The sequence below is a fragment of the Mauremys reevesii genome, linkage group 2, assembly GCF_016161935.1.
Source record: "Mauremys reevesii isolate NIE-2019 linkage group 2, ASM1616193v1, whole genome shotgun sequence".
Lineage (NCBI taxonomy): Eukaryota > Metazoa > Chordata > Testudines > Geoemydidae > Mauremys > Mauremys reevesii.
In genome coordinates this window covers 287,311,374-287,555,166 of record NC_052624.1, presented here as the reverse complement: position 1 = coordinate 287,555,166, position 243,793 = coordinate 287,311,374, and the positions used below count along the sequence as shown (strand labels likewise).

Sequence of the window (243,793 nt, the reverse complement as noted above, 5' to 3'; positions counted from 1 at the left end):
AGGGTAAAGGCAGGCCGATTGTCCCCAATGTGATGCAGGCCAAATGCCCATAGGTCAAGTGGTGAGCGTCAGGGTGGATTTGTGGCACCATGGCATGGATAGTGGAAGACTAACCATTGAAATGGTGGTTTGTTTGTTTTTCATACACGCTTAGTCATCGCTGCTTGCCCAAGTTTTCTTCCTTGAACCTAGTTCTTCTAGCACCCAGCAGGTAACTGTCCTGCAGTGACTGTAGTGGCAGCATGTCCCCTATAGCCTGCTGAAAAGTGGCCATGCTGACGGCAAGATGACAGGTATCCACCTGAAGCAAATGTGAACATACTTACTGAGGGGGCAGTTGGTGGGATTGTTCTTACACTGCATCACCCCAGGGTAGGGGAGAGCTGAGTTATGGGCCATCTGGGCCCTACCACTGCTAGGATTCTTTTGTGGTAGCCACTAGATGCCTTGCTGTGCAGGTTGCTTCACAAAAGCCTGGGTTCCCCATCTATGAGAGCCTGCCCTCTAGAGTGCGTGTGAGAGAGTGAAACATGATTACAGTGGCAGGTGACATGCACAACTTGATGTGTGATGGGGGACAGAAAGCAGTTCAAGGAGTATAAGAGACACCAGGAGCTTAATCTATGTAGTTTAACAAAGAACAGTTAAAAGATAATGTGATTTGGTCAAAATATGTACATGGGGAACAAGTATTCACTAATGGGCTCTTCAGTCTGGCAGAGAACAGTATAACATGATCCAATGGGTGGACGTTGAAGCTAGACAAATTCAGACTGGCAATAAGGCGTAATTTTCTAACAATGAGCAAAATTAACGACTGGAACAATTTACCCAGTTGTTGTGGTGACCACTCCATCTCGGGCAATTTTTAAATCAAGACTGGATGTTTTTCTAAAAAATATACTCTGGGAATTAGTTTGGGGACATTCGCTGACTAGCCATGAAATCTCTGAAAGAAGTCTCAAGATGGGAGAGACCATAGCAGGGCAGATGTGATGGATGTTGAGGCAGAGATGCTGGACGACTTGGCTTTCTCTAGATTTGAAAGTAGAAGCAGTGAATAGAGAGAGGCCCTTCTTGTGCTGCCCTCTGGCCTGAGGAAAGAGCTTCATCCACAGACAGACACAGGCTCTAAAATGTAAAGTAAACTTTATTCTCCTTGATCCACAAAATAGATTTCTTTGGTTGTACAAATTTCACTAGTTACAGTCTTGATGAGCTAATTTTTCCTCTGCATCTCTCAGGAGAGGAGAGAGATCAGAGCCTGGCACCCAGGTACCGCAAAGGGAAAGGAAAATCACAAGTTAGTCACCAAAACCAATTCATGATTCTTTCCAGAAATTGCTTTTGTTAAAAAGCAAATGCTAAAATGAGGTTTTAAAAAGGAAAAGCTCAAATTGCTGATGATGGCAGCAGCCATGGCTGCAGTTTGATAGATTATTGGATTTCCCTCCGTCCAAACCCTGTAAAATTAAACATATCAATTCAGTTAAAATGAGCCATGTGATTTGGTGTGAAGAGAGGAGATTCTCAACTAAAAGAAACCGCATCCAGTCATTTAGTAAATGTACAAGCAGAAGTACCCGCCACTCCCCAGTCACATCCTGGGACTGGGAGGATTAAGGGCCAACTCTGGGCTTACTGCTGGCGGCATCAGCAAATAAGAGAGCACCGATTTGTTAGAGGGAGTGGAAAGATCACTCAGACCATTGCCAAGACCAAGCTCAGATGCCTTGCTTTGATTTGGGCGTGTGTGGATAAGGGCTGCTTAACTCGTGGAGGGCTGTAAGAACAAGAGAAACAATAATTTCACTGGTAGATACAGGCGCCTAGTCACTGGTGCCAGATCCTTGGGTTCACTTGGTACAGAGGCTGATAGAGCCCTTGTTCCAGGCAGGAAGCCAGCAATAACATCCTTGGTGTATGTGTAAAGAATCTCTTGTCTGCTCTAATCTGCAGGTAAAGTGTCAGGACGGCACCATGTTGTCAGAGAGAGACGGTAGGATTTGTAGTTAGCGGGAGGCATATCTCGTTATCCGTTATCTCCCTGCATGGTGCTCACTTTGTCTGTGCTCCAACCTCCCTCAACACTCACATTTTACTTCAGTGGACATGGGCAACACAGTGAGAGCCACCACCTTCTGCTGCTGCCACCAGCGCTCTCTGTGTACCATCATCATCCTGCACCCAGTACCCTTCACCTGACCCCAGCTAATCCATGTCCCACCGTGCTCCCTGCACCCCATACTATAACCTTACCCCACTGTCTCATTTGTACCGCCTACTGCTGTGTCACCACATTCTAATCCCCAACTAGTCTGTCCCTACTGCTATAGCCTCGCACGCCCATCTGTCCTAGTTCATCCAGCTCATGGATGCGACTCTCACACAGGACAGTCAGCACCTGCTCCCCACATGTCCCCCTCCCCATGTAGTGTGTTTGCCTGGAATGGACCACAGCCTCTGCTACATGAATTACATGTGCATCTGGGGGGCAGACCTATTGCCAGAGGAACAGCGTCACACCAAGCCAGATGATTGTTGGCCGAGTGGAATGGGGACAATGCATTCTAGAGATGTCACAGATCCCTGCCTCTGCATGGACATGACTCTCCATGGTTGCGGGGAAGCTGGCTTTTGACAAATCAGTGGGATTTAGAAGGGAGTAAAGGGCTGGCCCTTCCTGCTAAGTCATATCAGAACAAAGCCCCCGTAGTAGCCACTGAAAAACCCAAGTGGAGGGAATAACAGGTGCAGCGTCACACACGCGCGCGCACACACACTCACACACTATTTACAGACTAACAAACTGCTGCTGCCCACTGCCCTGCCCTCCCACCCCGTCAAACATCTACAAGTCCAGCACTGTCCTGTTTTGTTCAGCACATGCCCCAGTGCACTGTGGGTAGTGAGAGAAAAAGGATGTTCACAGCCTAAAGGAAGTTAGTTAATCACAACGCCTCCTGGGTGCGCAGTTCCCAGCCAATGCCAAGGAGGCAGCTGTGGGACCCAGTCCAGTGCTGTCTGTGGCGTGCAGGAAGGTGTAGAGCCCTGTGCTGGGCTGTCCTGTTGCCCCCATGCATCAGGCCCCCTATGTGGGGACAGCAGCCTCCAGACTGCGACGGCTGTGTCGGAGTTTGCGCTTGCTGCTGTACAGAGCCATTTCTTCAAGTGCTGATGTGGTGGGTGTTGAGGAATCGTGAGTTACTAACAGCTCCTCTTCCTCTGCTGGCCCACCCTGCTCCTGGGGAACTGAGCAGAGACAGACAGACAGAAATCAGGCAGGAGACAGACAGTATTTCCCACAGAGCAGCATGCCTCTGAGATACAGAGTGATCACTTTGTGACTGAGACACTGGATTGATGGCTTAGTATGACAAGCTATAACCCACTAACAACCCCCTTTCCTCGCTCCCTCCCTATGACTGGAGGGGTGTTAGCAGGCCACTTCACCTTGAACGGTCCCTTGAAATAACTACTTATGCTAAACAATCTGTTCCACCTTGAATCTAGCTGTGACACTCTGAGGACCTGCAGAAGAGCTCTGTGTAAGCTTGACAGCTTGTTTCTCTCACCAACACAAGTTGGTCCAATAAAAAACATTACCTCCCCAGCCTTGTCTCTCTAAGACCCTTCCAGGCAAGCAGCTGGTAAACTGGAAAAAAAAATCCCATTTTGGTTGTCCTGAAATGGAATTTTTCTGAATTTCTGTCCCATGAAAAATTTCAATTTTTTATTTTGTCCTGAATAAGCATTACTTTTTCCCCTGGAACCTCACAGCTAGCTATGCCCTGTGGTCTCCTAGATTCATTCCTGCCTCCAGTCAAACCAGAACAAATTAATTGGATGCCAAAGAAAAGTCATTTCATTTCCAGCTGCTGCTATGACCTGTTCTGCCATGACCAAGGGCAGAAGGGTTTGGGAGAGCAGCAGGTGTCACCATCACTGGACTGGACTTACAATCAGTAACTGTGCAGTCACACTCACACCCACAGGAGAGAGCCAGCTAGCCCTGAGGTATTTGTCACCACGTTACCTCGGCGCAGGCCCTCTTGGGTCATGCCTGGTGCTTCTCCCACACCAGTGCAGTACTGTTTTAGCTATAATGTCCCTAGCACTGTAGGATGTAGTTGCACGTTCTCTATAATCAGAGCTCTGTCCCACATAATTTTAAATGCTCCAGGATGGGATTTCCACTCCTTCCATGGGGAAGATTCCCCAGACTGAGATCTCTTAGTTTGGAATAACTAACAAAATCATAGAGCCTGGTGGTGATGGGGGACTTCAGCTACCCAGACAGCTGTTGGGAAAATAACACAGCAGGGCACCGATTATCCACCAAGTTCTTGGAATGCAACGGAGACAACTTTTTATTACCGAAAGTGGAGAAAGCGATTAGGGGAGAGGCTGTTCTGGATTTGATTCTGGCAAATAGGGAAGAACTAGTTGAGAATTGGAAGGTGGAAGGCTGTTTGGGTGAAAGTGATCATGATGTGACAGAGTTCATGATTCTAAGGAGTGGTAGGAGGGAGCTAGAATTCAGGATGTGACAGACTGTCTGCTGAGACTAATCAAGCCCTCAAACTGCTACCCCTTCCCACATGGGCACCAATGATACTGCCAAGAATGACCTTGAGCGGCTCCCTGCAGATTACATGGATCTGGGAAGGATAAAGGAGTTGGAGGCACAATACATGTTCTCTTCTATCCTCTCTGTTGAAGGAAAAGGCCCAAGTAGGTAACATTGAACTGTGAAAGTAAATGTGTGGTTACGCAGGTGGTGTCGGAGAGAGGGCTTTGGATTCTTCGACGATGGGATATTGTTCCAGGAAGAAGGACTGCTAGGAAGAATCACTGAAGATTAGGGTTGGAAGAGGCTGCTACTTTGCCTCGGTCTTCACAGACAAGGTCAGCTCCCAGACTGCTGCATTGGGCTGCACAGCATGGGGAGGAGGTGAGCAGCTCTCAGTGGTGAAAGAACAGGTTAAGGACTATTTAGAAAAGCTGGACATGCACAAGTCCATGGGGCCTGATCTAATGCATGATGGGTGATGAGGGAGTTGGCTGATGTGACTGCAGAGACATAGGCCATTATCTTTGAAAACTCATGGTGATCAGGAGAGGTCCCAGATGACTGGAAAAAGGCAAATATAGAGCCCATATTTAATAAAGGGAAGACAGAGAATCCGGGGAACTACAGACCGGTCAGCTTCACCTCAGTCCCTGGAAAAATCATGAAGCACGTTCTCAACGAATCCTTTTTGAAGCACTTGGAGGAGAGGACAGTGATCAGGAACAGTCAACATGGATTCACCAAGGGCAAGTCATGCTTGACCAACCTGATTGCCTTCTATGACATAACTGGCTCTGTGAATATGAGGAAAGCAGTGGATGTGTTATTCCTTGACTTTAGCAAAGCTTTTGATATGGTCTCCCACAGTATTCTTGCCAGCAAGTTAAAAGAGTAAGGATTAGATGAATGGACTATAAGGTGGATAGAAAGCTGGCTAGATCGTTGGGCTCAGCAGGTAGTTCCATGTCTAGTTGGCAGCCAATATCAAGCGGAGTGCCCCAGGGGGTTGGTCCTGGGGCTGGTTTTGTTCAACATCTTCATTAATGATCTGGATGATGGGATGGATACACCCTTAGCAAGTTTGCAGATGACACTAAGCTGGGGGGAGAGGTAGATATGCTGGAGGGTAGGAATAGGGTTCAGAGTGATCTAGACAAATTGGAGGATTGGGCCAAAAGAAATCTGATGAGCTTCAACAAGGGCAAGTGCAGAGTCCTGCACTTAGGACAGAAGAATCCCATGCACTGCTACAGGCTGGGGACCAACTGGCTAAGCAGCAGTTCTGCAGAAAAGGACCTGGGGATTACAATGGGCAAGAAGTTGGATATCAGTCAACAGTGTGCCCTTGTTGCCAAGAAAGCTAATGGCATATTGGGCTGCATTAGTAGGAGCATTGCCAGTAGCTCAAGGGAAGTGATTATTTGGCACTGGTGAGGACACATCTGGAGTACTGGTCCAGTTTTGGGCCCCCCACTACAGAAGGGATGTGAATGAATTGGGAAGAGTCCAGTGGAGGGCAACAAAATGATTAGGGGGCTGGGACTTACGAGGAGAGGCTGAAGGAACTGGGCTTATTTAGTCTGCAGAAGAGAAGAGTGAGGGGGGATTTGATAGCAGCCTTCAACTACCTGAAAGGAGGATGGAGCTAGGCTGTTCTCAGTGCTGGCAGATGACAGAACAAGGAGCAGTGGTCTCAAGTTGCAGTGGGGAAGGTCTAGGGTGGATATTAGGAAACACTATTTCACTAGGAGGGTGATGAAGCACTGGAATGGGTTACCTAGGGAGGTGGTGGAATCTCCTTCCTTAGAGGTTTTTAAGGCCCAACTTGACAAAGCCCTGACTGGGATGATTTAGTTGGGGTTGGTCCTGCTTTGAGCAGGGGGTTGGACTAGATACCTCCTGAGGTCTTGTCCAACTCCAATCTTCTATGATTCTATGGACAATGGACTGCAAGAAGGCAGACTTTAGCAAACTCAGAGAATTGGTAGGTAAGATCCTGTGGGAAACAAATCTAAGGGAAAATAGAGTTCAGGAAAGTTCGTATTTTTTTAAAGAGACATTATTAAAGGCACAAGAGAAAACTATCCCAATGCAAAGGGAAGATAGGAAGTATGGTAAAAGATCAAGAGGTCTTCAGTGACTTGAAACTTATAAAAAGGTCATACAACAAGTGGAAAGTAGGTCAAATTACAAAGGATGAATATTAAAAAACCAACACAAGCATGTAAGGACAAAATCAGAAAGGCCAGGGCACAAAATGAGCTTAAACTAGCTAGGAAGATAAAAGGTAACAGGAAAACGTTTTACAAATACATTAGAAGCAAGAGGAAGACCAAGGACAGGGTAGGCCCATTACCCACTGAGGAGCGAAAGATGATGATAGAAAACGCAGCAATAGTCAAAGTGTTAGATGCCTTCTTTGTTTCAGCTATAACCAAAAAGATTAGCAGTGATTGGAGGATTAACATAGTGAACATCAGTGTAAATGGGGTAGGATCAGGTCAGATGTCTTCAAGTTGGCAGAACGTGACAAAATACAGCCTAGAATACTTAAGGAACTGGCTGAAGAGATCTCTGAGCCATTAGTGATTAGGGTTAGGATTCTCTCTGAGAACTTATAGAAGATGGGAAAGATCCCAGAGAAGCAGAAAAGGGCAAATTTAGAACCTATCTATAAAAAGGGGAATAATGACAACTCAGGGAATTACAGACCAGCCAGCTTAACTTCAGCACCTGGAAAGATAATGGAGCAAATATGTATGTTGAATCCAGACACCAACTCCAAACTGCCCAGGTTAATAAGGCTACCCTTGCTCTGAAACCCCCAGGCATATCTGAGGAGCTCCCAGTTAATTTTGTTCGTTCTGACCTCCTGGAGATGGACAAAGAGTTTATTAAAGACACCAAGGTAAATGGCAGGATGTGCCAAGTATGTAAAGACACAGGAGCCCAGATCACACTTGTCAGGAAAGATATGATTAAGGAATCTGATATGCTCCCAGGGAGAGGGTAACACTCCTTGCCTGGAGGAAACCTGAATTCAGCATGCCTTTGGTTCACAGTGAACTAGAGTAGGAAGGTTGAAGGTGGGTATTCTCCATAATATACCTGTGGATGTATTGGTGGGGAATTGTATTATTTCACTGCAGGGCTGTTAATATTGTGACCCAGAGCAAGAGAGAGGATGTTCCCAGGTTTCCAAATGTAAATCCTGCAGAGGGGGAGGCAGCTGAAGGGGAGGGGAGACCTCTGCACCGTTAGCAGCAGAGGGTGATGATATGTCCACAGGGGAGGGGGCCAAGGAATCAGCCCGCAGTGTAAGCAAAAGCTAAGGGGAGTTTGCTGCTGAATCAAGTGCAGACAACTCATTGGGAAAACATTCTAATAGTGTCCAAGATAAAGAGAGCAGGGGAAGGTTTAGGGAGGAGGGCAGAATATACAGGGAAGCTCCAGTGGGGAAAAATAGATGCCACCCTACAGAGAGCTAACAGTACTCACAAAGCATCATGTGGAGCTACTGCTGCTAGCCTACCATTTCCAGTTTGCCAAGTACCTAGGGACAAAGAGTTATGAGAGGCTAAGAAAAAACTTGTATTGGCCAAATATCCAGAATCAAGTAAGGGAGTACTACAAAACTTGTGACTTACGTCAAAAGCGGGAAAAGGCCACAGGTCTCTATACAGCTCCATCACATCCTTTATCAGTGATTAAAGAAGGGTTTTATAAGGTCACCCTGAATCTCATAAGGCCATTATCCAGGCCATGCCAAAAGGGGAAAAGATTTATATTAGTGGTGGATTTTGCTGCTGCTTGGTCTACAACTCCTGCCTATGATTTTTTTCCCCTTTCTTGGGATGCAGGCTTCTGATAGTTTCTGCAACTTTGACTTGAAGTAATTCCAGGCCTCCTCCGCCTTTAGATCCACAAGTTCTTCAGCCCAATCCACTTCCCTAACTAATTTCTGTAATTCTTTAAGGTTAGCCCTTTTGAAATAAAAATCCCTGGTCCCAGATCTATTTTTGTTTATCCTTCCATCTAGTTTGAACTGAATTAGCTCATGATCACTTGAACCAAGGTTGTCCCCTACAACCATTTCTTCTATGAGGTCCTCACTACTCACCAAAACCAAATCTAAAATGGCATCCCCTCTTGTTGGCTCTTCAACTACTTGGTGAAGAAATCCATCAGCTATCACACATCCAGAAAAATCTGAGCCCTATTATTGTTACTAGCACTTGTCCTCCAGTCTATATCTGGGAAGTTAAAGTCTCCCATGATCACACAATTCCCATTAGTGTTTACTTCATTAAAAACATTAAAGAGGTCTCTATCCATATCCAAATCAGATCCCGCTGGTCTGTAGCACACCCCAAGCACTATCTCAGGGGAGGCTCTAGTAGCTTTCTTTCCCACTATGATTTTTGCCCAGACAGACTCTGTCTTATCCATTCCATCACTTCTTATTTCTTTACAGTCTGCCTCATCCTTGATATACAATGCTACTCCACCACCGTTGCCTTTATTTCTGTCTTCCCTTCAATACCTGTACTCCAGTCATGACTACTATTCCATCACGTTTCTGTTATCCCTATAATATCCGGTTTCACTTCCTACACCAGTAGCTCTAGTTCCTGCATTTTGTTACCTAGGCTCCTTGCATTAGTGTACAGACATCTTAATTTTTGCCGTTTGGCTTCACTGACATTCTTTACCCGGTTAGGCACAGACATTCTACCACCAGTATCACCTATTAGAGTGGTATCTACACTACACGACCTGCGACTGCTAGCAGCAAATATCCCCAATGGTCATAGAATCATAGAATCTCAGGGTTGGAAGGGACCTCAGGAGGTCATCTAGTCCAACCCCCTGCTCAAAGCAGGACCAAACCCAACTAAATCATCCCAGCCAGGGCTTTGTCAAGCCTGACCTTAAAAACCTCTAAGGAAGGAGATTCCACCACCTCCCTAGGGTAACCCATTCCAGTTCTTCACCACCCTACTAATGAAAAAGTTTTTCCTAATGTCCAACCTAAACCTCCCCCTCTGCAACTTGAGACCATTACTCCTTGTTCTGTCATCTTCTACCACTGAGAACAGTCTAGATCCATCCTCTTTGGAACCCCCTTTCAGGTAGTTGAAAGCAGCTATCAAATCCCCCCTCATTCTTCTCTTCTGCAGGCTAAACAATCTCAGTTCCCTCAGCCTCTCCTCATAAGTCATGTGCTCCAGCCCCCTAATCATTTTTGTTGCCCTCCGCTGGACTCTCTCCAATTTATCCACATCCTTCTTGTAGTGTGGGGCCCAAAACTGGACACACTACTCCAAATGAGGCCTCACCAGTGCTGAATAGAGGGGAATGATCACATCCCTCGATCTGCTGGAAATGCCCCTACTTATACAACCCAAAATGCCATTAGCCTTCTTGGCAACAAGGGCACACTGTTGACTCATATTCAGCTTTTCGTCCACCGTAACCCCTGGGTCCTTTTCTGCAGAACTGCTGCCCAGCCATTCGGTCCCTAGTCTGTAGCAGTGCATGGGATTCTTCCGTCCTAAGTGCAGGACTCTGCACTTGTCCTTGTTGAACCTCCTCAGATTTCTTTTGGCCCAATCCTCTAATTTGTCTAGGTCCCTCTGTATCCTATCCCTACCCTCCAGCGTATCAACCACTCCTCCCAGTTTAGTGTCATCTGCAAACTTGCTAAGGGTGCAGTCCACACCATCCTCCAGATCGTTAATGAAGATATTGAACAAAACCGGCCCCAGCACCGACCCTTGGGGCACTCCACTTGATACCGGCTGCCAACGAGACACGGAACCATTGATCACTACCCGTTGAGCCCGACCATCTAGGCAGTTTTCTATCCACCTTACCGTCCATTCATCCAGCCCATACTTCTTTAACTTGCTGGCAAGAATACTGTGGGAGACTGTATCAAAGGCTTTGCTAAAGTCCAGAAATAGCACATCCACTGCTTTCCCCTCATCCACAGAGCCGGTTATCTCATTGTAGAAGGCAATTAGGTTAGTCAGGCATGACTTGCCCTTGGTGAATCCATGCTGACTGTTCCTGATCACTTTCCCCTCCTTTAAGTGGTTCAGAATTGATTCCTTGAGGACCTGTTCCATGATTTTTCCAGGGACTGAAGTGAGACTGACTGGCCTGTAGTTCCCTGGATCTTCCTTCTTCCCTTTTTTAAAGATGGGCCCTACATTAGCTTTTTTCCAGTCATCCGGGACCTCCCCCGATCGCCATGATTTTTCAAAGATAATGGCCAATGGCTCTGCAATCTCATCGGCCAACTCCTTTAGCACCCTCGGATGCAGTGCATCCGGCCCCATGGACTTGTGCTCGTCCAGCTTTTCTAAATAGCCCCGAACTACTTCTTTCTCCACAGAGAGCCTGTCACCTCCTCCCCATACCGTGCTGCAGAGTGCAGCTGTCTGGGAGCTAACCTTGTCTGTGAAGACAGAGGCAAAAAAAACATTGAGTACACTAGCTTTCTCCACATCCTCTGTCACTAGGTTCCCTCCCTCATTCAGCAAGGGGCCCACACTTTCCTTGACTTTCTTCTTGTTGCTAACATACCTGAAGAAACCCTTCTTGTTACTCCTAACATCTCCGGCTAGCTGCAACTCCAAGTGTGATTTGGCCTTCCTAATTTCACTCCTGCATGCCTGAGCAATACTTTTATACTCCTCCCTGGTTATTTGTCCAATCTTCCACTTCTTGTAATCTGTTTTTTTGTGATTAAGACGAGCAAGGATTTCACTGTTAAGCCAAGCTGGTCGCCTGCCATATTTACTTTTCTTCCTACACATCGGGATGGTTTGTTCCTGCAACCTCAATAAGGATTCTTTAAAATACAGCCAGCTTCCCTCGACTCCTTTCCCCGTCATGTTATTCTCCCAGGGGACTTTGCCCATCAGTTCCCTGAGGGAGTTGAAGTCTGCTTTTCTGAAGTCCAGGGTCTCTGTTCTACTGCTCTCCTTTCTTCCTTGTGTCAGGATCCTGAACTCGACCATCTCATGGTCACTGCCTCCCAGGTTCCCATCCACTATTGCTTCCTCTACTATTTCTTCCCTGTTTGTGAGCAGCAGGTCAAGAAGAGCTTTTCCCCTAGTTGGTTCCTCCAGCACTTGCACCAGGAAATTGTCCCCTACACTTTCCAGAAACTTCCTGGATTGTCTGTGCAATTGTCAGAGACAGGCCACTAGCTGGGGAGGGCTGTGAGTCACTACAGCGAATTCTTTCCCAGGTGTCACGCTGTGGGTCTTGCCCACATGCTCAGGGTTTAACTGATCACTGTATTTGGGGTCAGGAATTTCCCCCCAGGGCACATTGAGACTGAGATGCCTTCCTCTGCATTGGTCACTTGCAGGTTTGAACTAGTGTAAATGGTGGATTCTCTGGAACTTGAAGTCTTTAAATCACAGATTTGAGGCCTTCAGTAACTCAGCCAGAGGTTAGTCACTGAACTATTTCAGGAGTCAGTGGGTGAGATTCTGTGGCCTGCGATGTGCAGGAGGTCAGACTAGATGATCATGATGGTCCCCTCTGACCTTAAAGTCTATGAGTCTATGAATCTAATCAGTCTGATATACTTCACAGCAGACCTAGCCTGGAACTCATCTGAGGCAGGAATTGGGGGGGTATCCCTGCTTTGTCCAGTGATGATAAGGCCTTTCGAAGACATGGGAGGGAAAGGATTAGGAAACTCTTGAGGCTCTCAGAGTAATATCCTCTTCCCTGTCTTGCTCTCTATCTTCATCCTCCTCCTGTTCTGGTTCTTGCGCTCTACGGAGACCCATATCACTGGGCAGACAAGGGACAGACGTAGTTAATGAATTAGATCTGGGTTCTTTTAAGAAGACCAGGAAGGTGAACAAGTTCTAGAGGGCTTAGTAGGGGGATCCCAAAACACCCAATAAGGCCCAGGTGGAAACTGAAGGTTAAGACTATGGAGGAGATGGAGCTCATGGAGAAGACTAAAAGAGCTCATGGAGAAGAAGGTATAACGAGAGGGAGATATTTAGGAGGGTTTCTTTGTGATCAGGGAGTGGAGAATGGGAGGGTGATGTAGGTCTAGCCAACAGGCAAGGAACGGGTGATGGTTCCCTGCTTAATTCAGGGAAAAGGGAATGGGCAGGAGACAAGAACTGCTCATGCTCTACAGGTGGTGTTGAGCTCTCTGAGCAAGGGTGAGAGGTTGTTGGTAGCAGTAGCAGGTATTGTGGCACCTGACATATTGGGACTGCAGTTGGTATGGAGGGCTCAACATGTGCATTACACCTGCTAGAACTGTCAAGGACTCCACTCTGGGTGCCAATTCTGGGACTGACAGCTTGGCAACAAGGAGAGTTAATTGGTACCAGGCTTCAGTGCTGGGGTGGATTTCATTTTCCTCAGATCTGAGCAGTTGAAGGACTCAGTCATTTTAGACTTTTCAGCATGATTAAGCCTAAGGCCTGTCAATTTTGGATAGACAGTGCTTATGGCTCTTCTGTGGTCTCTTTGTCTTATCCAGTTCTGGGTAGGAGGGTCAGTGCCAAGAGTCTCCCCGGGAATGGAGCTCTTCCTGCCCTTCCTCGAGGAGGAAGTAGTACCAGGCTTCAGTGCCAGGCTCCCTGCCAGTGCCAAACTTATCTTAAGGAATGGACGAATGTCAACAGAGGGGGCTGTGGGCACTTAGTGATCGGAGTTAGGGCTAGCTACACTAGAGACGCTACAGCAGCCCAGCTGCATCAATGCAGTTGTGCCGCTGTAGCATGTCCCATTGGCATAATAAATCCATCTCTGGGAGAGGTAGCGCTGTCCACACTGGTGCTTAGATCGGTGTAACTTACATCACTCAGGGGGCGTCTTATTCACACCTCTGAATGACATAAGTTATACCGATGTAAGTGACCTGGCCGTAGGAGTTGAATCCCTAATTACAGGACACTGACTGAAGAGGACCTGTGAGAAGAGAGTCCTTGAGTCAGAGGGATTTCCTTTGTTCCTCTAATGGATCACATCAGGATCCATTGTTCCTCTAATGGATACATCAGGAGGAAGTGTTGTAGTTGGCTATCCCAGGAAAAACGAGTCCTGGGGGAGAAGGGCCAATCCACCGAGCACTGGTTCAGGACATGGCTGTCACCCAGACCGAAGAGATACCAACTGTACTCCATCATTGGGAGTAAGTGCATCGCATGGTGGACAGGGCTTAAAGCTGGAATATTCTGAGTCCACCACTGGCGAGAGGCACCAAAAAGGCAAAAGTGAGGAAGACAGAATTTTTTTTGCTGAAAATGAAATGAAAAAAACCATGCAGGGTGCATGCTGGACAATGCTGGCCAGAGACTCTGAGCCCGTGTGCACGTCGTACATGCACCGCACACAGACTCGAAGACGAACCCTGGTTCTCAAGTGTTCAAATGCTCTCAAGCCCTGCAACCTACCACATACCTCCCATTCCCTGTTGCAGGCAGCCAGGCTCTCCACTCCCACCTAGGATAGTCCCACTGGGACATGCACACCGCACACCAACGTCAGCTGCAGGAGGCCAGACCCTCCCACCCTTTGCCCCAGGACAGAGGCCAGGAACAAACGGAGGCATGCTCACTACACACTACTCCCAACAAATCAGTCATCATCCAGCCACAATGCAGAAAAATCCTACCCACAATTCAGTGCTGCTGGATTGGAGGGTTCAGTCTAGAATGGGACAGAAACAGGCGATTGCTTCAGGCAGAACAAACTGGATTCCTCAGTGCTCTGTGGACTCCCCAGTACCGTGGCTAGGAGGGTTGATGTGGGGAGGTGGGGGCTGTATGGCTCCCTATTGCTAGGTCAGTAACTTACCTGTGCTATTTGTGTCATCCACGTATCTGAGATTGCCAACTGCTTCGGGTGACTGGAAGAGAAAAGAGCAGAGGGCAGTGAGCATCAGGCACCAATCATTCTCCCCAGTTGCCTGCCCCAGCACCAGGGACATGGCTGACTGCTAGACATAGCCTGTCGCCAAGGCTCTGGTGGCAGAGGGGCTGAATCAAAGGATTCTGAGTGAAAGAGCAAATGACCCCACATTAATGCTCAGTGCCAGAGTTGGGCAGCTTGGGCACTGCCCATAGGCTGGATTCAGGGGAGGAAGGTAGTGTGCCCAGCAGGGTATCCCCTTGCTGCCCTAGTTGGATTAAGAGACAGTGAGAGAAATAGGTAGGGCAGGAGAGGTAAGGAGGACAGAAGATGGGGAGGACAGCAAGAGCAATGGGAATCCACAGCCTCTCTGAAGGCCCTGGACTCTCACCCACAGCCTGCAGCATCTGTCAGACTGACTTCCTCAGCAGCAGAATCCATTCTCTTTTGGTTCAGTAAACTCTTTCCCTTAGATGAGGCAGGAAGCACAAACAGCCCAGCATATGGCAGCAGCCAGCCTGGGGAAGGGTTGCTAGCTGGCAACTGTGAAACTCCAGTGCTCCTACTAGTTTCAGAGGCCTCGGTAAACGGAGGCACATTTCAGCAAATGGAATTCTCTGCAAGAGATCCTCTTGGCAGCCCCCTGCCTTGGGATTCAGGCCAGGGTGAGACTCAGAACAGTTAAAAAGAAACTAATTTTGCTCAGGGCTATAAGTCTCAAGGTGCTCCAGGGGCCAGGCCTATTGCTGGAGGGGGAGGCACAGGGACCTAGCACTTTGTCCTGGATACAGAATCTCTGAGCTCTCTGGGAAAATGGCTTTCTGGAGCAATAGGCTCAGAGTCCTCCAGTGAGTAAAGGAGCTCTCTCCTCCACGACAATGGCTCCATTGGAGTCTTTGCTATTCAACTCTATATACTGTGTCCATTGCTAGGGATCCATGGCCTGCCCGAGTTACACCAACATACGGACTGCCCCTCCCTGCACCTCATCATCCCTCACCCTGAGGAGAGCGTGTGAGCAGGGGCGTTACTGTGATTAGTCACTGACGTGTTCTGGGCAGTTGTTTCGGAGGGAAGGGGCAAGTGCACTTTGCATTTGGACTAGAAAACACTGAGGGGTTTGTGGTTGTTCCCAGGCTCTGCAGGAGGGAGTTCTATGGTCTTGGGTGAGCCCCAAGAAGCACCATCTCCTGCCACTCAAGTTTCATCCATTGTGCCTGAGCAGCAGACTCACTGAGGGTGGGGGGAAGGTCCTGGAGAGTGAAATGAGCCTCAGGTATACCAAACCCAGACCTGCTCGTGCTTTGGAAACAAGGACAGAGATCTTGGGTTAGCTGCAGGGCTCTATGGGAGCCAACAGAGAGTGGAGCATGGGCCTGAAGTGCCCTGTGTTGCTGAGGCAGCAGCTGTTACCCCAGCACAGTTTCCTCAGGACTGATGCTTTCTAGTGCAGGTAAATAGCAATGCTGTAATCCAAGTGGACTGGCAGGCCTGTGTGATTAATGCCAAGAAGGGATGTGGTCTCTTCCTAGCCACTCAAAAGTGGTAGGAAGCATTACTCATGGCCACTATTGTGTGAGAGTTCCAGAAGATCTCCTGGCCGGTGACTGCCTGGCCAATCGGTGGGTGTGTCCTCTCCCAGTGGAGGCAGCTCCATGGTAGCCTGAGGGAAGAATGCTCCCCTGGCTTGCATTGCTACCTCAGCATGAGCTTGGAAAAAATAATGTTTGATAAGGATTAAAATTCAAAATGATCTGGACAAACTGGAGAAAAGGAGGTAATGCAAAGTACCCTGCTTAGGAAGGAAAAAAACGGTTACTCACCTTTTTGTAAATGTTGTTCTTCAAGATGTGTTGCTTATGTCCATTCCATTGTATGTGTGCGTGCACCCATGTGCACGGCCATCGAATAATTTTGCCTTAGTGGTAGCCGTAGAGCCGGCTGTGGTGCCCTCTGGAGTGCCCCGCTCATGGCGTGGTATATCAGGCACCACTGGCCCTGCACCCTCTTGGTTCCTTCTTGCCGACAACTCCAACAGAGGGGCAGGAGGGCGGGTAATGGAATGGACATGAGCAACACACAGAGCCCTCCGTTGGGTACGGCAAATCTGGGTGACCGCTTCAAGCCCCGCGCTTTGGGGGGCCCCGCAGGCCGCCAGTGCAATTGGCTGGCACCAGGCGCAGTCGGTCCCAGAAATGACAGGTCAGTCCCAGAAGTGATGGATTCGTCACTTCTGCCCTGGGTCCCATGTCCCTCCTAGGGATGGCCCTTGTAACACATCTCAAAGAACAACAGTTACAAAAAGGTAAGATGGGATAGCCTAATTTTGGCAATTAATTGATCTTTGACTACTAGTGGTAAATATGCCCAATGGCCTGTGATGGGATGTTAGATGGGGTGGGATCTGAGTTACTACAGAGAATTCTTTCCTGGGTGCTGGCTGGTGAGTCTTGCCCACATGCTCACGGTTTAGCTGATCGCCATATTTGGGGTCGGGAAGGAATTTTCCTCCAGGGCAGATTGGCAGAGGCCCTGGGGCGGGTTTCGCCTTCCTCTGCAGTGTGGGGCACGGGTCACTTGCTGGAGGATTCTCTACACCTTGAAGTCTTTAAACCATGATTCGAGGATTTCAATAGGTCACATATAAGTTAGCGGTTTATTACAGGAGTGGGTAAGTGAGACTCTGTGGCCTGCGTTGTGCAGGAGGTAGGACTAGATGATCATAATGGTCCCTTCTGACCTTAACGTCTATGAGTCTAAGGTGAATAACCATTTTTTCTTCTTTGAGTGCTTGCTCATGTCGATTCCACTGTAGATGACTCACAAGCAGAATCGCAGGAGGTGGGCTTGGAGTTCACAGTCTTATCATAGAATCACAGAATATCAGGGTTGGAAGGGACCTCAGGAGGTATCTAGTCCAACCCACTGCTCAAAGCAGGACCAATTCCCAACTAAATCATTCCAGATAGGGCTTTGTCAAGCCTGACCTTAAAAACCTCTACCTCCCTAGGTAACCCATTCCAGTGCTTCACCACCCTCCTAGTGAAAAAGATTTTCCTAATATCCAACCTAAACCTCCCCCACTGCAACTTGAGACCATTACTCCTTGTTATGTCATCAGGTACCACTGAGAACAGTCTTGATCCATCCTCTTTGGAACCCCCTTTCAGGTAGTTGAAAGCAGCTATCAAATCCCCCCTCATTCTTCTCTTCTGCAGACTAAACAATCCCAGTTCCCTCAGTCTTGCACACTGTAGTACTGCTCTGCTGAAACTAGCATCAGCCTGAGCTTGCAGGATCAGCGCATAGTGTGAGGGAAACGTGGACGAATGACCACGTTGCGGCACGGCAAATTTCCTGGATCGGCACCTGAGCGAGGAAGGCCGCCGATGAGGCCTGCACCATAGTGGAGTGAGCCGTCACAGTCGGTGGTGGGGGCACCTTCATCAGTTCATAGCAATAGCGGATACAAGCTGTGATCCAGGACAAGATCCTCTGGGTGGACACTGGACGACCCTTCATTCGGTCCACGACAGCAACAAACAGCTGCGTAGACTTACAGAATGGCTTTGTCCTCTCTATGTAGAAGCCCAGAGCCTGCCTAACGTCCAAGGTATGCAGCCTGCACGCCTCATCCATTGCATGAGGCTTTGGGCAAAGAACCGGAAGATATAAGTCCTGACTCGCGTGGGACTGGGAGATGACCTTGGGCAGAAAGGTCAGGTGCAGATGCAACTGGACCTTGTCCTTATAGAAGATCGTATACAGGGGCTCTGATGTGAGTGCCCTGATCTCAGACACCCTACAGGCTGAAGTTATAGCAACCAAAAAGGAGACCTTCCAGGATAACAGGAGAAGGGAGCAGGAAGCCAGGGGCTCAAAGGGGGGGCCCCGTCAGCCTAGAAAGCACAAGTTTCAGGTCCCAAGGAGGGACCGGGTCTCGGACATGTGGGTAAAGGCACTCCAGACCTTTCAGAAACCGCACCGTCATGGGATGGGCGAAGACCAACCTTCCTTGAAATGTCCCTGTTCCTCATAGGCCCCTGCAGAGGCTGCCACTGACTAGGAGGTGGGGGAGGCCAGAACGGCTGCCTAGACGACAGAGGCGTGTGCATCTCAGGGAATGGAAGGTCGCCTTTGTGTCCTTTAGGCCATGCAGACATGCATCCGTTTGATCAGAAAACAGGCCAACACTGTCAAACAGAAGGTCTTGGATTGAGGCCTGCATCTCCTGGGACAGGCCGGCGGTCTGGAGCCAGGAACTGCGCCGCATGACCACCGGTGAAGAGACCTCTAGGGCAGCTGAATCGGTGGTGTCCCGAGCCATCTGGAAAGAAGACTGGAGCTGCCACGGTCCCTTCCTTCGCCAGGGTGGCAAATTCCTGGGTCGCTTCATGGGACATGGAATCCTTGAACTTGAGGAGAGAGCCCCAGATGTTAAAATTATAGTGGTTCAAGAGGGCCTGGTGATTTGCCACCCAAAATTGGAGGGTAGCCATAGAATAAATCTTTCAGCCGAATAAGTTGTTTTTTTGCCTCTTTATTCTTAGGAGTAGAACTGGTGGGGCCCTGTTTGTCCCGTTCATTGGCCACCGACACAACCAATGAACCCGATGGTGGATAAGTATATAAGTACTCAAACCCCTTTGTGGAGGCAAAGTGCTTGTTTCCGCCCTTTTCGAGGTGGGCGGGATGGAGGACGCGGTCTGCCAGATGGCCTTGGCGATATTCAGGATCCTATCGTGAACCAGGAGCGCAACCCGGGTTGGGGCTGATGCAGAGAGCACATTAAAAAGCATGTCCGTCTGCTCCTCCACTTGGAGGAACAATTTAGCCACCACCTTGTGGAGCACAGCCTAGTGCTGGCGGAAATCTTCCGGTGGGCTAGCTCTGGAGGTTCCGCTACCGTTTTGTCTGGGGAGGAAGAAGATGAGTGGATGGCTGGGGGGGGCTAGGTGGTGTGGCCTTGGGGGAGGGTGGCCTTGGGGTGTGTACTGGCTCCTCACCCGAGGCGGTTTCCGGGACGTCCTGCACCGAGCCCAGAGCCGCAGATGCTGGGGGCACCGCCTGTGGTCTGTCTGATGCGGCAACTGAGGGCTGATGGGAGTGGGGCACCAGCATGACAGGAACGCCCCATGTGTTCCAATACGGCCATTGGGACGGCCACTGGCTTTGGTGCCAGGTCAGCACCAACGCCACTGATGCACCTTCTGGAGCCCACTCATGCTGTCTGGGCGAGGGACTGGATTGTGCCTCCGAGTCTGTGAAGTTGTCTCCCTGCGGCGACCAGGGAAGGGCTGTGGAGCCTTGAGTCTGATGGATCATGGTTGTTGCTGGAGACCGGTGCTTGGACCAGTCTGACCAGTGCCAGGGGTAGGGGGAGTAGCGTCGGGGAGTGCCCTCAAGGTCTCAGTGATGGTGACCGATGGTGGGACAAGGACTGGTACCGGGGTGATCGACGATGCCTGGGTGAACCTCTGCGCGACGACGGAGATCAAGAGCGCAGTGCTGGCGACTCATAATGACTAGCCGGAGACCTGGGCTGATGTGGAGAGCAAGAACGTGGTGACCTCTGGCTCTGTCTTGGCTCCGGAGACCAGAGTTGGTGGCGGGTCCTTTCTGAGGGAGGAACCCCTCGTGGCTGAACGCTTCAACGGGTCTGGAGTGGGCATAAGGCCCAAACAGGGTCCTTTGCCCACAATCCCCTGGTCGGGCTTGGCTAGTGCCATCTTCTTAGGCTTCTTCTTCGGCACCGGTGACAGTGATGGGTGCCGGGAGGACCCCAGTGCTGGAAGTGTGCTACGCACCGAAGTTGAAGCACTGGGCTCCAATTTGGGCCATGCTGGCTCTGAAGCTGGATGCAGAGCAGCCTACATCAAGAGGGCCCTGAGGTGGCTGTCGTGCTCCTTCTGGGTCTGTGGACGAAAGTTCTGGCAGATACAGCAGCGCTCCTTTATATGGGTTTCCCCGAGGCACTGCGAACAACTCTCGTGCGGGTCACTAACAGGCATAGGCCTGTTACAGGACAAGCAGGGCGTGAAACCTGGAGATCGGGGTATGCCTCGTCGGGGGCAAAGTCCCTGCTGGGACACTATCTAACTAAACACTTAACACTTACAACTATTTACAGAGAAGCACAAGGCTAAACAGACAAAGAAAAAATGCTGACTACTTGCGAAGCAAGGGACGGAAGCGCTCCGACTGACCACCATGGGCGGTAAGAAGGAACTGAGAAGGCGCAGGGCCGGCAGGGCCTGATATACTGCACCATGAGCACGGCACTCCAGAGGGCGCCATAGCCGGCCCCACGGGTACTGCTAAGGCAAAAGTCTCTGAGGGCCATGCATGTGGGCGCATGCACACCTATAATGGAATCGACATGAGCAAGTAGTCGAAGAAGAACAATCAGTTGTACTCATACAAAATGGGAAATGACTGCTTAGGAGGGAGTACTGTGGAAAGGGATCTGGGGGTCATAGTGGATCACAAGCTAAATATAATTCAACAGTGTAACACTGTTGCAAAAAAAGTGAACATCATTCTGGGATGTGTAAGCAGGGATGTTGTAAGCAAGACACAAGAAGTAATTCTTCTGCTCTACTCTGCACTGATTAGACCTCAGCCGGAGTATTGTATCCAGTTCTGGGCAACACATTTCAGGGAAGATGTGTACGAACTGGAGAAAGTCCAGAGAAGAGCAACAAAACTGATTAAAGGTCTAGAAAACATGACCTCTGAGGGAAGATTGAAAAAATTAGGTTTCTTTAGTCTGGAAAAGAGAAGACTGAGAGGGGACATGATAACAGTTTTCAAGGATGTAAAAGGTGGTTACAAGGAAGAGGGAGAAAATTTGTTTTTCTTAATCTCTGAGGCTAGGACAAGAAGCAATGGGCTTAAATTGCAGCAAGGGCGGTTTAGGTTGGACATTAGGAAAAACTTCCTAACTGTCAGGGTGGTTAAGCACTGGAATAAATTGCCTATGGAGGTTGTGGAATATCTATCATTGGAGGTTTTTAAGAGCAGGTTAGACAAACACCTATCAGGGATGGTGTAGATACTTAGTCCTGCCATGAGTGCAGGGGACTGGACTAGATGAGCTAGGGAGATCCCTTCCAGTCCTTTGATTTTATGAATGATTAGTCTGTTTCAGCAGTGATTTCCCAACATCAGCACTTACATTTCTGTCCCCCTCTCTTCATCTGGCCCAGGTGTCTGAAAATGATTTGTGCCTGTGTGCACAATGAAGACATTTAGAGACTACAGAGCAGTAACCATCTGAGACTGGCCAAAATTGTAACTAAGGGATAACCTGAATAACAGTATAGACCAAACCCATAGCAGCTACCTTGAGCTCTGCTAATGCCAGTCTAGCTCTGGGGGATGAACGGTGAGACTCCTGGGCCGGAGAGCTTTGCCTCCTGATAACAGATTAATTACCGCTGTAATAAATAAGTGCTGGGAAACTACTCTTCATTTGCTGGCTCCCACCCCATCCTGGGCCAGAGTAACAAAGGTAATACCCCTGGGGACTACTGTTACATCTTCCTTTTTGAAAATCAATGTGAATTAACCCTAATATCAGCCAAAACAGGCACCCCAGACAAACAGCTTGTTAATGACACACCCAGACAGAAACACCGAGGCTGGTGGCTGGGGAGATGACCTAACACAGCACGGATGAGAGGATTATTCTCTGCTACAGACAGCTGTCCATAACTATTATCTCTGAGGCCCGATGGCTCTGACCACATGAGCACTGCTCAGTTTCTCTGCAGTGGTCTGTTCAGCTGCTGAGGTGGATCTGTCACCTGGAGCCTGTTTGCTGTCCCTGATATTTCACTGTCAGTGACTGGCTGGGGGTGTGTTCCTTCTGTGAGCAGCATTCTGGAGATCCTCAGAAAGCAGAGCTCTAGTGTCCTCTTTGGCTTTGTGGAGATGTCTCAAGTTCCTTGCATAGGACTGACCCTCAGGGTTTGTAACATTGGTGCTGCTGGTACAGCTATTCCTTGGCAGGTTGTCAGCCACATTCTGGTTTGAAGTCAATACTCCTCCTACTTGCAATGGAATAACTGTTTGGCATTCTTGTCCTAACATTTCTTCTGTTCTAGTTCCCTGGTGCTTAGCTATTTGTTAATTATGTCAGGGTCAACAGTCTCTCACTCAAACAGTTTGTCAGATGTTGGCACCAAGGTTTTTGCCCGCAAGTCCCCTGTTTGGTAACCCTAAAAGCACTGGGAGGTGTGTGGTGATATTTTAACAGTGCTAACAACGGATGTTTTAAATCCACAAGGTTTTAAAAAAATCCATCTGTTTGTTATTTGGATTGATTTTTCCACAATCCCATCTGACTGCTTGTAATAAAGAGCTTGAACTGATGGATCAGCGAATCGCTAAAATGAGTAACTCATGAATTGCTCTTACAGCTCAGAGGGAGGTCACTACTCATGCCACACCACTGCATCCTGCATAGAAAGGGCTCTGAGGACTAGTTTCCTGTCTCAATAATTCTGTTTCTGTGGTTCCTTGTCAGGTCCAGAGTGGTACCAGATCTCTCATTAGCAGTAGCTGCCTCAGCTAAAGAGTCTGGGGAACAGAGGGTGGAAAGGTAAATTGGAGTTCTGCTTGGCATAAACTCTCTGGTTTTCCACGGAAGCTGCAGCTGCAACAACTGCTAGTTGTGCACAAACATCCAGTAGATTGTGAGGCTTCTCCTGTACTAGGCAAGAGGAACTTTTCATTCCTAGTCAGCTGGAGAAGAAACTCCTGGGAAGCCTTGGCATCACCCATCACAATGGTCCTTTATGAATGATTCTTACTTAGAAGGGAGATCTTCAAGGTCACTAGTGAGGGAGACATGTTCTGTGGAATACAGCTCAGTTTCTTGAAGATGCCCAAAGGCCACGAGCATGTCAGCTAGTCAGGCTTCCATTTAATCCCAGGCGAGTCAGGGAGACTGCATCAGCAGCCCCGTTTGTCTCAGCTCCACCCATAGAAGGAGCTGCAGAGACCCTTTGGCATGATTGCTAAGAACAATGAATTAATGACCTGGTCTCTAGATGTCCCAGGAGGTGGGATGGGATCCAGGCTGGGGAGCCAGATTCACACTCTTTCCATGACGTACACCATGATTCTGCCATGTTCCAAAGACATTTCACCCACAGTACACATCCCCACCCTGAGGGACCCCCTATTAGACCTCTAAGTCACATAACAGAGCTTCAGGTGAGGGCAAGCCAACCAGAACCAGACCCTGATTGCTTAGTTGGCAATTGCGTGAAGACAGGAATTCTGCATGCAGCTTATACCTGAATTTCGTAAACAGGTTTGGAAGAAGGAATAGCGGCAAATTCCCGGTAGTCAAACTTCTTTTCAGACATGGACTGGAAGGGACAGCAAGAGAAGAGAGAGAGAGAAAGAGAGAGTGAGCGAGGGATCAGCAGCAAGCAGAGGGTTGCACCAGGACCTGCATGAACAATCGTCTACTGCAGCAAGTCATCTCTGGGATATAATCCTTCATGCGCTGAGGCTCAGGGCCAGTAAAGGACAGGAGTGTCCTAAAACCCTGGGCATATACAGTGTGGTCTACTGGATCACACACTGAACTGGGGAAAATCCAGGTTCCACTGAAATCAATGGCAAACTCACATGGAGTTCATTGGGGCCAGGATTTTAAACCTCCATATATTCCTAGTTCTACTCTGTGATCGGGGGCAAGCCTCTTCCCTTCTCTGTGCCTCGGTTTCCCTCTACCCTTTGTCTTGTCTTTGTACTCAGTGAGCTCTGTCTCTCAGTGTGTGTGTAAAGTGCCCAGCACTGATCTCAGCTGGGGCCACTTGAAGTAATGAAAAAAACAACCACAACAGCTGGGAGCAGGTATTGTGAGGCTTGTAGAAGGTGTCTCAGGTGTGAAAGGCTTGCTGAGGGTAAAACGCAGAGGCTGAGCTGAAGAAGCAGAGGGGATGGAAATGGAACGTGTGGGAACGGAAGGGTTCACAGACACGTAAAATGAGAACCTAGGGAAATGAGACCAAATCTCAGCTGTGAAACTGGGCCTCTCAGCAACAGGCATGGCTAAGGACATGAGGCCAGGCAGCTCACTCTCATGGCCTGTGTCGTGGCCCCAGGTCTGGGATGAGTCTGTGAGTGAGGATCCCACATCCCAGACATACGGGTCATTCTCCCCTCCCTGGCTCGCGGGAGGGTCAGTGGGTGGGTATCCCAGGTTTAGAGATAAGACAGAGAGTTGGCAGCAACTCCTACCAGCCTCCCTGGTGAAGTGACATTCCTGGGGCTGCAATCTGCAAAAGAAGAGGCAGAAGCACTGGTTAGTGAGGAATGCATTATGTACCCCTTCCCCTTTGGCAGCACGCCTAAGCGCTATAAAGGGCTATGCCAAGCCGCCCAGCCACACGGTCATTTCTCTCTCCTGTTTCTCGGGCTTGGGTTCCCTGGAGAATAACATGGCAAAGGGGTCTGACTCTGTCAGTATCATACAAGCCAGGACTATCCTAGCTGAAAGATTCCAGCCCAGCCCTAGAAGTGCCCCCTCAGCCTAGAAGAAATGGGGAATTCACTCTCAATGGGACTGTGTCTGGGACATCTGGAAGAGTCCTGGCTAGCGCACAGATGTTGGCCTCTATCCCCACTCCCAGGAAGCCGTGGTGCACAGTACCTTCTGGAAGCGTTGGGGAGGGGGTGGGAGCAGGTGAAGGCGATTCAGCCAGCTGTTCCAGTGTGCTGCGCTTCTTCCCCTCCTTGGACTTGGCAATCACCATCTGGGCTTTGAGGGCATCCTGCTCCAGAGACTTCATCCTGCCTCAGAGGAGCGGGGAGAAAGTGGACATCAGCATCACTGAAGAGAATTATGAGTAATGCCTTCTTCTGTGCCTGGCAGCCAGCTCATGGGTCTGGAGCTGAATGTCAGAGGGCAGGGACAGAGCACTGGCTCCCATGTTCCCTCTGTGGAGAGGGTGAGGATATGTTGTGACAGACAAAGAAAGTCAGTGTAGGAGAGAATTCAGAAAACAGCTGAATTTGCTATGATTAGCCATTAACCTCCTCCTGACACACACACGTGTGAATCTGGGATAGACCTAGCCGCGCGCCGCACACCCAAGTGAGAAGCTGCAGGGCTCTCCAGAGGTGCCTGGGGATGTAACAGGGAATCATCCAGGCCAGGAGGAGGAAGGGGAATTGCAGGTATAAACCGCAAGGGCATGAGGGTTATTTCAGGCACTCTGATCTCCCCCCACTCCATCAGTGCCGCTGCAACCTGCCCCTCTTCTGGCATTTGTGAAATTCAGAACTGACAACGGCAGGATGGGCTCTGCACTTAGCAGCGGAGGCTCCCCAAGCTGGAGACCTTCTCCCTCTCATTGGTTAGATAACTGCCATCAGCCTGCAGAACCAGGGGGCAATGGGCACTAGCACACTGCAGCAGGAGGTGGGTGTTTCTCCCCACTCCTAGAGCAGCAGCAGAGATGGCTGCAGTAGGAGGCAGGAATACAGATAGGGATTGTGTAACATGCAACTGGAGGAGCAGGGGCTGTGCACACCTGGATTGACTTCCTGACCCAGGGGTTCTTGAGACGTGACTCTGCCCTGGGCTAGACACCTGAGCTGGCCTGGCCCCTGGTGCAGGTGCCCGCTGTCGGGACTGGTAGAGCTTCCTGGCCAGATCCTGCTCGTACTGTTTAATACTGTCTTCAAGAGTGGAGGATCTGAGGAGGAGGAGGGGGAGGAGGAGAAGATAGTAGTGATGAACATCATAGCAGGCGACCACAGAGAGAGAAAGAAAGAGAGAGAAAAAAGAGATTGGAATGTACCCTGGAGAGAGGAGGAGTGAAGGACTGATGCAGGTATTGGCTGGGATCAGACCAGGCTCCCGTCTCTGAGCCTGGCCAGCACCAGCTGCTTCAGAGAGTGGGGCAAGAACACCCTGGTGTGCAAGTCAGGAATAACCTGCCCATGGGGATGGCCCTTCCCAACCCCAGCGGCTAGACTCTGACTTCTGCCCTCGGCTGGTATGCATTGGGTGGGAGAGACTAGACATGGCAGGCACGCCAGACATGGGGAGGTGCTTACACAAGTGGGAGGGGGTGAGGCAAACAGGATGGATGCATGCTGAGGGGGGGAGAGGGTGTCAGAAAGGGAAGGGGGTCCAGGACAGTGGACAGGCGCCCAAGGGAGGGCTGTGTTTGCCATATGCTGGATGCATGTGTATCCAAAATGGCACAGGCACACATCAGGGAAAAGTGTGTTCATAAGAGGGCATCTGTGTGCTTCAGAGCAGTGGAGGGGGTTCAAAAGATGTGTATCGTTCCTTTGTGGACACACTTCTCCCCCACTGGCGTGTGCCCGTGACCTTTCAAACACACCCATCCTAGACATGCGTGCCAATGGAGGTGTGTGGGGGTGTCCTGACAGGGGACACATGGCAGTGACTGGGGAGGGGAGGGGTCGAGCCTCACAGGGTACACAAGCAGAGGAGTCCAGGGGTGCTCATGTCCCACCAGGCGCCAGGGACCAGCATGTGGGTATGGGTGTGCATCCTAACAGGGCACTGATGGCAGAGGGCATGGGGGAAGGCCAAGCAAAGTGGGTGGTGGTGGGAACACACACCGGAGAACTGGAAAGAAGCAGAAGACAGAAGATTAGACAGAAAGTGATACAATCTGCATTGTGCAATATAAGAAATACAGTGAGACTGAAGGGCAACCTAAACCTCTGTCTACCAAGCAGCTCATGGAGTTGTACATGGGGTCCCCTTGGAGGGAGACCTGAGCCCTGGCCCCTGATCACTGTTACACTGCACCTAAGACTGAGCCAACTCTGGCAAACAGAGGAGACATGGTTCTCCAGAAGTGCACCGCCTCTTGTGGTAGTAACACAGAAAGCTGCAGAGCAGACTGAGCTCAGGTGTCTGTGGTGGTGCCATGTCATCTGATTTGGGAGTGGGGGGAGCTAAAATATGGTGAATTACAGGCTCTCTGTCAGTGCAGACACAGCCATGGAGAGGTAGCAAGCAGACAAGGACATACTCCACCTCAAGGGTCTTTAAACCCATAGCAAGAAGGGCCTTTAATTGGCAGCCAAATGCCCAAGAATGCTGTGGAACTGGAATGCTATGTAAAAGCTCCGGGGAAAGCTGAAGAAAGAATGTGGGAGTTTTCTGAGTCAGGAGTCCCTTGGAAATTGTCATGATAATGGAGGCGTGTCAGAATTATTAATAGATTTTTTAAGTCCAGAATGGACCATTAGCTCTAGTCTGACCTCCAAAAAGGGAATGTCTATACCGCCTGGCATCTGACTCAGGTTTGACCCAAGACCCCCTTCTATCCACACACAAATCAATCTGACTTGGGTTAGTGAGCACTCAGGACCTAGGTCCTAACACTCTACTGGGGGATGGGTCACAGCCTAAGTCCCACTGTGATTCGGTCCGAGCCCTGTCATCTGGCAGTATGAATGTAGCTCAAGCCACAGACCCAAGTCAGAAGGTATGCGTAGTGCAGTATGGACACATTAGCACAGCTAAAAGACTTGGGTGCCAGCAACTGTAAGCCCAGGTTTACAATGCAGTGTGGACGCTCAAGCATTGGCTTGGAAACAAGAAGTCCACATGCCCAGGTCCCACAGACCTGGGTTTACAATGCAATGTAGACATCCAAACACTCAATCGTTTGATCTGAAGTCAGATGCCTTATCCATTAGGCCACAGAATTAGGAAGTTTTGTGCTGAGCATTCGGTGTTGGGGATGGTACTGCATTATACCCACCAGCACATCTGGCTACTTCCCAATATGATGGGAACAATGCAATGCCCAGTGGTTATTTTCCAAATAAAGCATTCAATGTTAATGCTGCAGTAGGGACGACAGTTTAGATCCAAGAAATAGGGTACTGGGAATGGGAGGTCCCTCAGCAGCATTTATTCACCCACTCTGCATGAGGGGCATCTCCTTTCATTAATTGCTTTAAAGGGATTAGGTTAAGAGCTCCTTGAGTGCAGGGGCTGACTCTGCAGTAAACTTCCTTCTGTCCCCAGCAGAGAAGGAAACACACTACACATTCACCCCCCTCACAATGCAATGCCACACCTTTACTACAACCAAAGCAAATATTCAGCGCTGATCTAGGGGCTCAGGTCAGGTGTGTGATGTGTTTGTGGGTGTGCTGGGGGGCCATCATTTAATTTTTACACTACTGGGTGTAGTATGCCTGTGGCAAGTCTTCAAGAAGGGCTATATTTTTGGAGATTTGTATATCCACCCTACACACACCAGATATCATTTTAAAGCTTATTTTATATATGTTTAGACAAGGTATGATGTGGACTTGTCAAGTGGTGCTGTAAGCTTTAGGCGAGGTGAAACAATGGTACCCAAAATAAGAAAGTGTCCTTTTTTGCACAGTGCCAGAAACATGGCAACCTGACTACGACTACAGTTTTTACTGTAGAGTTAATTTCAACACCTTAATGTGGTGTTTACTGCTCAAACAGTACTACTACGAAATGACAATGTATTCAAAGATTTTTTTCGTTTTTTGTCATCTTGCAAGGCTACACCATGAGTCTGGGTCTCAAAATGTAATTAACATAGTAAACCTTCATGGAGTCTGCATCATTTATGATGAGCTGAAACGATTCATCACTCGTGCTGCAAAACCCGAAGTAGAAAGTCTCCAGGGAGGAGTATTCACTCCAAATGGAATTATCCCATTTCACGCTAGTGGTAATCTCATCAGTGAAGGAAAAAAGACTGTTACTCACCATAGTAACTATTGTTCTTCGAGATGTGTTGCTCCTATCCATTCCAGTTAGGTGTGCGCGCTGCGCGTGCACGGCTCTTCGGAACATTTTTACCCTAGCAACTCCGGCGGGCCGGCTGGGCGCCCCCTGGAGTGGCGCCGCCATGGCGCTGAATATATACCCCAGCCGGCCCGTCCGCTCCTCAGTTCCTTCTTGCCGGCTACTCCGACAGTGGGGAAGGAGGGCGGGTCTGGAATGGATAGGAGCAACACATCTCGAAGAACAACAGTTACTATGGTGAGTAACCGTCTTTTCTTCTTCGAGTGATTGCTCCTACGCATTCCAGTTAGGTGATTCCCAAGCCTTACCTAGGCGGTGGGGTCGGAGTGAGACGTGGCAGAGTGCAAGACTGCGGAGCCGAAGGCTGCATCGTCTCTAGATTGCTGCACCAATGCGTAGTGGGAAGCGAAGGTGTGTACAGAAGACCAGGTGGCCGCTCTACAGATGTCCTGGATGGGGACCTGGGCCAGGAAGGCGGCCGACGAGGCGTGCGCCCTCGTCGAGTGAGCGGTAAGGCGGCCTGGTGGCACGCGAGCAAGCTCGTAGCATGTCCGGATACATGCCGTTACCCAGGAGGAAATCCGCTGCGAGGAGACCGGCTTGCCTTTCATGCGGTTGGCAACTGCTACAAACAGCTGTGGCGAACGCCGGAAGGGCTTCGTACGCTCGATATAAAAAGCGAGGGCCCTGCGGACGTCGAGGGTGTGAAGCTGCTGCTCGCGAGGTGAGGCATGCGGCTTCGGGAAGAAGACCGGGAGGAAGATCTCCTGATTGAGGTGGAAGGGCGACACCACCTTAGGGAGGAAGGCCGGGTGAGGCCGCAGCTGCACCTTGTCTCCGTGGAATACGGTGTATAGTGGGCTAACCGTTAATGCACGGAGCTCAGAAACTCGTTTTGCCGATGTAATCGCGACTAGGAAGGCTGTCTTCCAGAAGAGGTAGAGCAGAGAGCACGTGGCCAGAGGCTCGAAGGGCGGTCCCATAAGCTTGGCCAGAACGAGATTTAAATCCCAGGTCGGGGTAGGACACCGCACCGGCGGGTACAAGCGGTCCAGGCCTTTAAGGAAGCGGGAAACCATCTGGTTGGAGAAGATGGACCGACCTCCCATGGATGGGTGAAAGGCGGACACGGCTGCCAGGTGCACCTTCAAGGAGGAGACCGCGAGTCCTTGTTTTTTAAGGTACCAGAGGTAGTCCAGGATTGTAGGGATAGGGATTAGGAAGGGATTAAGGCCGCGCTGATCACACCAGTGCGCAAAATGCTTCCATTTCGCGAGGTAGGTGGAGCGAGTGGAAGGCTTCCTGCTTTCAAGTAGGACTTGCTGTACTGCCGCCGAACAGCCCCTCTCTGCGTGGGTCAACCACGCAGGTACCAAGCTGTAAGATGGAGGGACTGTAGGTTCGGGTGGCAGAGTCTGCCTAAGTCCTGTGTGATGAGGTCCGGCCATAACGGAAGGGGAACAGGATCCCGAACGGAGAGCTCGAGCAGCAGGGTGTACCAGTGCTGCCTCGGCCAGGCCGGAGCGACGAATATTACGTGGGCCCTGTCCCTCCGAAGTTTGAGTAGCACCCGGTGTATGAGCGGGAACGGAGGGAAGGCATAGAGGAGGTGATCCGTCCAGGAGCACAGGAATGCGTCCGACAGGGAGCCTGGGGAGCGACCCTGGTATGAACAAAACAGGTGGCACTTCCTGTTCTCCTTGGAGGCAAACAGGTCTATCTGGGGAAACCCCCACCTCCGGAAAATTGTGTGCACCACATCTGGGCGGAGGGACCACTCGTGGGAGAGGAACGACCTGCTGAGATGGTCGGCCAGTGTGTTCTGCGCTCCTGGAAGAAAGGACGCTTCCAGACGAATCGAGTGGGTCACGCAGAAGTCCCACAGGAGCATCGCTTCCTTGCAGAGCGGGGAGGAGCGGGCTCCGCCCTGCTTGTTCACATAGAACATCGCCGTCGTGTTGTCCGTGAACACCGCCACACATCGGCCTTGCAGATGGGCGCGGAAGGTGTGGCACGCCAAGCGGATTGCTCGCAGCTCCCTGACGTTGATGTGGAGGGAGAGCTCCTGGGGCGACCAGAGACCCTGGGTGTGAAGGTCGCCCAGGTGGGCCCCCCATCCCAACGCCGAGGCATCCGTGGTGAGGGTGACGGATGGGTGAGGGGGGTGGAACGGAACTCCTGCACACACAACCTGTGGGTCCAGCCATCAGTTGAGGGAGTTGAGGGTCGGTTTCGTGACTGTGACTACCATGTCTATGGAGTCGCGGTGCGGGCGATACACTGACGCCAGCCAGGATTGAAATGGGCGAAGGCGCAGTCTCGCGTGCGCGGTGACGAACGTGCAGGATGCCATGTGACCCAGGAGGCGTAGGCAGGACTGAACTGTTGTAGTGGGAAAGGTGTGCAGGTCTCGGATGATGGAGACCATCGTCTGGTGCCGAGGTCGAGGGAGGCAGGCCCTGGCCAGCGTGGAGTCGAGGACCGCTCCGATGAACTCCACTCTCTGCGATGGAGTCAAAGAGGACTTCTCGGCATTGACGAGAAGGCCCAGTACCCGAAACAGGGATAGTATTTCGGACATTTGATCTGCTACCAGTTGTCGGGATGGTCCGCGAACCAGCCAGTCGTCGAGATACGGGTAGACGTGAATGCGACGACAGCGGAGGTCTACAGCAACTACTGCCATGCACTTGGTGAAGACCCTCGGCGCGGTGGACAGGCCGAAGGGCAGCACCGCAAACTGGTAGTGCGCGCTGTTGACCACGAACCGCAGGTAGCGTCGATGGGGCGGGTAAATCGCGATATGGAAGTATGCGTCCTTCATATCGAGGGCGGCAAACCAGTCTCCCGGATCCAGGGAGGGAATGATGGTCCCCAGGGTTACCATGCGAAACTTGAGCTTGACCAGGTACTTGTTGAGCTCTCGGAGGTCTAGTATAGGTCGTAGACCTCCCTTCGCCTTGGGGATGAGAAAATATCGGGAATAAAATCCCCTGCCATGCATATCGTGCAGCACCTCCTCTATGGCACCCAAGCTCAACAGAGTCTCAACCTCTTGTAGGAGGAATTGCTCGTGAGAGGGGTCCCTGAAGAGGGACGGGGAGGGTGGGTGGGAGGGTGGGGGCGAAATAAACTGAAGGCGATACCCGTGCTGGATAGTATGAAGTACCCAGTTGTCCATCGTTATTCGGGACCACGCCGGGAGGAAGTGAGAAAGGCGGTTGCAAAATAAACGGGAAGGATCCTGGGAAGAGACTGATGGGCCGTCCTCGGGCGTCCCGTCAAAACGCCTGCTTGGGCCCTTGCGGGACCTTGGACGACGCCTGGGCCTGGTTGCGCTTGTTGCCGGATGGCCGACGGCGGTTTAGACCGTTTCGCCGACTATTATACGGCCGCGATCTGGCCTGGGTAAAAGGCCGGTAGGGCTGTTGTTGTCGGAATGACCGCCTCTGGGTAGCCGGTGTGTGCATACCCAGAGTGCGAATAGCGATACGACCATCCTTGAGGGTCTGAATCCTGGAGTCCGTTTTCTCCGAGAACAGACCGTGAGTCTCAAAGGGGAGGTCCTGTAGGGTATATTGCACCTCCAGCGGCAAGGTGGAGGACTGCAGCCAGGAGATGCGCTGCATGGTCACTCTTGAGGCCAAAGTTCTGGCCCCTGAGTCCGCTGAGTCCAGAGCAGCCTGGATGGGGACCGGGAGGCTTTCCTGCCCTCTTCGACAAGAGCGGAGAACTCCTGTCGGGAAGCCATCGGGATTGGCTCCGAGAACTTAGTCAGGGACACAAAAATGTCGAAGGTGTAACGAGCTAGGAGGGCCAACTGGTTGGCAATCCGGAGCTGGAGACCCCCTGCCGAATACACCTTTCGGCCCAACAGGTCCATGCGCCTGGCGTCCTTGGACTTTGGCGCCGGAGCTGGCTGTCCATGCCTCTCGTGGTCATTAACAGACTGCACTACGAGGGAGTCTGGAGTGGGGTGGGTGTACAAATACTCGTATCCGGTGGGGGGGACCGAGTATTTTCGTTCGACACCCCGTGCGGTAGGAGGGACGGACGCCGGTGACTGCCAGATAGTAGTGGCATTCTTCTGGATAGTCCTGATGAATGGGAGGGCCACCCGCAGCGGGGCCTCGGCTCCGATCACGTTGGTCACCGGGTCGTCGTCCTCTGGGACCTCCGCCACCGGGAGGTCAATAGCCTTTGCCACCCTGCGAAGAAGGTCCTGATGGGCCCGCAAGTCAATCGGAGGAGGGTCCGCCGTAGAGGACCCCGCCACCGCCTCATCCGGTGAGGAAGATGAGGATAGAGTCTGGACCACCACATCTGCTGGTGGGGAAAGGGAGCCCTTGGGGCTCGTGGTAGGCCCAGGGGACCCAAAAACCCCACTGCTGTGGTCCACGGTCCTGGTTCTGGGTGCCAGTCCGAAGATCCCTTCCGCTGCCCGCCTGAGAGGCGACTGACGGCTGATGCGAAGGCCACGGGGGGCCAGAGGCGCTGATGGAGTGCGCCGTGGAAGGTGGCAGCTTGTCCCCGGACGGTGCTGAGGATCGGTGCTGACCGTCGCGGTGCCAGGATGGAGATCGGGACCGTCGACTGCCTCGGTACCGGGAGCATGACCGCGACCTCGATCGATGGTGACGGGCGCGGCTTCGGGAGTCGCGGTGCCGAGAACGGTACCGGGAGCCAGACCTCCTACGGTACCGGCGGTCCGGTGACTGGGACCGGGAGCGTCGCCGGGAGTGCGACCGGTACCGCAATGCTGAGCGGTACCGGGACTGTGACCGGTGCCGAGACGGAGAGCGGTACCGAGACGTTGATTGGTGCCGGGATCGGGATCGGCGTGACGGCGACCGTTTCCTGGATCGGGACCGGGACCAAGACTTGGAGCGCCGTCTATCCTGTCTGTCAGGGGTCGGGGGCCACATCATTGCCGGCTTGCCCACCGACTGAACAGCCCGCACCGGCGGTGCCGGGGGCCGGAGGCTCGGTGCCTCTGTGAGCTCGATAAGCTCTCTCGCCGTCGAGAAAGTCTCGGGCGTGGACGGGAGATGCAGCTCCACCGCGGTTGGCACCGGGGAGCAGGGAGGTACCGGACTCGATGGCTCTTGAGGTGCCGGAGTCAACGGAACCGTGCACGGCTTGTGCACTACCACAGCCGGTGCCGGAGGTGCCGGTGATGGCTGGGTAAGCTGTCCCGGAGCATGAGGCTTAGAAGCCGAGTGCGCCGTCTTCCGCTTCCTCGGTGGAGAGAGGGAACGGTGCCAGGACGTCGGTGCCGGCTGCGAAGTCCGAGCAGTGTCGGTACCGGGGCGGCTTGGTGCCGCTGGTGCGCTGCGCGCTGAGGACGATTTCGGTGCCGCTGGGGACGGCGCAGGAGGTTGAAGCCACCTCCGTAAGGAGCTGCTTGAGGCGAGAGTCCCGCTCCTCTCTGGTGCGCGGCTTAAACGCCATGCAGATCGGGCACTTATCTGTCCTGTGAGATTCCCCGAGGCAGCGCAGGCAGGAGTCGTGCGGGTTGCCAATGGGCATGTGCCGCTGGCAAGCCGCACAGGGCTTAAACCCCGGTGCCTTGGGCATGAGCCCGCACCAGTTGTGGAAGAAGAGGGGCTAACCCCCCCTAATTCCCTTACTATACTATATCTAACTAAACGTATTCAACTAATCTAACAACTAAACTAAGTTAACAAACTATGAACACTGAAGAAATGGAGAAACGCTAGGGATGTGGAGGTAAGGGAGCACTCCACTATTCCTACTGGCCATCACGGGCGGTAAGAAGGAACTGAGGAGCGGACGGGCCGGCTGGGGTATATATTCAGCGCCATGGCGGCGCCACTCCAGGGGGCGCCCAGCCGGCCCGCCGGAGTTGCTAGGGTAAAAATGTTCCGAAGAGCCGTGCACGCACGGCGCGCACACCTAACTGGAATGCATAGGAGCAATCACTCGAAGAAGAAGAATAGTATAGACATCAATGTAGAGACCACTGATGGAAAGGATATGGAGATATACCTATCTCATAGAGCTGGAAGGGACCCTGAAAGGTCATCGAGTCCAGCCCCCTGCCTTCACTAGCAGGACCAAGTACTGATTTTGCCCCCGATCCCTAAGTGGCCCCCTCAAGGATTGAACTCACAACCCTGGGTTTAGCAGGCCAATGCTCAAACCGATATCTTCCATTCAATAGCTACAATTGTATTTCAAGAACAGTCTGCAATTAGCCCAGCATCACAGAAATATCACTGAAACATGGGAAAGAAAGGTCAGTTACTTTCCCAGGAATCAGACTCTCTCGGGCAGTGTGGAGCATTTGAAAAGATCTCCAACATGTCCAGAACCGACTCGCCATGGAAAAGTACTTCAGGAAATAAACTCTTGTCACCTACAAATGGACACTGTCAGAGATCTCTCCTGGAGTCTCTTAAGACTACTACCAATGCCAAAGGATGTTGATTCTTTTCATACTTAGATGATTCCATTTTGGATTGGTTTCAACCACAAGCTTGCAACAAAGCAGAGCACCTACAAAACAGTTTCATATATAGCAGTTGTGGATTCCAAACCAGCTGACATGCCCACAGTCTATATTACAATGCTGAATGTAAGGAAACGTCAGAAGCTCTAGGACAGCAGTAGGCTGTTCAGACCATGGATCAGCAGCTGTATGAAATGATAGTACCAATGTGACTTGCCTGGATGTTTTGCACACTCGGTGCTGTTTTATTGCATGTCTTGGGAAATTTGGGAGAGACACAGGATTGCTCGACCTTCTTGTTGATTCTGATGTGCAAGCAGGTTGTACTGCAGATCAAGTGCTTGTTGGTAAGCAATTCTATTGTGCTCTGTGTAGCTTGACTCTAGTATTGAGACCCTGAGTGTTCTGAAATATTATTTGTGTTAAATGGTGTCAGCAGGGAGGTGGTACTCATATAATTCCAGCATCTGTCTGGCAAACATCTGACACTCAAGAGATGTTAGAGTCTGAAGACATTGAGTCCTTACCATGTCATTAAAGAGCTTGATGATGCTATAACTCAGTATGTGCTCCTGCTGCTGGAGGAACATCAGGCATGAAGGTGTGCCCAGTCTCATACATTGAAGTTCTGGGAACATTTTCTCCAGGTTATGCAGACACTACTTCTAAATGTCCATGCAGAGCAAGGGGATGATTGGAAACTTCACCTACAGACACAGCATGCCATCCTTCCATCCACCTTTACTGCAAACAGGCCCAGCTATGCTAGATGGATACAAATTTACATTCTTGATATGTTAAATCTCCCTGAAAGAAGTACATAGTGCCTTTGAGTCTGGGAAATTTGCTGTGTGTCAGACTCTGTGTTCTTTGAATGGGGCTTGGAATGGACTGGAGTGACCCCAACACCATCCCAATGCAAGAGGGTCACTGATATTTGGTACTATGTTTCAGCTCAGTGTACCCCAACTCACTGCTGACATAACCTGTATCTAAAAAATGTCTTGAAAGATATCAATAGAAAGCTAATATCATACTGATAATTAATATTATTGCATATTGTATGTACAGGGGACAAATTCAAAATTGCAGACGTTTCAGAAATTATGTTATCAAAGTGTGTCTGCCAGGCAGGGCTAAAGATACCTCACCTTAGCCAAAGGAATGTGATTCTGCCATCTGGAAGTTATTTCTAAGGTACATTAAGAGACAGTGGGAATCCCATTTACTTAGAACGTAAACAGGAGCATCAACCAACTAGGGGAGGAGACACCACTCAGCATCATACTCAGGGGGGAGATTACAGGAAACAGATTAATTTGCATTTTACCAAACAGTAGCAGGGGAAGAAACCAGCATGGAGCTTCCTTCACCACCAGACTGCATGTCGCCTTCCTCACTGCTTGACTGAACTTTATTTTGAGGGATAACCTTCAGAAGAATCCATTTCAAAAATTCACTGGACTATAAAAGAAAGGGGCAAAGAATCCCAAATTCGCCTAAGAACACAAAGAAACCAAGGACTTTGTACTTTGTGGGAGATCCTGACAAGTGGGCTTGGTCAGCCATCTTGCTGGAAGGCAGTGTGATGTGAATCCTACCCTGAACCAAGACTGTAGTCTTGTTAAATTTTAGTCTCTAAAAAGCATTTTTCATTTTTATTTGCTTGTTACCATTTCTGACTCTATCCCTTATACTGAACTTACAAAAAATCCTCTCTCCTTTTGTTAATAAACTTGTTTTACTTTTAATCTAAACTAGGGCTGTCAAGCAATTAAAAAAATTAATCGCAATTAATCGCACTGTTAAACAATAATAGAATACCATTTATTTAAATATTTGTGGATGTTTTCTACATTTTCAAATGTATCAATTTCAATTATAACACAGAATACAAAGTGTACAACACTTTTATATTTATTTTGTATTGCAAATATTTGCATTATAAAAAATAAATAGTATTTTTCAATTCACCTAATACAAATATTGTAGTGCAATCTCTTTATCATGAAAGTTGAACTTACAAATGTACAACTTTGTACAAAAAATGACTGCATTAAAAAATAAAACAATGTTAAACTTGGAGCCCATAAGTCCACTCTGTCCTACTTCTTTTTCAGCTAATCACTAAGAAAAATAAGTTTGTTTACATTTACAGGAGATAATGCTGTCTGCTTGTTTACAATGTCACCTGAAAGTGAGAACAGGCATTCACATGGCACTTTTGTGGCTAGCGTTGCAAGATATTTACATGCCAGATGCACTAAAGCAGGGGTCAGCAACCTTTCAGAAGTGGTGTGCTGAGTCTTCATTTATTCACTCTAATTTAAAGTTTCATGTGCCAGTAATAGATTGTAATGTTTTTAGAAGGTCTCTTTCTATAAGTCTATAATATATAACTAAACTATTAGTGTAGGTAAAGTAAATAAGGTTTTTAAAATGTTTAAGAAGCTTCATTTAAAATTAAATTAAAATGCAGAGCCCCCTGGACCGGTGGCCAGGATCCGGCCAGTGTGAGTGCCACTGAAAATCAGCTCACGTGCCACCTTCGGCACACATGCCATAGGTTGCCTACCCCTGCACTAAAGATTCAGATGTCCCTTCATGCTTCAACCACTATTCCAGAGGACATGCGTCCATGCTGATGATGGGTTCTGCTCTATAACTATCGAAAGCAGTGCGAACCAACACATGTTCATTTTCATCATCTGAGTCAGATGCCACCAGCAGAAGGTTGATTTTCTCTTTTGGTGGTTTGGGTTCTGTATTTTCTGCACTGGAGTGTTGCTCTTTTAAGATTTCTGAAATCATGCTCTATACTTCGTCCCTCTCAGATTTTGGAAGGCACTTCAGATTCTTAAATCTTGGGTTGAGTGCTGTAGCTATCTTTAGAAATCTCACAATGATACCTTCTTTGCGTTTTGTCAAATCTGCAGTGAAAGTGTTCGAAATGAACAACATGCGCTGGATCATCATCTGAGACTGCTATAACATGAAATATGTGGCAGAATGTGGGTAAAACAGAGCAGGAGATATACAGTTCTCCCCCAAGGAGTTCAGTCACAAATTTAATTAATGCATTATTTTTTTAACAAGCGTCATCAGCATGGAAGCATGTCCTCTGGAACAGTGACTGAAGCATGAAGGGGCATACGAATGTTTACCATATCTGGCACATAAATATCTTGCAATGCCAGCTACAAAATTGCTATGCGAACACCTGTTCTCACTTTCAGGTAACACTGTAAATAAGAAGCAGGCAGCATTATCGTCTGTAAATGTAAACAAACTTATTTGACTTAGCAATTGGCTAAACAAGAATTAGGACTGAGTGGATTTATAGGCTTTAAAGTTTTACATTGTTTTGTTTTTGAATGCAGTTATGTAACAAAGAAAATCTGTATTTGTAAGCTGCACTTTCACGATAAAGAGATCGCACTACAGTACTTGTATTAGATGAATTGAAAAATACATTTCTTTTGGTTCATCATTTTTACAGTGCAAATATTTGTAATAAAAAATATTAATATAAAGTGAGCACTGTATACTTTGTATTCTGTGTTGTAATTGAAATCAATATATTTGAAAATGTATAAGAACATCCAAAAATATTTAATAAATTTCAACTGGTATTCTCTTGTTTAACAGTGCTATTAATAGGGATTAATTTTTAAAATTGCGATTAATTTCTTTTGAGTTAACCGCATGAGTTAACTGCGATTAGTCGACAGCCCTAATCTAAACCAACCCAGTGCTGTGTTTAATATAAAGTGAATGTTAACTCCAATGTGACAAGTTGCTAGGTATTGTATCTTTAAAGGAACAAATGAATCTTAATGTCTCTCTGAATGATCCAGGAGAGGGCAGGACTTTGCAGAGCACACAGTTTGGGGAAAATTCAAGACTGGGAGGTGCTGGTGTTGTTGTGCCAGGTATAACCAAGGCTGGTGGAGCCAGAGTGTGTCAGTGGTGTAACAAGCAAGCTGCTGGAATCAGAATTGTTGCATCAGGGCGTCTTAACCAGGGGCGGCTCTAGACATTTCGCCGCCCCAAGCACGGCGGCATGCCGCGGGGGGGCGCTCTGCCGGTCGCCGGTCCTGCGGGTCCGGTGGACCTCCCGCAGGCGTGTCTGCAGAGGGTCCGCTGGTCCTGCGGCTCCACCGAAGCGTGCTGGGGCTTGGCTTGGCGTGGCGTGCTGGGGCCTGGAGCCGCCCCTGGTCTTAACACACACACTCAGTGCAGACTTGTCTGCTGGCTGGGAATGTTCAGACAAGAGAACCACATCAGCACGGCATTTTGAGGGCAGGCGGTGGCGCAACCCTTCACTGGTCTGGATTGCACCCTAGCAGGTAACACATGGGAACTGAGAAAACTGTCAGCAGACTCAAAGGGCAGCAGTGGGATTGTAGGACTGACAAGAAAGAAGTCAGCTCCTTGTCAGATGGAACCTCACAAGACATGCCCTGAAATGCAAAAGCTCTGACAGAAAGAAGTGGTCTAACAAGCAGTAGTGAAGACAAAGTCCACAAACAAGTCCTTGCCTCTGCACTGAAGAGGGATGAAGAGCACGTTATGGCCCTTACCAACCATGTCATCAACACTATAACAAACCCACTTGACCTTAAATCCCGTCCAGAGGTGCTTATCAACATATCTACTGTAACATCAGATGTACAAGAGTTTCTACACAAAATACTAGATGTTGGTGAAGAATGAATGGAGAGATCTGAGAGAGGTGCACTTGAATCTGATGGGGCATGTAGCTTCTTCAGCCCAGTCAAGAAATCTGGCATCAAAACATTTGCTGCCATGACTAAGATGACCAAATTTGAGTCTGGCAAGGGAGGGGCAATCACACAGGAATCAGTTCAGAAACTTTTTCCCATAGAGCCCTGTCCTCCTTGTAACAACCTTTTATGTGCTTGAAAATGGTTATCGTGTCCCCTCTCAGTCTTCTCTTTTCCAGACTAAACAAACCCAATTTTTTCAATCTTCCCTCATAGCTCATGTTTTCTAGACCTTTAGTCATTTTTGTTGCTCTTCTCTGGACTTTCTCCAATTTGTCCACATCTTTCCTGGAAGGTGGTGCCCAGAACTGGACACAATACTCCAGTTGAGGCCTAATCAGCACGAAGTAGAGCAGAAGAATCACTTCTCGTGTCTTGCTTACGACACTCCTGCTTATACATCTCAGAATGATGTTCGCCTTTTTTGCAAGTGTTACACTGTTGACTCCTATTTAGTTTGTGGTCCACTATGACCCCCAGATCCCTTTCCGCAGTACTCCTTCTCAGGCAGTCATTTCCCATTTTGTATGTGTGCAACTGATTGTTCCTTCCTAAAGGGAGCACTTTGCATTTGTCCTTATTGAATTTCATCCTATTTACTTCAGACCATTTTCCCAGTTTGTCCAGATCATTTTGAATTTTAATCCTATCCTCCAAAGCACTTCCAACCCCTCTCAGCTTGGTATCTTCCGCAAACTTGTACATGTATTCTCTATGCCATTATCTAAAGCACCGAAGAAGATACTGAACAGAACCAGACCCAGAACTGATCCCTGTGGGACCCAACTTGTTATGCCCTTCCAGCATAACTGTGAACCACTGATAACTTCTCTCTGGGAACAGTTTTCCAACCAGTTTTAAACCCACCTTATAGTATCTCTGTCTAGGTTGCATTTCCCTAGTTTGTTTATGAGAGGGTCTTGTGAGACAGTATCAAAGGCTTTACTAAGATCAACAAGCCCAAGACTTCTACAGTACTCAGGAAGAAACAGACACAAAGATGCCTCTGCATGTTGTATGTGCCAATATAGCTTTTGGGTCTCTTGGTATCGAAGAAACTATAGTAATTAGGTCATTTGATACAGATGATTTGGTCCTTGCTGCTCACTACTTTCCAAAAATGGAACACATAGATAACATGTGGATTGAAACAGGCACCATTACTGGCACAGTTGACAAGTGTCACTCTATACCTGTGCAGACAATTTGTGACGCACTCACTCCTGACTTCTGCAACATACTTCCTGTTGTACATGGATGTGACTCTGTGTCATCCCTATTTGGTACCAGGAAAAAAATCTGCGTTTAATGTTGTCAAAACAAAGGGAGCTTACCATTCAGAGATCTTGCCAAATTAGGAGAGACTGACCAACAAGCCACAATTTCTGCAGCAAGGAAGTTGGTAATAGTGCTGTATGACCAGAGCAACAAAGAAAAGGAGACCCACAAAGACCTCAATTGTTTGTGCCTCAATCTAGCCAGCAAAATGGACAAGTCACTGGCCAAACTCCCACCATGTGAGAACAGTTTTGAAAAGTGTGTCAAAAGAGCATCTTGGAAAACAAAGATTTGGATGTCTTAACACATAGGTAATCCAGATGTTGGATCTTTATTGCAACATGGATGAAAAAATGTAGATGATGAACTACTTCCTGTATTCTTCAAAGGCCCAATGGCATCTGAGCTTCTACAAGATCTTATGTGTGCCTGTGCCAGTAGTGGCTGCTGCACAAACAACTCTGTCTGTAGTAAGAACACTCTTCCCTGCACAGAACTGTGTCCATGCTGAGGCAGTGAAGACTGTGATAATTGACAGAGATCATAATAATGAACAAGATGATGATAATGGTGTTGACTAGAAATGTCACCAGCTTTTACATTTCAATTATACCTGTACAAATGTACTATTAGATTTGATTTTACCTTTTAGATTGTTGCTGCAATACTTTGAGGTCACAAAGAAATACAATTGTATTTCTTGAAATAATACAGAGTCATTAAACTAACAGAAATGAATGCAAATATTTCAAAGTGATCATTTTAACGCGTTGAGGGTGTCATTGTTTATCCCCGTTTTCTATGGTAATGGCACCAGTTGACAGTTCCACATCATACCTCACCGTTAAGTAGCCATCGTAAGCTTTCAATAATGTATAATGTGTGTGTATGTAGAGATGGCACATTAAGCTGACCAAATCGGTGCTGTCTGCTGCTCGCCTACAGTGTGTTTCCCACTCTACTGGGGAATAGAAGGAAGTTCATTGTGATAATGCAAAGTTTTGAAATATGCTATGTGAGTGTTTGAGTACAGGAGAAATGTCCCATAAAGTGGCATATCCTTGCTTTTAAAGGCTTGAGTTGGGGGATTTCAGTTATTCAACCTTAATCCCTTTAAAACAGAGCTTTTGTATATATATTTAATAAGAACATAAGAATGGCCATACTGGGTCAGACCAAAGGTCCATCTAGCCCAGTATCCTGTCTTCCAACAGTGGCCAATGCCAGGTGCCCCAGAGGGAATGAACAGAACAGGGAATCATCAAATGATCCATCCCCGTCACCGATTCCCAGCTTCTGGTAAACAGAGGCTAGGGACACCATCCCTGCACATCCTGGCTAACAGCCATCGATGGACCTAGCCTCCATTAATGTATCTAGTTCTTTGTTGAATCCAGTATAGTCATGGCCTTCACAACATCCTCTGTCAAGGAGTTCCACAGATTGACTGTGTGCTGTGTAAAGAAATACTGCCTTTTGTTTGTTTTAAACCTGCTGCCTATTAATTTCATTTGGTGACCCCTAGTTCTTGTGTTATGAGAAGGGGTAAATAACACTTCCTTCTTTACTTTCTCCACATCAGTCATGATTTCATAGACCTCTATCATATCCCCACTTAGTTGTCTTTTTTCCAGGCTTCAAAGTCCCAGTCTTTAATCTTTTCTCATATGAAAGCTGTTTCATACCCCTACTCATTTTTGTTCCCCTTTTCTGAACCTTCTCCAATTCCAATATATCTTTTTTTGAGTTGGGGCGACCACATCTGTACGCAGTATTGCAGATGTGGGCGTACCATGGATTTATATAGAGGCAATATGATATTCTCGGTCTTATTATCTATCTCTTTCTTGACGATTCCCAATATTCTGTTAGCTTTTTTGACTGGCGCTGCACACTGAGCAGATGTTTTCAGAGAACTATCCACAATGATTTCAAGATCTTTTTCTTGAGTGGTAACAGCTAATTTAGACCCAACTGTTTTATATGTATAGTTGAGATTATGTTTTCCAATGTACATTATATTGCATTTATTAACATTGAATTTCATCTGCCATTTTGTTGCTCAGTCACCCAGTTTTGTGAGATCCCTCTGTAGCTCTTTGCAGTCTGCTTTGGAGTTAACTATCTTGAGTAGTTTTGTATCATCTGCAAAGTTTGCCACCTCATTGTTTACCCCTTTTTCCAGATCGTTTATGAGTATGTTGAACAGTACTGGTCTCAGTACAGATACCTGGGGGACACCACTGTTTACCTCCCTCCATTCTGAAAACTGACCATTTATTCCTAACCTTTGTTTCCTATCTTTTAACCAGTAACTGATCCCTGAGAGGATCTTCCCTCTTATCCCATGACAGCTTACTTTGCTTAAGAGCCTTTGGTGAGGGACCTTGTCAAAGGCTTTATGAAAATCTAAGTACACTATATCCACTGGATCACCCTTGTCCACATGCTTGTTGACCCACTCAAAGAATTCTAGTAGATTGGTGAGGCATGATTTCCCTTTACAAAAAACTATGGTGATTCTTCCCCAACAAATTATGTTCATCTATGTGTCTGACAATTTTGTTCTTTACTATAGTTTCTACCAATTTGCCCATAATTGACATTAGGCTTACTAGCCTGTAATTGCCAGGATTGTGTCTGGAGCCCTTTTTAAAAATTGGCATCACATTAGGTATCCTCCACTCATCTGGTACAGAAGCTGATTTAAATGATAGGTTACAGACTACAGTTAATAGTCCTGCAATTTCACATTTGAGTTCCTTCAGAACTCTTGGATGAATACCATCTGGTCTTGGTGACTTATTACTGTTGAGTTTATCAATTTGTTCCAAAACCTCCTCTAATGACACCTCAATCTGGGACAGTTCCTCAGATTTGTCACCTAAAAAGAATGGCTCAGGTTTGGGAATCTTCCTCAGCTCCTCAGCTGTGAAGACCAATGCAAAGAATTCATTTAATTTCTCTGCAATGGCCTTATCATCCTTGAGTGCTTCTTTAACATCTCGATCATCCAGTGATCCCTATATGGTAAGTATTGGAGGCAGCACAGAAAAGGGGAAAGGGTGACACCCCCACATATAACTTTCCCCTTCTGGTATGTGGAGATATGCATAGAAAGCAGATGTTTGAAGTGAGGGGTGAGGAGACACCAAGCTGGGGGAGGGCAGGGGAACTGTGTGGGAGAGCAGATCTTTCTCTGCCACCCCTCACACCAGCACAATGATGCAGAAATCTCTGAGAAGGGGGAAGCCTGTCATGTGCCATTCCTCTTCCACTGGGCTAGTCACAGCGCCTCCGAGCAAAGGAGACCCTGTTAAAGCTAAAGAGGTTGCAGAGATTCCATAGTGGGGAACCTCAGGTGCTGTTCCCTTTGACTATGGAACGTATATAGCTCTCATTGCCATAGGAGCTGAACAGCTCACAATGTGTTTAACGTGTTTCTCTTCATGACACGCTGTGTCCCCATTTTACACATGGGGAATGGAGGCACAGATATATCAAGTGATCTGCCCAAGGTCACACAGGAAATCAGTGGTGGAGCAGGGAATTCAACCTGGTTCTCTGGAGTTCAAGCCCCAAACCAATGGACCATCCTTTGTTTCCTGAGCTGGGTTCATGGCATAGACTAGTTCTTCCCAGTTTTCTAACCAGAGTGCAGGGGAAGCCATCATCCCTGCAGGCCTCCTGATGTCAGTCCCATTGGAAACAATGGGATATGGAGGCAATCTTAGTAGTGGCAGGTTCACTGCCAGACACCATAACTTTAGTGAAGAGGCAGCCATCTTCCCTAAGGGCACTCTTTGACTTCATTATCCTATAAGTTATGGGAAATGATGGCTATTTTGAATAAGGCCAAATTGTGAACTTTAAGGGCAAAACTTAGACATGAAGATTGTTAGTAACTTTACTTAATAACCACCTAGTTTCTTCAAATGTACATTTAAGACTATCTTTTCAGTTTGTTAGCTAGAAGGTGCCCCAAAAAATGAGAGAAATATTTCTTAACAGACTAATTTTTAATTAATTTACACTTCAACTGTTACCTGAAAAATTCTCAGAAAATTCCATTCCTTTTCAGATTATGTGCTGTAAATTTGGGGAAGATACACTGTTCTCTCCATGAAAAACAATGAGGGAAAATCCCTGATTCAAGTGGAGAAACAGAACCCATCTTTAATGACAGCAGAGCTCTATGTCATGTGCCACACAAGTGAAAACCCCTGACACCATGCTTGGGGAGCAGAAATGGCCAGAAGGGAGCTAGGAGAGCGAAGAGCCATTTACAGCAGAGTGTACAATGTGACACGGCAGCAGAATGAGACCAATGCTACTTGGGACTGCTCTACAGAGGCATGAAATGAAAAGCAGAGATAGTCCTTAGTAATACACTGACTGAAATGCCATGCCTATATCTGGGTGCCTCGCATTAAACAGGGAAGAAACTTCAGAGAGAAGCAACAGTGCTCCGGCAGCCAGAGGGCCAGATTTATAGAGAGTGATTATTCAGAATGCCACAAGATGTGGAGAAATTAAGGAAGTGCTATGGAAGAACATCCTGGCTGGAAGAGGGATCTGGCTGGAGAATCATCCCCTCACAGAGGAAGGAATGGGAACCCTGTTGCTGAGGTATCATCTCCCCAGGGAAAGGGGGATGAGCCCTAGTTCGGTGAACATTGGTTCAATCTGGGTTTAAATAACTATAAAAGGTACAATAATACTACGTGACCTTTCTAATAACACGAGTCTCTCAGCTTTCCAGCCTCAAACCAATGCACTGGCTCCAGCATCTTCCATCCAAGGCTCTCGAAGACTTTACTAACATTAACTCATTCACCCTCATAGCCTCCATGGGAGGAAGAACAGTAGCATTATCCCCAACATACACAGCAACATAGGAATTGCCAGACTGGACCAGATCCAAAGTCCATCTAGTCCAGTATCCTGTCTCCAGCAGTGGTCAGTACCAAGTGCTTCAGAGGAATGGGCAAGAAACCTTGCAGTAACAATTGTGGGATAATTTACCCACATGAAGATCGCATTCTAACTCCTAATAGAGACTGTCTTAAATCCTGAAGCAGGAAGTTTTATCTCGTTTCCAAAATGTTTGCTTGCATGCATTGTTATAACTTTGGATATGTTTGTTACCCATATGAGTGTTCAATCTGTATTTGAACTTTGCTAAGTTCTTGGCCTCAATGACACCTTGTGGTAATGAGTTCCACAGTCTAACTGCAAATTATGTATGTAGAAAGGAATTTCCTTTTATCAGTTTTGCATTTGCCATCTTTTAAGTTTCATTGCATGTCTCTTTGTCTGATACTATGAAACAGGTGGAAAAAACAGGAGCAAAGAGAGGGAAGGGAATTGTGCACGGTCACATGAACATCAGTGCCTGCTGAAGTCAATACAATGAGACTTTATTGTCATGAAGACCTACACAATTGTTGCTGAAGTGTAAAGAAGAGACCAACCCCTCAAGTTCCTGTCAGAGGTAGACAGGATTGGATAGACAGATATCGTGAGATAGGCAGCCCATGAAAGCTCATGCTAAAATAAATTTGTTAGTCTTTAAGGTGCCACAAGTACTCCTGGTTTTTTTGCGGATACAGACTAACACGGCTGCTACTCTGAAACAGATAGGCCTGTGCACTATGTTCTGGCCACTACTCCCTTACTCCTGGCCCCTAAACATTCCCTCTCTCTGATGCTACAGATTCAATGCCATGACATCAGACCCTGCTAGTAAAGAGAGAGGGATAGCAGGCTCCCCTTGACTCACCGTGCTGCCCTCCACATGGCTCGTTTCTCTGCCTCCAGGGCCCGGCGCTCAGCTGGAGACAGCTCCTTCTCCTGGGTACTTAGGAACTCAGGGCTCTGCATCCGCAATCGCTCCTGGTGCCGTCGCTCAGCTTTGGCCGTTCGCACAGGTGCCCCTGCCTCTCCCCCTCCTGGGTAAACTGGGATCAGTCTGGGAAGAGAGGCCAGGAATAACAAAGGGCTTGGCCCACCCCACCCTCAAGTACCCAGACTTCCTGCTCTCTCTCCTCAAAGGAGAGGTCCACCTTGTACCCTGCCCAAAGCCCTGAGCCCCCGCATGGATCTCCTCAAAGGAAGGGCCCCACCTCATCCCCTGCCCAACCCCCCCAGGCTCCTGGCTCTCACTAAGTACCCAACCCGTGCCCCCACGCCCTGTACCTGACCTGTGCCCCCCACACCCATCCCTCCCCAAAGACAGGTCCCTGCTCCATCTCCCCCACCTCCCCGAAGCCTGCCTGTTACCCCATTCCCTGCTGAATGGCCTACTATGTGGCAGTCTGTGGGCAGCAGGCAGGGAAGGACAGGGGCTGTTGCAGTGCAGTGTTGCTCCTCCCCCTCCAGAGTCCCCTCTTACCCAGACATAGAATTAGGCCTCTGCTCGGGCTTGAATCCTTCTTCTAGTGAGTTTCTCTGGGAGCTGCTGTGCTCATCTGCCTCAGAGATCCTGGCAGCAACACAGACATGTCAGCCCAGCATGCTGGAGGCATGCGACCCTGGAAGGTTCAGAGCACAGATCCCCCTTCCCATGGACCTGAGCCGCAGGAATCAGACACTGCAACTCGGCTCAGTGACGTGGCCCTTGATGCATTTACCTGACAGCCTTGGTATCATGCACACAGAGCTCATCCCTCCAGTCCCATCTGCCCAGGGGAGACGCCTTCAAGCGCATGTGAGCAGGGATCAGTAGGAATGAGTCACCCGGTAACCAGGTCAATTGGTGAAACCGGAACTCGCCGATCATGGGAAGAGCCTCCCAGGTCCTATGGCAGAACCTCACGAGACTGGGAGCAGGCTGACAGGCACACATCCTCTTCACTCTGCCTGGTCTTTGTTATCACTGAGACTGCCAGCACCTGCCCTGTAATCTGGGAGCCCTCCCCCTTCCTTCCACCTCCAGGCTGGGGATTTCTCCTCAGAATCTCGCAGAGCCTACTTTTCTCTCCGTTCTGACATCATGGGCTCTTAGCAGGTCCAGGCCCCAATCATGTCTCATCTCCATTATCACAGCTACATCCTCTCTGATGTATGCATCTATCTCACCCCAGACAGGCCATCCAAATTCATCTTCCTCACCCAGAGGTCTGACTGTGTCACCCTGACCTGCTGTATCAAGTGTAAATCCAGCCCTGCTCCCTGTGACTGACTGCTTCTTGCTGATGTCAGATCTCTCTGAAGGCACAAAGTCTGCCCTCAGGCAGCCCTCTAGAACTAAGTGAGGGCAGACCTGCGCTAAAGGCTGCATTCTCAGTGATCCACATCCTTTGCAATGCCATTGGCCCAGTGTGCCCTAGGTATAAGTCAGCACAGAATCTGGCCCTGAATAAGCAGCCAAAGATCTTATTTCCTATCACAATATTGCCAACAGCTGCCTGTTCCCACCCAGACTAGAGACAGGGAGTTGATGGGGGAGAGGAGGTGTAGCTGTTCCCACCCTAAGTACCTTCCTTCTATTAAACTCACTGGAGACCAACTGAACAATCAGCCCGAGGAGCAACTGAGCCAGTGATGTGGTGCCACAGATACACTCTCCAGAGCTCGCTGTAGGATGGACTGGCCCACAACCCTTTAGCACAGCAAAGGGAGAGCACCAAAGGGAGGCCACCTCCACCCCGCCTTCACAGAGTGATGCATCTGGCTGTGGAGAGAGGAGGGATAAACTGCCTCTGCAAAGACTGCATGTTTGGCTGCTGCCATTTACTGTTTGCCAGGAACCCAGTTTAGCATGGCCGTGCAGGGGGGAACCCTCACCATGCAGGTGTAATGCGAGGTGTTTCTGGACTGAGACTGAATGAATACAAATGCTAATGGGGAAATGGGGAGCAGAAACTGGAGCCAACATGAGGACATGGACTGTCCCCAGTGTGGTCAGGCAGCATGAGAAGACTCTAAGTCAAAGTCTACAAGACGAAGATGCTTGGCCCTTTGGCCCGAGGCATGGTCCTGCCGCAGCTTATGGGGAAAGAGTCAGATAGACAAGATTCTGAGAAAGTTCAAAGGCAGCAACCTGAGCTTTATTCCGTTTGAAGCCCAATTCTCCACCTGTAAAGCAAATCTGCAGGGAAAGGAATGAAAGCAGCAGCACCAATGCAGAACCGCAGCCTGGGGAGAGAGACTCCAGCAGACCCAGGCATAAAGCAAGAACCTAAGGGGCAGGGCTTGGCACAGGCTCAGCAAACAGGTGTGTCCCCCAGCCTAGCCACAACTACAATCAATGACTCCAGGGCAGCCACTCATTTGAGAACAAGGACCTGGAGACAAACTGCATGCCCTGTGATGCCCAGTTCCCCCGCAAAGGTGGTGGGGCCTGCCCAGATCTCCCCATCTGGGGAAAGGTGATGCTGACATACTCCTAGGACACAGAGCTGGAACTGAGCTGCCAGTCAGTCTTACCGAGTTGCCGGGGACTGAATGCTACTTCCATTTAGTCTCTTGATCTTGTACTCCACTCCTTCGATGATGACACTGGACTGCATGCTCGTATCGGGCATCAGCTTCCCCACATCCTCCTCTTCCTCTTCCTCCTCCTCCTCCAACAGCAGAGCCCGTTTCTGCTGCAGTTTACGAGCTGCCAAAATGAGAAAGACCCATATGCGTGGGGAGAGAACTGCAGAGCTGGCTGCCTGCAGTGATTCCCATGGCCACCGAGGTTCATGGTAGGTCCTTTCCCTCTAAGGGCCTCGGTCACTCTCTGCAAGATTCTGTAACTCATTCTCTGCAGTTTCTGTAACTGTCTTTGAGTCTATTCCCTCCCTGAAGACACACTTCTCTTCAGCTCTCTTAGAATCTACTCCTTTCCCAGCCTCGATGCCTTTCAGCCTGTCCTCTTAATCACTTCTTTGTAATCAGCAAAACCTTTTCCCTAGCTTTCTTCCTGGCTATAACCTCAGAGAGTCTCCAACCGCTTCACCCTCTGTAACTCCTCTGCCTAGGAGCCAATGAGAAGACCCCCTGTAGAGATGGATCCCACAGGATATGATGTTCATGTCAGGGATCAGAGCTCTAGGAGTCAACAGCCAGATTCAGACCTGTCCCTCCATGGGCACAGAGCCCCAGGAGCTAATGGGCAAACATCATCCCCCCAGCTCAGCTGACAAGCAGACCCCCTCCACACACATCAGGGACAGTGCCATGAGGAGTCAATGGGTAGGACCCTGCTGGGGGGATGGAGGTCAGATGAGTTGATGATCCTCTCCACCCAATGGAGGCCAGAGTCATGGCAAGGGAGGGGCAGAACTCCACCCTCCTCCCATGGGCACAGACTGTTCAGAGGAGGCCTATATTCTCATTGATTTATAGACTCATAGGCTTTAAGGTCAGAAGGGACCATCGTAATCATCTAGTCTGACCTCCTGCACATCGTAGGCCACAGAACCTCACTCACCCACTCCTGAAATAGACTCCTAACCTCTGGTTGAGTTACTGAAGGCCTCAAATCATGGTTTAAAGATTTCAAGTTACAGAGAATCCACCATTTACACTAGTTTAAACCTGCAAGTGACATGTGATCTGTTCTGCAGGAAGGCGAAAAACCCTCAGGGTCTCTGCCAAACTGACCCAAGGGAAAATTCCTTCCCAACCCCAGGTATGGTGATCAGTTACACCTTTCACCTAAGATGGGTTTAAGCATGCATGCAGGGGTTCCCTCACCAAAGGCTCTTAGGCAAAGTAAGCTGTCATGGAATAAGAGAGAAGGTCCTGTCATGGATCAGTAACTGGTTAAAAGACAGGAAACAAAGGATAGAAATAAATGGTCAGTTTTCAGAATGGAGAGAGGTAAATAGTGGTGTCCCCCAGGGGTCTGTACTGGGATCAGTCCTATTCAACATATTCATAAATGATCTGGAAAAAGAGGTAAACAGTGAGGTGGCATGATGGGGTCTAAATTAGCCATTACTACTCAAGAAAGAGATCTTGGAGTCACTGTGGATAATTCTCTGAAAACATCCACTCAATGTGCAGTGACAGCCAAAAAAGCAAACAGCATGTTGTGAATCATTAGGAAAGGGATAGATAATAGGACAGAAAATATCATATGGCCATACTGGGTCAGGCTAAAGGTCCATCTAGCCCAGTATCCTGTCTTCCAATGCCAGGTGCTTCAGAGGGAATGAACCCCTGTCGCCCATTTCAGCTTCTGGAAAACAGAGGCTAGGGACACCATCCCTGCCCATCCTGGCTAATAGCCGCTGATGGACCTACCCTCCATGAATTTATCTAGTTCTTTTTTGAACCCTGTTATAGTCTAGGCCTTCACAACTTTCTCTGGCAAGGAGTTCCACAGGTTGACTGTGCATTGTGTGAAGAAATACTGCCTTTTGTTTGTTTTAAACATAAGAACATAAGAACGGCCGTACCAGGTCAGACCAAAGGTCCATCTAGCCCAGTATCTGTCTACCGACAGTGGCCAATGCCAAGTGCCCCAGAGGGAGTGAATCTAACAGGCAATGATCAAGTGATCTCTCTCCTGCCATCCATCTCCATCCTCTGACGAACAGAGGCTAGGGACACCATTCTTACCCATCCTAGCTAATAGCCATTTATGGACTTAGCCACCATGAATTTATCCAGTCCCCTTTTAAACATTGTTATAGTCCTAGCCTTCACAACCTCCTCAGGTAAGGAGTTCCACAAGTTGACTGTGCGCTGTGTGAAGAAGAACTTCCTTTTATTTGTTTTAAACTTGCTGCCTATTAATTTCATTTGGTGACCCCCTAGTTCTTGTATTATGGGAATAAGTAAATAATTTTTCCTTATCCACTTTCTCAACATCACTCATGATTTTATATACCTCTATCATATCCCCCCTTAGTCTTCTCTTTTCCAAGCTGAAGAGTCCTAGCCTCTTTAATCTTTCCTCGTATGGGACCCTCTCTAAACCCCTAATCATTTTAGTTGCCCTTTTCTGAACCTTTTCTAGTGCTAGAATATCTTTTTTGAGGTGAGGAGACCACATCTGTACACAGTATTCGAGATGTGGGTGTACCATGGATTTATATAAGGGCAATAATATATTCTCAATCTTATTCTCTATCCCCTTTTTAATGATTCCTAACATCCTGTTTGCTTTTTTGACCGCCTCTGCACACTGCGTGGACATCTTCAGAGAAGTATCCCCGATGACTCCAAGATCTTTTTCCTGACTCGTTGTAGCTACATTAGCCCCCATCATGTTGTATGTATAGTTGGGGTTATTTTTTCCAATGTGCATTACTTTACATTTATCCACATTAAATTTCATTTGCCATTTTGTTGCCCAATCACTTAGTTTTGTGAGATCTTTTTGAAGTTCTTCACAATCTGCTTTGGTCTTAACTATCTTGAGTAGTTTAGTATCATCTGCAAACTTTGCCACCTCACTGTTTACCCCTTTCTCCAGATCATTTATGAATAAATTGAATAGGATTGGTCCTAGGACTGACCCTTGGGGAATACCACTAGTTACCCCTCTCCATTCCGAGAATTTACCATTAATTCCTACCCTTTGTTCCCTGTCCTTTAACCAGTTCTCAATCCATGAAAGGACCTTCCCTTTTATCCCATGACAGCTTAATTTACATAAGAGCCTTTGGTGAGGGACCTTGTCAAAGGCTTTCTGGAAATCTAAGTACACTAGGTAATAAAAAAGGTAATAATTGGAGATATACCAATTGCCTAGAACTGGAAGGGACCTTGAAAGGTCATTGAGTCCAGCCCCCTGCCTTCACTAGCAGGACCAATTTTTTGCCCCAGATCCCTAAGTGGCCTCCTCAAGGATTGAACTCACAACCCTGGGTTTAGCAGGCCAATGCTCAAACCACTGAGCTATCCCTCCCCCCTATGGGCACTGGATCCCCCTTGTCCACATGTTTGTTGACCCCTTCAAAGAACTCTAATAGATTAGTAAGACACGATTTCCCTTTACAGAAACCATGTTGACTATTGCTCAACAGTTTATGTTTTTCTATGTGTCTGACAATTTTATTCTTAACTATTGTTTCAACTAATTTACCCGGTACTGACGTTAGACTTACCGGCCTGTAATTGCCGGGATCACCCCTAGAGCCCTTTTTAAATATTGGCGTTACATTAGCTAACTTCCAGTCATTGGGTACCGATGCCGATTTAAAGGACAGGTTACAAACCTTAGTTAATAGTTCTGCAACTTCACATTTGAGTTCTTTCAGAACTCTTGGGTGAATGCCATCTGGTCCCGGTGACTTGTTAATGTTGAGTTTACCTGCTGCCTATTAATTTCATTTGGTGACCCCTAGTTCTTTTGTTATGAGAATACTGCTGGGCAGGAAGAACAGCGTTTAAATCTTGGCTTCTTAGTTTTCACATCTGCCATAGAAGACACTTCAATATGGAGTCAAAGCTTACTTATCGTTGCTAAAAACTACCTATCCAAAACTGTAACTACTATGTACAATCTTAATAATGTAAAACCCTAAACCAAAATGTTTTTAGATAGCACTTGTATCAAAAATAGGGTCTGGATCCCAGGTCCAGAAAGGTTGGTAGTCTGCTGATGCTGGCGGCTGGAAGGAGTGCTGCAACACCTTTTTATAGCCTCGACCTTAGAACCTTCAAACCAGTGAAGGGAGGGGCAGGAGGCAGCATATGAGTACTTTGATGGGCACTGCTAGCTAATGTTAATTGTCAGAGCTGTACAGGCCAGCTCATCCCAGGAGCGGGAATATACAGAGGCCAAGCAAAGGGGAACCTCAGCTTCCATTTAAAAAAAAAGAATATTTGTAGCACTCCTGGCTGTGGAGAAAAGCTTGAAAATGTGACTCATCGGGGCTCAAAAGCCAGAAGGCAAAGAAAGCCCCAACATGTATCATTTTAAAGCCAGTCTCATGATTTTTCAGGCCTGACCACAATTGTTTACTATTTTACTGTACTATTGCTTGAGACACTCTCCCCCCAATAATAATAAACCGGAACCCAGGAGCCAATGGCTGGAAATTGGAAGAAACTTCCAATTCCAACCATCCAAGCAGCAGGGTTCTGGAACAGCCTTACAGTAGGAGCAGGGGGCCAAACAGCCCAACTAGTTGTAAGGTGGAGCTTGATGAGTTTATGAATGGGATGATAGGACAGGGTTGCCTATAATAGTAGTGGACTGGATTCAGTGACTCAGGAGGTCCCTTCCAGTCCCATGTTCAATACGTGGGATTCCCCACTCTCAAAAGCCAACAGGCAGGGGACAGATCCCCCCAAGAGCCACAAAAGAGAAACCTAACACCCCAACACTGACTCCATCGCACCTTCCTCCTCCTTCATTTTCTTCAGGTCATCCTCCCCCACCAGGGAGACACGCTTGGGGGGCTTCTCCACCTGCTGCTGTTTCACCTCGATCTCAAAGTACTTTTGCCTCTCACGGAAGGATCGCTGCTCTGGGCTGTGCAGTCCCCCCGATGACAGCATCTGCAACAGCCACAGCAGCATGTCAGCCACTAAAAGACCCTACCCCATATCCAATCCCCCCAGGCAAATGCCCATGCCTACGTTTCCTGTGTCCCTACCCCACATCCAATCTCTTCAGGCACGTGCCCTGTGCCCACCTTCCCTGGATCTCTGCCCCATATCTAATCTCCCTGGGTATATGTCCCACGCCTGCCTTTCCCAGGTCCCTTCCCCATATCCAGTCCCCTTCATGCACAGGCCACATGCCTGCTTTCATCAGGTCCCTACCCCATGTCTGAACCCTCTCTCCACTCTGCCGCAGATGGGAACTTTGCCTCCTATCTACCCACACTGGGATTCTGCACTTATCCCCCAATGTCTGTGATCACGACTCCCAACTCCAACTCTATTTCCAGCCACTGAAACTCACCTCAGGAGAAGCTTTAGGTTTCTCGGTGCTTGTCTGACCATGCATCTCCTGAGGAGAGAGAGAGAAAAGGGAAACGTTTGAGAGAGGGGCTCTCTTTGTCTTTGCCTCACCCATGAAACAGAATAGCACCTCCTGCCCCCATTCTCAGTCCTGACCCACCTGTGATGCTCCCAATATCCCCATCGTCCCTGCCACCCCGGTGTCTGTGCAGCCAGGTCATCATCTCTGCCCCACCCCTACCTTATTTGCCTGTGACAGAGGCACCGCTGCAAAGGTCTTGTATGCCTGCTTGACACTGACTGGGACATCCTCAGGAGAGGGAGGTGAGGGGGGACGCAGCTGCAGAGAAAGAGACAGAAGAGGTCAGGCTAATCATAGCTGCTATAAATGAGAACAGGAAAAGAACCAGCCCCTTATGTGTGTTGAGACCAGAGGGTGGAGCATCAGAGACAGAGCCCCCAGCCTGTCAGAGGGGGGAGTAGCTGCCATGCAAAGTGGCTTCCTTAGACATGAGCATGTTACACTGCTGGCTCTCATGTCCTGGATAGGCCAGTGCCAATGCTTCTGCTGGTGGCAGAGCCTCCTGGGTTCAGTGAGGGTTTCACAGGTGGCAGTGCTGCTCCAGGCTCCTCGGGGATTTCGGCTCAGCCACTCCAGCTTATGTCTGCCTGCAAACAATGGGCTCTCTGGGTAGCCATACACTGGACTCCAGTTCCTGAGCCTGGATTGGGTATGCCAGTTTTTAGATTAACTCACAGTATTTGTGAAGGCCAAGACTATATCAGAGTTTAGGTTACCTCTCAGCCTTGTCTCTGGTGCCAGTCCAGTTATCCCTGTAAGAAGGCCCAGCCGTTTCCTCCTGTATTTCAGTGCAGGGGCTATTGCACTCCTACTTAAACCAGTGTCAGAGCAGGTGCCCACACACCCCTACATGGAGGGCTCCTGTAGATTTCTGTGGTCCTCTTACTAGCATTGATCACATCTCAGCTGCCTTCAGTGAATGTGCCACCTACGACCACTGCCTTGACCTCCTGCCTCCAGCCTCACTGTGGCGGGGTGGTCACCCCTCTCCGGCCCTGAAGGGGTTAAAGCAGCCCTTGAGAGGGCTGTGGTGGGGGAAAAGATAGTCTGATTGGGGGAAGTAGCCACAGCTGGGGCCACACCCCAATCAGGCCACAGCTGGCCCTAGAAGAGGGCTGAGGGCCAGAGGCTGAAACACAATCTCTCTCTCTCTCTAGTTTCTTGAGAGAGAGGGACCTGCTGCCTGGGAGCTGAGAAGGGTACCTGAGGTGGAGCAGTGCTGGGGAAGGGCAGAGGGAGCTGGGGAGATTCACCCAGGAAAAAACCCAGGCTGCAGGCCTTGCTAAAAGAGCCAAATAGGTACTGGAGCTACAGAAGGGCAGTCCAGAGATAGGCAAAGGCAGCTGGTCCTAACCCCCTTGCCGATGATGAGTGGTTTACAGACTGCAGTTTGCCCCAGTGAGCGGGGGCTAGATGATGACTGGCAGTAGCCACTGAGGCAAGGTGGGTTTAGAGGGTTGGGGGGTCCCCTGGAAGGGGAGACCAAGAGCGAGGGGGTACTGTGGTGAGCAGAACCCCTGGGCAAAGGGCATCGGGGCCTGGGAGGGACACGGGGCCAGCAGCAGGCGGGACACCGGCCTGCAGAGGGCGCTCCGGGCTGGAAAGAGCTGATTCCCGAGATGACCAGCAGGAAGCAAGGCGCTGGTGAGTCGTCGTGGCGTCTGTGAGTTGTCACCCTGCCACACTCACCCTTGACTCTCTCTGATCTGGGTTCTCCTCTCTCCCCTGAAAAGGGAACACGTCTGCCCATATTCTTTACACTGGCTGCCTATAAACAAACTCCTCTGCTCCTAGCCCATTCCTTCCTCTATGGGGAGCAGTCAGGGCCTCATGACTGTGGAGGCAACAGCTTTCCTCACTAGGGGTTACATGGTCTCTCCCCTTCCATTCCACACTTGATTCCTTCCCTCTTTTCTCGCTCCCTCAGCCCCTTTGGCTGCCTTAACTCAGCCTTGCTTGCTTGCTGCCCTTCTCTTTGCTCTAACTCAGTGATTCTCAAACCTCTGTACTAGGGACCCCTTTCACACAGCAAGCCGCTGAGTGCGACCCCCCCTCCATTAAATTAAAAACACGTTTTTAAATATATTTAACGCCATTATAAATGCTGGAGGCAACGTGGGGTTGGGGTGGAGGCTGACAGCTCGCAACCCCTCACATAATAACCTCGTGACCCCCCAGAGGGGTCCTGATCCCCCGTTTGAGAACCCCTGCTCTAACTGGCGATATCTATTTTTGTTTGGTTGCCTTCCCTTCTGCTCAGACTTAACAACAGTCTACCAATCTTGGAAAGAGATTTTAAAATACAGTATCTGAATCACTTGAACTCTAGCTCAGGGGTAGGCAACCTATGGCACGGGTGCCAAAGGCGGCACGCGAGCTGATTTTCAGTGGCACTCACACTGCCCGGGTCCTGGCCACCGGTCCGGGGGGCTCTGCATTTTAATTTAATTTTAAATGAAGCTTCTTAAACGTTTTAAAAACCTTATTTACTTTACATACAACAATAGTTTAGTTCTATATTATAGACTTATAGAAAGAGACCTAAAAACGTTAAAATGTCTGACCGCCACGCGAAACCTTAAACCAGAGTGAATAAATGAAGACTCGGCCCAGCACTTCTGAAAGGCTGCCGACCCCTGATCTAGCTCTTCAGCCTGGGTCTCATTGGGGCCCAGACAGGGATGTCTGACCAATTCATAATGTGACTCTTTGAGGCAGGCTGGGTCTCTCTCTAGGTTTTCAATAGTGCCGCACAGGCACTGTAAAAACGAGTAACAGGACCACTGGCCTATTTCCATGCTGCAAGTGGACCGGTGTTCTTGTGTGGTAATTCTTGCCAGGGCACAGAAACCCCATGTCTGGGCCCCTAATGTCCAGGCCACAGAGACCTGCAGAGATTCCTCTGCTCCTGATGCCATCTTATAGCAATTGCCAATGTGCAAGCAATCATTCTGCAAATCAGCAATGGCGCAGTGCTCCCCAGCGAGGGGGGCAGAGCCACAGAGCTAGCCAACAGCAAGAAGCTGTTGGCTGTTGCCCTGGTGTGTGGGATAATCACAGGACAAAAGATCTGAAGGGCTTTATACATCAAGAGAATGTAGTACCTTATAAGTAAATGAAAGTCTGAGACTCTATCTGCACTGGGGATATCAGCCACTGGTGCAGCTGCACTGATGCAAATCCTGGCACAGACAAACAAAGCCACCATGGTCCACTGTGCTGCTCACCCTGTTTGAAACCAGAGTAAGCAGAACTGGTGCAAATCAAGATTCTGTCTATCTTTTCTGGGTTCTCATCAGGTTAGCATCACTGGTGGTTAGCCAAAGATGGCTGTAACAAGGGCAAATCCCAGTGTACACAAGCCTACGGAGCACCCAGCACTCCAGTGCCTTTCAGATAGTGCAGAGAGCTCCTGCAGGGACCAGAGAGGGTTGGTTGGCATTTGGGCCCGTAATGGGCAAATTCCCTTTAAACCCAATGGGAATCACTAGGAGGGTGTGTGTAGCTTGCCCGCCAGGAAGGGTGGCACAACAACCACCAGGAACAGGCTGACTCAGCTCAGTGAGAAGGAACTGCAGGCCACTTACAGAGTTCTGGACACTGGAGCATGACTCAGGTTGCTGGAAGGGGTTGGGGCTGTCCCTGCCCTCCGAACTAGGTGGGGCAGCATTTTGTCGCACTCGGGAGAGAGGCTGAATGACGCCCGGCTTGGTCTGCTTGTGCCCACACCACACAACAGGGAAAAGGAAGAGTAAGGGACAAGAGACAGAAAAGAGAGACAAGAAAAGTTAGGGCATGCAAAAGAGGGGGGCAGATCCTGTTTGAAACTCTTGGGTGCAACTTCTCCGCCACACTGCCAACCCAGTCAGAGGCAGCAGGCTGCGAAAGGGATAAAGGCACCATATCAACAGCCCCCACTGATATGTGGGAGGGAGAGCAACAGCAGCTATCAAGCACCAGCCAACATCCCAGGATCAAGATGTGCAGAACTAGACACGCAATAAGGCCATGGCAGGGCCCCGTGGCTCCACACAAGCCCAGGGCACAAGCACAAGTCTACAGTGCAAGCAGGCAGCTTCCAGAGGTGCAGGAGGGAAGTGTAAGTACGTAAAAGCCTGGGGAGAATGTGGGAGTTGTAAATAGGAGATGCAGGTGACAAACAGTAGCTAGTGCCTGGTGTTGTCAGGAGTGAGAGAGAAAAGGATGAGCAAGCACCGAGGGCTCCAGTGGCAGATTGGGGCAGAAGCTGGGATGTAAGAGAGGAGTGGGGTGTTGAGACTAAAACTACAGCCGGTTCCTCTGGGGTGTTTTGGGGAGATGAACAAATGTGAGACACTGGAGAGAGGGGTAGCAGAGAAGCAAGTAAGCGAGTGAAAGAGAGCACCCACCACAGGAATGAGAGCCACCAGAGCAAGTACCAGAGGGAGCAAGGCTGTGGAATATTCACACTGAATTTTGAGAAAAGGGAAAAAAAATAAGCCTTTGTGCATTTGTGCAAATGTGAGGCCTGGCAGTGAGCAGTGTGCAAGGAAAGGAGAGTGTGTGGCCTGGCAGTAAACAGAATGCAAGGAAAGCAGAGGGCAAGACCTGGCAGTGAGCAGTATGTGAGGAAAGGAGAGCGTGAGGCCTGCCACTGAGCAGAGTGCCAAGGAAAGAGAGTGCGAGGCTTGGTGGTGAGCAGAGTGTGAGGAAAGTATGAGAGGTCTGGCTGTGAGCAGAGTGCGAGGAAGGGAGAGGCGAGGCGAGGCGAGGCCTGGCAGTGAGCAGAGTGCGAGGAAAGGCGAGGCGAGGCGAGGCGAGGCCTGGCAGTGAGCAGAGTGCGAGGAAAGGCGAGGCGAGGCCTGGCAGTGAGCAGAGTAAGAGGAAAGGAGAGGGGAGGCCTGGCAGTGAGCAGAGTACGAGGAAAGGCGAGGGGAGGCCTGGCAGTGAGCAGAGTGCGAGGAAAGGCGAGGGGAGGCCTGGCAGTGAGCAGAGTGAGAGGAAAGGCGAGGGGAGGCCTGGCAGTGAGCAGAGTACGAGGAAAGGCGAGGGGAGGCCTAGCAGTGAGCAGAGTGCGAGGAAAGGCGAGGGGAGGCCTGGCAGTGAGCAGTGCGAGGAAAGGCGAGGCGAGGCCTGGCAGTGAGCAGAGTGCGAGGAAAGGCGAGGAGAGGCCTGGCAGTGAGCAGAGTACGAGGAAAGGTGAGGGGAGGCCTGGCAGTGAGCAGTGCGAGGAAAGGCGAGGGGAGGCCTGGCAGTGAGCAGAGTACGAGGAAAGGCGAGGGGAGGCCTGGCAGTGAGCAGAGTGCGAGGAAAGGCGAGGGGAGGCCTGGCAGTGAGCAGAGTGCGAGGAAAGGCGAGGGGAGGCCTGGCAGTGAGCAGTGCGAGGAAAGGCGAGGCGAGGCCTGGCAGTGAGCAGAGTGCGAGGAAAGGCGAGGCGAGGCCTGGCAGTGAGCAGAGTGCGAGGAAAGGCGAGGGGAGGCCTGGCAGTGAGCAGAGTGCGAGGAAAGGCGAGGAGGCCTGGCAGTGAGCAGAGTGCGAGGAAAGGAGAGGGAGGCCTGGCAGTGAGCAGAGTGCGAGGAAAGGCGAGGAGGCCTGGCAGTGAGCAGAGTGCTAGGCTAGGCGAGGGTTGGCTTGGCAGTGAGCAGAGTGCGAGGAAAGGCGAGGGGAGGCCTGGCAGTGAGCAGAGTGCGAGGAAAGGCGAGGGGAGGCCTGGCAGTGAGCAGAGTGCGAGGAAAGGCGAGGGGAGGCCTGGCAGTGAGCAGAGTGCGAGGAAAGGCGAGGGGAGGCCTGGCAGTGAGCAGAGTATGAGGAAAGGCGAGGGGAGGCCTGGCAGTGAGCAGAGTGCGAGGAAAGGCGAGGCGAGGCCTGGCAGTGAGCAGAGTGCGAGGAAAGGCGAGGCGAGGCGAGGCCTGGCAGTGAGCAGAGTGCGAGGAAAGGCGAGGCGAGGCCTGGCAGTGAGCAGAGTGCGAGGAAAGGCGAGGGGAGGCCTGGCAGTGAGCAGAGTGCGAGGAAAGGCGAGGGGAGGCCTGGCAGTGAGCAGAGTGCGAGGAAAAGAGAGTTTGCGGTCTCACAGTGAGCATGTGAAGGAGGGAGAGTGTGAGGCCTGGCAGTGACGAGTGTGCAAAGGAAGACGAATGAGAGGTCTGAGGGCAAAAGCACTTACTGATTTGCTGTCATCTTGCGGTGGGATGAAGTTTATGGAAGCCTGAAAACAGACAAGAGAATGTAAATTGAGAGTCCTAGCTGGAGTCCCCTGGGTCATCCTGCCCAATTTGAGAGCAATACCAGAACTCCCAATCTATCCTCCCCAGCTCCTCCTGTCATGTGCAGGGAAAGGCGTGGAGTTCTCACTCTGTTCAGCCCATGGCACCAACCCCCAGTGCCACCACAGCATAGCCTGTCCTAGCCCTGGCTTAACACCCTGTGCTCTCATAGCTTGTTATTGAGTTTGAGCAAAGCAATTGACACCACAGCTTTTCTGCCATGAAGCACTCACAGACACCAGCCCAGCAGCAGCTAGCAGAAAGGAGCTGAGGGGGAGCAGCTTCTATCCCCTTGGGGCCCTGGCCCGACAACTGCTCCCCACAGCACAGGTCTCAGCAAATACCAAGTCCGTGAGACAGTGGAGCCAAGGAACGTGCTAAGAGCAGCAGCACACACTGCACACCAAGAGGCACTTACAAAGCGAGTCTCCCTGCCTGACAGGTGAGCAGGCCGAAGGGCTGCAGGTGGCTGGAGAGGGGCAGCGCCAGGGAGAACCGAGAGGGGAGAAAACCAGAGAAACACTGAAGACACCAGGGTTCCTGCAGGGAAGGCAGAGACAAGCACCCCTTTCCCCAGAGCTGAAACTCTCTTTCCTCAAGCCCCACAGTGAGCATGCTCAGCCTTTTCTAACCCATGGCAGAGAGAGGAGCCCCCAGCCCAACTGCTCTCCACCTACCACAGAGAAAGGACTCAGCACCTGCTTCTCAGCAGGGAACAACCCCTTCCCCACTGCCTCCACCCCACCAAATGCAGAGAGGGGAGGCTTTGCTGGCTTCTCCCCTGCCAAAGGATCACAGGAGTTATCAGAAGGGACCATTATGATCACCTAGTCTGACCTTCTGCATAGCACAGGCCAGAGAACTTCAGCCAGGGATTCCTTCGAGACCAGTAAGTTGTGATTGAACTAGAGTGTGTCTTTTACATTATGAGATGCACATAGTTGAAGACCAGAAGGGATGATTATGATTATCTAGTTTGGTCTCCTGTCTATGACAGACAAAAGAATCCTGCAGAGTGACTCCTGCATCAACTAAGTAAGTTGATCCAATGGTTAATTATCTTCACTGTTAAAAATTTGCAATTTATTTCTAATCTGAATTTGTCTAGCATCAACTTCCAGCCAATGGATACGGGTTTTTTTGGCCAGTTTGAAGAGCCATCTTTTCTAGCCAGACTGAAGAGCCATACCACTATCAGAAATCCCTTCCTCATGTAGGTATTTGTAAAGCATGATCAAGTCACTTCTTAACTTTATCTTGGATAAACTAAATAGATTTTTCTTTAATCTCTCACCATAAGGCAGTTTTTTCCAGACCTTGAATCATTCTTGTAGCTCTTTTCAGAACTCGTTCCAGTTTTTCAACATCCTTTTTGAAGTGTGGACACCAGAAATGGACACCGTATCCAGTAATGGTTTCATTAATGCCAAATAAAAAGATAATACCACCTTCCTACTCCCACTTGTTAATTCCCTGCTTGCATATCTGAGGATCACATTCACCATTTTAACTACAGCATTGCACTAAGTACTTTTCAGTGTCACTGCATTTCAGGATATAGTCCACATCTTGTAAGTCCTACATTCTTTGTTCTCAGATATATGATCTTGCATTTAGCTATAATAAAACACGTTGTTCAAATGAGCCCACCTTACCAAGTGATCCAGATTGGTCTATATAAGCGACCTGTCCCCATCATTATTTACCACACCAACAATTTTTGGATCATCTGCAAATTTTATTAGCAATTATTTTATTTTTTCTTCCATATCATTGATAGTGACAGTGAATAGCACTGGATCAAGAATAGACCACAGTGAGAGCCCATTAAAACATCTCCTTTGATAACAATTCCTTTGGTATAATTACTTTTTGTGAACTATCCATTAACCAGATTTTAATCCATTTAATATAGACCACATTGATTTTGTTGTGCTAATTGTTTTAAGCATCAGAATGTCAATTGTCTGCATTTCCTAACAGCCTATTTGTACTCATCGCTATCAGCTTCCCCATTTTTTCATTTATATAAAGTCCAAGTCAACCACCCCAATCTTCCAAGGCAGAGAAGAGTATCATCATTCATTCAAGCATGTCTGCTAGTTATATGGTATCTGCATAAGCTAAAAAGCTCAATTCTAGATCACCCAACATCATGCCCTTCGACTTGTATACCATTAAGAATATGATGAAAAGTGACTGTGATTCCATATCTGCTTACTGTACACCAAACTTTGACTTGAACCAGTTGTTTAATATTGCACCAATTTGTACGGCACTACAGGAGTTTTCATACATAATTTTTTATAATTGCACTTATCCTATCTGGAACTCCATATGATTTTAACTGCTTTCTATAATGCTTTCCTCCAAACCAAATCAAATGCCTTTGTGAAGTCAATGAAAATAGCAAACCTTTTCAATCCCTGTTCTCACTTTTTTTACATCAACTGCTGGTGTGTGAATATCTCATCAATGCAGCTTTGGCCTGGTCTGAAGCCACACTGTTCCTCACCTACTACTTCTTCTAAAACTGGTTTTAATCTGTTGACAATTGCTTTCATCATGATTTCTCCCTATACTGGTAATAAGCTTATACCTGTATAATTATTCAGATCTGCAGGATAAGAAGTGACCATGTTGTAAGAGACCACAAAATGAAGTGTGCAGTTAACACCTCTACAGCTGTAGTGCAGAGGAGGCTTAGTGGATCATAGATTGTTGTAACGAGCCATAAATCTAGTGTCTTTATTGAGTCCATGATTTTTAGTGTCTAACAAAGAAATGAATTTAATGTCCCAGACTTGTCTTTTGAAGGTGTTGCACAGGCTTCCTTTGAGGATGAGGACTAAGAGGTCAGATATGGAATGATCGCTTTGTGAAAAATGTTTGCTCAGGGGTGATATGGTGTTTTTGTCTTTTATCATTTTCCTGTGTGAATTCATTTAAGAGAGTAGTGACTGTCTCGTTATACCCACATAGTAAACTCTTCTTCCCGCTCAACTTTGTTGTGATAATTGGACCTACAAATTTATCCTAATTGTGAGCTCAACTGTAAAAGTACATGAAAGTTTGAAAGCATCATAATCTAATTAGTGTTGATGAGTGTGACGTTATGAGTGTAATATAATATCTAATTGAAAGGTGACAGGGTCAGAAAGAGTTAATTAACTCACAGACTGACCTGACCAATGGCCGAACTTTAGAGACTGGTTAGGAAGATATGTAAAGGAATAGAGGTTTGAAATGCAGCCTGCGTTGTTAGAGATAGAAGGGTAAATGTTAGCTCAGGTCTTGTCTATTGCTATAGCTGTGATTCAAAGATCAAAAAGGGAATATTAACATTTAGGAAGACAATTGAGGGAAATAGTATTATTGCCTATATGTCTCTTTGAAGGTTGTGGTAACCTGTATCTGAACTGTTTAATGGGTAAATTACCCTGTGCTAATTGCCAGGATGTTTGGGAGAAGGAGAGTTAAGCCTATTGTTTTCTCAGGCCAAAAGGCTGCTGGAAATGCGTAAGAACCCTGGGACATGATCCTTCTTCATCTCAGATCTGCTTTGGGTTTCAAGATGGGGAAACCTTAAGCCATAAGGACTGAGATCCCCAGTCAATGACTGGAGTCACCCTGAATATGGACATTGGACTATAACCTATGGACTATTTCTAAAAGGACTTTCAGCAACTATAAGCTCATCTCTACTATGTATCTGAACCTCAAGAATTGAATTCAAGTCTGTCTGTATATTGATCTTTTAACCAACACTCTCTTTTCTTTTTTTAATAAATTTTAGTTGAGTTAATAAGAATTGGCTATAAGCATGTATTTTGGGCAAGACCTAAGTTATAATTGGACCTGGGTATGTGGCTGATCCTTTGGGATTGGAAGAACCTTTTCTTTTATATGATGAGATAAGATTTTCAGTAATTATCATCATATGTTTGACATGTGTGTCTGGATGGAGGCCTGAGGCTGGATACTTTAAGAGAACTGTGTTGTTTGGACTTCTGAGTAATCAGTGAGGTACTATGGAAGCTGTTCTGTGCTGGCTTGGTAAACTAAGTATTGGAATATCCACCAGCATTTGGGGTTTATCTGCCCTGTTTTGTTTGCAGTTCACCCTAATTGAGTGACCTCAGCTGGCTCCCATGGGCAGCATTGTCACAATGAGAAAAGTTGCAAAAGGGAGACAGACAGACTAAATTAGTACAGACCAAAAGGTCTACTGAGGGTGACCAGATGTCCTGATTTTATAGGGACAGTCCCGATATTTGGGGCTTACATAGGCGCCTGTTGCCCTCCACCCTGTCCTGATTTTTCACACTCGCTATCTGGTCACCCTACCTGATATAATTCAAGGACCGTGTTAAGATCATGCCTGCTAAATCAGAAACGTGCGGAACCAGAAATCAATGAACCAAAATTGGTGTGTTGCCCCCCTAGGCCTAATCGGTGGGCAAAATAATGAGAATCATAGAATCATAGAATCTCAGGGTTGGAAGGGACCTCAGGAGGTCATCTAGTCCAACCCCCTGCTCAAAGCAGGACCAAACCCAACTAAATCATCCCAGCCAGGGCTTTGTCAAGCCTGACCTTAAAAACCTCTAAGGAAGGAGATTCCACCACCTCCCTAGGTAACCCATTCCAGTTCTTCACCACCCTACTAGTGAAAAAGTTTTTCCTAATATCCAACCTAAACCTCCCCCTCTGCAACTTGAGACCATTACTCCTTGTTCTGTCATCTTCTACCACTGAGAACAGTCTAGATCCATCCTCTTTGGAACCCCCTTTCAGGTAGTTGAAAGCAGCTATCAAATCCCCCCTCATTCTTCTCTTCTGCAGACTAAACAAGCCCAGTTCCCTCAGCCTCTCCTCATAAGTCATGTGCTCTAGCCCCCTAATAATTTTTGTTGCCCTCCGCTGGACTCTCTCCAATTTATCCACATCCTTCTTGTAGTGTAGGGCCCAAAACTGGACACAGTACTCCAAATGAGGCCTCACCAGTGCTGAGTAGAGGGGAATGATCACATCCCTCAATCTGCTGGAAATGCCCCTACTTATAAAACCCAAAATGCCATTAGCCTTCTTGGCAACAAGGGCACACTGTTGACTCATATTCAGCTTTTCGTCCACCGTAACCCATAGGTCCTTTTCTGCAGAACTGCTGCCCGGCCATTCGGTCCCTAGTCTGTAGCAGTGCATGGGATTCTTCCGTCCTAAGAGCAGGACTCTGCACTTGTCCTTGTTGAACCTCATCAGATTTCTTTTGGCCCAATCCTCTAATTTGTCTGGGTCCCTCTGTATCCTATCCCTACCCTCCAGAGTATCAACCACTCCTCCCAGTTTAGTGTCATCTGCAAACTTGCTAAGGGTGCAGTCCACACCATCCTCCAGATCGTTAATGAAGATATTGAATAAAACCGGCCCCAGCACCGACCCTTGGGGCACTCCACTTGATACCGGCTGCCAACGAGACATGGAACCATTGATCACTACCCATTGAACCCAACCGTCTAGCCAGTTTTCTATCCACCTTACCGTCCATTCATCCAGCCCATACTTCTTTAACTTGCTGGCAAGAATACTGTGGGAAACTGTATCAAAAGCTTTGCTAAAGTCCAGAAATAGCACATCCACTGCTTTCCCCTCATCCACAGAGCCGGTTATCTCATCATAGAACGCAATTAGATTAGTCAGGCATGACTTGCCCTTGGTGAAGCCATGCTGACTGTTCCTGATCACTTTCCCCTCCTTTAAGTGGTTCAGAATTGATTCCTTGAGGACCTGTTCCATGATTTTTCCAGGGACTGAGGTGAGACTGACTGGCCTGTAGTTCCCTGGATCTTCCTTCTTCCCTTTTTTAAAGATGGGCACTACATTAGCCTTTTTCCAGTCATCCGGGACCTCCCCTGATCGCCATGATTTTTCAAAGATAATGGCCAATAGCTCTGCAATCTCATCGGCCAACTCCGTTAGCACCCTCGGATGCAGCGCATCCGGCCCCATGGACTTGTGCTCATCCAGGTTTTCTAAATAGTCCCGAACTAATTCTTTCCCCACAGAGGATGAGATGGGCTTGGTTCTTGGCAGGCAAAAAGCCAGTGCATGCCTGATGTCGAGGGACTGAAGTCTCTTCTCTTCAGGAGAAGTGTGGGGATTTGGAAAAAGAACATCTAAGTGAATAAACTGGTTAAGATGGAAATTGGAGATGATCTTGGGTAGAAATTTAGGGTGAAGGTGAAGAGGTATTTTATCCTTGTGACATATTGCAAGGGTGGGGGGTCCATTATGAGGGGTCCCAGTTCACTGACCCTCTTGGCTGGAGTGATGGCCACTAGAAACACCACCTTCCTGGATAGGTGGGACATGGAATATCGCTGAGAGGTCTAGAAAGTTTTGACAGCACACAACTAAGATTCCATAGTGGTACTGGTTTAATGACTGGCGGGAAGGCCTTGATGAGGCTCTTCATGAACCACGTCATAGTTGGGTGGCTAAAGACAGAGTAACAGTCTGCTGGAGGGAGGAAGGCATGAATGGCTGCTAGGTGCACTTGTAATGAGGTGATCAAGATATCAGTGTTCTTTTGCGACAGGAGGTAATCTAAAATGATACGGGATGCTTGAAGATACTGGCTGAGACTGATTGTGCTGCACCCAGGTGGAGAAGTGTTTCCATTTAGCCAAATAACAGGTTCTAGTCAATTCTTTTCTACTGTGGGTAAGTACAGCCTTGACAGGGGATGAACAAGAGCACTCTACTTCTGATGCCCATCCAAACAGCAGGCCATGAGCTGGAGAGAACCTGGGTTGAGGTGTTTGGCCCTGCATCAAGACTTCTGAGAAGGGGTGGATTTTGATTGGCGGGTGGGCTAACATTGACAAAAGCTCTGGAAACCAAAACTATCTGGGCCATTAGGGTGCTAGGAGAACGACATTGGCCTTATCATGTCATATTTTTCTCAGCACATGTGTATGCAGCAGGATGGGAGGAAAGGCATATCTGAAACCACTCATCCACAGTAATAGGAAAGTGTCGCCTTGGGAGTTGCAGGTTATGGCTCCTCTGGAACAATACAGGGGACGTTTTTTGTTTGTTTGTGATGCAAAGAGGTTCCATAGAGGTGTGCCCCACTGCATGAAAATGTCTGTAAGTACAGAGTCATGTATTTCCCACTCGTGGTCCACTGAGAAGCACCTGCTGAGGTTGTCTGCTAAGGAGTTGTGAACTCCCGGGAGATATGCCGTCTGGATTGCGATGTTATGCCTGATGCACCAGTTCCAAAGCCTGACTGCCTCCAGACATGTGGGAGAGATCTCGCTCCTCCCTGTTTGTTTATGTAGACCACGGTGGTGATACTATCCGACATCATTTGGAGGTGGAGGGAGCGAATGAGGGGGAGGAAGGCCTTGCATGCAAGGATGAGTACCCACAGCTCCAGGATGTTGATATATAGTCTGGCCTCCTGTGGGGTCCATATGCCCTGAACAGTGTGACTGTTCAGGTGGGTGCCTCACGTCAGAATGGATGCATTTGTTACAATGGTGACAGTGGCAGTGGAAAAGGGAACTCCCAGTCATAACTTGCCTTGGTTTGATCACCAAACGAAGAAGGAGGTGATCCTGGTAGGAATGGTCACCTTGGAGTTGATGTGGTTTGTTGGGCGAGTGGACCAAATTGAGCCAGGCCTGCAGGCAATGTAGATGAAGCATGGCAAAGGGTGTGCCATATGACCTAGAAGCAATAGGCACATTTACACTGTAGTCCTCGGTCTGCGGGAAATCAAAGAATTAGGTTGTGCATAGTTTGAAATCTTTCTGAAAGGAAGAAGGCTCTTGCAGAAACAGAGCCCTGATAAAGTTTATTGTCCTCATGGGGGATAAAACAGACTTTTCTCTGTTTGTATGAACCCACAAGGCTGCAAGACTTTGAACAAGGAATTAAATAGCCAACCAGCCCTCCTGACAGAGTGACCTACCAGGAGACATTCTTCAAGATATGGAAACACTATGTAGCCCTGATGGCTCATCTGGACCACTACCTTGGAGAAAACTTTCATAATCACTCTGGGTGCCATTACTAGTCCAAAGGGGAGGACTCAAAATTGGAAATGCTCCCAGCCCACCGTAAACTACAGGAACCTCTTGTGGGAGGGGTGAATGTCTATATGAAAATATGCGTACTTTGTGCTGAGAGCCACGAACCACATCCCTCTTGAAGAGAGAGGTTTACAACCACAAATCCTCCCCATAATAATACCAGGGGCCAGGCTTCTGGATGCTGTATCTGCTGCATCAGCTGCAGCCTGAAGAGCCATTTTCGCTACCAACTTGCCTTTCTCTAGAAGGGAGAGGAGCTGGGCTCCATCCTCAGAGGAAAGTTCGTCCTGAAATGCCACCAGCCTAGAGCAGTTATTAAAGTCCTATTTAGCTAGCAGGGACTGGTAAAAGACAGTTACTCACCTTTGTAACTGTTGTTCTTTAAGATGTGTTGCTCATATCCATTCCAATTAGGTGTGCGTGCGCTGTGTGCACGATCGTTGGAGAATTTTTACCCTAGCAACACCTGGTAGGTCGGCTGTGGAACCCCCTGGAGTGGTGCCTTAATGGTGATGGATAGGGAGGTTGTGTCCATAAGGGTAGAGACTAAGAGTCCTGGATCACCTGTTGAGGCTTGGCTCTCTCCATGGGGATAAAGGAGGGACTGGCTCCTCAGATTTGTCCAAATCTGAAAATTGCTCTTGTTGGAATGGCGGAGCCATTGGTACTCAGGCAATCCTGGCTTATGATTGTAAGTGAGATGGCTCCTGGGACACCGAAGCAGTATCATCTTCCATGTAGTAATATCCCTCAGGAGGGCTAGGCCAGAGAAGAGGAGAGACTGCAGGTAGGGGAGGAAGATATCCTCTGGTGTTGTGTAGGTCTCTGTGTACCCCAGTGTGCAGGGAGTTCCGATGGTACCAACAGTACTGGTGCATCCTGGTTGTGGTGTGCTCTTTGGGCAGATGCTTCAGTACTGTAGAATCTGGAGCGGCACTTGTGGGTGGAACTGGTGGATTATGGTCCTTATGCTTCAGTACCAGAGTCACCAATGGAACCAGCGCATCCTTATTCCTAAGGTCTTTACCCTCCAGCCTGATTTTTTTTTTTTTGCTAAGCCAGTTCCTTAGGATCTGTGTGTAAGGGCTTGCCCGACCTTGATGGGCTTGGGGAAGAACTGTCTCTTATGAACAGATCTCATAGACTTTAAAGTCAGAAGGGACCATCGTGATCATCTAGTCTGATCTCCTGCACTCTGCAGGCCACAGAACCTCACCCACTCCTGAAATAGGCCCTAACCTCTGGATGAGTTATTGAAGTCCTCAAATCATGGTTTAAAGACTTCAATTACAGAGAATTCACCATTTACTAGTTGATACCTGCAAGTGACCTATGCCCCATGCTGCAAAGGAAGGCAAAAAACCCCTAGGGTCTCAGCCAATCTAACTTATGGGAAAATTCCTTCCCAACCCCAATATGGTGATCAGTTAAACCCTGAGCATGTGAGCAAGGCACACCAGGCAGATACCTGGGAAAGAATTCTCTGCCATCATCTAGTGTCTCATCTCTAACCGTTGGGGATTTTTGCTACCGGCAGTTGCTGATGGGCCACATGCCATTGTAGGCAGTTTCATCATGGGGGCGGCTACCGAATAGCTTTCACAATCCTCTCCATAAACTTATCAAGCTCGGTCTTGAAGCCAGTTAGGTTTTGTGCCCCACTGCTCCCCTTGGAAGGCTGCTCCAGAACTTCACTCTTAGAAACCTTCATCTAATTTCAAGCCTAAACTTGTTGATGGCCAGTTTATAGCCATTTGTTCTTGTGTCCATATTGGCGCTTAACTTAAATAACTCCTCTGCCTCCCTGGTATTTATCCCTCTGATATATTTATAAAGAGCAATCATATCTCCCCTCAGCCTTCTTTTGGTTAGGCTAAACAAGTCAAGCTCTTTGAGTCTCCTCTGATAAGGTAGATTTTTCCATTCCTCGGATCATCCTAGTAACCCTTCTTTGCACCTGTTCCAGTTTGAATTCATTTTTCTTAAACATGGGAGACCAGAATTCACACAGTATTCCAAATGAGGTCTCACCAGTGCCTTGTATAATGGTACTAACACTTCCCCGTCTCTATTGGAAATATCTCACCTGATGCATCCTAGGACTGCATTAGACTTTTTCACCGCCGCATCACATTGACAGCTCATAGTCATACTGTGATCAGTCAATACACTCAGGTCTTTCTCCTCCTCTGTCACTTCCAACTGATAAGTCCCCAGTTTATAGTATAAATTCTTGTTGTTAGTCCCTAAATGCATGACCATGCACTTTGCATTAAATTTCATCCCATTTCTATCAATCCAGTTTACAAGGTCATCCAGATCTTCTATGATATTCCTGTCCTCCTCCCTATTGGCAATACGTCCCAACTTTGTGTCATACACAAATTTTATTAGCACATTCCCACTTTTTGTGCCAAGGTTAGTACCAAAAATGTTAAATAAGATTGGTCTCAAGACCAATCCCTGAGAAATGCCACTTGTAATGTCCTTTCAGCCTGCCAGTTCACCTTTCAGCATGACCCAATGTACTCACCCCTTTAACCATTTCCTTATTCACTTTTCAATTCTCATATTAATCCCCATCTTCTCCAATTTAACTAATAATTTCCCTCATTGGGGATTTGTCCTTATGCCCACAAGAGTGTCCCCTGCTCTCATGGAGGGAAGCCCTGCTGTAGTGGGGTGGTCACCTGCTCCTGCCCTGAGGGGCTTAGAACAGCCAAGCAGAGGGCTGGGGCCAGGGCAAGCAGCTCCCAGGCTGTTTGGGGAAGTAGGCACAGCTGGGAGCCATGCCCCAAACAGACCACAGCAGGCCCCTATAAAAAGGCTTTGAGCCAGGAGCACTGACACTCTCTCTGTTTGTAGAGGGAGAAGGGCCTGGCTGCTAGGGAGTTGAGAAGGTACCTGGGGGGAGCAGGGCTAGGGGAAGGTGAAGGGAGCTGGGGAGCTCCGGCCTGGAAAGCCCCAGGCTGTGGCCTAGTCTAAGGCCAATTGGGTACTGGGGTTGCAGAGGGCAGCCCATGGGTAGGCTGAGGCAGCAGGTCCAAACCCCCCTTGCCTATGATGAATGGCTGAGACACTGCAGTCTGCCCCAGTGAGCGGGGGCTAGATGATGACTGGCAGTAGCCAAATACTGAGGAGAGGTGGGGATAGTGGGTGGGGGTTCCCCTGAGTGGGGAGACACACAAAAACTGTGGGGGTACTGCCTGGGGGCAGCACCCAGAGAAAAGGTCATCCGGGAGGGACACAGGGGGCCAAGTGGCAGCAGGACACCGGCCTGCAGAGGGCACTCCGGAGGCTGGAGAGCTAATTTTCAAGACGACCAGCAGGAGGCGCCACAGGAGTAAATCCCACACCATTACACCTGCAATATCTTTGGGCTTAGAAACAAAGGGCTCCATTCCTAAGCAGTTGCTTGGAGACATGCTGCTCCTTTGGTGAGGCTGACATTCAGGGCGGGTCTCCCTGGCCCAGATCAGAGAGGGGCCTCATGGCCTTCTCCATTAAGAGTTTTCAATGGCAAAGCTCACAGGCTTTGTGCATTCTCAGTGGCAACGAGTGACAAATGCTGCACTTCGCTGAAATGTGTGTCTCACCAAGACAGTAGAGGCAGCATTGGTGTTCATCACTGACAAAGAAGGATCTAGGGCAAGAAATGCAGTTTTTGAAGCCTGGGACTCTAGGCATACCCCTGGTCACAGAGAGGGAGTTCCTGGGCCGGGGAAACAAACTACACTAAGTATACAAAAATTAACTGTACCAAGCTAAAAGAATAACTATTTACTATTTTATTTACAGGTCTTCTGAAAGACTGAAGCAGGAGAGGACCCTGGATTCTGACTCAGGCCATGAGGTGGTAAGAAGGAAGTGAGGGGGCGTCGACCCATACTCCCTTTCATACCCTCACTTGGGAGCATAAGATCTATTGTGCATGTGTAGGCCAACGGACACTGCTTGTTAAAATCCCTGGACTTGGGCGCATGGTGTGCATGCATATCCCCACATGTGGAACACTTGAAGAACTGTTGTTTCTTCTTTGGGTGATTGCACGTCTCACAAGCAGATTATCCTGGACGTGGGCACGTGAATGGAGAATAACTCATCTGAAACTAGCATCATTTCTGGATTGATGGGAAATGGCATAACAACTAGCAAAGGTGTGGACTGATGATGAAGTTGCTGCTTTGCAAATTTCCCGAATAGGCATTTGCTCCAGTCAATGGGCCAGAATTCTAGCTGGTGGAGTCACATTTGCCAACTGGTACCATAAACAAATGCATGAAGAAATGCATGAGGAAATCCTCTGAGTGGAAACCATCTGGCCTTTCATTCTGTCTGCAACTGCAATAAACAACTGTGTTAAGGACCAAAAAAATTTAGTGTGGTCCAGGTAGAAGGCTAAAGCTCTTCTCACACCTAAATAATGAAGTTTCTCCTCATCTTTCTGAGTGTGAGACTTCAGGGAGTAAGTTGGAAAATAAATTTCCTGGTTAATGTAAAAATTGAATATCATCCTTGTCAGGAACTTCAGGTGAGGGTGAAGAAAGACTTTATCCTTCTGAAAAATCATATATGAAGGCTCTGACACTAATGCTTTCAAATCACCCACCCTCCTCACCCAAGTTATCATAATTAAAAATGACACTTTCATAGAGAGGTGAATAAGGAAGCAAGTTTCAAGAGGTTCAAAAGGTGGCCCCATTAATTTTGCCAACACCAGGCCAGATGCCATTGGGGAATAGGTTCTTGCACCTGTGAGTAAAATCTATCTGATCCCTTTAGAAATCCGGTGGTGAAGGGGGTTGGGAAAAAGAGATCCATTATCCACAAGAGGTGAAATGCAGAAATAGCTGCCAAATGTGGTGTGATAGAACTACTGCTAGGCTTTGATGGGTTTCAGCCAATACGCGATTGATGGAATCCTGCTCTGGAGAAACACCCTTCTGTGGGGACCAGATGGAAAAACACTTCCATTTTTCCAGGTAAGTAGCTGAAGGTTTTCTACTATTCAGCATGCTTTCTGTACATCTTTAGAGCATACCCTTTCCAACAGTGTTAACTATGAAGTATCCACACTATGAAGTGAAGGACTTGCAGACCGGGGTGAAGCAGGAACCCATGGCCCTGGGAAATCACATCTGGAGCCAATGAGAAAGATAGTGGAGGTCTGACTGACAAGATTAGTAGGGTCAAGTACCAGTGTTGCCAAGGCCAGGCTGATGCTGTATGAGGTGTGCATGGTCTTGGACAAGACTCTGGACAGTAACGGAATCAGAGGGATGGCATACAGAAAGGAGTTTTTCCAGGATAGCAGGAATGCATCCATCAACAAACCTGGTCTCAATTGGCTATGCAAAACCCTCACAGGCGAATCACCTCTTGGCATTGCTGAGTTGAATGTGATCCTCCCTGCCTGTCTACTTAAAACATAGTTGCTGTGTAGTCTGTTACCACCAGCAGATTTTTCCCTCATATGTGGGAAGGAAGGCTGAACAGGCTAGACGGACAGCTTGCAATTCCCTGACATTTATATGAGTTTTCAGATCTTGAGAAGACCACAGATTTTGAGTCTGCAGGGACCCATGCACACCTCCCAACACAGGGACAATGCATCCGTGACTACTGTAGTGTTGGCTGTGGGGGAACAAAAGGAACCCCCAAACAAACATTCAGAGGGCCTGTCCATGAGTCCAGAGATGACAAAACTAACAATGGTATTCAAAAGGACAGTTACCTGTTCCGTAACTGGCGTTCTCGCCATATGCACCAGTGCTGGAAGTTTTTCCCTCAGCAGTACCCGTAGGGGGAGCGCTGCTGCAACCTCCGGAGTGGCGCTGCTATAGTGCGCTCTAAGGGGAGCCGCATGCTCCCCCCACCCTCAGTTCCTTCTTGCCGGACCAACTCCAACCGTGGGGAAGGAGGGAAGGATGTGGAATACACCTGAGCAACACATCTCGAAGAATGCCAGTTACGGGTTCAAACAGGGGCCCCGTAAGGCGGGATAGCACCAAATTTAGATCCCACTGAGGGATATGGGTCCTAACATAAGGGAAGGACCAATCTGGCCCTTTGAGGAAACGCCTGTTCATGGCATGGGAGAAAACCGAGCAGCCCTGGACCGACAGATGGAACACCGAAATAGCCGCCAGGTGCACCCTGACAGAGGAAGGGGCTAGGTCTTGAGTTCTAAGGTGAAGCAGGTATTCAAGGATAAGTTGGAGTGGGGCAGACATTGGGGAAACACCCCGCTCGCCCACCCACCTGGAGAATCAGGACCACTTTGCCAGGTAGGCTCGGTGCGTGGATGGCTTCCTACTTTCGAGGAGGACATGCCTGACCCCCTCCGAATATGTTCTCTCCTCCACATCTAGCCACTGATCAGCCACGCTGTCAAATGGAGGCTGGCCAGATTGGGGTGGAGGAGGCGGCCCTGGTCCTGGGAGAGTAGGTCCGGGCGGAGCGGCAACGACCAGGGAGGGGCCACGAGTAAGCCTAGAAGGGTCCCATACCAATGCTGTCGGGACCACGCTGGGGTGATCAAAAGGACAGGTGCCTTGTCCGTTTTTATTTTCTCCAGGACCTTGGCAATGAGAGGAAACGGGGGGAAAAGCGTAAGGGAGTTGACCCGACCACGACAGGAGGAAGGCATCCGAGATCGCGTTCCTCCCCCACCCCCGGAGCAGAACCCATGGCAATGGCGGTTCTGTCAGGTCACAAACAGGTCTACTTGGGGAGTGCCCAGAAGAGTTGATGAGTGACCTCTGGGTGAAGCGACCACTTGTGTTGGGAGAAGAAAACCCTGCTCAAGCAATCGGCCTGCATGTTGTTGGCACCTGGCAGGTGGAAAGCCTCCAGGGAGATGTTGTGGGCTATACAAAACTCTCAGAGGCTGAGGGCTTCCTGGCAGAGGGCCAAGGACCTCGCCCCGCCTTGCCTGTTGATATAAAACATCGCAGTGGTGTTGTCCGTGAGTACTCTGACCACCTTGCCGCGTAGCTGCGAGCTGAACGTCATGCAGGCTAAACGTATCACCCTGAGTTCCCTGACATTTATGTGAAGGGACAGCTCTCGGTGGACCACAAACCTTGGGTCCATGAGGTCCCTATGTGTGCCCCCAGCCCAAGTCTGACGCGTCGGACACTAGGTCCAGCGACAGGGTCGGGTCCCCGAAGGGAATTCCCTGGAGCATATTGTCCAGGCAGAACCACCATTGTAGCGTGGCGATCACCCGTGCTGGTACCAAGAGGACTTTGTCCAGTTTGTCTCTGGCCTGGGAGAACTCTGAGGCCAACCAGAGCTGGAGGGGCCTCATATGAAGCCTGGCGTGGCGGACCACATACGTGGACGCTGCCATGTGGCCCAGGAGTTGTAGGCATGCCCTGGCCGTGGTAACGGGGAACTCCATGACCAAGGTTATAAGCCCCTTCAGGGTCCGGAACCTGTCCATGGGAAGGGAGGCTGTGGCCTTGGAGGCATCCAGGAGAGCGCCTATGAATTCTATGCGCTACATTGGGACCAGTGTCGCCTTGGCCTTGTTTACTAGGAGGCCTAGTTTGGCACATGTGGCCAAGAGCAGGTCCACATGGTTGCGTACCTGGGACCACGAGCTGCCCTCAAGCAGCCAGTCGTCTAGGTAAGGGAATATCTGTACCCCTTGGTGTCTGAGGTAGGCCGCCACTACCACCATACATTTTGTGAATACCCTGAGCGCAGTGGACAGGCCAAAGGGAAGGACCATAAATTGGTAGTAGTCCTGTCCCACTAGGAAGCGTAGGAAGCGTCTGTGCCCCTCGAATATGTGGATATGGAAGTATGCGTCCTGAAGGTCCAGGGCCGCATATCAATCACCAGGGTCCAGGAAGGGGATGATACATGCCAGAGAGACCATGCGGAACTGGCATTTTGCCATGAACCAATTGAGGCCTCGCAGATCCAGGATGGGTCTGAGCCCCAATTTCGCCTTGGGGATCAGGAAGTAATGGGAGTAATGCCCTTTCCCCCGGAATTCCCACGGAACCTTCTCCATGGCTCTCAGGCTGAGGAGCCGACCCACTTCCTGCTGTAGCAGGGGTAAATGCGACGGGTCCCCCCGCCGTCCAAGGGAGGGGGGTGGGAATGAGACAGATTGTAGCGTGTAACACTGGGAAATGGTGCTGAAGACCCATTGGTCCAATGTTATTCGGGACCATTCCACAAGGAACACAGACAAGCGGTTGCTGAAAAAAGACGGTTACTCACCGTTGTAACTGTTGTTCTTCGAGATGTTTTGCTCATATCCATTCCAGTTAGGTGTGCGCGCGCCGTGTGCATGCTCGTCGGAAGATTTTTACCCTAGCAACACTCGGTGGGTCGGCTGGGCGCCCCCTGGAGTGGCGCCGCTATAGCACCAGATATATACCCCTGCCGACCCATCCGCCCCTCAGTTCCTTCTTGCCGGCTACTCCGACAGTGGGGAAGGAGGGCGGGTTTGGAATGGATATGAGCAACACATCTCGAAGAACAACAGTTACAACGGTGAGTAACCGTCTTTTCTTCTTTGAGTGATTGCTCATATGCATTCCAGTTAGGTGATTTCCACGTCTTACCTAGGCGGTGGGGTCGGAGTGAGATGTCGCAGAATGTAAAACTGCTGAGCCAAAGGCTGCATCGTCTCTGGATTGTTGGACCAATGCGTAGTGTGAGGCAAAGGTGTGAATCGATGACCAGGTAGCCGCCCTATATATTTCCTGGATGGGGACATGAGCGAGGAAGGCGGCAGAAAGGCCTGCGCCTGCGTAGAATGGGCAGTGAGATGGCTAGCGGGAACGTGAGCCATTTCGTAGCACGTTCGGATGCAGGATGTCACCCAAGATGAGATCCGTTGGGAAGAGACCGGCATGCCCTTCATGCGGTCTGCCACCGCTACAAAGAGCTGAGGTGAACGCCGGAAGGGTTTTGTTCTCTCTATATAAAAAGCGACAGCCCTACCGACATCCAAAGTATGTAGTTGTTGTTCCCGGCGCGATGAGTGCGGCTTTGGGAAAAAAACTGGGAGGAAGATATCTTGATTTATGTGAAAAGCAGACACCACACCTTTGGGAGGAAAGAGGGGTATGGCCGCAGGTGTACTTTGCCCTTATGGAAGACCGTATAAGGGGGATTAGCTGTCAAGGCACGAAGCTCCGAGACTCGCCTCGCCGAGGTGATAGCGACGAGGAAGGCCGTCTTCCAGGAAAGGTACAGCAGGGAACAGGTGGCCATAGGCTCGAAGGGTTCCCCCATAAGCTTGGTCAACACCAGGTTTAGATCCCAGGTGGGGGCTAGGCGACGGACTTGGGGGTACAACCGTTCCAGTCCCTTAAGGAACCTGGAAACCATGGGGTGAGAAAAAATTGAACGGCCACTTTCGCCTGGGTGGAAGGCGGAAATAGCTGCCAGATGAACCTTTATAGAGGAGACCGCCAGGCCCTGCTCTTTGAGGGACCAGAGGTAATCCAGGACAGTAGGGATAGATACCTGTCCGGGGACTAAGTTACTCCGATTGCACCAGTGCGAGAAACGCTTCCACTTGGCAAGATAAGTTGTCCTAGTGGAAGGCTTCCTACTTCCCAAGAGGACCTGTTGTACCGAAGCAGAGCAGCACAACTCAGATGGGTTCAACCACGTAGGAGCCATGCAGTGAGATGAAGGGACTGCAGGTCTGGGTGGTGAAGCCTGCCGAAGTCCTGCGTTATGAGGTCCGGCCACAGTGGCAGGGGAATCGGATCCGCCACTGAGAGGTCGAACAACAGGGTGTACCAATGCTGCCTCAGCCATGCTGGAGCAATGAGGATCAGGTTGGCTCTGTCCTTGCGGAGCTTGAATAGGACTCTGTGAACGAGGGGAAACGGCGGGAAGGCATAAAATAGGTGCCTTGTCCACGGGAGGATGAATGCATCTGAGAGGGAGCCTGGGGAGCGTCCTTGGTAGGAGCAGAACACCTGGCATTTCCTGTTCTCTCGGGAGGCAAAGAGGTCTATGCGGGGAAAGCCCCACCTCCGGAAAACGGAATGGATGACGTCGGGACGGATCGACCACTCGTGAGACAGGAAGGCCTGAAGAATAACTAACTAAACTAGAACTTTTACTAACTAACTGATACAGGTACTACTGAACAACTGAGATTTGAGATAAGCTGCAGAAAATCTGGAGAGAGTAGTTCCGATGCACGGTCACTGGTGGCAAGAAGAAACTGAGGGTGGGGGGAGCGTGTGGCTTCCCTTATAGCGCGCTATAGCGGTGCCACTCCAGGGGTTGCAGCAGCGCTCCCCCTACGAGTACTGCTGAGGGAAAAACTTCTGGCACCGGTGCACGTGGCAAGCACGCACACCTACTGTGGAATACACATGAGCAAGCACTCAAAGAAGAACCATCCTGTTTAGATGATGACTCAGGGCATGCACCAAAACTAGCCATCCTTGTCACTTCCTGAGGTGTAGTCTGGCATGCTGTACTACACTTGCCATGTGTCCCAAAAGCCAAAGGCACCTATGCACTGTGGTGACAGGATGAGCTTTTAGTTTCAGAACTAAGCTCCACTCAATGGGCCTTCCCACCAGGACTGCTCTAGTGAATTCTATTCTCCGTACTGGTTTCAGGATTGATTTGTCCCATAAATATGGTCTACATTCTTTGTTCCTAGATGTAAACATTTACATTTAGTTACATTAAAATGCATATTGTTTGCTTGTGTCCAGTTTACCAATAAATCCATATGGTTGTGAGTCAAGGATCTCTCCTCTCCATTATTTACCACTCCCCCAATTTTTGTGTCATCTGCAAACTTTATCAGTAATGATTTCATGTTTCTTCCAAGTCCTTGATAATAAAAATGTTAAATAGCCTTGGCCAAGAAACAATCCCTGCTCAATGACAATTCACCAGCTACATTTTGAGACTTATTAGTTACCCAGTTTTTAATCCATGTAATGTGTGCCATGGTCATTTTATATCATTCTAGTTTTGTAATCAAAACGCAGAGAGTTGGCCTCCTGTTCCACCCTCCCATACTGAAACCTTCTTGCCTTTGAGGTACCTGCTGCCCTTCCCCAAACTGTCAGCCCTCAGTGTGAGGGACTCACCTGCTGGCTGATCGGTGAGTAAGAGGCATCCCGCCTGGAGCTCCCAGGCCCAGACTCGCCTGCTGGAGCCTGAAAACACAGATAAAACCATGAAGTTATTGCACAGCTTCAGCTCCTGTGCATCTAACCTGGCACTGGGCTCAGGGGCCACGCAGCAGGGAAGCAGAGCTGGCATCTGGACTGGTGCCAGGAGCAGCCCCACACAATGGGCGAGCAGAACTAGCACTGGACCCAGGAACAGCTGCCACACAGCAGGAAAGCACAGCCAGCACGGGGAACAAGAGAGCAGCACTACCCCCAGCTCCATACCCAGCTGCTGTGGCAAGGCTGCCTCCCCTGGCACTTCCCTGAATCAAAGCCCTAAAATAGCCTCTATTCATCCCATAACTGGGTTAGAGGCCTCAGCTCCTCTCCAGCAAACAATAAAGGCCACAGCCCAGACAATTCCTCCTGCCCAAGGGTCTCTTCTGAATCTCTGCTGCTTGGAGAAGAGGGATACGATACATTCCCAACCCCACCCACTGCCCGGCAACAAGAAAGCAATAGATCCAAAGAGATGGGGAGGGGAAGAGCCTTGAACCTTCCTCTCTCTGTCTTAGGCTTGGTCTGTACTAGGAAATGAGGTCGATATAACTACGGCATTCAGGGGCGTGAAAAATCCACCATCCTGAGTGATGCAGTGAAACTGACATATAACCCCCAGAGCAGACAGTGCTTGGTCAGCAGGAGAATTCTGCAGGGGTGCCCCTTGGGGAGGTGGAGTGCCTACACTGATGGGAGACCCCCTCCTGTCGGCATAGGTAGCATCTACACACAAGTGCTACAGTGAAACCGCTGCACCGTTTTAAGTGTAGACAAGATCTTAAGCACTTATACGGCCCCTATCACAGTTAACTTTTCAACAAACTTTGTGTTCGTGGATAATCTAAGCACTATACCCAGATGTACAGACACTCTTTTCTTAACCTGTGTATTATATAATTTTTTAACAGTAGCTTTAATAAAAAATTTTTATCTGAGCATCCTCCAGTCTTTCATGTATTTATCCTCCCAACACCTCTGTGGGGTTGGAAGGTGCTATTATCCCCATTTCACTGATGGGAACTGAGGCATCAAGGGCTGGATTTACAAAGCTATTAGGTGCCTAAAGATGCAGATAGCCCAGTGGGATTTACAGCAGTGCCCAAGTGCTTAGGTCGCAGAGTTCCTGTAAATTCCACTAGGGACCTATCTCTGGCTCCAGATAACTAGATACCTTTGCAAACCTGGCCAACTGACTTGCCCAAACTCTGTGGCAAAGCCAGGAATTAAACCCAGGTCTTTCAAGTCTCATGCTAGCCCCCAAATCAGTCGACCAGCCTTCTTCTCTGTTTCTCTTCCTATTCTGCCCTTTGGGGCAAACAACAAGGGACATGGCGGTGCAGCTGCAATAGTCTTTTCATCACTGTAGCCTAGGTTCTCAAACAAAGGATTTGTCCTACACAGAGCAGAGTAAACCTGAGAGTTCACGTTCCAGACCCAGTTGTGAAATTTGGGATTCTGTCAAGGTCAGCAGCAGAGCTGTGGGGAGCTGGCTCTGCATGCCTGGAGACAGGAGCTGTGCTGCACACTATGCTAGCGAGACGGGCTGTCTTCAATGTACAGATGTACAGAAAGGACTCGGATTTGGACAATGCCAAGCACATGAATGTGACTCCGACACAGGACAAAAGGCTCCATTCTTTGCTACTCCCTGCTGTGACCAAACCATAGAAAGACAGGAGCACAAGGGCATGGCCACCCTCCAACCATGCTGTCAGTAACACTTCCAGAGAGATGGCGCTCTGGGGGCACTGTCATGCAAACCCCTCTCTTACTGACCACCCTCCCCCAGTGCAGATTGGGGCACAGAGGCACTGCCACCCCCATCCCGTGTCACTGACAACCCACACCTTGCACAGACAGGGGCACAGGAGGCACTGACACCCCCACTCCCTGTGTCAATAACCCTACATCACAGAGTGGGGCACATGGGGCAGCTGCCATCCGCACCCCCCATGTCACTGACACCCCCCCCAGCACAGACAGGGACACAGGGGCACTGCTACCCCACCCCCCCGTGTCACTGACCCTCCCAGCACAGACAGGGGCACAGGGACACTGCCACCCCCACCCCACCCCCCGTGTCACTGACCCTCCCAGCACAGACGGGGCACAGGGGCACTGCCAACCCACCCCCATGTCACTGACCCTCCCAGCACAGACAGGGGCACAGGGCCACTGCCACCCCCACTGCCACCCCACCCCCCGTGTCACTGACCCTCCCAGCACAGCCGGGGCACAGGGGCACTGCCACCCCCACCCCACCCCCGTGTCACTGACCCTCCCAGCACAGACGGGGCACAGGGGCACTGCCACCCCCATCCCACCCCCATGTCACTGACCCTCCCAGCACAGACAGGGGCACTGCCACCCCACCCCCCGTGTCACTGACCCTCCCAGCACAGACAGGGGCACTGCCACCCCACCCCCATGTCACTGACCCTCCCAGCACAGACAGGGTCACAGGGGCACTGCCACCCCACCCCCATGTCACTGACCCTCCCAGCACAGACAGGGTCACAGGGGCACTGACACCCCACCCTCGTGTCACTGACCCTCCCAGCACAGACAGGGTCACAGGGGCACTGCCATCCCACCCCCATGTCACTGACCCTCCCAGCACAGACAGGGGCACAGGGGCACTGCCACCCCACCCCCATGTCACTGACCCTCCCAGCACAGACAGGGGCACAGGGGCACTGACACCCCACCCCCGTGTCACTGACCCTCCCAGCACAGACAGGGGCACAGGGGCACTGCCACCCCACCCCCATGTCACTGACCCTCCCAGCACAGACAGGGGCACTGCCACCCCACCCCCGTGTCAATGACCCACCCCCGCCCAGCACAGACTGGGCTCATTCATTGTGTACTAGCTGTCTGGAGGTGGGGCACACTAATGACCCCAGCACTTCCGCTCCCTGTTATGGGAATGGTGAGTGCCCACACACAGCAACGTGGGAGGCACTCAGGAGTCCACTGCGACACAACACACATGGCACACAACATTGCTGTATGTTAGGTGGGGTTAGCCCCTGCACAGGCCTTGTGCTGCCAGCATCCAGGGGCAGAGCATGCTCACTGATTTAGTAGGACACCGGTGGGCTTTAGTTGTGTGACCGCATGCTACACACAAGATGCTGCAGGGCTGCTTGCCTTGGAGTAAAGGTTGGTCTTCAGAACTCCCCCCTGGCCATAGCCGAGGGGAGGGCCCCCCAGACAGGCCTTGCCTGCTGCCTTCCCCCTTCGATTAGCCACCACAAAGGGGTTCTCACTGAAGAGGATTGGTTGAGAGTCGACCATACTCTCTTGATCTGGCTGCTGAGGCTTTGGCTGCTGGTCCTCGGTCAGGGGGCAGCCCACAGGCTCCTGCATGTGTAGCAGGACCAGGGCTGCCCTTTCTTTGTGCTTGCCAGGTGATGCCGGGTCCTGGGGTGGGCTAGTTACAGTGCTGCTCAGGCCTGCGATTGGGTCAAGGTCTGAATTCTGGCTGTCCAGAGCCACTGGCAGAGGCAGCACAGTGCAGTCACTCTCCATTCCAGAGCTGGCTCGATCACACTGAACGAGTTGAGAGGGAAACAAAAGGGTCAGAAACAGGAAGAAAGAACAGCCAGCGTAAGGGAGAGGAGGCAGCAAACATGGAGTCAGTCACTGCCACCATCACTCCTAGACACTGGGGACAGGAGAGCTCCCACACACAACACCAATCACCACAGCTCCCTGGCTCTGCACTAGGGGAATCACAATGCTGAACAGCGTCATGTGCAATGGAGGTGTGCAAAATTCTCATGCCTCCTGGCAAGGCCTTACCTATGGGATCCCATGAGATGGGCCCAAGAGGAGAGCTTCCTGCTCTGTCTGCATATAAGGGAGTACACACAACAAGCACATCCATGTCACATGCCACCTGGATACTTCCTGAAATTACTAAGCCCACGCTTCCAGCCAGAGACACACACTGAGCCTGCATACACCCACATACACCTCCAGCTCACACTCCTCACGTGCTCCAGGGCGTTAAACAGGAAAGGCTCCCAGGAAGAACATGTAAGGAAATAGCCAGGGCACCATCCACTCGCTCATTGTCACTGCACAGGCACAGGCTCAAGCCTTCCACCTCACTACAGTGCACAAGAAAGCAGCTCACTGCCCCTGTAGGGGCTAACACCGCAGCTCACTGTCCCTGCACTCACTATCATGCACACGAAAGCAGCTCACCATCATCACACTGCCTAATGCCACTCACCTCACTACAGTGCACATGAAAGCAGCTCACCATCATCACACTGCCTAATGCCACTCACCTCACTACAGTGCACATGAAAGCAGCTCACCATCGTCACACAGGCTAACCACCCACCTCACTACAGTGCACACAAAAGCATCTCACCATCACCACACAAATTCTTCCCCAACGAAAGGCAGCACAAACATCTCTGGGCCCACCACAGTCACGGCCGTAATGGGGCATTAAAAGGTTGAGGGAAGTCTTGCTCCATCAAGGCCCCAGCTTTCCCCTAGGTTCCATTCACCCTCTCCACAGTGGTTTTATTGGAAGAAGCACTGACCTTCCCTCCTCTAACACTGCAGAGGCCAGACTCTCAGTGGCAGTCTCCTGGTGCGCAGCCAGAGCCCCCTCCAGGGAAGTGGAGAGTCAGAGCCCAGCACTCCAACCTCCTCCATCCAGAAGCAGGCTAAAGAGCTGTGAGACCTTTTCTGCTCCGATCACGTTCTGCAGCCCGAGTCAGGGTGACACTTACAAAAATAGCCCTTCAGGGTGGGGTAGGTGGGTGACTATATTGGCAGCTGGGAGGCTGACGACACGCACAAATTCCTGGCACTCTCCTCCTCCCACCCCAGCCTACCCCATCCCATACTAAGGCAGCAAGGGGGAGAGTGACGGCTCGTATCAGATTTCCACAGACACTGAGGTCTGGGTGACACTTATAGAGAGAGAAAATCATACCCCTAACTGTCAGAGTGATGCCAGAAAAAACTCTGTGCAGATGATGTTATAACAGCAAAACAGCCCTTTTGCTGGGATAGCTTATTTCGTTTGGGAAGCTGGTATAAGCTACACTGGCAAAAGAACGCTGTTGCCTGTCTGAGCTGTATCTCTATTAGGTTTGCCAGTGTAGCTATAGGCAAACCCTTCCTAGTGTAGCCAATGCCTACCACGCCATGCTCCTCCCTGCTTTTTTCTCTAACACCAGGGAAGAACCCAGAAACTCTACCTGGGCTGAGACCCTGGGGTGTGGGAGAGCACAGATCCCACTAGTCCCACACCAGCCTGTCTTGCCCACATAGGGGGAAGGAGAGCACTGTCCTTCTCGGGCATTGTGGGGAAGGGAAGGTGAATGCAGCTCTTCTGAGTCTGGAAAGTGAGAAGTGCACTGACTGGTAGGATGCCTCAGAAACCCCCCTCCTTTGGCTCATCCACATCGCTAGCTCCTGAGCCTCTCCAGCTCTCAGTCCGATCTCCAGGGTTGCTGCCGTGCATTCTGGGTATGGACTCCCAGCTTCCGCCCCTTCTCCCTCTCACTGGATTATTTTTACTGGCCAAGCACAGCTCCTATTTTGGGCAACTGAGGATCTGTTAAAATTGTGCCATTGACCCAGTCTTGTCCCCCAAGAGCTGGGCTCCTGTTCTAGCATAGGGAGATCGAGAAAACATGCCCCACAGAGCAGATACAGGGCTAATGCAATCAGTCTGTCCTGGTCCATCACTGTGCCCCAGAACAGGAACCCTAATCCTCTTCTGCCAGCACAGTCAGGCTCTGGAATCTAACAGGCAGAACAAGATTCAGTGGCTGGAAGCAGAAGCCAGATAAATTTACACTAGAAATAAAATGCAGATTTTTAACAATGAGGATATTTAACCATTGGAATAATTTACCTAGGACTATGGTCAAGTCTCCATTCCTTGGAGTCTGTAAATCAAGATCTTTCTAAAAGATCTGCTCTGCCTCAATCCAGAGTTATGGGCTTGACACAGGTGTCACTGGGTGAGGCCAACTTGGATTAACACTGGAGCTTTAGAGGCTGCAGCCTGGGGCCTGAGATTTTGAGGGGCCCCTGCGACGAAATGGGAATGGTCTTAATGTTTTCTCTGAACACAGTGTGTGCCTCACTTTCCCCTATGTATTGCTTAAGTATCTGGTTGGTGGAATAAGAGTGTATGATCATTGCAGAGACCCCTAGAGGACAGGTGTGAGTACCATCGGCACAGAGAGTAACCTAGCAACTGATTCCCTCCCCTCCCCAAGGTGCTGGGAGCAAAGAGATCAGGTGACCTTTTGCAGGGAAAGGGACAAAGGACAGAGGAAGAGCTGGGGGGGGGGGGGTCAGAGGATGGGCTGGTAGAAACTGGTCAGTTTCTTGTTTTGATACTCGGAGGGGGAAGTCCAGGGCACCAGGTCCTGGATCTCCCCAAGATGGACTTTGCTGTTCCCAATTTCTGTGCTAAGAAGGTCTGTTCTACGCTGTGTTCCTGTTGACTAATAACCCTTCTGTGTTACATGCAGGCTGAGAGTCACAGCTGCCTGCAGAGTTGGGGGGCAGGGCCCTTTGGGGGTGTACAAGGCTTCCCCAGGTGTCCCATCCAGGGGGACTCACTGTGGGGCGCTCACAAGGTGAACAGGGGGCTGAACCCTCTGAGGTCAGACCCAGGAAGTGCAGAAGCCAAAGAAGCTTCTTGCCATGGTGCAAGGGTGCCCTGCGGGAAGTCACACTGCACCAGAGTCCTGCCTGGCTTCACCCAGCCTGGGACTCCCATGACACCCCCCCAAAATATATCTAATTTGTATAGGTGATTAGATAATTAAAGCCATAGCATCATGATGTGTATTACTACCAGTTATGTGCCAAAATCCAAATGGTTTTGTTTGTTTTAACTTTCACTCAGCTCTATAACGGGTCCATCACGTTTGAAAACTGGAATTGAAATAACCAAGGGAATGTAACAAAGGAGTGTTTAGCCCTGGGCATGGGTAGTGGTAAAGCACGAAAGATCGTGAATATGCAAAAAGGGGCTCCCAGAACAATAACAGCCAGGGCCCCCTTCACCTTTAATCTGGCCCTGGGTTAGAGGGTCACTCGGTGTTACGCAAGAAGTCTCAGTACACGATTATACTGGTCCCTTCTAGTCTTAAAAATCTCAGAATCTACAAATCTATGAAAGAGCCAAGCTCATCGCCCATGAACTCCACTGCACTGGGTACTACACAGACGCAGCTCAGACACAGGGACCACAAACAGGCCTAGCAAACAGTGGACCAGGAACAACTCTGTGCACCATTTGGAGTTGACTCATTCACGGCTGGCTCACAGTAAACCCCTGATATCAACCCATACAGAGGGGCCTATACACAGCAAAATAGACTGACACCCCTTCTCTGGGGTGTTCCCAAGAGAAATCCCATTCAGGACCCAGAGCAGAGCCCTGTAGCAGCTCCAGGCCTTCCATCATTTCCACCTCTGCTCAGGAGCGTGAGAAACAATGAGTTTCCAAGGGGAGCTGGACCTTCCTTCTTCATTGCCCCTCCAGAAGGACCACATTGCTCAGAAATGTGTTTAGCTAGACAGGCACAGACACTCCAGATGGCACTGGCTTTCTCTCAGTCACGCTCCTACAGTAAAATCCACCCTTCTCAAATTGGCTAAAAGGCTCTCTTAGCCCCAGCTGGAATTAATGTGAATGAAACTAACACAACCAGGAGTAAAGGAGGCTGTATAGGTTGAACCAGGGCTCATACTGCATCTAAAACAAGACAGACCAGATGACAGACACGGCTTGATTAGACATAAAGGCAACCAGCTGGAAGAATCAGACATACAGCAAGAACTGGGAGCTAATGCTGCTGTGGGAACAAGGAAACAGAAATAGTCACCTTCATTAAACTTGATTGTCAGGCTGCAAAAAACCTGATAAATTACCAATTCATTTCCTTGCCAGCTGCCCTATCCCGAGCTTCCTGCCATAGGCCAAGTGGACTAACTGTGCCTCCAGAGGGAAAACCCAGCACCCTTGTCACCCCTGCAGCCTCCAACTCCATGCTTTCTGTATCAGGGGTATGTACAGGGTCGGGCACAGGACAGCTGGAGGGAGATGAACATGGACATCAGCTGCCACTCCGTCTGAAATGAGACATTTATAGATGCTGCTGCTGCTGTCCCCTCACATTCCAAAATAGCAGCTTGTGCAGCCCTGCATTCCACAGACCCCAGAAACTCCCAGTCTGAGGCAGGGACCCAGTAGGGCAGCAGTTCCCAAGCAGTCCTTCACGGGGCACCTCATGACGGGCTGAAGAGAGACAGCTGCTTACAGGGGGCCGACTCTCCCCTTGATTCCAGCTGCTAAGTCACATTAAAAGATGCTAAAAATACATTACATTCTTTCCTGGTGGGACTTTTCTGTGTGGGTAACAACCAGTAGGCAAGGAGGCAGGGCCAGGGGAATGGCAGGGGAGCGAATGTGGAGCCAAGCAATGGTGGGCATGGAAGGAAAGGGGAGGTGGAGTCTCAGGATGATATTGGGAAAAGGAATGGGACAGGACAGGAGGTGAAGCAATGGAGGAATAAGCAGGGAGGTGGAAAACAGGCACTATGAGAAAGGGAACAGGAAGGGAGGCAGGGCCTAAAAGTGATGGGATGACTGGGGTGGGAGGTAGGGCCCAGGTGATGTGGGAACAGGAGAGGAGGAGAGGCAAGACAGGGCCCAGGGCAATGGGAGGAGAGAAAAGGTGAAGTAGGGCTCGCTGGCGATGGAATTGGGATGGGAGAGGAAGAGATGTGGAGTGTGGGTGACGGAAGAGACAGGAGGGGGTTGTGGCCTCTCTACCTTCAAGGTAGCATTAACCAAGCTGTGAAATCCAGTTAGCCTTCCCTGGAACTAAGAACCTCTGCCCCTCCATCCTGGGATCGACACATGGAAGGTCCCAGACATGGTGTGCCATGTCCTTTTGTGTGGCCTCCTGCCATTCCAGTTGGATCTGGGATTCACCTCACTGTCCCATGTTGGTGGGTAGTGCTGTGCACCTTGTTTGCCACTAGCGGCTCCCCACCCCACCCAGGAGCCTACACCGAGCTCTGCCTGTGGTACTATCTGCTTCAGGGTCACAGGCCACGTCCTCATCAGGACACACTCTCCTTTCCTTCCCCCGGGACCTCTTTTATTGGCTGTCTCCATCCCTGGCCAGCCTCCAGCACAAGCCCATCCACAGTCTCAGCGAGGACCCCATCACTTACAGCACGGGTGACTCTTGGTAAGTTGTTGCTGGGCAAAGCTGCCAGGGTCCGATAGTCCAGCCGCAAAGGTTCACTGCTGATGTTCTGGAGAGGAATGAAAAACAGGGAGAAGTCAGGCCAGGAGTGGGTTAAGGGAAGAAGGAGGGATCAGGCCAAAGAAAGAGGGGAAACTCCTCCATGGGCCAAAGGGCCAATCAACAAGCAAGGCCTCATCTCCAGGGAAAACTCTCATTGCCTGGGAAAAAGTCCAGCCAGTGACCCAACCACTGTCACCTAGGAAACACTTTAGGCCTCAGCTTGGAAAAAAAGCAAGACACGGCACATGCCAACCCACTGTCTCCCAGGAAATGCCCCTGCCAGTGTTCCAAATCCCCATAATTTCTCCTGCCTCTCCTGTGCGTGCCTGACTTGAGGATTTCCCATTCATCCCTGAATGCCCCAGTCCCTGGTGCAGGGCTTCTCACAGATGGATACATTTTAAGGTAATAAGGAACAATTAGATCATCTAGTCTCATCTCCAGAATGACACAGGCCATAAAATTTCACCTAGTTACGCCTGTATTGAGCCAATTGGTTTTTGACTACATCATCTTCCAGAAAGGCATCTAGTCTTCATTTGAAGACATCAGGCGATGGAGAATCCATTACTCCCTTTAGTAGTTTGTTCCAATAGTTAGTCTCGCTCATAGTTGAAATTTTTGCCTTATTTCTAATTTGACTTAGTCTGATTTCAGCAAGCGGCCATTGGTAATTGTTATGCCTTTCTACACTAGATTTTAGAGCTTTTTAATATCCAGTATTTTCTTCCCATGAAGGTTCTTATTTATTGTAATCAAGTCACCTCTCCATCTTCTTTTAGATAAGCTAACCAGATAGAGCTATTTAAGTCTCTCACAGTGATGTTGTAGCCTTGTTTGTCCCAGGATATTAGACAGACAAGGTGGATGAGGGAATAACTTTCATTGGACCAATTTCTGTTGGTGACAGAGACAAGCTTCTCTGTGGACGCTCAAAAGCTTGATTCTCTCTCATCAACAGAAGTTTGTCCAATAAAAGACATTTCCTCCCCCACCTTCCCTCTTTCACAGTAAGGTATTTTCTACACCCCTTGAATAATCTTTGTGGCTCTCTTCTGCACCCCTACAATCCTCCTCCCACCAAGCTCCTCACCTCTGCCTCCTCCTCAAGGAGCTGCGTGGCTGCCTCCCGCTCCCTACGCATCCTCTCCTTCCATAAGAACAGGACAGAGTCAGAACAGCATCCAAGCAGCACAAGCAAAGAGAGAGGGAAAGGGGTCAGCACCACATGGGACAGTCCCTCCATCAAGGGGAGGACAGAGAGGTAGCAACCCCACACAGCACAAGTTGGGCAGTTACCAGGGGAGGAAAGGGGAGCAGAGACCCCACAGAGCACAAGCTGGACAGTTATCAGAGAAGGGGAGCAGAGATCTCACATAGCACAAGCCTGGAAGTTATCTGGAGGGAGGGAGAAAAGACCCCACATGGCGCAAGCTGGGCAATCATCAGGGGAAGGGAGACATGATAAGGCACTAGCCCCTTAGTACCACCATCCTTCCAGGGGCAAGGAAAGGCAGGAACTATGGCAGAATAAGGACAGGCTTGAACTGAGCTGCTCAGTTCTCTGTCACTCAGCATACGGAGACCATGACTGAGTCTCACCTGGGTGGCAATGACTCAGCTCAAAGGGATCCCTCCCCCAACTCTGGGCCTGCATATGAAAAGGAGAGGTTACTTACCAGTAACTGTTGTTCTTTGAGAGTCACCTCTGTCCATTCATACTGGTGGGACTTGGCGCCCCGGGCTTCGAGCTGTGGAACTGCCATGAAAATCCATGTCCATTGGGAGAAGCACAAGAGATCTCCCGTGAGGGTGACCTCATTGCCCTGGTCTATACAAGGGAGTGCACCCCCAACCACCTCTGGCCCTTCTCCCCCACAGCAGACCGCTGAAGTTCTACAGAATTCAAGGTAGAGGGGAAGGTGGACAGGTAGTGTAAATGCACAAAGGCAACTCTTTAAGAACAACAGCTACTGGTAAGTAACCTCTCTTTCCTCTTCTAGAGCCTCTGTGCTTTCCCACTTGCAGGCAATTAGCAAGCATTCAAAGGCATATAAGCACTCAAACCCCCATCTCCCAAACAGAGAGTTGGAGCATGATGGTAAGTTCAAAGAGTGGTGCCTGATGAACGCATATACTGCTGCTTTGCACCCCTCCACCAAGGTAACCCAACTAAGGCAGACCAAGAATGCTGCAGTGGTTATCATGGAGCAGGTCTTTAAACCAGGAAGTACTGGTTTCCTAGCTAAGATGAGACTTAGGCCATGGCTACACTTGCAAATTTGCAGCGCTGCAGCAGGGTGTGAAAACACACCCTCTCCAGCGCTGCAAAGCGCCAGTGTGGTCAAAGCCCCAGCGCTGGGAGCGCGGCTCCCAGCGCTGTACGTTATTCCCCACAGGGAGGTGGAGTATGGAGGAGTACGGAGTATGGAGGAGGTGGAGTCTCTCCCAGCGCTGGTGCTTTGACTACACTTAGCGCTTCGAAGTGCTGCCGCGGCAGCGCTTTGAAGTGCAAGTGTAGCTATAGCCAATATTTCATACATCTTCTTATTCAATATGAAAGTGTCTGTTTGGTAATGGAATTCTCCTGGCGTTGCTCCCCATGCGCTATGAATATCCTGTTAGATTTTCTAAAAGACTTGGTCTTTTCCAGGCAAAAACAAAGCTCTCTCTTGTACATCTAGGACCTGGAGATAAGTTTCCATGAATCGATGCTTGTGCCCAGCTCACCAAGTGATCCATGACCTGTCCTCTTCATTATTTACCATTCCGCCAAGCTTTGTCTTGTCTGCAAACTTTATCAGTGATAATATTATGGTTTCTTCCAGGTCACTGATAACAATTTTAAATAGTGAGTGGCCAAGAACCAATTCCTGCAGGACCCCACTAGATATACACCCATTCGATGATGATTCCCCATTTACAATTACATTTTTATGTCCATCAGCTAGCCAGTTTTTAATCCATTTAATATATGCTATGTTAGTTCTGTAGTGTTCTAGGTTTTTAATCAATAATATCCTGAATTAACAAGTAAAATGCCTTACACAAATCTAAATATATTACATCAGTACTACAGTGGAGTCGCATCATAGGCGCATTTAACTTACGCGATTTTAACTATACGTGCTCGGCAAAACAAAACCAAAAAAGAGAAAAATAACAATTTAAATATTGTACGTGTAGTGTGGACGATTCTGCCCGCCATTCCACTCAATGAGCGTTTGACTATATGCGATTTTTGCCTTACACGCTGACTTCAGAACCTAACCCCCATGTAAGATGCGACTCCCCTGTATTACTTTTATGAACCAAATCTGGAATCTCATAAAAAAAAGCTAACAAATTAGTTTGACAAGATCTGTTTTCCACAAACCCATGCTGATTGGCATTAATTACATTACCCTCCTTTAATTCTTTATTAATCGAGTCCCATATCAGCTGTTCCATTATTTTGCCTGGGATCGATGTCAGACTGATCGCCCAATAGTTACCCAAATCATCCTGTCAATGCTTTCTAAATATCGGTACTTCTGGAACTTCCCCAGTGTTCCAATAATTATTGAAAATCAACATTAATGGTCCAACAACCTCCTCAGCCAGTTCTTTGAAAACTCTTGGATGAATTTAAAAATTTTAACTTTAGAAGCTGCTGTATAACATTCTCCTAAGTTACTACTGGAATGGAGAATTTCATCATCGTTACATAATATAATATCCTCTGTTTTTTTCCAAATACAAACAAAAATATTTATTGCACACTTCTGCCTTTTTTGCATTGTTGACAATTCTATAATTTCCTTCTACCAATGGATCAATACCGTTGTCAGGATTCTTTTTTGTTTCTAATATACACTCTGCTGGCCACAGATTTTTCCTTTTGTTCTCTTATACATTTTCTACAATTTCTACTTCTGATTTATATTCCTAAGTATCATGGGATTGCAATAGAAAGGCTTGGGGCCCTCTGAGAGCCAAAGTAGTCCACATTAGCCAGCAGGTTATCTCCATATTGTGAGATAGAGTGTCTCTGGGTCGGGATGCAAAATCCTCCCTTGCTGTTGCAAGAGGCATCTGGAGAGAGAGGCAGCAGATACAGAGCAGAAGATCTGGGTACCAGTCCTGACCAGGCAACATTGGGTCTATTAATATAATGTTGGCTTTGTCCAACCAGATCTTCCTTATGACTCTGAGTCTGAGGAGAATGGGAGAGAAGGCATATAGAAGTTGGCTCCAGTCCAGGAGAACCACGTCCAAGATAAGACTTTTCTCTGTGCGCTCCTGTGCAGAACACATGGCATCTGGTATTATGTTCAGCTGTGAAGAGGTCTATTACAGGGTTACCTCATCTCTGAAATACCGCTTTTCCGTCACTGGTTTAGGGCCACTGGTGCTGATTCTGAGACCTCCTGCTGAGCAAGTCTGCCTCCATGTTTTCCTCCCATGAAGTGCAGAACAACAGGGAAGATTTTGGATGCACCACAGCCATAATGTTCTTGCCTCGACTGATGACTGACAGGAATGCGCTCCTCCCTGCTTGCTGATGTAGTACATGGCTGTGGTGCTGTTGGTAAGCACCTATACTACATGATGTTGCAGGGACAGGTGACGGCTCTGAGAGACCATCATACTGTCCTGAACTCCAGTACATTGATATGGATTCTGGACATCCAGGGCTTCCACAGGCCAAATACTTTGAGGTCTTGTAATGAAAACCTCAGAGGCATTGGTGGAGCATGTGAGGGTAGGGAAGAGCGAGTAAAGGGCATTTGCCTGAGGACGTTGTCCCTGTTCTCTCACCACTGAAGCTGTTGGTACACTCAAAGAGGGATGGGCTGTGCCTATTCTGTGTGGCTTCTTGTCATCCAGAGCAGCAAGGGTCTCACATTCAGACAAGCAAAGGGTGCGATGTAGATCAATGAAGTTTCAGGCCTAGTAGTTGCAGGAAAAGTGTTGTGGTCTATATAAGTTGCTCATTGAGCATTGTTAAAGAGTCTCATATTTTGCAAAATATCTCCTCTGGAAGAAAGGCTCTGCCTGAGTGCAGTCTAGGATGCTCCAGGTAAGGTGATACACTGTGCAGATTGAAGCAAGGATTTCTCCCAGTTGATTAACAGTCCTACTGACTGGAAGAAGTTGCTCACGTATTGGATTGCTGAGGCGAGACAGTCATCAAGGCATGAGTAGACGAGTGACAAGGTTTGAAGGGAGGGGATTGGGGGATGGATTAGTGATGTGGTGCACATCAGTATGCAACTCTCAAACAGACCCTCAAAATCATTGTTGAGAGACTGATGCTGAGGGCTGTGAGGAGAAACGGCATGGGATCCTGCTCCTATAGTGTTGAGGGTATTTGCCAACAGACAGTTTAGGAGGTGACCTATATCATCTATGAGACTGCATCCCTTGGTGGTGTGAGGAAAACAGAACGACAAGTAGAAAAACCTCATAGAATCATAGAATATTAGGGTTGGAAGAGACCTCAGGAGGTCATCTAGTCCAACCCCCGCTCATAGCAGGACCAACACCAACTAAATCATCCCAGCCAGGGCTCTGTTAAGACGGGCCTTAAAAACCTCTAAGGATGGAGATTCCACGAACTCCCTAGGTAAAGACGAGTTCTGTTTGCTCTCTGTGGCAGTGGTGAAGGAGCTGAGGTAGTGCATTCTCTTCTACAGAGTAAGACAAGGACGTCACCTCACGCAAGAACACTCATGTAGCCCCCGCACCCCACTCCCCAGCAGACATGGCCTTTTGAGGCAGTTCTGCAGCTCAACGAGTCAGACACTGAGTCTTACAGGTGTGATTGCACAGGTTCTTAAAGAAGGACTGGAGTTTAACATGCCCCACTCCTCCAGCTCAGCACAACAGAGCATTAAAATTACCAAAGCACACCTGTGTGCGCTGCTGGGAAAACAGGGCTGCCTCCTGGCCCTGCACCCTGCTGGTGAGCAGAGCCCCCGGGGGCTGGAATGTGTGGAAGATTACTGCGGCTGCAAAGGTGTGATTTCTAGTTTAAATTAAGTGTGCATTTGGCGACTGCAGATTCTACATGCCTATGCTCTCAATTTATATTCCTAAATTTGTGGCACTTTTACTGCTTTGTCTCCAAAGAGTAATAAAGGGAACACTTCAGAAGAAAGGTGTAGCTCTCCCAGGGAGGAAATGCCATCACCTGAAGGTAAATGACACTTAAACAAACTCACAAGGGGTACAAGCATCATGCATAGTGCAACAACAAACCCTCTATGGTTGATAAGTCAAGAGTGTGGACTCTATGACCCTGGAAAACTATGCATGTGGCTGCCCTGCAGGTGTCAGGATAGGGACAGGTCAAGAGCTGGCTGCAGAAATTGACACAGTCTGACTAAGCTGTAGACCTGCCAAGAAGCAGTAAGGAAATGCTAGGGAGCCCCTAATACAAGGGAACCCCCATCCTCCTTTTTATTCAAGTCTTCTTTAAAACTTTGCTTCTGTGCAGTCAATCATAGTCATAGACTATAAGACCAGAAGGGACCATCGTGATTGTGACACACTATACCTCAGGGGCGCGCCCTGTAACCCCCATATTCATCATTTGTGTATAATTCTGATATTTCATATAAAGCATGCCATGTGAAGTATCGTGGGAAAGATTATGATCTGCTGAAACCCACTGTTCCACCTAATATGTGTATCATTAATGCATATAAAATTATAAGAATTGTGTTGTATGGTTTTCACTAAAATATGCTGTTGGTTTGGGAAGCGCACAGATACTAGCTCTCCAGAGACAATGACAAGGGAAGTAACCAACACCCAGGTGGGTGCTGAACAAACATCACCAACCATTGTCCAGCAAGGGACTTACAATTCAATGACTCACTTGCACAAGGCCACACCAGGGAAATTGCTCAACCTTGCCTGGTGACTCAGCAATGCCCCCAGACATGCCTGGACTTGTGTTCTCCAAGCACGTGGACTAAAGGTATAAAACAGAACACAAGGGCCCATGCTTGGCCTTTCTCCTGACCCCGCCTATGCTGCAAGCAACAAACACTCTCAGAAGACTGAAGGCTCCAACAGAGGAGACTGGCCCAGGTTTCAAGGGTGAAACCTGTGTACTATGAACTGCAATATCCAGTGGGATGAGAAAAACTGCTTCATCTAGATGTTGCCCAGTCTACTAGGGTTGAAAGTTTAGACTGTGGGCTTATATTTTATTTTGGTAACTAACTCTGACTTTTTGCCCATCACTTATAATCACTTATAATCTATCTTTTGTAGTCAATAAACTTGTTTTCCTGTTTATTTTTACCAGTGAGTTTGCCTGAAGTGTTTGGTAAATCTGTTCAGGTTTACAAAGGCTGGTGTATATCCACTTTCCATTGATGAAGTGGTGAACCAATTAAAAAACTTGCACTGATCATCTTGAGCAGTACAAGACGGTATATTCCTGAGGTACAAGGCTGGGAGCTGGGGGAATTGGGCTGATGACTTTCTCTGTGTGATTCATGAGTGGCTTTGGGAGCATTCATGCAATCTAGCTGGGTGTGGGGTTCCATGTGCGGTTGTGCTGAGTGATTACAGAACCTGGAGGGGTTTGCTGCTTGTCACTAGAAAAGCATTGTGAGACACAGCCCAGGCTGGAGAGTTAAGGTGGAACAGCGATCCCACACTCCCAGGCTACACCCCGGGGATCCTGTCACAGTGATTATTGAGTCTGACCTCCTGCACATCGCAGGCCACAGAACCCCACTCCTGTAATAGACCCTTAATCTCTGGCTGAGTTACTGAAGGCCTCAAATCATGATTTAAAGACTTCAAGTTACAGAGAATCCACCATTTACTCTAGATTAACCGAGCAAGTGACCATGCCCCATGCTGCATAGGAAGGGCACCAAGATGAGAGAATAAATGGTTATATATTATTTTAAAATTAAGATTATTGGTGCCATAGGCCTAAAATCACCAAAGTGAACAAAAATGCTAAAGATTCCTGAAATCAGATTCAAAAGTCTGTTGTTCAGACCCTCATAATCTGATTCCCTTAACAGTTTAGGATTTTGGCCCAAATCTTCAAAGCAATTGATGGGTCAAAAAGTTCCAAAAAGTGTTCAGGCATCAGTTTGGGATTACTGTGGCTGTCACAATCATTTCTTGCTCCTGAACTGGTTTCAACCACAGCTTGATTTGGACTTTGCCTTCTGACTTGGACACTGAAATCAGACCCTTGGTATCGATCCTGGCCTGGAACCTGACTACGCACTCCTACACTACTCCCTGCCTCAGGTTTGCCCCTGCTCCGAATATTGGTCCTGATTGCCTGTGGTGGGATCCTGATGCCCTGGTTCTTGTGTTATGTGAAGGTGTAATTAACACTTCCTTATTCACTTTCTCCACTCCATTCATGATTTTATAGACCTCCATCATATCCCCTCCTTACTCATCTCTCTTCTCAGATGAACAGTCCCAGTCTTTTTAATTGCTCCTCATATGGAAGCTGATCCATCTCCCTAATCATTAAGGCTAAGATTTTGTCATGGTTATTTTTAATAAAAGTCACAGACAGGCCACGGACAACAAACAAAAATTCATGGACGCCATGAGCTGTCTGCGACTTTTGCTGCTGCTATGGCTCCATGGTTTCTCCTGCCACCTTGGTGGCTGGGAGCTGTGGGGTTCCCCTCCCTCTGCGCACACGGGAACCCTGAAGAGGCTGTCGCCTGTTGCTGGAACCCTGCAGGAGGACCCTGAGGAGGCCCTTGCCCGACGCTGGAACCTTGAACTTTGCTGGGGTCCCTCTGGCTGCCATCTCCAGTCCTGCAGCCCCAGGGGCCAAAACAGAAAATGTTACGGAGTTCTCTGCAAGTCATGGATTCCGTGACCTCCATGACATATAGCCTTACTAATCATTTTTGTTGCCCTTCTCTGTACCTTTTTCCAATTCTAATGTATCTTTTTTTATGTGGGGTGACCAGAACTGTATACAGTATTTGAGGTGTGAGCATACCATGGATTTATATAGTGGCATTATGGCATTTTCTGTCTTATTATCTATCCCCTTCCTAATTGTTCCTGACTGCTGCTGCACACTGAGCAGATGTTTTCAGACATCTATCCACAATGACTCCAAGATCTCTTTCTTGAGCAATAATAGCTCATTTAGACGCCATCATTTTGTATGTATAGTTGGGATTATTGTTTCCAATGTGCATTACTTTGCACTTAAATAGGTAAAGGACTGTTTGAATTGAGATGCAGCATTTTGAACCAGGACCTGCAGCTGTGTCTCCTTAAAATATGGGCGGATACGAGTTGTGTGTTCCCACCTTTGACTTTACCAGCGGTGTGCAGTTAATGGTGCTGTTTGGAGAGAACTGATCATCTTGGGGCTCCCATCTAATCCAAAGAACAGAGGCTTCTGCTCCTACAGCGGGGGCCTGTCTTGTGACTGAGGCATAAGTACAATGAAGTGCAGCATGAAACGATGTTACAGATGCTGGAATAGTCCCAATGAAGCAAGAAAAAAGAGGTATGGGAAGACAAAAAAAGAGGGGCTGGAGAGATGGGGATATTGGTGATCAGAGAGAGCTGATACACCCAAGGTGAGGAGAGGACCCAGAGCTTCCTGTGGGAAGTAGTGCTCTGGTTAGGGCAATTCTGCAGCATTTCCCTCAGAACTCATCACCTTGGACAAGACATTGTCAAGGTCAGAATGTCAGTGTGAAAATGCTCTCACCACTTTCTCCATTTCTTCTCTCTCCCACTGAGTCGCCTCCCTCACCATCTCCATCTCCTGGGAACAAAGGGGAAGATCAGAGGGCCAGATCCTCAAATGACCCCTGCCCTAGGGGCAGCACCATCACCCCCATAGGAGAAGATATGAGAGTCACATCCCTGAGCACTTTTGGGAGAAGCATTACCACTTTTCCAATCCTATGGAAACAGCAGGTGCACAGGTGCTATGGGGAAGAGTGAAATCTTCTACCAGGAGACCCATCCACCATGGCACAGGCTCCATAGGCCAAAGCAAAACACTGCAGAGCTTCAGTGACTATTCTGCCCCATCCCATTCTCCTGAAGGTAGTTATAGCACCCACCTTTTGTAGGATCTCCAGCTCCTCTGGGGTCAAGTCACGGTCAATGGAAGAGATGCTCTCCAGGCTGTTCTTGCGGCCAATGCCAGCCGCAAAGGGGTTGGCAATGATTCCTGGGGACATCTGCAAAAAAGAAGATAACATCACATGTCAGGAACACCCAGTGCCTTAGACCACAGAGACCCCACCTGTCCCCTGGGTACTCAGAGCACAGAGAAGATCTTGCCCCACAGACTACAGTCATGTACCTCTTCAGACCCTCCCCATCCCCTATGGTACCCAGACCACAGAGACCATCTCACCCATGTGCACAAGGGCATTCAGAATATGGAGACAAACATGACAACCCCAGGGTCAAACAGGTACATTTTGAGAAAGGGTTCTGACTTGCCGAGGTACCCTCACACGATTTGAGAGGCTGGGGGAGCAGAGGGATTCTGAGCAACCCTGGCCCCTCACAAGGAAGGAGGATGTCAGATGGGAGGCCTGACACAGCCAGGCCCAAACAGGTATGTCACCCATAGTCTACCATCTTCTCAAGATTTCACAGGAGGGTCATGTGTGGCCTCCGCCAAAAACTAAGAAGTAGCTGATTGTCATGGTTATTGTGAGATCTTTGTATGGGAAACAATTTTAGAGCTATGTAACATGTAGAGCTGGGGTAGTCAATAGGCAGACCACAGGCCAAATCTGGACTGCCAGCCGCTTTTGAATGGACCCCGAAATCTTTTTATTTACTTATTGTTATCAATATTGGGGTTTTTTAAATTTCCTCTGGAGTCTGGACCTTGACTATACCTTGACCAAGACATTTGGACCTTGACAAAACATAATTGACTACTTGTGATGTAAAGTATTATGTTTCAGATCTGTTGGGAATGAGTGTATCACCTGAAGCAGGTGAGACTCTTTGGTATTACCCTTGGCCCCTCATGGCAGTGGTAGGAGGCTCTGACTGACCCTGGCCTCTCATGGGGTGAGAAGAGGGGGCTCTGAGTGGCCCTGGCCCTTCGTTAAGCATGGGGAGGAGGCTCTGATTAGTCCTGACCCCTCGTGGCAGGGGAGAGGGGCTCTGACTGTCCCTGGTGCATCACAGGGCAGGGGGAGGGGCTCTGACCGTCCCTGGCCCCTCATGGCGGGGGGATGGGGGGACCCAGAGTCAGCTCCTCAGCTGTCAGCAGTGACAAAGGAACTGAGTGACAGGGGAGCAGCAACACTGCTGTACCAGCAGTTGGGCCGTACCACTCAGCTGGCAGCGTTGGAATGTTCCACCTGTTGACATTGGGCGGGGGAAGGGGAGTTCTCCTAAACTCTCTAGCAGTGTGATTTGCAGCCCGTCTGGCACTGGATGCCAAAGACCTCTGAGTGCGTCTGCTGTGGCGATGTCTGTCTAGGCCCTGCACGCCCAGCAGTCTGTGCTGGGGAGGTGTGTACCAGGGAGGGTCGGGCTTGGGGGAGCAAGAGCCATTCAGTAACTCTGCAGGGTGCAGGTCCATGGCTGTGTAGGGATGACTGTGAGTGTGCTCCCTGCAGACCTCCCCTGCACCTGCCAAGGGCATTGTGCCACCTGGGCAGCACTGGGAGAATGTGCACTCTGAGGCCAGATTTCCTCACACAGCACGTTTGCCCTTGAAGTTACCAGCCCTGACTTATACCTTCCATCTTCGTCACTGATAGCTTTTCCCCCGGACTGATGAGGAGTGAAACACCAAGCTGGGCACTGACTTCTTGTAGGTCTCTGTCTTGTGCAGGTATATTTTGATTACTCTTCCAACAGTTATGCCGTGCCACGTGATTTCAGTATTGGGACAGGATGGCAGCAATAGAAACGGTTACTTCCTGTAACGGTGGTTCTGCAAGATGTGATGCAGATATGTATTTCCACTTAGGTGTGTGCACACCCAGTGCTGGAGCTGGAGAAGTTTGCTTGCATCTCAAGGCCGTAGCCCCTCCCCTAACCATATGAGGCGGTGGCCTGATCCTCCTCAGTTCCTTTGCATCAAACACCAAGATGAGACTCTGATGCAGAGGGGGCGGGGGGGGAATTAACATCTGCAACACATCACGAAGAACCACAGTTACATGAAGTAACCATTTCTTCTTCTTTCAGTAGATGCAGCTGTGTATTACACTTAGGTGACGCACAAGCAGTACACCCCCAGGAGGTGGAGCTCAGAGTCTATGTAAGCAAGAATCATAGACCATCCTATCAAAGCTTGCATCTGCCCTGGACGATGCAGTGATGGCATAATGGTTCATGAATGTAGCTATGGATGACCACGTAGCAGCCCTGCAAATATCCAATATGGAAATGTCACTGAGGAAAGCTATGGACATTGCTTGTGCTCTTGTAGAATGAGCTCACACCCACTGAGGAGGCGTAGCCAAAGCTATTTCATATGCCGTCTTGATGCAGGATGTCTTCCGTTTAGAGATTGTCCATGAAGAGACTGCCTGACCTTTCATGTGATCTGCATATGACACAAACAGGCAAACTGAAGCACAAAACGGTTTAGTCCTGTTCAGATAGAAGGCTAGATGTGGCCTGACATCTAATGGATGGAGACACCGCTCCTCCAGAGATGGATGTGGTTCAGGGAAGAACACCGGTAAATATACAGCCTGGTTCAAATGAAACTGAGAAACCACTTTAAACAACAATTTTGGGTGTGGTCATAAAGTCACTTTGTCTCTGGAGAACTGTGTATTCACTGCTGGGGAACTCCAGATGGGTTCACATCAGAGCCTGCAACTCACAGACTCTTCTTGTGGATGTTATCTGTACCAGGAATGCAATTTTTGACACAAATGTGGAAAGGGACAAAATATGGGCTTGAACAGAGGTCCTATCAAAGCAGCTCCATCCGTGTTAAAGTCTCACACAGGAACTGACTCTCGGATCAGAAGATGTAGACAAAGGAGCCCTTTTAAGAATCTTGTTATCATGGCATTGGAAAAGACTGATCTTCCCTGAACGGGGGATGAAAGCCAAATAAGTCACCAGGACCAGATAGGATTCACCCAAAAGTTCTGAAGGAACTCAAATGTGAAATTGCAAAAATACTAACTGTAGTCTGTAACCTATCATTTAAATCAGCTTCTGTACCAAATGACTGGAGGATAGCTAACGTAATGCCAATTTTCAAAAAGGGCTCCAGAGGTGATCCCGGCAATTACAGGCCAGTAAACCTGACTTCAGTACTGGGCAAACTGGTTGAAACTATAGTAAAGAACAAAATTGTCAGACACATTGATGAGCATAATTTGTTGGGGAAGAGTCACCATAGCTTTTTGTAAAGGGAAATCATGCCTCACCAATCTACTAGAATTCTTTAAGGGGGTTAACAAGCATGTGGACAAGATGGATCCAGTGGATATAGTGTACTTAGATTTTCAGAAAGACTTTGACAAGGTCCCTCACCAAAAGGCTCTAAAGCAAAGTAAGCTGTCATGGGATAAGAGGGAAGGTCCTCTCATGGATTGGTAACTGGTTAAAAGACAGGAAACAGAGGGTAGGAATAAATGGTCAGTTTTCAGAATGGAGAGAGGTATACAGTGGTGTCCCCCTGTGGTCTGTACTGGGCCCAGTCCTATTCAACATATTCAAAAATGATCTGGAAAAAGGGGTAAACAGTGAGGTGGCAAAATTTGCAGGTGATACAAAACTACTCGAGACAGATAAGTCCCAGGCAGATTGTGAAGAGCTACAAAAGGATCTCTCAAAACTAGGTGAGTGGGCAACAAAATGGCAGACGAAATTCAGTGCTGATAAATGCAAAGTAATGCATATTGGAAAACATAATCCCAAGTCTACGTACAAAATGATGGGTCTAAATTAACTGTTACCACTCAAGAAAGAGATCTTGGAGTCATCGTGGATAGTTCTCTGAAAACATCCACTCAATGTGCAGTGGCAGCCAAAAAAGCAAACAGAATGTTGGGAATCATTAAGAAAGGGACACATAATAAGACAGAAAATATTATATTGCCTCTATATAAATCCATGGTACGCCCATCTTGAATACTGTGTGCAGATGTGGTCGCCCCATCTCAAAAAAGGTTTATTGGAATTGGAAAAGGTTCAGAAAAGGCAACAAAAATGATTAGGGGTATGAAACGGTTGTCATATGAGGAGAGATTAATAAGACTGGGACTTTTCAACTTGGAAAAGAGATGACTAAGGTAGGAAGTAGCCCAGGGAAACCAGACTTCAGTTGGGTGGTATTGTGGTTTAACAGCCAGTCAGCATGTTGCGGGAGGATCCCTGCTGACCCAGAGGCGGGACTTCCCGCCATTGTTAGTGCCCTGGGCTGGGACGTAGTGGAGTCCGGTGGGCCTGGGTCCCCCAACGCCTGACACCCCACCCCTGGGGTGGCAGCCTCCCCACCATAGGCCATGAAGCCTGCGTTTGTCTGTTGCCTGCCAGATCCAGGACGACAGCCTGATTGTTAGCTCTCCCCTGCCTAAGGGTTGGAGCTTTATTGTGTTGCCCGATTACAGGCCTGAGCCTAAAGACTGCTCATTAGCTCAGCCCCGCCTGAGGGTAGAGCCGATAGACTGCCTGAGGGCCTATTGACTGTTTGGGGTTCCACCCTGTTATGAAAGACAAGACACTAACGCCTATTCTGCTAATTCCCCTTACACTAGGCTGTGATCCAAGCAATGCAGTGAGGCAGTGTGGCCTTCCTCCAAACCAGAGGGGGTAGGGACAACTGCGACACTACTACAGGCCCCAGTGAACTCAATTTTCTGAGTGGGAGCCAACACTGACTTTCCGGTGTTTAGCATGAGACCAAGACAGTCAAGCAAGTGCAGTGTAATGCCAACATGAGCAAGAAGTTCCACTCTGGATCTGCCCTTCAGTAACCAGTCATCCATATGCAGGACTGTGTGAATTCCTTTCTTCCTGAGATATGCCATGACAACAACCATGCATTTGGTAAAAACCCAGGGGGCAGAAGAAAGGCTGAATGGGAGCACTTTGTACTGAAAATGGTGCTCCGCCGCGACAAACTGAAGGAACTGTCTGTAGTGAAAGTAGGCATCCTGAATGGCCAGAGCAGAAAACCAGTCATTCTGAGACAAAGCAGCAAGGACAGTCGATAGAGTGACCACTCGGAATCTCATGACCCGATATATTTGCTGAGGCCACGAAGGCTGAGCGTGGGTCTTACCCCTCCTGTGGCTTGGGCACCAGAAAGTACTGGAAGTAGAAGCCATGACCCTGGTGTTCTGGCGGAAGCTTCTCCACTGCTCCCAAAGCCAGCAGAGAGCAGACTTGCTCAAGGAGCAGTATCTCATGAGAGGAGTCCCTGAAGAGAGACAGGGAAGGAGGGTGGGGAGGAGCTATGGAGAGAAACAGGATGTCATAGCCTGATCTGGTGGTGCTTAGGAATCAGTTGTTGGTGGTGATCGAGCCTCAAGCATTGTGAAAGCAGTCAGCCTGTCCCCAAAGAAGGGGAATAGGGCGAGAGGAGCAACGACTGGAACGGTGCTCTGCACCAAGGAGTCAAAATGGGCAATTGGAGGGCACCAGGGGAGGGCATGAGGACTGGCCAAACCCCAAGCCCAACTGCTTCATCCTGTGGGATCTCTTCCCCTTTCTGGGGTAGCCCCTTGTCTCGGAAGAGGGGAGAGCTGGCCAAACAGGTGATGCGGACAATCCTGCTGCTGGTGTTGCTCTTGAATACCACAGTGGCGCAGCTGCACCGCTGGCGTATACACTCCAAGGACTGCAGGATAGCCCTTGAGTCCTTGAAGGAGTGCAGCATCTCAACTGTCTTGTCTGAGAACAGCACTGGGCTGAAGGGCAAATCCTCACTGGCTTGCTGGACAGTGGGGACAATACCTGAATTCTGCAGCCAGGAAGCCCTCCTCATGGTGACCACGTAGGCCATCACCCTGGCCAAGGTGTCCACAACGTCTAGGATGGACTGCAAGGATGCCTTAACCACCAAGCATCCTTTGGTGACAAATGCCCGAAATTACTCTCGCAAGGCCTCAGGCAGCTGGTCTGTGAATTTCGACACAGATGTCCAGTTCATAAAATCATACTTGGACAGCAAGTCTTGCTAATTAGCAATTAGCATCTGTAAGGCAGATGAGGTATAAATCTTCCTGCCCAGGACGTCTGATCATTTAGAGTCCCTATCCTTGGGGATGGACTTAACCCAGCCCTGCTGGGTTCTGTTCGCCATGGTTACAACCAGAGAATTTGGGGCTGAATGGGAGTAAAAAGCCTCAAATCCCTGCACAGGAAGGAAGTAGCGCTTTTCTATGCACTTAGCCACAGGTGGTACTGAAGCCAGTATGCTTCGGAGGGCCTTACCTGGTCCCAGGAGCGCATCATTAATAGGGAGGGTGACTCTCCCAGGGGCAGACAGCTGCAGGATATCCACTAATTTGTGGGTGTCCTGCAAGAACTCCTCTTGGATACCTAGGGAAGCAGCAAAGCATTACAAAAGAACTTGCATCTGAAGAAGTGGGTATTCACCCACGAAAGCTCATGCTGCAGAACGTCTGTTAGTCTATAAGGTGCCACAGGATTCTTTGTTGCTTTTACAGATCCAGACTAACACGGCTACCCCTCTGATAAAAAAGAACTTGGTACACTTTGAAACCCCCTGGTACTGAAGGGGAGGAAAAGCCCAGCAGCATGGAAATCATTTGGAAACAAAGACAAGGCCATCAACTTGAGCCAGAGCCAGATCCTTTTCCAGGGCTGATGGGCCGAGACAGGATGACTCTGTAGGCTCTGCAGAGAGAAGACAAGTGTGGTAAGAAAGAATTGAGGGGCGTAGGGATGGCACCACCTCATATAGTCAGGGGAGGGGACATGGCCATGAGGTCCTAGAGAGCAAAACTCTCTGGCTGTGGTGCACTAGGTGTGCCCACACCTAAGTGGAATGCACGGCTGCATTACTCGAAGAAAAAGCCTCTCTTGTGCTCTATCAGAAAGGGTTACCTTAAGAAAGGGTTGGTTCTGAGAACCACTTCATCCCAATGGAAAGTGCGGTTCTGAGGCTCCGTGGGTAAAACTCCTTTTTCCAGCCTCAGACCCTGACCATGAAAAAATACAGCAGTGCTCACTTTAGCAGCTGGAACATAGCTCTTGTCTGTACCTGGGGAACACAGTTCAGGCTCCAGGTACCGATCACATGGCTGAAAGGGGGCTTTATCAATGATGCTATCCTCAGAATCTCATCATGTGTCAGTGGCTATCAATTGGCTGAGGCCTTTTGCAGATAATCACACTTATAGTAGCCACAAGGAAGGATGGCCTAATGGATAAGACCTTGTGCTGGGAAGCAGAAACCCTGGGTTCAATCTCCAGGTCTGCTACACTCTGTATGAGCTTGGGCAGGTCACTCCCCCCAGTTCATGTCTCAGCTCTCCATCTCTAACGGTATCAGGATAGATGTGCGAGATGCAGATCTACTATGGCAATGGAGCCGATCACAGTGCCTAGATAGAGAGAAATGTGCTTTTCCAAGGCCCATGGATAAGCTGTTTTGTAGTAACTGCTGAATGCGCATGCAGGACATGTGGAACTGATTGATTTCTTCCTGGAAAGCAGAAGCATGTCAGTGACAGGATTCTAGGAACCTCAGTTCCAGCGGGCTGAGGTTTGGGTGGCTACTGGCACATATGTCAGAAGTTCTCTGACTTAAGCAGCATTCCTTGGGGTATAGTCTGCATCAGGATTGGGTCAAACACTCACAGACCCTGTGGCCAGGCAGGGCAGCCGTTGTTAGCATGCTTTGTTCTCCATCTTCTCCATTGTCCTGCCAGGCATGGTCTCAGAGAGAGACCAACAGCAGCTCTGGGAACATGTCTGGGACAGTTCTTATTGCTGATTCCGAATGGTGCTGCCTGGCCAAAAGCCTTTGTCTCTTACTGTTTGACAAACACATGGAGGATTTGCGACTCCAAAGATCCAGAGGAGGCTGTGAGGCACCGCTTCCCTGGTGCTAACCCTAGCTTTGCTGAGCCACTTCGACACCAAGTTCACCTTCCCCGATATACCAGACCCAAATTGATTGCAAGCAGGGCAATGATCTAGCCTCCTGGCGCAGTGCTGGTGTCTTTGTGTCCCTGTCTGCTCACGTATGCCATTGCCATGGTATTGTCAGTGCAGCTCTCCCCTCTCCTCCATCCCAATCAATTCATGCCCCTTTTTCACTCTTGGCCCATTCCCCATTGCCTGTGTCACTCAGTCACTTGGGAGGAACAATCCCATCTGTGGAGACCAGTGCAGGTTGTTACAACTGTTCTGACTCCAAGATTAGGTGAGAAGTGATGATTCATAAATCTGCCTCTCCACTAGTCTCCCTTCATCTGCTTTCAGCCCGTCTCATATCTCCTCCTGGATATCTCAACATGGCCCAACAGGAGCTCCTGATCTTCCCTCCCAGATCTTCCCTCTCCACACCTTCACTGTCACTGTGCACAGTGCCACCAGCCTCCCTGATACTCAGGCCTCCAAAGTGGGGATAGCTTTGGTTCTGCCATCTCTCTAGCTCCCCATGGTCGGGCCAAGATCAAATCTTTCCCTTTTGTCCACCAAAACATCTCTGAGATCCAACCTTCTCTTCCTGTCCATGAAGCTAATACTCCCATCTTCATCACTGCAGCCTCCTTCACATCCACCACCCCTCTCCGGTCTTTACAAAACTTGGCTGCTAAGATCATCTTCTTTGGCTGTTGCTCTGACCATCTCACCCCCTTAATGAATCCTCCCCTGGCTCCCATATATCACCTTCACCACTGACCTTCCATACTTATCTAGTCTTGTCTTGAATCATATTGTCCCTGACTCCTCAACTTCACCAGCAATGCAGCCCCCACTGACTGTGGCCAGCTTCTCTCACAGACCTGGACCTTCATTCATGCTGCCCTGTAGACACAGAACACCTTCCCCAAACTGGTGTGTAAGGTCCCTACTCTGTCCTGCTTCAAATCCCCCTCTAGCCCTGCCTGTGGCTGCACCACTCATGAGAAATGAGTTAAGATGGGTTAAGGGTTGCTGCTGCATAGCAGGGCTTTCTGCTCTCTGTGCCTTTCTGGAAGGTGGTATTTCAAAAATTCGACATTAAAGTGTAGAAACACAAGAATCATAGAATATCAGGGTGGAAGGGACCTTAGGAGGTCATCTAGTCCAACCCCCTGCTCAAAGCAGGACCAATCCCCAAGTAAATCATCCCAGCCAGGGCTTTGTCAAGCCTGACCTTAAAAACCTCTAAGGAAGGAGATTCCACCACCTCCCTAGGGAACCCATTCCAGTGCTTCATCACCCTCCTAGTGAAATAGTGTTTCCTAATATCCAACCTAAACCTTCTCCACTGGAAGTTGAGACCATTGCTCCTTGCTCTGTCATCTGCTACCACTGAGAACAGTCTAGAGCCATCCTCTCTGGAACCCCCTTTCAGGTAGTTGAAAGCAGCTATCAAATCCCCCCCTCACGCTTCTCTTCTGCAGATTAAAAAATCCCAGTTCCCTCAGCCTCTCCTCATAAATCATGTGTTCCAGCCCCCTAATCATTTTTGTTGCTCACTTCAGGCAACATTCCCCACACAGCACCCCAGACACCTTATCTCTGCCCTCTGGGGGTGCTAACATAAGGACTCACTGCACTGTAGGTGTTGGCCTGGGGTGGGGTGTCACTTTGTGGCAGTTGTGAGGGTCACTCCATACATACATGAAGACAGTGTTTTTATGGAGGAATCTGTCCGCCACAGGGCTCCTCCTGGCACTGGCCTTACCCTGCCCCCCTCCCCCAGACTCTCACCTCAATGGCAGCTGCGGCCTTGGGATCAAAGCCATCACACACAAGCACAAGGAGCTTGTCACCCACACTGCGTAGGATCTGCACTGCCTCTGTGTGCGTCATTCCCAGCAGGCTCTGGTGATTCACCTCCAGGATCCGCAGCCCCACCTTCAGCCGACCATCCCTGGCAGCAGCCCCAGAGGAACTCACCTGGAAGGGACAAGAGGGCTGAGAATGGGGAGGGGGACAAGAAGAATGCGCAGGGAGTCGGGGGAGGGAAGGGAGTGGAAGAGAGGACACTACATGCAGGCAGTAGGGAAAGGAGGTGCCCACGTGTTTATGCATGGGGGAAGGGAAGGAGAATGAGCACAAGAGATATGTCGGGGTTGGGAAAGGAGAGCACTTACGCAATTCCTTGGGGAGAGTGGGAAAGGGGAGTGATTGTATGCCATTCCTGGGGCAGGGAGTGGGCAGGGAGAGGGATCACACGTGATTTCTCAGACAGCACATACACGCGTGACTCCTCAGCATGGTGGGGGGAAGGGCTCGTGCATGACAGCACAACGGCAGGCATAGGGGGAGTGCCTGCCCATGATGCCGGGGAGAGCGCTCGCCCACAACTCCTCAGCGCGCAGGGGGTGGGGAGCAGTCACCCATAACTCCTTGGTACGGTGGGGGAAGTGTGTGAAAAGAAGACGACTCACATGCCATTCCTCATGGGAGGAGCAGGAAAATGCTTGCACAATTCCTCAGGGGGCCGGGGGAGAGTACTCACATGCCATCCTCAGAGCAGGGAGAGCGACTGGAAATGGAGCGAATGAGCACACAGACATTCCATGGGAGGTGGGGGTTTGGGGGGAACTTAGGCACACTGTGTGGGGTCTAGCAGGAAGGAACGTGCATGCATGTTTACATGGGGAGAAGTGGGATCAAATAGAGATACCACATGGGAACTGGGAGGAGGTCCGATTTCCCACAGGAACTCCTTTCTGCTTCCTGCCTAGCAGCCCCTGCTCTGTGCAAGGCACCCTGAGTCTGTTACCTTGGAGATGAAGATGCCCTCATCGGTGGGGTCAAAGGGGTTCCCAGCGTGGCCTTTCGCTCCCCCCCGAATGCTGATGCCCAGTTTTTCTCCAGGAGCCTTCTCAATGCAGATTTCCTGTGGGCACAAAAAAGTCCCTGTCTCCAATCTGATTTAGTTTGGGCTGAAAATGTGGCTGACAGATTCTGATTGGGAGTGCGGGGGGATTGTTGGTGCTGGTAGCAGACCATGCACCGAGTAGCCAGGAAAGGGCGAGCTCTGTGGTTTCCACCTTCTTTGGCCTGATGGGTTTGTTGTGGTTCTCCTCTACCAGTTCTGGGTCTAAGGGGGCAGAACCCCATCCAGCCTCCAGCCACAGTGACTGTTGGGTGTAACGATGAACTCTTGCCAGTCCCAGGCTGGGTACCCGCCTCCTCATCTGAGACGGCTCCTGCCACCGGGAGAGAGGGGAAACTTCATCCAGCTGTGGAGCTGCACCTCTGATCCAGTCTTCCATCTAGGCTCAGATGGAGCAGAGACTGCCTGCCCGAGGACACAGCCCCCTGGGGAGCAAGGGCACAGCCCCACTCAAACCGTCTCCCCACAGGAGCAGGGCCATTTAATAATAGTAAAGACCTGAATACAAGGGAGCTCTTCTCCTGCTCCGGTTTATCCACCTCCACCTACTGCATTTCCTAATGGGGAGTTCCAAGGGCAGTGTCCGTGAATTTTCCTACATGCACTTTTGTCAGTAGAGTTGTCAGGCTGTGCCCAGACCAGGGCTGCTGCTCCCACTTGGCCTCCTCTCCCCTCTCAGAACCTACCTGCATGCCAGGTGGCGGAGGATCTCGTCGCACCAACATGCTCAGCTCCTGTGTACTGGACAGCAGGGCGTTCACAGCCTCCTGGTGAGTAGCATGGCGCAGGTCAATAGTATTGACCTCCAGGATCCTGTCCCCTACTCGCAGGCCACTGCGGGATGCCAGCCCATGGGGAATGACCTGCAGAGACCCTCTGGTGTTAAGGCTGGAAAGGGACTCTGATGGGAGCAGATATCCACCTCCTAGCAGAGCGGCTGATGTAGCCATACACACCCTGAGCAGACCCTACCCAGCAGGGAGATGAATGGCAGAGCTTCCCTAGGAAACCTCAATGGACTCCTCCCACTGCCCCCCTGAGCTGCCAAACACCCCTGTGACACCCTCCCCACAGACGCCTCCCACTGCCCCGAGCTGCCAAACCCCCCTGTGATACCCTCCTACAGACTCCTCCCACTGCCCCCCCATAGCTGCCAAACCCCCTCGTGATACCCTCCCCACAGACTCCTCCCACTGCCCCCTGAGCTGCCAAACACCCTGTGACACCCTCCCCACAGACGCCTCCCACTGCCCCCCCATAGCTGCCAAACACCCCTGTGATACCCTCCCCACAGACTCCTCCCACTGCCCCCTGAGCTGCCAAACACCCTGTGACACCCTCCCCACAGACTCCTCCCACTGCCCCCCATAGCTTCCAAACCCCCTGTGACACCCTCCCCACAGACTCCTCCCACTGCCCCCATAGCTGCCAAACACCCGTGACACCCTCCCACAGACTCCTCCCACTGCCCCCCCCGAGCTGGCAAACCCCCCTGTGATACCCTCCCCACAGACGCCTTCCACTGCCCCCCCTGAGCTGCCAAACCCCCTGTGACACCCTCCCACAGACTCCTCCCACTGCCCCCCATAGCTTCCAAACCCCCCTGTGACACCCTCCCCACAGACTCCTCCCACTGCCCCGAGCTGCCAAACACCCCTGTAATACCCTCCCCACAGACGCCTCCCACTGCCCCGAGCTGCCAAACACCCCTGTGATACCCTCCCCACAGACGCCTCCCACTGCCCCCATAGCTTCCAAACCCCTGTGACACCCTCCCCACAGACTCCTCCCACTGCCCCCCTGAGCTGCCAAACACCCCTGTGACACCCTCCCCACAGACTCCTCCCACTGCCCCGAGCTGCCAAACACCCCTGTGATACCCTCCCCACAGACGCCTCCCACCGCCCCCCCATAGCTTCCAAACACCCCTGTGACACCCTCCCCACAGACGCCTCCCACTGGCCCCCCTGAGCTGCCAAACACCCCTGTGACACCCTCCCCACAGACGCCTCCCACTGCCCCGAGCTGCCAAACACCCCTGTGATACCCTCCCACAGACTCCTCCCACTGCCCCCCCATAGCTTCCAAACACCCTGTGACACCCTCCCCACAGACTCCTCCCACTGCCCCCATAGCTTCCAAACCCCCTGTGACACCCTCCCCACACTCATCCCACCGACCCCCTGAGCTGCCAAACACCCGTGACACCCTCCCCACAGACGCCTCCCACTGCTCCCCCATAGCTTCCAAACACCCCTGTGACACCCTCCCCACAGACTCCTCCCACTGCCCCCTGAGCTGCCAAACACCCTGTGACACCCTCCCCACAGACGCCGCCCACAGGCCCCCCCCTAGCTTCCAAACACCCCTGTGACACCCTCCCCACAGACTCCTCCCACTGCCCCCCCATAGCTGCCAAACCCCCCTGTGATACCCTCCCACAGACTCCTCCCACTGCCCCCATAGCTTCCAAACACCCTGTGACACCCTCCCGACAGACTCCTCCCACTGCCCCCATAGCTTCCAAACCCCCCTGTGACACCCTCCCCACAGTCTCCTCCCACTGCCCCCTGAGCTGCCAAACACCCCTGTGACACTCTTCCCACAGACGCCTCCCACTGCCCCCCCATAGCTGCCAAACACCCCTGTGATACCCTCCCAGACTCCTCCCACTGCCCCCCCATAGCTGCCAAACACCCGTGACACCCTCCCACAGACTCCTCCCACTGCCCCCCCCGAGCTGCCAAACCCCCCTGTGATACCCTCCCCACAGACGCCTTCCACTGCCCCCCCTGAGCTGCCAAACCCCTGTGATACCCTCCCACAGACTCCTCCAACTGCCCCCCTTCTGCTGCCAAGCACCCCTGTGATACCCTCCCACAGACTCCTCCCACTGCCCCCCCATAGCTGCCAAACACCCCTGTGACACCCTCCCACAGACTCCTCCCACTGCCCCCCCTGAGCTGCCAAACCCCCCTGTGATACCCTCCCCACAGACGCCTCCCACTGCCCCCCCGAGCTGCCAAACCCCCTGTGATACCCTCCCACAGACTCCTCCCACTGCCCTGCTGATCCAAGGCCTTGTGACAACTCCATGGAGAAGCAGCTCAGGGAATAAAAAGTTTCCACACGCAAACCCTCATGCCTCAAAACAAGACGGTTCCATCCCCTGCCTTCTCCCCCCACCCCCAACCTTCCTTGAGGCATTTCCATCCTCCAGTCTCCTTGTTCTAGAGACTCCATCCCCAATGGCCACATTCCCTCAGACATGCCCAGACTGGGCTGCCCACATGGGTCCCTACCTTTGAGATAAAGACACCTGGTTCATGAATCCCAAATGGGTGGCTTGAATGGTCACTGCCTCCAACAATGCTGAGCCCCAGGGGCCCCCCAGCTTTGACCAGGCAGATCTCCTGCAGGGAACAAAGAGCATACAGCCAGGGAGAGGGCAAGGAGTACCAAGCAGTGACTGTGCCTAGAAAACTCCCCCCAGACACAGAGACCCTGCCTGGGAATGAGCGTCAAGGAGGCTCCCGCAACACATGGGAGACCCAGCCACTTCCCAACAGCCCGACAACATGGTGGCCAGTCCTTTGAGGGACAGCTCGGAACCCCAATCCTGTCCAATTAACAGAGCACCGGGCCAATCAAATCCCCAAATCCCAGCAGCCAACCTTACCTCAATGGGGTACTGGTCCTCCAGGCCTTTGGGTAGATGGTTCCTTTGCAGCAGAGGTGTCTCCTCAGGCGGGCTCTCCCCATGGCTGGGAGGTGGCGGTGGGGAGTGCGTGCGCACTCGCTGCACCACTGGTGAGTCTCCCTCGATGAGCTGCTGTGCACCCTCTCTCTCTACCAGCAGCGCGATGGTGGGGGAGGATGCGGTAAGCAGCGCTACTGCCTGATCATGCCTGGCTTCTGTCATGTCTACCCCATTGATCTAGAACAACCCGCAAACCCAGTGTCAGCACATCACCCCAGTACACCCTGCCCTGCCAGGCACCTTGCTGAGCATCACATGGGATCCCAGCACCCCGTCCTCCACTGTCCTGAACCAAACCACCATGTGCCTCACCAACACTAGCCCTCCCTAGATGGCGGAGCCCTGAGTAGCTGCCGATTTCCCACTTGGCCATAACCCCTCTTCTAGCCAGCCATCTAGCTGCCCATCAATGCGCCCTCTCACCACCTTACATGGCAGAGCCCAGAGTAGCAGCCTGTGCCTCAGCAATGTATCAGGAGAGCACATCGGCTAAGCACCAAGACCCAGCTTCCTGGAGTCCCATCACACAAGCTAGCCATCCCCACAACTCTGCTCCTGTTTAATAAGTACCCAGGAAACTGCGCCTCACCCTGCATTGGCTCTGCACAGACTCCCCCACCCCAGCTTTCCTGCAAGACCACAAATGCCAGGTCCAAGGGGCCACACTACAGGAATGAGGGCCAGGAAGATCCCAGCACGGGAAGAGGCTGGAGAGATGCTTCCTGGCAGGAGATTGCCACATTCAGAAGGAAAATTATTGCTCAAGCAATAAACTCTTCAGTTATTATTCTTGTGGACATAGTAGTTCTGAAGCACCTGCTGGTCCTGCCATGCCCCCAAGGCAGAGCCCAAACATGCCAGGCCACCGTGGGTGTAGTGATAAGCCTCTGCCTCTCACAGCGAGCAGAGTAGGAGATGAATTGGTCCTCATGGGGTGCCTCATTTCCCACCCCTCAGGATGGTTCATGGTGGCCCTTCATCACCACTGGGTACTGCCCTCCTAGGTGTAATAACACCATATTTCCTCCAATCTGTCAGAGCAAAGCCTGCCAAGGGGCCCTGGGAAACCAAAAGGGCTACAACTCTGCTCTGAAATGAGCCAGAGACTTGTAATGCCCCGGACAAGCAGGGTCTGGGCTCCAAAGGGCTGGCTGGAAATGTTACAGCTAAGCCCCAGCTCTGCACCAGAAAGGAGCTCCCAGACAGAGCCAGCCATTCACAGACTGGGCGTGAAGCATCCTCCCAGCAGGCCTCAGTGAGATATGTGGATCCCGGTGTCACTGCCCACAACCAGCCTCATCCTCACCCTCACCAGACCTGGCACTACCCACTCCAGAGAGCAAACTTCACACCCCACCTGAGCCATACGAGCTTGTACCAAAGATCAGAAGAGTCTTCACCGAGAGGGCTCTCATGGACTGCTCACTGTGAGGGCAGAGGGAGAGTCCCTCCCATCCATGTCTGTGGTATGGTCAGAAGGAGAACCCTGCACTTCCAGTGTTCCTCTTGATTGGGCTGGAAAATGGCTCCGGGGAGGAGGTGATGGGGTAGGTAATGGAGATGGGAGCCAGGGATGTCATTACCTACCCCATCACCTCCTCCCCAGAGCCATTTTCCAGAAGACTCTTCTGATCACACTGAGTACCAGGGATGGGGAGAGAGCCCACCCCAAACACATAGAAAGCAAGAGGCTCTGGGGGCACGGAGGGGGAGAGTAGGAGGTGGAGAATAAACCCAGCCACTAGCTCCTGGGGGCCACCAGGGGCCAAGACCCCCCAGCTGCACCGGCTCCCTGAACTGAGGTCTGGCTTTGCGAACTGCCCTAGGCCTGCTGAGCACTGTTCTTCATCCTGGACCCAGGCTGCAGCTCAGGGTGCTGTGCTCACGCACAGAGCAAGTTTTCCTCTGTAACCTCAGCCCAGCCCTGTCATGGCCAGACAGAGCAGGGCCAGTAAGAGCAGGCAGGGCTGCCCAATGCACAGGGAAAGGGAGAACTACCAGCTGCCCTCTGTGCAAGCAGCTCCCTACATGGTCCCGTGCCACAGGGAGGCTGTATCTCCCAGTGACTGGAGCCCAATCTCCATCTCTGTGTAAGCACAGAGCTGCCACTGCCCTCTCACTTCCGTCTAGTTCGCTACCATCTGCTCCATCCTCAATTCTGTTGCTGCCAACTGACTGCCCTCTCCCTCCACTCCCAAAATCCAGGGACCCCTCTCTGCCCCAGGCCCAGCCCTGTGTCCCCAGTCTGGTACCTTCCCCTCCTGGGCTCCCTGCCCTTTATCCTCAATCCTGTACCTCCTCAGTTCCCCCCCACCCCCACTCCCTACCCTGTGTCCCCAATCCTGTACTACCCATCATGACCTGGGGTCCCTGCCCTCTCTTCCCACTCCTATATGCCTTCTGCCCTTCATTCCATCTCCTCTGGCCTGTCCCCTCCAGCTTCAAGAGAGTTCTGGTTACCTTCTAACACACACAGCCATTGATCAGGGATATTATTCACAATGAAGGAGAAAGACTGGTCAGAACAGGGGTGAGGACTGGAGCGTTAGTAGCCAACCACAGGGATGTTTTTGGGGTGTTGGTTTGGAAAAAGACCTTGGTTGGGTCCCTCAATCCACATGCTCAAAGCCTCCCCCCCCCCCCAACAGAGGGCAGGCCTCCCACAGAAGAAGGGTGCAGAGGAGGTTTTGAGGACAAGGATGAGAGTAGGAAGCTGCGCTGTATTTCTTTTCTCAGGAAAATATAGGCCCCTTAGGACTGGTGGGAGCTAAGGCCTAAGAACTGATACCCTCAGCTGGCACCATGGGCATTGGGTGCTTGCTCTTTCTCACAGAGCCATGTACTGGCATTTGCCAGCTTGCAGCACTCAGAGGCAGCCTGCCTGTTTCCTGCCCGCAGCATGCCAAGGTCTGCCCAACTGCCTCATTCAGACCCTGGAGATGGTCACAAACTCACACTTGTACATGCCAGGACTGTCACCTACTGAAAACCTGCCCAGTAAGGACAGGCAGGTGCTGCCCAGTTGAAGTCTTTGTAAGAAACAGATTAACATGGGCCTCTCGCTGGCCAAGGTGCTGCGTTTTGACCTGGATTCTCATATTTTGGAGGCTGAGAGCAAGTCATCAAACCTTCAAGGAAGAATTAGAAACATCCACTTCAAACAGTCACAGCAGTCCCACAGGGCCAATCTAGGTGAACCACGGGGCACTGGCTTCTGGGCATTCTGCACAGGCTCCAATTCACAGAGCTCCACAGAACAGTCAGGAAGTAGGAACGCCGTGGGTCTACAGACACTTAGCAGGTGGGGATGGATTCCCAGCCCACAGGGCCACTGGATGCTCCCGTGGGAAGATTCCATCCTAGCAGCAACAATGCCACCCTGCACCGCAGGAGGGTAAAAGGCATAGTGGCAGCTCTTGTCAGGAGACAAACAGCTGCTGGAGAGGCCATGGCCTGCAAAAGCCGTTGCTAAAATGCAGAGAGCTCTGTGCAACGCCCAGACCAGGAAAGCAGCAGTCAGGCTGGAGGAGGAAAGGATCTCTCTCTATGGACTGATACTGCACTCATCCCCATGGTCCCAAGTGCTAGACTCTGAAGCTCGGCACTGCAGTCTCTTGTTACTGTGCATACTCAAGCATGGGCAATAGGCTCGCGCGAGCAGGAATGTGCCAGTGGAGGCAGAGGAGGCTACTTTTTCTATACAAGCAATGACACCACATGCATCATGTCACCAAGAACAGTGGCTCTCAACCTTTCCAGACTACTGTACCCCTTTCAGGAGTTTAATTTGTCTTGCATACCTCATGTTTCACCTCACTTAAAAGCTACTTGCTTACAGAATCAAACATAAACATACAAAAGTGTAGTCTATGGAGCAGTATAAACAAGTCATTGTCTGTATGAAATTTGAGTTTGGTACTGACGTCGCTAGTGCTTTTAATGTAACCTGTTGTAAAACTAGGCAAATCTCTAGATGAGCTGATGTACCCCCTTGAAGACCTCTGCATACCCACAGGGGTACATGTACCCCTGGTTGAGAACCACTGACCAAAATGATTGATGACAGCAAGGCCTATGTGTGCACTGAAACCAAATACCCTTCCTGCAAGCCCTGATCCGTGCAGAGAACGGGCTGAGGGGGCAGCCTACCCACACTGCTGACACTGAGGAATGCTGAAATGGCCTCATCTTCCCACCCTGAGAAGACAGACTGCAGTCTGACAAACAGCTCGAGAGTCTTTCTGACCCCATTGCAGGGGGTGCCAACTGGTACCATGTGGATCTGGCCTTGGGTGCCACCTGGCTACAGCTACACAATCCCCACAGTACAGCATGCGGAGACACCGCACAGGGCTCTAGCTAGTCTAGGCAGCTCCCAGAGATCAGCTGCTGTCCAGGCCATGGCTCAATTTTGGAAGGCCTAGAAGAAGAGGAGCAGGGAAGGAGGGACGGAGGGAGGGAGGAACAGAGGGAGAGATGCTGGGCCACCCGAGCCCCATGTGAAGAAAAATGGTGCCAGGCCCAGCCCAATGCTCCAAAGGGTTTTCATGAGAAAGGGAAAACAGCGCAGACCCCAGGCCCAGGGATAGAGCAGACAGAAGCCAGCACTGACAAGGCTGTATCAGTGCTTACCCGCACCAGCTCTGTGGTAACTCTTGCTCTTACCACAGCAGCCGGACTAGAAACCCACCACCAGCACCAGGATGCAGGAGCTTCCATTCGCTCAGAGGCAGCATGCGAGCTTGGGGAAAGGGGGCAGGAAGGAGCGCAAGTGACACAGATTAGCAGAGAGGTACAAGGTTAGAGGCAGAGGTGGGATCTGAGTCACTGGCACAAGCAGCAGCAGGAACTGGTGACCAAAGCTTCAAATCAAAGACCAGGAAAAAAGGGTTGCACCAAGTCCCCCTGGGCCCCACGCTTGACTTGACAACCCTCCCCGCTCCGTCTACCGCCTACACTGACCCCCTGGCTTTCTGGAGGGAACAACTGCCACCAATGTGGGCAAGAGTCACTGGTCCCCTGGGCAGCACCCACAGGGCCCTAAGGGGAAGACATGTCCACCCCATGTAGTGCTGCTTCGCAGAGCCCAACGGGGAGCAGACCCCACCTACCCAGTGAAGCATCAGGGGGCCGCAACTCCCCAGTGCAGCCAGCGCTGCTGGAGGGACTCCCCAAGGTACTGTGGTTCGAGCGTTCACTGTGTAAGGGCGGGCACCAGCCTTGCCAAGAGCCAGTCACAGCTGGTGACAGGCTGGGACAGCCTGAGCGGGAGCTGCTGCTCTCCCTTGGGCCCTAGGAGCTGGGAAAGGAGCCCAGAGGTCAAGTGACAAGGAGACAGACCCCTGGAGGAGGGGCTGAGGAGGGACAGTGGGATCTGCTTTCCTAACTCCTATGAACAGAAACAGTAAACGACAGGCTTCTGGCAAGACTCACCAGCACTGCGCCTCCCTCCCATGGCTGCCCCAAGGCCCCACGCACTCACCGAGATGACCCGGTCTCCAACGTGCAGCGTCCCGTCCCGATGGGCCGCACCACCCTCTGCGATCCGGGAGATAAAGATCCCCTGAAATAGAGCCACGGGGGTCAGAGCAGCCCCGACCCCATCACCGGAGCGCCTCCACATCCAGACCCCTTCCCAGCAGCTGGCCGAGTCCCAGACCCTCAGCCCCCTTCCCACCGGGACCAAAGCCCCCTGCCCCTCTATCACACCACTCCCTCACTCCCCATCCCCCTTCTGACCCTGGCCACTCCACACCTCACCCTCGGACTCCTCAGTCCCCCAAACCCTGCGTGGAGCCTCTGGCTCCAGGAAAGCCTGACTCAGCAGGAGCTCAGAATACACAAGCCGAGAGGAGGGGGAGCCAGGACTGAATGTCACTGGCAACCACTGCCAGCACCAGCCCCACCACTGCCCGCCTGAGCTCCTCTGCCTGGCACAGAGCTAATGACACCCCCATAGGAGTGCAGGGAAACGCCACCTGTCCCCCGGCCTGCAGAGATCTGGGGCTGAGCTCCCCTCCCCCCATGCCCACCTGCCCTGCGACACGGGGACTGAGCTCCCCTCCCCCGGGGGCTCAGGGAGACTCCCCTACCCCCGCACCCACCTGCCCTGCACACAGATGGGGCAGAGCGCCCCTCCCCCGGGAGCTCAGGGAGACCCCCTTCCCCCCACACCCACTTGCCCTGCGACATGGGGGCTGAGCTCCCCTCCCCCGGGGGCTCAGGGAGACCCCTTCCCCCGCACCCACCTGCCCTGCACACAGATGGGGCAGAGCGCCCCACCCCCCGGGGCTCAGCACCCACCTGCCCTGCGACATGGGGGCTGAGCTCCCCTCCCCCGGGGGCTCAGGGAGACCCCTTCCCCCGCCCCCACCTGCCCTGCACACAGATGGGGCAGAGCGCCCCTCCCCCAGGGGCTCAGGGAGACCCAGCCTGCAGAGAGATCAGGCAGTGCTCTCCCGAAGGCCCTCCTGATGGCTCACCGTGTCACCCGCCCTGTAGGGTGTGGAGCCCTTGCCCCCGGCAATGCTGAAGCCCAGTCCCTTCTCATTGCGCATGAGGCAGGTGGAGAATCTGTCTGTGGGTGGCGCCCCCTCAGGCCGCTCTGGAAAGCATAGGCCACCCCGTGGCTCTCGTGGGCTGTAATCGTCCTCGGGGCGCAGCGGTGTAACCGTGATGGCGTTCTCGGGTTCCACCATCCGCTCCCGAAGCACCGTCATGGAGACGGAGCTGCCTGAGCCACGCAGCGCCTCCACTGCCACGTGGTGCTCCGCACAGTGCAGGGCTACTCCGTTCACCTGGGCAGGGACAGGGGTCAAGGTGGGAGACTGGCGCACGGGGAGTCCCCAACCCCCCCAACACTCCCCCAAACTCACAAGCACCCCCCCCCACACCAACCCCACAGGGAGCCCCCATACACATCGACCCCACAGTGACCCCCCTGGCCCTGCAGGGAGACCCCTGCTCCCCACACACCACCCCACATGGAGCCTCCCACACACACACACCACCCCACATGGAGCCCTGCACACACACACATCGACCCCACAGGAAACCGCCACACACACCAACCCCGCAGGAATGCCCCCCACACACACACAGACCGACCCACAGGAGCCCTCGACCCACAGGAGCCCCTCGGCCCGCAGGAGACCCCTGCCCCACCCCACATGGAGCCTCCCACACACACACCCCACCCCACAGGGAGACCCCCTACACACACACCGACCCCACAGGAAACCGCCACACACACCAACCCCGCAGGGAATGCCCCCCCCACACACACAGACCGACCCCACAGGGAGCCCCTCGACCCCACAGGGAGCCCCTCGGCCCCGCAGGGAGACCCATGCCCCACCCCACATGGAGCCTCCCACACCCCCCACCCCACAGGGAGACCCCCTACACACACACCGACCCCACAGGAAACCGCCACACACACCAACCCCGCAGGGAATGCCCCCCCCACACACACAGACCGACCCCACAGGGAGCCCCTCGACCCCACAGGGAGCCCCTCGGCCCCGCAGGGAGACCCCTGCCCCACCCCACATGGAGCCTCCCACACACACCCCCCACCCCACAGGGAGACCCCCTACACACACACCGACCCACAGGAGCCCCCAGCCCACAGGAGACCCTGCCCCACACACCCCACCCCACAAGGAGCCACCCACACACACACACCACCCCACAGGGATCCCCACACACACACACCACCCCACAGGGAGACCCCCTACACACACCAACCCCACAGGGAGTCCCCACCCCACCCCACAGGGAACGCCCTCCCCACACACACCAACCCCATAGGGAGCCCCCCTACACACATCAACCCCACAGTGACCCCCCCAACCCTCCAGGGAGACCCCTGCCGCACACACCCCACTCCACATGGAGCCTCCCACACACACGCACTGACCCCACAGGGAGCCCCCCCACACACATCGACCCCACAGTGACCCCCCCAACCCCACATGGAGCCCCCTACACACACACCAACCCCACAGGGAACAGCCCCTCCCCACAGACACTGACCCCACAGGGAGCCCACACACACACACACCACCCACATGGAGCCCCCCCCACACACACACATCGACCCCACAGGGAACCGCCACACACACCAACCCTGTAGGGAATGCCCCCCCCCACACACAAACCACCCCACATGGAGCCCCACACACACACACACATCGACCGTACAGGGACCCCCCTACACACACCGACCCCACAGGGAGCCCCCTGACACACACACCGACCACACATGGAATCTCTCACACACACCAACCCCACAGGGAACCCCCCCACACACTGACCCCAGAGGGAACCCCCACACATACACCTCAACCCCACAGGGAGAGTCCCCATATACTCCAACTCCCTAGGGAACTTCCCTGAGGGAGCCACCCCACACACACCCTGCACCATCCCCTCTCCTTCCGATGGTGCATGGCACAGCTTGTTGCCATTCTCTGGAGAGAATGCCAGGCTGCCAACACCAAAGCTGAGCCCCAGAAGGAGACACCTGTGTCCTCTCACCACCTCCCTCCTCTCACACACCCAGCAAGTCACTCTGGGGATGACAGATCTTGCTATCCTCCCTTCAGGGAGTGGACACCAAATTCTGGTGCAACGCACAGCTTCTTCCTACCATCTCCCTGATTTCAGAGAGGTGGCCCCTATTGTGCTGGGGGATTCGGGAACAGTTGTAGGGGAACAGTGGCTAGGCTGGTGCAGATGACACTAGTTGGTTTGGGGACAAGGGAGGGAGCTGGAGGATCTTCCTGTTGCTGCTGCTGCTGAATTTCACATCAAAATGCTCTTTGGCCTAGGGAAAGGGGCCCTGGGCTGGCAGCCAGGCGAGAGCAAGTCTCACATCTTCCACTGACTGACCTTAGTATGTCTCTTCCTACCACAGCCTTTATTACTGAGCTAGGCCTACCCTTGTGCACAGGCAAGTATCGTTCCCCACCTTTCACTGTGCAACTAACTAAGGGGCTGAGCTGGGAGCAGAACCCAGGTTTCTGATAGGGCAGATCCAAGTCCCACCTGCCTTTTAGAAAGAATATGCCAATCCTATGGGCTTGGCTATGCTACCTCTAAAATGGGGCTATACATACATACCCACCTTCGCTTTGAGATACACAGATGAATGAGCACTATGTCAATATAAAGCAACAGTAACAAATAGCATTGAGGAGTCAATAACCTTCAGTCTTCTGCCCTAAAGGAGGAGCAAATACAGCATCTGTGGGGTAAGTGACTGTCTGTAGTGTGTGTTTGTTTGTGTTTGGGGGTTACTTGCTGTGTGCTGAGCTTGTGTTTGTCAGTCTGTTTGTTTGTTTGTTTGTTTGTTTGTTTGTTTGTTTGAAGGACCATGTGCTGTGGCTGGCAGTTGGAGGCCGTGAGCTTCAAAGGAAGGTTTGAAAGTTCGAAGCCTCTGGTAATTGGCTGAGCCTTAATCAGTGGGCGGGGCATTCACTCAGGCCAGGGCTTTATAAAGCTGCGCACAAGCAACCAGGGAGCTTTGCGACCAGGGGCTGCTAACAGGGAGTTTCGCAAGGGAGTGGGAAGGGAGCGGGGGTCCCTCGTCGGTCCTAACCCTTCCCCTGTAGTCCCCTTAAAACCTATAAACCAAACCACACTTCAAAACCCCTTTCCGTAAACCACCCTTCCATTAACTAGGAGACAATGCAGGCAGAAGCCCAGCAGCAGAGTGGGGGCTATCCAGTTTATTGCACTGAGTGCAGCATGTATGATTACCTGCCCTGTGGGTGGGTGGCGTATGTGTGCAGTCAGTGCAAGGAGCTCCTGGCCCTCAGAGACCATGTACGGACTTTGAAGGCCAGGGTGGCGGAACTGGAGGAGCTAAGAGAGGCAGAGAGGTATGTTGATGAGGCTTTCCGGGACACTGTAGAATTGTCCCACCTCCGCTCAGACAGCCCCTGTGCTGTTGAGGAGGAAGAACGGCCCAGGGAAGTAGAGCAGTCAATGGGAGCAGAGGGAAACCTTCCCGTAGTTGGGACCCTCCTTCCAGATGGTGCTGGGGTTGCCTCTCACACTAAGGTTACCTCTCCGGGGGAGGGAACTCCAGTTTCTAGGAAAAGGCAGATGTTAGTAATGGGAGATTCGATTATTAGAAACGTAGATAGCTGGGTTTGTGATGACCGGGAGAACCGTATGGTGACTTGCCTGCCTGGTGCGAAGGTTGTGGATCTCTCGAGGCATCTAGACAGACTTATGTGTAGTGCTCGGGAGGAGCCGGTGGTCATGGTACATGTAGGTACCAATGACATAGGGAAAGGTAGGAGAGATGTCCTGGAAGCCAAATTTACGCTGCTAGGGAAGAGACTGAAATCCAGGACCTCTATGGTGGCATTCTCAGAAATGCTCCCAGTTCCAAGCGCAGGGCCGGGTAGGCAGGCAGAGCTTCAGAGTCTCAATGCGTGGATGAGACGATGGTGTAGAGAGGAGGGGTTCACGTTCATTAGGAACTGGGGAAACTTCTGGGATGGGAGGAGCCTATACAGAAGAGATGGGCTCCACCTAAACCAAAGTGGAACCAGACTGCTGGCACTAAACATTAAAAAGGTTGTAGAGCAGTTTTTAAACTAGGAGATGGGGGAAAGCCGACTGCTGCAGAGGAGCATGTGGATCGGACACAGACTTCTCTTAGGGGAGAGTCTGATAATAGAGAATCTCCAGGTTATAGTCAGGAGCAGAGGACGGAAGAGTATAATGTAAGGGCCAGATCAGATGATAAACAGTCACATAAAAAAGAATCTGGCACATCAGAAAAGGGCAGACAAATAAACAGGGACAAGTTTTTAAAGTGCTTGTACACAAATGCCAGAAGTCTAAATAATAAGATGGGTGAACTAGAGTGCCTTGTGATAAAGGAGGATATTGATATAATAAGCATCACAGAAACCTGGTGGACTGAGAGCAATCAGTGGGACACAGTCATTCCGGGGTACAAAATATATCGGAAGGACAGAACAGGTCATGCAGGGGGAGGAGTGGCACTATATGTGAAAGAAAATGTAGATTCAAATGAAGTAAAAATCTTAAGCGAATCCACATGTTCCATAGAATCTCTATGGATAGAAATTTCATGCTCTAATAAAAATATAACATTAGGGATATATTATCGACCACCTGACCAGGACAGTAATAGTGATGATGAAATGCTAAGGGAAATTAGAGAGGCTATCAAAATTAAGAACCCAATAATAGTGGAGGATTTCAATTATCCCCATATTGACTGGGAACATTTCACTTCAGGACGAAATGCAGAGATAAAATTTCTCGATACTTTAAATGACTGCTTCATGGAGCAGCTGGTACGGGAACCCACAAGGGGAGAGGCAACTCTAGATTTAATCCTGAGTGGAGCGCAGGAGCTGGTCCAAGAGGTAACTATAGCAGGACCGCTTGGAAATAGTGACCATAATACAATAGCATTCAACATCCCTGTGGTGGGAAGAACACCTCAACAGCCCAACACTGTGGCATTTAATTTCAAAAGGGGGAACTATACAAAAATGAGGGGGTTAGTTAGACAAAAGTTAAAAGGTACAGTGACTAAAGTGAAATCCCTGCAAGTTGCGTGGGCCCTTTTTAAAGTCATCATAATAGAGGCCCAACTTCAATGTATACCCCAAATTAAGAAAAACAGTAAAAGAACTAAAAAAGAGCCACTGTGGCTTAAAAACCATGTAAAAGAAGCAGCGAGAGATAAAAAGACTTCCTTTAAAAAGTGGAAGTCAAATCCTAGTGAGGCAAATAGAAAGGAGCACAAACACTGCCAACTTAAGTGCAAGAGTGTAATAAGAAAAGCCAAAGAGAAGTTTGAAGAACGGCTAGCCAAAAACTCCAAAGGTAATAACAAAATGTTTTTTAAGTACATCAGAAGCAGGAAGCCTGCTAAACAACCAATGGGGCCCCTTGACGATCAAAATACAAAAGGAGCGCTTAAAGACGATAAAGTCATTGCGGAGAAACGAAATGGATTCTTTGCTTCAGTCTTCACGGCTGAGGATGTTAGGGAGATTCCCAAACCTGAGCTGGCTTTTGTAGGTGACAAATCTGAGGAACTGTCACAGATTGAAGTGTCACTAGAGGAGGTTTTGGAATTAATTGATAAACTCAACATTAACAAGTCACCGGGACCAGATGGCATTCACCCAAGAGTTCTGAAAGAACTCAAATGTGAAGTTGCGGAACTATTAACTAAGGTTTGTAACCTGTCCTTTAAATCGGCTTCAGTACCCGATGACTGGAAGTTAGCTAATGTAACGCCAATATTTAAAAAGGGCTCTAGAGGTGATCCCGGCAATTACAGACCGGTAAGTCTAACGTCGGTACCAGGCAAATTAGTTGAAACAATAGTTAAGAATAAAATTGTCAGACACATAGAAAAACATAAACTGTTGAGCAATAGTCAACATGGTTTCTGTAAAGGGAAATCATGTCTTACTAATCTATTAGAGTTCTTTGAAGGGGTCAACAAACATGTGGACAAGGGGGATCCAGTGGACATAGTGTACTTAGATTTCCAGAAAGCCTTTGACAAGGTCCCTCACCAAAGGCTCTTACCTAAATTAAGGTGTCATGGGATAAAAGGGAAGGTCCTTTCATGGATTGAGAACCAGTTAAAAGACAGGGAACAAAGGGTAGGAATTAATGGTAAATTCTCAGAATGGAGAAGGGTAACTAGTGGTGTTCCCCAAGGGTCAGTCCTAGGACCAATCCTATTAAAATTATTCATAAATGATCTGGAGAAAGGGGTAAACAGTGAGGTGGCAAAGTTTGCAGATGATACTAAACTGCTCAAGATAGTTAAGACCAAAGCAGATTGTGAAGAACTTCAAAAAGATCTCACAAAACTAAGTGATTGGGCAACAAAATGGCAAATGAAATTTAATGTGGATAAATGTAAAGTAATGCACAGTGGAAAAAATAACCCCAACTATACCTACAATATGATGGGGGCTAATTTAGCTACAACGAGTCAGGAAAAAGATCTTGGCGTCATCGTGGATAGTTCTCTGAAGATGTCCACGCAGTGTGCAGAGGCGGTCAAAAAAGCAAACAGGATGTTAGGAATCATTAAAAAGGGCATAGAGAATAAGACTGAGAATATAGTATTGCCCTTATATAAATCCATGGTACGCCCACATCTCGAATACTGTGTACAGATGTGGTCTCCTCACCTCAAAAAAGATATTCTAGCACTAGAAAAGGTTCAGAAAAGGGCAACTAAAATGATTAGGGGTTTGGAGAGGGTCCCATACGAGGAAAGATTAAAGAGGGTAGGACTCTTCAGCTTGGAAAAGAGAAGACTAAGGGGGGATATGATAGAGGTATATAAAATCATGAGTGATGTGGAGAAAGTGGATAAGGAAAAGTTATTTACTTATTCCCATAATACAAGAACTAGGGTTCACCAAATGAAATTAATAGGCAGCAGGTTTAAAACAAATAAAAGGAAGTTCTTCTTCACGCAGCGCACAGTCAACTTGTGGAACTCCTTACCTGAGGAGGTTGTGAAGACTAGGACTATAACAATGTTTAAAAGGGGACTGGATAAATTCATGGTGGCTAAGTCCATAAATGGCTATTAGCTAGGATGGGTAAGAATGGTGTCCCTAGCCTCTGTTCATCAGAGGATGGAGATGGATGGCAGGAGAGAGATCACTTGATCATTGCCTGTTAGGTTCACTCCCTCTGGGGCACCTGACATTGGCCACTGTTGGTAGACAGATACTGGGCCAGATGGACCTTTGGTCTGACCCGGTATGGCCGTTCTTATGTTCTTGCTACACTCCCCTTCCAGCACCAGAAACAGAACTCAGGAGTTCTAAGCCTATGGGTATGTCTGCACTGTATTCCTAGTCTGTGGTCCGACAGGTTTGTGTCCAAACCCCCTTACCATCCACACACTAAACTCTCAAACATGCTTCTTTGAACCAGTTCTTGCTTGAATGGCTGAGCGTCTGGGTTAAAGCCCAAACTGGAACTCACGCACTTTGCAGTGAGGCTGCAGGCAAGTTCACTTGAGCGCTGATAGGCCTCCAATGCCCTTCCCACAAGTTCTCCCAAGGAACAGACAAGCTCTTCCACAACTGACTGGGAAAGAATCCTAGAGCATCTCAGCACAAAAACCCATGGGCGTGTCCCCCAACACATACAGGAGAGTGCAGAAACAGTGAAGACACAATAATGTGGGTAGGGCTTTGCTGTGGGAGTCCTCATACGTGGGCCAGGCTAACCCGAGAGCTCGAACCTGTGTGCCAACACCCAGGCTGACTGTGCAGAGTAGACATGCCCTGTGTGGCGTTCTGTCTATCAAAGAGTTAAATATGATGGAATTTCCCTGCCCCGGTGGCTCTCCATCTCTGGATGTCTCCAGACCCAGACACAATGCCATTCTCAAAGATGCTTTAGCCAAACATAAGAACATAAGAAAAGCCGTACCGGGTCAGACCAAAGGTCCATCTAGCCCAGTATCTGTCTACCGACAGTGGCCAATGCCAGGTGCCCCTGAGGGAGTGAACCTAACAGGCAATGATCAAGTGATCTCTCTCCTGCCATCCATCTCCACCCTCTGACGAACAGTACTTGGCTCAATACAGGAACAACTGGGTGAAATTTAATGGCCTGTGTCATACTGGAGGTCAGACTAGTCCAGCCTTCAAATCTATGGAACGATTAACTTAAATAATGCTATTAAGGTTGAAAAACCAGGAACTGATAAATTAGGAAATGCCAGAATTAAGCTTGCCCCTGTGACAGCAGCATGATCCAGTCTTTAATTCCATGATCTCACAGGTTTTTTTTCTACACAATCCCTGCTTCATTCAGTGCCCATGGTGGGTAGTGAGCAAGACTGGACTGTGTAAGCAGAATGATACCCATTCCCATAAATGCTACCAAGTTGCTGGCTGCACTCAGGAGGACAGGAAACATGTGGGGACCATAAGGAGTGGCATGAATAGGGAGCTGAGCTCTTGTTACAGACCCCTTGTGTTATTTCTCTGGCCTGAATGCTGATTGCCATTCCTCCCAATTCAGTGATGTACCATTTGCTCCCTGCACTGGCCCGTCCACGCTTCAGAAGCTGGCAACTCATGGGAATTGAATCCTGCAGGACTCAACAGTTTTTAAAGATTTTTTGAGGAGGGAGGGGTAGTGGGTCTTATTGTTATTTACTATCAGAGGCCCTCGGAGTCCCCGTGATGGACCAGGACCCTACTGTGCTAGGTACAAACACAGAACAAAAAGACAGTCCCTGCCCCAGAGAGCTTCTAGTGTAAGATTTCAGAGTAGCAGCCGTGTTAGTCTGTATCCGCAAAAAAAACAGGAGTACTTGTGGCACCTTAAAGACTAACAAATTTATTTCAGCATGAGCTTTCGTGAGCTACAGCTCACTTCTTCGGATGTGTAAGAGTATGTCTAGTGACTGCCGCTCCTGTAAACACACCTGAGTTAGGGTCCATCTAGCTAGTGTGGACACTGGAGCAGCAAGGCTGTGGAATGTGCACTTGAGAGTGGGCTAGCCCCACAAGTAATGACCCACAGGTCTGGATGGGCTTGTACAGCCCACACTGCCACGTACACTGCCGCATCGTCACTGCTCCAGTACCCAAGCAAGCGACATTAAACGTAGCTTGGATATGTCTCCATAAGCTGTAATCGCTTCCTGAATTGTGATTTCAGTATAGTCATACCCTCAGCCAAAAACTAGGAACAACAGGGGGATACAGACCAAAGGTGGAGTACAAGAAAACAAGGAGTCACTTTTTGTCAGCATGCCAGGCAGTGGTGGCAGGGTCTCTGGGGATGAGCTAGTCTTGTGCTGGACTCCTCTTCCCATATTCAGGGAAGAGGGCAAGGAAGCAGAAAGTGACTCCGTGCTCAAAGGCCAACTGATCAGCCAGTGGGGCAGCAAGGCAGGCAGGGAACAGGGGCTCTCTGCCCACTTGGGGCGTGGGGTTGTCTCAGTGCTGGAGAGATCAGTGCAGCAGCAGTCTCAGTCGTTAAGGTACGATATGATTAAGGTTAATGATATTAGTTCAACTGCAAGCTCACTGCGGCAGGGAAGTTTTGTTCTGTGTTTGTACAGCTCCTAGCACAATGGGGCCCCAATCCCTGACTAGGAGCCCTAGGCATGACAGCAATACAAATAAATAATCATCTTCATAATTAGATATCGGAGCCACGCCTGCAGCCCACAATCAGCACCCCCCAGCACTATACCTTGCCATTTCACAGAAGCTGGGCTCTTACCTCCAGGAGCTTGTCCCCGACACGGACTCCCGCTCGGGCTGCAGGGCCCTCCTCTGACACACGGGAAATAAAGATGCCCTGGAATCAAAGCGTCATGTTAGCAAGAGGAGAGCAGGCCCTTCGCCCCAGAAGCTGATGTTACTGGGGAAGCAGAGAAGGAGGAATTCCCCCTCCTGGTGATGTATGTTATTGGGAGGGGAATGCCCAGGCCTAGGAGGAGTGGTGCTGTCTCTGGTTACTACATTGTGACCACAGGGAAGTGCTGGTGGTTCAGCCCAGAACCCACGCTCCAGAGATGACACCTTCCCCCTTGCTCAGCCCTACCAGACTCCTGCTTTCAAGAGGGGCTAAGGCGAGCCCTGCCTTGCCCTATGTGCCCCCAACACATCCACAGAGCAGGCCCAGCACACACAGGGGTCAGGCACTGCCATGATTGGGCCCACCTCACTTCTAGATAGACAGATCCTGCCCTAGAGCAGGCAGGCCCTTCCCCACTTGGGCAGCCCAGCTCCTTACCTCGTCATCACCCTTGTAGGGAGTGGACCCTTTGCCCCCTGCGATGCTGATGCCCAGCCCCCCTGTCTGCCGCAGGATAGTCAGGGTCAGCTGCAAGCAAAATGGAAACAGATCACAGCTCAATGCAGAGCGGATGCCATAAAAACAGCTTGGAGAGCAAGGAGGGTGGCGTGTAGAAGAGCACATGCAAGCTGGCATGCACACCAGCACACATGAATACCACTGCGAGTTTCGTTTGTGTATGTGCATGTGCATGGCTGCTCATGTATTTGTGCAAAGCAGAAGGGCTGATGGAGGATGGGGTGGCGGCCACATCTGGTTGTTAGTGCCCAAAGCCATGGCACCAATCAGCCCCTTCTCCATGGATCTGTCCCTAACCTTTAGCACAAGCCCCAAACAAGCCCCAAACATATCAGACACTGAGGCCAACACCACAGCAAACTGAAAAGCAGTGGATGTGGCAGGAGACTCGGGGTGGTATGGAGGGACTGAGCAGAAGTTGGGGGGGACTTGGGGAAGTCAGGGGTGACTGAACAGGAGCTGGGGGTTGGCAAGGGGTAGAATTGAGCCAAATGGCGAGTGACAGGAGCCAGGGATGGTGTCTGTACCACCGCCCAATCTTGGTCTCCTTTCCTTTGGGGTCCAATTCTATGCAGGTGCTGCGAAATTAAGGGCCTCTCCTGACTCTAACATGGCCTGCACTTGGCTCCCACACACAGAGCAACACCAATGCATAGCCCTGATCAAATTACCCCCCTTGCCCTACTGGCTGCAAACAGGATGGGACAGCTGCCTCCTCTTCTCTCCTCAGGGACAGGCAAACTCAGGATTCTGACTGGGGCATTCAACAGCCTCCTTCCTTCTCAGCTCTCCCATTCCCCCTGTCCCAGCTGCTTAGCACTCTCCCTAGCCCTGAGAGCAGTCTGTACTGTGTCTGGGCCTCAGCTGGCTATGCCTAAATCCAGGGCCAGCAGAAAGTGCTGTGTGAGGTGGTGTTCGGCTCGCACTCCCTCAGTGGCAGGGAAAGAAGGAGGTGCTCCTGGGCCTCACTGAGCGCCATAGGCCCAAGGAGCCAGGTGAGGAGAGCCCACTGGGCAGTGGTGATGGAAATGCACAGAGAGCCCCTGGGGAGAGAAGGGTGCTGGTGTGGGAGTTAGGAAATGGGAAGAAATTCGCTGCCCTCCAGATGTCATTTCTCTGGAAACAAAGTCTAGAGCAGAGAAAGGCTGCTGCAGAGGCATCAAGCTCTAAGAACACACACAGCTGGGGCCATCCCCAGAGACTGCACCGAGGTGGGAGGCCAGAGCAGATTGGGCCATCTTCTCTGGTAGCCTGTTTCTGGCATGGTCCCTGCTAGGTGCTTCTCAGAGATATGTCATGGCAAGGGAACCACTGAATCTTGCCTGCCTAAGACTGGGGTAGCCAAGGTGCAAGGCGTAGGGACCTTGGTGTTCTTAAAAAAGTCCACTTCACACAGCTTCAGCCGCAGCTCAATGCATGATGTGAGCAGTGTGTGCAGAACTGGAGTTTACGGACTGAAGTTGCTTCATGGCTGCCATCTGTTTAAGTTCCATGGTGCTTTGAGAGACGTGGCCTCTGGAAAGCTGCCTGATCAGTCACGGAAGGCTTACAGCCCAGTAAGCCACTAGGCAAATGAGGTCTCTGTCTCTGCTCTCTCTGTTTCCTCTGCCCTTTTCTCGCTTTCCTGTATTTCTGCTCCCAGTTCTGGTTCTAAGGAATGAACCCGGTGCAGCCTCCAGCCACAGTGTCTTGTTATACTAATCTCAAGAGCAGAGGTCAAATGGATTAAAAATCAGCTGACAGATAAGTGGGGAATTATCAAATGGGGGTGTTTCTAGTGGCGTTCCCCAGGGATCAATACTTGGTCTGATACTACTCACCATGTTTATCAACAATGTGCAAATAAATATTAACTCACTACTGCTATAATGGGTGGATGAGTCAAAGATTAGAGGAGTGGCAAATAATGCTTTAGCCAAACACAAGTTATTGGGCTCCATATAGTGATAACCGAGTGAACTTTAAGACCTTGTGATATACAGATTAGACTACATGATCCAATAGTCCTTTCTGGCCTTAAATTCTGCTAATCTATGAGGACAGAGCAGCAATACAAACTGATCTGGCTGCCTTGGTAACCTGGGCCCACTCAAACAAAATGTTTTTTAATATAGCTAAATGCAAACCAGGAATGCGGCCACACCTACAGAGTAGGGAATTACAGCCTAGAAAGCAGTGATTCCAAAGGACTAAGGAGTCATAGTAGACAAGCAACAGAGCATGAGCCCCCAGTGGGATGCTGGAGTAAAAAGGGCTAATGTGATCCTGTATAAACAGTGAGTAGAGAGTAGGGAGATGATTTTACCCTCTGTGTGGCTCTAGTGAGACCAATACAAGAATATTTGGTACAATTCTGGTATCCAGGTTTGCAAAAATGTTTTTAAAAAATTGAAGAGGCTGCAGAATAGAGCCACAAGAATGATTCAAGGGCTGGAGAAAATGCCTGACATGGAGACTTTTTTACAAAAGTGACTGAGAGCAAGGGTTGATTACCCTGTATATGTACCGTCATGGGGAGAAAATACCAGATACTAAAGGGCACTTCAATCTAGCAGAGAAAGGTAGAAAATCAACCCATGACCAGCAGCTGAAGTCAGACAAATTCATCTTAGACATTAGGCACAAATGTTTAAAAATTAAGTATGATTAATTACTAGAATAAACTATGAAAGGACATGGTGGATTCTCTGTCTCTTGCTGTGTCCCAATCCTGGATGACTTTCTGGAACAGATGTTTCAGTCAGACACAAGTCACAGGGCTCGATAAATGGGTAATTGGGTGAAATTCAGCCTGTGATATACAGACGGTTACACTAGATATTCTAAAGGGCCCTCTGGCCTTAAACTCTGTAAGTCTTAAGCTATCGCCATTAATACTCTAAGTAGGGGGGAAAACCCTCCCTCCCCTGCAACTAATTCTACAGCAAGTGAAAGCAACACAGGGCCAAGAGGGGCTAGAGATCATGGCAGGAAATAACCGAGTGAGATTCAGCCTGGATACAGGCAGCACATACACCCCCGAGGGAGAAAGCAAACCCCCAACTCCCAATGGAAAGAAGATCCTTGGACCACAGAGGCATCCACCAGACAAAGATGGGGCAGCAGCAAGATGGGGCAGAGTTTGCAGTGGGGTAAAGCAGCTAGAAAAGCCAATGGGATTGTGGGAGCAGGGAGGGACCAGCCTCGTTCTCTCTCCAGCTCTGGAGAGACACTACCCCCCATCCCCACAGGGATCCTGTGCTCAGCTTCAGGTCCCTCAGTCCCACACCTCCTGCCCTGGGACAGGGAGGGGAGAGTCTTTCTCTGTCTGCTCTGGGGAGGCCTCATCTGGATACCCCATTCAGCTCTGGATACCAGGTGAGATATTGCAGGAGTGGAGGGTGCTCAGAGAAGAGCCAGGAAACAGCTCAGGGGCCAGAAAGATTGACTCACCAGGAGAGATTAGAAGAGCTAAATCTGTCTGGCTTCGCTAAGCAACAACTAAAGGGGACATGACGACAGGCTGGAAATATCAGAAGTGTGTGATCAGTGGAGAGGTGGGAGCTTATCGCTTGAGCTGTTTAGAACTAGACTAAAGCAAACAATCGAAAAGCTAAACAGGAGTGAATGATCCTGCCCTGACCCAGAGATGGGACGTGGTGGGGAATTTCCAACTCTAGCCAGACTGGATCAGACCAATGGTCCATCTAGCCCAGTATCCTGTCTCTGATAGTGGCCAGTGCCAGATGTTTCAGAGGGAATGAGCAGAGCTGGGCAATTATCAAGTGATCCATTCCCGCGTGCGCCTCCCCCCGTCCCCACTTTTGGCATTCAGAGGCTGAGGGACATCCAGAGCTGGGGTTGTGTCCCTGACCATCCTGGCTAATAGCCATTGATGGACCTATCTTCCATGAATTTGGCTAATTCTTTTTGGAACCCAGTTATACTTTGGGCCTTCACAATATCCCATGACAATGAGTTTCACTGGTTGACTGTGATATGTGTGAAGAAATACTTCCTTTTGTTTGTTTTAAACTTGCTGCCTATTCATTTCATTGGGTGACTCCTAGTTCTTGTGTTATGTGAAGGGCTAAATGACAAGTCCCTATTCACTTTCTCTGCAGGTTTTAGATTTTATAGACTTCTATCATTTCCACCCTTAGGCCTCTCTTTTCCAACAGGCCCAGTCTTTTTAATCTCCCTTCCTATGGATGCTGTTCCATACCCCTAATCATTTTTGTTGCCCTTCTCTGTACTTTTCCCAACTCTTAACTTTTTTGAGATGGGGCAACCAGAACAGCACGCAGTATTCAAGGTGTGGGCGTACCACCGATTGATATAGTGGCATTGTATTTTCTGTCTTATCTATCCCTTTCCTAGTGGTTCCTAACATTCTCTTAGCTTTTTTGACTGCTGCTGCACACTGAACAGATCTTTTCCGAGAACAATCCCACTTGAACAGCCAAGTATATACTTAGGTAGCTGGCCTGAGCCAACGTCCATGCCGCCATGGCCACACTATTTTAGGCAATAGCTCAGTGGTTCTCCACCGGGGATACTCAGTGGTCTTCCGGGGCTACAGCAACTCATTTAGATATTTGCCTAGTTTTACAACAGGCTACATAAAAAGCACTAGCAAAGTTAGTACAAACTAAAATTTCATTCAGTCAGTGACTTGTTTATACTGCTCTATATACTATACACTGCAATGTAAGTACAATATTTATATTCCAATTGAATTATTTTATAATATGGTAAAAATAAGGAAGTAAGCATTTTTCAGTAATAGTGTGCTGTGACATTTTTGTAAGCAAGTAGTTTTTAAGTGAGGTGAAACTTGAGGGTACATGAGACAAATCAGACTCCTGAAAGGGGTGCAGTAGTCTGGAAGAGCTGAGAGCCACTGCAGTAGCTCAAGTAACACCCCCATATGTATGCCTATCCACACTTTGAATCATACCTCCCACCTGCAGCACAGCAGTACCCTATATTCTTTATTCCTTTTAGAGATTGCTTTGTGTTATCACTCTTGTTCTTGGTTTGTAGGGAACAAACATTCACAATAAAGGGCTGGTGAGCAGGGAATGGAAGTGCCAACCGATCCTGCTCCCTCAAACTGGCACTAAGGGGAGAGAGAGCAGTCCAGCAGCCCGCACAAGCCAGTAATGGAGAGCAGCATCTAATGAGGATAGGATCTGGGTTCAATAATGCTAGGTGCCCAGGGGCATCCCTGCAGATCTCCTCAAAGCTGCTCCAGGGGCAGGGACAACTTTTTCTTTTTATTTGGGAGGGGCTATAGTTAAAAGATAATAAAATTATAGCTGTTGTGTACACTTTAAAGAATAGTTTCTCTGTTCCAAACACAGTGCAATCCGTGTTACTAAAAGCCTCCAGGTGCCTACACTCCTGGGCTCTGTTGCTCCTGCCCATGACAGCACTGTGGACCTATTGTTATATGCTAACCCGTAGGCTTGAGAAATCCCCATCATCATGATCTGCCGGCTTTTGATATTCCGAAGTCTTGTTTACAATCTCCCTAAGGAACAAGTGGGGAGCCCCCTGCCCCCAGCTGTTTGCTAGAGCCCTTTGGAATTCACTGCAGGGGAATGGGGGCAAAGCAGGAGGAAGAAAAAGTCTGAGTTCCACCTGGATAGAAATATCAGAGCTATTCTCAGGGTCACTTTGAGCAGCAAGGGAAGCAAGGAACAGTGCTAATTAGAGAGGACGCCAAGCTCATGATGCCTGCAAGCAGAGGCTGCCCCACAAGGAAGGCTGCTCAGATGGTAAGAGGACAAAGGGGCGGGGGGGGGGGGCAGGCTCACCAGACAATAGCAAGTGTCCAACTCTGTATGGGAGACCAGTCTAGACCTCTCAGTCACATGGCAAGTTCAAGAAATATGGACAAGAGAAGCTAGTGCTTCCTGCAGCAGGATCCTCAGAGCTCCTAGTGGTGACACTTGGGTAGACCCACATGCTGGTAAAGTCTGTTCTTGACAGGAATCTAGAGGAAAAACTGCAGGGAGGTGGGCTGGGCAGCTGTGATGGCTGATAGGACAGACATTCGTGAATGAGCTTCTCCAGTCTGAATGGGGAACATCCGACCTCTCAAAATGGTGACAAATCAGGGATTGGACCCAGACTGCAGTGTCTTTGCCCTTCCTTAGCAGGGGAAGTGGGACAACAACCCCTATTTCCAGGAGTTTCTACTAATTTATTTATTGGCTTTTCCTTGATTCCCATGAGTCACCCAGACAACAGTCAACTTATCCTCATGAGTCCCCTTGCAGGGAGGCAGTAGAGGTCCAGATTCTCAAAGGAAGTTAAGGCTCCACACTTCCCTTTAAATCAATGGGAGTTGGGCACCTAAATACCTTTGAGGATCTGGGCCATACTCCCCGCTTTACAAATTCATAGAATTTAGGACCAGAAAGGAGAAATATGTTCCTATAGGCTGACCTCCTGTAGCGCACACATCAGAGAACTTTACCCAGGCACTCCTGCATCCAGCCCAGTAACTTGTAGTTGAACTAGTGTGTCTTTTAGAACAACATTCAATCTTGATTTAAAGAATTCAAGTGATGGAGAATTTACTACGGCACTTGATAAATTGTTCCACTGGTTCTTGTTGATGAACTGAGGAATAGTTGGGAAAGTGACTTGCCCAAGCTCACGATTAGCAGTATGGAAAAAATTTTATACGAAAGGAGATTGAGAGGAATGGGACTAATTATTTTAGAAAGGAGACAAATCACAGTGGACATGATAAAAGTATGTAAAATAATGGCCTAGAGAAGGTAGAGGAGCTTCTATTTCCCTGTCTCACAACAACAAAGGAACATACCATGAAATTGGAAGGTGGCTAATTCAGTTATAAAAGGAAATATTCTCTCACCACATGTAATTTAACTGAGGAACTCACTGCTACAGGATGTCTCTGAGACTAAGAACTTATAAGACTCAAAGAGCAATGAGATGTATATGGTAACAATATCCGTTGATGTAAAGAAAAAGGTTTCGGAAGGGAGATAAAACCTCCTATTTCAGGGCTACAGTCCTGGTACTGACTGCTGAGAGATGGGAGACTGGACTAGTTGAATCCTGAGTCTCATCCACTGTGGCAAGTCCTGTGCTCCATGGCTGGGGCAGGAGATTTTTGTTTCACTGCCTGGTTCTTGGACGCAGGCCAGCGTCTTAGTCCCAAGATTCTGACACTATTTTATGCAGATTCTTAGGCCTGGTCTACACTAGGAAATTACATTCGCATAGCTACATCTCTCTGTCTGTGAAAAATCCACACCCCTGAGAGATGTAGCTATATCGACAACACTAATTCTTCCATGGACCTAGCAACCGCCTCACGGGAAGGTGAATTACGTATTCCAGCAGATGACTCCTTCCCATCGGCATGGGTAGCGTCTACACCGAAGTGCTATGGCAACAGTGATGCAGCTGTGATGTATAGTCTTATAGTACCCTCAACACCATAGTATCTGAGCACCTACCACTTGTGCATTAAGTGACATGACTAAAATTGGTCATGTGTAGCTCGTTCTCGCTCATCCTCTCCCCCAGGTAGAACTGGGCATATAGTGGAGTGTTTTGACAGAGTTTGGGGTTTTAAAAAATGCTGCTGTGTGTTTGTTAGAGAAAGCTAACTGGCCAAGGGTAGCTAGGACACTGAGCAGAAGGTGGGGAAGATTTGTAATAATCCTTAGTTCCTTGGAAGTTTTTTCCAGTCTGGGACCAGACCCTGAGAAAGCTTTGTTTCCTGCAGACACTTACCCCATTCACTGCATAAACTGGAAGCCACCAGAGTCCCCACCACACTAGATCTAGTCCTGTGCAGGTATGGGTTCGGGGAGGGAAGCAAAGGAATAATATACACCTTCACAAATATTTGCACTGTAAAAATTATACAAGAAATAGTATTTTTTCAATGAGTCTCATACAAGTACTGTAGTGCAATCTCTTTGTCGTGAAAATGCAACTTACAACTGTAGAGTTTTTTGTTACATCATTTTATTTGAGTGCAGTTATGTAAAACTTTAGACTTTAGAGCCTACAAGTCCACTCAGTCCTACTTCTTGTTCAGCCAATAGCTAAGACAAACAAGTTTGTTTACATTTACGGGAGATAATGCTGCCCACTTATTTACAATGTCACCAGAAAGTGAGAACAGGTATCTGCATGGCACTTTTGTAGCTGGCGTTGCAAGGTATTTACATGCCAAATATGCTAAACATTTGTATGCTCCTTCATAAGAACATAACAACGGCCGTACCGGGTCAGACCAAAGATCCATCTAGCCAAGTATCTGTCTACCGACAGTGGCCAATGTCAGGTGCCCCAGAGGGAGTGAACCTAACAGGCATGATCAAGTGATCTCTCTCCTGCCATCCATCTCCATCTTCTGATGAACAGAGGCTAGGGACACCATTCCTTACCCATCCTCGCTAATAGCCATTTATGGACTTAACCACCATGAATTTATCCAGTTCTCCTTTAAACACTGTTATAGTCCTAACCTTCACAACCTCCTCAGGTAAGGACTTCCACAAGTTGACTGTGCGCTGCGTGAAGAACTTCCTTTTATTTGTTTTAAATCTGCTGCCTATTAATTTCATTTGATGACCCCTAGTTCTTGTATTGTGGGAATAAGTAAATAACTTTTCCTTATCCACTTTCTCCACACCACTCATGATTTTATATACCTCTATCATATCCCCCCTTAGTCTCCTCTTTTCCAAGCTAAAGAGTCCTAGCCTCTTTAATCTTTCCTCATATGGGACCCTCTCCAAACCCCTAATCATTTTAGTTGCCCTTTTCTGAACCTTTTCTAGTGCAGTATATCTTTTTTGAGGTGAGGAGACCACATCTGTACACAGTATTCGAGATGTGGGCGTACCATGGATTTATATAAGGGCAATACTATATTCTCAGTCTTATTCTCTATCCCCTTTTTAATGATTCCTAACATCCTGTTTCATGCTTCGGCCACCATTCCAGAGAACAGGCTTCCATGCTGATGACGCTCATTAAAAAAAGAATGAGCTAATTAAATTTCTGACTGAACTCCTTGGGTGAAAATTATGTCTCCTGCTGTTTTACTCGCATTCTGCCATATATTTCACAGTATAGCAGTCTCAGATGATGACTCAGCATATGTTGTTCATTTTAAGAAGACTTTCACTGTAGATTTGACAAAATGCAAAGGTATCAATGTGAGACTTCTAAAGATAGCTACAGCACTCGACCCAAGATTTAAGAATCTGAAATGCCTTCCAAAATCTAAGATGGAGATGGTATGGAGCATGCTTTCAGAAGTCTTAAAAGAGCAACACTCCGAAGCAGAAACTACAGAACCCGAACCACCAAAAAAGAAAATCAACCTTCTGCTGATGGCATCTGACTCAGATGATGAAAATGAACATGCGTCAGTCTGCTCTGCTTTGGATTGTTATCAAGCAGAACCCGTCATCAGCTTGGACACGTCCCCAGGAATGGTGGTCGAAGCATGAAAGGACATATGAATCTTTAGCGCATCTGGCATGTAAATATTTTGCAACACCAGCTACAACAGTGCCACACAAACACCTGTTCTCACTTTCAGGTAACATCGTGAACAAGAAGCAGGCAGCATTATGTCCTGTAAATATAAACAAACTTGTTTGTCTCAGCACTTGGCTGAACAAGAAATAGGACTGAGTGGACTTGTAGTCTCTAAAGTTTTACATTGTTTTATTTTTGAATGCGTTTTTTTGTAAGTTCAACTTTCATGATAAAGAGATTGCACTACAGTACTTGTATGAGGTGAACTGAAAAATACTCCTTTACAGTGCAAATATTTGTAATAAAAAATATAAAGTGAGCACTGCATACTTTGTATTCTGTTATGATTGAAATTAATACATTTGAAAATGTAGAAAACATCCAAAAATTTTTAAATAAATGGTATTCTATTAGTGTTTAACAGTGCAATTAATTTTTTTTAATCGCTTGACATCCCTAGTTATTAGCTCTCCTTCCTCCCCCACTTTTTCTCTCTCTTGTTCCTAATGTATTTAAAGAACCTCTTATCGCCTTTTATGTCCCTGGCTAGGTGTAACTCATTTTGTGCCTCAGCATTTCTGATTTTGTCCCTACTTGCTTATGCTATTCTTTTATGTTCCTCCTTAGCAATTCATCCATGTTTCCACTCTTGTAGGACTCCTTTTTGATTTTCAGGTAATCAAAAAGCCCCTGAGGGAGTTATAATGGCCTCTTACTTATCTTTCCCTTGGATCAGAATAGTGGGCAGTTGTGCATTTAATATTGTCTCTTTGAGAAACTGCCAGATCTTCTGAACTCCTTTATCCCTTACCTACCAGTTCTCTCAGCTTGTTAAAGTGTTTTGGTTGTGTGTGGTGTGTGGTTTTTTTTTTAGTCCATTGTCTTTATTCTGCTGCTCTCACCCCATCCTTTCCCTTGAATCGTGAAATCGATCATTTCATGGTCCTTTTCACCCAAATTATCTTTCACCTTCCTATAATCCCACACAGACTTAACAAGCTTGATCTTCAAACTAGTAGGGTGTTTGCCCCACTACTCCTCTTGGGAGGCTGTTCCAGAATCTCGCTCCTCTGAACCTTCTTCTAATTTCCAGCCTCAATTTATTCGTGACCAGTTTATCCGCATTTGTTCTTGCACCAACTTTTTGCTCTAGCTTAGGTAGCTCTTTTCCTTCCCTGGTGATTAGCCCCCTGTTGTGTTTATAGAGAGCAATCAGATCCCCTCTCAGCCTTCACTTTGCTAAGCTAAACAAGCCAAGCTCTCACACTACTCTTGTGAGACAGGCTTTCCATTGCCCTGAGCATCCTAGCAGCCCTTCTCACACCTGTTCCAGTCTGAATTAACCTTTCTTGAGAACAGGCTCCAGAATGGCACACAGTATTCGAAATGCCAAGTTATACACCTAGGAACACTGAGTGCATGCCAGACCTATGGACTGGGGGACTGCATCATGGAAGGCAGTGACTGAAAAGGATTGAGGAGTCGTAGTAGACAAGCACTGAACATGAGCTCCCAGTGAGATGCTGTGGCAAACAGGCTAATATGATCCTTGGGTATACAAAGAAACAACACGGAGTAGGGTGATTTTACTGGAGAAAATGCTTTGGAGTGAGAGATGTAAAGAGCTCAATCTGTTTATCTTATAAAAAATAAGAGTGAGAGGTGACTTGATTAATCTACAAATACCTATATGGGGAGATTGGCCTCTGGAAATTTCCACTACATGCATCTGACAAAGTGAGTATTCACCCACAAAAGTTTATGCTCCAAAACATCTGTTAGTCTGTAAGGTGCCACAGGACTCTGTTGCTTATATGGGGAGAAAATATCTGGTACTAAATGGCGAGCACAAGAAGACACAAGACCCTGGCTGAAATGGCTAGACACTGAAGGCAGACAAATTCGAATTGGAAGTTAGGCTTTTTTTTAAAAAAACAGTGAGAGAGATTAACCACTGGAACAGACTCCCAAGGGAAGTGGTGGATTCTCCATCTCTTGAAGTCTTCAAATCCAGACTGGATGCTTCTCTGGAAGCTGCTTTAGTCAAAACACAAATTATTAGGCTCAATACAGAAGTAACAGTGAAATTCTCTGTCCTGCATTATACAAGAGATGAGACCATTAAGAAATCTAATGGTCCTTTCAGGCCTTTTAAAAATATATATATATATATATATGAATCAACCCCCCCTTAAGGTGGACTGAAGATTTGTATCCCCAAGTTCCCAAAAACTGGCAGCATCCTCCACAGTCCTGTAGGTCCTACTGGACAGACACCAGAGGTACAACTCCACCCTACGGATCCAGACAAAGGGGGCATGGGAGGTCTGGTCCAATGAAGGGAATTTATAATTGTGATGCCCAGCATGGGGCTTGCACTTGGGCACAAGGAGATTATTTGTACCCAGGGTGACACATCTAAGCTATCCTTGCAGGAAGACGAACAATGATAACTGGCTTTTTTCTTCTGATTCCAAAACACCAGATGGGATTTTGCTCCAATTAACCGCCACTCAGAGGCTGAAAAAGACGGTTACTCACCGTTGTAATTGTTGTTCTTCGAGATGTGTTGCTCATATCCATTCCAGTTAGGTGTGCGCGCGCCGTGTGCACGCTTGTTGGAAGATTTTTACCCTAGCAACACTCGGTGGGTCGGCTGGGCGCCCCCTGGAGTGGTGCCGCTATAGCACCAGATATATACCCCTGCCAACCCACCCACCCCTCAGTTCCTTCTTGCCGGCTACTCCGACAGTGGGGAAGGAGGGCGGGTTTGGAATGGATATGAGCAACACATCTCGAAGAACAACAGTTACAACGGTGAGTAACCGTCTTTTCTTCGAGTGCTTGCTCATTTGCATTCCAGTTAGGTGATTCCCAAGCCTTACCTAGGCGGTGGGGTCGGAGTGAGACGTGGCAGAATGCAAGACTGCTGAGCCAAAGGCTGCATCACCTCTGGATTGTTGGACCAATGCGTAGTGTGAAGCAAAGGTGTGAATTGATGACCAGGTAGCCGCCCGACATATTTCCTGGATGGGGACATGAGCCAGGAAGGCGGCAGAAGAGGCCTGCGCCTGCGTAGAATGGGCAGTGAGATGGCTAGCGGGAACGTGAGCCAGTTCGTAGCATGTTCTGATGCAGGATGTCACCCAAGATGAGATCCGTTGGGAAGAGACCGGCATGCCCTTCATGCGGTCTGCTACCGCTACAAATAGCTGAGGCGAATGCCGAAAGGGTCTTGTTCTCTCTATATAAAAAGCGAGAGCCCTACGGACGTCCGTGTGTAGCTGCGATAAGTGCGGCTTCGGGAAGAAAACTGGAAGGAAGATGTCCTGATTGACATGAAAAGCAGACACCACCTTAGGGAGGAAGGAGGGGTGTGGCCGCAGTTGCACCTTGTCCTTATGGAAGACCGTATAAGGGGGATCAGCCGTCAAGGCACGAAGCTTGGAGACTCGCCTTGCCGAGGTAATAGCGACGAGGAAGGCCGTCTTCCAGGAAAGGTATAGCAGGGAACAGGTGGCCATAGGCTCGAAGGGGGACCCCATAAGCTTGGTCAACACAAGGTTTAAGTCCCAGGTAGGGGTTGGGCATCGGACCTGCGGGTACAGGCGTTTCAGTCCCTTAAGGAACCTGGAAACCATAGGGTGGGAAAAAATAGAACGGCCACTTTCGCCTGGGTGGAAGGCAGAAATAGCCGCCAGGTGAACCTTTAAAGAGGAGACCACCAGGCCCTGCTCCTTCAGGGACCAGAGGTAATCCAGGACAGTAGGGATAGATACCTGTCCGGGGACTAAGTTGTTCTGATCACACCAGTGTGAGAAACACTTCCACTTGGCGAGATAAGTCATTCTAGTGGAAGGTTTCCTGCTCCCCAAAAGAACCTGCTGCACCGAGGCAGAGCAACGTAACTCAGCTTGGTTCAACCACGTAGGAGCCATGCCGTGAGATGAAGGGACTGCAGGTCTGGGTGGTGAAGCCTGCCGAAGTCCTGCGTTATGAGGTCCGGCCATAGTGGCAGGGGAATCGGATCTGCCACTGAGAGGTTGAACAGCAGGGTGTACCAATGCTGCCTCGGCCATGCTGGAGCAATGAGGATGTGGTTGGCTCTGTCCCTCCGGAGCTTGAGCAGCACTCTGTGAATGAGGGGAAATGGCGGAAAGGCATAAAACAGGTGCCTCGTCCACTGGAGGAGAAAAGCATCTGAGAGGAAGCCCGGGGAGTGTCCCTGGTAGGAGCAAAACACGTGGTATTTCCTGTTCTCTCTGGAGGCAAAGAGGTCTACGCAGGGAAAGCCCCACCTCCGGAAAACGGAATGGATGACGTCGGGACGGATCGACCACTCGTGAGACAGGAAGGACCTGCTGAGGTGATCTGCCAGAGTGTTCTGGACTCCCGGGAGAAAAGACGCTACCAAATCGATAGAGTGGGCTATGCAAAAGTCCCACAGGTGAGTGGCTTCTTGGCAAAGTAGGGAGGAGCGTGCCCCGCCCTGTTTGTTTATGTAAAACGTTGTTGTGTTGTCCGTGAACACGGATACACAGCGGCCTTGGAGATGGACTTGAAACGCCTGGCATGCTAGGCGGACTGCCCTCAGCTCCCTCACATTGATATGCAAGGCCAGCTCCTGGGGTAACCAGAGGCCTTGAGTGTGTAGGTTCCCGAGGTGGGCACCCCAACCCAGAGATGATGCGTCCGTGGTCAGTGCCACTGAGGGTTGGGGAGGGTGGAACGGTACCCCTGCGCAAACTACCGCGGGGTCTAACCAGCAAGTGAGGGAGTCGAGGATTGTCCGGGGGATCGTGACCACTGAGTCTATATTGTCCCTGTGAGGGCGGTATAGTGAAGCGAGCCATGTTTGGAAGCGCCGAAGCCACAGTCTCGCGTACATGGTCACAAAGGTGCATGACGCCATGTGACCTAAGAGGCCGAGGCAGATGCGCACCGACATTGTCGGGAAGGATTGGAAACTTCGAATGATCGAAGACATTGCCTGAAAACGTGGCAGAGGGAGGCAGGCCCTGGCCAGAATGGAGTCCAGAATTGCTCCAATAAAGTCTATCCTCTGCGTTGGAGTCAGAGTAGACTTTTCGACGTTGACCATGAGGCCTAGCTTCTCGAAGAGGTCTTTGACTACACGCAGGTGCTGGGATACTTGCAGCTGGGAAGTCCCTCAAATGAGCCAATCGTCGAGGTATGGGTAGACGTGTATTCGACGACGGCGGAGGGCGGCAGTGACTACGGCCACGCATTTGGTAAAGACTCTCGGGGCCATAGAAAGGCCGAAGGGAAGCACCGTGAACTGGAAGTGCTGTTGGTTGACCACAAACCGGAGATACCGTCTGTGCGGCGGGTAAATGGCAATATGGAAGTACGCATCCTTAATATCGAGGGCGGCATACCAGTCTCCCGGATCCAGGGATGGGATGATGGTCCCCAGGGTTACCATGCGGAACTTGAGTTTTACCATAAATTTGTTGAGTTCTCGCAGGTCCAGGATCTTAGCCGCCCTTCGCCTTGGGGATTAAAAAGTAGCGGGAATAGAATCCCTTGCCCCGCATATCCTCTGGCACCTCCTCTATGGCTCCCAGATTTAGGAGTGTATGGACCTCTAGGAAGAGGAGTTGCTCGTGAGAGGGGTCCCTGAAGAGGGACGGGCAGGGAGGGCGGGAAGGAGGGGGAGAAAGAAATTGGAGGTGGTATCCCGCTTCCACCGTGCGGAGGACCCAGCGGTCGGAGGTCAGCTGGGACCAGGCAGGGAGGAAATGGGAGAGACGGCTGAAAAAGTAGGGTGAAGGATCCAGCAGGGAAACTGGTGGGTCGTCCTCGGGCGTCCCATCAAAAGTTTTGTTTTGGCTCCGTAGGAGATTTAGGGGGCGCTTGACTTTGGTTTCCCTGAGGGTCAGACTGTCTCCGCCGATTCCCCCTGCCGCGCCGTCTGGTCGTATCCTGACGCGGCCTGGGCTGGTTATAAGGGCGGTATGGTTGGGGCCTGAAGGACCTACGTTGGGTCACCGGTGTGTGCATACCCAACGATTGCATTATGACGCAATTGTCCTTCAGGCTCTGCAACCTGGGGTCGGTTTTGTCTGCAAAAAGACCCTGTCCATCAAAGGGCAAATCCTGAATTGTCTGCTGCAATTCTGGAGGTAGGCCTGAGGCTTGTAGCCAGGAGATGCATCTCATTGTTACCCCAGATGCGAGCGTTCTGGCTGCTGAGTCCGCTGCATCCAGAGAGGCCTGGAGGGAAGTTCTTGCCACTTTTTTACCCTCCTCTAGTAGGGCCGTAAATTCTGTGCGGGACTCCTGGGGAAGGAGTTCTGCAAACTTCCCCACAGACACCCACGTATTGAAGTTATAACGACTTAGGAGGGCCTGCTGATTTGCCACCCTAAGCTGGATGCCTCCAGCCGAGTATATCTTACGGCCTAGGAGGTCCATGCGCCTAGCCTCCTTTGCTTTAGGAGCTGGCGCTTGCTGGCCATGGCGCTCCCGTTCGTTCACGGATTGGACCACCAGGGAGCAGGGAGGTGGGTGGGTGTAGAGATATTCGTAGCCCTTAGACGGGACCATATATTTTCTCTCTACTCCCCTAGCCGTAGGTGTAACGGAAGCTACAGATTGCCAAATCGTGTCCGCATTGGCTTGAATCGTGTGGATGAACGGGAGAGCCACTCGAAGGGGTGCATCCGCCGTTAATATGTCCACCACGGGGTCCTCTATCTCAGCAACCTCCTCCACCGGTAAATTCATATTTTGGGCCACTCTCTGCAAGAGGTCTTGATGGGCCCTGAGATCTATAGGAGGAGGACCAGAGGAGGATGTTCCTGCCACAGCCTCATCAGGAGAGGAGGAGGAGGAGAGGCCCAGTACCAGAGGATCCTGCGGTGGGTCATTGAGTGGCGGAGCCCCATCTCCATCAGGCGGAATCTCAGGCTCTGCAGATTCAAGTGGCTCCTCCTCTGTGCCCGCAGGAGGAGGACGGCTCACCGTGGCTTCGGGAACCCTGTGTTCTGTGGGGCCGGGACGCTGAGCCACGAAGGGGGCACCTTGTGCCTCGTGGTATGCCCACGGAGTCCAGAAGGCCCATTGATGAGGACCTTGCTCCTGGCTTTGAACCTCTGGATGCTGGTGGTAAGAAGCACTGCCGGCTTGGGATGACAATGACGTGTGCCTCAAAGGCCACGGTGGTGCCGAGAGACCCTGGCAAGGTGCCGCTGATCCGGACGTTCGGTCCCGGGGCAGTACCGATGAGCAGTACTGGTCGTGTCGGTGCCGCGAATGAGACCGGGACCATCTACCGTGCCGGTGCCGGGAGGTCGACCGTGATCTCGAGTCTCTGTGCTGGGAGTGGCTGCGTGACGCTCGGTACCGAGAGCCAGATTGGTACCGGTAGTATCTGTCCGGTGACCGAGATCTTGAACGTCTCCGCGAGTACGACCGGTACTGCGATGGAGAGCGGTGCCGGGACTGCGAGCGGTGCCGGGATCGGGACCGGCGTGAGCGGGAGCGTCTCCGAGACCGCGATCTGGAATGACGCCTCTCCTGCTGGCCGACGGAAGGAGGCCTCATCATGGCCGGCTTGCCGACGGACTGGATAACCCGCACCGGCGGTGCCGTGGGTTGAAGCTGCATCGACTCCGTCAGCGCGATGAGCTCTCGTGCCGTCGAGAAGGTCTCCGGCATAGAAGGGAGAGCCAGCTCAACCGCAGCGTGAAGCGGGGAGCTATGTGGTACCGGACTCGACAGCCCTTGCGGTGCTGGAATTGACGGTGCCGCGCTAGGAGGAGCTGCCAACTGCGGTGCCGGTGTTGACGGTGCCAGCGCGGTAGCCGGGGTCCGACCTACGGACCTGGATGCGTGCTCCTTCCTCGAGGATGTGGCCGGAGCAGCATGACGTTTCCCAGACGGGGAAAGAGATCAGTGCCGAGGAGCCGGTGCCGGCTGATGACGGTGCCGGGAGTCCTCGGTACCGGAGTGAGCCGGTGCCGAAGGTGCACTCCTCACCGATGCGGACTGTTGAGTGGTCGGTGCCGGCGCCGCAGGACTAAGGGCCGATTCCATTAGGAGCTGCTTTAAGCGAAAGTCCCGCTCCTTCTTTGTTCTTGGCTTGAATGACTTGCAAATTCGGCACTTGTCAGTCAGGTGAGATTCTCCTAAGCACTTTAGGCAAGATTCGTGAGGATCTCCCACCGGCATCGGCTTCTGGCACGCCGAGCAGGGTTTAAATCCCGGTGCCTTGGGCATGAGCCCGCACCGGGTCGGAGGAAAAGGGGCTACTACCCCAATCCCCCAGTCAAGTATATACACTAACTATGACTAAACTTACAAAAACTAACTATAACTACAATGACTTGAACTATATACACAAGAAATAGTAAATAACAGCGAGAAGCTAGGGTTGTGGAGGTCAGCAAAGCTGCTCTCCACAGTTCCAACGACCGTCACGGGCGGTAAGAAGGAACTGAGGGACGGGTGGGTCGGCAGGGGTATATATCTAGCGCTATAGCGGCGCCATTCCAGGGGGCGCCCAGCCGACCCACCGAGTGTTGCTAGGGTAAAAATCTTCCGACGAGCGTGCACGCGGCGCGCGCACACCTAACTGGAATGCATATGAGCAATCACTCGAAGAAGAATTGGAGAATCTCAGTCCTCAGGTGCGTGTGTCAGGGAGCTCTGAGCCTGCGAGAACAGAGAGTTTGAACGGAAATTGTCTAGCAGCCTTTAGCTACAGCAGGAGATTCCCAGCACGTCCTCTGCAGCTCACCTTGTGCTATTGGGAAAGCCCCCTATAGAAATAAGGATGCTTGCCAGGCCCCTCCCACCCACAGAGCGAACACTACTAGTTCTCAGCTCTGTCCTTAGTTGGGAGAGGGCTATGGGGCAGTTCCAGATGGGTGACCAGGAGCCCCCCCACACACCTGGCCTTGACAGCAAACATTCTCTCATACCCCTCTCTCCTCTGATTCTGGTCTCCAGATTAAGAAGCCTGAGTCAGTTACACAGGCTCTGGTGGAACACCCAGCTGACATTCTCAGTCCAGACACGCTCTGTGGACCTTTTCTATTTCTGAGATAACATCTCTGAAACAGAGCAGCCTCACCACTTAGAACAGCAATATCTTGCCCTTCAGTTCCTCACAAACAGCATGTCATGGAGCAGGGCAGCATCAGCTCCAAGAAACAGCTGTGGAAACGGAAGCACAGAGAGAGGATGGGACTTGCCTAAGGTCTCGGAACTAGGTCAAAGCCAGAAGAATCATCCAGATCTGACACATAGTCTTGTGCTTTAACCACACACCATCCTTCCTGTAGCAGCAGAGTTCTATGAAACTGGGTTCCAGCTCCATAAGACACAGAAGTCTGGGCTAGATGGGGTCCCTAGCAGTTCTTCTGTTTCTCTTTGGTCTCACATGCCTGCCTAGACCCAACAGTTGTCTCCATGGAGGCGGGGGTAGATATCCATAGCCACGGACTCCTGAGGCAACATGGTCTTTGGCCTGGATTAAAAGGAACCTCCGGCAGGTCATTCCTGACCTGCGAGTACTGGATGAAGTGGAGGGGCAGGTGAGGCTGCAGCACTGTCTTCTATCTCTGCTCATAACTTTCCTTCCTAGGCTGGAATTACATTTTGTTGGAGAGCTTGTGCAGACATGGGTTTGGCATTTCTAGAGCACAAGACTGAGAACAAACCTCACACAACTGCAGCACTAGCTCAGTATGGGTCGGGGGAGAATAGGCTGGGACTGGCCTGCACATGCTCTGCAGGAAGAGGGAGAAGCCATTCTGGCATCTTCTGTTCAGGGGGGACAGCTGCCTCTCTCCAGGATGCTCTGCAGCTTCGCACTCCCACTGGTCTTGTTCCTGCATTTCCTTGAGGCTGCCACAGCTCTCTGGTGAAGGCCTCAGTGCTCAGCCAGGCCTGTTACCTACTGCAATAGGCTGTGACTGAGGTTGTCCTCACACCCACCTGCGAGCACCACCTGGGGCAGAACAGCTGTTCATCCCCTGAGATCACTTCCCAGGGTGGCTACCTGCTCAGATGCTAGACAGGATCCTTAAGGCCCTGGCTGATCTGGGACCTGCTCTCATCCACCCACTGAGAGGCTCCTACTCCTGGGGCTGAACATGCCAAGAGAAGTGCCCGAAGACCTTCCTCTCTGGGATTCACTCCCATTGACAGTTCCAGCAGAGCCAAGGCTGGTGCCCCAAAAGGCATCAGGCCAGGCACGTGGGGCTCATGTCCAAATTTAGTTTTGCTTTCTCTGGCCTTTCCAGGTGCAGGTGCTAGAACTGTGACTCATGCACTGGAGGACTGCTGCCATTGGTGAGTCCTGGACTGGTCCTGCAGATACAAAACCACTGTTTCCTTTTGGACCCCAAGGGCCCCCCATGAGCCCAGGCACAGTCAGTGTCTCTGTTCACATAGTAGTTTCCCTAGGGACACAACTTTTGGCTGAAGGCAAGTCCCATCCAGACCAGCTACGACCATCAACCACCTGCTCTGAATTTAAGGATTCCCATCCTCTGGAAGTTACACTGCCCCTTCCCCAGCCTGGTGCTGCTCCCTATTACTGCTCCTTATTGCACATTGGGCCAAGAGAACATGGGACCCCAGAATCAGGGGAAACATCTCAAGACAGCTCTTCCCAGAAGGGGGACGGGAGCCGCTCAGGACCCCAACCCGCTCCTTCCCCCAGCCACTACCTACCCTGCACAGTACCCCTAGTGACTTTCATAAGCTCCGGGGAGTCAGCCCAGCCCCACACTACATCCAGCTGGGACCCAGGCACTTCCATCAGTTATGCATGTTCAGTGTAAGCACAAGCCTCAAATGGAAAATGAGGCAGAGGAAGAGCCGAAAAGGGCGGGGGGGAGGGGAGGGAGAGCTCCCCTGGAGAAAACAGCCCTGAGCCTGGACTGATCTTATGCTGCCAGGTCCTCAGGAGGCTCCTGGAGGCAGCAGCAAGGGACTGCTCTGTACACAGCTGCAGAGATAGGGAAAGGAAGCCCTAAGCCTGGGACAAGCAGGCATAAAACAGGAGGAACGAGAAGAGCAGAGCAAAGGGATAGTCAGGCTCAATAGCATGGAAAGACTCCTGGGCTGGCAGTGAGATGGATCACAAAAGGGATTTGTCTCCCTTGATGGAGGGAAAGGAGGGGCCCCCTATCACCAGGGGAAGCATCTCACCCAGGCGGAACACATTGCTAATGGACTCTCACCTTCAAGTGGCAGAGCAAGAGCTCCTTTACACAAGCCATTTAAACTGGACCGGACACAGCCATGCAGAATACAATGTAAGGACCAGTCCTGCCCTGGGCCCAAGACAGGGAGGATTTGGGGAGGAGACTAACCAAATGGGACTGAAGAATCCGTCTGGAACAAAGTGGTTTATGTGCTGAACAACCGAACACAGACCCAATAGCTGGCTGTGGGGGTTTCCTGGAGTCTGTGCCAGCCAGAGAAAAAGGCAGCTCCTGGGGTAATACATAGAAATCCTTGCCCCTCCCATTAGAAGTCATGCCTATATATAATCCTTGCACAGAAGCTCACTTCAGCCCCAGAGGCAGAGTCCCTGAGCCAGGGGAACATCCCTGCACACAGCATCCTTCAGGTCAGAACACATGCCCATTACTGGTGCCAAGAGAAAACCTGGCCCAAGAACACCTCCTGAACAATGTGTTCACACCCTGCTCCACAGCCTCACTCTGAGACACAGACAATACCTAGTGGTGATGTCCTGGCATTCAGTGCCTCATGCCGCTCTCAAAGCTTCCGCCTGTGATTTCACCATACGAACTGCCTCTGCACTCCATGCTCATTTATTTAGCAATCCCGGCACCCTGGGCTCCATTCGCTAGTAAGAAGGTTGGATTTTCTAGCTGACAGTACTGCCAAGTTCATGGGGCCTGAGCACCTCACCGGCTCCAGGGTGGGTGTGCTACACCCCCTCAGGCAGAGGGAGAGAGCGCAGAGCTGGGATTTCCTGGGCTCCTACATCTTCAGCAGCAGCAGCAGACTTTCCGCACCTGGAGCTCAGTGTCAATCAGCAGGAAGGAAGGGCATTGAACCCAATAAGAGAGGAGACGAACACCCAAGCCTTACTCAACGGTGGGGGTATGTCTGCATTGCAATAAAAGACTCGCAGCTGGCCTGGGCCAGCTGACTCGGACTCAGGGCTCAGGCTGTGGGGCTATAAAACTGCAATGTACACATTCAAGTTCAGGCTGCAGTCAAGTTCTAGGACCCTCACGTCCATTGTGGGATCCCAGAGTCCAGGCTCCAGCCCAAGCACCTACACTGCAATTTTATAGCCCTGCAGCCCAAGCCCCATGAGTCTGAGTCAGCTGACCCAAGCCAGCCACAACTCTGCTGCAGGTCTTTTATCACAGTGTAAACGTACCCTGAGTGACAGTGAGGGAGGGATGTGTTGTCAGAACTTCCTCATCTGATGTGAAAGTCCTTCAATACTCCAGAGCCATGGAGACATCCTTGGGATACACTGAGGGAGGAGAACTGCTCAGAATCAGAGGACATCAAGCCTGCATCCTGCCCAAGACCAACATCTCTCCAACATTTCCATAGAAAGAGCAGATTTCCCTTCACTCCACTCCAAGAAACTCCTGCTCCTGTACCAGACAGAGGGGCCTGGCTACAAGCACAAGGGAGGGAGCAGATAGGGAAGTTCAAGGGGACACTTGCACCAGCAGCAATGCCAGGACTCGGATACAGCACCCAGCTCCCGGGGGCTTGGCAGGGCACATGCTATACAATATGTAGATATTATCATTACAGCTGAAGCATTCTAGGTGCGAGCATTCAGTACTGACAACAGGGTCTGGCTGTCAGTAGTTCAGGTGGCATCCATCTCATTTCTGTACTCTGCCAGCTCCCAGAAGACCAAAGTGCCCCCTGAGTGGGAATGGTGCAATAGGGCTGACGGCAGGAGACATTCCAACAGCAGGGGCTGCATATGTTACCTGGAAAATCAGGGAGAAACCTCCTCCTTCCCAGCCATGGAGCTGGCTCCACTGCAGAGTGACAGTGGGAGGGTGACACTCCCCTGGGCTCAAGGAACAGGACAAGCCCATTCAGAACGTGGTAACTGTCAGAAAGTTCATAGACAGAGTGAGCCCTGGTAGCGAGAAGCAGAAGCTTGATCTGTGACACAGATGGGGCTCTGGAAAATTCCAGTGAGCTTGAAAGGCACAGAAAATATCCCTATGCTGACACCTGCTGCAAAAGTAACTCTTACAGCTGCTTTCAGAATCTCTCTTCAAACATCATGAAGTCCTGAAGGGGGGCAGGAGAAGAGAGGACATTTCTGTAGTGCTTTCAGGAGCTTCCCTTAAACTGCCCTGAAGAATGAGTCAGTGGACCACACGGTCACTTGGGCTGGGAGACACTTGCTCCAACCCCCACTCCTACTGCACAGCACAGGCTCCTGAGTTACATACAGCCTCAGCCTAGGTTACAAGCAGTCATTCCAAGCCCTTGTGCTCAGACACCACCTCCAACAGATTTCTCTGCTGCCTTAAAGCCCCCTTCACAAAAGGGGTGTTTCTTGCTCTCCTGCTCCCCACGCATCTGACTGGCTCCCCTCTTCCTTAGTGCAATGCAAGCAGGGATTGAACTCTCAACCCCCACAGGTTTCCTAAATTTCTCCCACCTCACCCCAGATCTGCAGCAGCCATTCTCACCTCAGTTATGGAAAGGCAGGGAAGGAGGGAAAAGATGGGGAAGAAACAATCATTGTGCATTTGTTATTTGTCAGGTCCAGAAGCCACTTGTCCCAGACAGAGCAGAATTCCTCCTGCAACAATGACTCAGACTAGGAAACAAATCAAGCAGGTGGGATGATTTCTGGCAGAGAGAGAACAGCAGGAGTGGTACAGACCTCTTCCTCCTCAATGCGAGCAGGCTCAATCAGCAGATTATTGGCTTGATCAAACGACACCCCCTGTTAGGACAGGAACCAGCAAAGAGGCATGCGGATTAGTGGAGCAAAAACCAAACCCACCACCATTACCACCACCACCCGACTGCACACCGCTCAGAGGCAGGCCCTGCCACACAGCACAGGGATAGATCTCCTCTCCCACACCACTCACAACATTCACCTACCACACAAAGCACCAGACAGGGCCACCTCCCCTGTGGTCAGAGCACTGAGAATGCCAATCCTGCTAGGCCAGACTCATAGAACTCCATGCCCTGGGACCACATTGTTTGGCTTAGCACTCAGGATCTGAACTCCAGCTTCACGAGCTGAACGTTACTCGCCGTTGTTAGCCCTGTTGTGCCCCGTCAAGGAAGAATGAAGGATTGAATGATACAGGAGAGAGGAGAGAAGGGCCCTGTAGCACCACCCAGCTGCTGCACACAGGGGACAGAGGCCACCCCACAATCTCACCATGCCACCCTCCTGGAGAAAAGGCTCCAGTGCAACAGGCCACCCTGCCAGAGGCCACAAGTTTCCTGCTCCCAAGTGCATCACGAGTACACAGGAGACCTCTAGTACAAGACCCCTCCGGATTTCCCTAGGGCACCAGTTTTCATGCCAGAAACACTAGGTCATGATTCACTCCCACCTCCACACTGCCCTGCCTCCTCTCTGCCTGTCCAACACACACATCTCACCTGCGGTTCCCAGGGACACAGCACTCACATCCCCACTCCAGGAGAGAAGCTCAGAGAAGAGGTGAGGCCTGCAAATCTGCCTTGCTGGAAAAGGTGTCTGACCCAACCCCTTGAGAAGGGCAGCTCCTAGTAGAGGCCTTGCAACCATCAGCAGCACAGACTTGACCATGAGGAGATGCAGAAGCTGTGGCACCAGCGCCTGCATGATCTTCATTAGGCTTTGCCTACAGGAGTGGGCCCCAAGCCCACGGTGCCAGGCTGGAAGAAGCCTTCTCGGTCCAGGCCATTTTCCAGGTAACAGCTGAACTCTGAGGCAGGGAGGGCCAGAGCCAGCCTTGCACACTCCTGACACACAGCTCTCGTTTTCAGCTCGGAGAGCCTCACGTGGCAAGGGGCCTGTGTGCTGGGGACCACAGCAGCCCCAGGGGAGCAGGTATCAGTGCAGGCAAAAAGGGAGGCCCCAACATCAACAAAAGATGCTGAGTGCATGAAAACCTCCCTCACTTTGGCCAGGGAGCCACAGGGGACAGAGGGCCCCCTGGCCTGAATAGGTCCATGAGCTTCAACCCAGCACCTTATGCCAGCTCCAAGGCACAGATCCAGGAGCTGGGAACTGGGCGGGGGCAATTCCACAATGGAGACTACACCACATCATAACCCTAATTCTCTCCCAGCTTGATATGCCCCACAACGTAGCCACCAACTCCAAACCCACTTCCAGCTGACCCCACAGATCATCCCTGTTACCTCCTCAGCCCCATACCAGCACATCTCCATGAAAACCCATGAACACCATTCCCGTAAGGTCTGCCCAAGTGTTAGCTCCACTCAGAACTGGGAGGATACCCTCCCACCTCTCCAACTGCTGGTGGGGCAAACATGAGCAGGATGGTGCTCCCTGGCCCCAGGTTCCCAGGGCACGTGGTAGGGCAGTGCCCTCAGGGCAGCACCAGGCCTGCGGTGTGGGGTGAGTGCAGAGTACAATTCTCCCAGTGCACCCAGCCATTGGAATGCATCCCCATCCTGAAGGCTTGTGAGCAGGCACAGCTCCTCAGGACAAGGGAGAGCAGTGTGCTACTCTGCAGCCACTACCCGTTCCTCCCACAGGGGCACTTCTGTGCAACAGGCTGGGAGCAGGCACCCAGAGCAAGTATGACAGATCTACCCAGAAAAAGAGCTCACCCCAGCACAGAAGAGAAGCAGCACCCACAGAGCTGGGAGGAGAAAACCTGTCTCAGGCTAGGGGGATGAGGATGACTCTCACAGCATGGAACACATTCTACAGCAATGGGTGAGACATACAGTCTGGACGGAACACAGGGAGGAGAGTCTGGGAAGCTGGCAAGGCTACAAACCAGCAGAACTGACCCCAATACAAGCCCAGCTCTTCCCACCCACAGCACAGTGTCTCCTGAAGTCTCTCTTCTCCTGTTTTCTCTTCAGCACCATGTGGGCCTGGCAGCTCAAAGAACAGCCACCTAGGGGCACTGGATACCCACCCTCTGCCTCCCAGCAGCTGGACAGGCAGAAAGGCAGCCCAGAGAGCAGCAGGGAGTTCCCAGCCTGTGCAGCACCCCCCGCAAGGCCCTACCTTGACTGACGGCTGTGTGGACAAGGCTCCGTTCTTCATATCATCCTTGTCCCAGGCCTCCTCCTGCTCCTCGGGCTCTGCACTGTTATTGCAGCCCCCCAGCTCCTCCTCTTCCTCAGGGACCCTGTCACTGTTCAGCCCCTGCAGGAGTGCCACCACTGCCTCTGGCTTGGGCAGCTTGGTGATCTTAAAGTGTTTCTTATAGTGCGGTGTGTCCTTGCGGATCAGCCTCTGCTTCTCCACTGGGAACGGCCGGTCTTCATCCTCATCCTCGCTCCGGATCAGAGTGTCCTCAGCAAAATGCACTGTGGGCTACAATGACAAAGACCCATGAATGGCTGTGAGCCTCAGACAACAGCTGGACTTGGGGGCAAAGCACTGACAGCTGCTGGTCTGCAAGGCCAGCCTAGTCAGGACTGGGCCCCGGACACAGGCAGGAGGGACAGACTGAGGGCTGCTCCTCTGATGCTATTCAGGGCAGGTCCAGGAGCAATATCCAGAGCAGCTTCCACCACACCCAGCTCCAGGGCCCTGCCAGCACCCCTGTGCCCCCGACCTTCCACCCACTGCCCAGCTCCCACCTGCCTCACCCCCTCTGCAAACATTCAGGTTCTATCCCACCTCCCATTCCCATCCACGCCTGGAGCCATCTCCCTGCTGCTTTGGGAGATCTCCAGCGAGGCCCCATCAGGATCCTCCACAAAACCACCCAGTGCAGCGCCTACCTCATTGTACTCCACTTCCAGCTCCTCCTCTTGACCAGCCACCGCCTCCACCTCCTGCTCTTCTTCAGCTCCAGGCTTCGCCTCATTCTCCAGCTTCTGCGTTTCGGGCACTTGCCCATTCAGCCTGTCTCCCCCTCCTCCCCCCTCCTCCTCCTCCTCCCTGAAGTTGGCAGAGACAGTGCTGTTAGAGACATGCGAGTCCTCGCTGCGATTGGACATGGCACTCAGCCTCTTCACCTGTGGGAGTGGGACAGGCAGCGAGAACTGAGGCAGAAGCCAAAGGGACACACAGAAAAGGGGGAATGGGACCCAGCACTGAATGCTGCAGACCCTGGCCCAGCAGGATCCTAACTGCTTCAGTGGGCTGCCTGGCCTCATCTGTGCCACTCCCCAGCTCACTTCATCCCAGCCCCTGTGGCACAGCCAGCCTGGTACCTATCAGCACAGAGTGCTGTCATCAGTGTTACACCTGGAAGACAAGACTTCGGTAGGGAACTCAGCTGCCAGCAGCTGCAGAACAGTGCATTGTCACTCACTTGGGGATGCCCAGGGAACGACTGGGAACCCTCTGTATGGAGCGAAGGGAAAGCCATTACAAGCGCATTACTACGGCTCCTTCCCTGCTGAGGGGGCCGCATTATCCCAGGACAAAGGCACATGGGCAGAATGACTCGGAAGGGCAGAGATTCACACAAAGGTCACACAGCAATCAAGTCAGGGTCAGAGCCAGGGCAAGCCCCGAGTTGCCTGATGCTAAGTCCTGCCCTAAAAATGCATCACTTTGCACACAGGCTGTCAAGGTCCTGCTCTGCCTCAGCCCAGCCCACATGCAAGCTGACAGTCTTTTGCTTTCCCCATATTATGCCAATGGTGCCAGTTTTCATGGCCACTTTTTTCCTTGTCCCTCTCTTGCTGCCCCCCCCCGCATGGGACTCCCACACTACATCAGTGCGCCAGGATTCATTCCAGTGCCTCCTAAGAATTCACTTCTTCGGCCAAGCCTACAGACATTGCTGCCCCACCTCAGAAAAATGCTGCACCAGCCCCTGCACTGTCAATCCAATAAAGCCCCAATTCCAGAGCTCCCATGGTACTGGCTCTGATCTCTGCAAGGGTGGCTTAGTGCTCAGCTGGTGCAATTAAAGGTGTATGCCAGAGAGCTCCGCAACTTTCTGGCCTGGTCCTGCAATCTGTGCGGGGAGCACTCACCTCTGAGTTTGGAGAATCCAGGTCCACATCGGGCTTCGCCGAATATGTCTCATTGCGCCGAACTTCCATCACTTTCTTCATGACCTTCAGCTCACTAGGGTGAGGAGTTGCTCTGCGCTGCAGGCCCTGCCAGGGAAAGAGAGCACAGAGCAGATGAGCCAGTACACACAGCCCAGAGACTCCAGACCTTTAGACTGAGCATCAGCTCATCCTCACACTTTGCCAACAGAGAATGCCAAACGGGGAGCTGGCCCCAACCCAGGGGGAGATGCAGCCCCAACTGGGCCCCACCTCACTGCCACTGGGCTGAATTCTCCTCCCCACCTCCAATTCTGTGCTACAGTGAGCAGGAGCCCTGAGGGGAGAATGCAGATAGATTCCCCTCAATCTCTCTGGTATTCCTTTAGTGCATGCTACAGTCTCTTGCTTCTCAGCAGTGCCAATGGCACTTGCTGAGTGGATCTGTCCCAAAGCAACAGGCAAGAGAACAGCATTTCAAACAACAGAACATGGTGGTAGAAAACCACAAACACTCATGGGGCTGAAGGCCCTAGGGACTCCCAGAGCAGGCCCAGCACCTGGACTTGTTCTAACCTCCTTTTATTACAAGGGGCTAGGAGAGTCACTGGACTGGAATCATCTCCTAAAGTCAGAAGTCCTGCAGGATGCTCTAGCATCACAGACAGGTCGCAGTAGCCTTCACCATGCCCTACCACTCTACAGTTTGGAGTAAAATAACTGGCCATGTTTCTCTGGCTCTGTGACTTCACCTAGGGCTGTAAAATCTGAGTGACTGATACATAGTCATGGGATACAGGGTTTTCCCCTCCAGTGCATTAGTTCCCATTGGGTCCCAAGTCGGGGGACTGTCTGTCCGGATCAAGAGGCTGAGGACTGGGGGCAGTGCACTGGGATTGCAGTGACAAAGCCACCACCATGGGGTGACTATTTGGTGAACCTTTTGTAAAGTGAGTTAGTGGCCACGGTTTATTCTAATAGGACAGGTGTCCAGAATGCCAACCTCGTTAGGCCCTTATTGGCAGCTGCTGCTCGTAAGCCTGCCAGCCCTCATGCTGTACATGTCTCTGGGGTGGATGACTTGGCACAGAGGCTAGTTCCCCTCAGCCTGGGATGGTGTGTCCCCTCTGGGAGGCAAGGGCTGGGGGAGATGCAGCTCATACCATACCCCTTGGGGAGGGAGAGGCAGCTCTGGGCAGACACATTGTTCCTTGCCCTGCAGAAGTCTCCAGAGCACATTTCCTTAGGAAGCTGGCAAGGCCCCGGACAACCCACCATGCCTGTTTCTCTTACTCTCTTCTCAGCTCCAGCCTCCTCGTCATCATCAGCTTTGGGCTCGTCCAAAAACTGGATCACACTGACCCGGTTCAAGTTGGTGTCTGTCCAACTTTCATCCACGCTGTTCTGCAGGAGATTCTCTGCAGAGAAAGATGATAAAGAGAGAGCTGGCTCCTGGGCAACAAGGTGTTGGGGCCTGGGTGAGACGCACTTCCCACCGACGAGGCTCTCTCTATCAGAGAGCCCCCCAATAGCCACTAAGCGGCAGGGGCCTTAGGGGGAGAGACTGTGTTGCACACTCCTGTCACCCCTTCAGTGGTCCCTGACAGGGTTGCATGACACTTGGCAACCTCTACACGGGGGCCATGAAGGATCCAGCTCCAGCGCTGGGTAGGAAGAGGGGAAGAAACAGAAGCTGTGGTGCTTGGACAGCACTGAGCAGACAGAGCAGTCTCCAGTTCAGCAGCAAAAGGAAATGGTTAGCTAAAGGGATCTGATGCCACCTGCTGGATAGGCAGTTTCACAGCTTTAACATTCTCCAACTTGGGGAGATCCACCACGTCAACAGCTGGGAGCCCAGGCCTGTTACATCAATCACAATAACCATATGAACAGAGAATAGTCCAAGGGTGGTGAAGAGGAGACATCTGGGAACAGGAATCAAAAGAGACCCCCCCAGGGGAGAGGGCAACAATGGGCTCTTGGCCTCACATCTCAGAGAGAAAAGAGAGGACAGCCCTTCTCCACAGGAGGCAAGGCACCATGGAGAAGCACTCATGTGGGGCCTCTTACCTAGACTGGGAGATGGCTGCTGGGGCAGCAGGTAACAGGTGAGAACCTTTTCACCCGTCTTCTCATCATCTTCTGTCTGGAATTTCAACATGGGCTGGGACTGGTTCTCTGCAAGCCACAGGGCCTTCAGGTTGAGATTTGTCAGGGCAAAGGGCAAGTTCTGCAGCCTGCATGAGAAACATGGCTGATGAGACCCCACTGGCCTAGAAGGAACCTCCACTGGGCCCTTGAATTCCTCCACTTTCCTCGGGGCAGGATGGAGCAAACCCTGAGACAGGGCCTCTCTCTCCAGTGTTGAATCTCTCTCATGATGGAGACTCCACACAGCTCTTGCCAGACTGTTCTGCAGCAGTCCTCCCACAGCCTCCCGCCACCACACTGTCAGCTCTATGACTATGGGTAAAAGAGGGACACTTGTATTTTAACCACCCAGGGCTCAGTCCCAGTGAGTTTGTCTGGAAAATTGGAAAAAAAAAACAAAACCATTGAGCAGCACTAGGGAAAAGGAGACTCTGCCCCAGGCCAGTCAAGTTCCTGAAAACTCCTGGCAAGTGGAGGGTCTAACCAATCCAAGGCCTATGCTCTTCCCACTGCAGGACTCCAGCCAGGCAGTGGCAGGAGGTCATACTTAAGATTATGTTCTAATCATGGGTATTTTTTAGTAGAAGTCATGGACAAGTCACGGGCAGTAAACAAAAATTCACAGCCTGAAACCCATCCATGACTTGTACATCCCTGACTAAATCTTGGGGAAGGGGGCAGCCTGGGGGGGGACCACGAATGCTCTCGGGGGAGCAGCCCAAGCCCCCATGGGTATTCAGGGCTGGGGGGTGTTGGCGGGGCTGTCAGGCTCCCTACCTGGCTCCACGCAACCCCCCCAGAAGCAGCGACATGTCCCTCCCTCAGCTCCTAAGCAGAGCCATGGCCAGGCAGCTCTGCACGCTGCCTCCACCCCAAGTGTCAGCTCCGCAGCTCCCATTGGTGGGGAACTGCAGCCAATGGGAGATGCGGGAGCAGCACCTGCGGGCAGAGGCAGCGCGCAGAGCCGCCTGGCCACAGCTCTGCTTAGGAGCTGAGGGAGGGACATGTCGTTACTTCTGGAGAGCCCCCCTGAGGTAAGCGCCGCCCAGAGCCCTCAACCCAATCTCCCGACCTGAGCCCCCTCCCACACCCAAACTCCTGTTGCTGCTGGGGGAGGGGGAGATGCAGTGGCCCAAGACTGCCCCAGCAGCAGCCAGTGTGGCTGGCCCAGGGGCTGCCTGAGCTCCTCAGGCGGCCCCCAGGCCAACCGCACTGGCTGCTGCAGAAGTCACGGAGATCCCACAAAGTCACAGAATCCGTGACTTCCACGACCTCCATGAGAAACTCTCAGCCTTAGTCACAGTGCAACATGACAATGGGCTGCTCTAACAGAGGAGGAAAAAGTGTCATCTTGAAGCTCTGGTACCCATCAAATCCCTTTGAAGGTGCAGGATTTTGCTGTAAAGCCAGAGAGCAGACAGCAGAAATTCCACTCTGACCCCGAGCCTGCAGAGACTCTACGGTCACTGTCACTTGTTCTCATTATGAGTGTCACAATAGACTCAGAGCATCAGACAGGGATCATGACGTGGTTACATTTACCTTACACTAACAGAATATGGTACCAACCAGGAATATGTATATTTGGAACTTTAAAAGGGCCAATTTTCCAACGCTTAAAACAACTATTGGCTGACTGGGAATTTAAGTGGGAAGTTTTGTTAATGAAAACTGTGACTTGTACAAGGACATGCTATTCCATGCCCTAAAAAACACAATTTTACAGACGGCAAGAAGCCATCCTGGTTAAAAGGAGATGTGCAAGTGGTGATAAAACAAAAAAAATTTAGGGCTGTCAAGTGATTAAAAAAATTAATTGTGATTAATTGCGCTGTTAAATAATAATAAAATACCATTTATTTAAATATTTTTGGATGTTTTCTATATTTTCAAATATATTGGTTTCAATTACCAACACAGAATACAAAGTGTACAGTGCTCACTTTATATTTATTTTTAATTACAAACATTTGCATTGTAAAAAACAAAATAGTATTTTGCAATTCACCTAATACAAGTACTGTAGTGCAATCTCTCTATAATGAAAGTTTAACTTACAAATGTACAATTATGTACCAAAAATAACTGCATTCAAAAATAAAACAATGTTAAACTTTAGAGCCTATAAGTCAACTCAGTCCTACTTCTTTTTCAGCCAATCACACAAAAAAGTTTGTTTACATTTGCAGGAGATAATGCTGCCCACTTCTTGTTTACAATGTCACTTGAAAGAGAGAACAGGCACTCTCATGCCACTGATTCATATGTCCCTTCATGCTTCAACCACCCTTCTACAGGACATGCGGCCATGCTGATAATAGGTTCTGCTCGATAACGATCCAAAGCAGTGTAGACTGACACATGTTCATTTTCATCATCTGAGTCAGATGCCACCAACAGAAAGCTGACTTTCTTTTTTCGTGGTTCGAGTTCTGTAGTTTTCACACTGGAGTGTTGCTTTTCTAAGACTTCTGAAAGCATGCTCCACACCTCATCCCTCTCAGATTTTGGAAGGCACTTCAGATCCTTAAATCTTGGATCGAGTGCTGTAGCTATCTTTAGAAATCTCACATTGGTACCTTTGTGTTTTGTCAGATCTGCAGTGAAAGTGTTCTTAAAACGAACAACATGCTGGGTCATCATCTGAGACTGCTATAACAAGAAATATATGGCAGAATGCCGGTTAAAGCAGAAGCAGGAGACATGTAATTCTTCCCCAAGGAGTTCAGTTACAAATTTAATTAACACTTTTTTTTTTTAATGAGCGTCATCAGCATGGAAGCATGTCCTCTGGAATGGTGGCCAAAGCATGAAGGGACATACGAATGTTATGCATATCTGGCACGTAAATACCTTGCAATGTGGGCTACAAAAGTGCCATGCAAAATGCCTGTTCTCACTTTCTGATGACATGGCAAAGAAGAAGCGGGCAGCAGCATTAGCTCCCGTAAACAAATTTGTTTGTCTTAGCGACTGGCTGAAAAAGAAGTAGGACGGAGTGGATTTGTAGATTCTAAAGTTTTACATTGTTTTGTTTTTTAGTGCAGTTATGTCACAAAAAAATTCTACATTTGTGAGAATAAAAAGATTGCATCACAGTACTTGTATGAGGTGAATTGAAAAATACTGAATCACTTGGTTAAATGGTCATAGTCTTACCAATCACATTTTAACTGAGCCAAATCCCAGGTAATGCTGCTGAGAGTCAAGAATGCAGGTTATACCTACGGGATGGGCGACTGTCTTGGAAAGCAGTGACTCAGAAAAGGATTCAGAGGTCACCATACATCATTTCCCCAACATGAGCTCTCAGTGCAATGCTGTGGCTAAAAGGGCCACTGCCATCCTTGGGTGCATAAAAAGCAGAATATCAAGGAGAAGTAGAGAAGTCCCTCTGCCCATAGGCTCCAAACAGCAATGCCCACAAGCCAGTGGACTACTGCACAGGGAAGTGAGATCTGGCTGAGAACCTGCCTGCACAGGCAGCAACTACTGTGCCAGTCTGGAGAGAAAGGGGCCCCCACACCCACAGAGACTGGCATCTGTAAGAGAGGCCAGCCAAGCAGACACACTCCTGGGCCTAGTGAGACTAAGTGGTGCTGAGGCCTTGTGCTGCATTGGGTGCAATAAACTGGGTAGCCCCCACTCTGTTGCTAGACTTCTGCCTGCATTCTCTTTTTTACTCCTGAAGCTCGTTCCATTATTGTTTTGTTTTTATCTGGGGCAGGGGGGATGTTGGCTTTAAGTTCAAAGAATGTTAAGTGTATCTAGCCCCCGCAAACTCCTTCACAAAACTCCCCCGTTAGCCGCTCCCGTTCGCTAGCTCCTCTGGTCACTTAGGAGCGGGCTTTTTAAAGCCCTGGTCTTCCTGAGGGTGGGGAACAGGAACAGCACCCAGCCAAGACCCCCTCTGAACTCTTCAGTGGTCTCCCACATGATGACACCATATTCCGTGTCCCTCCAGAGCACATCCGGGCCCACCTGCACTCTGTTCTCCTCCTTCCCATGTGGCTTCTATGATGGGCATGCCTGAAGTCTGGGCTACACCTGTCCAGCCCTGTGTTCCACTCACCTGTTCCCTGCCACATCCAGCACATGCAGCTCCGTGGTGTTGGCAAGTTCGGGAGGCAGAAGCACCAGGCGGTTGTCACGCAGGGACAGCACATTCAGACTGGCACAGCCTCCAATCTCAGAGGGAAGTGCTGTCAGCCGGTTCCGGTCCACATTCAAATTGGTCAGCTTTGTCAGCTTCCCCAGGGATTTTGGCAAGGCCTGGGTGGGAGATGGAGAGACAGCACAGAAGCCATGATGCCAGAGGCTTCACTACAGTGGGATTCGCAACCCCAAAGCAAAATAAAGGGGAAAGAACATAAGAACGGCTACACTGGGTCAGACCAATGGACCATCTAGCCCAGTACCCTGTCTTCACACATTGGCCAATGGCAGGAGCTTCAGAGGGAATGAACAGGTAACCATCAAGTGATTCATCCCCTTTTGTCCAGTCTCAGCTTCTGGCAAACAGAAGCCAGGGACACTTCAAACCATGGCTTTGCATGTCTGCCTATCCTGGCTAGCCAAGCCAGGAAGCTAGCCAAGAGGTTTAGCTCTCTGTCACCTCATGGCAGGGGGAGGAACAGCAACACCTACATCCCTCAGCAACTCATAACTGCTGGTGAAAATCAGCACCTCCCTCTGAATCACAGCCACAATCGCTGCCTCTCTCATCACGGGGCACTGTGGGGAGCAGGGCAGGAGCACTGGCTGTGGGGGGAGCTCCCATCTACTCCAGCCCCAGCCTCTTCCAGCAGGGGGCACTGTACGGAGAGGGGCAGGAGCACTGGCTGTGGGAGGAGCTCCTGGCTACTCCAGTCCTGGCCTGTCCCAGCAGGGGGCGCTGTGGGGAGCAGGGCAGGAGCACTGGCTATGGGGGGGAGCTCCCATCTACTCCAGCCCCAGCCTCCCCGAGCAGGGGAGAAGGGCAGGAACACTGGCTGTGGGGGGAGCTCCTATCGAGTAGGTAACAGCTCCACCTTGGGCAAGTTATTCCCTAGCTGCTCAGGATGGGAGTCCACTGCCTTTGGGAAGCACCTTGTCCTTCCCCTCACATGTGTTATTTACCCATCTGTGCTAAGATTTTGAGATCTTTGGGTCAGGGACCATTTTCTACCATGTGCCTGTGCAGCACCCAGCACAATGGGGTCCTGGTCCCCGATTGGGGCCTCCAGGCACTACCCGTACACAGTCATCTGGTGCTGGCCCTGGCCGAGCCAGGACACTAAGCTAGAAGGACTCGGGCTGATCCACTTTGGAGAGCCCAGGGGATTCTTCAGCCAACTCATGAGATGACATCAGCTTCATCCAGGGGTCTCCCGAGGATAGATTGTGGTTTCGCATCACCAGAGGGGAGCACAGCAGGTACAGCTCACTGAAGACTATGGCCCATGGTTGAGGTCAAGGGCCCTGAGCCCTCTGTGGTACTGGCTGAAACCCCCAGAGCTGCAGCCTGTGGGCAGGGCCCAAGGAGATGACAGACTGGCATGGAGCAGTAAGGGGTTGAGCTAAGCAACACAACAGGGGCTAGCATGACTGCCAAAACACATACTGTCAGCACATTCTCTGTCAGGATGAGCTCCGAGAGATTCTCACAGTCCCCAATCGACTCAGTCACCTCAGCCAGCCGATTTTGATCCACTTTTAGGATGGAGAGCTGCTTCAGCTGACCTGAGCACAGGGAGAGACAAACATGAGCTGCATCAGCAAGTGATACGGGCCCTGCCCACACTACTCAGCCAAACCATCCATCCCTTACCCTCCCCAGCAGGGCTTCTCACTGCTACCATCCACGGGGTGACATGGTCCCTGCTCCTGCCCCATACTCTTCCTCCAGGGCTACCTCCCTTCCCAAAGGGGTTATACTGCACCCACGCAAACACGATGGCCCTTGCTGCAGCGCACTTACCAATCCCAGCAGGTATGCGTTCCAACAGGTTCTGCGACAGCAGTAGGTCTGTCAGTGCCACCAGCCCGCTGATCTCATTGGGAAGCTGCTCCAGCTTGTTCTCAGACACATCCAGACAGACCAAGCGCCGAAGATTCCCCAGCTCCTGGGAGGGGAAAGGAGACACCACTTGGCTCAAGGGAGTGATGGAGCAGGGAGCACAGCAGTGAGGCAACACCCATGGAACGGGTACTCACCGGGGGCAGGGCTGAGAGCTGGTTTCGGTCTAGCCAGAGCTCCCGCAGGTTCGGTAGTGCTCCCAGAGTGTCTGGCTGTGACAGAACAAGAAAACAGTGCGTTAGCCCTTCCCACAGGAGAGCACCTGCTGTTCCTAAATCACCACAATCCAGCAACGACAGATGCTGCAGCTCTGCCGCCTTCTCAAGGCCATTCACCACAGACCGCTGGGAAAGTAAGCAAGCCAGGATACCGTGACACGAAAGACCAGGTATTGGGGAGGATCTCAGCTGACACATGCTGCGGGTTTCTAGATTGGCCATGCTGGCTGAAAAAGTTCCCCAGGAGCAGGCTAGAAGGGGACAATTGAGATTGTTTGGTCCCACAGAGGGGTGAGGGAGGGCTTCAGAGGCTTTCGCCTCAGAAGGAATAAATGTCCCCTCTCCTTCCTCCTTGTGGGAATGGGCAGAGATAACTTGATATTAACCAGCCACCCTACTACACCAACATTATCCACCACCCGCCAGCCAGCCACAGGGACATACACATTAGCTGGATGTCGCTGCTAAAATGATCAGCAGTGGAACAAATGAAAGCACTGACATTTTGAGAATAGTAGTTAGGTTTTGGAGTTAACGCTTCACTGAGAAGCGGTTCATGCCTCAGAACTATTCTTGCAGGTCATCTGCAGGTTCTGGCAGAAAGAGCTGCACCACCTCACATGGCTCCCGCTTTAGGAGGTTTTCACCACCACCACCAAGAGGTTAAATTCTTGGAAAACCAGTTCTGGAGCAGCACTCTGGCACCTGTCTCTGCAGCTATGGAAACTACAGAACACACCTGGATTCCAGCTCAGTCAAAGGCTGCTACAAATACGCAAGAGCAGCTGAGCCCAGGTTTCACCCAGGCACTCTGTGTTGGTCTCCAGCATTCACGGGGTAGAAGGGCCTAGATGGAGGTTTCAGCGTCTGCAGCTCTCAGGGCCGCCATGCTAAGATTGGGTATATATACCCCCTGGGGAATACCAAGGGAAGTTGCTGGGGTCTCTCTCTAATGGCAAAGCCAAACCAGAAAGGGGAAGGGCAGCAAGCCAGTCCAGGAGGGCTGAAGCAGATGACAAGGGGTGGTTGGGATGGGGACGCAAAGGTCAGAGGTAGCAAAGGCAAGCAACAGAACTGGAGAGGCATAAATCCTCCGGCAGCTAGAGAGCAGGGGAGAGTCCCCCAGAGAAACAGGAATGGGATGTGAGGGGGAAGCAAGATGTGCAACAGGATGGAGGAAAACAACACTCAGCACCAACACAGCAAGAGAACAGAATGCTGGGAACAGCTACTGGGCTGCAACAGGCACACTGGAGTCACCAGCTGCTCCTTGTGATTTCAGATCCCATCCATCCATCCCCAAAGTTGGACCAGGGCACTGTCCCAACCACCAACCATCTCCTTCCCTCCCACCTCCTCCCTCCCATCCGCTTCACCTACCAGCACTTCCAGGTCATTGCCACCAAGATCCAACTGCTCTAACTTGACGAGGAATGAGAGCGAACTGCAGACCATTGAGGGGAGGGGGAGAGAGGGGGAGAGAGAGAGAGAGATTAGCAGCAGGGACCCCAGCTCCCCAGTCAACGTCATTGTGAATGCCCCCCTGCACCAGGAGACCAAAGAGTCAGTCTAGATAGCTCTTTCCATGGTGCCTCCAAGCCAAGGGGCTCAGGTGAGTTGGGGCTCTGCCCCACCTCCTATCAGAGTGGCCAAAGCCAACAAGGTCCTGTCTGCTCTGGGCTAGTGATGCTGGCATTTCCTCCTTTGAACAGGGACATGTGAGCAGGTGAGTTCCACAGGCCAGGCCTGCTGCTGGTCTGTTATGCCATGGTGGAGCCCTGAGAACAGGACGATGGAGAGAACTGGAAAAAGCTCAAAAGGAAAATGACACACACTCCAGGGGCTGCAGGAGCTGAGTTACAGGAGAGAGGAGGGAGCAAGCATTTCTAGTTCCCTACCCTCAAGACTGGGAGCCCCACTGTCCCTGCAGAGGATGTGAGAGCACCCTGGGCATTGTCCTGCAGAAAAAGAGGCAACGGGATGACAGCGGACAAGGTGTTCACTGGATATAGTCTTGTGAGAAGCCTGCCTGCAAGCCAGGTCCTGGCAGCATCTTGGGGGCAAGTTCCTAGGGCTGGGTGAAAGAAGGAGCTGAGCAGTGCCTGCATCCCTGGGGACTTGTCCTAGACATGCCAGGAACCACTGGTGTGTATGTCTCCACTCCAACAGCCCCACAGCACTAGGCAATACAGCAACTACTCCAAGTGAGATGGCTAACAGGTTCATCTGCATTGACTCCTGGCCCTACAGCCCCACCCCATCCTCTGATTCTCAAAACATGGGTCACTATCACACCCCGTCAGATCAGAGATCTTCCTTCCTTTACACCTGCACAGCCTCCTTCCACCCAGCCCTCAGCAGCTCTTCTGCCCTTTTATTCTCTTCAGATGGGTTTCACTAGCTCAGTTTTCACCATCTCAGGAAGGAGACTCTTGTGCAGGCAGCTGCTCTGCCCCCCAAGCCAACTTAAGAGTCTGGTTGCATGTACATGGTAAAGCCAAGAGATGACTGGTCGAAAGGGCAGGCTGCAAAAATACCAAAACAACAGGGGAAGAATGGTTCTCCTCCAGTAACTGACCATGGTTCTTCAAGATGCTGCAGTCAGCGTAGATCTCACTGTGGATACGCGGGTACCTCATGCCTATGAGACCGGAATCTTTGGAATCACAGCCTCCATCAGGGCTGCCCACATATGGGCTCTGTGCCTCCTCGTGTTCCCAGGAGGGGGCATAAAGCAGCCATGACCCTCCTCAAGACTCCTCCCAATTTGAAGCCTGTGTTAGCAGAGGACAGAGGAGTCTGAAAGCAGGGGTGAAGGGTCAGTCGGGGGTTCCACACCAATTATAACATCTCAGAGAACCACACTTACTGCAGGGTAACCATTCTCTTTTCAAGCATGTCAGTGCAATCCCACTGTAAGTGACTGGCAAGACGCACCCCTTTAAACAGCAGAATGAGAAGCATCAGCTGCAAACAAACAGGGACTCCAGTTCTGCTCTCCTGAATTTGGCATCTGCTCTGGCAGCTAATGCCAATGCATAATGCTTGACAAAAATCAGTGGATTACACATTACTGCCTTGCAATCTCAGAACCTGGCACATTTCTGAAGCAGGCAGAGCTCTGGTGGAGTTAGCGTTAACATGCATTGGAAGAGGTGTACCTGACAGTTGGTAGCAGGTCCATTGGGTTATGCGCTTAGCTCTCCTGTGCGATGAGATGGCCTGGCCCTTGGAATGGCTTGCTACAACCAGGAATAAATGGGGAGACAGAAAACCAAACCATTCCGGCTCTGTAGTAACGTGAGGCTCTGAAAATGCCTGGCACATGCAATTTGGCTGCTGATTAAGAGTGGTGTCTCAGGAAGAAAGCAGGCAGGTTAAGTGCGTAAGCTGGAATTGTGAGACCACCCAGGGTGAGGTCTCATCAGCACTTTGTCCCTATGATACGTTATGTAGGGAGGGTCAGCCACAAGCGTTTGAAGCGTGCACACTCTCCTGGCTGAAGTGACAGTGACTAGGAAGACCATCTTCAAAATGAGATGAACTAAGAAGAATTCTGAAAGGGGCTCAAAGGGTGTCTGCACGGCAGCGAGCCTCCCAGCTCGGGTAGACAGGCTCATGCTAGCAGGCTAAAAATAGCGCTGTGGCTGTTGTAGCTCTGGTGGAGATTCTGGCTAGCCACCTGACCTCAGGCCCACTCACCTATGCTGAGCATGGGTGGCTAGCCAGAGTCTCCGCCAGAGCAGCTAATTTTAGCACACTAGCTCAAGCCCCACTAGCGCAAGTCTATCTACCTGGGCTGGGAGGCTCATTCCCAGCTAGAACATAGACAGTCATGGGATCTCCTCACGAGCGTCTCAAAAGAGCAAGGGCCAGGTCCCAGGTAGGAACAGGTCTTGTTCCATGGGTAAGTACATAACAGGGCCTGAGGAACTTTGATACCGTCAGAAAAGAGAAAATGGAGCACAACTGTACAGATGACAAACCACGATTGCTGAGAGGTGGACCTTAATGGAGGGTTCCAGATGCAGCAAGCTGTCAAGCATCAGCAGTATCAAAACCCACATCCCTGTTGAGCACATAGCCCAAGAATCTCATTTTGAGGACGACGTCCTTCTGGTGGATGTCCTCCTCCTCTGTATTAGGATCTCCTGGAGTGTCTAAAGAAGACCCAATCTCTACTACTTAACCGTCTAACATCCAGGCCGTCAGATACAGGTCAGGATGGATTACTTCACCATGGTGCTGTGAGATCAGGTATGAGTAGCCTGGAAGCTAGACTGGCAGTTAACTGGACACCTGCAGCAAAAATGCCTGGGCCAGCATGCAGCTATGAGAACAATCGTGGCCTTTTCCCTTTTGATTCTGGAAGTCACCCCAAGGATCAGGGGAACCAGAAGAAAGGCATAAAAAAGAAGCCCTGGGTGCCACTGGAGAAGGAAGGTGCCTGGTATTGATCCTGGGCTCATGCCTTCTATGGGTAAAAAAAAAAGTTCTGATACTTTGTGTTGTCCTTGGTGGACAACAGGTCTCTCACAGGAACCCCCCCAAAGATGCAGTATCGACTCTCTAATGGAGCTCTCCACTCATGACTGGTCACAGATTGTCTGCTCAAGAAGTCCACCAGGACATTGCTGACTCCGAGGAGGTAAAGAGCCACGGGGGTTCATCTTATGTTAGTGGCAGCATGCCCCGTATTTGATGGCCTCCAGGCATGGGGGCAATGAATCTGTGCCTTCTTGCTTGTTAATGTAATGACTCACAGAGGTGCTGTCTGTCAGGATCTGTACAGTGGAGTTTTGGAAGACAGGTAGGAATGCCATGTAGACCAGCCTGACAGCTCTGCGTTCCAGGGCCTTGCAAGTCCCATGTCTTCCAGGGACGAGATCACTTGCATCTGCATGTAGTCCAGCTGGGCTCCCTGGCCTATCCCTGAGGCATCCATGATTAAAATCTTTGCTGGGAACAGGGATAAGAATGGCACCCCTCTTCTCATATTATCCACCATGGTGACTCTGAGGACATGAGATGGCATGGAGATCTTCCTGTCTATCCAGGTCTGGCCAGGGAGTAGACAGACCTGATCCAGTGCTGGAGGGGCCTTGAGTGAAGTCTGGCAAGCAGCATCACATATGTGCCGGCTGGCCTAACAGCCAAAGATAAGTCCATATAATCATAGCGGGGTTTGCTCTTTTCAGGCAGCTATACCCTCTCTGATCTGAAGTTGATCCCAGCTCCTATGAGCTCTATCATCCACAATGGGTAAAACACTATTTTTCATAGTTCACTGGACGCCCCAGTGAACTATGAAACTTGGAGAGAATGTAAGGTAGGCCTGTTGCGGTCTCCAGCTGGAACCTACCTCTGATTAGCCAGTCATCCAGGAAAGGGTAGACATGGATGTCTTGTATCCTCAGGTGTTCCCCTAACACTGCTAGGTACTTTGTGAAGACTCATGGTGCTGTGGAGAGTCCAAAAGGCAGAACCTTGCAGTGGTTGTGATTTGGCACCACTGAGAGCCTCGGGTACCTCCTGTGGGCCAGGTGGATGACTATGTGGACATACACATCCTACAAGCAGAGAGACATGAGCCAGCTCTGAGCCTGCAGAGATGGAACGATGGAGGCAATCGCTACCATCCTGAATCTGAGATGGCGAGTGTACCTGTCCAGTCTTCTCAGACCTAGGACAGGACAAAGACCCCCTTTTTCTTTGGGATAAGGAAATATCAGGAGTAGAAGCCTCTTCCCCTGTGGTACTTAGGCTCCTAGACAAAACAACAAGGCCACTTCTTTTAATAATGGGTTCTCATCCCAAAAGAGGGATGGGGAATGGGTAAGTAGTGCGTAAGGTATGGAAACCATTGGGGCAAAACAGCTTCGGAAGGCAACGACAGGCTTTGGATCACCTCGAGCATGGCTCTCAGCACTCCCATCAAACCTGCTGCCTCTGATGGTGTGGGGCGGGTGGCGAATCCAGGGGACAGCCATCTCCTAGGATTTCAAAATGTTTTCCAAGGTGGGTATGCAGGTTGCCAGCCCTAAGAGTATGATGTCCTTTGACTCTCCTGGAGCTGATTCTTACAGGGTTTCTGGTAGGGACCCAGAGTGCAAATCCCTAAGGACCTTAATGTAGACCTGAGTCTTTCAGGAACCACAGAGCTCCATTCTCCTCAAAGGGCAAGCCCTCGAAGGTGACTTCCATCTCCTTGGGTATCTTGGACACTAACAGCCACAACAGCGTGACAGCCCTGGCCACTGACAGCATGGCTGTATCAGATGTGTCATGGCTGCCGCCAGTGACATTTGACTGACCCTTTGGCCTTTTAACTCCCCTGCAGGAGCACAGGGAGATCTTCGACAGGACGGGAGCAACCCTCTACAACATTAGGCAGTTGTATTTTTCGTGAACAAGGCCTGGTAGTTCACCACCTGGAGCTGAAGTGAGGAGTATGCTTTGCTCCGAAACAAGTCTAACTTTTTTGAGTCTTTGTGCTTTCAAGTACCTTCCAAAGGCTTGGATTTCCCCTGGACTGCGACACTACTAAGGATCCCAGGTCTGGGTGGATGTAAAAGTGTTCAAAGCCCTTTGGGGGCACCTGGTATTTTTTCTTCACCCATTTAAAGGAGATGGGGAGAGAGGCCAGGGTTTGCAAAGTCCCTTAGCTAGCTCCAGTATGCCCTTACAGATGGGGAGGGCAATCCTAGTCAAAGTAGTCAAGCTGAGAATATCAAACAGCTTGTGGGACTTCTCATGTAAGACTCATATTCAGAGTATCTGCTACGTGGGTCAGGAGATTCTAGAAGGCTTTGAAGTGGTCAGCCACCAGGGTAGTAGCTGGTGTCACTGCCTCATCACCCGATGAAGACAACTCCTCTGGCAGAGATGGGAGTTACTGGTGTTAAACTTCTGCTATCTCCAGCTCATGGCTGCTGATAGCAGGCTCTGGTATTGGAGGTCTGGCCAACATCGCTCCCTGACAGTGAGATCTCATCTTCCTGGAAGTGTGAGAAAGGGTCTTCTCCAGGATACATGCGACAACAGTCCCCTGTGAGGCCAAGGTGACTTGCCATAGGGATACTGGCCTTGTTCAGGTTGCCTGGCTACTGACACTCCTGTCTCACTTGCAACGGAGCTCCTGGCACGGGGCCTCCAGAAGTGTCCTTGGGTTTACTCTCTAAAGTCAAAGAAAAGGCACCCCTGTTTAACAGTGGGGAGAAGAGTAAACTGAAATGGGGTAAGAGAAGTAACCCTCTTTGAACAGTGCTGCTGCACGGTGGGGTGACCTCTGCATCAGGAGGGGACATCAGGGCCTTTGCCAGGACCCATCTCAGGCCCATCATTCGTTCAGTCATGGGCCCCGATATTGCAATCTTCTGCTGTTCCCACCTCAGCAGAGAATTTAGACGCTCTGTCCTTGGAGGAGTGATGTTTCACGCTCCTTGTGGAATGACTCCACATATCGTATGAAGCTGCATTTATGCTCCGTGGAGGATTTTCTCCTGGCAGCACCCTTCTGTGACCTGGACACAGGTGCCAACTCTATCATTGAAGCTGTTGGCACCAAAGGCGTCAGTGCTGAAGGTGGAAGTGCCAGTGTTGACAGTATCCTCTTCATTGTCTCTCTTTTGCTGCCCGATTCCAGGGGGTGGTGCCTGCCTGAGAAGTGCTGGCCAACGCTCTGCTCCACTCTGGTGGTCGTCATTTCCTCTGGGTCTGAAGTGACCTGCACTGTTGCACAGGAAGTGCATCCCTGGCTTTGCAGGTCCTGCAGGAAAAGTACCAGAGCAACAAGCACCTGCCCAGGATATAGCTCTGCCCCAGACAGAAGAGGCAACAGCTGTGTCCATCAATGAGATGGGGAATGAGTCTGACATAGGATGGGCAGGTTTTGAACCCTGATGGATTAGAGTCTGTCATGTTGGCACAAAGCACCTTGCCCCACATTACAGGTAGGTCCCTTTCTTCTTTAATAGGACATCCGAATTAAAGAAAGCAAGGATTTTCTTCACCAAGCCAGTCATGAAAAAGACTAGTTTGAAGATCAGGAGAACAGTGATTCAGACAGACACTTTCTCCCCCCAGGCAGTAAGAAGGAACCAAGGGAGAATCGTGGCTGCTGCCCCTCATCCTTTCACAGAGGAGAACAGGAGGCACAGGACACATACGCAGCCCTAGAGGCATTGCTACTCAAAAGACTCATCTCACAGGGATGCGGCACATACTCATCCCACAGTGGGATTCACACAGACATATATATATATATACACACCTGAAAAAGAATGAAGGGATACATGCGGGTGAGCATTTGGATTGACTGGCAGGCAGATACTGAGCTGATGTTGAGCTACTATGGATTAGGGACAAGATTCAGCAGCGGGGCTCCTGACAGGAGGTCTACGTTCAGTCGTATCAGCCAGCACCTGTGCTCCGTCTGTCTCCTCCTTTGATGAAGCAATTTACTGTTTGCAGGGAAGTCACAACTCACCCCCTCCTCCAAATCCTTACAGCAACTCTTGGTGACTCAACTTCTCTCCTTTAAAGCTGGCTTCTTAGCCCCCACCTGCCTGAAAAGGCCAGTATTCTACTGAAGCCCAACACCAACACCCCCACCCCCGTAAGAGCTGCTGGACCAGGACAGGCATGTAAAAAAGCAAAGGTGCCAGAAAAAGGGAAAACAACGAGGAGAACTTGTGGCACCTTAGAGACTAACAAATGTATTTGGGCATAATGTGTTAGTCTCTAAGGTGACACAAATACTCCTTGTTGTTTTTGCTGACACAGACTAACATGGCTACCCCTCTGAAAGAAAAAGAGAACAAATTCGGCACATTCCCCAGTTCCCTTGCTCTACTTTACGATGCACTGCAAATCCTCACCTACACCCCCATAAACATCATCATCCCTTGCCCTCCAAAACCACCTTCTGCTAACTCTAACCCACAAATGAGGGAAGTTCTCAGCAGTTCGACCAGGGACCTCAAAGCAGCAGCCCCACAATTCCACTGCCTCCTCCAGTGTGATCATGAGCTCAGATAAACAGATTCCAAATGTCCCTCCCTACCGTTATGCCTTGAACAAACCCCTTCTCCTCATACCACCCCCAATAATCCAGCGAAAGAGAGAGCTTGTTCATTCAAAGCCCTGCAGGCCCTGTAGCCAGGGTACTCAGCTCTGCACTGCAGATGGTTAGCCCCTGGGGCTCCCCTAGGCGAGCAGCCAGGAAGGTCCCACAGTCACCCGACAGGACACTCACGTGGGGAGGGACTTGAGCAGGTTCTCACGCAGCTCCAGAGTCACCAGATTTGCCAAACTGCAAGAGAAAAAGATGCGAGGAAGCCAGAGTCACTGGGAATGGGGGGGGGCCCTTCAGGGACAAACTCCGATGCTCAGACCCTCCCTCAGGGCAGTCCTTTGTATACATGGCTACACGGTGTACACCAGTAGCAGAGGTGGGCTGGGGTTGAAATAAAGACGTCCTAAAATTATCGGGGCCGATGGAGACTTACTATCAAAACACCCTGGAGGTTGCTGTTCCCAGTCCAGAGGACAGGAGAGAGATGGCATCAGCCTATGGAGCAGCCGGCATCCCGGAGACCAAACCCCACACACAAGGTGATGCCCTACCCTGGGGGAAGGAAGGTCATGCCCCTTCTGAGAGGCCCTGAGGGTTCTACCTAAGCACTCAGAGCTCACCATGCTGAGAGTCTAACTGAACTGACTGCAGCTACTTGCAGGGGAGCAAGGGGTGTACGTGCACTAGAGAGGAAGATGGTCTTGTGGGACTCAGGAGGCCTGGGTTCAATCCCTGCCTCCAGCAGAGACGCCCTGTGGGCAAGTCCTTTCCCCTCTCCTGCCGCAGTTGCCATCTGGGACACGGGAACAATGATCCTAACTCAGCTGCTGGACAGTGTGGGGGATAACTTCATTAATGTTCCTAAGACCACCAGGAGTTCAGATAAATAGCGCTTTTGCCCATGGTGCAGGCACCTTCCACGATGGTGGGGGTGCTCTCCTCCTGCCCACCCCTCCCCTGCACTCCCCACACAACTAGCAAGAAGCATAAGCGCACTCACTTCCCAATATCACTGGGGAGGCTCTGCAGGGATACATCATTCAGGGCAAGGTGGCCCAGGCTCCGCAGCTGGGTGAAGCCCTCAGGAAGCCTATGGAGGAAACAGACTCGTAGGCCTGGAAGGGACCTTAGTAGGTCATCTAGTCCAGTCCCCTGCACTCATCAGGACTAAGCATTATATAGACCATCCCTGACAGGAAGTGACAAAGCCAGCACCATTACAGTTGTGCACAAACAACCCCAAGTTCCCTCTGCCTCATCCCTATCCCTGCAAACCTTTACATAGGGAGAGGAACTCACTGCGGCCCTACCCATTCAAACAAATGACAATACCTACTGCCCAGATGCATTATGGGGGAGTCACACACATTGGAGGCAGCTCTAATCCTGTCTGGGAAATCCTATGCTCACATACCAGCACCACAGGGAGGCAGCAGAGAGCTAACTCTGATTTAAAGGGGTGCACAGTCTGCAGAGGCTTTGGTGCCCACAAAGTACAAATTGGGTAGGGCAGGAGAAATGGGAGTCTCTGTCTCCAAGGACTGTAATGGAGGTTGGGGCATAATGTCACTAAATGGAAAGTGGACACCTCGGACTCTATGTGGGGGGAGGAGGCCATAGGCGCTGACTCTGTGGGTACTCTGGGGCTGGAGCACCCACAGGGAAAGATTGGTGAGTACTCAGCACCCACTGGCAGCTCTCCGCCCCCCCCTCCCCACTCACCTCCGCCTCCTCCCCTGAGCGTGCTGCCTGCCCACTTTTTCCCCCTAGCTTCCAGCGCTTGTGCCGCGAGGAGGGAGGGGGGAGGAAGGAAGGGGAACACAGCGCACTTGGGGAAGAGGCGGGGCCGGGGCAGGGATTTGGAATGGGGGCAGGGCAGGGGCGGGGAAAGGGTGGAGTCAGAGCAGGGCTGGGGGGGCATGAGCACCCACCGGCACCGGGGAAAGTTGGCGCCTATGGGAGGGGAGTCCCAAAAGGACACAGGAGTAAGGGCTACAAAGGCATCAGGATGGGACAGGAAGGGGAAAGAGTTCCTCTCCATAAGGTTCCATGTAGACTCCCTGAGACCATGTGCTCAGCTCCAGGAACTGTATTAGCAGAGAGATGCTGACAAAAGGGAGGAAACTCAGAGCAGAGCCACAGAAAGGTTCTGGGGGCCAGCAGGACTGAGTTACCAGAGGGACACCAAGAGCTGAGCACCATGGGGCTGACAAAGGAACATGGACCCTTCTCCCAAGTCCTGCAGTGACGCAGTCATTCCTGCCTGTCCTGTTGAGGCAGGGTTCTCAAACCAGTTCTTAGAGACAAGTGGCCACATCACAAACACCAGCAGCACCACTAAGCAAAGGGCAAACATTTCCCCTGGTTGCAGTCTCAACAAAGGGGAGAGGATTGCAGGGCTTCGAAGGGTCCCCCCCGTGCAATGTGAGCAAAGGTGCCAGGAAAGCAAGTGAATTGGGGGGAGGGGGTCCACAGACTTTGCCTCTTTCTGTTTTACTTCTAGAAGGTCCAATACGAGCTGCTGGGCAAGACAAGCTGGAGAGAATAGGGTGCTTCCCCCTTCCTCACCCCATGCACTGAGTTGAGCCAGGAGAGGAGACTGCCTGCCCCTCCCTACCTGGATAAGGGATTCCCACTGAAGTCAGCAATCTCCAGGGATTTGCAGAATTTGATGCTTTCAGGGATTTCTGGAATGTCTGAAGCAAAGAGGAAAAAATAAGACCACAGTAAGATCCAGTCACATGGATTCATAGATTTCAAGGCCAGAAGGGACCACTATAATCATCTAGTCTGACCTCCTGTATAGCACAGACCACAGAACTTCCCCATAATACTTCCTAGAGCAGATCTTTACAAAAACATTCAGTCTTAATTTAAAAATTAGCAGTGACGGAAAATCCACCACCACCCTTGGTCAATTGTTCCAGTGGTTAATTACTATCACTATTAAAAACATACACCTTATTTCCCATCTGAATTTGTGGGGACAAGGGAGGCCCCAGTGAGAACCTGTCACACAGTGGGAGAATGGAAACTCCATGGCACAAGAGCAGCTCCCAGCAGAGTTCCCTCTAGGAAGCTCCTGAAGGGCACATCCTCCTTCGGGCACAGGCACTGATGTCCTGGTGACACTGGGTGGCCCATGGAGCACTGAGGTGCTGGAAGAGCCTGGTACTGGGCTCCTGACAAGGAACCCCATGTTCCCTGCCTGGTCGGCCTTACCATTGCGAGAGATGTCTAGCTCCACCAGCTGCATGAAGTTGGCCACCTCGGGGGGAAGTCTCTGAATCTCATTGTCACTCAGGCCCAGCTTGCGTAGGTTCAGGAGCCGGAAGAAAGGCTGGAAGGAGAAAGCAGCAACAGCTCCACAGGGGATCTCATCCTACCTACTTATCCCAGCCCTACACAACTGCCAGCCGTGGGCAGCTTCCTTCTGCCCAGGCCTCTTCCTGCGACACCACCTCTCAAAGATGCAGCTGCCACAAAGGAGACGAGCAATGTGAGACTGAGCAGCCAAGGGGGTGGAGCTAGAATTATCTGGCACAATCCGAGTAGGGAGCGAGCAAGAAGCCCTAGGGACCAGCTGCTTAACGGACTCATTGGTGATCCAGAAGAGGTGTAGGGAAGTTAATGGAGTCATTAAGTGTGTCCAGGCCCCAACCCCATTATCCTACAGCCCCTTATCAGCCCCCTCCCCTCTATGCAGACTGGAAGCTCCTCAGGGAAGGGAGTGACTTCGCTTGTTTTGCAGGCACACAGCAAATCACAGGAATACTAGGGTGTAAGATGTCTCCATTAATGAAGTCACCAGCAGATACCACATAGACATGGAAAGCCAGCCCATGTATGTCAACAGAAAGGAGCATACAGAATGGTAGGTAACATGGATGCAAGGAGAGAGATTAGCAAGAGGCTATCAGTCTGTCTGGAACAGGAAGCCCACAAGCAGATTCGAGGGGATACTGGGCACCACAGGTAGGAGGAAGCAGTTAAGGAGAATAAGGATATTGCTGAGAAGCTCAATGTTTTTCTACATCATTCTCCACACAGGAATGTGGGGAGATCCCTGCCCTAGGTTTCCTCTTCTCATGTGATGCAGAGAAAGTGCTCTCAGGGACTATGGTAGAACAGACTGAGACTTGTAGAATCCATGTCAGCTGTAATCTATATACGTTGTAGGGGTCTGAGCCGCTCATTATAAAAGAGGAACAATTCCTGGCTTGCCATCCCAGCTTACAGCTTATCCCAAAAATATTTATCTAATTTCTCAAGACCTCCCATTGTTAGCCAGGACCCAGGTGCCTGATCAGTCTCTTGCTACATTGTATACACCTTCCCCTCTCAGGGTGGCACCCTGTCTCTGGGACCAATGCCCTATTTTATACACATTCTCCATGCTCTGGGAGGCGTCTGGGTCCCAGAGATTAGGGCCCCCTCATACCAAAGGGCGCCTGCTCACACCAAGTTCCAACTGAGCAGAATCACTGTCTTAGCCCTGTGAAGGCCATGGACAGGTTTCAGCTACTGCAAGACAAGGCCACTCAGGAGGGAGGGAGGGAGCCAGCCTGGGCACTGAGCTGGTAACTGTACCTTGCTCTCCAGAGCTTTGGAGAACTATTCCCTGTTCCCTTAGGACCCTGCTTGGCTCTGCATGGGTACCAAAGAAATAAGCTACCGCACCAAAAGCACTAGATGCTGGGCCATAACGTGTCCAATGTAAGCAGCAGGGCTAAGGCTGTATGAACTTTCCATTCTAACCCCCTCACTTCAGGCCATGGCTCAGCCCAACCATTTGGGAGTCCAAGTCAGAGACCACATTCACTGCCCCCACACAAACAATTCCTGTGACCAGTGCCATGGAGGATAGGAGGGAGGAAGTATGCTGGACCTGGGGCAGGAAGCAAGCCTTGTAGAGGTAGCCAGCCATCCAGGGACCCCCTTGAGACTGGTCAGGAGTATGACCCATTGAAAGCTGAACAGGGGCAGTAGGTAAGATGCAGGTTTTTGTCACTATGGCTGTGTCTACACTGCCACTTTCGGTGTTAAAAGTTTTGTCATTCAGGGGTGTGAAAAAAAAACACAAAAGTTTTAGTGCTGAAAAGCACCAGTTTAGACAGCGCTTTCTCACCAGGAAAGCTACCACCACTCATTCAGAGTGTTTGTTTTTTTTAAATCGCCGGGAGAGCTCTCCCCTGGCGATAAAGCATGTCTACATTGCACGTCACAGCGCTGCGGGCATCCGCGCCATAACGTGGGCAGTGTAGACATACCCTATGCTCAAAATGATCAGCCAAGGAAGACTGTGCACATGCACATCTATAGAAAACTCTAAGTCTCTATCACAAAAAAAGAACGAGGAGTCCTTGTGGCACCTTAGAGACTAACAAATTTATTTGAGCATAAGCTTTCGTTGGCTAAAACCCACTTCATCGGACTAACACGGCTACTGCTCTGAAATCTATCATGAAAGATACTCATAGCCTGGACAGCTAATTATAACGAGGAACCTCTGAGACTAAATGCTTAGCAACATTCAAAAAAGGAGACTGGGAACACAGCTAATGAGTTAGATAGGGCGAGGCAAGAGGCTCTCTCTATAGGCAGCTGATTCCATCATTGTCCGGTAGGGAGTTTCTTGCAGCTAGTACTTTATATGGAGATCTACCTATGACATAGAACTGGAAGGGACCCTAAAAGGTCATCAAGTCCAGCCTCCTGCCTTCACTACCAGGACCAAGTACTGATTTTGCCCCAGATCCCTAAGTGGCCCCCTCAAGGACTGAACTCACAACCCTGAGTTTAGCAGCCCAATGCTCAAATCACTGAGCTATCTGAATTCTGAACTCAATAGGCTACAGGGCTGCAGCAATTGCTGTGTTCCCTGAATCACTGCAGAGATGTCAGGGACCACTTTCCAAAGGCTCCTCACCTGTTCCCACTGAAATGAATGAGACTACTTGCAGAGTGGGCTACTCACCATGAGAAAGTAGGACATAATTTGGCCCTTAGTGGATTCTCAAAACAGCCTCCATGAAGAGGCAGGGATTCGTGTGTACGGTGCGTAGCACAAAGTGGACCTAATTCCTGATTGGGGTCTATGGACTCTACTGCAATACAAATACACCTCTACCCCTTTCTAATGCCACCCATTATAACACGAATTCGAATAGAACACAGTAAAGCAGCGCTCCAGGGGGACAGGGCTGTGCACTCCAGGGGATCAAACCAAGTTCAGTATAACGCGGTAAGATTTTTTGGCTCCCGAGGACAGCGTTATATCGAGATAGAGGTGTATAAACTACTCCCACTCTACAGCTATCTGCCTGTGATTGTTAGATAACCTCAGAGAGGGTAAGTGTCTCGCTCAGGGTCACACAGGAAGTGTGCGGTAGAGCTGGGAACAGACTTATGTCTCAATCATTACACTACAGAACCACACACACAGAAATGACTTCTAATCTATGTCATTATCCTGTCTGTCAATAAGCCACAGGTGGCTAGCCGGGTAGAGCAAGCACAAGGAGACCAGAAAACAGACCCAGAGGCTGAGTGACCTACCTAGACAGCTACCCATGGGCCTGAGTTCGACTTCGGTCTGACTCTTCTTTCCTAGGTGACCGCCCCCACCTGCATAATGTGTCATTGACATGAATGAGCCACACTGAGGGCTGCCAGGGGTAACAAAACTGTTCAGTACATGTGGTTGGGTGGCTGCTCCACACAGATAGATGGAGGGTTAAAGCAGCCCTCAGGGAGGCTATGGTGGGGACCCAGACCCTGGAAGAGTGAAGCAGGTTGCTCCTCGAAGTAGAGAGCTTGGAGACATCATGCAGGCCCAGCTGAGGGAGAAACTGGGGAGATAAGGCCACACACTGGGGGGGCTCTAAGTTGGAGGGTGTGTGGTGAGGCAACTGCCCCACACAGGTAGATGGAGGGTTAAAGCAGCACTCAGGGAGGCTGTGCAAAACCCAACCAATGGGAGGAAGGCTTGTAGAGAGCCAATCAGGGCCAGGATAGGCCATATAAAAGAAGGGCTGTTCAACAGAGCAGAGTCAGTCCCTTCTTAGAGTGCAAGGGAGAAGGACTGGCTGCCTTAGAGGAGTACCTTAGATAGAACAGTGCTGGGCAGGGGAGCAATAGGGAACCCCAGCCTGAGGACCCTGATGCAAAGGGCTGGGAAAGTGCTAGAGCTATGGGGAAATGGCCCAGGGAAAGAGGCGGCGGGATTGAAGGAGCGGCAGCACGTGGCCGCTGGCTATAGGGTCCCTGGGTCAGAGCCCTTAGTAGCAGGAGGGCCCTGGTCCCCCCACCCCCACCCCGTCCCCCTACTTGCCACAGAGGTGATGGCCAGTATTTGGACTGCAGTTTACCCCTTGAGATGAGGGGTTAGACCAAAGGCTACAATAGGCAACAGCGGCAAGTGGATGGACTAGAGACAGCTGGTTCCCCCGGAAGCTGGGAGAAGTGGAGTGGGACACAGCCCGGCTGTGCCCAGAAGAGAATACCACAGTAGGGGGGAGGGATAGCTCAGTGGTTTGAGCATTGGCCTGCTAAACCCAGGGTTGTGAGCTCAATCCTTGAGGGGGCCACTTAGGGATTTGGGGCAAAAATCTGTCTGGGGATTGGTCCTGCTTTGAGCAGGGGGTTGGACTAGATGACCTCCTGAGGTCCCTTCCAACCCTGATAGTCTATGATTCTATGACACGGGTCTTAGAGGTGGAGCAGAAGTGATGGCGGTGAGACACCGCTAGAGGATGGTGCACCGGCACCAAGAGCTAATTCCCAGCAGGAGGCACCGAGGTGGTGAGCCCCGCCCCGTCACAGTAAGATACAGGCCTAGCGCAGCACTGCATAGTAGAGAACAAGGTCTTCTGCCTTCTACAGAGGCTGGATAAGGGGGAGAAAGATTATATGAAAAGTAGGGAGACAGTACCTATGCCATGAACGGAGCTGTCCACCCTGCTGGAAGGGTTGGCTAAGGTCTCCCAGCAGCAGGGTTTGAAATACTCCCTCTACTAGTTCAAGTCAGCTCTTCACAGTCACTAGGCCAAGACCTATGCAGTTTATTGTGTAGGTTTCTCAAACCAGACCTTAAGAAGTATAGTTTCTACATATGGGTATTAGAGAGACTATAAAGCATTGCCGCTCATTTGCTAAGGCTGTACAGAAGATGTAAAGTGCTGTAAGGTGAAAGGTGCCTATATAAATTTAGACTCCTACTGTCTCCTATACTTCCATAAGCCACAGGGCATGGGGAGAGCAGCAAACTAACAGCCTCATGATAGTGAACGATGAGTGCTATTTAATTCAGCTTAACTAGCATAAAGGAGTTTAATAGTAAGGAAACAGGTGTTAAATAGACATGAGATTGTCAGCTCCAGCCAAGGCCTCAGGTCAGAGTAAGAATTTCAGAGGCTGTATCGGTTATCCTCTCCCACAGACTCTAGGAAGGGAGATTCAGGTTAGAAATTAGGCGAAGTTAACTATGAGAAGATAAATAGTTAAGTTTTGGAATAGGCTTGCAAAAGAGGTAGTGAAATCCTCATCACTGGAGGTTTTTAAGAACAGGTTGGACAAACACCAGTTATGGACAGTTTAGGTTTACTTGGTCCTGCCTCAATCCAAGGGCCTGGACTTACAGGGAGGGATAGCTCAGTGGTTTGGGCATTGGCCTGCTAAACCCAGGGTTGTGAGTTCAATCCCTGAGGGAGCCACTTAGGGATCTGGGGCAAAATCAGTACTTGGTCTGGCTAGTGAAGGCAGGGGGCTGGACTCAACCTTTCAAGGTCCCTTCCAGTTCTATGAGATAGGTAGATCTCTATATATTATACCTCCAGCCCTTAATTTCTATGATGCTACAGAATTTCATGCAAAAAACAACTAACTTGGCAAGACTCAGAAAATGCCAAGGGACGTTTATCTCTTGTGTGTGTGAATTATAGCCTCAATACAGGAGAACATACTATTTTTCACACAGAATTTTTCTACAAGCAAAGATATAGGACTAGGATGCATTCCACAGTCCATGAAAGACATTTGTATGACACCATTAAGATATAGACATAGAGAGAGAGAGAGAGAGAGAGAGAGAGAGAGAGAGAGAGAAATATAGATAGATAGATCTAGTGCGAATGGAGTGTAACAGCAGAGTAACTGCAAACAGAGGCGTAGGATTTATCTACCTAATGTGAACACGGTTATATAGCACCTTATACAGGTACAATTGCATCTACACTAGGGTTATTTCAGCATAATTATGCTGGCAAAAAAAAATACACCCCTTACCAATAATGAACAGCCCTTATTGCCAAAACACTGAAGAGATGTAACAGACACTTCTGTCAATGAAACCAGACTCACTGATGAGTCTCAGCTTGAGGAGATGTGGGCAGGCTACACCTTCTACTAGCCTGGAAAGGCCATGGATGAGCTGAGACAGTTGGGGGTAGGGTTCACCATACAGTGTGACATTCCCTGTAAGCATGACTCACTCCCCAATGGAGTCAATGACCGACTTATAGTGCTCTGCATAAAATGTTCCCTTTATGCTAGGTACCAACAATGACTCATAGAGATGAGGTCAAGGAACTGTTTTATGAAGATTTCAGCAGGGTCATCAGAGGGGTGCCACACTAGGACATTGTACTTGAAGATTTTAAATGCACATGTAGGAGCTGACTCTGACACGTGGAGCAGGGTGCTAGGCCATCACAACATTGGAGGGTCAAACTCAAATGGCCAACTACTTCTCTTCATTTGTGCCAAATTCAATCTCACTATTCCCAACAGTCTGCCAACAAATATAAGACAACATGGATGCATCCCAGGTCAAAATAGTGGCACATGCTGGACTATGTAACTGTACGGTCTAAAGACATGAAAGATGTACATATCACCCTGTCACGCTGTTTGGTATGGCTTTCAACAGTGAGTGCCAATCTCAGGTCAGGCTCTCAGAAAACATGGAAGACACGCCAAACTGGTGTATTTTCTATAATTACATTTCTCACCAAGCCAGTAACAAATGTACACTCCTGGATCACTATACCAGCATTACCATGGAGTCACAGACAGTCGCCTTAGGCTCTCCAGCCCACCTTACCACCCAGACAAACAAAACTTTGGGCTTGGCTACACTTGCAAGTTGCAGCGCTGGTAGAGCTGCAGCGCTGAGGCACTCCACTGCACACCACCACACCACACACACAAGCAGCTGCTGGCGCCTGCCTGGCTGCTGCACCTGGCTGTAGCACCTGGCCAGGATTGGGCTGCTGGGCTGCAGCTGCTCAGCGCCACACACACCACACCAACACCGACACACCTCCTGGGGAATAAAGATATAAAAGAGAGATATCTTTAACTAACTTTAACCTTTGTTTTTTTTGTTTGTTTTGTTTGTTTTGTTTTCTTGTTTTGAGCTCCGCTTGCTCCGCTTGTTCAGGCTGCTAATCAGCTCCATTGAGCTTGTGATCTCAATCTGATCTCAATAATCATCCAAGATCCTCCCTCCCTGTTGCTGACTGCTCTCTGTGCCTCTGCTCCCGCTGCGCTCTAAAAAAAAAAAAAACAAAGCTCTGTGTGCTGCTCTGATCCTCTGTGTACTGCTGTAAACAATCAAAAGAGAGGAGGCAGGGAAACAAGGGGAGTCGTGCAGGCTGTTTTAGTAAAAGTAAGAGTTAAAGGGTCAAAAAATTTGTTTTTTTTTTTCAAAAACACACAGTAACACACACAAAAATCTCCAATCTCCTCTCCCTCCCCCCCCCGCACCCCCACCCACCCCACCCCCCCCCCTTTTGAAAAGCACGTTTTTGGTTTGAATGCTGGGCTAGCTGTGCCATAATGCATCACTCCCAACAGCGCTGGAAAAAATGCAATGCTGCACACCACACACCAGCGTAGCTGTGTGTGTGTGTACACACACGCCAGCGCTACACAGCTGGATGACCAGCGCTGCAAACTACCAGCGCTGCAAACCGTAAGTGTAGCCAAGCCCTTTGATGTTGTTCACACTACCAAATATCGCATCACATTAGTTTACTCGCACACCAAATGGCCAGTCGCTTTCCCCAGGTCAAATTGGTACTCTGGCTCCACCGTTGTCTTTGGTGAGATCAATTTCTCTAGTAAACTGACTCAAGGTTTATTAGCTAAGAAAAAGAAATGAGTTATTGAGAGGTTAAAGCAGGTAAAATACATTAACAGGAGAATCCAAGTTTGTAGATTAAAAGTGACAGCACAGACACAGTGATGAGCTAGTTTTCCATATGCCTCTCAGGGTTCCCCACAGTAATTGTGGGTATCTGTCCAATTATTCAGTATTCTACCATTAGAGTCTATCAGTCCAGAGATGCAGAATCATTCCCTTAAGCCAGTATTTATAGATCCTGTTCACAGACAGCAAGCTGACAGGTGTCTTCACCAAAGCCTGGGCTTTTCCTCTGGTGACAGTGAGTAGGGAATGCAGTTTGATCTGTAAACTCAACGACCCTTGCTTTGACTTTAGCCTTCTACTTCTTTTGCATTCACAAGTAATTTAGTTAGTGACGTATCTAATGCAATTGCCTGCCATTACATTCTTATGGGGATAGATAAGTGAAAACAATACAAGTATCATTCATTAGTATTCATGAGGTTCTAACACCTGAATATACGCACTTTGATCTAGGGCAGCAGTACTCAAACTTCATTGCACCATGTCCTCTTCTGACAACAAAAATTATTACATGACCCCAGGAGGGGGGAACCAAAGAGTGAGCCCACCCGAGCCTCGCTGCCCAAGCTCCACTGGCCCGGGCGGGGAAGGGGGCCCAAAGCTGAAGCCTTTAGGGGGTCCCGACCCACAATTTGAGAACCCCTGATCTTGGGTTATTTAATTACAGAGACATACACAATGTAATGCAATAAGCAATCAACAGGTTTCTAGACAAGAGGAGGCAATGCCATTAACATTCCGTTTGAACTAAACTAACACAAGTACATTGCAGCAAAGAGTCCTGTGGCACCTTATAGACTAACAGATGTATTGGAGCATGAGCTTTCGTGGGTGAATACCCACTTCGTTGGATGCAAGTAGTGGAAATTTACAGATCCAGACTAACACGGCCACCCCTCTGATACTTGACAAGTACATTGGTTTCAGTGTGGTAGCCGTGTTAGTCTATATCAGCAAAAAGAACAAGGAGTACTTGTGGCACCTTAGAGACTAACAAATTTATTTGGGCATAAGCTTTCGTGGGCTAAAACCCACTTCATCAGATGCATGCAGTGGAAAATACAGGAGGAAGATATATACACATAGGACATGAAAAATGGGTGTTACCATACCAACTCTAATGAGACTAATTAATTAAGGCAGAATTGCGACCTTTAGGTCTGTAATTGAGTGTGCAGGGAGGTTGAAGTGTTCTCCAACTAGATTTTGAATGTTATAATTCTTGATGTCCATTTGTGTCCATTTATTCTTTTGCATAGAGACTGTCCAGTTTGGCCAATGTACATGGCAGAGGGGCATTGCTGGCACATGATGGCATATATCACATTGGTAGATGTGCAGGTGAACGAGCCTCTGATGCTGTGGCTGATGTGATTAGGTCGTATGATGATGTCCCTTGAACAGATACATGGACAGAGTTGGCAATGGGCTTTGTTTCAAGGATACGTTCCTCAGTTAGTGTTTTTGTTGTGTGGTTGCTGGTGAGTATTTGCTTCAGGTTCGGGGGCTGCCTGTAAGTGAGGAATGGCCTGTCTCCCAAGATCTGTGAGAGTGAGGGATTGTCCTTCAGGATAGGTTGTAGATCCTTGATGATGCGCTGGAAAGGTTTTAGTTGGGAGCTGAAGGTGACACAGGTACTCCTCATTCTTTTTATGAGTAAATTGGTCCATGCATATTAATACACTTAACATTTCTTTGAAATTTACACACATGCGAAATGGCCTATGACACCAAACTGAGCTGTCTGTCAGCGTCACACACCCGTTGTTTGAGAGATGCCAAATGCTGGTCAGACCATCAGCTTGTGAGAAGCATCATGTTGCTACACTTCTCCCCAGAGTGCCCCAAAGGATGCTCATCAACTGCTCATCAACATGCTCATCAACTGCCAACGAAGATCAATGTGGCTGCCATGAAAGACTCCAGCAAACAAGAAAAGTTGGAGCAGATACAGGAGACTGCACTAGCTGAGGACCCAGAGAACTCTATAGACGTAGCAACCTGACAAAAGCTCAGAGATATCACATAATACAGCATCCAAGGTTCTTGGATGTGTCAGGCTGTAACACCAGGATGGTTCGATGAGAATGACCCTGAGAGAGAGTAGCTACTGGAGACCAGGCATAGTACCCACAAGTCCTGCACGTTGGACAAGAAATCAACAAGGAAGGAGGCCAGGTATTATCAGGCCACACATACATTACAAGCCTTATTGAGGCTAATGAAGAACCACTGGTGGGAGCAAAAGGCTTCAGAACTGCAGCAAGTGGCTGATAAGCGTGACGTGAAGGCCTTCTATGAAGGTCTCTGTGCTGCGTATGGCCCAAAATCCAGTGGTTCAGCCCCTGTCCTCACAGCAGATGGTAACCAGCTGCTCACAAACAAAGGTGATATTCTCTTGCGCTAGGCTGAGGACTTTGATAGTCTCCTGAACTGTCAATCCATTATGTCCAACAAAGCCATCAATTCACTCCCCCAGTGTCCTGTCCTGGAGGAGCTGTCTGTGTAACTCTCTTTAAAGGAGGTTACCAAGACCATCAAGCAGCTTTGCACAGGCAAGTCTCCAGGCTCTGACAGCATTCCACCTGAAGCGTACAAATGTGGAGGTGTTCACCTGGTCAGGAAACTCACCAGCATTTAAGACCATCTGGGAACAAGATACCATGGCCCAGGACTATAAGAAAGCTTTCATAGTCTATCTATACAAAAGGAAGGGAAGCATACCTAGCTGTGAAAACCATCGTGGAATCTCATTGCTGTCTATAGTGGGGAAGATCCTTGCACTGGCAGTCCTCAAGAGACTTCTCTCCCCTAGCAGACTCAGTGTATCCAAAGTCACAGTGTGGCTTTCATGCTAATTGTGGCACTAGGGTCATGATTTTTGCATCCCAACAAATACAAGAGAAAGCTCATGAAGAGGACAAGGACCCATGCATGGTGTTTGTTGACCTAACCAAAGCTTTCTCTACATGGTGAATTGCCAGGGCCTATGGAAACGCCTTCATAAACTCAACTGCCCAGAGAAGACTATTGCTGTAATCTGCTCACTTCATGATGGCCACAATGATGGGGAAGGCCTCTGAGTCACCACATTCCATCACCAATGGCACCAAACAAGGATGTGTAACGGCTCCCATCCTCTTTGCCGCTGTCTTTTCAGCCAAGCTCTTGTTTGCATTCCAGGACTTTGACGGAGGTGTACACACCTGGTTTAGATTGGATTTGGGGGCAGGGGGGTGTCTATTCAGTGTGCAGCAACTCAGGGCCTGCAACAAGGTAACTGAACAGCTGCTAAGAGAGCTCCCATTTGCTGACAACTATCCCCTCACTGTACAGACACAAGGACATTCCGCTTATTGCAGACAGCTCTGCCTATGCCTCAAAATGCTTCGGTTTCACAATCAGCCTGAAAAAGACAGAGGTCATGTACCAGTCAGAACCAGACCACCAGCATCATGAGCACTGTGATCTCATCATCACAACTAACACCACACCCCTCAGCTCAGTCAAGGCAATTCTGCTACCTGGGCAATATACTTTCCAACAATGGCACGTTGGATGAGATCACTCAGCACCTGGCAAAGGCCAGCTTGGCATTTGGCAGGCTTGCCCACAGGCTCTGGAAGGAGCATGGAGTCTGCCTCGCTCCTCCACAGCTCCAAGAAATGGACGCTCTACCAATACCTCACCAAACAACTAGAGAGCTTCCACCTTCGCTGCCCAGAATCCATCTGCAACATCAAGTGGCGGGACAGGATCCTTAACACTGAAGTCCTTGAGAGGTGCCAAATCCTTGGCATTGAGAACATGCTCATCAGGGCTCAACTTCTGGGTCGGACACATGGTCTGCATGGAGGTTTTCCGTATACCAAAAGCGGTACTCTACCACCTGCTGAGCACAGGAACTTGCTCTAAGGTTCGACCCATCCTCTGATGTAAAGACACTGCAAAGGCTAACCTCAAAGCATGCAAGATAGACATTAAAAGCTGGGAACGCATTGCACTAGACAGACCCAGATGGAAAGGTCTGCAACATGAGGCTGTGTCCACTTTTGAGGTCTCTTCAAGAGAAGAGACCACATCATGAGGCCAATATCTCAAACCCTCCCATCCAACAACTACACTTGCAATACTTGCACTTGCATTTGCAAATTCAGGATCCGACTCACTTCCCATGTGAGAAGCCATAAAAACCAATAAACCCATAATTTCAGTCAATACTAGCTGAACACTCCTCAATCCAAGTGACAGGAGAATCTAACAATATGCCAGTAAATCTTTACCTGTAGACCAGACCTTACCAGAATAGTTTTCAATGATTAAAGCCCTGTCAGTATTGCTTCAGTAGTAGATCTGACTGTAAATACGTTACAAAATAACTGTACAGACTTTGTACATAAAATGTTTTATCTCAATTCATAGTATAACACAGTTTGCTATGCACTTGTCCTTATCCAATTAAAGTATCACAAAAAACGTCCACTACTGTGGACAAGTATCAGTTCTGCACACGATTTCTCATTCAGGAAAGAGCAGTATTTAATGATAGCACATCCATTTCTCAGAGTCAGAGCTGAACTTTATTTAAAAATATTTTGACAATAAGCCATATAAAAATAAAAACTAGTTACAATGGCAGGAAATTGGATTTTCTATTTCCTGCAGCAAGTCCAAAGTTTTCTCTGGTGAGCGCCATTAACTTCTGCAGCATCTCAGCTTCCATTTACAAAAAATAAGATTCTAGGTCTTATGATTGCAAAGAAAAACAACTAACTGTGACCCAAGTGTATCTGATGCCATGATTTCTGCATGAGTCTGCATATGGTCAACTCTGATACTTCTGTTAATGTTCAGAAGCTTTGCTAGGCTGCAGCATGTCAATTACTTCTGCGGCAGCTCAGCAAAGCTATGAACATCGGCAGATGCACTATTAATACAGCTCTATTCCTGAAACAGTTTGAGATGTTAAACTACTGTTCAAAGGTGGGTCAGTCTAAAATAACTGTTTTCCCTTTTTCAGAAGTGGAGTACATGGCTGCTGAGAAATGTAGACTATAAACCCACAAGAGAGAAGGACAAACAAGGTCAGGGCTTTTACTCAGAAGTGCAGAGCAGCTGCACCTCCCATTGAAGTCAACAGGATGTGCAAGTAAACAGCAAGTGCTCAGGCCCTCTCCCAGTTAAGGCTGATTAAGACAACAAAAATGAGTGTACACAAATAGTGGGTTTTTTACCCCCGAAAGTTTATGCCCAAATAAATCTGTTAGTCTTTAAGGTGCCACCGGACTCCTTGTTGTTTAGGTGAATACGTGAATTTCAAAATCATCAGTGGAGCTGAAAGTAACACAATCATAACAGCCCCTGTTCAAGTCAAATATAGGACTTGTTTCATATAGCAGGCACAAAATAAGCCAACCCTATGGCAGAACCAACCAGAGACTCCGGGCTGCCAGGAGGGCCTTGCCCAAGTCAGTAAAGGAGTCCAAAACCTGCTTGCCCAAACAAAAGAGTGTAAAAAGCAGGGTTAAGAAGGAACTTAAACGTGGAAAAGGAAAACAAAACAGTAAACACAAAGAGAAGAAACAAGCCTGGAACAGAGCCACGACACTTGGTGAAGAAAATTCAGAAACCAGGGAAAGATGAATGGCTTGGAGGCAGTGACTTGTGGTGAGGGCAGACGAGAGAGGAGCCAGGGAGCAGAGGACCTAGGAGAGGCAGGAGAGGACAGCAGGGAGGCAGAGACCAGACAACACAGAGAGAAGCAGCGGATGAGGGACAGACAGAGCTGGGAGACGAGAGAGAGACGAGAGAGACAGAAGAGACTGGGACAGGAGGGAGACTGAGCACAGGACACACAGCACACATGCTGATTTCACAGAGACCAGGCAGGTCATGACATCCACACATGCAGAGGATCATCACATCATTCAGAATGGCTAGGAGAGAGCAAGAAGCAGAGTCAAATGAAATCTATTAAGATGAAGAGAAGAGGGACAGACAAGGATTTAATGAAGAAGACTCAGAACAAAGAGACATTACAGAGAGAAGACAAAGACTACAACATACACTCCCAGAAAAAGAAGAGACTCTCCCAGAGAAAGAGATTACCATGACATTGGGGGGAGACTTTGCAGGATGGAGAGCAAGTGGAGATGGAGAGGACTGGGAGAGAGTCATGGCTCTGGGAGATCTCATGGAGAATGGCATCAGAGAGAGAGGAGCATGCAACAACAGAGGCATGATATGTGCAGCAGGCAGATCACACAGCAGATCCAAAGAGAGTACCAGATAACTGCCAGCAGGCATGCAAGCAAAGTTCAGAGACCAGCAGAGAGATAGAAGAATTAGTAGAAGGAGCAGGCGAAGAGGGGCAGAGAGAGAAGCTGAAGCTGAAGAAGAACTGGTGAAGAAAAGAAGCTGAGAAGAAGAAAAAGAAGAAGAGAGAAGAGAAGGAAGGAAAACAAGAGAGAACAAAGATGTGATGGAGCTGAAGAAAGAAGTTTGAACACCAAGACAGGATTTGGAGAAGAGAGAAAAGAAAAAGAGAGGGCAGAAAGTGAGACACAGAGGAAGAGACAGAAACAGAGGAGAGAAAGAGAAGCAGAAAGCAGGTCAGCAGACAGAGAAGTGAACAACAAAAGAAGACAGAAAGAAGAAAGAAAAGCAGAAAGCAAGACAGCAGAAGAAGACAAGCAGAAGAAGAAAGCAAAAAAGAGCAAGCAAAGCAACAGAGCAGTGAAGAGCAGAAAGAAAGAAGACAGGAGAGCAGAAAGAGGAAGAAAAGAGAGGATAAGGGGGAAGGCAGAGCAGAAGCAGAGCAGGCAGCAAGCAGCAGCAGCACAGCAGGCAGGGCAGCATGAACAGCAGCCAGAACACCAAGCCAAAACTCGAAAAGGAAAAAAAGCCAGAAGAATAGAACTACAGATGAACAGATGGGCGGAGCACATGGAGGAGCTCAGAGAGGAACAGATGAACAGAGAAACGGAGACCATGACCAGGACCACCAACACCTCCCAACCACCACACCCCCAGCCAGCCACCTCCCAATCCAAGGAGAGACATGACAAACAGAAGCCAAGACGGATGAGAAAAGAGACCTCCAGATGACATGAAGAGAAGCAGGCCCTGAGCAGCCTGAGCAGACCTGGCAGGCCTGAAAGCAGACCCTGGAGAAGAAAGAAAGAAAAGAAGAAGTGAAAAAGAAAGAAAAGGAAGAAGAAGAACTGAAAGAAAATATGGAAAAAAAATCAAATCAAAAGAGATCCTAGACTGAATGCACACAACAACAGCCAAGACTGGACTATCCCACCTCTAGTGAGACAAGGAAGTCAACGAGAGAGTCCAGAGAATGAAGGATGCCAGCGATCCACAGCTACCAGATGGCAAGGCGGCACAGGGGCAGAAGCAATAGAACAGCGAGCAGTCTATGGAGCAGCAGCAGCAGGTCGACTCGTTGTAACTCAACTTTCTTGACTATGAGAAAGCATGTTGACTATGAGAAAGCGAGGAGAGCGACGTGAGACGAGACCCGCTGGCTGGAAGAGGCACATCAGCATCAAAGCAAGGTGGTCAACCTGATCAATGATCCATACACATACACTGCAGAGAAGTGATCACAGGAGGGCAGCACACTCAGGGTCAGGCTAGGAGTGTCGTCACTTCTCTTTCTTCTTTCTTCACTCTCTTTTCTTCTTCATCGATTGGATTTATTGACATGGAGACATCCAGGAACAAGGAATGGTCATTGTCTTGATCTTTTGGACCTGAGACTTGACCTGGACTTTGCCCCGACTTGCCTGCCACAGCGCATGCAAAAGAGCAGCAGCAGAGAAGACCACCGTGCCAGTCATCACAGGTTGGCCTCAACATCCACACATCCACAAGGACAAGACCAAGATCCCAATGATCATCAGCATCGCACTCCAGTCAGTCACAGACCTGGAAAAGAGTGGAAGGACCTGGACTGGAAGAAGTGGAAGAAGTGACCCACCTACCTAGGTATAGCAGCATCGACCAGCAGGGTGGACAGACAAGGCACACATCAAAAAAGTAAGTAAGGTAGAAGTAAGTCTAGCCTTCTTACAGCTCAAGAGAGAGAGGAAGAGCAGTCTTTGGCAATAAAGATTCAACGTTCAAACTCAACGTGTCATCGTGTCTTTACTGTATGAGGCTGGGAGGACAACCACAAAAAAACCAGGACCATCCAGACCTTCACCTTCATTAATAGCTCAGAAGGATCCAGATCCCATCTCCCAGACAGACACCATCAGTAACATCCACCCCTCTGGGGAGAGGACCCATCAACCCAGAGAAGAGGAAGAAATAGAAGAGGGGGGGGGATAGGGGATAGGACATACGCCAGCAGCCAACCAACATCACAGACAGGCACTGCAGGAACCCCCCCCCCAAAAGAAAAAAAGAAGAGGCAAGAGAAGACCCTGACGCGAGACCTTCAGGTTGATAGCAAAAAAAATATACTGGACCACAGCAGAGAGCAATGGCCCCAGGATAGAAGACTATGGAGATCTGTTGTTGGCGGCCCATACCCCGGTTGGGGTGACGGGCATGAATGAATGAATGATGGCAGAACCACGCTGCATGTCTGTATAAGGTAGATATGTCCATGTGACATGTCTTCAGGATTGTCTCAGCACCTGATATCACCAAAGCTTCACATCCTAATCCTTTGAGGATCTGCATAGGATTGAAGTATTTGTTGAGAAGCTGCAAATGTGCAGCCATGACAACTACACAATCATCACACAATCTCTCATAGTGTTTTCTGCAGCATGCCAAAGGAGTCAGAACAAATGTGAGATCAGGCTCACTGAAATTAGTTATGTATGTGTGCCCAGTGACAAAGGAATTAAAACAGCCCCAAGAAAGGTGAAGGCAAATAGAAATGTCATAAAACAAGGCGGCCTTGGAGAAAGCTACTTGTCTTCACTTTCAAGGCTGTTAACATCTTATCCCCCGCCTATCATCTCTCATGCACTATTGAAAGGTTGATTCCAATGTCCATTGCCCTTGTTACGTTTTCAAACAAGCACCTTTGTGCTTTCTCCCATGCTGCCACTCACACTTGGGAGTCGTTCCCTCTAAAATCCACAAAACTAACATTATCCTCCTTCAAAAAAGAACTAGATAAATTCATAGAGGATAGGTCCATCAATGGCCATTAGCCAGGATGGACAGGGATGGTGTCCCTAGCCTCTGTTTGCCAGAAGCTGGGAATGGGCGACGGGATGGATCACTTGATGATTACCTGTTCTGTTCATTCCCTCTGAAGCACCTGGCATTGGCCACTGTCAGAAGACAGGATACTGAGCTAGATGGACCCTTGGTCTGACCCGGTCTGGCTGTTCTGATGCTCTCCCTCAAAACCCTCTTTGAAACTGTCCTTTACTATGAGGCCTATATAATACAGCCCCGAGACTACAGCCTATTATGGTGACTTATACCGACTCACTGTTTCCTTGCACTCCCCCGACCATTGTCTCGTGTCTTATATAGACTGTAAGAACATAAGAAAGGCCGTACCGGGTCAGACCAAAGGTCCATCTAGCCCAGTATATGTCTACCGACAGTGGCCAATGCCAGGTGCCCCTGAGGGAGTGAACCTAACAGGCAATGATCAAGTGATCTCTCTCCTGCCATCCATCTCCATCCTCTGACGAACAGAGGCTAGGGACACCATTCTTACCCATCCTGGCTAATAGCCATTTATGGACTTAGCCACCATGAATTTATCCAGTCCCCTTTTAAACATTGTTATAGTCCTAGCTTTCACAACCTCCTCAGGTAAGGAGTTCCACAAGTTGACTGTGCGCTGCGTGAAGAAGAACTTCCTTTTATTTGTTTTAAACCTGCTGCCTATTAATTTCATTTGGTGACCCCTAGTTCTTGTATTATGGGAATAAGTAAATAACTTTTCCTTATCCACTTTCTCAACATCACTCATGATTTTATATACCTCTATCATGTCCCCCCTTAGTCTTCTCTTTTCCAAACTGAAGAGTCCTAGCCTCTTTAATCTTTCCTCATATGGGACCCTCTCTAAACCCCTAATCATTTTATTTGCTCTTTTCTGAACCTTTTCTAGTGCTAGAATATCTTTTTTGAGGTGAGGAGACCACATCTGTACACAGTATTCGAGATGTGGGCGTACCATGGATTTATATAAGGGCAATAATATATTCTCAGTCTTATTCTCTATCCCCTTTTTAATGATTCCTAACATCCTGATTGCTTTCTGAGGACATCCAGAATGCTGCTCACAGAAGGAACACACCCCCAGCCAGTCAATAACAGTGAAACATCAGGGACAGTAAACAGGCTCCAGGTGGCAGATCCACCTCAGCAGCAGAACAAACCACTGCAGAGGAACAGAAAAAGTGGATCTGTGATGAGAGAGCCATTGAGCTGCAGAGATGATAATTACTGACAGATATCCAGTACCCTGACCTCCATCCTACCCCTACTATTTAGTGCAATAGCATGTAGGGGCCCCAGTAGTGCTTACTACTGAACAAACCAAGACAGTTTCTGCCCCACAGAGCTCACAGTCGAAGGCTATGTCTACACTGCACAGCCTACGGCAGTGTAGCCCCGAGCGCAGATCCAGCAAATGCTAACAAAGACTCTGCCAGTACAGGAACACCACCTCCCTGAATAAGATTAGCTATGCCCACCAAAGCGCTCGTCCATTGGCACTGTGGCATGTATACCAGGGATTTGGTCAGCATAGCTCCGTGGCTAGGGGTTGTGGGTTTTTCACACCTCTGATTGACATAGCTATGCCAGCATATGGTTTAGGTGTATGGCAGGCCTCAGTAAAGCTTGCTCCATTTGCACTTTAATCATGGGTTGGGTGAGTCTCCAGGTCAAGCTTTGGCTAAGGGTATTTGATTATTTGCATCAGGAAGCTGTAAAAGTAGCCCCTGGAAGGAATGGATAGCGACTCCTGCCTTATGACATTAGCCTTTGCTAACCCCAAGTCATGTGTGGCTGAGGCCATTTTCCCCCAGCTCTCTCCTGTGTCAGACTTTTATCACAGGTGGGTCTCACTGAAGGGCCTGGGGAGCAAGAGAGATCCCCAGCTCCCTGTGAGTTGGAGCCATGACCAGCCCCTTGAATGCCTATTGTTGTCACATACCATGTTAGAGTAACAGACACCCCATACCCAATAGAGGAGGGAGGGAGGGACAGAGGGCTCTGGGCATGTAACAGCCTATTAGGGAGGGACAGGGAGCCAGCTATCCTCCGGCTATCTCTCACACAGACACTTTCAGCCAACCTAGGACTCAGGCAGCAGCTTCCAGCCACACATAAGGGGCTTGACGAGTTTGTACATATCCTCCTCAGGGAGTAAGGCTATCATAGGTGCCCAGTGAGCCAAACTCAAACTGCAAAGGCACTTGGGAGCCCCGAGCAGTGTCTCTACAGCAAGATGCTCAGGCACCTCCAGGGTTGACAAAGGCCAAAGCCAACCTGCATCAGAGGGACAACAGAGTCACAAAGACCACCAGGGCCATTTCAACTTCTACCCACAGGCACCCTTTCATCCACAGGGCCACTTCAGAGCTTCCCCCCCCACCCCACAGTCAGTCTGTGGGGAGGTGCCCACATAAGCCCTTTGTTACTCAGGCTTCCTGACTTATTTGCTTTCTGTAATTCCCCAACCCTGTCCCTCTGGCTGCCTGTATTAATGTCAGTAAAGCCCGAAGGATTACAAGCAACTGGTCTCTAGGGTTGGGACAATGCCCTCAGGATCTGATGGGGGCCAGACTGGGAAACCACAGCCTCAAAGGGGGATGCTTGGAATTTTGAAAGTTTCCCCCAGTACCCTCCACTTCCCACAGAGAGCCCCCAACCCACCTCAGCCCCCTCCACTAGTCACTCATTCAACCGGCTCCAGTGGAAAATGAACAAGGAGAAAGGGACAGTGGATAAAAGGATAAGACTAGCTCTTTGAACTGCCAATGAATGAGGCAGCTTCCCAGCAACAACAAAATCCCAGGGCAGGCCCTGAAAAGCCAGCCATTCTCCAGACAGGATTAAGCACCAGGTCAGCCACACACAGCACAGTGGGCAGCCCTTCCCCACAAAGGGACAGTCCCTAAATGAGTCCACCAGTGTGTGACTGTGTCAGCACTTGCTGGTTCCCAGCAAGAGGCACCGTAGAGGTGGGACAGCAGGAGGAGGGGGAAGGATACAGTGCTAGCTGGACTCATTGGTGTGATGGGGTGGGGGGAAGCGAGGATACAGAGCTAAATGGTTACAAACTGCTGGGGGTCAGCCTGACAGCCAATGGGGCAACAGGAAACTGGAGCCACAGTGCCAGGATGGCATGGCCAGAGCCGAGTGCCCTTCCTCAAATCACGCAGTAACAGGACTCTACGCCAGCCCTTGCTGTGCCCTCCCCCATCCCTTGGATCTGAATGTAATTTATTCACGTATAGCCAAGGAGAGGCAAAGGAGAGGGAGGGTGGGGAGGACCTTGACCGTTGGTTACAGGTCCCTAGAACTCTCTCTCTGGAGGGGGGTGGGGAGAATATGAGTCTCTTCCCAGATGCCCAGGTCAGCTTCACAATTCTTCCTTTTCTGAATCGGTTCTCCAAAATACTGCAGGAGAGGCTGAAGGAGGCCTGTTCTGTCGGAGGCTATAGCACTAGCTGCCCTTCCACCTCCCCTGTCTGATCGCTTCTGGAAACACAGGAACAGAGTGGGTCCCTATCCAAGGTTACAGATCTGTGATTTGGGAGGTTACCATATGGTGTCTGACCCTCATATGTGCGACTGAATTTGCCCATTTCACACTTCAATAACCAGTCCAGCCCTCTCATCGGGTACAGCAGCCTCTTCCAAGGAGAGAGCCCCCCAGCACAGAGGGGCCTTTGTTCCCTAACACTCAAGGGTTCAGCAGCCCACTGCTTCTATCCTTCCACTTTCATCTAATTGACAGTCCTCCCCACCCTCTCCTGCCTGCACAGTGAGGAGAGCCATCCTAGGCCGGGAGGGGGAAGGGATCCCCAGTCCCCTTTCCAATTCTGCATGGGAGAATGAGACGCATTGTTCTGCAACACAGACAGCTCCCAGGAAACTGGTCTCACAGCCTGGACCCCTCCTAGCAGACAGCGGGGACCGGGGGGGGAGCCATGTGTCAAATGCCATCAGCTTGGGGTGACCTTTGCATCCTGAGTTAAATGGGTTTGGGGTCAAACCCATGGCATGCTTTGTCCGTGAGCCCCCATGAGAGGGGACACCCAACTGGAGCAGAGCAGCAAGGGGGACACTCCGCTGCCTTACAGCATTTCAAAGACTCCCTGAGCCAAAACAGCTGCAGAAGTCATGGTGAAGATGGAGCTCTCTGTATGGGGCAACCTCTTTGAGACATGGAGGTGGAATGGGTAGGAGATAACCAGTATGACAGCTAGAGACCTGTGTACAACCTGCATTGTAAACAAGTTCTTTACAACTACAGGAGAGCTGTGCCAGGCCCAATGGGTTCAAAGAGCTACTGTCAAAGCCTACTGAGCTCTGCCCTTCAGAGTGAGGGGATTCCCAGGCTCCACCAGCCACAGAGAAGCAATTAGTTCTCTCCCCCTTTCGTATTAAATAATACTTCATCACCGCAATGTGACCCAAAGGCTGCAATGCGAACAAGGCCCAGAGTGAAGGCTGCACAGGTATATTGGGATCTGCTCGGCAGTAAACAACACCTGGGCTTTCTGGATCAATTCCTTTCTCAGCAATCAAATCAACAAGCACTGTTTTTCCAGATCCCAGTTCTGCAAACATCTCCCCTGCCTGGGATCAGAACAACAAGGCAGATTCTGTCCTGTTTACAGCTCAGCTGCTTTAGGAGAATCTTCAGGACAAGCTCTGCTGATGCAGCTCCATTGACTTCAGCATGACAACACATACATAACTAAGGGCAGGATTACATCCTGTAGCTAGAACATAATTAACAGTTCTGCTACACTGCTATTCATGAGCCAGAATAGAGCCCAGCTCCCCAGCCAATTACTGGGCCAGGCTGGCAACACAGTGCTCAGAGAGAGAGCACCCAGCACCCCGCCCCATTACTGGGCCAGAACAGACTGGCTGCACAGAGCTCATAAGAGTAACATAACAGAACTGTATGTCTGTCACTGAACTGAAGTGGGGAGGCTCAGACAACAGCCAGGAGCTTGGCAGTAAGATGTCAGAAATGTGGCTCCTCCTCCAGGTGCTCACAGGGATTATTTTCCACTCCTCTATTCCCGTTTAGATGTGGACCTTTCTATGTTGCAAGTTTGCCTCAAACACACGGCATAAAATCTGCTGGGTGTGCCCCGTGGCTAAGTCAACAGTACTGCAAAACCTGCACTTCTGCCTTACTAACCTGTGGGACTATGGGGCCAAGCATTATGCCAGATCGACCAGAGGTAGCAGCCAGTAAGAACTGTCTCTTTCTGGGCTGTGTAGGTGGAATTCTCTTGCTTGGGGAAGGCAGGCTGCATAGGTGACACCCAGCAGGGCTGGGAGCTGAGACTGTAGAGCACAGACAACATCAGATCATCCCTAAAAGATCCACCCCCGCCCCTCAATCAACCATGCTCAGAGCCAGCTCCTTGCATACCCGGGCCATGGAGTCAAGGAGGACCCTAGCACGTTTGGGGACTCAGCCAGCCAGTCCCTGCAGGCTACATGATCTACCTCAACAAATTTCAGAGTGGTAGCCGTGTTAGTCCATATCAGCAAAAACAACGAGTCCTTGTGGCACCTTAGAGACTAACAAATTTATTTGGGCATAAGCTTTCGTGGGCTAAAACCCACTTCATTAGATGCAAAGTAACAGTCCAGCTTCTGGCAGTGACACATCCTTCTGCCGACACATACTAATGATCAGGAAGAGTAGAACATAAGCACCACACTACTTCAAACTCCAACACCCCCCTCCTGGCATTGAGAGAGGAATCCCAAACAAAGTGCACTCCCATGCCAGTCCCCCTTCACTTTCACCACTGCTTGTGGTTTGTCTTAGCCCACCCCCTCCTGCTACAGTGGGAGAGATGGGGGTGCTTTGCCCTGCTCTAGGGCTGCCTGTCAGAGTACAACAAAGGTTCTCCAGCCATTAAATTCAACCCTCGAGAAGGCAGGTGGGACACATAGGGTCATCTGGCACTGAAAATGCTAATGCAATTCTGGGGTGCATAACACAGGAATCTCAAATAGGAGTAGAGAGGTTGTATTACCTCTGTATTTGGCACTGTGAGACCGCTGCTGGAATCCTGTGTCCAGCCTAGTATTCACATTTCAAGAAAGATGTTCTTGAGTAAGTAGAGAGAGGTCAGAGAAAAGCCATAAGAATGATTAAAGGATTAGAAAATAGGCTTTATAGTGAGAGACTCACGGAATTCAATCTGTTATAGCATAACAAAGAGACGGTTAAAGAGTACTTTGATCACAGTCTATAAGTACCTACATGGAGAACAAATATTTGATATTGGACCCTTCAGTCAAGCAATGGCTAGAAGTGAAAGGTAGACAAATTCAGAGTGGAAATAAGGCGTAATTAGCCATTGGGACAACTTACCAAAGGTTGTAATGGATTCTCCATCATCAGCATTTTTAAATCAAGATTGAATGTTTTCCTACAAAATATGCTCTAGTTCAACCAAGAATGATTTCGATGAAGTTCCATGGTCTGTGTTATGCAGGAGGTCAGATTAGAGTACCACAGTGGTCCGTTCTGGCTTTATAATCTGTGAAATTCAACTCCCTCTGAACAGCAGCTGTTCATACAGGGATCCCTCACCTGGCGCCAAAATGCCACCTCCTCTGTTGTTGGGATACAGCAGCTGCTTAAGAGCTATATAGTAACACTACAAAACAGTTTAGAAGAGTGAAAGGGCAGAGGGAATTGAGAAGTAGGATGGAATTACCCAAACTGAGATTCTGTCAAAACCTACTCCTGCGAGAAACACCGAAGGACCATGAATAACTATGAAAGATAAGAGTGTCAGTTTTAAGTCCTATTTGAAAGGCATCTCCAGCATCACAGCATCCCCAGCAGAGGACTGGTACATGAGGTCAGCTTGGAGTTCATTCCCTCTGGGGCACCTGGCATTGGCCACTGTCAGAAGACAGGATACTGGGCTAGATGGACCTTTGTTCTGACCCAGTATGGCCATTCTTATGAGTCAGATAGCAGAGCACCCCCTAGTCAACTCCCCACCCCAGTCCCTGTAGTACCTGGTGTCCCTTGGAGGTCCCCCCACCATAATATTGAGCAGACACAGCCAGTCTTGCTTAGATAACAAGATGTGACAAGATCCCGGCACACGGGGGTGCAGATCCAGGGTGGGGGAGATGCTAGGCCAGCGAGAGGACAACTGAACCAGTAACAAAGGCAGTAGCTCAGTGACAGAGCCCTGAGCAGAAACAGCTGATGCTCTGCAGCAACAAAACCACATGCACAGCAGCGCTCACCAGAACCTACGGCTGCAGTAAGGAGAGCAAAGGTAGGACACACTCACCAGCGCTGCAGCACACGGAACAAGACAAAAGCAGACTATGCTCCAGGCACGCACACACACCAGAGTACAAAACCCCAAAACCAATGGGAGGGGTATGTGCTCATGGGCTGAGAGCAGAGGAGTACCCATACACCTGTGGCCTGACGGCTCTTTGGCAGCAGTGACACAGACCCCTGTAATGCAGATTAGCCGGATTTCCTGCTATTTAACCCCACATATCAGGCCCTAAGGAATGTGTTTCAAATACATGAAAATACTTAAATGCCAGGAAAACATTCCAGCTAAGACACAAAGCAAGCAGTCTCAGAGCCCAAGGCTCACCAGCTGACTCTTCACAGGCACCTCAGCAGGGAACTGGGAATGTAGCCCCCCCCCTCTGGGGTGGAATGCAGCAGCTGTTTCACAGCTAACTGCAACATTATACAAGAGTTTAGAGCAGAAGCAAAGTGGATTTCCAGGTCCAGATTAAACTTTAAGGGAATTTAGGCTGTGAAAAGAAAAGCCCCAATCTAGAATTTGGCCAGGAAACCAGGGCTAACACTCCACTCCCACAAAGTACTGTGGGATCTTTACTAACCACAACTGCTCAGGGGCTCAATTTAATTCTCATGTGAGACACAGTAGCATCAGCAGCACAGTACCCCCTAGTGCCATGCTGGGGCATTACAGTCAGCACTGACACTGTAAAGACAGCCCCTACCACCACTCCATGGAGCACAGCACCCCTATAGCACCACATTGGGGCACAGTCTGTCACTGACTCAGGGGGAAGAGTGCCAGCTGAGGAACCAACATTTCATTAGAGATCTCCCATCCAAGTACTGCCCAGGCCCAAACCTGCTTAGCTTCAAGTCATAGCAGAGGGTGGGCCACAGCTGACAAAGCAAAAATTTACGAAGAAGTCCAAGAAATATCCAGATCTCCATTCCTTGTTGCTTATCTGATCTTCCCGCACTGATCTATCAGGTACTATTCCCTCCTTCCAAATCCTCTCCAGATCTACTTCTGCCAGGACTCCTACAAGGAATCAGCCATTAACAACAGGCCAGCTGAGCAGCAGTCATGACTACACAATTTTATTTGCTTGAACTATACCAAAACAACTGTCAGTGATTGAGAACCATCCAGTTATGCAATAGCTGCTCACACACACTTGGTGCATCACTTCCAATTGGATTACAACTTCTTCAGAGACGAGGTCACGTCATCCTGTGCGTTTGTGCAGCACCCAGCACCAGTAGGCCCCATTCCTCACGGGGGGGCCTTTGTGTGGCACCACACTACAAATACCAAATCAGATTTACCTCTGAAAGGAAGAAATGGGCTGAGAATGTGAGAATGACAGGGTAGTTGGGAGTCAATGACCCCACGCAGCCTGAACTTAGCACAGCAAGGAGTGCGGCATTCAGAGAGTACAGTAACACAAGGCCTTAGAATGCAGCAAAGCAAATTTGGGGGAATGAAGAAATCTCGTGAGGGGTCCTGGGAAGAAGAGTTAAAATCCCCCTCAGTGGGAGGAAGCAGTGAGGGCTCCTCAGACACCATTAGGCACAAACAATTCCCCTGAAAAATGAAGAATGCAGGGAACGGGAAGGTGGATGGCAAGGGACTGGCTCAGAGACATGGCTAAAATGTCCTGAAGCCAAATGGAAGAGGGAGAGGTAAAGTTTCACAGGAGCAACAGTTGGACAAGCCCCATAGGTCACCTAGTTCATCTTCCTCCCTGCACAGGACTGTCCAGCTATCATTACCTCTCACTACACTGCTCCCTATATTTATCAATGTCATGGTTCAAGGAGACACAGCCAGATACATCTGCAAAAAGCAGAATGAATTACTGCAGTCAAGTGGAGTAAGGAGGGGTTATATGAACATAGCACAGAGAAGTGGGTCCAGCAGTCAGTGGGGAAGGGACCCAACCATTTCTAGAGCCTCTGGTCCCTGAGAAAGGACTGAACAGGACCTAGTCTTTCCCATCTCTCTGCCTCCACATAAGAACGGCCATACCGGGTCAGACCAAAGGTCCATCTAGCCCAGTATCTGTCTACTGACAGTGGCCAATGCCAGGTGCCCCAGAGGGAGTGAACCTAACAGGCAATGATCAAGTGATCTCTCTCCTGCCATCCATCTCCATCCTCTGACAAACAGAGGCTAGGGACACCATTCCTTACCCATCCTGGCTAATAGCCATTTATGGACTTAACCACCATGAATTTATCCAGTTCTCTTTTAAACGCTGTTATAGTCCTAACCTTCACAACCTCCTCAGGTAAGGAGTTCCACAAGTTGACTGTGCGCCTGCATGAAGAACTTCTTTTTATTTGTTTTAAACTTGCTGCCTATTAATTTCATTTGGTGACCCCTAGTTCTTGTATTATGGGAATAAGTAAATAACTTCTCCTTATCCACTTTCTCCACATCACTCATGATTTTATATACCTCTATCATATCCCCCCTTAGTCTTCTCTTTTCCAAGCTGAAGAGTCCTAGCCTCTTTAATCTTTCCTCATATGAGACCCTCTCCAAACCCCTAATCATTTTAGTTGCCCTTTTCTGAACCTATTCTAGTGCCAGTAAATCTTTTTTGAGATGAAGAGACCACATCTGTACACAGTAGTGGGGATGTGGGCGTAACATGGATTTATATAAGGGCAATAATATATTCTCAGTCTTATTCTCTATCCCCTTTTTAATGATTCCTAACATCCTGTTTGCTCTTTTGACCGCCTCTGCACACTGCGTGGACATCTTCAGAGAACTGTCCACGATGACTCCAAGATCTTTTTCCTGACTCGTTGTAGCTAAATTATAACCCCAACTATACATACAATATGATGGGGGCTTTTTTCCAATGTGCATTACTTTACATTTATCCACATTAAATTTCATTTGCCATTTTCTTGCCCAATCACTTAGTTTTGTGCGATCTTTTTGAAGTTCTTCACAGTCTTCCTTGCTTTGTACAGGGCCCATATAACAGGCAAGCACAGCATGAAGGCCACCCTGGGCAGAAAGATTTCTGCCATTCAGTTCAATGTAACCGAGTACACAGCAGCCTGCATAGCTGCTCCCAGCTCGCCTCTACTGTTACAGTAATGTGTGCTTTGTTCTAGAATGAGCACTCCTCAGTGTATCCCATGTGTCTATACACTGCCCAGCACACTGATCTTGACTCTGGCCTCAGAACCCCCACAGATGGGGGTATCAATCCACATTTCATAGATTCATTTTCATATATTTTAAGGCCAAAAAGGATCATCATAATAATCTAGTCTTGATATGAAGATACCAAGAGATGGCGAATTCACCTCTTTCATAGATTCTGAGGCCAGAAGGCACCATTGTGATCATCCAGTCTGATCTCTCTGTAACACAGGCCATAGAACTTCCCCTAAATAATTCCCAGAGCATGTCTTTTAGAAAAAACATCAAACCCCGATTCAAAAATGGTAAGTAATGGAAAATACACCATGGCCCTTGGTAAATTGTTCCATGGGTTAGTTACCCTCACTGATACAAATGCATACCTTATTTCCACTCTGAATTTGTCTAGCTTCAACTTCCAGCCATTGGATCATGTTAGACCAGAGGTCAGCAACCTTTGAGAAGTGCTGTGCCGAGTCTTCATTTATTCACTCTAATTTAAGGTTTTGCGTGCCAGTCATACATTTTAACGTTTTTAGAAGGTCTCTTTCTGTAAGTCTATAATATATAACTAAACTATTGTTGTATGTCAAGTAAATATGGTTTTTAAAATGTTTAAGAAGCTTCATTTAAAATTAAATTAAAATGCAGAGCCCCCCGGACCGGTGGCCAGGACCTGGGCAGTGTAAGTGCCACTGAAAATCAGCTCGCGTGCCGCCTTCGGCACCCGTGCCATAGGTTGCCTACCCCTGTGTTAGACCTTTCTCTGCTAGACCGAAGAGGCCATTATTAAATACTGGTTTTCCATGTAGGTAGACTGTAATCAAGTCACTCCTCAACCTGCTCTTTATTAAGCTGAATAGGCTGAGCTTCCCTTGGTAGTTTGTTCCAATGGTTAATTAACCGCACTGTTAGGCACAGACTTTGAATTTTAATTTTCTTGCTTTAAGTTGTAGGCATTGGTTCTTATTATGCTCCCTTCACTGAAGAGAAGAGCACCTGATATTTACCTCCTCTCAAGGTTCTTATACACTATAATCAAGCCAGTTCATTTTTTTTTGGATAAACTATAATAGATTGAGCTCTTTCAATCTCTCACTGTAAGGTATTTTTGCCAGCCCTCGACTCCTTTGTGTCTTTTCTCCAATTTTTCAACTTCCTTTTTAAAATGTGGACACCAGAACTGGATACAGTATTACAATACTGGTCTCGACAATACTGTATAAAGATTTAAAATTACCACCCCACTCCTACTCCCCTGTTTATATATCCAAGGATCATATTAACTTTTTCTACCACAGCATCGCAGGGGGAGCTCATGTTGAGTTGCTTGTCCACTATTATCCCTGAAATCTTCTTCAGAGTCAATACTGTCCAGGATTTGACAAAAGGGGAAGCTGTGGCAGAGGGGAAGGGATGAGAGCGGAGCGAGGAAACCAGCTGCTCAGCCTCAGCCAGGGCCACTATAGCAGCAGGTGCCCTAGCATACACACCTAACTTAGGGTATGTCTACACTACCCACCGGATCGGCGGGCAGCGATCAATCCAGTGGGAGTCGATTTATTGCATCTAGTCTAGAGATGATAAATCGATCCCTGAACGCTCTCCCGTCGACTCCTGTACCCCACCGCCACGAGAGGCACAGGCTGGGTCGACGGGGGAGTGGCAGCAGTCAACTCACTGCAGTGAAGACACCGTGGTGAGTAGGTCCAAGTACGTTGACTTTAGCAACATTATTCACGTAGCTGAAGCTGCGTAACTTAGACTGACACGCACACAAAGTGTAGACCAGGCCTTAGCGAAACACAGGCATGTCGAAACGCAAAGGTTGTGCCAATTTAACTAAACTGATTCCTAACAGATTCAAACACCAAACAAGCAAAAGCAGTTTCTAAGCTGAATTTGTTAAATTACTGCCACTTGTGTGTTTAGACAAGGCCTGAGAAGCAGAGAATTCCACACACAGACCAAGGAGACTTGCTCATTACCAGCCCTCCTTTCCAAAGGGCATCAGAGTGCAACACAGCAGTACAAGGGGCTGGAGGGGAAGAGCTGAAGCCATTGATGAATCTTATGGGCCATCTTAATTATCACTTCAAAAAGTCTATGCATCCGAAGAAGTGAGCTGTAGCTCACGAAAGCTCATGCTAAAATAAATTTGTTAGTCTTTAAGGTGCCACAAGTACTCCTGTTCTTTTTGCGGATACAGACTAACATGGCTGCTACTCTGAAACCTGATGAATCTTTGTTGGCTGTCTCCCTCCATGCCAGGGAGGGGCTGAGTTAGTGTTGAGAGATTAGAAGGAGCAGCTTTACTCCTCCACAGAAGTAAATAAAAACCCAGAAGCCTCCACCCAGGCCCCAGTTGCCAGCAAAATAAAAGCTGGTCTTAATTAGCCCAGCAGAGGCCCTGCCTGACCTTGGGTTTCAAATGGCTGGGCTCAGAGCTGCAGGAGCCCAGCTGGTGGACAAAAGAGGCAGCTCCTGCCACAGGCCAACTGCAGTGAAGCAGAAGGGAACTCTACAGCCTAGACAACTCCCACCTCCAGGAAAGGGCCCCGCTACTGATGCAAATAGCAGGGAGCCAGAGCAGGAAGGAATCTATGCAAAGCCCACATAGCTTGCCAGCGCACACACAAGGATCATCCTAACGTCCCTCCTCCCTGCTAGGAGCCAGAAATGAGTTCTTTGGATCAGCTCCAATCTGGAACCCACAAGGGAGACACCTTCTGCCTTGAGTCAGAGTCACTCCAAGAGTTTGGGCAGGAAGGAAGTGCTCAGAGGATCTGGACCCCCACGGTGAGATTCCCCACAGCTACATTCCTGTCTTCTGCAATCTTCAGCATGGAATACGGGCAACGTTAGCCTTCTCCTCTCCAGCCACACTTTCCATGGTGAGACCTCAGCTGCCATGTTTAATCTGGATGATTTCCCAAGCCAGACCCTCCCCATGTCAGCCCTGTGTCTCCCACTGCCAGCTCTCCTCCCCATCAGTCACTCAGCACAGCAGCCATCCTTGCACATCTGGTGTCAAACTTGGTTCCTTGTCCCAGCTCCTTCCTTCTCTCCATGTAACTAACCTGTCTGCCTAGGCTTCCATCATCTCCCACCTGCTAGTGCAGGCCTAGTGCCTCACATCTCCCATCATCACCCCTCCAAGATGCAGCTGCCAAGTAACTTCTCTATTACTTTCAATCCCTGCCCAATTCCACCCTCCTACACAGTCCCACTCTCTCTGCTCCACCCATGTTTCTTCTGACCTCTCCCCATCAACTCTTTCACCCACCCACTCTAGACTCAATGCCTAATTTTATGACTCTTCCTACGCATGGAAGAGCCTCTGAATCTCTGTTGGCCAAGCTCCCTCCCTGCCCTGTAATAAAACGTTCTTGCTAGACTATGCTCATGCCATTCAATATTGCATTTCATCCACCATGAACTGGTCACAGAGACTGGATTAAATGATCCAAGAGCCCCTCAACTCAAATGCAAGAATCTGACCTGCTCTGTTTGCAAACTAAGCCCCTCAGCACAGGGTCCTGCTGTTGTCCCCTTGCTGTATGCTGCTGTGTATACTGACAGTCCTGCAGAAGTCATTCTATGAAGGCTGAAAAGTACAGGTGTCAGTGGGAAACTGAGTGCTTCCTTTCCTGGAACTCAGGCACTATGGCGATGGGCACAGGGCAATTATAAAAACCTAAAAAGATTCAAGGGACTAAAGCTATCAGGCCACACAAAACTTAACATTTCACACTAAGGCTTGATCTTATGTCAGTATAACTACATCGCTCAGGTAGAAAATCCACACCCGAGCAATGTAGTTATACGAACCTAACTCCCTGCGTAGACAGCGCTGTGTCAATGGAAGGGCTTCTCACGGCAACATAGCTACCACCTCTCACTGAGGTAGATTTGCTATGCAAACGGGTCTCCCAGCACTACAGCTGCACTTGTTCTGGTGCTGCTATGCCGCTGGTAGCTGTAAGTGTAGACAAGCAGAAGTGCCATTTTAGGCCTGGTCGGGCGGGGGGGGGGGGGGAGAATTGATCTAAGTTACGCAACTTCAGCTACGTGAATAACATAGGTGAAGTCGACGTACTTAGATCTACTCACCACGGTGTCTTCACTACGGTGAGTCGACTGCTACCGCTCCCCCACTGACTCCACCTCTCATGCAGGAGAGCGCTCGGGGTTGATTTATCATGTCTAGACTAGACACGATAAATCTACCCCCGCTGGATCAATTGCTGCCCACCAATCCGGCAGGTAGTATAGACATGCCCAGAGAGAATGGGACAGCACCACCAGGAGGGACAAATGCTCCTAACTCACAAATCAAATCTATCCATGCAAGCTGCTAGAGCCCAGTCCAGCCACCATAGAGGAAATCTGGCTTTACACAGGTCAGGATTCTCCAAGGGGTAGGTAACAAGAGCAGGTGAAATGGAAAAGGTGCTGGGAGGACGTGAGGTACATTTCTTCAGATTTTTACCAAGCTCTCTCCACCCCCACACCAACGCTAAAGATGAAATTGAGGAAACTGAATGGGTGGGGGGGTCAAGCCTGTTCAAAGCAGTCTCAGCCCCAAGAGGCAGCAAAGAATCCTGTGGCACCTTATAGACTAACAGATGTTTTGCAGCATGAGCTTTCGTGGGTGAATACCCACTTCTTCGGATGCAAGACACATCCGAAGGCTTGCATCCGAAGAAGTGGGTATTCACCCACGAAAGCTCATGCTGCAAAACATCTGTTAGTCTATAAGGTGCCACAGGATTCTTTGCTGCTTCTACAGAACCAGACTAACACGGCTACCCCTCTGATACTTAGCCCCAAGAGAAGGCAGAAGTTTGAACCAGAACAAGAGCCTTTCCCACTGACCCCAAAATTTGAATGGGTTGGGTTTTTTCAGTAAAGTTTCTACACAGAAATAAAGATGAATTAACTACAACACCTCCAGCTCCTCATTCCCTGCCCCCATGCTCCAATTCCTTCTATTTATATTCTATCCATGCCATCCAGAGCCTCCTTAGACAGCCTTCCTGTTACCTGTACACAACCCCACTGCAACCACTATATCCCTTCTCCCCATTATCGGTACCACCTTGCTATTCCTACTACCTCACCCTAGTACCTGCTCCGCTCACTAGCAAAGCACTCTTCTGATAGCCATTCCCACAACTGCACACACACATTTCACTCTCACCAGTGTACCACCCCCACCTGTCCTTACTACTCCCCATCATCTGCGCCTCTCCCCCTAACTTCTGAGGCACTTCCCCAGGGAATGCACACAGCCCACTCACGTGCTCCTCCAGTATCCTTCCCCCGACAGCGCAGAGCCCCCTCTCCATCACCCCATGCTCCCCTCCTCGGATACCTGCCCCGAGAACCTCCACTCACCCACCCCTGTGGCCGGTGTACCAACCCCACTCCTCCGGCAGGGAGAACGGACCCCGGGACCCCTGTGCAGAGAGCCTCAGCTCTGTGCGGTGCCGGGCCCGGCCCGACTGGGACTCCCGCCCCAGCCTCCCCCAGCAGCCCCAGCCCCTCGGCGCTGACCTTGGGCAGCTCCCGCAGCTGGTTGGCGTCCAGCAGCAGCTCCTCCAGGGAGCGGCTGTAGCGATAGATCTCCTCGGGCACCGCCTGCAGCGAGCAGTGCCGCCGGTCCAGCGCCTCCACGTGCCGGTTACAGCGCCACAGCGGCGGCATGCAGCGCAGCATCCTCCCGGGGCGGCCCCGCCGGCCGACACGGGGAGCGGGCCGGGCGCTGAGGGACGGCTCCGGGAGGGAGGGCCGGGCGGGCGCTGAGGGCAGGTGGGGCGGGGCGGGCGCTCGGGGTGGGGGGCGGGGCGGGGCCGCTGAGGACAGGTGGGGGCGCTCGGGGTGGGGTGGGGTGGGGCCGGGGCGCTCGGGGTGGGGTGGGGGCCGGGGCGGGGCGCTGAGGACAGGTGGGAGCGCGGCGGGGCGGGGAAGGGCCGGGCGCTCGGGGTGGGGTGGGGGGGCGGTCGGCTCCGGGAGGAGGAAGGGCCGGGGAAGGGTCCCGACGCTCCGGCTCCTGCTCGGGGGGAAGCGGGTGCGCCGGCGGCGGCTCCGGGTCTCAAGGGCCGGGGAGACACGAGCGCCGCATGGCCGCCACCTTAGGCCTGGTTCCCTCAGACTCAGGCCGCGGCGGTTCCGACTCCAGCCCGGGTCGCTGCAGCGCTCGGGCCCCGCCGGCTCCTCAGGCCGCAGCCGCTCCGCCCCCGTGATGGACCCTGGGAATCCGAGTCCGATCGCCCGGAACTACGGCTCCCGGCATGCCCCGCGGGCTCCCTGCTCCGCCCCGCCCGGAACTACGGCTCCCGGCATGCCCCGCGGGCTCCCTGCTCCGCCCCGCCCCGCCCGGAACTACGGCTCCCGGCATGCCCCGCGGGCTCCCTGCTCCGCCCCGCCCGGAACTACGGCTCCCGGCATGCCCCGCGGGCTCCCTGCTCCGCCCCGCCCGGAACTACGGCTCCCGGCATGCCCCGCGGGCTCCCTGCTCCGCCCCGCCCGGAACTACGGCTCCCGGCATGCCCCGCGGGCTCCCTGCTCCGCCCCGCCCGGAACTACGGCTCCCGGCATGCCCCGCGGGCTCCCTGCTCCGCCCCGCCCGGAACTACGGCTCCCGGCATGCCCCGCGGCTGTCCCCCGGTGAGGAGCAAATCTCACCCCTGAATGCGGGAGCAGCGCCCCCTCCCCCACCCGCCTGGAGCCTCGCCGGTCCCCTCCCCCACCGGGTCCTGCCCTCGCGCCTGCAAAGAGTCCCCAGTGTCTCCCCTCCCCGCACACTCCTCCCCGCCCCTTCCCGCTCCCAGTCACCCCTGCCCCACCTCCCTTCCTCCACAGCCCCTCCCGTCACCGTATCCCTCCCTCTCACCCTCCCCCGCCCCTTCCCGCTCCCAGTCATCCCCCACCTTCCATCTCCCCCCTCCTCCACAGACCCTCCCTGCCCTGCCCTGTCCCCACTGTATCCCTCCCTCTCCCACAGACTCCCCTACCATCTCCCCTACACAGACTCTCTACCCCATCTCGCTCCTGCCCCAGACCCTTCCCTCCCCCAGTCCCTCCCTCTCCCCCACAAAGATGTCCCATTCTCTCCCTCCCTATCTCCCTCCTGCTGCCACAGACCCTCCCCTCCCTTGTGCTCGCCCTAACACAGACCCTCTCCACCCCCATTGTCTCCCTACCATCCCCGCCACAGACCCTCCTCCATAGGCCCTTCCTGCCCCCAACTTTCTCCTTCCCACCCCCACAGACCTGCCTGATCTTCCTCCTGTCCTCTAGAGACCCTCGCCCGCTGTCTGCTGCTCCTCTACACACAGATCCTCCCCCATCTTCCTCTCCCACACCCAGACCCTCTCACCTCATCCCCATTCTTCCCTCCACTATCTCCCCCCCCCTCCATAGACCCTCCTTTCCCCCACATCTCCTTGCTGCTCTCCACATCTCCTGCTGTACCCCGTCAGCCTCCTGCACTGCCAGCTTCCTCTGCGGTTTTGAAATTACTGTAGAATCTCAGAGTTACGGACACCTCAGGAATGGATGTTGTCTGTAACTCTGCCATGTTCCATAACACTGAACAAGAGGTTATGGACTTCAACTTGGGGCGGGGGTCAGGGCTTCTGCCCCTCGGGAGAACTAGGGCTCAGTGTTTTAGAGCTGGGGGGGGAGTGCTAGGGCTCCACTCCCGGTTTCACCCTCACGGGGGGCACTAGAGTTCAGGGCGTTTGTAATCAACCTCTGTACCAGGTAACTGCAGATAGCTACTGTAACACCACTTCTTTTTAAAAAAGATCCACAGGTGATCTTGGCAATTCCAGACCACTAACACCTAACTTCAATACCAGGCAAATTGGTTGAAACTATGGTAAACAACAGAATGATCAGACATGTAGATAAATATGATATGGTGGGGAAGAGTCAACATCACTTTTGTAAAGAGAAATCAAGCCTTATCAATTAGAATTCTTTGAAGGGGGGTGGTGTCAGTAAACTTGTGGACAAGAAGTGTACTTGGACTTTCAGAAAGCCTTGACAAGGTCCCTCACCAAAGCCTCATAAGCAAAGAGAGCAGTCATGGGATAAGAGGGAAGGTTCTCTCATGGATCAATACTGGTGAAAAGATAGGAAACAAAGGGTAGGAATAAACAGTCAGTTTTCACAGTGTAAAGACGTAAACAGCAGGTCCCCCAAGGATCTGTACTGGGACCAGTACTGTTCAACATACTCAAATGATCTGGTAAAGGGATAAACAGTGAGGTGGAAAAGTTTGAAGATGATACAAAGTTACTCAAGATTACCAAAGCTGACTGCAAAGAGCTACAAAGAGATCTCACAAAACCGTGTGCCTGTTCTGTGCAGCAGAGCAGCGACCTGCAAGAGAGCCTGGCTGGGGGTCAGTGGCTGGGACGCTGCTCTGCGAAGTAGTGGCAGCAGGCTGACCCCCACCCAGGCTCAGCTTCTAGGGACAAGGGCCGAGCATACCGGAGGGGGGCAGCCCATACTGGCTTGTTTGGCCCTCTCCCCAGAAGCGGAGCCTGGGTGGGGGTCAGCCTGCCCCCACCGCAGCCAGACTCTCTCACAGGAAACTGCAGAGCTGTTGTGGCTTCACATAACAGTGTCCCAGCAGCCAGTGTGAAAAGAGGCTTGGGTCCCGCCCCTTCTGCTCCCTGCCCAGGCTGGCTACTTGGGGGGGGGGCACTTGACCCCACATGTCCCCCCTCCATATTGCCTCTGTCATTGAGTGATGGTCCCTAAAAGTATTCCAAACATGGGTGTGCCTATGCACCATGTGCTGGAACCAGAAGGTTTTCCCTAGTGGTTCATAGACTATCAGGGTTGGAAGGGACCTCAGGAGGTCATCTAGTCCAACCCCCTGCTCAAAGCAGGACCAATCCCCAGATTTTTACCCCAGTTCCCTAAATGGCCCCCTCAAGGATTGAACTCACAACCCTGGGTTTAACAGGCCAATGCTCAAACCACTGAGTTATCCCTCCCCCTTAACAGTGAGCTGTTGTCTCACTGTTTCATTGTGCCCCCTCATGCTCACAGCTGAGGGTATAATACGCTGTGTGTGTCGACACCTCTCCAGTTCCCTCTAAAGGCCGCAGAGCCTGAGTTGGAACCCCTGTTCCTTCGCGCAGAGTGGTTTTGGCCATGGTGTATAATTCTTAGTTGTTTCTTGGTGTAGATAGTTTAGCCTTAGTAGTAAGTTAGTTAGTGGTAAGTTTAGTAAGTTACTTAGTTCTCCCCATCCAAGGGCTATGTCCTACGTCCTGGGCTTCAAAAACTGGATATCCTGCCCCTGCTCCTTCTCTGTGAACAACGAGCACCAGACGTGTCTTGCCTTGGTGAGGCTCATATCATGGCACATTGCTTGATTTGCAAGTCGTTCCCTCCTCAGACCAAGGAAGCTCAAGCACTCCACCTCTGCAAGTTCCTCATGGGGAAGTAATGTTGCTGTGTGCGCAGTCAGATCCGGGAGTATCGGAACCGCCAGTTCAGCGACCATCACTGGTGGTGAGCACTCCTCTGACCCTTACCAGCACTGGATCCGGCAGTTAAGGACAAGCCCCGACATGAGAGCAGGAAGCACTCTCACAGGCACAAAAGGAGGTCCCCACAGTGGACTGCTAGTAAGCACATTTCCTCCCCGAGCCATGCCAGGTCAGGTGAGATGTCACACACGGAGATGTCTGCACTGGTGCCCAAGCTTCCCCAGGTTAAGGGGAAGGCTAAATGTGAGAAGGATCTGGCAATAATAGCAACCACCTCAGTACCCACTCATCCTGCTACTACCTTGCCATCTGGAGCAACTGGCCCTGTTGACGCTGCCTGTACCCTTGGGTGTTTCCACAGGCACCTCAGACTCCTGGACATTTGGAGCATCTTCTCTCTGCAGCAGAACTGGATAGAGAATAGGTCCATCAGTGGCTATTAGCCAAGATGGTCAGAGGGACATTCCCATGGTCTGGGTGGCCCTAAACCTCTGACTGCCAGAAACTGAGACTGGATGACAGGAGATGGATCACTTGATAATTGTGCTGTTCTGTTCATTCCCTCTGAAGCATGTGGCACCGGCCACTGTCAGAAGACAGGACCCCAGGCTAGATGGACCATTGGTCTGACCCATCTCTGACTAATTTGCCAAGCATCACATAGGAACTCTGTGGCAGAAGCAAGGCTAGACTTCAGTTCTTCAGGGCAGCATTGAACTGCTTCAAATCACTCTCTCTTCCTGCAGATCACAGCCTCACTCACCATATACATTTCAGCTTCTGCAATAAAGGAGTCTCTTCATGATGCAACACTCTCACTTCCCAAGCACCAGCCATTCTGGGCACTGAATGAGGCAGGAAGTTTTAAAAAAAAGCAAATTGAAAAAAATAATTCCATCATGTAGAATCATATTGACATCCACATAGTTCGTCAGCAGAGTTGGAACAGTTTTGATTTTGGTGAGTAGTGAGGACCTCATAGAAGAAATGGTTGTAGGGGACAACCTTGGTTCGAGCAATCATGAGCTAATTCAGTTTAAACTAAATGGAAGGATAAACAAAAATAGAACTGTGACTAGGGCTTTTGATTTCAAAAGGGCTAACTTTAAAGAATTAAGGAAATTAGTTAGGGAAGTGGATTGGACTGAAAAACTTGGGGATCTAAAGATGGAGGAAGCCTGGAATTACTTCAGGTCAAAAGTTGCAGAAACTATCAGAAGCCTGCATCCCAAGAAATGGGAAAAAACTCATAGGCAGGAGTTGTAGACCAAGCTGGATGAGCAAGCATCTCAGAGAGGTGATTAAGAAAAAGCAGAAAGCCTACAAGGAATGGAAGATGGGAGTGATCAGCAAAGAAAGCTACCTTATTGAGGTCAGAACGTTTAGGGATAAAGTTAGAAAGGCCAAACGCCATGTAGAATTGGACCTTGCAAAGGGAATTAAAACCAATAGTAAAAGGTTCTATAGCCATATAAATAAGAAGAAAACAAAGAAAGAAGAAGTGGGATCACTAAACACGGAGGATGAAGTGGAGGTTAAGGATAATCTAGGCATGGCCCAATAGCTAAACAAATACTTTGCCTCAGTCTTTAATGAGGCTGTCATAAACAGATAGGTAAGGTTAATGTCTCTTTTACCTATAAAGGGTTAAGAAGCTCAGTAAACCTGGCTGACACCTGTCCAGAAGACCAATAAGGGGACAAGATACTTTCAAATCTTGGTGGAGGGAAGTCTTTTGTTTGTGCTCTTTGTTTGGGGGTTGTTCGCTCTTGGGACTAAGAGGGACCAGACATCAATCCAGGCTCTCCAAATCTTTCTGAATCAGTCTCTCATGTTTCAAACTTGTAAGTAATAGCCAGGCAAGGTGTGTTAGTCTTATTTTTGTTTTCTCAACTTGTAAACGTTCCTTTTGGCTGAGAGGATTTTACCTCTGTTTGCTGTAACTTTGAACCTAAGGCTAAAGGGGGTCCCTCTGGGCTATATGAATCTGATTACCCTGTAAAGTATTTTCCATCCTGATTTTACAGAGATAATTTTTACCTTTCTTTCTTTAATTAAAAGCTTTCTTTTTAAGAACCTGATTGATTTTTTTCCTTGTGTTAAGATCCAAGGGGATTGGATCGGTATTCACCAGGAACTTGGTGAAAAAGTCTCTCAAGGCTGCCCAGGGAGGGGAAGGTTTTGGGGGGACAGAAAGTGATCCAGACACTGAAATTTCTGGATGGTGGCAGTGTTACCAGATCTAAGCTAGTAATTAAGCTTAGAAGTGTCCATGCAGGTCCCCACATCCTGTACCCTAAAGTTCAGAGTGGGGGAGGAACCTTGACATGGTGGCAGAGCGGTGGGATCATTTTAAACCAAAAGCCAGTAGGATTTTTTTTCTCCTTTCTAGCTGCTTAGAAAGCAGCCTGAAGGCAGAGGTGTTAAGTTTTTTTAACAAGGGTCTTTGTTAAGAGAAGGCTTCAAGCTGTGAGCAAGCAGCCAGCAAAAGGAATTTACAAGCTGAATTGTTTTTCTTTCTTTCTACCTCTCGGGTATAGCTAGTTAGAAAGTCTCTGTTAACCAAGCAGCCCTGAGCTGAGTGCATCCCAGTTTCAGTGAACTGCAGAGGGGTGTGGCCCAGCACAAGAAAGCAAGAAAATGAGTACCAGTGGAGCAACTAACAAACTAGAACTGGCTAGGCTGGAAGCAACAGAGAAAGACAACGAACATAAGAGACGGATGGAACTAAAACAATTAGAAATTAATGCAGAAATAGCCAGGGAAGACGCTGCCCACAAAAGAGAAGAGGAAGCCAAAGAGGCTGACCACCGGAGAGCTATGGAGATGAAACAAATAGAGATGGAGCATGAACTGGAATTAGCAAGGACTAAGCAGGATGTACCAGCCAACCCTAACAACCCTTCTCCAGGTACTGTTTCCCATCCCAGAAAATTCCCCACCTACAAGGCAGGTGATGATACTGAGGCCTTCTTAGAAAATTTTGGAAGGGCCTGCCTTGGGTACAGCATCTCTGCAGACCAGTACATGATAGAGCTCAGGCCACAGTTCAGTGGACCCTTAGCAGAGGTGGCAGCTGAAATGCCTGTAAACTTTTTCAAACCAAGGCCAGAATCAGAATGAGGCTAACACCTGAGCATGCCCGTCGGCGGTTCAGAGCCCTAAGGTGGAAACCAGATGTGTCATTTACCCGACACGCCTACCACATTGGAAAGAATTGGGATGCCTGGATATCAGGAGCAAGTGCTGAATCTCTGGAAGCTCTGTCCTTCCTAATGCAAATGGAGCAGTTCTTAGAGGGTGTTCCTGAGGAAATAGAAAGGTACATCCTAGATGGGAAGCCCACAACTGTAACCGAGGCGGGGGAGATTGGAGCCAGATGGGTGGAAGTGGCAGAAAAGAAAAAAAACTACTAGCAAGGGGAGCGAATATCAGAGGGGGCAAACCAAAAATAAACCCTATCACCGGGGGCAACCCAAGACCCCACCTACAACCCAAGGAAAGCCTCAGACACCCTATTGTCCCACCTCACCAGCCTCCAGCAACCCACCTTGACCCAGTGACCAGTCAGCTGGGCAATGTTTTAAATGTAATGAACTGGGACATATAAAGGCCCACTGCCCAAAAAACCCCAACCGATTACAGTTCATTACACCACAATCACACCAAAGATCCCCAGGCCCAGATGCCTCTCAAATACCCTCGGAGCGAAGGGAAAACTTGAGAGTGGGCGGAAAGAAGGTTATCGCGTGGAGAGACACTGGGGCACAAGTGTCAGCTATCCACCAATCCTTAGTGGACCCCAAATTCATCAACCCAGAGGCCCAAGTGACAATTCACCCATTCATGTCAAAATCTATAAACTTGCCTAAAGCTGAGTTGCCTGTCCAGTACCAGGGCTGGTCAGGAATGGGGACTTTTGCAGTCTATGACAATTATCCCATCCCCATGCTACCGGGGGAAGACTTGGCCAACCATGTGAAGCTGGCCAAGAGAATGGGAATGGTGACACGCAGCCAGGCCAAGCAAGCTTCCACACCTATCCCTGTTCCTGAGCCGTCCACCAGGGCCCTGTCCGTGTTACCAGAGACCCAGACAGAGGTGGTGGAACCGGATCTTCTACCCATGAATGCTACAGCCGTAGTGAATCCAGTCCCAGAACCGGAACTGGAAAAGCAACCAGCACCAGAACCGTTGCCAGCACTAACTCCAGCGCTTGCAAGCCCATCTACAACTCCAACGCCAGAGGGCACCAGCTGGCCTGAACTGGCAGAAGCAGCAGACAACCCTACCCCAGAGGCTCAGCCAGAGCCTGAAATACCACCTGGTGCACCAGCGGAGAGCGGTTCACAATCAGTGAAAACAACCCCATCACCTATATCACTTCCAGAGGGACCAAGCCCAAGTCCACAGTCTAAGGAGGAACTGATGTCTCCAGCCTCAAGGGAACAGTTCCAGGCTGAGCAGGAAGCAGATGACAGCCTTCAGAAAGCTTGGGTGGCGGCACGGAGCACCCAACTGCCTCTCAGCTCTTCTAACCGATCCCGGTTTGTTGTAGAACAAGGACTTTTATACAAGGAAACTCTTTCTGGTGGACACCAGGAAAACTGATGTTCTCAAAGACAGTTGGTAGTTCCAACTAAGTACCAGGTAAAGCTCTTGAGCTTGGCTAATGATCATCCCAGTGGCCATTCTGGGGTGAATAGAACCAAAAACCGTTTGGGGAAGTCCTTCCACTGGGAGGGAATGGGCAAGGACGTTGCTAATTATGTCTGGTCTTGTGAGGTGTGCCAACGAGTGGGAAAGCCCCAAGACCAGGTCAAGGCCCCTCTCCAGCCACTCCCCATAATTGAGGTCCCATTTCAGCGAGTAGCTGTGGATATTCTGGGTCCTTTCCCAAAGAAGACCCCCAAAGGAAAGCAGTACATACTGACTTTCATGGATTTTGCTACCCGATGGCCGGAAGCAGTAGCTCTAAGCAACACCAGGGCTAAAACTGTGTGCCAGGCCTTAGCAGACATTTTTGCCAGGGTAGGTTGGCCCTCCGACATCCTTACAGATTCGGGAACAAATTTCCTGGCAGGGACCATGAAAAACCTGTGGGAAGCTCATGAGGTGAATCACTTGGTTGCCACCCCTTACCACCATCAAACCAATGGCCTGGTGGAGAGGTTTAATGGAACTTTGGGGGCCATGATACGTAAATTCATAAATGAACACTCCAATGATTGGGATCTAGTGTTGCAGCAGTTGCTTTTTGCCTACAGGGCTGCACCACATCCCAGTTTAGGGTTTTCACTATTTGAACTTGTGTATGGCCATGAGGTTAAGGGGCCATTACAGTTGGAGAAGCAGCAATGGGAGGGGTTTACGCCTTCTCCAGGAACTAACATTCTAGACTTCGTAAGCAACCTACAAAGCACCCTCCAACACTCTTTAGCCCTTGCTAAAGAAAACCTAAAGGATGCTCAGGAGGAGCAAAAGGCCTGGTATGATAAGCATACCAGAGAGCGTTCCTTCAAAGTAGGGGACCAGGTTATGGTCTTAAAGGCGCTCCAGGCCCATAAGATGGAAGCATCATGGGAAGGGCCATTCACGGTCCAAGAGCACCTGGGAGCTGTTAACTATCTCATAGCATTCCCCACCTCAACCCTAAAGCCTAAAGTGTACCATGTTAATTCTCTACAGCCCTTTTACTCCAGAGACTTAAAGGTTTGTCAGTTTACAGCCCAGGGAGGAGAGGACGATGTCTACAACGACGGAAAAAATGACAGTGGCGTGGAAGAGGTGAACCTCTCCACAACCCTGGAACGTCTGCAGCGGCAACAAATCAAGGAGCTGTGCACTAGCTTCGCGCCAATGTTCTCAGCCACTCCAGGATGGACTGAACGGGCATACCACTCCATTGACACAGGTAATGCTCACCCAATTAGAACCCCACCCTACCGGGTGTCTCCTCATGCCCAAGCTGCTATAGAATGGGAGATCCAAAGTATGCTACAGATGGGTATAATCCACCCCTCTAACAGTGCATGGGCATCTCCAGTGGTTCTAGTTCCCAAACCAGATGGGGAAATATGCTTTTGCGTGGACTACCGTAAGCTAAATGCTGTAACTCGTCCCGACAACTATCCAATGCCACGCACCGATGAGCTATTGGAGAAATTGGGACGTGCCCAGTTCATCTCTACATTAGACTTAACCAAGGGGTACTGGCAAGTACCGCTAGATGAACCCGCCAAAGGTAGGTCAGACTTCATCACCCATGCAGGGGTGTATGAATTTAATGTGCTTCCTTTCGGGCTGCGAAATGCACCCGCCACCTTCCAAAGACTTGTAGATGGTCTCCTAGCAGGATTGGGAGAATCTGCAGTTGCCTACCTCGATGATGTGGCCATTTTTTCTGATTCATGGGCAGAACATCTGGAGCACCTGGAAAAAGTCTTCGAGTGCATCAGGCAGGCAGGACTAACTGTTAAGGCTAAAAAGTGTCAAATAGGCCAAAACAGAGTGACTTACCTTGGACACGAGGTGGGTCAAGGAACGATAAATCCCCTACAGGCCAAGGTGGATGCTATCCAAAAATGGCCTGTCCCAAAGTCAAAGAAACAGGTCCAATCCTTCTTAGGCTTGGCCGGATATTACAGGCGATTTGTACCACACGACAGCCAAATCGCTGCCCCACTAACAGACCTGACCAGAAAGACACAGCCAAATGCGGTTAAGTGGACTGATGAGTGTCAGAAGGCCTTTAACCAGCTTAAGGCAACACTCACGTCTGACCCTGTGCTAAGGGTCCCAGACTTTGACAAACCCTTCCTAGTAACCACAGATGCGTCTTGAGTATGGTGTAGGAGCAGTTTTAATGCAGGAAGGACCGGATCAAGAATTTCATCCTGTCGTGTTTCTCAGCAAGAAACTGTCTGAGAGGGAAAGCCACTGGTTAATCAGTGAAAAAGAATGCTACGCCATTGTGTATGCCCTGGAAAAGCTACGCCCATACGTTTGGGGACAGCGTTTCCAGCTACAAACCGACCATGCTGCGCTAAAGTGGCTTCATACTGCCAAGGGAAACAACGAAAAACTTCTTCAATGGAGTTTAGCTCTCCAAGATTTTGATTTCGAAATTCAACACATTTCAGGAGCTTCTAACAAAGTAGCTGATGCACTCTCCCGTGAAAGTTTCTCAGAATCAACTGGTTAAAAATGGTCCCTGAAATGTGAAAAATCTTGTAGTTTTACATAATTAGTAGTATATGTAAAGGTGCATGTGTTTATTAATCTGTGTATTCTAAAGTTCTAGGAAGAAATCACCGCCAGTGTGGTTCCACACTGTCTGAGATTTGGGGTGTGTGTCATAAACAGATAGTTAAGGGTTAATGTCTCTTTTACCTGTAAAGGGTTAAGAAGCTCAGTAAACCTGGCTGACACCTGACCAGAGGACCAATAAGGGGACAAGATACTTTCAAATCTTGGTGGAGGGAAGTCTTTTGTTTGTGCTCTTTGTTTGGGGGTTGTTCGCTCTTGGGACTAAGAGGGACCAGACATCAATCCAGGCTCTCCAAATCTTTCTGAATCAGTCTCTCATGTTTCAAACTTGTAAGTAACAGCCAGGCAAGGTGTGTTAGTCTTATTTTTGTTTTCTCAACTTGTAAACGTTCCTTTTGGCTGAGAGGATTTTACCTCTGTTTGCTGTAACTTTGAACCTAAGGCAAGAGGGGGTTTCTCTGGGCTATAGGAATCTGATTACCCTGTAAAGTATTTTCCATCCTGATTTTACAGAGATAATTTTTACCTTTCTTTCTTTAATTAAAAGCTTTCTTTTTAAGAACCTGATTAATTTTTTCCTTGTGTTAAGATCCAAGGGGATTGGATCTGGACTCACCAGGAATTGGTGGGGGAAGGGAGGGGGGATGGTTAAATTCTCCTTGTGTTAAGATGCAAGGGGTTGGATCGGTGTTCACCAGGAACTTGGTGAAAAAGCCTCTCAAGGCTGCCCAGGGAGGGGAAGGTTTTGGGGGGACAGAAAGTGATCCAGACACTGAAATTTCTGGATGGTGGCAGTGTTACCAGATCTAAGCTAGTAATTAAGCTTAGAAGTGTCCATGCAGGTCCCCACATCTGTACCCTAAAGTTCAGAGTGGGGGAGGAACCTTGACAGAGGCTAATGAGGAGCTCAGGGATAATGGTAGGATGACCGATGGGAATGAGGATATGGAGGTAGATATTACCACCTCCAAGGTAGAAGCCAAACTCGAACAGCTTAATGGGATGAAATTGGAGGGCCCAGATAATCTTCATCCACAAATATTAAAGGAACTTGGCACATGAAATTGCAAGCCCATTAGTGAGAATTTTTAATGAATCTGTAAACTCAGGGGTTGTACCGTACGACTGGAGAATTGCTAACATAGTTCCTATCTTTAAGAAAGGGGGAAAAAGTGATCCAGGTAACTACAGGCCTGTCAGTTTGACATCTGTAATATGCAAGGTCACAGAAAATTTTTTGAAGGAGAAAGTAGTTAAAGACATTGAGGTCAATGGTAACTGGGACAAAATACAACTTGGTTTTACAAAAGGTAGATCGTGCCAAACCAGCCTGATCTCCTTTGAGAAGGTAACAGATTTTTTAGACAGAGGAAACGCAGTGGATCTAATTTACCGTGATTTCAGTAAGGCATTTGATACGGTTCCACATGGGGAATTGTTAGCTAAATTGGAAAAGATGGGGATCAATATGAAAATTGAAAGGTGGATAAGGAACTAGTTAAAGGGGAGACTACAGTGGGTCATACTGAAAGGTGAACTGTCAGGCTGGAGGGAGGTTACTAGTGGAGTTCCTCAGGGATCGGTTTTGGGACTAATCTTATTTAATTTTTTTATTACTGACCTTGGCACAAAAAGTGGGAGAGTGCTAATAAAGTTTGTGGATGACACAAAGCTGGGCGGTATTGCCAATACAGAAAAGGACCTGGATATCATACTGGAAGATCTGGATGACCTTGTAAACTGGAGTAATAGTAATAGGATGAAATTTAATAGTGAAAAGTGCACGGTCATGCATTTAGGGATTAATAACAAGAATTTTAGTTATAAGCTGGGGACGCATCAGTTGGAAGTAACAGAGGAGGAGAGGGATCTCAGAGTTTTGGTTGATCACAGGATGACTATGAGTCACCAATGTGTTATGGCCATGAAAAAAGCTAATGCGGTCTTGGGATGCATCAGGCGAGGTATTAACAGTAAAGATAAGGAGGTGTTAGTACCATTATACAAGGCACTGGTGAGACCTCATCTGGAATACTGTGTGCAATTCTGGTCTCCCATGTTTAAGAAGGATGAATTCAAACTGGAACAGGTACAGAGAAGGGCTACTAGGATGATCCGAGGAATGGAAAACCTGTCATATGAAAGGAGACTTAAAGAGCTTGGCTTGTTTAGGCTAACCAAAAGAAGGCTGATGGGAGATATATTTATAAAGAGCAATCATATCAGAGGGATAAATATCAGGGAGGGAGATGAATTATTTAAGCTCAGTACCAATGTGGACACAAGAACAAATGGATATAAACTGGACACAGGAAGTTTAGACTTGAAATTAGATGAAGGTTTCTAACCACCAGAGGAGTGAAGTTCTGGAACAGCCTTCCAAGGGGAGCAGTGGGGGAAAAGACATATCTGGCTTCAAGACTAAGCTTGATAAGCTTATGGAGGGGATGGTATAATGGGATAGCCTAATTTTGGCAATTAGTTGGTCTTTGACTATTAGTGGTAAATATGCCCAATGGTCTGTGATGGGATGTTAGATGGGGTGGGATCTGAGTTACTATAGAGAATTCTTTCCTGGGTGCTGGCTGGTGAGTCTTGCCCACATGCTCAGGGTTTAGCTGATCACCATATTTGGGGTCGGGAAGGAATTTTCCTCCAGGGCAGATTGGCAGAGCCCCTGGGTTTTTTTCGCCTTCCTCTGCAGCATGGGGCACGGGGCACTTGCTGAAAGGTTCTCTGTACCTTGAGGTCTTTAAACCACGATTTGAGGACTCAGACATAGGTTTGATACAGGAGTGGGTGGGTGAGATTCTGTGGCCTGCATTGTGCAGGAGGTCAGACTAGAACATAAAAAAAAAAGAAAAAAAGGGTAATTGGAGATATACCAATCTCCTAGAACTGGAAGGGACTTTGAAAGGTCATTGAATCCAGCCCCCTGCCTTCACTAGCAAGACCAATTTTTGCCCCAGATCCCTAAGTGGCCTCCTCAAGGATTAAACTCACAACCCTGGGTTTAGCAGGCCAATGCTCAAACCACTGAGCTATCCCTCCCCACTAAGAACATAAGAACAGCCGTACCAGGTCAGACCAAAGGTCCATCTAGCCCAATATCTGTCTACTGACAGTGGCCAATGCCAGGTGCCCCAGAGGGAGTGAACCTAACAGGCAATGATCAAGTGATCTCTCTCCTGCCATCCATCTCCATCCTCTGACGAACAGAGGCTAGGGACACCATTCTTACCCATCCCACCATGAATTTATCCAGTCCCCTTTTAAACATTGTTTTAGTCCTAGCCTTCACAACCTCCTCAGGTAAGGAGTTCCACAAGTTGACTGTGCGCTGTGTGAAGAACTTCCTTTTATTTGTTTTAAATCTGCTGCCTATTAATTTCATTTGGTGACCCCTAGTTCTTGTATTATGGGAATAAGTAAATAACTTTTCCTTATCCAATTTCTCCACATCACTCATGATTTTATATACCTCTATCATATCCCCCCTTAGTCTTCTCTTTTCCAAGCTGAAGAGTCCTAGCCTCTTTAATCTTTCCTCGTATGGGACCCTCTCCAAACCCCTAATCATTTTAGTTGTCCTTTTCTGAATCTTTTCTAGTGCTAGAATATCTTTTTTGAGGTGAGGAGACCACATCTGTACACAGTATTCGAGATGTGGGCGTACCATGGATTTATATAAGGGCAATAATATATTCTTAGTCTTATTCTCTATCCCCTTTTTAATTATTCCTAACATCCTGTTTGCTTTTTTGACTGCCTCTGCACACTGCGTGGACATCTTCAGAGAACTGTCCACGATGACGCCAAGATCTTTTTCCTGACTCGTTGTAGCTAAATTACCCCCCATCATATTGTAGGTATAGTTGGGGTTATTTTTTCCAATGTGCATTACTTTACATTTATCCACATTAAATTTCAGTTGCCATTTTGTTGCCCAATCACTTAGTTTTGTGAGATCTTTTTGAAGTTCTTCACAATCTGCTTTGGTCTTAACTATCTTGAGCAGTTTAGTATCATCTGCAAACTTTGCCACCTCACTGTTTACCCCTTTCTCCAGATCATTTATGAATAATTTGAATAGGATTGGTCCTAGGACTGACCCTTGGGGAACACCACTAGTTACCCCTCTCCATTCTGAGAATTTACCATTAATTCCTACCCTTTGTTCCCTGTCCTTTAACCAGTTCTCAATCCATGAAAGGACCTTCCCTTTTATCCCATGACAGCTTAATTTACGTAAGAGCCTTTGGTGAGGGACCTTGTCAAAGGCTTTCTGGAAATCTAAGTACACTATGTCCACTGGATCCCCCTTGTCCACATGTTTGTTGACCCCTTCAAAGAACTCTAATAGATTAGTAAGACACGATTTCCCTTTACAGAAACCATGTTGACTATTGCTCAAGAGTTTATGTTTTTCTATGTGTCTGACAATTTTATTCTTAACTATTGTTTCGACTAATTTGCCCGGTACCAACGTTAGACTTACCGGTCTGTAATTGCGGGATCACCCCTAGAGCCCTTTTAAAATATTGGCGTTAGATTCGCTAACTTCCAGTCATTGGGTACCGAACCCGATTTAAAGGACAGGTTACAAACCTTATTTAATAGTTCCGCAACTTCACATTTGAGTTCTTTCAGAACTCTTGGGTGAATGCCATCTGGTCCCGGTGACTTGTTAATGTTGAGTTTATCAATTAATTCCAAAACCTCCTCTAGTGACACTTCAATCTGTGACAGTTCCTCAGATTTGTCACCTACAAAAGCCAGCTCAGGTTTGGGAATCTCCCCAACATCCTCAGCCGTGAAGACTGAAGCAAAGAATCCATTTAGTTTCTCTGCAATGACTTTATCGTCTTTAAGCGCTCCTTTTGTATTTCGATTGTCAAGGGGCCCCGCTGGTTGTTTAGCAGGCTTCCTGCTTCTGATGTACTTAAAAAACATTTTGTTATTACCTTTGGAGTTTTTGGCTAGCCGTTCTTCAAACTCCTCTTTGGCTTTTCTTATTACACTCTTGCACTTGAGTTGGCAGTGTTTGTGATCCTTTCTATTTGCCTCACTAGGATTTGACTTCCACTTTTTAAAGGAAGTCTTTTTATCTCTCACTGCTTCTTTTACATGGTTGTTAAGCCACAGTGGCTCTTTTTTAGTTCTTTTACTGTTTTTCTTAATTTGGGGTATACATTGAAGTTGGGCCTCTATTATGGAGTCTTTAAAAAGGGCCCATGCAACTTGCAGGGATTTCACTTTAGCCACTGTACCTTTTAACTTTTGTCTAACTAACCCCCTCATTTTTGTATAGTTCCCCCTTTTGAAATTAAATGCCAGTGTTGGGCTGTTGAGGTGTTCTTCCCACCACAGGGATGTTGAATGCTATTGTATTATGGTCACTATTTCCAAGCGGTCCTGCTATAGTTACCTCTTGGACCAGCTCCTGCGCTCCACTCAGGATTAAATCTAGAGTCGCCTCTCCCCTTGTGGGTTCCCATACCAGCTACTCCATGAAGCAGTCATTTAAAGTATCGAGAAATGTTATCTCTGCATTTCGTCCTGAAATGAAATGTTCCCAGTCAATATGGGGATAATTGAAATCCCCCACTATTATTGGGTTCTTAATTTTGATAGCCTCTCTAATCTCCCTTAGCATTTCATCATCACTATTACTGTCCTGGTCAGGTGGTCGATAATAGATCCCTAATGTTATATTTTTACTAGAGCATGAAATTTCTATCCATAGAGATTCTATGGAACATGTGGATTCGCTTAAGATTTTTACTTCATTTGAATCTACACTTTCTTTCACATATAGTGCCACTCCTCCCCCTGCACGACCTGTTCTGTCCTTCCGATATATTTTGTACCCCGGAATGATTGTGTCCCATTGATTGCTCTCAGTCCACCAGGTTTCTGTGATGCCAATTATATCAATATCCTCCTTTATCACAAGGCACTCTAGTTCACCCATCTTATTTAGACTTCTGGCATTTGTGTACAAGCACTTTAAAAACTTGCCCCTGTTTATTAGCCTGCCTTTTTCTAATGTGCCAGATTCTTTTTTATGTGACTGTTTATCCTCTGATCCGGCCCTTACATTATACTCTTCAGTCCTCTGCTCCTGACTATAACCTGGAGATTCTCTATCATCAGACTGTCCCCTAAGAGAAGTCTGTGTCCGATCCACATGCTCCTCTGCAGCAGTCGGCTTTCCTCCATCTCCTAGTTTATAATGGTCCCTTCTGACCTTAAAAGTCTATGATTCTATGATTCAGTACAGGCCTCTGGCACTGGCGGTAACAGTGCAACCAATAACAATAGTAGGTTGTCATCTTATAGATCCAAAGCCCAGAAGGATCCATTGTGGATTATCTGGCCTGTCTTCCCATATAACATGGATCACAGAACGTCCCCAAACTAATTCCTAGAGCAGATCCTTCAGAAAAACATCCGATCTTGATTTAAAAATTGTCAGTGATGGAGAATCCACCACGATCCTTGGTCAATTGTTCCAATGATTAATTACACTCACCATTAAAAATGTACACCATATTTCCAGTCTGAATTTGTCTAGCTTCAATTTCCAGCCACTGAATCATGTTAGACCTTCCTCTGCTAGAGTGAACAGCCCACTGTTCAATATTTGTTCCCCATGTAGGTACTTACAGACTGTGATCAAGTCACCCCTTCACCTTCTCTTTGTTAAGCAAAATAGATGGAGCTCTTTGAGACTCTCCCTATGAGGCAGGTTTTCTAATCCTTTAACCATTCTTGTGGCTCTTCTCTGAACCCTCCCCAATGTATCAACACCTTTTTTGAATTGTGGGCACCAGAACTGGACACAGGATTCCTGCAGCGCTCGCACCAGTGCCAAATAAAGAGATAAAATAACCTCTCTACTCCTACTTGAGATTCCTGTTTATTCACCCCAGGATCATACAATCATGGACTATCAGGGTTGGAAGGGACCTCAGGAGGTCATCTAGTCCCACCCCCTGCTCAAAGCAGGACCAATCCCCAGACAGATTTTTACCTCAGTTCCCTAAATGGCCCCCTCAAGGATTGAACTCACAACCCTGGGTTTAACAGGCCAGTGCTCAAACCACTGAGCTATCCCCCTGCATTAGCTCCTTTGGCCACAGAGTCACATTAGGAGCTCATGTTCAGCTAATTATCCACCAGAACCCCCAAATCTTTTTTAGTCACTGCTTCCCAGGCTAGAGTCTCCCATTGGTAAGTAGGGCCTACACTCTTTGTTCCTAAAGGTATCCGTTTACATTTAGCTGTATTAAAACACCACATTCTTTTGCTTGCTTCCAGTTTACCAAGCAAACTAAATTGCTCTGAATTAGTAACCTGTCCTTTTTATTATTTTCACTCCCCCAATTTTTGTGTCACCTGAAAGTTTTATCAGTGATCATTTTATGTTTTTTTCTAGATCATTGATAAAGATGTTAAATAGCATAGGGCCAAGAACCAATCCCCCCAGGACCTCACTGGAAACAGACCTGCTCTGACAATTCCCCATTTATAGTTACATTTTGAGATCTATTATTCAGCCCATTTTTAATCCATGTAATGTGTGCCAAGTTAATTTTACATCATTCTATTTTTTTAATCAAAACATTGTGCCATAACTAGTCATACACCTTACAGAAGTATGTTACATCAACCATATTACCTTTATCAACCAAACCTGTGACCTCATTTTAAAAGAAGAGATCAAGTTAGACAGGATTGATTTTCCATAAATGCATGTTGATTTATATTAATTACATTATCTTCTTTTAGTTCTTATTAATCAAGTCCATATAAAAGGTAATAATTGGAGATATACCAATCTCCTAGAACTGGAAGGGACCTCGAAAGGTCATCGAGTCCAGCCCCCTGCCTTCACTAGCAGGACCAATTTTTGCCCCAGACACCTAAGTGGCCTCCTCAAGGATTGAGCTCACAACCCTGGGTTTAGCAGGCCAATGCTCAAACCACTGAGCTATCCCTCCATTATCTTGCCTAGCATTGATGTTAGGCTGACAGGCCTGTAATTACCTGCATCGTCCCATTTAACCTTTTTAAAAATTAGCACAACTTCAGGTTTCTTCCAGTCTTCCGGAACTTCTCCAAGACTTATTGAAAATCAACATTAACAGTCCAGCAAGCTCCTCAGTCAGCTCTTTTAAAACTCTTGGATGCAAGTTATCTGGGTCTGATTTAAAAATGTCTGATTTTAGTAACTTCTGTTTAACATCATCCAACTCAAGGACTACGTTAAAATCATGCTTGGTAAAAACAGAAGATGTGGAACCAGAAATTAATGACCCAAAATGGCTGTATTGGCTATTAGGCCTAATTGGTGGACAAAATAATAAAGGGATGGGCTATCCACCCATCACTCCCTTTTTGGGTCTTAAAGAGATTCGTGGGGAGAGAGGGAAGAGGAAAAACAGATGGAGGCTAATGAAACAACTTCACCATCATTGCTGTCAGTGTCAACAGCTCCTTGCACTCCAGATCTTCTTTGTCCTAATCCTAGGAGATGATCTGACCAGACTGGGCCAGAAAGTGAGACTCAGATAACATTGCCACCTCTACTGGCTCCAGCTAACCCCAACCACCACCTGACACGAAATGGGATCGGACTTTAACAGCAGCAGCTACAACAACAACGCCTGCTCATCTCAACTCACGTCTTTGTCAGCCTGTAAAACAAGGGGGAGTTTCCTTCTAAAAATCTCTCTCCAGCTCAAGGGAAAGGCAACAAGAAATGTTGTTAAAATGGAGGCCTTATTTAATACTTTACATTTCAAAGCCTTTAATTGCTTTTCCTTCTTTTCTGTATCTTTATGAAAATTCATGTTAACCCTTTATTAGTGTGTTTGCAGCGGTACTAAGCAAGCAGTGGTGTCTGTCTACCAAACCTCAAACCTCATTGTAACAGTTTAATATTGGACAGGGACTGGGTTAACACCTTTGGCCCATTTATTCCATCTGAATTAATACAACACCCCTTCTACTTTTGCCACCTCCAGCTTGATCCTGTGCCAACCTTGTCTCCACCCTAAACTTCTCATTCTGTCTTCTCCTTCCCCCAGATCTTCTTCCCAATTCTACCCCTTCATCCCATTTTCAGTCTCCTTCGAGCCTATCTCAGTCTCCCTTCTGAAATTACCATCTGCATCCCAGTCCCCTTGCCAGCCAGTCCTAATATCTCCCCAGCTTCCAAACTGTCTTCCCCTCCCATCCATGTTCCTTATCCCAGTCTTTTCCCATCCAGCTCTTGTCCACTCTGCATTTCAGTGTTCCTCCTCCTCCATGCTGTCTGGGCACAGCAGCGGGTGCACTGAGGGCACAGAACACAGCCTCCCTGCTGTCAGTTCTCATGCCAGTGCTGCTGGAGCCTGGAGCAGCAATTGCAGAGAAGTCCTTATCAGCCCCAGTATCTCTGTTGGAACAAAATCTTCAGAGAATTTAGCTGCAAAGCTCTAACAAGGCTATTGGGCATACACAGACTCAGATTTTTTTCATAGGCTTGTACCTTGACCAAATGTGGGCTGTTTTTCCCACAAGGAAAAGGCACATCCCTATCCCCAAGGCAAACCCTCTCTCAAATTTCAAGTTCCTGCTTCAAAACATGGAAGTGCTAGAGCTTCTCAACAAATCAGCTGCAAGAATTTGTTGTAACATGGGCAAAACAGACAATTTTTCCTCCTGAGAAAAGCCATTTTTGCTGTAATTTTCCAGTAAAATTCAGCTGAGGCAGACACCTGGCATGGAGAAATTCAGCCCAAATGGTTAACATTTGGCAAAGTTAGAAGCAACAGAAAACAAGATCTTATAATAGGAAGTATGCTGGGCAACCTTAACTCTAGGTTTCACCATCAGCTCTACCTAAAATGTATTCTAAAATAACAAGAGTCAGCACCTCCGCGCCTGCGCATCCATCCACGCCAGCCTGTGACAACATAGCTATTATAAGAGCAGTGTGTGAAAGCACTACGTGCCCAGTAGGTATGTAGATACTTTTACATGGAGTGCAGTTATAGTGCAAGTGCTCGTTTCAGCCTACACACATCTGTTGGGAGGTTCTGTGAGCTAGAGCATGTTATAGCATCTATCACCGTATTCATCACTTCTCATTATCCATAGCAACATCTGATCCTTGTCTGAAATCAGATAAGCTCTTGGCCTTTGTATCCAGTGGCAGTGAGTTCCACAGACTGACATAAGAAAAAGCATTTCCTCTTACTTGTTTTAAATTTGCTGCCTTTCAATGTCACTGAATGTCCCCTTTTCTTGAATTACGAGCCAGGGTTAATGCAAGTGCCCGATCTCCCTTCTTTATCCCATTCATTATTTTCTTTCCTATGTTTGCCCTCTCTCATCTCTAACCTAAAACAGTCCTAATCTTTTCATGCTCTCCAGGCCTCTAAGTAATGTCACTGCCTTTCTCTAGGCCTCCTCACTATATCTGCTAGATCCTATCTGAGATGGGGGAGCAGAGCTGAGCAATGGAAGCATCCCACTGGCTTATATGACGACATACTATTTCACTATTGTGCACCTATCCCTTTCTTGGTGCAAGCACTATTAGCAGTAGCAGGGGGTGAAATGCAGATGGGGCTCCCCCCCACAACCATCCTGGACCCACAGGGAGGCCCCCTCCCACCCACAGGTCTGGGGGAGACAAAGTCCAGCCAAGAGGAGACTCCTTTCCCCAACAGCAGCAGGGGGCAATGCAGCGTGAGCATGAATAGGGCCTCTGGAACTTTTGGACAGACCATTTTCTTAGGTGTTGATTTCTGACATTCTTTCCTCCTTGCTAACTGGTTTGTTCTTCAACTCCCTCCCTCCCTCTGTTTTCCATATCGCCCATTCCTTTACCAATTCCTAGTCTCATTACTCATCCCTGTTAGAACATAAGAACAGCCACACCAGGTCAGACCAAAGGTCCATCTAGCCCAGTATCCTGTCTGACAGTTGCGAATGCCAGGTGCCCAAGAGGGAATGAACAGGGAATCATCAAGTGATCCATCCCATCACCCATTCCCAGCTTCTGGCAGAGGCTGGGACACTTCAGAGCATGGTTTTGCATCCCTGCCCATCCTAGCTAATAGCCACTGATGGACCTATCCTCCATGAACTGATCTAGTTCTTTTTGAACCCTGGTATAATCTTACCTTCACAGCTTCCTTTGGCAAAGAGTTCCGTAGGTTGACTGTGCTCTGTTCCCTTTATAGCAGTGGTTATCAAACTTTTGTACTGGTGACCCTTTCACAGAGCAAGTCCCTGAGTGTGACACCCCCTCCCCTTTATAAATTAAAAACACTTCTTTACATATTTAACACCATTATAAATGGTGGAGGCAAAGCGGGGTTTGGGGTGGAGGATGACAGCTCACAAACCCCCATGTAATAACCTGGTGAACCCCTGAGGGGTCCCGACCCCCAGTTCGAGAACCCCTGCTTTATAGTCTCCCAGGGGGACTTTGCCAATGGCTTTTTTGGAAGTCTTAATAAATTGTCAGACAATTCTTCTTTAGCCACTGTTTTGTCAACACACTCAGATAATTCCAGTAGAGAGGCACGGTTTTCCTTTGCAGCAGCCGTGCTGGTTATTCTCTATCAAATCATGGTCATCAAGGTGACAAACTCTATTTTTAATTATCATTTCAACCAATCACTCACCTACTTCATTGTTACATTTCTTCATAATTCAAGGTTATTTCTCTTATGATACGAGAGATGTATTACAGGCCCTACAAACTGTGAGCTTTATTTGTTCATGTGCATGGACAAAGCCTCGAACCTTGTGGGTGCTCTCAGAACACAAAATGTTATAGGCACAGCATAAGGCCTCACTAACGAACCCCACTTTTCCCCATACCACGGTTGGTGGAGTGAGCAAACGAGACATTTGCAAGGAGCAGGTATTCACTTTTACAGTGGAATTCTTCAGGATTGCAGCTCTTGGGAGTAGTATGAGCAGCAAACTTGTCCACTGGTTGGCAGTCTGCTGCACAAGGAGTCTTAGCTCCATCCTCCAGTTCGCACCCAGAAACTGGATGTGACATGTACAGGCAGAAACTCCAAACAGTTCCACTTAAAATAAGGATCTCACAGTGGCACAAGCAGGACAAGGTTCTTCTACACATTCTCCTCTAAGAAAATGGCCTAATACGGGGTGTGCTTATTGGGGAACTGAGGCAGAGAAATATGGCCCTTAAGCATTGCAACACTGTGCATCACAGTTCCTAACATCTAGGCTCCTAGAAAATCACAAGACCACCATAAAGCCTGAGTTAGGCACCCAGGCTCCCTGCACAATGAATGGGGAGAAACAGGTGAGTCCAAGAGTTGTTATCAATGGTTCCGTCAAAGTGGGAAGGTGTATCTAAGTGGGATCCTGCAGTTGTCAGTCCTGGGTCCAGTATCATTAAAATGTTCATTAATGACTGGATAATGACATGGAGGATACGCTTATAAAATGTGCAGATGACACCAAGCTGGGAGAGGATGCAAGCAGGAGGACAGGATTAGAATTCAAAACGACCTAGAAAAATTAGAGAACAGTTCTGAAATCAACAAGTTGACATTCAAAAAAGACAAGTGTGAAGTACTACACTTAGGAAGGAAAAACCAAATGCATGACTACAAATGGGGAGTAATTGGCTAGATGATAGTACTGCTGAAAAGGATCTGGGGGTTACAGTGGATCAGAAATTTAATATCAGAGGGGTAGCCGTGTTAGTCTGGTTCTGTAGAAGCAGCAAAGAATCCTGTGGCACCTTATAGACTAACAGATGTTTTGTAGCATGAGCTTTCGTGGGTGAACACCCACTTCTTCGGATGCAATTCCGATTTCCACTGCTTGCATCCGAAGAAGTGGGTGTTCACCCACGAAAGCTCATGCTACAAAACATCTGTTAGTCTATAAGGTGCCACAGGATTCTTTGCTGCTTCTACAGAAATTTAATCTGAGTCAATAAAGTGATGCAGTTGCGAAAAAGGCTAATATACTGGGGTGTATTGACAGCAGTGTCGTATGTAAGACGTGGGAGGCAACTGTCCTGCTCTACTCAGCCCTGGCGAGGCCTCAGCTGGAGCACTGTGTTCAGTTCTGGGCACTGCATTTTAAGAAAGATGCGAATAAATTGCAGAGAGATCAGAGGAGAGCAACAAAAATGATCAAAGATTTAGAAAACCTGACCTACAAGGAAAGGTTCAAAAAACTGGGCTTGAGAAAAGACTGGGTAGCGAGGGGGCAGGGGAGGGGGGCTTGAAAACAGTCTCCAACTATGTCCGGGGCTGTTACAAACAGGGCTGTGATCAATGGTACTCCATGTCCACCGAAGGTAGGGCAAGAAGCAATGGGCTTAATTTGCAGCAAGGGAGATTTAGGTTAGATATTAGGGAAAAAAAACTTTCTAAGGGTGGTTAAGCTCTGGACTAGACTTCCAAAGGAGGCTCTGGAAGCCCCATCACTGGAGGGTTTTTAAGAACAGGTTGGACAAACACCAGTCAGGGATGATCTAGGTTTAGTTGAACCTGCCTCAGCACAAGCAGCTTGACTTGATGACCTCTCAAGGGATGTGGGGGAGGGATAGCTCAGTGGTTTGAGCATTGGCCTGCTAAACCCAGGGTTGTGAGTTCAATTCTTGAGGGGGCCACTTAAGGATCTGGGGCAAAAATCAGTGCTTGGTCTTGCTAATAACTCCACCAGAGAGGTCCTTTGGGGCCATCTGCCTGTCCCAAGTCAGGGTAAAGGAGGAGGGTTGGGCGTGGGGCTAGCAACTCCACCCTGTAAAAATCAGCTTGCTACAGAAACGCCAACAATAGAGTTAACAGAGACTTTTAGCCTAGAAAAAGAAGGGTCTTCAACTCGAAGATGCATGACGCTGGGTGGTGAAAGCCGCGAGGAAGCCACTAAGCCAATCACCCTTCTTGCAGCCAGGAGGATTACCATCGGCACATGGAATGTGAGGACCATGTACGAGTCAGGAAAGACGGCGCAGGTTGCAGCAGAGATGAGGAGACGCAAGCAGCCAACCAACATCACCAGACAGGCACTGCAGTGGAACCCCCAAGGCAAGCGGAAAAGAGGCCGTCCAAGAAATACCTGGCGACGCGACCTTCAGGTTGATAGCAAAAAAATGGGGCTATACCTGGAACCAGCTAGAGCGAATGGCCCAGGATAGAAGACTATGGAGATCTGTGGTTGGCGGCCCATACCCCGGTTGGGGTGATGGGCATGAATGAATGAATGAATGGTCCTGCTAATGAAGGCAGGGGGCTGGACTCAACTCAATGACCTTTCAAGATCTCTTCTAGTTCTTTTTTTAAAAAAAAAAGCCCTTTCAGCTCTATGATCATCAGAGTCAAGAGATTTTAATCAAGTGGTTTCTACATAATGCCTGTAACTTCTGATTGATCTTTTTAAAAGATCCAATCTTGATTTAAAGTCCCCAGTGGAGAATCCACCACATCCCTAGGCAAATTGCTTCAGTGGTTAATGACCTTCACTGTTAAAAACCTGAGCCTTATTTCCAGTCTGAATTTGTCTAGCTTCAACTTCCAGCCACTGCATTTCATTCTGCCCTTGCTAGATCGGAGCCATAGCACTATCAGAAATCTAATGCTCTGTAGGGACTTTTAGACTGTCAAAAATACAGAATGTAAAGGTGATAAACTAAACAGATAGAGCTTCTTTACTCTCTCGCACTACAAAGGCAGGTTTTCAAGACCGCAAAGCATGCCTGTGGCTCTTTTCTGAATCCTTTCCAACTTTTCAATATCCTTTTAGAAGTGTGGAGACCCAGTATTCCAGTAACAGTCTCATAAACAATGGCTACAGAGGTAATAACGCCTTCCAAGAATTGCATCAGCCCTCTTAGTCAAAGCATTACACTAAGTACACGTTCAGTTCCTACCACTAACCCCAACTCTAAACCAGAGCCTCTACTTTCCAGTCCCCCATCTTGTAGGCATGACATACATTCTTGGTTACTAGATGTATGATCTTCCATTTAGCTGTATTAAAGCAAACGATATTCAAGTGAGCCCAGCTTGCTGTATGATCCAGATCACTTAGTCAAACCCGTCCCCATTATTTATAGATTCATAGCTTTATTCATGGATTTTGAAGGCCAAAGGGGATCATTTAATCGAGTCTGACATCCTGTATAATACAGGCCAGAGAATTTCATATAATTACCCCTCTATTGAGCCCAATAACTTCTGAATAAGCGTCTCTTCCAGAAAGGAATCTGGTCTGATCTGAAGACAAGATGTGGAGAATCCATCACTTTCCCTGGTAGTTTAACCATAGGAACAATCACCCTCATTGTTAAAAATGTGTGCCTTATTTTAATTGGAATTTGTCCAGCTCTACCTTCCAGCCATCAGTTCTTGTTATGCCTGTCTCCGCTAGGTTAAAAAGCCCTTTAATACCCACTATTGTCAAACCACCTGTCAATCTTCTCTGTAATAAGTTAAACGGGTTGATCTCTTTAAGGCTCTCACTGTACAGCATTTTCTTCAGTCCTCAAATTATTTTTGTGAATCTTCCTTCTTCTTACTATCTACTCCCTACTTGGTGTATCCATCCAAGGATTGCATTAGACTTTTTAGCCATAGCATCGCACTAGGAGCTCATGTTCAGCTGCTTGTCCACTATGACCCCATAATGCTTTTCAGCTGTTGCCTTTCATGATACAGGCCCACTCCGTAGGTATGGCCTGCATTCTTTGTTCCTAGATGTGTAACTTTGCATTTGGTTGTATTAAACCACATTTTGTTTGAACAGGCTCAGCTTACCCCATGATCAAGATTGTTCTGTACCACTGCTCTGTCTGCATCATTATTTCTCACTCCACAAATCTCTGTCACATAGATCATGAGTCAGAAGGGATCACTAATTGTCTCACCTCCTGTATAACATAAGACTCCCCTGAAATAACGCCAGAACATCGCTCCTGGAAAAACATCCAAACTTGATTTAAAAATCATCAGTGACGGAGAATCCAGTACAATACTTGGTGAGTTGTTCCAGTGGTTAATTACACTTAGTGTTGGACCTTATTTCTAATCTGAATGTTTAGTTTCAACTTCCAGCCATTGGATCACATTATAGCTTTGTCTGCTAGACAGAAGAGCCAATTATCAAATATTTGTTCTTCATGTAGGTACTTACAGATTGTGATCAACTCAATCCTTAACTGTTTCCTTGTTAAGCTAGATAGAGCTGCCAGAGCCTACCACTACCAGGCGTGTTTCTTTACTAATCCTTTAATCATTCTTTTGGCTCTTCTATGAACCCTCTCTAATTTATCAACATCTTTCCTGAACTGTGGACACCAGAACTGGACAGCTCTAGCACCAGTGCAAGTACAGAGGTTAAATAACCTCTCTGCTCCTGCTTCCTGTTTATTGCAGTGTTGTTGGATATGGTCTCAGGATATGACAGACATAGACCAACTTCATTTGGTGGAAGTGACAAGCTTTCAAGCTACACAGAGCTCCTCTTCATATCTGGAGCAAGTTACCTGAGTGTCACGGCTACATGTAAGGTGGGACAGACTGTTAAGCGAACCAATTGAAATGAAGTGGGCAATTAACAGCTCTGAAGTCATTGTACAGAAGGAGGGTTAGTAGATTACAAATTGTTGTAATGGGCCATAAAACCAGTGTCTCTGTTGAGCACATGATTTTTATTGTCTAGCAGAGTTATGAATTTAAGTTCCCAGGCTCATCTTTTGAAGGTGTTGCATGGGTTACCTTTGAGGATGAGGACTGGTAAGTCAGGATATAGAGTGATCCCTCTGTGAAAGGTGTTCACCCACGGGCGATGGGGTGTTTGTGTCTTACCTTTCTGTGCGAGTTCATCAAGACTGTTGTGATTATCTGATTTTAGCCCCATAGTTGGTTTTGGGGCATCTGATGCACTAGATGAGGTACACCACATTGTGGTAAGAATGTGTAGGATCCATGGATCTTGAACAGTGTGTTGGGTTTTTGATCACTGTGGCAGTGGAGATATGTTTGCAACCTCGCCAAGTTCACCATCAGAAGCAAGCTTCCCATAGACAGGACACACCAATTCTAAGTGGCACCAGACCCTGCCAGAACAGATGCAAAATCTGCAGATATATCTCCACTGCTATAATGATCAATACTCCCCACAACACACCTTCCATAATTCACGGGTCCTACACAGCCTATCACAACATGTGATGTACCTCATCCAGTGCAAATGTGATATCTGACCAATCAGTCCCCATCCTCAGAGGAAACCTGCACACCACCTTCAAAATAGGAACCTGGGAATTTAAATTCATAGTTCTCCTAGACACTAAAAATCATGGGTCAGACAGTGGTTTTATGAATCATTACAACCATTAGTAATCTACTAACCCTAATCTAATCACCCACATTATCTCACTCTGACTCCCTTTATGGAGTCAAGGATCGCATTAGCCCCTTTGGCCACAGCATCCCATTGGGAGCTCATGTTCAGCTGATTATCCACCATCACCCCCGGGTCCTTTTCAGAGTTCCTGCTTCCCAGGTTAGAGTCCCCCAGCCTGTAATTAGGGCTGACATTCTTTGTTCCTAGATGTGCACATTTACAGTTAGCCATATTAAAATGCATATTGTTTGCTTGCACCAGTTTACCAAACAATCCAGATCACTCTGTATCAGTGACCTGCCCCCTTCATTATTTACCACTCCCCCAAGCTTTGTCATCTGCGAATATTTACTTCTGGATGATTGGTAAAAATTCTGAATAGCGTTGGGCCAGAACCAATCACTAAAAACACATCTGCTCCATGATTCCCCACTGACAACTACTTTTAGAGATCCGTCAGCCAGTTTTTAATCCATTGAATGCAGTGGTTTTCAAACTGGTTTTGCATACCACTAGGGGCACACGAACTCTTAGCGGGGGTAGGCGAGTGGCGGAGAAGTTTCCATAGGCGTAGTTTGACGTCTATATATGGAGGGGCAGGGCCCTGCAAGTCACCACTCTCTTGCCGCCCAACTCTGAACGCAGTGCCGCCACCAGCAGCAGCGCAGAAAGTCAGAGCCAGCTGGCTGGAGAGCGGCGGCTGCTGGCCGGGGCGCTCATGTTTGTGGTGTGGGAGGATTATTTTTTAATCCCGCTCCCCCCCCCCCACTCCCCCCGCACTGTTTCTTGAATTTTTATCCTGCTCCTGCTATTATGGCAGCAGGTCCCGCAGGATCCCAGTCCCGCTGAAGGGCTCTAAAATTGTCCCAGCAATGACTGGACATGCTGTTCTCAGCAGATGTCTCCCCACCAGCACCCACCCACTCCCTGCACCCCTGTGCAATGGGATGGGAACCCCCCAACCCTCCCATGCAGAGGCGTCAGAGTCCTCATGCACTCTTACAAGGGGATAAGCAGTCTCCTCTTCCCCACCTTTAATCCTCCATGCAAATGGCTGGAGAGCCCCTGCATCGTCATGCAAAGGGAACGGGAACCCCTGCTGCCCCGCCATTCACAGGCAGAGGCAAGGAGAACCCTCACTGCCACCCTTACTTCTGTGCTGCTGCTGGTGGTGGCGCTGCCTTCAGATTAGAGCCCTTCAGCAGGACTGGGGTCCTGGAGGACCCGCTGCCAGAACAGTGGGAG

General features: G+C 49.6%; 1 protein-coding gene across 28 annotated transcripts; it reads right to left on the bottom strand.

The window, feature by feature from the left end:
• Nucleotides 1-1,160: 1,160 nt before the first annotated feature.
• SCRIB (scribble planar cell polarity protein) lies at nt 1,161-214,111 on the bottom strand. 28 transcript variants are annotated; one of them, XM_039521995.1, is made up of 47 exons: nt 213,915-214,111; nt 180,699-180,816; nt 180,094-180,172; nt 178,477-178,566; nt 177,657-177,713; nt 169,781-169,844; nt 168,320-168,394; nt 168,084-168,228; nt 167,727-167,845; nt 166,197-166,396; nt 162,044-162,210; nt 161,267-161,391; nt 159,956-160,081; nt 158,747-158,983; nt 158,022-158,333; nt 155,688-155,750; nt 132,185-132,274; nt 131,669-131,746; nt 121,858-122,172; nt 120,858-120,938; nt 115,295-115,552; nt 114,918-115,028; nt 112,302-112,478; nt 111,499-111,615; nt 110,478-110,666; nt 100,694-100,813; nt 100,333-100,389; nt 91,705-91,761; nt 90,535-90,618; nt 84,445-84,846; nt 81,208-81,276; nt 62,425-62,475; nt 61,907-61,948; nt 59,352-59,480; nt 55,924-56,022; nt 55,684-55,731; nt 55,115-55,274; nt 50,256-50,430; nt 48,220-48,309; nt 47,608-47,796; nt 26,032-26,196; nt 25,149-25,288; nt 24,737-24,774; nt 23,782-23,856; nt 14,423-14,474; nt 14,241-14,275; nt 3,166-3,252 (listed from the first exon to the last, which is right to left on the bottom strand). In XM_039521995.1, the coding sequence occupies exons 1-46, from the start codon at nt 214,074-214,076 to the stop codon at nt 14,271-14,273; spliced, it is 5,802 nt and encodes a 1,933-aa protein (XP_039377929.1). In that variant the 5' UTR covers nt 214,077-214,111; the 3' UTR covers nt 3,166-3,252; nt 14,241-14,270. The 28 variants fall into 28 exon arrangements, with proteins under 28 accessions (XP_039377917.1, XP_039377918.1, XP_039377926.1 ...); XM_039521994.1 differs by having other exon boundaries at nt 3,175-3,252; nt 14,245-14,275; XM_039521983.1 differs by lacking the exon at nt 14,241-14,275 and having other exon boundaries at nt 1,161-3,252.
• Between the last annotated feature and the right edge of the window lie 29,682 nt (nt 214,112-243,793).

What these genes read in the sequence shown, in the direction of transcription:
- SCRIB (XM_039521983.1), bottom strand. Translation starts at nt 214,076, where the DNA reads ATGCTGCGCTGCATGCCGCCGCTGTGGCGCTGTAACCGGCACGTGGAG. An exon ending in GCAATGACCTGGAAGTGCTG is followed by an intron (nt 168,395 to 169,780) that starts GTAGGTGAAGCG and finishes GTTCTGTCACAG; the next exon opens with CCAGACACTCTGGGAGCACT. An exon ending in CTGGATGTGGCAGGGAACAG is followed by an intron (nt 162,211 to 166,196) that starts GTGAGTGGAACA and finishes TTTCTCATGCAG; the next exon opens with GCTGCAGAACTTGCCCTTTG.